At 57.8% G+C, this 277,116-nt stretch overlaps 6 protein-coding genes and 1 long non-coding RNA gene across 27 annotated transcripts; 3 read left to right on the forward strand and 4 right to left on the reverse strand.

Moving 5' to 3' along the window:
- Positions 1–8,591: 8,591 nt before the first annotated feature.
- SLC25A29 (solute carrier family 25 member 29) lies at positions 8,592–20,836 on the reverse strand. Of its 6 annotated transcripts, none has more exons than XM_051830856.3 (4): positions 20,751–20,836; positions 14,761–14,804; positions 10,246–10,329; positions 8,592–10,035 (listed from the first exon to the last, which is right to left on the reverse strand). In XM_051830856.3, exon 4 carries the CDS (start codon positions 9,997–9,999, stop codon positions 9,313–9,315), a length of 687 nt encoding a protein of 228 aa, XP_051686816.2. In that variant the 5' UTR covers positions 10,000–10,035; positions 10,246–10,329; positions 14,761–14,804; positions 20,751–20,836; the 3' UTR covers positions 8,592–9,312. The 6 variants fall into 6 exon arrangements, with proteins under 6 accessions (XP_051686816.2, XP_008249673.3, XP_089178938.1 ...); XM_008251451.4 differs by lacking the exon at positions 20,751–20,836 and adding an exon at positions 20,237–20,519; XM_089322812.1 differs by lacking the exons at positions 14,761–14,804; positions 20,751–20,836 and adding an exon at positions 11,718–11,854.
- Positions 20,837–23,121: 2,285 nt separating this feature from the next.
- Positions 23,122–38,947, forward strand: SLC25A47 (solute carrier family 25 member 47). 4 transcript variants are annotated; one of them, XM_008251452.5, is made up of 6 exons: positions 23,122–23,417; positions 35,024–35,067; positions 35,336–35,407; positions 36,544–36,653; positions 37,547–37,841; positions 38,073–38,947. In XM_008251452.5, the coding sequence occupies exons 1-6, from the start codon at positions 23,353–23,355 to the stop codon at positions 38,351–38,353; spliced, it is 867 nt and encodes a 288-aa protein (XP_008249674.4). In that variant the 5' UTR covers positions 23,122–23,352; the 3' UTR covers positions 38,354–38,947. The 4 variants fall into 4 exon arrangements, with proteins under 4 accessions (XP_008249674.4, XP_051686805.3, XP_051686806.3 ...); XM_051830845.3 differs by lacking the exon at positions 23,122–23,417 and adding an exon at positions 33,207–33,455; XM_051830846.3 differs by lacking the exon at positions 23,122–23,417 and adding an exon at positions 33,347–33,455 and having other exon boundaries at positions 36,544–36,726.
- A 2,834-nt stretch (positions 38,948–41,781) lies between these two features.
- On the reverse strand, positions 41,782–81,051 carry WARS1 (tryptophanyl-tRNA synthetase 1). 2 transcript variants are annotated; one of them, NM_001082288.1, is given in 13 exon segments: positions 41,787–42,823; positions 45,285–45,425; positions 49,026–49,199; positions 49,374–49,486; positions 51,006–51,106; positions 60,880–61,062; positions 62,136–62,168; positions 62,171–62,185; positions 62,187–62,255; positions 66,027–66,135; positions 67,562–67,775; positions 74,526–74,700; positions 80,190–80,260. In NM_001082288.1, coding segments are annotated over 12 exon segments (1,425 nt in total). In that variant the 5' UTR covers positions 74,637–74,700; positions 80,190–80,260; the 3' UTR covers positions 41,787–42,661.
- Positions 81,052–81,087: 36 nt separating this feature from the next.
- On the forward strand, positions 81,088–225,656 carry WDR25 (WD repeat domain 25). 7 transcript variants are annotated; one of them, XM_051830841.3, is made up of 7 exons: positions 81,088–81,227; positions 83,779–84,591; positions 165,310–165,457; positions 178,107–178,237; positions 220,202–220,372; positions 224,559–224,699; positions 225,268–225,656. In XM_051830841.3, the coding sequence occupies exons 2-7, from the start codon at positions 83,815–83,817 to the stop codon at positions 225,487–225,489; spliced, it is 1,590 nt and encodes a 529-aa protein (XP_051686801.3). In that variant the 5' UTR covers positions 81,088–81,227; positions 83,779–83,814; the 3' UTR covers positions 225,490–225,656. The 7 variants fall into 7 exon arrangements, with proteins under 7 accessions (XP_051686801.3, XP_051686804.3, XP_089178934.1 ...); XM_051830843.3 differs by having other exon boundaries at positions 81,101–81,236; XM_051830842.3 differs by having other exon boundaries at positions 81,215–82,127.
- LOC149120166 (uncharacterized) lies at positions 85,217–110,141 on the forward strand. Its single transcript, XR_016226913.1, has 2 exons — positions 85,217–85,414; positions 109,768–110,141. It is a non-coding gene; the product is annotated as an uncharacterized LOC149120166 (long non-coding RNA).
- Positions 225,657–230,912: 5,256 nt separating the features above from the next.
- BEGAIN (brain enriched guanylate kinase associated) lies at positions 230,913–264,674 on the reverse strand. 6 transcript variants are annotated; one of them, XM_051830836.3, is made up of 7 exons: positions 264,499–264,652; positions 250,872–250,900; positions 236,922–237,083; positions 236,328–236,394; positions 235,597–235,704; positions 233,872–233,955; positions 230,913–232,955 (listed from the first exon to the last, which is right to left on the reverse strand). In XM_051830836.3, exons 1-7 carry the CDS (start codon positions 264,538–264,540, stop codon positions 231,597–231,599), a joined length of 1,851 nt encoding a protein of 616 aa, XP_051686796.2. In that variant the 5' UTR covers positions 264,541–264,652; the 3' UTR covers positions 230,913–231,596. The 6 variants fall into 6 exon arrangements, with proteins under 6 accessions (XP_051686796.2, XP_051686799.2, XP_051686797.2 ...); XM_051830839.3 differs by lacking the exon at positions 264,499–264,652 and adding an exon at positions 252,237–252,546; XM_051830837.3 differs by lacking the exon at positions 264,499–264,652 and adding an exon at positions 251,807–252,132.
- LOC149120167 (uncharacterized) lies at positions 237,091–246,753 on the reverse strand. The gene is made up of 4 exons (XM_089322618.1): positions 246,702–246,753; positions 246,616–246,671; positions 246,262–246,585; positions 237,091–246,193 (listed from the first exon to the last, which is right to left on the reverse strand). Exons 1-4 carry the CDS (start codon positions 246,751–246,753, stop codon positions 245,888–245,890), a joined length of 738 nt encoding a protein of 245 aa, XP_089178744.1. The 3' UTR covers positions 237,091–245,887.
- Positions 264,675–277,116: the final 12,442 nt, after the last annotated feature.

Genomic DNA, 277,116 nt, shown 5'->3' on the forward strand with positions numbered 1-277,116 from the left:
GGACTCAGCAATAGTGCAGGAAACTGATGGATGAGCCACCATGTGAGGGGTAGAGGTAGTTCTCATTGGGTTGCACTCAAGCCCATTTTGCTTGTGGTTAGAACTCATAATTTTGCTAAAGATATAATTTACTAAAATTTGAAACGGTGTTCTAACAGTGAGTCCATTGTCTTGATGATTAATCTGATTTATAAGTACTACTGATAGACATATTTTCTTACATTGGAGCATAAATAAATGCATGTTTTTAGCATATGTAATATATAAAGACCCCAGAGTTTACACTTAAGATGTTGTTTTCTATTTTTAAAGTTATTATTTTCCCCCGTTTTGGTGGTGGGTTGGGGGAGGGAGCATAATATTTGTATAAAGAACTGTCACCCAAGTGACATTTATTTTCCCAGGTGACGAGTTTCACGCGGTGTTTGTGTGCTTTGCTAGATCCAAGGCCCGAGGATTTGAGGAAAATCAAGATGTTTTTCCTGTTTGGTTTTCATGTGCTAGTTCTTTAGTTACTTGCTTCGCTCTATTGAAGGCCGTTGAAGGGAGTAGTGTGCGCAGTGCCTGCCTGTGTCTGCGAGCAGAGCTGTAGGCCCCACCGCAGAAGCAGAGGTTTGCCGTGGTGGCGAGGGCTGGCGAGGGCTGGCGAGAGCCGGGCCCCGCCACCAGCATCGCCACCCTGCTGCTTAGCAAAGCCCGTCTCAGATGGGGCTCAAACTGGAGTTTCAGTCGAGGGTGCAGGAAGACCTGGCTTCCAAAGTAAGATTTTGAATGGGAAACCCGATAATTCCATCCCTGGCAGCTCCCCCGACAAAAACAGGCAGAGAGAATTGATCACTTCTGTGCCTCTGCCTCTGTGACCTAGACTTGGCATGGTTTAGGGGTCTGTGGTGTCGATCCTGAGTTCCCTAAGCTCTTAGGCCTTTTTTTTTCCCCTGACATCTGACCCCTAGGGTGCACGCCCAGCAGCAGGTCACAACTGTGGCAAGAGCTGAGGTTGCTGCAGGCCCCCGTGTGATGCCGCGGCCGTGCCGGGAGCCTTTTCCTGCCGGCCTGCCGAGGCCGCCTTCTTGCTGTCAGTGGATTGCTTTGGAGCCCAGCCTTCAGGGGCACCTGTCTGACTTTGTGGCTCTTCGTTCCAGCTGTCATTGGCGTCGCTGCGATTGCGCCTTCTCAGAGCCCGTTCCCCTCAAGCTCTTAACCCAGGGGATGGGAGAGGAAGTCCGAGCCCCGAGCTGTCCCTGGGTGAAGGTCGTGCAGGCCTCCGGGGCACCACGGGCTGCCGTGAGGTCTCGCCCTCCTTGCTGACCCTGACTTGTCTTGTTCCCACTCGGGTGGCATTCCAGTGTGCTGGTGGGGAGAGGGTCTTCGCTGTGGGGCTGTATGACCCTGGAGGGGAACGTTGAGATAGAACTTCGGCATCGGTTGGATCCGCAGGCAAATCAAAGCTACAGACTGGGTACAGGAAGGTGTGAGCTGGGCGCCCCGGGCCCCGTTGCCAGCCGGCATTCGGGGGCTGCAGCGGGTGGAGCAGGGACTTCCTGTTGATCTCCAGCAGAGTGCGTGAGATTGGTCAGTGGCTTCTCAGTGGACACCCGAGGCCGTGAGGAACAGCATGGGGTGGCGCGGCTGTGTGCTGTTGGCTGCTCCCCAGGGGTGCGTGCGTGGTCGCTGCCTGTGCTGTGGCAGGGAGAAGGGCTTCGGGCACCACGTGGCCTGAGCTTTCCCACAGCACCCATACCTGCTGAGGCTTCCCTCTGGTTGGCAGGGAGAATGTTCTTACTGGTCCTCGGTCACCTCACAGGCCCTGCCTCAAGGACTGCATTGCGTCTCATGTACATCTTTTTCTTAAAGTGTTCTTTGCCATTTCTGGAATTGTCCTTGGTTTTTTCCTTAGCTCATAGGTCATAGATGCAGAAATATTATAGTATTTAAGGCATCCGCATCAAGCATCAGATGGCTTTGCATCCAGAAACACATTGATTACTCAGTTTGAAGCACCAAGCATGTGTAACACGGCTCTATAAAATATAATAAACGCATAATGTGAAGCTTTGTCATGCCTTTGGCTCTCGTCTGTTCCCCCTCTAAGCCGCTGCTTTTGCCCAGTCCTGGCACACAGGAAACGTGGCGCTGCCGCCTGCCTGGGGTACCCGAGCTGTTCCCCTCACACACGATTCTGCACCCAGCAAGCATGCGTCTCCCGTAACCTCTCTACAGTCCCAAAGGCACAGCCACCTGCAGCCCCCTGTTCCTGACAGGGGTGGACTCCCGTAGGGTCCTGGGACTCCCGGAACTGCTTGGGACTTGACCAGCGACAGTGACTGGGGATCCCTTGTCCTTGGGGCCGGGGCCCTGCTGGCCGATGGCTGCAGCCAGATGTGCCTCCTGTGCCGTGCACATGGCGCCCCCTCCGAGAACTGCCGAGTGCGCTCTCCCCCAGGGTGGCAGCTGCAGTGAAGACAATCTGGGGACAGCTCTCCGTAGCCGCCCCGTGTCTGCCTCAAGTCCAGCAGTGCCCAGCCCCGTGGACGTGGCTTTCCATTCGCTCCTCCAGGCCACCTCTGAGGAACTGGGAGCATTGTTGCCATAGAGAGGGCGAGGGAACTGCCCGCGTCGGGAAGCTAATCCCAAACCCAGACCTGCTCAGCCTTCCCAGTCCCTGCTGGGTACCGCTTCCCTGCCCTCCCCCTTTAAATAAATGAATTTTATGGAGAAAGACCTTCCCCCGCTGGTTCCCGCCCCAAATGTCCACAACAGGCAAGCCTGGAATTCCAACAGCTGCTCACGCATGTGGGCGCAGCAGGAAGCTGGAACTCTGGCCTGGGGCGCCTCGGGCCTGGTTAGGGAGCAGTGCTGTTAGCCTCCTCTCCCCAAGCACGCGGGCCTAGAACTGCCGTCTCCCGGCCTTGGACGCTGCACGCAGGGCCCCCCACTGCCAGCCCCAGCAGCTTCCCGTGAGCCTTGCTGACGTCACCGCACTGTGATGGGTCTCAGTACCCCGTCCAAACCAGTGCTGCCCGGTTCCTACTGGGCAGCCTCCACCCACCTCTGAGCTCAGCCTCTGCGGAGTGACTGCCATGTGGGCCCGGCCCCCGGCCTGGATCCTGAGAGACCATGGTGGACTTCGGGGCTCCTGGCTTTGGGGGAGACTGCGTGTGTCTACAGAAACGAGTGCCGCCCACAGCACTGGCACCCCATATCCAAGTGCCAGCTGGAATCCCGGCTGCTCCCTTTCGGATCCGGCTCCCTGCTCCTGCATGTGGGGAAGCAGCAGGAGGTGGGCCTCTGCCACTCACGTGGGGGACGCGGGTGCAGCGGCTGCTTCTGCCTGGCGCAGCCCAGGCTGGTGTGGCCGTCTGGGGGGAACCGGTGGTGGACGACCTCCGTCTCGCTCTATGTAACTGTGTCTTTCAGAGTAAATAAGTCTGTCTGAACAATCAGGTCAGAGCAGGCTTGGGGCTCTGTGTGTGGGTGGTGGAGGGAGGGCTCCCCTCTCAGCACCTGCCACGTGCTAAGGCAGATTTCTGGCTGTCCCCAGAGCTGGCAGCCAGACCCCTTCCCAGCCCCCGGCCAGGCTGCCAGTCCTCTCGCCCCTCACTGCAGGCGCTGCTTCTGCCTCGCCCTGGCGAACCCCTTGCTGTCGCTATGTCCATGCCTCTGCCCGAGCCCTGCCCTCCCACCCCGGGGCCTCCTTGCAAGGCTGTTCTGGCTGGCAGGTGAGCAGTTACAGCTTTAATTCCTGCAGAGCCCAGCGGGACCCAGACCCGCAAAATGGGCTGAAAGCCTGGCGTGCGCCTCCACTGTCGGCCGCAGGAGGGCGCTGCACACCGCCGCACAGGCGGCTGGCCTGAGAGAGGAGCGCAAAGGGCAGGCACAGTGCGGAAACCGACGTGACAGCCCCAGGCACTGAGTGGACATGGAAGGCAGCCAGCTCGGAGAGGCCTGGGCACTGGGCCAGACGGGGGTAGGAGCCAGTGGATGTAGGCAAGTAGGGGGCCTGGCTCCCTTCCTGCAGGGTGCAGCCACCGCTCAGGGGGCCCACAGATGCGGGGGTTGGAGGTGGGGGACAGAGCAGGTGTGCAATTCCCGCAGGGAGAGGACACACTCAGGAGGGCCCTGGAGCTTGGCCTGCGGGAGAGCCTGGAGTCTTAGATGAAGTCAGACCCCAGTGCCGGGAGGAGTGTGGGGGAGAAGTGTGTCCAAGGGTGGCGGCCCTGGGTGGGAAGGGGAGCCTTGTGAGTGCCGTCCTGGGAGAGGGGCTGGGGGCTCCTACCACAGGGTCGGCGTGGGGTTTGGCCAGTCCTGACCCCACAGGCGCCTTCCCAGGGCCCTCCAGCCCCCTAGCCAACCCCGTCACCTCATCCAGAGGCTGCACACAGGCAACATGCTTGCCTCCCTGGCCCTCTGTACTGGCCTGGGGAAGCCCAGCTGGCCCTGCAGGAGTAGCCTCTGTCCCTGGTCATTCATTCATTCATTTGCTCAGCAACACCTTTCACCCCCCACACACACACACACATGGAGTTAGGTAGACAAGTGAGACCTGTGTGCTCACCTGTGTGCTCACCTGGCAACCTCAAGCCTGAACTTGGTCATTCCCCCAAACTCCAGAGCATCCTGACCACCCTCAAGGGTCAGCTGGCCAGCTCCGAGGGTGATCAGGGACTTTGTGCTGTATCACAGGGTCCCTGCGGGGGGGCCGGGCTTACAGGGCCTGGGGGAGGACGTGGGGAGGTCAGGCTGGACAAGGGACATCCAGGGCGTAGACTGCAGCCCCCGCCCCGGGAAGTAACTACGGGACCCTGTTTCGTGTTTGCTTCTTCCTAGACAGGTGAGGGTGGGTCATGAGGTCAGAGGTCAGGGAGCATGCAGCCTAGGTCCTGGCCCTGTCCCTGTCCCTGTCCCCAGGCCTCCCAAGGTCCCTCCTGTTGCCTGAACTCCCACCCCAGGGGTGTCTGTCACTTGCAGGCAGAGTGAATCTTGGGGTGCAGCCTGGGCTGATTCTGGCCCTGCGCAAACTCCAGCTACAAGGAGTAGGGGCAGAGTGAGGGCTGTCGGCTGGAGGGCCCTTGGCCACAGCCCCAGCATCAGTGCCTGCGTGGCCTTGGATGTGGTCGCCCGCCTTGAGTCTGCTGCAGGCTGGGAGTGCCAGTGCCGGAAGTGGCCACTGTGCACAGGCCTGAACTGGTGCCCTCACAGTCACAGAACCCGCCCAGTGCAGGTGGAGCCAGGGAGGCCCCAGGCCCGAGCGTGGACAAGAGCTACAGGTGGTTTTTCCACACGAAGTGACCCGCTCAAAGCCCAGGTGACAAGCACAGCACGCGGGGACTTGCTCCGCTCGTCCGTGCACCTGGAGCCCAGAGTGAGCAAAAGGGCGCTGGGGCTGCAGACACCTCCAGGAAAAAATAGCTCAGGTTTAGACACAGACGTCCTCCAACAGCTGGGGGCCGGCATGGAGCTGCTGCTCTGGTTGAACTCGCCCGCTGACCCCAGGCTCTGCACCTCCATACCACTGCAGAGGGCCCGGGCCCAGCCGCGTCGAGGAAGGGGCTGGCTCTGCAGTGTGCTTTTGAATCCCGCCTTGGCTGGCTGCCCCAGGGGCTCCCTCATGTGCCACTGACCCCTGCAGCGGCCCCCATTCATGGTCCAAGAGGACCCTCCCTGGCCTCTGCAGCCCACCTGCCTTCTAACTCCCCGGGGGGTGTTCAGGCCGTGAGTCAGGTCCCACCCATTGCTGCCCTCGCTGCTGGGGCCACACGGGACAGCAGCCAAGGAGCCGCGCTCTGCCATGAGGCCTGGCCAGCGGCCCCCAAGGCCACGGCGTCTTCCGCTGCTACTCCGGGCATCCTGTCCCCATTTCAGTGGGAAGAGAGCAGGGCCAGGGGATGGGCCACAGGTGCAAGTGTCCGTTCACAAAGCTTCCCCAAGCCCTAGCCTCGGACATCTGTGTTCATTTGACTGACCAGGTCTGGGATGCGCACTGGCTGCCTCTAGCTGCAAGGCAGTCTGGGAAGCCACTTTAATCGAGACACTGAATCCCAGAAAGTCGGGGCGGGCACTGTGGTGCAGTGGGTTAAGATGCTGCTTGCAACGCCAGCATCCCGTATGGGCGCTGGTTCGAGTCTCAGCTATTCCACTTCCAATCCAGTTTCCTGTTAACTTGCCCAGGGAAAGCAGTGGAAGATGGCCCAAGTGCTTCGGCCCCTGCCACCTACATGGAAAATGTGGAAGAAGCTTCTGGCTGCTGGCTTCGGCCTGGCGCAGCCCTGGTCATTTCGGCCATCTGGAGGTGAACCAGTGAATGGAAGATCTCTCCTCTCCTCTCTCCTCTCTCTCTCTCTCTCTCTCTCTCTCTCTCTCTCTGCCTCTCCCTCTCTTTCTGTAACTCTGCCTTTCAAATAAATAAATAAATATCAAATCAATTAAATAAAGGCAAGCAGGCAGGTGGGGGCCGGGTCATGGCTCGACAGGTTGATACCAGCATCCCGTGTCAGAGCGCCAGTTCCAGTCCCGGCTGCTTGACTCTGACCCAGCTCCTTGCTGTGTCCCCGGGAAGGCAGCAGAGGATGACCCAATGCACCAGGGAGACCTGGGTGGTGTTCTGGGCCCTGGCTTCAGCCTTGCCCAGACCTGGCTGTTGTGGCCATCTGGGGAATAAGCCCGCAGGTGGAAGATGTCTCTGCCTTTCAGAAATAGATGAATAAGGGAGGAGCATGGAGCCCTGGCACTCAGGAGCAGGCTGTGTAAAGACAGCAGCAGTGGGGTCGGCACTGTGGCCTAGCAGGTAAAGCTGCCACCTGGACACTCCTCCCACAAGGGCGCTGGCTCAAGTCCCCACTGCTGCACTTCCAATCCGGCTCCCTGTCTAAGGCCTGCTTGGCAGCACCAGGAGCTGGAACTTGGGCTGGGAAGGAGGCTGTCCTGCAAAGCTGGGTCTCTGGAGCCCTGGAGGCCACCACCGTCTCCAGGATCGCGTCAAGTGAGGGGAACCAGGAACAGCAGGCCGTCACCCAGGCCACACCTGGCGGCTGGGGGAAGGCTCACGGCACAGCCTGGGGCCTGTTTACCTCCGTGTTGTCCACTGCCTCTGTGTGTTTTACTCCTAATCCAGTAAGTTCAAATCTAAGAAGTGTGGACTAAATCTATCAAAACTGTCAGCGCCCCCACCTGTTCTCAGCGTTTAATGGTCAGCTCGCAGGGAGGGGTGGGGACTCTGTTCCCGACCTCTGTCATCTGGCTCCACCGTGGCCAGTTTCGAGGTGCCCACGTTGGGCCCCAGCTGGGCAGTGCTGAGCACCCCGCTGCTCTGTGACCTCACTCTGTGCTGGCTGTCCCGCCTGCTGTCCCGCCAGGTCACCTGGAGCAGCCCTAGCGGGAGCGAGGCTCCACACACATCTTTGCTCAAATCAAGTTCTGGGGTTACGTTGGGGCTTCACTGGAGAGACCAGGGTGACTGGTGATGGGGACGTTGAGGGCTCTGTGACAGCCACAGTCCCCCACCCCGGCACAGGGGAGCCCTGTGCTCCATGGTGGGTTTGTTGTCATTATTTTAATTGACAAGGAGAGGGAGAGAGAGAGGTCTTCCATCTGCTGGTTCACTGCCCCGCATGGCTGCAAGCCAGAAACCCGGAGCCAGGAACTCCATCTAGACCTCCCATGTGGGAGGCAGGCACCCAAACACGTGGGCCACCATCCACTGCCTTCCCAGGAATCGAACCAGCACTCGGATATGGGATACAGCGGCTTAACGCACGTGCCACAATGCTGGCCCCTCCAATTCTTGTTTATTTCAAGGACAAACACACAAAGATCTTCCATTTGCTGGTTCACTCCCTGGATACCTGAAATAGCCAGAGCTGGGCCAGGCCAAAGCCAGGACCTCCATGTGGGTGTCACCTGCTGCCTCCCAGGATACATATTGGCAAGAAGCTGGACTCAAGTGGGGCTTGGGATTCCAACCCAGGCACTCTGATACAGGATGCAGGGGTCCAGGCAGCACATTAACCCCTACACCAAACGCCAGCCTCCACCCTTCCTAGTTTCTTTCAGAGAAGTGAGAGAGGCTAGGGGGACCCCTGGGCCACCAGGCAGCCCCTTTCTCTCCCTCTGGAAACTGCAGACATGCTGGGCGGGGACAGGAATGGGCGCAGGGGAGGAGGAGCGAGGAGCCCTCCAGGAAGCACAGTGACTCCAGTCTCGATCCCTCCCTGCCCCTGCTGGTGGGTGGGAAGGACAGCCGCTCCAGGGCTGACTCCCGGAGACTGAACAGGCCTGGGGGTGGGGTGTGCCGCGGAACCCCCTTTGGCCTCCTCCAGATAGGCCTCACTGACCTACACAGGGCAGCAGTCATTCAGACTGCAGGAGGCGGCTTCCCAGCCCTGCAGGGTCCCCATCAGGATGGAGGCCTCTCAGGGGCACTGCTGGACACCTTGCTTCACACTCAGACCTCCATCAGCCCACCTGCAGGCGAGACAACCAAGGCACTGGATGTATCCAGAACCCAGCCCCAAGCCCGTGGGCCCAAGGGCTCACACGCCACTGCCTCCAGGGTGAGGAGCAAACCCTTTCTCCCATTGACAAGCCTCAGCCTCTTAAAAATCCAGGGTCCTTTATTTCTTCCAAGGTTCCTGTACGGTGGCCAGGCCAGAGCTGGGCACAGAGCTTATGGCACTCCCTGGCCTGGAGGGGTCCCAACCGGCCACACCTGTGCCCACCATCAGCCCCTCGCTGCCTGGGAGACACCATCTGCTGGCCACAGGAGGAACGGACCGTCGGCGTGTCTGGCCTTAGTTCCAGCCCACACCATTCCCTACTGGGCCCTCTGTGGACCTTGGGGAGCACTGGCTGGCTCCTGGGCCAGCGACCCAGACCCCAGCTGACTCATGTCCCCATTTCACAGAAAGGCAGTCTGAGGTCCAGAGGTGCAGGGGCTTGCCTGTGCCACAGCCGAACAACCTAGCAGTGACTTCCTGGTGAGGCCCAGGCCACGGGCAAGCCAGGGGCTGAGACACACAGGTAGAAGAGGCACACCAGGAGGCTCTCCAGGCTGCCCTCTGTCCCCAGCAGAGCCCAGAGGTGTCTGTGGGGCTGGGGAAGAGACGGGGAGTTCCGAATGCCCGGGAAGCCCGCAGCAGGACATCGCAGCTGGTGGAGCCAGCCTGCAGGCCGGTGCGCTTGGCTGGGTCTCCAGCGGACCTCTAGTACCAGTCCCAGGCCAGGGCACCGCACAGGCATATCCCTGACGTCGTGTCCATCCTAGCGACGTCCCCAGCACAGCCCAGCCCGGTGCGATGCGGACCGAGGCTGGGCGCTTCACAGGCTGGAGGGCTGGGCCAGTGCCGGCCCCGCGGGGGTGGCCTCGGGGCCGCGCGCATAGCTGAGCACCACGGTGACAGTGGCGAAGGTGGCGGCGTTGACGGGGAAGGCGCGCAGCAGCGTGGAGGCCAGGCCCCGCGTAAACACACGCCAGCCCTCGGCCTGGTAGCTCTGGCGCGCGCAGTCCAGCATGCCATGGTAGCGCGGGGCGCCCCGCACCCCATCGGCCTGCAGCCGCGACTTGACCACGTCCACGGGGTAGGTGGAGAGCCAGGACGCCATACCCGACACGCCGCCCGCCAGCAGCAGCTTGGGCACCAGCAGGGACTCGCCAGGCTCGCAGCCGAGCGCGCGCGTGAGGACGTCGTACGCGAGGAAGTAGACGCCGAAGCTGGGCGTCTCGCGCAGCAGCGTGGACGCCATGCCTCGGTTGACGCCGCGCAGGCCCTCACGCCGGTAGATCTGCGCCAAGCAGTCCAGGGAGCCCTTGTAGGTGCGGGCTGGGCCCGCGCCCTGCAGCTGCAGCCGCGTCTTGGCCAGCTCCATCGGGCAGCAGATGACGCACTGGATGGCGCCCGCCGCCGCGCCGGCCAGGAACTGGTTCAGCGGTGTGTCTTGGCCCAGCGCCCGCAGCGTGTTGCCCTGCACGCCGAACACAAGCGCGTTGATGAAGGTGAGCCCCATGAGGGGCGAGCCCAGGCCCTTGTACAGGCCCAGCACCTACGGGGCAGAGAGAGGGGCCATCAGCGCTGACCGGGTGGGGGTGGGGGGCGGGGGCAACCCCAATCCGCCCAGGGGCTCCCAAGAACCAAACCACAGGCCACCATGTGAGGCCCTGGCATTCCGGTCCCCAACCATCACCCCGACAGCTGCTTTCCCAGCTCTGTGGCCTGGGGTGGGGGTGGGGCACCTGACCGCCCAGCCACTCACGCTCTCCTGCTTGACGATGGTCTGGAAGCAGTGCAGGGTCCCGCGGTACCGGGGCTTCTCCGTGCTCTGCACCTGCAGCCGCACCTGCAAGGGTGGGGCCCAGTGAGAGGCGGGGGAGCCCAGAGCCAGAACACCCACTCCCCTGCCCTGGGGGAGGCCTGAGGCAGGCTGCATCAGGAAGGGAGCCTGCAGCTTCCTGTGGCTCTTGGAATTTCGGGGTGGGGCAGGGCCAGGAGTCCAGGCCTCTTCAGGGAGGGGTGCTTGTGGGCAAACAGCTGCAGGGACAACCAGCTGTAGACAGGGGTCCCCAAAATCTCAGGTGGTTGAGGCAAAGCCTCCCATTTCTACCTTCACTGCACACTGCACTCCAGGGACACAAACTACCTCCCAGAACCAACTGGCTGTGCAAGGGACACCTGTCATCCTGCCGAGTGGCCGGCGTCCCAAACCAGGGCTGGGGCCAGAGGGGGCTCCTGAGCTAACGTCCCATCACTGTCCACACCAGGTGCCAGGTGTCACAGGCCTCTAGCCTCGGCTCCATGGGACTCGCTGACTTCTGCCCAGTGGCCCCTTACAGGAGGAGGGGTAGTCCTAACTCTCCCACTCCTGGGGGCCCCCACGGCAGGTGCAGCTGCCCGGATCCTCAGGCACGTCAAGGCGCTGTCAACCAGGAGCTTATCTCTGCCCTTGGGACGCAGGGCAGGAGGGACAGGGCCTGAACTGGGAATCTGCCTCGCGGGGTTAAACTCGGTCAAGTCACACCCCCAGGAGCTGCCCTCCCACTATTACAGCCAGGGCCACGGAGTGTGGGCAGCACAGGCAGGGAGCGGGGGTCTCCGTATTCATCTCTTCCGGGCATCGGAATCACCCGCCCAGGTGGGTGCCATTCCAAGGAGGCTGGTGACATTCTGCAGGGTGGCCTCAGCTGCCCGGAGTCTCCATGGACACAAGTGGTCGTGCTGGCCAGGGAGCACCCTGACAGGGAACGGGGGCTTCTTCGGCCTGGGAGTGGGAGCCTCTGCCAAGTCCCTCCACCAGGACAGGTGGACCCTCTGCTGGAAAGTGCACTTACAAGAAAAAAAAAGGGGGGGGGGGCAGCGCTGTGGCGCAGCAGGTTAATGCCCTGGCCTGAAGCGCCGGCATCCCATATGGGCACCAGTTCTAGTCCTGGCTGCCCCTCTTCCGATCCAGCCCTCTGCGATGGCCTGGGAAAGCAATAGAGGATGGCCCAAGTCGTTGGGCCCCTGAAACCCACATGGGAGACCTGGAAGAAGCTCCTGGTTCCTGGCTTCGGATCAGCGCAGCTCCGGCCGTTGCGGCCATCTGGGGAGCAAACCATCAGATGGAAGACCTCTCTCTCTCTCTCTCTCTCTGCCTCGCCTCTCTCTCTGTATAACTCTTTCAAATAAATAAATAAATCTTTAAAAAAAAAAAAAAAAAAGACTCATTGGGAAAAAGCGCCATCTGCACACCGGGACCTCCACTCAGGGCACCGCGGCACCCGCTGCCCCGCCCCTGCCAGGACCCAGCAGGAGGGGGTGTTGAACATCTGACACCACGCGCTCTGGCTCAGGTGCCGTTTCTGTGACGTGAGGTCTCTCTCCCTCCCTTCAGCGTTCTGGGGGGGTCAGGTCCTCCCGCGGCCCCCGACCCTGGCGCCGAGAGGGCTGTGCTGGCAGAAGTAGGTGGGGCTTCCGCTGGCGCCCGGTGGCGTCCCTTGGGCTCTGCAGGTCAGGTCAACTCAGCCCCTCAGCCGGAGCGGCCAGAGGCCCATGCCCACTCTGTCCGCCCCTCAGGTCCGTGAGGGGCCCTCGCTGCCCAGCAGTCCATGTGTGACACGTGGCCGAGTGGCTCCAGTCCCACGCCGCCTGGATCTGAGGTTCTCAGTGTTCGGGGCGACAAGGTCTTCTCCAGGGACTCGTGCCGAGGCTGGGTCCACCCCAGCAAAACCGTCACTTGCACATGAGCCCAGGAGGCTTGGAGCCCCCACAGGGCGGGGGCCGGGGGGTGGGGCCGAGTTTCTCCAGCAGGACCTGTGGCTGCGGCAGGGCGGGGTCTGGGCGGGCAGGAGCCGAGGACGGAGGTTCACCTGGTCTGTACTTACTAGTGCTCTCCCGGCAGAGGCTTACGCTCATCTACAACAAAGTTACACTTTGGCTATGCATGGAGGCAGCCCCTAGCTCAGAAAGTAAAGGCGGTTAAAGCAGCACAAAATGGCAACATCACTTCCAGGCGCTGAGCCCCGCCGCCAGCCCCCTGCCGCCCTGTCCCCTCCCCTGCCCAGGGGCGGCGAAGCACAGATTACCACAGGCCCGGTGGAGCAAGACAGAGAGCTACCTTCAGCCAGAAACAGGGAAGGCAGCCGAGCCCAGGGACCGTGGTGGGGGGACCCAGACCGGGGATTCCTGCGTGCTCCACGGCCCAGAGGGACCAAGTGCAGATGTGAGAGCCATGGACGGCACTGTACACGGGTGTCCCTAACGTATTGCACAGGACAGCTCCAACTGTGTGAAGGGCGCAAGTGAGCAAGGCGACCCCCGGAGAGGGAAGCTGGGGCAGTGCGGGCTGGGAGTCAGGGAGCAGGGGCTGGGAGTCGGGGAGCGGGGGCTGGGAGTCGGGGAGCGGGGGCTGGGAGTCGGGGAGCGGGGGCTGTCTGGCAGTGGAATCCTGCACAGGGGTCGGAGGAGGGATGCACAAGCCACTGGCTTTGCAGACCAGTTTATGCACCTCGGTCACAAGGCCAAGATTTAAAAAACAAACAAAAACCCTGTACTACTTTTATTATAGAAAGCCAGCCCCCAGCTGTGCACAGACCTAAGGCCCACCCATTCTGAATGGTGGCATTCTGAACTTCCCATGCCTGGCACGCGCTGTGCGGGTGGGTGCAGGAGGCAGGGCACAAAGTGGGACGGCTGAGCTGTCTGGGGCGAGGAGATCGCTGCCTTTTCCACATTTCCCAGTTTCCTCTTCCCGGGAATGTTCGACCGTGACAACAGCCAGTGGCCAGCAGAACACCAGCGCTGCTGGGGACAGGCTCCTGCTGAAGCCCGTGGGGGGCACCGCACAGCAGGACGGGCCGCCCACATGCCATCCTGGTGGCCTTCCCAGAGGTGCCAGGGAGGTGGAGTTCGGGGGCTCGTACCCAGAGGGGTGGGAAGTGCACCTGGCTCATGGGCCTGACCAAGGGGCTTGCGAGCCCGCAGCAGGCTCGGACAGGCCCGGCCTCTGCCAAGCCCAGGTACCTGGCAGGACACAGCCTCAAGACAGAAGTGCAGTGTGGGTGGGCGCTGGCAGGCCATCGTGGGCAGCTTCACAGGGTGGCCTGGCCAGAGCCTCGCGCGTGGCAGGCCCACGTGGGGAACTCATCCCTGCTTCCCAAGAAAGCCTGTTCCCCACGGGGTGCTTCTCAGAGCTGGCATTTAGTCCAACACAGAACATGCTACAAACAAGTCACGAAAATGGAATTAACGGGGAGGCTTATTTTGGTGCAAAAAAAAATCTTTTGAAATCCAGGTACACACGGGCCTTCAAAAAGATCATGAATAATGTGTATTCTGAGAAAACTATGCATGGAATTCAATGTTTCTGCAACAAAATTAAACTGTCTTTTAATCCCATCTCTCACGAACTTTGTAAAGCACCTGGTACTGCTCAGCACAGCACAGCGCGGTGGGTGGGGGGGTGGGGGGGTCCCTGGGGATCTCACCCCACTCCAGCTTTGCAGAACACCTGGGCCCAGAGGTACAGTCACGGGCCAAGGTCAGGTGGCCAACCAGCTGGAGCAGGACCTGCTCAAGGCCCAGGCAGAATGTTTTAAGGTCAGAGCCAGAGCTTAAGGCCAGGCCTCATGCCTGCACTGCAGGAAAGCCCAGCCCGCGGTGAACGAGGCCAGCAAACACCTGGGTTCACTGAGAAACAGTGGGCAGGCAGGATGCCCAGCCCCAGAGGACGTGTCTCGCCTCCAGCTCCGCCCTCACCCCACGGGAAGGTGCCAAGCGCAGGGCCTGGCCGCCCGCCCGGCCGCTCGCAGGCAAAGCGGCAAGGAAAGCCCTGGCCGAGTGAGGAGCATAAGACCCAGCCAGGACCTGGGAAGCCGTGGCTGGAGGACAGCTTTCCTGCTTTCTGTCCTGCGGCGGCGGAGGGAGCGCAGGCCCACAGCACCGGCTGGAGCCAGGGCCGCCACCAGGTGCAGCGCGGCGCTCGTCACGGCTCTGGGACGTTCACGTCAGTGGCAAAGCCCGACACGCTTGTAGCTTTCCTCTCTCGACCGCTCTTTCAAGGAAGCGTTTGGGGCAGTTGTGGGGGAGAGTGCCCAAGAGTGCACGTGGCCATGAACCCAGTGCTGGGAGGGGGGAGGACAAAGGCTCAGGGCAGGTTCCGGCCCCCAAGCACCCTGGAGAGCCCCCCTTCCACCTTCCTTCAGAAACTGAGGACGCGGGAAAGGGGCCTGCGGCCGCCCCCACCCTGCAGGCTGTGCCCAGGTGGCAGAGGCTGAAGCAGGGAGCAGAGACTCACCTTGACCGTGTCAAACGGGTGTCCCACAAGCACGCCTGCCACACCTGCAGGAGGAAAGGGGCCCCCGTGAGCCGGAGGCCACGCAGCCACATGGCATCGGAGGCCACAGAGCCACGTGGCAGCGGAGGACACTGACCAGGCTGCCCTTGGGCCCTGGGCACACCCCATGCCCTCCTGCAGCCTTCACCTCCAGTAAGGTGTGGGGGTGGGGGGAGAGCGGGAGTCCCCAGGTCAAGCCGGCATCTGTCCAACTCAAAGCTGGGCCCCTCTGTCTCCGCTGCTGCTCAGAGACCCCGCCCCCTGGGGGCCTGCACACACCCCTTCTGCCACGTCCCCCTGCTCCACACACCTCCTGGCGTCGGCCTCGGGGTCAGACCCTGAGACTGGACCCTTCCCTCTGCCCCTCGTCACGCACCCCCGTCTCTGAACCTCACTCCCCTCCCTGCAAAGGTCTCCATCTGCTCTCTGCCCCTCTGTTGAAGTTCACTGTCAAGGCTGGTGGTATCTACGGGTAATTTAAACAGCTAACTTTTTTTTTTTTTTAAGATTTATTTGAAAGGCAGAGTTGCAGAGAGAGAGGTTTTCAATCTACTGGTTCACTCCCCAGATGGCTGCAACAGCCAAGCCGGAGCCAGGAGCCAGAAGTTTCATCCGGGTCTCCCGTGTGGGTGCAGGGGCCCAAACACTCGGGCCATCCTCCACTGCCTTCCCAGGCCATTGGCAGGGAGCCGGATAGGAAGTGGAGCAGCCGGGACCGGAACGGGCGCCCATACGGGATGCCGGCATCCCAGGCAGCAGCTTTCCCCGCTGCGCCACAGTGCCGATCCCTGACATTTCTAGAGTCCCCTGACCCCCGTGCCAGGAGAGGCCACCTTGCAGGTCCCTATCCAGCCCAGAAGGGGCAGCCAAGAAGGAGGGACTGTCACAGGGCGGGGGCCGGCCTGTCCATCAGGAGGGGAGGTTTTATTTTGCGCAGCTTTATAATTTCCTACACAAGACAGTTAACAGTACATACCGGGAGTGCAGTGGAGGATGGCCCAAGTGCTTGGGCCCTGCACCCCATGGGAGACCAGGAAAAGCACCTGGCTCCTGGCTCCTGCCATCGGATCAGCGCGGTGCGCCGGCTGCAGTGCGCAGGCCGCGGCGGCCATTGGAGGGTGAACCAACGGCAAAGGAAGACCTTTCTCTCTGTCTCTCTCTCTCTCACTGTCCACTCTGCCTTGCCTGTCAAAAAAAAAAAAAAAAGTACATACCTGCGGGGTACTGTTCTCAGTGTTGCACACACACTAAGTCTCCCACTTGTATATCTGTTGGGGGTCTACAAACCCATTTCACAGACGAGGGAAGCAAAGCAGAGAAGGCGTATGCTCACACGCGTGGCTGATGAGTGATGGCCTCAGAGTCCGCTCCCGCACCACTCAGCTGATACCCAAGGGTTGACGGTGGCTACTGCTAACTGCCTTCCCATAATGCTTTGCACCTTAAGACCTACTCTGAGAACCAGGCGTGAGGATGCTGGCTGAGGTGGCCCTTGTCCCACATCCGGGACATCTGCCCTGGCCCCTGACTGCAGCCTGCTGCTACTGCAGTTCCTGCCGCCCGCATGGGAGACCCGGGTGAGTTCCAGGCTCCTGGCTTCGTCCCCACCCAGCTTGGCACCGCAGGGATCCTGCTCTCTGTCGAATCATGAGTAAGTGGGCCACGGGGTTAAACCTGCGACACCAGCACTTAGAGCACTGACAAGGCCCGGCCGCTCTTCTTCCCGGCCAGTTCCCTGCTCATAAGCCAGGAAAAGCAGCAAAAATAAATTCTGAAGACACCGATTCTGACATTGACTTTGCCATTTGTCCTTTCTCTCTGGTCACAGGCGCGTGCTCCAGTTTTGTCCATCTCGTGCTTTGTTTGGAGACTGTCCTATTATGTTTTAGATGTTTCCTGAAAACAACCACAGCTGGCTTTTCTGCCCGGACTGAAGCAGTGTCAGATTTCACAGAAACAACCAAGATCTGACATGTAGCCACCCCACCCCTCAAGATTGATGACTTCATGTGACAGGCAGAGAGAGCGAGGCAGAGACAGGGCTCTTCCATCCATCCACAGCTTCACCCCTCAAACGGCTTCAACAGCCAGGTCTGGGCCAGGCTGAAGCCAGGTGCCAGGAACTCCACGTGGGTGGCAAGGACCCACTGCCGTCCTAGGCACATTAGCAGGGCGCTGGCTAGGAAGCAGTGCAGCCAGGTCTCCAATCGGCACTCCAGTACGGGATGCCAGTGTTGCCCACGGCAACTCGACCCAGGGCACCTCGATGCTGGCCTCCATTTCCCCATCCTATTTTTCCATTTTGGACAGGCAGAGTGGACAGTGAGAGAGAGACAGAGAGAAAGGTCTTCCTTTTCCTTTGGTTCACCCCCTAGTGGCCGCTGCAGCTGGCGTGCTGTGGCCGGTGCACTGTGCTGATCTGAAGCCAGGAGCCAGGTGCTTCTCCTGGTCTCCCATGGGGTGCAGGGCCCAAGCATGAGATCCATCCTCCACTGCACTCCCTGGCCACAGCAAAGAGCTGGACTGGAAGAGGAGTAACCGGGACAGAATCCGGCGCCCACCCCGACCGGGACTAGAACCTGGTATGCTGGAGCCGTAGGCAGAGGATTAGCCTATTAAGCCACGGCCCTATTTTTCCTTTTTAGAGAGCTCGTTTTCTCCCCTTTTCATTCCATATGAATGATTTACATCTCTCCTTTCCTTCCCAAATTTTAGCTCTTCCGGGCAAATTACTGTTTATCCCACCTGCTTTCCATTGGCAAGTTCAGCCGAGGGTCCTTGCTGTTGCTGACACGTCAATCCTTGTAACACCTGCCACTGACATTCACCCATGAACCCTCGGAGACCTGGAGGTCATGGCTTCCCCCTCTCCTCCCCTCTGGGGTCTCTAGGCTTTCTGGTGTCACTCAGAGGCCAGGCAGGAGGAAGCACCCTGGGACTACTCACCGCAGCCAGGCAGGAAGTGCAGGGGCTGGGAGCGGGATGGGAGGGGGCACCCCAGCAGCCCCTTCAGTCTGCAGAATCCCGCCCTCTGCGGCCAGGGAAGACGTCCCTGTCCCTTACTCATCCCGCTCATCGTCCCGCTTCCTCCCGTCTCTCTGGAGTGCCCAACAGTCACAGGTCGCTGAAATGACAGCCGTTGACCCGTCTTCCCCTGCCTGTCTTCCACCTGGGGTTTTGGCCGTCTGGGTTTCTTCCCGTTGAGATCACCATCGTCTTCGCAACTTGAAAACCTTAGTGGTAGCTTTGGGATCTGCAAGGAGGGAAGGCCTACACTTCCGGGAATGGAGAGGTCTACTTCCGGGGAAGAAAGTCCTTGTCAAGGTCCCTGCGGGTGCCTAAAGGTCAACCAATGAGGATCAGACCGCCTCAACCTTTAACCCCCACGCCCTGAATCTATAAAAGGAGCCCTCCCAACCTCTGACGCGCGACTTCCCTGGCCCCGGCTCTGTTGCTCTGTTGGGGCCGTGGAACCTCGCCCGGGAGCGGAACCCCAATAAAAGCCTGTGAATTAATTGATTCGTCTGCCTGGGAAGATTTGTTGCGCGCTGGACACCTTACACTTAGCTCTAGGACCTCTCTTCTCAGGCTACATCCGGATTCCTTGGGTCTTTAGTAACCGCCTGCCTTCTCCCCCCAGCTTGGCTTCCTGTGGGGTGCGTGGCCGTGCAGTGGGATTTAGTCCAAGACCCTCCACACCTCTGCGTCTTGTTTCCTCCTGGTCGCATCAGACCGGGAGCGGGTCCTCAGCGGACTTCCATTCTCATCCTCATCCACCTGAAAGTCGCAGCGGCTGGGACAGGACCTGGCCAGGATCCAGACGGTGGCCTGCGCACAGGCCAGGACGTCCTGGTGCGGACGGGGTGTCGCAGGTGGGTCCTGCATGAGCAAGGAGTCGGTGGACACCAGCACCTGGGGTCTCTGGGGGCTGATCCCCCTGCAAGCTCGGGCCTGGGCCCGCCTTGGCTGTGGTGAGCACGCAGCCGTGCGCAGGGCCGTGGGGACCTCCACCATGTGGGCTCCTTTCCTTTGGATCTAAGGGCCTGGAAGCAGGATCCACGGAGACACACGCTGCACGGCGTGGAAAACCCATGTCCAGTTTTTAAAGGAATCTTTCAATTGGAATCAATCTCAGTGCCCACCAATGGGTACATGGATGAAGGTGTTCATTATTCAGCCAAACAACAGAATTATATCCTACCATTTGCAGGAAAATGGCTAGAACTGGAGGACATTATGCTAAGTCAGATACCAAAAGTCAAGGGCCAGTGCTGTGGCCTAACGGGTAAAGCCATGGCCTGCAATGCCCACATCCCATATGAGCACCAGTTCAAATCCCGGCAGCTCTACTTCCAAGCCAGTTCTCTACTAATGGCCTGGGAAAAGCAGCGGAAGATGGCCCAAGTGCTTGGACACCTGCCACCCACGTGGGGGACCCGGATGAAGCTCCTGGCTTCCGCCTGGCCCAGCCCTGACCATGGCAGCCATATGGGGGGGTGAACCAGCAGATGGAAGATCTCTCTGTCTCTTCCTTCCTGGAACTCTGACTTTCAAATAGATAAATAAAACTTAAAAAAAAAAAAAAAGTTGCCCTGAACTCAGTGACCAGCAGTGGTGGGGAAGGGGTGGGGGGCGGGGACAGAGGGAGGCTGGATAAAGGGCACCTGCAGCACAGTGGGGGACCCCGGCCCACAAAAGCCTACCAGGGGGCAGGCAGGCTGCAGACATGCAGGAATGTAAGCACCCTGACTGCGGCTCACCCATCTGCACTACCCCAGCAGGAGGTACCGTCAGCACCGCCTAAGGGCCTCTTCGGCGTGCATCCCGTGCAGGAACGCCAGGAAGAGCCACGTGGGACTCCACAGACACACAGAAGCAAAAAGGAGAGTCCACCCGCCCCGGCAGCTGGGAAGGGGCCCCGCGGGCACTCCGCGCCCCGAGAGACTCCGGCCCAGCGAGAGGCTGCAGATTTTCAAACCCTGCCACCCGCAGGACACGCTTCAGGCCGCGGCGAGCCGCGCCCGGGGGCTGGGAACCCTGGAGAGCCAGACCCCCGCCACAGGAGTCGCCTGGGCCCCCGTCCCGAGTAGCTAAGCCGGGCTCCCAGCGAAAACCTGTCGGGCAGGCCAACCAAAGGCCGAGCCGGGGAGCGCCCGGCCTCACCCCGCCGCCCCCCAGACACCCCAGGGCCAAGGCGTGACTGGTGGGTAGCCGTGGCCCCAGCCCCGCCCAGACGGCTGCAGGCGAAGAGAAGGATGTGGAGGGGGGATCGAGGAGGGCTGCCCCTCCTGGCTCGGCCCGGCCACAGAGCCGGCCCCAGGGACTCTGGAGGCACCTGCCGCGCGCACAGAGCGCCTGGACCCCCGCCCCGACGTCGACCCGCAGACTGCGGACCCCGCCCGCGGGTGCGCGGCCCCCACCCCGGCCTTCTCCTTACCCCCGGCGCATCCAGCCAGGAAATCGAGCGCCATGGCCGGACCCCCGGCCCTCCTGCTCCTACAGCCCCTCGCCGTGCCGGTCGCCGTCGGGACCCCGGCCAGTCGTGTCGGGCGCGGCCTGGCCGCCGCCTCCCGGTGCGCAGGCACGGGCAAACGCGGCGCGGGGCGCGGCGGCGGGTGTGCGTACCGGGCCCGTGCGTACCCAGCCGGCTGGCTCTCCCCGCGCCCGCCGCCTGCGGCCCCACACCTCGGGCTGCGCGCCCGCCCTGGGCCCGGCCGGCCGGCTCCGGGTGCGCAGAGCGAAGCCAATGGGCGGGCGAGGCGCGGACAACGCCCCGGCCCTGCGCGCCGCCGCCGCGCCCTATTGGCTGCGCGCGCCCGGCGGGCGGGGATGTGGCGGCGGCCGCGGAGGCGCCGCAGACAAAGAGTGTGCTTGGTGCGCCCGCCCGCGCCGCCTGCGCGGCCAAGCCCGGGAGCCGGGACCCGAGTTCGGATCCCGACGGGGCCGCTGACCTTGGCGTTCTCAGCCACGGACGAGCGTCGCTGGAACCTTCTGGAGCCCGCAGGTCGGAGCAGCGCCGGCGAGGAAGCCCTCGGGCAGTGTTTGTGGTGCCTGGGCAGAAGCGCGGGGCCCTGCGGGCGCCCGGGCGATTACGGCGGCGCCCTGGGTGCAGAGGAAGGAATTCTATGTCGGCTGGAGCCCCGCGCCTTTCCGCGTGGAGCGAGTGGGGTTCCCGGGCGGAGCGGCCCAACGGCCACGAGCAGGGTGCGGGGCGGCCGGCGGGGGCGCAGTGAGCGGCGGCGCGGGAGCGTGGCGGGACCCGAGGCCGCGCGGCCTCCGCAGGCGACCCCGCGGGCCGTGGCGAGGGCGAGGCTGGGGCTTCAGCATTCCCAGGCGCGCGGGCGGGGCCGGGGCCGCCGCCCTCCCAGGGTGTTCGCCGAGCCCCTGCTTCTGAACGGGGGCGGGGTCGCTGCGGGGCAGGGAAGGCTGCGGAGCCTGGCCCCGGTGCTTGGACCTCTGCCCCAAGGTGGGAGACCCGGAGGGAGCTCCTGGCTCCGCTGGCCCAGCCCTGGCCATTGCAGCCATTTGGGGAGATGGAAGAGCTCCAGGTCTCCCCCACCATGCTCTGCCTTTCAAGTAAATCTTAAAGTTCTTGGAGAAATGCATATTATGGAAAATCTAGACTATTTTAAAAACTTTTTAAACCAAAATAAACTTACCTTTCATTGTACCGATTTCATTTCCACGAACTTTTTTTTGTTTTGTTTTAATTTATTTGAAAGTCAGAGTTACGCAGAGAGAGAGAGGTCTTCCACCCGCTGGTTCACTCCCCAGTTGGCCGAAACCGCCGGAGCTGCACTGATCTGAAGCCAGGAGCTTCTTCCGGGTCTCCCATGTGGGTGCAGAGGCCCAAGGACTTGGGCCATCTTCTGCTGCTTCCCCAGGCCATAGTAGAGAGCTGGATTGGAAGTGGAGCAGCCGGGACTCAAACCGGCATCTAGAAGGGATGCCGGCACTGCAGGCAGCAGCCACGCCACATCACCGGCCCCTCCGCGAGCTTCCTGAAGAACACCTCCCCTTACCGTAGGGGTGGCCCAGGTGTGTGTGGCTGTGTCTGGGTGAGGCCTGGTGACACAGAAGCCAGAGGACGCCCGCGCTGTCCTAGGTGTTTTCTGGAACTCGTGGGATCTAAGTAGCATGTTCGTTAAACAGACACCCAAACCCCAGGTCTGCTGACTCCGCTCCAGCGCTCATGAGGCTGGTGGGCCCCGAACTAGGGTCTGGAGGCCTGGGCCTCTACCCCAGCTGGATACCTCGGGCAGCAGGTGTGGGGAAGGGGGTGCGGGTGGGTGGGCCCCGGTGGGCCCCGGTCCACCAGTCCAGAGCCACAGTGGGCAGGAGTGGGCTGTGGGGACACTCGGATGAGGTGACCGAGCCCTCCTGGGGCCACCTGCGGCCGGAGACTGAGCTGCCTGCAGTTAATGTGATCCGCTCCCTGCAGCAGCTGTCCTGACCGGGGACCTGAGTAGGGCCTGGCACACAGTAGGCACCGCACACTCCGGCTTCAGAAAGCCCCCTGGCGGATGCCCTGGGAGCAGGGAGAACTTGGAGCTGGTGCGGGCTTGGGGGCAGCCAGCGCTCTGGCCGGGTTCTGTTAGGTTTGGAGATGGGGTCCCATGGGTGGGAACAGTGGAGGAGCAGGCCCTGGGCCCGGGAGCACCCACCCCAAGGGCAGGGCCCGCTGAAGGGGCTTGGGGGGCATCCAGGAAGGGGTGCGACGCTCAGCAAAGCCGCCTCTCCCCCACGGCCTCACTCGGGTGCACGGTGCTTGTTAGGAAAATGGCGCAGTCTTATCTATGGCGCGATCTGCACCCTGATTTACATCCTAGGCCCTAGCCCGGCCACCATTTCTGGCAGCCTGGTGACCACATGGCCCGACCGCTGTGGTCAAGCCCCACCCCATCCTAATGGGATTCGCTGCTCCTGCTTCCCCGCCCGCCCTCGGGCAGTTTTAAAAGGGCCTGTGCCTGACCACGGGGCTCTCTCGTCTCTCTCTCCTCTCCTCGCTCTCTTGCCCACTCCCTCTCTCTCTGCTCTCTGCTCCTCTTCTCTCTCTCTCACTCCCTCTCTCCTCTCTTTTCCCTCTTCGCCCCTCCCCTCCGGTCTGCTGGGTGTCCCCCAATAAGCCCTTTTCCTTACTCCGGTGCTTGGTGTGTTTTGTGACAGCTAACAGTGCTGGGGCGCAGACAGACAGGGGTCCCTGACCTCGTGGTGGCGGAGGGAAGGCCAGAAAGGAGGGAAGAGGGTGTGGCCAAGCAAACGAATCCCGGATGCCTCGTCCGGTGCCGCGTGCTTACGTCAGCGTTCAGAGCCTGTTGCTTTGTTTCATTTCCTGGAGATACAATGACAGCACAGAGTGTGCTTTTTCAAACCTCTGGTTCCTCGCAGTCCCTGACCCCCGTGCCAGGGGAGGCCGCCTTGCAGGCCCGAATCCAGCCCGGAGGGGGACAGCCAAGGGGGCGGGACTTCACGGGTCCGTCGGGAGGGGAGGTTTGATTTTGCACAGCTTTGTGATCTCCTACGCAAGACAGACTCGGTGCAGAGAAGCCAGCAATGCCAGCGGTCGGTCGGAAGGAGGAGGAAGTCGCCTCCGAGCTCGCCACCCTGCAGTGTGTGAGGTGAGCGGCGGGAGGCTGGGAGCCCCGGGCGGGCGCAGAACGGGGAGCTGCGCTGCGCTGGGAGGCTGAAGCGCCCGCTGGGGCAGGGGCAGGAGCGCAGGGCAGGGGCTGGGGCGAGCACCGCTGCAGCCCTGCGCTGGGAGCCACCCGAACAGGTTGCAAAGCTGGGGTGAGGCTGGCGCCGTCAGCGGGTCTCACTCAGGGTAGAACCCAAACTCAGAGCCACGGCTTCCGAGGCCCACAGTGGCCTGGCCACGGTCTCGCCTCTCTCACCTTCCAGCACTCCCATGCTCTGCACAGGGCCCCATGGCTCAGGGCCTTTGCGTGGGCTGCAGGTCCCTGCTCGGTGCTCAGCTCCTCAGAAGGGCTTGGCTGACCCTCTGCTGTGGTCTTAATGCCTGGGTGTCCCCCAAAGACCCCTGCGTCAAAACCCTGACCCCCCACAGTGGGTGATGGTGCTAAAAAGAGGGCCCGTGGGGGCTGGGTGGGTTTTGAAGACAGAGCCCATTTGTAAGAGATCTCAGCGCCTGCCCCAGGCCCGTGAACAGGAAGCGAGCTGTCTGTGGACACCAGCACCTTGAGCTTGGACTTTCCAGTGTCCAGGAAAAGAGGCAAAGACGCAGCGGGTGGTGGCAGGTTCCAGAAATGGCTGTTTCGTTTACCACCATTTCCTCAAATGCAGTTCTAGAATGAAAAACCTCAGAAACTGCCCACCCGTGTTGGGCTGCTGGCCTCGGAGGGGTGGAGCCAGGGTGATGTGGGGGGTGCGGCTGGGGCGGGGAGCTGCCCTGGGAAGTGGGCCTGGCCTGTGGTCAGCTCTGACTTGGAAGCAGGGTCACCAGTGCAGGCACAGGCGAGCAGGCAGCCCCAGGGCCCAAGCCCGTCCTGCGGTGCCGCCGTGGCCGCTGCTGGACCTCGGGCTGGAGTGGGTGCAGACTCCCTGGCTGCGTGTCCCCCGGAGCTTCCTGTGCCCCTCAAGTGGCGTCCGTGAGATGGGCTGGTGGGGGTGGGGGGCTGTCGGGGCCGGTCAGGCAGGGGAGGGCCCAAGTTGGAGCCAGCAGAAGCCTGGCCCTGGGCAAGGTGCCATGGCTGTGCAGGAAGTGCAAGAGTTAATTTAATCCACTGAAGTGCTGGGGAGTTCCTGAGGGTGTCTTCAGGGGTCCCAGATGGGGGCTTGGTGAGGAGGGCTGTGTGGAGGCCTGGTACTGGCTCCGCCCCATGCACCTTGTCTTGCCATCTGGGTCCCTAGTGGGAAGCTTGGATTGGGTTCCTGGCCCTTGCAGAAACCAGTGGCTGAGAGCTCACTCTGTCTCAAATAGAAAATCATTTAGTGGGGCGGGTGCCATGGCACAGTGGGTTAAGCCGCCGGCTGCAGTGCTGGCATCCCATACGGGTGCTGGTTCAAGTCCCGGCTGCTCTGCTCCCGATCCAGCTCCCTGATAGTGCACCCTGGGAAGCAGCAACCGATGACCCAAGGCCCCCCCTGCCACCATGTAAGAGACCCAGAACAAGCTCCTGGCTCCTGGCTTCGGATCGGCCCAGCCCTGGCCATTGTGGCCATTTGGGGAGTGAACCAACAGATGGAAGATCTCTCTCTCTCTCTCTCTGTCTCTCCTCTCTCTCTCTATAACTCTGATTTTCAAATAAATTTTTTTAAAAAATTAAAAAATCAAAAAGTAAATAGGAGTCATGTGCATTTATCTGCAGCCTCCGGCCCACTTGTGGGAGCAGCTGTGCCCCCAGCTGCCCCCCCCACCCGAGGCCCCCATGGCCACCCTTCTTTCCTCTTCCTGGAGTTTGGTCAGCCCAGCCTTGCCACCAGCTGTGTGGGCTCCAAAGCTCCCAGTTTCCCCTCGGGCCACCCACCTCTTGGTCCACCGTGGGCCCCTTTGCTCTGTGCCATTCAGAACCGGCTTGGCCTTTGAGGGGCCAAGAGGGTGGAGGGAAGCTCGGGCCAGATCACCAGGCAACTCAAGATGGGGACCGGTAAAAATAGACAGAGGGAAAGTGATTCTCGAGTAAAAATAGAGCTCGAGGGGCCTGCCCAGGGCTGCCCCAGAGCAGGAAGGCCACGGAGGTGCTCCCCTGCGAGGGTGGGGCCTCTGCTCAGGACGGCAGGGCAGTCGCTGGGTCCCCTGCGTCATTCCAGGGGGGCGCGCGGACGAGCAGGCTGTCCCAGGTCCACAGCTGGGTCCATGCAAACAGCCACCTGAGGGCAGTGTGCCCCCGCCTGGGCTGGGGCTGGAGTGCCGCTAAGCTGGGGACAGGCAGCAGAGGGAGGGCAGCTGGCCCGAGGACAGGGTTAGTGAGCCAGGAGGCAAGTCCAGGCGGGACTTGGCGGGGGCCGGATATGGTGCCGGGCGGGGCTGGGTTGGGCTGGGCTGGGAAGCCCCAGAGACGGTCAAAGGAGGTCCAATCCCAGAAGCCAGGAGCCCTGTGGGTGCTTGGCCCAGAGCCTCCTGTGGGTGGGAGGGGTCTTCTCTTCTCTGCCCCACCTGGGGCACCCCAAGGGCCGCATCCTGGGCCAGCCCCTCTTTTGCCTCCTGCCCACAGCTTTAGGCTCTGCCCCCCAGAGTCCCCACAGCAGGGCTGTCCTCAGCCTCCCGTGCCTGCCTCCCAGGCCTTTGTTTCCCAGGACCGGGTCTTGCTGGTGCCTTGTTGTCCAGTGTCCCCTGCACCCTGTCCAGCGTCCGCTGCACCCTGTCCAGCATCCCTGAGCGCGCTGTTGGTGCCAGGCCTGGCCAGCAGGGGGCCCCAGCGAGCCTGCCCTCAGCCTTGGCACCTGTGCCTTCCCTGCAGGTCCTCTTGCCTGGACTCTTGTCTCCCCAGCTCCCCCTGCCACCTGCCCTGGCTCAGGGGCCGCCCCGGCGCCATGCGTCCTGGGCTCCCAGGTGTCCCAAGCCCTCCTGCGGTTCTGACCGGCCTTCAGCCTCTCCCAGCCACCCCTCCCTGAAGCCTCTGCGTCAGCCCCAGGCCGAGCCGCACCTCGGGCTCACCACGGTTGTGTTTGTGCTCCTGGCTGCCCTCGAATTCTTCCATCTCCCCTGCACACACACACACGCACACGCACACACACACACACACCTCCCCTCTAGAGAGTTAGGTGGTGCGGAAGCTGGGGCCGGCGCACAGCAAGGCGTGGGGTCCTGAGCTCTGGGGGGAATCAGGCCATGTTATGAGGACACACACGGGGGATCCGGGGGGCAAGGAACTGAGGTGACCCAGCCCAGGCCTGACTGCGGCCTGGTGACGGCTCCTGAGTCAAAGCCCTCAGCACGTCTGTCCCGCAGACACCGTGAGATAACACGTTCCACCCACGCGGGGCAGGCGCTCGGGCTAATGGTTGAGCCGCTGCTCGGGGAACCTGCGCCCCCTATCAGAGAGGCAAGGATCGAGTTCTGTGTCCTCTTCCAATCCCAGCCCCCGCTGATGAGCCTGGAACAGCAGGTGACTGCCCGAGTGCTCGGGTCCTGGCCACCCGTGTGGGAGACCCAGATGAAGTTGGGGGCACCTGACCTTAGCATTGCCCAGCCTGGCTGTTGTGGGCATTTGGGGAGTGAACCAGCAGATGAAAGATCTCTCTCTCTCTCTCTCTCTCTCTCTCTCTCTCTCTGTCTTTCCCTCTCTCAGTATTACTCTATCTTGCAAATAAATAAATAAGACTTTAGAAAAAGTCGGGGGCCAACATTGCGGCATAGCGGGTAAAGCCTCTGCCTGCAGCATCAGCATCCCATGTGGGCACCGGCTTGAGTCCTGGCTGCTCCACTTCTGACCCAGCTCCCTGCTAATGTGCCTGGAAAGGCAGTGGAAGACGGCCCGAGCGCTTGAGCTCCTGGGTCCATGTGGCAGGCTCGAAAGAAGCTCTGGCTCCTGGCTTTCGCTTGGCGCAGCCCTGGATGTTGTGGCTATTTGGGGTGTGAACCAGCGGATGTCTGTGTCTCCTCCTCTCTCAGTAACTCTGCCTTTCAAATAAATAAAAAATACAACTCAAAAAAATTATTGTAGGCCCAGCATTGCAGTGCGGCAGGTTGAACAGCTGTACCCCCGTCAGAGCGCCAGTTTGGGTCCCGGCTGCTCCGCTTCCGATCCAGCTCCCTGCCCGGAGATCAAGCACTTGACCCCCTGCCACTGTTCCAGATGGAGCTCCGGCTTCAGCCTGACTTAGAGCTGCTATTGTGGGCATTTGGGGCGCGAGCCAGCAGATGGACGCTCTCTCTCCACCCCCCTCTCTGGGGCTCTTGCAAATAAGTGAATAAACCTCTTATATACTGGGGTGGGTATTTAAGGTGTGCATCATGGTGCTAAGGGCCCAGAGACAGGAACGAGAGCTCTGGGGTGAAGTGAGCACCCCCACCCTCCAACAGAGTCGCCCACTTTTTTGCTTGTGTGGCAAGACCAGCGAAAACCTCTGCTTCTAGCAGGAATCCCACGCAGGGCGATCCTGTTACCCAGGATCCAGGCTCTCCCATCCTGCGGACCTGCTGCCTGCTGGGTCTTTGAGCTGCTAAGTTCTGGAGAGATTTGCGTCATGGCAGCGGACAGCTAGTACACTCTCCAGCCGGCCGAGGGCTGCAGGCGGGTGACGGGTGCTGTGGGTTATCTCCGGACCCCAGTGCCTGGAGGAAGGAAGGAAGGAAGGAAGGAAGGAAGGAAGGAAGGAAGGAAGGAAGGAAGGAAGGACTGACAGACACCTGATCAGATAGGGGAGGGCCTGGGGTCTGGCTGGGGTCAGAGGTCACGCAGTGCAGCTGACCCAGGCCCAGGACAAGTGGCCCTCTTGGCCCTTGAAGCTGGCCGCCTCTGCACTTGAGGACAGAGCTGAGGGGCTGGAAATGTGCCCAGAAGGGGTTGGGTGCCTGGGAACCATGAAGAGACAAGGCCAGGGCCAGGCCGGCAGGGGCTGGCCCAGGTCCCCTGCTTCCTTCTGGCCTCTGATAACCACAGCAGCTGTCAGATGGGGAAACTGAGGCACAGGAGCCAAGTGAATGGCTGAGGCGTCCTGCGTGGCAGAGCGGGCCTCGGCTCTCAGGTGTGTGCGGAAGTCTCACCTGTGCATCCCCTCCGGGCCGCGGGGTCCTCGGGTACCACGGGTGGGGGCAGGAGGTTGGGGTCAACGCTGTGACAGCTCAGTGGGCAGGCAGCCACAGGACGCCTGCCCTGTGCTCATTCCCAGCGGGGAGGATACAGGGGTGCCTGGCAGGGGCAGGGGGCGGGGCTCGAGCTCTGAGCTGTGTCCTGGGGCCCAGGCCCCAACCCCCAAGGGAGTCAGAGGGAGGCCCGGGCAGTGTCAGCTGCAGAACCGGGGACATCATTCAAACCCAAGCAGAACGGGGCAGGAGCGAGCCTAGCACGGGGGGCTGGCTGTCCCCTTCCCCAGATGAAGACCTGAGGCCTGGGGAAGTCAGGGGGTGACTGGGAGAGAACTGGGGTTCCTGGCCGTGCCCATTCTCGCCCAGGAGCCCCACTGTCTGCAAATGCTGGGAACACCAGTGCCCGCCTGGGCCCCACGGCCAGGACCCAGGCTCTGGTCATTCCACCGCCCCTCTGCCCCTCCAGGTCCAGTCACTACAGGCAAAGCCCATTACAATAAGAACTGTACAGGAGGGGCCAGCACTGTGATTCAGAGGGTTAAAGCCCTGGTCTGGCTGGCGCCGCGGCTCACTAGGCTAATCCTCTACCTGCGGCGCCGGCACACCGGGTTCTAGTCCTGGTCCGGGCACCGGATTCTGTCCCGGTTGCCCCTCTTCCAGGCCAGCTCTCTGCTGTGGCCCCGGAGTGCAGTGGAGGATGGCCCAAGTGCTTGGGCCCTGCACCTGCATGGGAGACCAGGAGAAGCACCTGGCTCCTGCCTTCAGATCAACGTGATGTGCTGGCCGCAGCACGCCAGCCACGGCGGCCATTGGAGGGTGAGCCAATGGCAAGGGAAGACCTTTCTCTCTGTCTCTCTCTCTCACTGTCCACTCTGCCTGTCAAAAAAATAAAAAATAAGTAAAATAAAATAAAGCCCTGGCCTGCAGCGCCGGCATCCCACATGGGTGCCTGTTCTAGTCCTGACTGCTCCTCTTCCGATCCAGCTCTCTGCTATGGCCTGGGAAAGCAGTAGAAGATGGCCCAAGGCCTTGGGCCCCTGCACCCACATGGGAGGAGACCTGGAAGAAGCTCCTGGCTCCTGGCTTCTGATCGGCGCAGCTCCGGCCATTGCGGCCATCTGGGGAGTAGATGGAAGACCTCTCTGTCTCTATCTCTGTGCAACTCTGTCTTTCAAATAAATAAAACAAAATCTTTTGTTGTTGTTGTTTTTAGATTTATTTTATTTATTTGAAAGACAAAGGTACAGAAAGAGGTAGAGACAGAGGGAGCGATACAGACAGAGTGAGAGGTCTTCCACCCGCAGGTTCACTCCCTAGATGACCGCAACGGCTGGAGTTTCGCCGATCCGAAGCCAGGAGCCAGGGGCCAGGGGCCAGGAGCTTCTTCCAGGTCTCCCACGTGGGTGCAGGGGCCCAAGGCCTTGGGCCATCATCCACTGCTTTTCCAGGCCACAGCAGAGAGCTGGATCGGAAGAGGAGCAGTCAGGACTAGAACCGGTGCCCACGTGGGACGCTGGTGCTTCAGGCCAGGGCTTTAACCTGCTGCACCACAGCGCCGGTCCCAATAAAATAAAATCTTAAAAAGAAAATGGCGCAGGAGACATTTCCAGAAACGTGCCCCGAGGGAACACCGAGGCCCCGCCCTGCGATTCCTGCGGCACCTCCTGTAACCAGCCAGGTGTGCCGGCCGTGGGATTCAGCCCTGATGGCCACGTTTACAGGGTGCCCTCTGGGTGCGGCTCCAGAGCCCCTCAGCCACTGGCACTCTGGGTATTAGGCAGAGAATGTCCATTTTATAGATGAGGAGACCGAGGCCCCGGCCCCACAGCAGAGTAAGGGCTGGGTCCATGCTGCCTGGCTCTGAGCCGCTGGCCACTAGAGCCGGCTCTGTGGCAGCCCAGGGTGCTGTGGGCGGGCGCGAGAAGGCTGTGGGCCCCAGGCATCCAGGGGCAAGGCACCGAGACTCGCTGGTAGGGAAAGCAGGCCGGCGGCAAATGACCTTTTAAAGAGTGCATTGGCGCCAGCACTGTGGCACAGCGGGTTAAAGCACCGGCCTGCAGTGCCGACATCCCGGTTCGAGTCCCGGATGCTCCATTTCTGATCCAGCTCTCTGCTGTGACCTGGGAAAGCAGAAGGTGGCCCAAGTCCTTGGGCCCCTGCACCTGTGTGGGAGACCCAGAAGAAGCTCCTGGCTCCTGCTTCGGATCAGCTCAGCTCTGGCTGATGTGGCCATTTGGGGAGTGAACCAGCGGGTGGAAGATCTCTCTCTTTCTCTCTCTCTTTCTTTCTTTCTTTCTCTCTCTCTCTCTCTCTCTCTCTCTCTCTCTGGCTCTACCTCTCTTTGTAACTCTGTCTTTCAAATAAATTAAAATAAATCTTAGAAAAAATAAATAAAAAGTGCATTAGGCCCTTGGAGGGTCCCCTTGGTCTTTAGGGCCCAGCACCCTGTGGGAGCTGAGGGGTGTAACAGCCCGTCCTGGGCCCAGTCCTGCCCCTTCCAGGTGACGCTTTCTAGCCTCCGTCTCCCCTGTCTGTCCCCCGTCCACATGCCCATCCACCCCCTCGTCTCTCACTGACCTCTCACAGAGAGAGACAGGGAGAGACAGAGTGAGATTTTTCCATCTGCTGGTTCACTCCCCAGATGGCTGCAATGGCCAGGCCTGGGCCATGCCAGAGCCAGGAGCTTCATCCGGTCTCCCACGTGGGTGACAGGGACCCAAGCACTTGGGCCACCTTCTGCTGCTTCCCCAGGCCACAGCAGAGAGCTGGATCAGAAGTGGAGCAGTCGGGTCTCGAACCAGCGCCCATATGGGATGCCGGTGCCGTAGGCCGGCCTTGACCCGCTGTGACACAGCAAAGGCCCCGATCCATTTTCTCAGGCCCCGTGCTGGGTGTCGCGGGCGTGGCGACAAAACCACAGGGCCCTGCAGCTGAGGAGGAAGTGGTGAGAGCCGCACGGAGCAGCCTGAACAGCGACCAGCGTGCCGGCAGAGCGGGCGAAGCTGCCGCCTCCAGGCCAGCACCCCGTCGGACCAGCAGTTCCACGGCCTGAGTGTTTGGGTTCCTGCCACTCATGCGGGAGTCCCAGCTGGAGCTCCGGGCCCCTGGCTTCAGCCCGGCCCAGCGCTGGCTGCTGTGGCCATCTGCGGAGTGGGCCAGTGGATGGAAGACCTGTCTCTTTTCTCTCTCCCTTTCTTTCTCTGTCACTCTTTCCCTTTCGAAAAGGTAAATAAATATTGGGAAAAACAACAACAGTGCGAACAGCGAGGTGACCTTTTTTCTATTTGTGTCGTGGAAAGGGAGCAAAGTCTGGCCATGTTTGCTCAGGGGACAAAGGGCAGGGAAAGTTGGCTGCGGTGACCTTGTCCCGGATGTCACCTCCTCGGGCTGCTGCAGTGCCCCCGCCCTGCCTGGTTCTCTCATCGGCACTTGGGCCCTCCGATATCCTCTGTGTCTTATTGTTGGTCCATAGGTCTCGCCTGCCTCCCTCCCTCCCTCCCCTGGCGGGACCACTGTCTTTGGTGTGCACAGTGCGTCTCAGTGCCTGAAGCCCAGCGGCAGAGGCGGCAGCACCGAGGGCCGTCCAGGGCTGGTGACAGCCCGTGCCCTGCAGATGGATGGTGACAGATGGATGGGAGTGTGACTTGAAGGTGGCCGGCCACAGGGGATGGTGGCTCTCTCGACATAGGGGTCAGGGAGACAGGTGCCGGGGCCCGGTGGCACCTCCTGTGTTGGACACTGCGGGAAACGGTGCTAAACGGGGCCCCAGTGCTTTTAGGTGGGCAACGGCTCCACATTCCCACACTGTTCAAGGCACAGGCTTCTCAAAATAGCATCTGCGGGGCCGGTGCTGTGGCCTAGCGGGTGAAGCCGCCGCCTGTAGTCCCATGTGGGCACTGGTTCGAGTCCCAGCTGCTCCACTTGCTACCCCGCTCTCTGTTGTGGCCTGGGAAGGCAGTAGAAGATGCCCAAGTCCTGGGCCCGGAAGAAGCTCCTGGCTCCTGGCTTCAAATGGGCTCTGCCCTGGCCGCTGTGGCCACCTGGGGAGTGAACCAGCAGATGGAAGATCTCCCTGCCCCCACTTCTTTCTCTCTCTGCCTTTGCCTCTCTGGAGCACTGCCTTTCAAATCAATCAATCAATCAATCAATCAATACGTATCTGCGACCGACCCTGAGTCCCCGCTGCTCTCGCCAGCCCTGATTGGCCTCCATCCTTCCAGACCCAGTGCTTCTTTGAACGTGGCCCTTGCACCTGGCTGCCACGCCCACAGGCCACGTCCGGCAGGAGTGGGGGCACTGGGAGACAGGCCATGCCCGGCAGGAGTGGGGGCGCTGGGAGTCGGGGGCTGTGAGAGCCAATGCTGGGGTTGCATGCAGGCAGCATGGCTCCTCACCCGACACTGAGCTGCGTCTCTGTCCAGGCCGGGAGGGGCATCGGGATCCTCCCAGGAAGGGCTACTCCCTGCCCTCTGGCCCCTGCGTGGCAGCTGGCACGGCCCACACTGTGTTCGTCAGGGGTGCTGACCCCCAGGCAGCGCTTGGCCTGTTCAAGGCCAGTGCATCAGAGGACAGAAACACACGCGGACACGTGGCCTCCTGCCCCTGAGGCCCCGCCCGGGGGACCACGCACAGTCAGCAGCTGCCCCTCACCCTGTCCTCTGGGGGACTGTGCTGAGCTCCCTGGAGGCCCGCAGAGTGATGACCACCAAGACAGGGCTGCCAGCATCGGGGCTTCCCTGTGCAGCCGGCATCTGCGTTCCTGGGGCTGCGCGGCCAGCTGGACAGCAGCCATGTGTGCCAGGGGGCACTGGCTCCATGGTGGACATGGCCTCTCCCCAAACAGCTTCCCCGCGGGGGCCCGGCCGCCAGCTCCGTCAGTCCTGAACCAGCAGCCCTGGGGACATGGAGACAGAGCTGGGCGGAGCGGACAGCAGCACGGGGCCAGCAGGTGGAGAGGGTGATGGATGAGCCGGGGGCCCAGCTGGGGTGGGGGGGCGGGCTGGTGCTCGCAGGGACTCTCCTGCTGCCGCCGTGACCTTTCACACACTTCCGCTGTGTCGGGGGCGGGGGGGGGGCTGGGACTATGGATCTTCAGGGTGAGGGAGCCCAGCCACGTGCCACGTGGGTGTGGGCATCGACCGTGGCTTCCAGGAAGCCTTCGCCTGGGCCTGGGTTCCCGCGGCCTGGGCCCTGCCCCGCCGCACGGCTATTTAAGGACTGAGGGAGCGGGGGAGCTGGAGGCCACCTCGGCGGTGGCAGCGGATCCGAGCTCACGGCAGCCAGACACGAGGCCGCTCCTCACACTGTCCATGGATTTTGTTGCTGGGGCTTTTGGAGGTGACCGGCCGGGGCCGTGGGCCCGGGAGGGCAGGGGCAGGCCAGGCCGGGTGTCCCGCAGCAATCGGCAGCCAGGCCCCAGAAGGCCACGCAGGCTGGGAGGAGGAAGAGGTTCCTTGGAGCAGGGGCCACACGGGGGTGGGGGGTGGCCGCTCTGCTGGGGTGGCCCAGGAGTGGGGGCCGCCTGGAGGCAGGGGGTTGTCGCTGTTGAGTCCTTGGCGTGGGGAGGAGTGACTGAATCCTGGGAGGGCAGGCTGATCTCGCGGTGGGGGACAGCCAGGCCCTGAGGAGAGGGGACCCAGCGTGGGGAGGCTCGGCAGGCCCCAGAGGTGGCAGGATGAGGCCTGGGGCCTGCGGCAGGGACTCGGCTGGGCAGAGGCTGTGGGGGCCTGGCAGCCCGGGGCCCGCGTGCCTGCTGAGGCCACCCTCTGCTGGTTAAACTGTTTTCCCTCTGGGGAGGGGGCTCCTTGCGAAAGAGTGGCCCGAGAGATAAGCGCCACAGATCCTGCCGCCTCCCGGGTCTGGCCTGCTCTGTCACACAGCCGCGGGCAGCCCAGCCACCCTCTGGCAGCAGCGTGGGTGTGGGGAGGGAGGCAGCCCGAGCCCCAGGAAGAGGTCTGAGGCCGGCCTCTGCCCTGGACGCGAGCACTCACAGGGGACGCTCGGGGTGGGGGGGCTTCCTCCCCTGAGAGACCACACGGCCAGGAAGTGCACCTGGGCCCCGGGACACAGATCTGGGCCTGCCATCAAGGACAGCATGTGTGGGACAGCAGCAAGGCCACGTGACACGCGGGCGCGCCCAGAGCAGCCTCCAGGGCTTTGACGGTCAAGCAGGAGTCCGGGGAGACATAGGCCAGGGTGGACGAGGCCCAGTCCCAGGCTCAGGCTGTGCCTCCTGGCTCTCGGCCAGCGAGGGCCAGTCGGGAGCCTGAGGGCCGAGGCCGAGGGCAGGAGAGACGGCTGGGCAGGGGGCACCCGACACTCAGTTTCCCCTCTGCGGAGCAGGGCCCCTCTCGGGCCTGGCGAGCCCTGGTGCGGAAGGGGAGCTGGAGGCGGGAGGGGGGTTGCTGAGCGGGATCCCGTCAGGGTGCGCCCTCCCCCGCTCCTCCTTGCGTGAACCGCGCTCCAGCGGCTGGCCCAGCGGGCGCTCCTCACCGGGGGCCCCTCCTTTCCTTGCAGGCATCTGCGGAGTTGCTGTGGGCTACCCCCTGGACACGGTGAAGGTGAGGCAGCAGCCCGGTCCCGCCCCCACCCTGGCCCCTCTCCAGGCTTGCGCCACCGGTAGTGTGTCCTGTACCCCACTCCTGGCCAGAAGAACTTTCTAGAATATGAATCTGACGCAGCCTTCCCCATGGTCCTTGGGACCATGGCCGTCCCGAGTCCCCTCCCTGCCCTGCACACACGCCAGCTGGCGTGACTGCCCCGCCCCAGGCCTGCTGACCCAGCCCTGGGCCTGGAGCCACCCTTTTCTGAGGCCCACTTTGCCCTCAGGTCCTGATCCAGACCGAGTCCAAGCGCACGGGCATCTGGCACTGCATCCGGGACACGTATCGCCGGGAGTGGGTAGGTGTGGGGCCGAGGTGGACACGTGGGGCCCGGGGTCCAGGCCTGAGGCTCCCCCGCCAGCCAGGGCCACAGCTCTCTCACCTTCCCAATGGGAATAGCCGCACCCGTCTCTGGATCCTCTGGGAGCCTGGACGGGGTATCCGGCACACGCAGCGGGTGGTGGCAGGGGTGACGGGCTAGAGCCGCTTCCTTTGTATTTTTATTTTTTTTATATTTATTTATTTATTGGAGGTAAAATAGCAAGGTTTACTAGGGAAGGGACATCCGTAAGGACGGATAGGCACCTCTCCAGACAGAGCCTGAGAGACTGGGGGGTGGGGGTGGAGGAAGGAGTGAGGTTACATGGTTGAGTAGAGAGATTACACCTGACCAGGCCAGGCGGGCAGCTCAGCAGAGAGGCAGAGGGCTGAGCGCCATTTTTATTTTTTTTTTTTAAAAAAGGCTGAATTAGAGAGAGAGAGAGAGAGAAATCTTCCATTCACTGGATTACTCCCCAGATGGTCCCCCATGTGGGTGGCAGGGGCCCAAGCACTTGGGCCATCTCCGGCTGCCTTCCCAGGTGCATTAGCAGGGAGCTGGATTGCAAGTGGAGCAGCTGGGGCTCGAACCTGGGCCCATAAGGGATGCCGGCACCACAGGCAGGCAGCCGCGTAACCCGCTGCGCCATAACGCTGGCCCCGGCCCTGGCCCTGGGACTTTTGAAGGTCAGGGGCAGGCCACGTGGTGTTCTGTCCCCACTCGCGCAGGGCACTCCTTAAAGCTCTGCTCTGTGGAGTGGACAGGCGGCTTAGGGTCCAGCCTCCAGCCCAGTTCAGAGAGGGACTTGGTTCATTTCCCAAAGTGAACTTGGGGCTCGGAGCGGCAAGGGCTCAGGTCGGGGAACAAGAGCAACAGCAGGCCTCGCGGGTCCATGGTCATCACACCCCTGGCCCTGGACCCCTCCATCCCTCACCGCGACCCTGCAAGTTGAGTATTAGTGTCCCCCCCGGCCCCTGCCCTGCTTCAAGTGGTGCCCAGGCTGCCGGTGACTTGGGAAGACCTTGACCGCTGCAGTCCCTGGCCCCAGGGCGGGGTGGCTGGGGCAGCCACTCCTCCAGGCTGGCGCCAGGCCTAACACAGGCCCTGTCCACCAGGTGTGGGGCTTCTACCGGGGCCTCTCGCTGCCCGTGTGCACGGTGTCCCTGGTCTCATCCGTGTCTTTCGGCACCTACCGCCACTGCCTGGCCCACATCTGCAGGATCAGGTACGGTCGCGCTGACGCCAAGCCTGCCAAGGCCGACATCACGCTCTCGGGATGGGCCTCCGGCATTGTCCGTGTGAGTGGGGGCTGATACGGGGGCCTGGGAGAGCCTGAGGGGGGTCTGAGGGGGACTAAGGCTGGCAGAAGGCAGCATCGCCAGGAGCGGCCCCAGCTACCCCTCCTCTCGGTGCCTGGCGCACAAGGACTCAGCTGCCCCATCCAGCATCCCTGGGAGAGCCTGAGGGTCCCGGGGAGACAGGAGGTCAGCTGGAGGCCCAGGGAATCAGACTGGTGACCTCAGCTGGCCGGTGGGCTCTGTCTCCAGTGTGGGCACCACAATAACGGGACACAGTTGGCCACTGCCACGCACACACAGCATTGCTTTCTCCTCGGCTGTGCCTGGAGCACATGCCAGGCCCGGCCGACAGGTGCAGCCCAGGTGAGGCCCGGGAGAGCTCCCTTGGGAGAGGCCTCTGAGCAGAAGGTGCCGAGAGCGGCAGATGGCGTGAGGAAGCAGTGACGCGTGCCACCCATGCCAGCGGCACACAGCCTGGTGGCCCGGCCAGTGGGGGTCTAGACCTCCAGGCTGGGCTCATGGTCCTGACTCTCATTAGTTGAGTGGCCTTGGCCAAGGATGGAGTGAGGTCGTGGGCGTCCAACCCTGGCAGGGAGCCTGGCGTGGAACAGCCCCACCACGCGGCAGCTCCTAGCAGGCCTGGTGCCCCGTGCCGGGATAGACATGGCTGCTGTGGAGGGCGCCGACTTTGGCCTTGTGTGGGCAGAGCTGGCCTTGCACCCCATGCCGTCACAGCCCTTGGGCCAGCCCCCAGCCAGGGGCAGGGCCGTGCGGGCAGAGCTGCAGGCTCGGGCTTACCCCCACCTTCCGTCTGGCCCAGGTGTTCCTGACGTCGCCCACTGAGGTGGCCAAGGTCCGGCTGCAGACACAGACGACGCAGCGGCGGCCCTCAGCCTCCTGGCCCTCTGCTGCCCCTCCCGTGTGTCCAGGGCCTGGGCCCAAGTACCATGGCCCGCTGCACTGCCTGGCCACGGTGGCCCGTGAGGAGGGGCTGCGGGGCCTCTACAGGGGCAGCTCGGCCCTGCTCTTGCGGGACGGCCACTCCTTTGCCACCTACTTCCTCTCCTATGCCATTCTCTGTGAGCGGCTCAGCCCCGCAGGCCGGAGCCAGCCAGGTATGTGGGGGGTGAGGTCGGGCCGGGGGTGGGGTCAGTCCCGTGGGGAAGAGGGGGCGTAGGTGGAGCCACACACTCCTGGCCTGGGACTTGAACCCTGGTCCCCTAGGCGTCACGAGGAGTCAGGGTCACGGTGTGGCCCTGGACGGGTCTTCCTGAGCCCCAGTGTCCCCACTGGCAAAGTGAGGGCAGGCTGCAGGGTGACGGGGGCGCCCCTGGTCTCTTCCGCAGATGTCTTGGGTGTGCTGCTGGCCGGAGGCTGCGCGGGGGTCCTGGCCTGGGCTGTGGCCACCCCCATGGACGTGATCAAGTCGCGGCTGCAGGCGGATGGGCAGGGCCAGCGGCGCTACCGGGGCCTCCTGCACTGCGTGGTGACCAGTGTGCGTGAGGAGGGGCCGCGCGTCCTCTTCAAGGGGCTGGCGCTCAACTGTTGCCGCGCCTTCCCCGTCAACATGGTGGTGTTCGCCGCCTACGAGGCCGCGCTGAGCCTCGCCCGGGGCCTGTCCACATAGTGGGGCCTGGGGCCCAGCGGGCTGTGTAGTCAGAGGTGGCCAAGGGGACAGTGGTTGGGCTCAGGGCCCCCACACGGCCTCACCTAGGACACCTGGAGAGCCGCCTGGGGTCCACCTGTGCCATCCCAGGGTCGGCCTGAGGGTCCCATGAGCCAGGGAGCACGAGCTCCGATACGTGGAGTCATTTGTCCAACTGCTCTGCAGAGAACCCCTCTGCTCGACCAGCCGGCGGCATTCGGCACGGTCACTCGGTACTCACACCCCATCAAGCTCCCACTGTGTTCTGTGTGCTCCTCACGACTGTCCCCGTGGGGGCAGCTTGGCTGGTCTCCTGGCCACAGAGCAGGGCTGGGGAGCAGGGCGCCAGCGTGGTCGTGTGCCTGCACCAGACCAGCTTGTTCCTTGCCCCAGGCTGCTCCGGGGGCACGGCCGGGGCAGCTGTGCCCACCTGGGCTTGGGCTCTGGCAGGGGCCTGAGGCCACAGTCCTTGTGAGTTCTCGCCACGCACCCTCACTCTGCCTGTAGACGCTGTCCTGCCACACGCAGACCGGCAGGTCGGGGCTGATGTCAATAAAACATTGTGGTGGACGTTCAGGGGTGTTGCTTCTTGGTGGTGGTGGTGTTGGTCTCCTCCTGCCTCCAGCTCAGCCTGACCGCCACGGGGGCCGTGGGCCTGGCTCTGCCAGCTCCCTTCCTGCTGACAGCCCCCTGCAAACCCAGCGCAGCACTCGGGCTGCTGTGGCTGAGCTGCCCCTCCAGTGGGCACTGCAGGTGGGAGGGGCCAGGACCTCACACGGGTGGTCACTGCAGCCTGACGCCGGCGAGCGGACAGGTTCTCCCGCGAGGGAGAAGGGCTTGCCGAGGGCCACACAGCAGGGAGGGACAGGTGGGAGTCACCTGTGCTTCTGTGGCCAAAGCCCTCCCTCTCCCGGGTACCACGTGGCTCCCAGGACAGCCCGAACCCTCTGGCAAAGCTGGCCGACAGCCGCCTTGACCACATTTTCAGACACACTTCCTGGATCGTGTCTTCAGCCCGGACGCCCTAGTTTTCCTGGGATGGGGGCGCCCGCTGCCCCACTTCCAGCCTGGGTGCCCGCTCCTGTAGTGCCAGCCCCACGCCCAGTGTGTTCCTGCACACCTGACCTCATACCCTGCGCCTCTGCCAGGAATGCCCTCCTCTGCCCTGCCTCCTCCAGGAAGCTCTCCTTGCTGGACCACCAGAGCCTGGCTGGCCGCCTGGATGCTTACCCGACCCCCAGAGCTGCGAGCTGACTCCCCCCCTGGGCTGGCGCAAAGGAAGCGCTCAGGTGTGGACGTGCCAAGGCCGGCGGAGATTCCTGGAAGCTCCTCCCGCTGTGCGCCCGGGAGGCCGACGCCCTGGCCAGGTGCTGGGGAGGGGCCCCCGCGAGGGATGGCGTCGTTCCTCCTGCCCAGCCCCGCAGCCACTCACGGGGCAGGCGAGTTACTGGCACTCCGGCTCCAGTGGTCACGGCTCTGGCTCCTGCTCACTTCCGGCTCCAGCGGTCACGGAGCAGCGGGCCCAGGCTGGGCCCCACGGCTGTCCCTGGGGCAGCAGCTCACAGGAGGGCCCCTGCTCGCTTTACGGGTGGCCTACGGGTGGCAGCGGCCATGCCACTTTTTAAAAACAGGGAGTGAAGGATCTGGAAGAAAGGCTGGCCCGGAGGCACAACTGGGCATGCGCTGGCTCCTCCCACTAGGCGGGGCCACAGTGTTCAGGCCGCCCTTGAAATTTCAAATGGGAAGCAGGGCGCCAGCTCCCATAGCTGTGGGCTGATCACACGCGTGGGCTGCAGGCCAAGGCCGACCCCCGACTCGGTATGCAGAGCTGTCCTGGGCAGTGAGCGCCCCCGCTCCACCTCCACTGCTGTTAAGCACAGCTGGCCCTGCTGTCCCCAGGCCTAGGTTGTTTAGGGGGGCGCCAGCAGACTGCCCTCAGGCAGAACCCCCTGCGCTGCCCTCAGCCGCACGGCCACCCAGGGTGCTTCCCTGGGGAGTTCCAAGAAGTGACTGGGTAGGGTCAGCGCGTGCGTAGCAGGTAAAGCTGCCTGTAGCACCGACATCCCCTGTGGGCAGCGGTTCGTGTCCCCACTGCTCCACTTGCCGCGCCGGCTTTCCCACAGCCTGGGAGAGCAGCGGAGCACGGCCCATGTGGTCGGGCCCCTGCACCCACGTGGGAGACCCAGAGGAAGCTCCTGGCTTCTGGCTTCGGCCTGGCCCAGCTCTGGCTGTTGAGGCCACTTGTGCAGTGAACCAGCAGATGGAAGACCTCTCCCTGTACTCTTGCAGATAAATGAATCCTAAAAACAAGCAAGCAAACGAAACAACAGAACGGCCGGTTTGTACCAAGAAGTGGTGGTGGGTGTGGCACCCGCCCTGACAGCAGACCTAGGGCGCCACTCCCGGAGCCTGAGCAGGAGGCCTCTCCGTGCTTTCACCTGGGAGACGTCCCAAGAGGTGCCGTGTCCTAAGTGCCCCAAGTGCTGATGGGGGAAGGAGCCGTCTGTAGGTCCCCTGCGCCTTGGGTCTAGGCCCCACTCAGGTGCTGACGTGGCCACTCCGGCTGGGTGGACAGTGACAACAGCAGCTCTGCCATCCCGGGGATTTCACGGTGGCCCTCATCTCACCTGTGCACCTGCACCTGTGACGCAGGCACAGTGGAGTTCCCAGAAGTCACAGAAAGCTGCCCAGGGCCAGGTGGCTGGTGAACTTGGCCATTTGTGTGCGTGGATCAACTTGTGGACTCCAGGGCCACGTGGTGAACTTGGCCATCTGTGTGGGTGGGCTCCAGGCAGGGACGTGCCTGGGCCTGGGAGGAGGCTTAGCCCAGCAGAAAACGGAGGCCTGGGCAAGTTCATGCTGCACACAGGGACCTGTGTGGGGACTTGAACCCAGGCCTCCCTGGGATGGGATGTTTAGTTCTGCAGACACTGAGGGTCAGGACAGGCCCAGCTCCGTCACAAAGTTGTGGTGTGGACGGGAACAAGTCACCTCCTCAGAAGACCCAGTTCCCTAGCTGTGAAATGACGCTGGGCCCGTGGCGTGAGGCCAGGGCTCACTGCAGCCGGTCCCTGCTCCTGGCCATGTGTGGGTGGAGCCCAGCCTGTGCTCCCTGGCCCTGCACGGCACTCCTCCCGCCACGAGGCCGGCGTCTGCCTGTTTCTCACCGGGCCGCTGGAACCAGCACACGAGTGGTGAGAGCCTGCAGGAGGTGATGGCAAGGACAGGGAAGGGCAGGCTGACTTCACAGCGGAGCGACGCCCCAGGCGAGCCGCTGCCCAGACAGCCTGCAGCTTCTGCCACGCGACTTCCTGGTTTTTGTCCCCACCTGGCTCGGGACCATCTTCAGAGGGAAGCCACCGCTCCCGGCCTAGTCCTCTGGACAGCGCGCAGCCACACGGACAGACGGATGCAAGGGTGGGAGCAAAGTTTATTTATACCCAAGCGAGTGACAAGGGGCAGGGCGGACTCCAGCCAGAGCCTTTCCCTGAGATGTGGCTGCTGTTTTCCCATGACCACACACGGCACACGGAGAAACCGCAGAGGGTCCCCCAGGGCGGCGTCCACCGGCTTGGCCAGTGCACTGCTCTGTGTGCCCACTGCGGTCGGGTGACAGAGCAGAAGCCCCTGCAGAGGCAGCGCGGCCAGGCCACCGGACACCACCGGGATGGCTCGGTGGAGCCCACATTGGTAGTCGGGGAAGAGAACGGGGATACATGCATGGTCTGGGTTAGGAAGCGCAGTCCGCAAGTCTCACCCACAGGACCCAGCTCAGTGAGCCTGCCCACCTCTGCCCACAGCCCCGTGCAAACAGCTCGAAAGTGGTGCTGTGTCACTTCCACGTCGGGCAAAGCTTTGGGCCACTCACTGCTTCTTTCCTGGTGAGGGCTGGAGTGTACTAGGTGCCCATTAAACTGCCCAGGTCAGCCTGTCAAGCCTTAGGTTTCACAAGGCGACACTCTGGCTCCATGCGTCCACAGAGTGTAGATTTTAAGAGCAGATTCTAAGGGTACATTTGGAACCCTGGGCTGCTTTCCAGGGCAGCCCTCCGAGGCAGAGGCGCGGCACCCTGGCTGCTTTGTGGGTGAGACTCACAGCAGGCGTTGCTACGCGACCACGCCACCTTAGCCAGCACCCAATCACCCGCAGTGTTCTGGCCAAGACAGACGATGAAGAAACAGGGTCGGTACACACAGGGCTCACGACAGCAGGCCCAGCAGTACCGTGCGACAGAGCCCACGGGCTGCGGCGACCCCACTGGGCTGGGTTACGGGTAACTCCCACCCCGTGTTACTGATAGTGGAAGCACAGCTGCCGGGGCGTCATGAACTCCTTCACCATCTCGTCCGTGACCTCCTTGCGCCGGGCCTGGTGCTCGGCGACCAGCGGCTGCAGGACGTCTATCAGCTCCTTCTTCAGCTCGCCGGTGAGCATGGCGCCGCTGCTGTAATCCTGCCAAAGCCACCGACGGGTGAGCAGCTGCCCTGCGCTGAGCCGCCCCCCACCCCACCCCAGCACCGACCCCGGCTCCACCCACGCCACCCCCGGTGTGGCTGCTGAGACCGGTGCCTGAAATGGCAGTTTTCCTAGCATGACTGCTCCTCCTGGCCTTGCTGACTTGGACAAAACCTCCCAGCTTCTTCTAATTGTAAAGTAACAGATGCCCCTTAAACAAACTTAATATAGTACCCACGTCACAAAGTAGCAGCAAAGAAGGCAAACCCGTGCTGCACGGGCACGTGGTGTCCTTCTTCACGGTCAAGGCCCTGTGCCACTGAGACTCCTGAGACAGGTCATCCCCACAACCCACCCGGAAACCATTATTTCTGAGGTTTTATTTATCTGAAGGCAGAGTCACAGAGGCAGAGGGAGAGCTCTTCCATCCAATGGTTCACGTCATGTGGTCCCCTCATGACTGACAGGGCCCAAGCACTTGGGCCGTCCTCCGCTGCTTCCCAGGCGTATTAGCAGGGAGCTGGATCGGAAGTGGAGCAGCTGGGACTTGAACTGGTCCTATGGGATGCTGGCATTGCAGGCGGCAACTTAACCATGCTGTCCACAATGTTGGCCCTATAACAACTCTTACATAACGTTCCCTCTGTTGACAGATTCTGTTTTGGACTTTTTATTATTATTATTACCATTTTTTAAATCTTTGGAAATTCAGGTTTATCTCCTGGTAAAAGACTCTAGTAAGTGAAAAACCGAGACCGAGGTAATGAACTCCTTGGCTTTGTCCCCAGCACCAAGCTGCCTGCTTGGAGGCTGTGCAGAGAGCACTGCTCCCGCGGGTGCCGCACAGCGCTGGGCAGGCGCCCCTGCGAACAGTCAGCATCCAGCACAGGGGGACACTCTGGGTGCCGCACCCCATCCGGGAGCGCCTGGGTGAGTCCCAGGAGGCAGAGGTGATGGCTCGAGTACCTGGGTTCCCGCCACCCACGTGGGAGGCCCAGGCTGAGTTCCCGGCTCCCAGTCTCAGCCTTGCCCAGCCCCAGCTGTTGTGGACGTCTGGGGAATGAATCAGTAGGTAGAAGAGATCTCTTTCTCTCTGCCTTCAAATACAATGAAAATAAATAATTTAAAAATTTTATTTAAAAAACCCCAAGGATGGGGCCAGTGCTGTGGCGCATGGGTTAATCCTTTGCCTACAGTGCCAGCACATCCCATGTGGGTGTCAGTTCAAGTCCCGGCTGCTCCTCTTCAGATCCAGCTCTTGCTGTGGCATCAGAAAGCAGCAGAAGATGGCCCCCCAAGTGCGTGGGCCCCTGTCCTTGCGTGGGAGACCTGGAGGAAGCTCCTGGTTCCTGGCTTCAGAGTGGCTCAGCTCTAACCGTTGCAGCCATTTGGGAAGTGAACCAATGGATGGAGAGACTTTCTGTCTGTCTGTAACTCTGCTTTTCAAGTAAATAAATTTAAAAAAATAGACCACACATGCAAAAACCCCAAGGCTGGCTGGCACTGTGGTGTAGCAGGCGGAGCTGCTGCCTGTGATGCCGCCATCCCATATGGGCGCTGATTCGAGACCTGGCTGCTCCAGTTCTGGTCCGGCTCCCTTCTATTGTGCCTGGGAAGGCATCGGAGATCAACCCAAGTGCTTGGGCCCCTGCACCTAAGTGGGAGACCCAGAAGAAGCTCTGGCCTGGCCCAGGCCCGGTTGTGGAGGACATTTGGGGAGTAAACCAGCAGATAGAAGAGTTCTGTCTGTCTCTCCTTCCCTCTGTAACTCTTTCAAATAAATAAAAAATCAATCTTTAAAAAAGCAAAAACACGGCCGGCGCCGCGGCTCACTAGGCTAATCCTCCGCCTTGCGGCGCCGGCACACCGGGTTCTAGTCCCGGTCGGGGCACTGGATTCTGTCCCGGTTGCCCCTCTTCCAGGCCAGCTCTCTGCTGTGGCCAGGGAGTGCAGTGGAGGATGGCCCAAGTGCTTGGGCCCTGCACCCCATGGGAGACCAGGGTAAGTACCTGGCTCCTGCCATTGGATCAGCGCGGTGCGCCGCCCGCAGCAGCCATTAGAGGGTGAACCAATGTCAAAGGAAGACCTTTCTCTCTGTCTCTCTCTCTCACTGTCCACTCTGCCTGTCAAAAAAAAAAAAAAAAGGCAAACACACACACACACACACACACACCAGTGGTCCATGGCAACCCCAGGCCCCTGCTGACTCCAGATGGATTCGCTTTAATCTACAGATGAAACCTGAGGCACGGGTACCACGGAACAGCAACTTGAACTCTCTCTTCTGTGGCCTGTGTGTCCACACGGTACACACCCTGAGGGACTTGCTGAGATTGTAACTCACGTTAGCTGAGCGTCTGCCCTAAGGCCCAGGCGAGAGGCAGCCCCGGCCGCCCAGTGAGCCTGCGCTGGGCCGTGGGGAAGCGGGGGCAGCGACTGTGGGACACGGCCGCCTCACCTTTCTGATCTGCTCCAGCTTGTCGTCGTCCTCCAGGAAGAAGGTCAGGTACATGAAGGAGACGTCCACGTCACAGTTGCCCCCAAACTGCCGGTGCTCCTCGATGGTGTCTCTGCCCCCAGAAAACGCGTGCTTGTTGACCTGCACACAGAGAGGCCCGTCAGCGCTGCCCACCGTGGACCTGGAAACCGGCCAGGAGCACAATGGCGGAAGGGAAGCCAGCGACGGCTCTGAGTCCGTGCTGGAGGAAGGCCGAGGCTCACGGCAGCTGAAGGAACGGGTGACCCAGGAGACAGCTGGGAAAACCAGAGCACCAACCGGGCTGAAATGAGCGGAAATGTCCAGAACCGCAGACAAAGGACGTGCACAAGCCTGCCGTGGGCCGACACTGGGACATGGCCCGCCCTGTGACCGGTGGTGCTGGCTGCTGGGTGGCACAAAGCTGCACCCTCCCCCATGGCCCCTGTCTTCTCTGCCATGGATACAAGCACAAGAGGGCCCACAAAGAACAAACCCCACAAAAAGAGGAGAGACAAGAAAGGACCCGGGCAGGCCTCCGCCCAAACATCCGCAACGTTTCAGGAAGAAGAAAAACTAAGAAACCACCCAGGTGGGTTCTGGGGATCACTGAAGATAATTCTGGATTCCTGAGGCCCCAGAGGGAAGGAAAAGCCAAAGGACAACGGAACTCCGCAGCTCCTCCACTCACAGATGCTGTGCTGATCTGAACGGGGAGAGGACAGGCGGGGCCGCACAGTCCAAGGTGACACGGGCAGCAGTGTCCCTGGAGACTCCGGAGCACAGTGCTGCCTGGGCAGTCTGGGCAAAGGTCATCCTGGACAATGGAGCCACCCCCTTGCTGGGCGCTGCTGGGGAGGGCAGAGGTGCTGAGACGCTAGGGCAAGGCCCAGCAGCAGGGAGGCCAGTTGATGGGTGGGTCTGGGGGCTCCTAGAGACAAATGGCGAAACTTTTCTTTCCTTGAACATAAGTTATTAAAAATCTATGGGAGAGACCAAGTCAACAGAGGAAGGCAGAGCTGCTGCCCGGGATGCTCCTGGGGTCCACGTGTCCTGGGGCTGCTGCTGTGTGACCCATGGAGTCGCTGTCCTGTGGCAGTCACCCCTCCAGCCCCCACCATCAGCTCCTGGGCCAGGCCAGGCCTCACAGCAGAGAGAACAGGAGGCCTTATGCGCTGCACATGTACAATGTGCACTACCCCCGCCCCCAACACAGCGGCCTGCCCCGTCCACGGTGGGCACACGCGTATCGCCAACAACCCACCCGAGGGGAAGGAAGCGAGGCCTCCAGGTCCAGCACTTGCTCTGTGGCAGAGCCAGGATGGCTCCTCCTGGTTCCAGCAGAGCTAAGAAACCCTAAGCAGTTTGTGCTGGCCTGCAGCAGACCTGGCCGGCCCTCAGCAGTACTGTGAAGAGGCCCAGTCCATAGGCCCAACTTGCAGGAAACCAACAGGAAATGGGCTTGGAATACGTGGGAGCAGCTTGGGCCCAGTGAAGCAGGGAACGGGGCCAAGAAGGTGGCGTGCACTGGGGGCAGGGACTCGATTCACACTGCACCTCAGCAGTGGACGGCTGGCCCAGACTGGAGGAGCGCCCAGCCCCCTGGCCCTGGAGCCTGTGTCGGTGGCCAGGCCGACATCCAGGTTGTGGGTGCGTTTCTGGTAGAAGACGGGCTTCCACATCCACGAACGCTGCCGGCAGACCCTTCTGCCTGGTTCTGTGGGCCCCAGCAGGGCCCTGAGAGCGCAGGAGAGGCTGCACGCACGGCCCCGCTGTGCACCCTGAATCTGGCTCCCCCACCCGGCTGCACGCCACAGCTCACACAGCTTTCACACGTGCACTCGTGGAAGCTCCGCCTCGTCTCTGACGCCAGCCCGGCTGCTCCCACTTCACAAATGACGCCAGGACAGCCAGGGTCACTGTCCTGCCAGCAGCAGGGGGTGGCTGCCCTGTGGTATATGGAAACTGGCCTTCGTCCAGGATCTGGACACAGAGTTTCTGCGTCCCTCGTAACTTCCTAGTAAGGGGCATTTTTTGTTATAATATTTACTTCTGATGCAAACTTCCTAAAACCCTGGAAATTCCCGAGTGCAGGAGGGCCTGATTCTGCCCGGCTCCTACCTGAGCTCGTGCCAACGAGGTGACTCAGCGCAGGGCCCCTGGACACCTCAGCCTCATGTGGGCTGCTCACCAGAAAAACCAAGCGACGAGGGGCCGGGGCTGGCCGGGCCCTCCAGCGCCGTGTCCCCGCCTCCAGGAGCCTCAACTGAGAACTCTCGGAGGTGCGTGCTGAGGTGCTGTGGGGGTGGGGCTGTTCACCTGCATCCTTTGCCACAGCCTTCAGCAGAACCTGGCACACGCACTCCCCTGGGTCCCGAGAGCCGTTCTAACAACGCTAGCCAACGGCGTCAGCACTGAGCTGCATCGCAGCATGCCAGGTGGAGTCCACTGGAAAAATGCTGGGTGAGGGGCAGAGCCGGACTCTCCTGGGCGGAGGGCAGATGTCCAGGCTACCAGGGGCTGCTGACTCAAGGCCCAGGTTCTGTAAGACCTTAGGGAAGCTGCTGGACCTCTCCAGGCCTTGTCTACCTCAGCCTCCTGGGGTGCCTGTTACGATCCAACCAGATCGTCCAGGTGAGCCTGCGGCAGGGGCTGAGCTCAAACCACGGGTGCCGCTGGCAAGGAGGAGGCTGGGGCAGACGCCCTCTCCTCTCGAGTGCAGAGCTGAGCCCTGCAGGTGGGTTCAGAGCAAGGGCCTGGCCCGTGGCCTGCTCCACAGGCTGCTCATGACCCTGAGAGGCTCCGCTGACCCCTGTGGCCCCCGACCCCACACTCACTGCTCACCAAGCCCTCGGCATCTTTGCTGGGCTGTGAGCAAGTGAAAAACGCCAGAGCTGTAAACAGCTTTCAAAACAACTTCGCAGAAACACAACAGAACGGGCGACTGCTCTGCTCTGCTTCTGCTCTCTGTAGGAGTGCAGCGGAAGCGCCGGTCAGAATTGAAAGAAAGGAAAAAGCCCAATTCCACCGCCCCCATGCCACGGGGGAGCGCTGGCAGAGGTCCCTTCCTGGAGGACGGTTTTGGGATGAAGGGCTTCCCTGCTGTCAACCAGAACCTGCATGGGAGGCTTCCGACGGGCTACGAGGCCGGGCCAAGACCCAGCCCGCTGCTTTATGTGTCTCAAACGCAGTTCCCGTGACTCTGCTGCAATCTTTGGCTCACACACACACACTCTGAAGACACGCCAGCAGCCGTGTGCAACAGTGCGGGGTACACAGAGACCGGCGGGGTGGCACTAGGCAGCTCGGGGCCCTGAAAGGAAGACAGCACATGCGATTTCTCCGGTGACTTGACAGATACGCGCTGAGCACCTGGGTGTGGCTGGACAAGACTGTCCTGTGTCTCAGTGAGGGCTCCGAGGGAAAGCCAGCCCTAGTCCCCCCGAGTAATGGCTGCCCACAGCTGGGCTGTGTAACGGCGGCTTCTGGGGGTGGGACCTTGGTGCAGCCTAGCACCGGTGACAGAATGTCAAGGAGGCTCCGGAGCAGGGCCTGGAACAGCCGGTGCTCAGAATAGACGGACACTTTTTAGTGCTTAATGACATCCACGTTGATCATAATTCCAAATAAATTGCCATGACTTTGCTTCCAGAACAGTGTCTTGGTAAGAAAAGCAGAAAGTAACAGACCCTGCTGCTTGCCCCCTGCCCAGGCACTGCTCACCTTGGTCTTGATCTGCTTGGCCGTGTCGGTGAGGAAGATGGAGGAGTTGGGGTCACTGGCACTCATCTTGGTCTGGGCGCCCTGCAGAGCAGGGAAGAAGGTCGAGTGCAGCAGGGCCGGTTTAGGATAGCCGATCCTGGGCGCGACGTCCCTGGTCATCCTGAAGTAGGGGTCCTACGGGGACACGGGCCTGGTGAGAGCGGCTGCAACAGGGCAGCCTCTGAGTGATCCCCAGAGGCTCTGCACAGAGCAAGAAATGTGCCCCTCCCCCAGCCCTTCTGCACACCTCCCTCATGGGGGAAACAGAACAAGGACCTGGGCGTGCAAGCCCGAGCCCTGCCTCCTGACCTGGTCAATGGCACAGGGGATGAGGCACTGGATGTCTGCCTGGCCATGGAAGATCTGGGGGAAGGAGTTGCTGAAGGAAGGCGCGGCCTGGATGGCAGGAAAACTGATCTTCCCTGGAAGCAAACGGAACATTCTTACACAGGAGGCCACCTTTGGTCTGGTTAATTAATCCAATTAAAGGAAGGACCAAGAACAAAGATTTTCTCCCCATTGGACTGGCACTGTGGCGCAGTAGGTTAATCCTCCGCCTGCAGTGCTGGCATCCCATATGGGCGCCGGTTCTAGTCCTGGCCGCTCCTCTTCCAATCCGGCTCTCTGCTATGGCCTGGAGAAGCTGTAGAAGATGGCCCAAGTGCTTGGGACCCTGCACCCACATGGGAGGACCCAGAGAAAGCTCCTGGCTCCTGATCAGCCCAGCTCCGGCCACTGCAGCCAATTGGAGAGTGAACCAGCAGATGGAAGACTTCGCTCTTTCTCTCTCTGCATCTCTTCTCTCTGTGTAACTCTGACTTTCAAAGTAAATAAATAAATTTTTAAAAAATAAAAATGCAGGAGGCCACTGTTTTGAACTAAGCTCCTGTACTAGGCCCCAACAGAGAAGGGAGACAGACTTACAGGGCCTCAGAGTGAGCAGCAGGGCCAGTTGCCCTCCTGCAGCACCCCTAGAGTCCACCAAAGGCCTTCCCACACTGACTGGGCTCCTACTAGCAGGTGCAGGAACTCCAAAGCCTGCTTCCATTCTCCCTCTATCTTAAATCCCAGAATGGATGACTGGGAGCGGGGCAATCTTACACACTGACACAGTCACACGGCCCAGAAAAGTGCTGGATATACCACACTGGTTCTTGCAGAGAAAACCCACTCTGAGGATCTGACTTATTTTTAAAATTTATTTGATTTGAAAGGCAGAGAGAATGAGATCTTCTTTCCCTGGTTCACTCCTCAAATGGCCACAATGGCTGGGGTTGGACCCGGCTGAAGCTAGGAGCCCAGAGCTCCGTCACGGTCTCCCACGTGGGTGCAGGGGCCCAAGCATTTGGGTCATCTGCTGCTGCTTTCTCAGGCCATAAGCAGGGAGTTGGATCAGGAGTGGAGCAGCTGGGACTTGAACCAGTGCTCTGAGATGCTGGCATTGCAAACGGTGGCTTAACCCTCTGTGTGCAATTTAGATACTGCAATCGCCAAGATCTCAGAGCCAGCACAAGTCCTTGGGCAGAGGTTTTGAAGATGAAATATTGAAGAGGGGGAGGGAGGCAGAATGAGCATAGGTGAGCTTCCATCTTCTGGTTCACTCCCCAAAGAACGACAACAGCCTGTTGGGCCAGGCGGAAGCCAAGGACCTGATCCTCATCTAGGTCTCTCACAGGGGCAGCAGGGACACAGTACTTGAGCCATCACTGCACATTAGCAGAGAACTTGAGTCGGAATAGAAGCTGGGGACTCCAAACTAGTACTCTGATGAGATGCGAGGAATTCCAAGTGGTGTGTTAACCACTGTGCCAAACGCTCGATCCTGAAGACCTGAGCTTTTAGACTAGGCCCCAGTGCTGTCACCGGGACTCTCAGAAGCAGCTGTCGCCTCCTTTCTGGTGGAGACGGGGAGGGGACCCCAAGCAGCAGGGAGCACCTTACCGATGCAGTCACTGTCGGTGAAGCCGAAGATGCCTTTCACTTGGTTGAAGGTGACGTGCTTCTGAATCTTCACCACATTCTTGTAGAAGCCTGGGCTCATCCTGCAGACAGTCAGAACAAACCCTTAACTGGACGGCGGTCTCCACTGCAGGCAAGCAGCACCCCTGAACCCGGCTGTCAAGGAGACGTGGGGCAGGCCCGCTGCCAGGCCAGACACGGGAGCCCCAGAGCTGCAGAGATGCTCCTGTGAGCAGCCACCTGTGTAGGTGGGGCAGACACCCCGTTACCTGTGTAGGTGGGGCAGACACACCGTTACCTGCACAGATCCCAACAAAGGCAGAAGCCAGTGTGACCCCAGGTGGGAGACAGGGACACAGGCTAATAAGGCAGGGACACAGCCAGCTGCAGGTGCTCAGTGGCTATCTCAGAGCATTAAATTCTGCTGGGGTTGATGGTCCATGTGCTGGGAGTCCCAGTGAGCTTTCTCTAGATGGATGTGCTGGGGACACTGCTCCCTGTGGCCAGATGGAGTATGTGGTGGACACCTACGGCTCAGGCCGAGGGGAGCCTGTCTCAGTGTGGATGGGCTTCTCAGTGTGGGGTTACCCTTTCCCCTCCCCTGAGGAGCCGGGGCCACCCCCAGCCACAGGGTTGGTTCAGGCATCCCGGCTGCTGCCACACTGAAGATGAAGCCAACAGAGACGTGGCCTCTGCACCTTCTGACCGCTGCACCCAGGAGTTTGGCCTCCAGGCCCTGCCACGTCAGGCTCCGCAGGATGGAAAGCACCGTGGGCCCTGTGCTTGCTTCTGTGGGAGAAACTACGCCAGGGGCTGGGCTGCTCTGGTTGGAGTTACCAGAGGAGGTGACGAGGTCATGGGGCACAGCCTTCGTCAGCGGGAGGGGGCAGCTGGGCTCCCCTTTCTTCCCTTCACACGTGTCTGCCTGCCCTTCCAGCCTCCGGAACACAGAAGCAGACCTCTGTGCTTTATGAGCTACTCAGTCTGTGTCTTCTGTCAGCACAGCAGCAGGTGCACCAGGACACAGACACACACCAACGCTGGCCACCTCCCGGAGCAGCAGCGCAGCCTCCGTTTCACAGCTGAAGACAGAGGCACAGAGGTTCAAGGTCACAGTCACAGGCCCTGGACCCGGGCTCATTGGCCACGAGGTCTGTGCTTTTCTTACCACACCTTACAGCTTCTGAGCACACGGAGAACTGCTGACTGTCTCTGAGCAGGTGGGAGTGTGGTCGGGAGCACAGGCACACAGGCCTGGAGGGAAGACCACCACGGCGTGGGGTGAGCAGGAGCTTCCGCCGAGTGGCCAGTGAAGTTGCACGTCTTGTGGGTGGTACGTGGGCAGGAACACACTGGGGCATCCAGCCCCTGTCATTGTTCAGCACAATGAAAACTAGAGAGTGCAGCCACCCAGGGTCTCCCGGGGGTGGCAGCAGGTCTCAGTCTCAGCCGTGCACCCCGGGGAGGACAAGCAGTGGTCTGCCAGCAGGGCAGGTGGGCGCAGCAGGCTCCACACAGCCACGGGGGAAGCACCAGGGCAAATCAGCCTTCTACCTGGACCCCACCACAGTGGGGTCCCACGAGGAGGGGAGTCTACAGCACCCCCAGCTGTCAGGACTCCAGCTCTCAGGGCTGGGACTGCATTTCTGAGTCAGACCACTTCGTCTTCTTGGGAGACTGGTCCCTTTCTTGCTGTGAACTGCCCACACTGTGCAGACTGCAGGACGAGTGGAAACACTGTGCCACGGGCACGCGCGGCCCCCCACCCCGACGGACACCTGCCCTCTAGGCACAAAGGGACAGCCCTGCTGCCACTGCAGTCCCCACGTCAGTGCCCGCACAGTGTGGCTTCTCAGTGTTGACAAGGAACACACCTGACGGCTTCCCATCAACGATCAGGTCACTGCCGCCCAGGGGAGCACCTGCCTTTCACACTCAGGCTTCAAGGTGGAACAAGATTTTTGAGGGCGGCCGATGCCGCGGCTCACTTGGCTAATCCTCCGCCTGCGGCGCCAACACCCCGGGTTCTAGTCCTGGTTGGGGCGCCAGATTCTGTCCCAGTTGCTCCTCTTCCAGTCCAGCTCTCTGCTGTGGCCTGGGAAGGCAGTGGAGGATGGCCCAGGTCCTTGGGCCCTGCACCCGCATGGGGGACCAGGAGGAAGCACCTGGCTCCTGGCTTTGGATTGGTGCAGCACACCGGCCGTGGCGGCCATTTTGGGGGGTGAACCAACGGAAAAAGGAAGACCTTTCTCTCTGTCTCTCTCTCTCTCTCTCTCTCACTAATTCTGCCTGTCAAAAAAAGGATTTTTGAGGGCAACGTGGGTGGTATCCGGCATGGTGAAGCACTTCCCGCGGTCTCGGGACGCTGTACCGCGCAGGCACCACTGGCCTGACCGCTCTGCGTTCCACAGCCTCCTCCGGTCCTCCTCGCACCAATCACCTGGTCATCACTGCAGCCTCATCGCCACCGGCTCACAGCACGAGAAAACAGCCTCCACCCCTGGGGAGAGGTTGCTGGGACAACCGTTTTGTCCCTTGCTGTCTCCCCAGCCTCAGCTGGCACACAGCAGATGTTCAACAAGCATTCACAGACCAAAGCAGGTGAGCTGAGCAGGCAGAGAGAAGTCCCCTCACGGCCCAAGCCACGCAGTAGGTGGCAGGCAGGAAGTCCCCTCATGGCCCAAGCCATGCAGTAGGTGGCAGGCAGGAAGTCCCCTCACGGCCCAAGCCACGAAGTAGGTGGCAGGCAGGAAGTCCCCTCACGGCCCAAGCCACGCAGTAGGTGGCAGGCAGGACCTGAACCAGACAGGTGTTCCCAGCTTCTCGCTAGCACCAACCCCCCACTTCACAGGAAAGCACACACTCAGAGACGCCAGGGTCTGCCCAATGCAGGAAGACCCCATGGGGACAGGGTGGGGTCTGGAACACAAGTTTCCAGACTCCCAACTTGGTGTTTTTGCATCTTCCATGGTTCCTGGCTGGGAGGTCTCTGTGGGCCCATGTGCAGGGGTCGGGACCAGGCAGGGGAACCCATACTGACTCTCCCCCAGCAGAGGCCACCACTTCTCCCGAGGTGAACAGGGTGTAGGAAAGGTTTCTTCCATTTCTAGCTCCTAAAGAACAGGAAGGAGCTTTGTTAAGTCAAAGACAGAGTTTGAGCTACACTGAAGAAAGAAAAGCAAAATGTGCAAGTGCTTAGAACAAACGCGTCAACACAGTGAGAAGACTGCATACAGGGTTAACTGTGAAGGTCGCTCCTGACTGCGGGTCCACCCCTCTAAGAGATGCTACACACCCTTTTGGTTGGCCTACAGATTTCCTAGTTTTCATCCTTACTCTATGTTTGCAAAGGAACAGGAAGTTCTCATGAAGCCACGGTGGATTTTTTCCCCAGGTACCACTGAGATGCTGTGGGAACAGCCGCTACCCAGAGGGTGGGTCACTTGGTGGTCTTTCCATATGGACTGCTCCGAAGTTCACGCACCGCCCACTGAGTCACTGTCAGATTTACCAGGCCCCTGTTCCTGTTTTACACCAACCTTTAAATTCAGCAAGGCAGGGACTTGGCTTTGTTCCTGTAGTTTGCAGGGTCACAAGGAGGAACCCTGTGTTCCTCTACGAGGGAGCAGAGGGCCAGCCATCAGGAAGCCACAACGTACCAGACGGGGCAGAGGCGAGGCCCCGGGTGCTGCAGGCCCAGAGAGGGGCTGGGAGGACAGGGTGCTTGAAGTCTGAGGCAGCGTACGAATTAGCCCCGCCGGGGTGGTGCAGTCAGGGGAGGGGATGAGCAGTGCATGCGCTGAGGTAGGGCACAGGAAATGCAATTGTCCCTTCCAGTAGGGGGGGCACTGATGCTGCAAAGGGACCCAGGGCCAGGGCTTGTGTGCAGTGTGAGCAGTGAGAACCTCCATCACTCGATGAAGGAGAGCTGGGCAAAGCCCAGTGTGAGATGAGGATGTGATGGGTCGTGGTGGAGTGGCACAGAGGGTCAGCAGTTACTGCGCACGTGGCCAAAGAAGGGCAGCAGCACTCACGGCGTTCGGACCCAGGTCTAGGCGGCTGAGTCAGATCATTTTTAGGAATGAGGTGAGAGCAGGAAGCAGTGCTGTGGAAATCCTAGCAACAACATCTGTGTGCTCACCCCACCACACTTAGTGCACAAGACTTGCCAGGACATGTGGCCACTATCTGCGCCCATGGCAGAATCAGGAAATGATTAAACAGATAGAACCTTCTAGAGAGATGGTAAAGCAGGCCCCTTTAGTGTTCCATCATACTGACCTTGGTAACTCTAACACAGGAGTGCCCTGCGTTTAGAGCCCCACCCACAGTGAGATGGAGCCTCAACTTGCCCAGTTGGCTCTGCCTTATGGAGAGTATCTTGCTCTGTTTTTGTTTTTTTTGTTTTTGTTTTAAAGACTTATTTATTTATTTGAAAGTTAGAGTGGCACACAGAGAGAAGGCACAGAGAGAGAGGTCTTCCATCTGCTGGTTCACTCCCCAGTTGGTCCAATGGCTGGAGCTGTGCCGATCTGAAGCCAGGAGCCAGGAGCTTCTTGTGAGTCTCCCATGCGAGTGCAGGGGCCCAAAGACTTGGGCTGTCTTCTACTGTGTTCCCAAGCATTGATAGCAGAGAGCTGGATCAGAAGTGGAGCAGCTGGGTCTCGAACCGGCATCTATATGGGATGCCGGCACTGCAGGCGGCAGCTTAACTCACTATGCCACGGCACTGGACCCTGTTCTCAGTGTTTAAGAAGTAGTTGTTGGGCAGAGCACTGTGGCATATTAGGTTAAGCCTCCATTTATGGTGCCGGCATCCCCTGTGGGTGCCAGTTCAAGTCCTGGCTGCTCTACTTCTGATCCAGCTCCCTGCTAATGGCCTGGGAGAGCAGTGCAAGATGGCCCACGCTCCTTGCGCCTGGCTTCGGATTGGCTCAGCTCTGGCCGTTGTGGCCACCTGAGGAGTGAACCAGTGGAAGGAAGACCTCTCTCTCTGTAACTCTGTCTCTCAAATAAATAAATAAATATTTTAAAAAGATAGTTCATTGCCTGTGAAGATCTTAACAAAATAGTAGCAGTAGTTCCTGGGCCCAGCGCTGCGGCCAGCAGGTCAAGCCACGTCTGCCCTGCAGCATCCCAAATCTCAGGGCCAGCCTGAGTTCAGGATACGCCATCCTTCGCTCTTTTTCTTTCTTTCTCTCTTTCTTTTTTGGTGAAATTTATTTACTTGAAAGTCAGAGTTACATACAGAGAGAAAGATCTTCCATCCACTGGTTCATTCCCCAGATGGCTGCAATGGCCAGGCGGAAGCCAGGAATCAGGAGCTTCATCTGGGCCCCGCACCCGTGTGAGATGTGAGGGACCAGGATGAGGTTCCGGGCCCCCGCTGGCCTCTGCGTGGCTCAGCTCTGGCTACTGTGGTCATCTGGGGAATGAACAAACAGGTGGACGATCTCTCTCTGTCTCTCTCCCTCTGTGTCATAAATAAGTAAATAAACAAACCTTGAAAAAAAGAAGTGGTTGTTGAGCTAAATGCCAAAGTCTTATTTTTCTAGCACATTTCTTGACAACCGCTTGTGCGGAAGACCAAGACCTGAGAAATATTCAGCTACCACATGGCCAATCTAAAAACTAGCCTACGAGGGGGCTGTGTAAGCAGTGAGTCTGTGCTCTGTGTCAGAAGGCACACTGGACTGTGTAAGCAGTGAGTCTGTGCTCTGTGTCAGAAGGCACACTGGACTGTGTAAGCAGTGAGTCTGTGCTCTGTGTGTCAGAAGGCACACTGGGCTGTGTAAGCAGTGAGTCTGTGCTCTGCGTCAGAAGGCACACTGGACTGCGTAAGCAGTGAGTCTGTTCTCTGTGTCAGAAGGCACACTGGACTGCGTAAGCAGTGAGTCTGTTCTCTGTGTCAGAAGGCACACTGGACTGTGTAAGCAGTGAGTCTGTGCTCTGTGTGTCAGAAGGCACACTGGGCTGTGTAAGCAGTGAGTCTGTGCTCTGCGTCAGAAGGCACACTGGACTGTGTAAGCAGTGAGTCTGTGCTCTGTGTCAGAAGGCACACTGGGCTGTGTAAGCAGTGAGTCTGTGCTCTGTGTCAGAAGGCACACTGGGCTGTGTAAGCAGTGAGTCTGTGCTCTGTGTGTCAGAAGGCACACTGGGCTGTGTAAGCAGTGAGTCTGTGCTCTGCGTCAGAAGGCACACTGGACTGTGTAAGCAGTGAGTCTGTGCTCTGTGTCAGAAGGCACACTGGACTGTGTAAGCAGTGAGTCTGTTCTCTGTGCGTCAGAAGGCACACTGGACTGTGTAAGCAGTGAGTCTGTGCTCTGCGTCAGAAGGCACACTGGACTGTGTAAGCAGTGAGTCTGTGCTCTGCGTCAGAAGGCACACTGGACTGTGTAAGCAGTGAGTCTGTGCTCTGCGTCAGAAGGCACACTGGACTGTGTAAGCAGTGAGTCTGTTCTCTGTGTCAGAAGGCACACTGGACTGTGTAAGCAGTGAGTCTGTTCTCTGTGCGTCAGAAGGCACACTGGACTGTGTAAGCAGTGAGTCTGTGCTCTGTGCGTCAGAAGGCACACTGGACTGTGTAAGCAGTGAGTCTGTGCTCTGTGCGTCAGAAGGCACACTGGGCTGTGTAAGCAGTGAGTCTGTTCTCTGCGTCAGAAGGCACACTGGACTGTGTAAGCAGTGAGTCTGTTCTCTGTGTCAGAAGGCACACTGGACTGTGTAAGCAGTGAGTCTGTTCTCTGTGTCAGAAGGCACACTGGACTGTGTAAGCAGTGAGTCTGTTCTCTGTGCGTCAGGAGGCACACTGGACTGTGTAAGCAGTGAGTCTGTGCTCTGCGTCAGAAGGCACACTGGGCTGTGTAAGCAGTGAGTCTGTGCTCTGCGTCAGAAGGCACACTGGACTGTGTAAGCAGTGAGTCTGTTCTCTGCGTCAGAAGGCACACTGGACTGTGTAAGCAGTGAGTCTGTTCTCTGTGCGTCAGAAGGCACACTGGACTGTGTAAGCAGTGAGTCTGTTCTCTGTGTCAGAAGGCACACTGGACTGTGTAAGCAGTGAGTCTGTTCTCTGTGCGTCAGAAGGCACACTGGACTGTGTAAGCAGTGAGTCTGTTCTCTGTGTCAGAAGGCACACTGGACTGTGTAAGCAGTGAGTCTGTTCTCTGTGTCAGAAGGCACACTGGACTGTGTAAGCAGTGAGTCTGTTCTCTGTGTCAGAAGGCACACTGGACTGTGTAAGCAGTGAGTCTGTTCTCTGTGCGTCAGAAGGCACACTGGACTGTGTAAGCAGTGAGTCTGTGCTCTGCGTCAGAAGGCACACTGGACTGTGTAAGCAGTGAGTCTGTTCTCTGTGTCAGAAGGCACACTGGACTGTGTAAGCAGTGAGTCTGTTCTCTGCGTCAGAAGGCACACTGGACTGTGTAAGCAGTGAGTCTGTTCTCTGTGCGTCAGAAGGCACACTGGACTGTGTAAGCAGTGAGTCTGTGCTCTGCGTCAGAAGGCACACTGGACTGTGTAAGCAGTGAGTCTGTGCTCTGCGTCAGAAGGCACACTGGACTGTGTAAGCAGTGAGTCTGTTCTCTGTGTCAGAAGGCACACTGGACTGTGTAAGCAGTGAGTCTGTTCTCTGTGCGTCAGAAGGCACACTGGACTGTGTAAGCAGTGAGTCTGTGCTCTGTGCGTCAGAAGGCACACTGGACTGTGTAAGCAGTGAGTCTGTGCTCTGTGCGTCAGAAGGCACACTGGGCTGTGTAAGCAGTGAGTCTGTTCTCTGCGTCAGAAGGCACACTGGGCTGTGTAAGCAGTGAGTCTGTGCTCTGCGTCAGAAGGCACACTGGGCTGTGTAAGCAGTGAGTCTGTGCTCTGCGTCAGAAGGCACACTGGACTGTGTAAGCAGTGAGTCTGTTCTCTGCGTCAGAAGGCACACTGGACTGTGTAAGCAGTGAGTCTGTTCTCTGTGCGTCAGAAGGCACACTGGACTGTGTAAGCAGTGAGTCTGTTCTCTGTGTCAGAAGGCACACTGGACTGTGTAAGCAGTGAGTCTGTTCTCTGTGCTTCAGAAGGCACACTGGACTGTGTAAGCAGTGAGTCTGTTCTCTGTGTCAGAAGGCACACTGGACTGTGTAAGCAGTGAGTCTGTTCTCTGTGTCAGAAGGCACACTGGACTGTGTAAGCAGTGAGTCTGTTCTCTGTGTCAGAAGGCACACTGGACTGTGTAAGCAGTGAGTCTGTTCTCTGTGCGTCAGAAGGCACACTGGACTGTGTAAGCAGTGAGTCTGTGCTCTGCGTCAGAAGGCACACTGGACTGTGTAAGCAGTGAGTCTGTTCTCTGTGTCAGAAGGCACACTGGACTGTGTAAGCAGTGAGTCTGTTCTCTGCGTCAGAAGGCACACTGGACTGTGTAAGCAGTGAGTCTGTTCTCTGTGCGTCAGAAGGCACACTGGACTGTGTAAGCAGTGAGTCTGTTCTCTGTGTCAGAAGGCACACTGGACTGTGTAAGCAGTGAGTCTGTTCTCTGTGTCAGAAGGCACACTGGACTGTGTAAGCAGTGAGTCTGTGCTCTGTGTCAGAAGGCACACTGGACTGTGTAAGCAGTGAGTCTGTGCTCTGTGTCAGAAGGCACACTGGACTGTGTAAGCAGTGAGTCTGTTCTCTGCGTCAGAAGGCACACTGGACTGTGTAAGCAGTGAGTCTGTTCTCTGTGCGTCAGAAGGCACACTGGACTGTGTAAGCAGTGAGTCTGTTCTCTGCGTCAGAAGGCACACTGGACTGTGTAAGCAGTGAGTCTGTGCTCTGTGCGTCAGAAGGCACACTGGACTGTGTAAGCAGTGAGTCTGTTCTCTGTGTCAGAAGGCACACTGGACTGTGTAAGCAGTGAGTCTGTGCTCTGTGTCAGAAGGCACACTGGACTGTGTAAGCAGTGAGTCTGTGCTCTGCGTCAGAAGGCACACTGGACTGTGTAAGCAGTGAGTCTGTTCTCTGTGTCAGAAGGCACACTGGACTGTGTAAGCAGTGAGTCTGTTCTCTGTGTCAGAAGGCACACTGGACTGTGTAAGCAGTGAGTCTGTGCTCTGCGTCAGAAGGCACACTGGACTGTGTAAGCAGTGAGTCTGTGCTCTGCATCAGAAGGCACACTGGACTGTGTAAGCAGTGAGTCTGTTCTCTGTGCGTCAGAAGGCACACTGGACTGTGTAAGCAGTGAGTCTGTTCTCTGTGCGTCAGAAGGCACACTGGACTGTGTAAGCAGTGAGTCTGTTCTCTGTGTCAGAAGGCACACTGAGATGGAGAGATCAGGACTGTGCAGACTGCCCACCTCTGCAGAACAACCGTGACACAAAGCACTCCTCTGCCACAAGCTGAGGATGAAAATCCATCCACGAGGCCATCATGCCACGTCTGGGCACATTTGAGGAAATTAGAAGTTTATTTTGGTGCAAAAAATTGAAACCCATACACATGATGGGTCTTCAAAATGTTCATGGAAAATATATATTAGAAAAAAAACTACATATGGATTTAAAAATTTCTTGCACCAAAATGGCTTAATCTTTAATTTTGTTTTTCCATGAACTTTCTGAAGTACTCTTTCTTCAAATTTCTAAGAATCTAATTATGAAGACAATAGTTAACAACTTAAAGAGGCTGACATTACCCAATCTTGCTATGTGTGCATAGCTTTCCACTTTCAAAACACTAGCAAATAGAATAATAAACCAGATCATAACATTTAATAAGGAAGGAAAAACATTTACCAGGCCTTACAGCCATTTCAGATGCTTTCGAGTTTGGCTGTGGTCACGAAGGCTTCCCATCTGCATCTACTTATTAAAAAGGCAGCCAGGCCTTCTCTCCTTACCCCATGTAGTCAAGGTCAGAGAAGATGAACGTCTTGTTGACATCGAAGCCACAGGCGATGATGTCCTTGGCGTTCTCCAGGGTGTAGCCGTAGACCTGCTCCAGCGTGAGGTCCTTCCACAGGTACTTCTCGTCATCCGACATCTGCACCACCAGCGGCACGTCAAACACATCCTGCAGCCACCTGGAGGAACAGGGCAGGAGCCTGGCATCTGGCTCGTCCAGGCTGGAACGTCCTTGCCTCCAAAACCTGCCTGCTGACAAGGGCCCTACTAAGAGGTTCTGGGATAATTTTAGGAGGCAGTTTTTTTTTTTTTTTTGAATACTTATCTATTTATCTGAAAGGCAGAGTTACAGGGAGAGAGGACAGATACAGAAAATCCTCCATTGGCTGGTTCACTCCCCAAATAGCCATAATAGCCAGGGTTGGATCAGGCTGAAGCTAGGAGGCCGGATCTCCATCAGGGTCTCCCACGTGGGTGGCAGAGGTACAAATACTTGGGTGATTTTCCACTGCTTTCCCACACACATTAGCAGGGAGCTGGATCAGAAGTGGAGCAGCTGAGACCTAAAGTGGTGCTCATATGGGATGCTGGTGTCACAGGTGGCAGCTTAACCTGCTGTGCCACATGCTGGTCCCCAGGAGGTATTTTAAAAAGAGAGAGAATGTTCCATTTTCTGGTTCACTGCCCAAACACCCGACAGTCGAGTCTGGGCCAAGCTGAGGCCAGGAGCCAGGAATGCCACCCTGGTCTCCCACAGGGGACCCACTACCTGAGACATTTCCCGCTGCTTCCTAGGATGTGCGTTAGCAGGGAGCTGGCCTGGAAGCGAAGCTGGGACATGAGCCAGGCACTACACACTTGGGATGCAGGTATCTCAAGTGACCGCTAACCACTGGGCCACACGCCTGCCTCCGGAGGCAGGTATTATCGTTCTCAGCTTGCCAATGTGGAATCTGCAGAAATGTGGCTGGCCGCTGGCCGCACAGGCAGGAACAAGATGGGCTGTAGAGAGGTCTGGCTGGCTGCAGAGCCATGCTCTCCCCATCACCCCACGTTCCTCTGAATTGAGCCCAAGCAAAGTGAGTGCAAGTCACAAAGGGGCCAAGCCCAGCATAGCAAACGTGGAGCAGCACAGCAAACGTGGAGCAGCACAGCAAACGTGGAGCAGCACTGGCTGTCAGCTCTGAACAGGGTTTGCAAGTACATTCATTTCAACAAGAAGGTGAGCGAAGCCATACGGTGCAGTACTTACTTTGTGAAAATAAACGGGATGAGGTGACCTACATGCATTGCTTCAGAAGAGGGGCCCCTGCCCGTGTACAGGTAAAACGGCTTCTTGTTCTCGTAGGCATCAAGAACTTGGTTCATATCTCTGAAGGAAAAAGGAGAAAAGGAAACTGTGATTCTCTGCGAATAGTACCAAGGCACTAATGTTTATTTGGAAATGAAAAGTAAAGACAGAGACAAAACAGCAACGAAAACTAGTTTGTTGCTTTTTATCGTTAAGGTACAAAAGTGACAGGGTCTGCTGCTGCAATGGTTTCCCTGTGAGTTTTAAAAGGATAAGACATGCAGGTGGGGAAGAGTGTTTAAAAGGTGGATACGGCTGGGCAGCCAATGGCCTCTTTGGGAATGCTTCCAAACATCAGCACTGGTGCACTGTGAACACCACAAACTTCCCTGGGGACTGAGACCAACACCACACCTCCCTGTGTGGCATCACCCAGCATTTCCCAGACACATCAGCAGGGAGCCAGATTGGAAGGGGAGCAGCTGGCGCTGGAACCATCACCCATATGGGATGCTGGCGTTGCTGGGCATGGCTTTAGCCTGCTGTGCCACAGCACTGACTGCCCCTGGGACGCTTTTTAAGAAAACAAATTCTCTGGGCCAGCGTTGTGGCCTAGCAGGTTAAGCATAGGAACGTCACAGGGTTGCATGCAGGGAGGAGAATGTCCGCTGGGAACTCAGAGGGGAAGTCCCTCGCTGGAGACCTGACTTGGGCCCTCAGCCGGGACCAGGTGTCCTCGCTGTGTCATTCTGCAGTCCCCTCCTCCCCAGGACGTGAGAGCTCTCCCTGTTGGTTGTGTGGCAGCGACACCAGGCAGGGCTGTTTTCCAGTCATAGCTGCCTGGGCCTTCCTCCAGATTCCTTTTCACTGGTCTCAGGTGATGTGTGAGAATTTGTATTCTTTTTAAAAACATTAAAAAAAAATTATTTGGAAGGCAGAGTTACAGAAAGAGGAGGAGGATGAGGAGGGAGGGAGGGAGAGGGAGAGAGACAGAAAATCTTCCATCCACTGGTTCATTTCCCAAATGGCACAACGGCTGAGACTGGGCCAGGCCAAAGCTAGGCGACTGGGGCTTCTTCCAGGCTTCTCACGTGGGTGCAGGGGCCCAAACACTTGGGCCATCTTCCGCTGCTTTCCCAGGCTCATTAGCAGGGAGCTGGATCAGAAGCAGAGCAGCCAGGTCTCAAACTGGCACCATATGGGATCCCAGCTTTGTGGGTGGAGGCTTAACCTGCTATGCCACAACGCTGGCCCAGAGAATTTGTTTTCTTAAAAAGCGTCCCAGGGGCAGTCAGTGCTGTGGCACAGCAGGTTAAAGCCATGCCCAGCAACGCCAGCATCCCATATGGGCGATGGTTCCAGTGCCAGCTGCTCCCTGCTGATGTGTCTGGGAAAGCAGGCCGCTGGGGCCATGTGGGAGTGAACCAGCGGATGGAAGACCCCTCTCTCCCTCTGCCTTTCCTTCTCTCTCTGTGTAACTCTGACTTTCAAGTAAATAAATAAATCTTTAAAAAAAAAACCTGCTGAGACAATTGGATATCTCTATGGAAAAGAATAAAGTTGGAGCACTACTTCATCCATACACAGAAATAAACTCAAAAAAAGATCAGAGACTTAAGTGGAAGAGCTAATACCACAAAACTCTTAGAATAAAACATACGTGTAAATCATTATGACCTTGGATTAGGCAAAAGCTTCCGAAATATAATACTCAAAGCACAAGTAAACTGACATCATCAAAATAAAAAAATTCAAAGGACATTACCAATAAAGTAAAGACAGCCTATATAATAGGAGAAAATATTTGTAAGTTACATACTGATAAAAAGCTAGAATTAGCATCCAGAATGTACAGGGGATTACTGGAACTCAACAATAAGAAGACAAACAACCTATTAAAAAGTAGGCAAATAATCTGGACATTTCTCTTAAGAAGAAATAAAAATAGCCAATAGGCACATAAACAGATGATCATCACTGGTCATTAGGGAAATGGAAATCAAACAAGAAGGTACCACTATAAAACAATAACAGACACGAAATAACGAAGCTGGTGAATATGTGCAGAAGCCGGAACCCCGTACACTGATGGTGGAAGTGTAAAATGATGCAGCTGCCACGGAGAACGGTTGTTGGGTCCTCAAAAAGTTAAAGAGAATTATCACACGAGTTCTCAACTCCACTCGCAGGTACACCCCGAAGACTGATGCACTACATACATGCCCAGGGCAGCATTACTGAAACCCTTAGGCGAGACTATCCCAGATAAGCAACAAAGAAGAAATTCCATTCAATGGATTAGTATTTGGAAACGAAAAGGAAAGGAGCGCAGATGGGCTCCTACTCTTGAGGACTCGCGTGGGGGAGCGAAGGCAGCCCCTGCAAGCATTGTGGTTTCCACCTCAGCCCCAGTCAGGAGCTCCGCCAGGGAGCCAGCGTGGCACTGGGCACAAGGCTTCGTGTTAGGTGACTCTGCCCTTCAATGCGGTGACGTATTTAAGGTAGTCTCAGAACACTGGAAAGCAAAAGCAGCAACATGTCGTGTCTCCCACAACAGGCAAACCCGGGGACAGCACAGACGCGTGGTGGCTAGCGCTGAGGGGAACCACCACCACCACGGGCAGAGCTTGCTTTCTGGGGAGATGGAAATGTTCTAGAATTAGGTAGCTGCGGTGATCGCACAACTCTGTGAATAGACTAAAACACACTGAATTGTATACCTCAAAGAAAGGTGCATTTTATGATTTGTGAGTTAAATCTCCGTGAAGGAAAGAGCAGGCTGCGCGGGCCCGCAGGCCTCTGCAGGCAGGAACGAGCGCTGGGCAATCGGCCGAGCCCCACCTGAGGACGCTCTGCCGGAACCACGAGAGCAAACAGTACAACCCCACCTCAGACCATAAATTCCAGAAACATAGGCGTGAGAGGGGCTTGCCCAACCCAGGTAATCTGTGCAGCGGGAAAGGCAGAAACTCTCGGAGTCTGCCATCTGTTGAGGTTATTTGTGTGGAATTTATGGCCCGAGGTAGGGAGACTGTTCCATTTCACCCTCTGTTAGTTTCTCTTTCGAAATTATTTATAAGCAGACTGGTACAATAGGGGGAAGAGGAATAAAATTTCAGGAAGCCTCCTGTTTACTGCAGGGGAAATGTTGGACCTGGACATATTAATCCTTTTGTTTTCGTGACACTTAAAAATGTACAGCATGTGATTTGGCATGGATCTCACCGCCTATGAATCTGACCTCCACCCTGGGAGGTGGGCAGTTCACAAATGAGTAAACCAAAGGCCTGAGGGTGAAGGAACGGGCAGGACCCCACAGCGAGCCATCGACAGAGGTGGAGCCCGGGCTTTCCCAGAGCAGCAAGCACAGCTTCGGGGAGAGGCGGGGCTGGCGGGGCTGGCGGGGCTGGCGGGGCTGGCGGGGCTGGCGGGGCTGCGGGGGCTGCGGGGGCTGGAGGGGCTGCGGGGGCTGCGGGGGCTGGAGGGGCTGCGGGGGCGGCGGGGGCTGGAGGGGCTGGCGGGGGCTGGCGGGGCTGGCGGGGGCTGGCGGGGCTGGAGGGGCTGGAGGGGCTGGCGGGGCTGGAGGGGCTGGCGGGGCTGGAGGGGCTGGCGGGGGCTGGCGGGGGCTGGCGGGGCTGGCGGGGCTGGAGGGGCTGCGGGGGCTGGAGGGGCTGGAGGGGCTGCGGGGGCTGGAGGGGCTGCGGGGGCTGGCGGGGCTGCGGGGGCTGCGGGGGCTGGAGGGGCTGCGGGGGCTGCGGGGGCTGGAGGGGCTGGAGGGGCTGCGGGGGCTGCGGGGGCTGGAGGGGCTGCGGGGGCTGCGGGGGCTGCGGGGGCTGCGGCCAGGATGCCCACCTGTGTGAGAAGAAGATGCCCCTGCGCAGGAAGCGGTGCGGTCTCTGGCCGGTGGCTCTCTCGATCCGGTTCACCAGCTCCTTGTCGATTTTACTGCTTCCGAACTGAACTGGAAACAAAATTGGAACACACAAGAGATGACCTTCTCAGGGGCAGGGGATTCGGGGATCAGCTACTCATGAGAGTTAATGAACCGCACCTCCCCAGGCTGTGGCTGTCTGTCCTGGTCCTTCCTCCCAGCACTAAGAACACAGTGCAGTGAGCAGTTTTTGGCAACCACATCTTCACACATAGTTACCCGCTAGGGCCTAATTCCTATTCATTGACAACCATTATTTCTCTCACTTTATGGACAATCCACACATGAATCTCACTCAAAGACATTTCAGTTCTGGGACGGGTGCTGCGGAGCAGCGGGTCACACTGCCACTTGTGATGCCACCAGCACCTCTGCTGCTGTTTCTGATCCAGCTTCCTGCTGAGGCACCTGGGACGGCAGTGGAAGATGGCCCAAGTGCTGCTACCTACATGAGAGACCAGGCTGGAGTTGCTGGCTCTTGGTGTTGGACTGGCCCAGACCTGGCTGTTGCAGCTGTTTGAGGAGTGAGCCAGCAGAGGGAAGATGTGTCTCTCCCTTTCTTCCTGCCACCCTGCCTTTCAAATAAATAAATAAACCTAAAAATACTGAAAACCATTTGAAGTCTGTTTCTTCTTGAACATCATCAATGGTCTCAGCATGAGCAGCCTCAGCTGGAGGGCACTGGCTGCTCCTGACGAGGCCCCTGAGGAAGGCTTTGACGGGAGGACTGGCCACCTGTGAAAGGTCACTGTTATTCTTTTTAAAATATTTTTATTTATTTGAAAGGCAGAGTGATCTATCCATCTATCCATCCAGCTATCTATAGAGAGAGATCTTTTATCCCATTTACTCCTCAAAATGGCACCAATGGCTGGAATTGGGCCAGGCCAAAGTCACAAGCCAAGAACTCCATGTGGGTCCCCAACACAGGTGCAGGGGCCCAAATACTCGGGCCACCTTCTGCTTCTTTCCCAACTCATTAGCAGGGAGCCGGACTGGAAATGGAACAGCTGGGACTCAAAACTGGTGCTTCTACGGGATGCTGGTGTCACAGCCGGCGGCTTAACTTTCTGCACCGCAATGTCAGCCCCAGGCCACCCTTCTTTTTGCTCCACAATAAATATTACTGGAGGCGAAATTTAGGTAATCTAGGATGGATTTGTAACCATGAAATGTAAAAGAATCTAAGATCACAAAGATGCCCATTCAATAGATCTTTTCTAAGTTCTGATTGTTAACCTGACTACCATAGTCTATTATTTTGAAATAAGTTTTATATTATTACTTTATTGATGAATAGTTATTTGGTAATATAATATACAACCAAAAATTTTAGGATCCATTTTTTGTCTTCGCATTGAAGCGTCACTGGATTTATCATTAATTCAGAAATTAGAACATCAGTGGTCATTCCTAAAGGCCGAGGCCTTTCCTGGTACAGATAGCAGAGACGCACCGATGAGCTTGTCGTAGTCAATGCCTTTCGCACTGCTCGTCCGTACTGTCCACGGGTCCACAAAATCCTCTTTGTCATCTACGGCTTCTGGGTCACCGTGGCTGTCGGGGGTCGAGTTCCCTGGAGGGCAGTCAGCCTTGTAGTCCTCCCCCATGGCCTCCTTGTAGCTCGTTTTTAACGACAGCAACATCTTTACTGCAGAATCAATTTCCTCCTGCAGAAATAAAGGGAAGGCTAAAATCATTGACAGCTAGAATCTGTTGAATGTCCACCACGTGGTGGGCGCCATGCTATCACACGCACTGCCTCGCTCAGCCTCACACAAACCTACGAGGTCGGCCGCACTGCCGCCGTCTTTCTGCAGCTGAAGACTCCGAGGCGCCGAGAGGTAGAGGAGCTCGCTTTGGGTGCACGGCAAGTCATGGCTCAGGTGTGCTCTGTTTGTGTTTGTTATTCTAGTGCTGCGGATCACCGCAACAAACACATGGGCAACGGTGACATACGGCTCACAACACAGCAGACACTGCTCACAACACTGACGCCAGAGAACATGCGTGGAAGCTCCTGTGTTGAGTAGATGGAGTTTCACTGTGGCACGTGTTTATTTCACACAGGTTGGGATGAATATGTATGGAAACTTAACCAATGATGCCATCAAGGATAGCAACAGTAACTCAAACAGATATCATGAATAGCATGAAAACAGATAAAAGCAAGGGAAAAAAATAGGTTTTGAGGAGAGATTAACTGGGAAACAGTTTTGGAGTCTTATCAAGCTGTTTGATGTATTTACATATCTATTATTTCAAAATGAACATAAGAAAAACAAATGTAAAATGAGCCCTTGGGTACTTTGGAAGTCTATTAAAGACCTCTGGGGGGCCACCTGCAGTGCCGGCATCCCATATGGGCGCTGGTTTGAGTCCCAGCTGCTCCACTTCCTATCCAGCTCTCTGCTATGGCCTGGGAAAGCAGCAGAAGATGGCCCAAGTCCTTGGGCCTCAGCACCCACGTGGGAGACCTGAAGTAGTTCCTGGCTCCTATGGTCATCTGGGGAGTGAACCAGTGGATGGAATACCTCTCCTTCCTCTCTCTCTCTTTTAAATAAATAAAATAAATCTTAAAAAAATAAAGACCTCTGTCCTAGGAGCCTAAACTGGGCACCCCTGAAAGCCTGGTACTGAAAAGAACAGGCTTAATTAAAGCACTAGTCACGCTATGGCCTAAAGCTCTGCTCTGGTAATCGGCCTTGATAGACTGGATCACAGTCCAGTGGCTTGCCAAGGGGAATACAAGCGTTTCCGGCACCATGAACTGGGCTGCACCACCTCCATTCAGAGATGTTCCTTCAGGTACAGCCCCCAGGTCACACGGGGCTGTGACTCCAGGTGGTCTGTGCTTCAAACGATACAATTATCTGGAGTTCATCAGGAAAACAGATTGTGGAATCAATTAACCCCACAGATACGACCAACGTTAACAGATAAGGTGCTGGCCAGGTTAGATAAGCATGTGTCATTCACCTCACTTCTACAGTGCCTGGTGCTCGTGACAAGATAAAGCTTGGTCAGCAGCTCTGCTGAACCCCTGTTCCGGAGTGCACTGGGGTGAGTCTCCGTCCATCTCCAGCTGTGCTCCAGTTCTGCTGCACCCGAGTCTCCGTGAGAGTCACACAGTCAGTGCCCTGCTCAAGGACTCTGCAGTCTGCAGGGGGCTAACTCGACGAGCAGGCTCCACCTTGTCTCCTACTCTGCTCTCAGCCTAACATGGACCAGGGCACTGAAGCAGCACTTAGAAGCTGGGATTGTATGCTACCTGGGACAGAACTTTCCAGCGTGGCGGGAGTCAAGCTAATCCTGACGGGGCGTGAGGATGGCTCCCAGGTGCTGCCCTGCTGACAGTCACACAGGTGTGACCATTTTGTGGAAATTCAATGAGCTGTCTGCTTAGGACCACCCCTACTCTCTTACCAATGGTATAATCCAATCTAGAAAGTTCCCTTTAACTAAAGGAGAAGAGGCAGGCATCGTGCACACCAGGTCAAGCCACTGCTTGGGAAGCCTGGATCTGGAGTGCCTGGGTTTGCGTTCCACCCCGCCCTGAATCCAGCTTCCTACTGATGCATCTCTGGGAAGCACCTGATGATGGCTCAATTACTGGGGTTCCTGCCACCCTGGCAGGGGACCCGGGGGAGCTCCTGCTCCTGGCTGATGCAGGCATCTGGGGAGTGAACCAGTGATCGAAGGTCTCTTATCCCTGTCTCTCCCCCTCTCTTTCTGTTACTCTGCCTTTCAAACAAACAAATATTTTATTAAGAAAGTGGACTTTTAAAGCATCAAGTGCTCCTATTACAAACACTTTTCAGGGTCAGATAAAAATTTCCTTCTGAATTTTCATTATTTAACTCTAGTCTGAATGCATAGACCTCTGAACTCTCTTGTATGTTATAGTAATTGTAGTAGTCAAAGAATACACTTGGAAGTTATTTTAAATTGAATTACATATTGGTTATTGACTAAAATAATGAAATAAATGTAGTCAATAATAAATACTAAAACATTTTATTAAATGTTATTCAATGTTTTTAAGATTTTTATTTTATTTAGTTGAAAGAGTGAGAGAGAGGTAGAGACAGAGAGGTCTTCTATCCGCTGATCCACTCCCAAATGACTGCAGCTGCGCTGATCTGAAGCCAAGAGCCAGGAGCTTATCCAGATTCAGGGCTCCCATGTGGGTGTGGGGACTCAAGGACTTGGGCCACCTTCTACTTTTCCAGACACATTAGCATGGAACTAGATTGGAAGTGGAGCAGCTGGGACTGGAACTGGCACACATATGGGATGCTAGCGCTGCAGACCAGGGCTTTAATCCGCTGTGCCACAGTGCCAGCCCCAAATTTAATGTTATGTGGTCAAAAACACCACTGTCAACCTCCAAATGGGCTTACGGAGGGAACGGTCAACATTTGAGTCCTTTATTTTAGACTTCTGTTTCAAAATAATTTAGCCTAGTCCACTGGTGAGTAAACCTCATTGTGTAAAAGATAATCAATTTCTCTTTTTCCTCTTCTTCCCATTTTATTTGAAAAGCAGTGAGGGGGCAACAGGATTTTGGAAGCAGGAAGCTGATGGGTGGCTTGTGCATGAGCACATGAGAAAAAACAAATGCTTTGATGCGGTGGAGTCCGGGGCAGTGACTGCACGCACACTGCCAAGCCATCAGCCAACAGCGGCCGCGGTACTCACGGGAGTGAGGGCAAAGAAGTAGGAGCGCTGGCTGAAAGTCTCTCCAAGAAGCAGTTATTCAGACCACCTGTACCCTCCACTGGCCAAGGAAGGACCAGAGCAGACCTACGTAAGACTGGCACACAATGAACGCACGGCGGCCACGGTCAGTGAGGAGGACAGCCAGTGAGCTTGTGTTTCCACTTCCTGGTGTCACTGCTCAAGAACTGGTGGAACGTATGGGCTTGCTACAAGAGCACCACAGCGTGCCAGCTGCAGCGGCCACTGGAGGGTGAACCCACGTAAAGGAAGACCTTTCTCTCTCTCTCTGTCTACGCTGCCCGTCAAAAAAAAAAAAAAAAAAGAGCACCCTGGGCAAGCCCTGCACATGCTAAAGAAAGCCTAGTGCCAGCAAGGAAGGGGGCAGCCTGCTTACTCTGGATCAGATAGAACCTCCACCGTAACCTGTCCTCCCTCACGCACACAGCACCCAGCGGCGGCAATGCTCCTCACTTAAAACACTGGCAGACAGTGAGAAACACCGAGCACTGGTCACCTCGAGAGGAAAGGCAGTGAGAAAAGTGAGAAACACCAACCCGGAGGAGGCTGGGATTATGAAGTGGGAGAACACCCAGCGACCTCAGAGACAACAGGACTGTACTACAGCTCGTAGGAGCAGCATGCTGGAGACAGTCAGAGACCACAGGACTGTACTACACCTCGTAGGAGCAGCACACTGGAGACAGTCAGAGACAACAGGACTGTACTACTACTCGTAGGAGCAGCACGCTGGAGACAGCCAGAGACAACAGGACTGTACACCTCGTAGGGGCAGCACGCTGGAGACAGTCAAAGACAACAGGACTGTACTACTACTCGTAGGAGCAGCACGCTGGAGACAGTCAGAGACAACAGGACTGTACTACAGCTCGTAGGAGCAGCACGCTGGAGACAGTCAGAGACAACAGGACTGTACTACACCTCGTAGGGGCAGCACGCTGGAGACAGTCAAAGACAACAGGACTGTACTACTACTCGTAGGAGCAGTACGCTGGAGACAGTCAGAGACAACAGGACTGTACTGCAGCTCGTAGGAGCAACATGCTGGAGACAGTCAGAGACAACAGGACTGTACTACTACTCGTAGGAGCAGCACGCTAGAGACAGTCAGAGACAATAGGACTGTACACCTCGTAGGGGCAGCACGCTGGAGACAGCCAGAGACAATAGGACTGTACTACAGCTCGTAGGAGCAGCACGCTGGAGACAGCCAGAGACAATAGGACTGTACTACAGCTCGTAGGAGCAGCACGCTGGAGAAGTCAGAGACAATAGGACTGTACTACAGCTCGTAGGAGCAGCATGCTGGAGACAGTCAGAGACAATAGGACTGTACTACAGCTCGTAGGAGCAGCACGCTGGAGACAGTCAGAGACAACAGGACTGTACACCTCGTAGGAGCAGCATGCTAGAGACAGTCAGAGACAACAGGACTGTATTACACCTCGTAGGAGCAGCACTGCTGGAGACAGTCAGAGACCAAATGAGCTCTTGGAAGTTAAAAATGACAGAACACAAAACAAACAAACAGGACTAACAGTTGAGGACCTACCCTTGAAGAAGAATAAACAGAAAATGATATGGAAAATAAGTCAAATCACAGGAAGATCAGAGGAACAGTCTGAGAAATGTCTGTAAAGAGGGAGGAAACAGATCAAAGAAGCTACGTGACTTCTGAGAATTAAAGATCATGGATTTTCAGTGAGAGGACTACTGAGCCTCGATCCACAAGATGCCAGATGCTGGAACAGAGAAGATCCTGCCAATTTCCAGAGAAAAAACAACGGAATCATCCCTGACGCCTCCATGTCAACGCCAGCAGCCAGGAGGAGGTAGGGCAAGGGCTTCAGAACCCCACTCTAGAACTCCATATCCAGTTAGTCATCAAGTGTTAGGTAAGAGAAATATACTTTAAGATGGCTAAGATCTCAGAAAGATTTCTCATTAGCACTACTTTTCTCAGAAACCACTGGAAGACTTGTTCTGCCAAAACAAAGTAAACCAAGGAGGAATGACCCAGGACCAGGAAACAGGGAACCCACCAGAGAGAGGTGGACGGAGCCTGAGTGGACAGTGGAAGATTCTAATATGGGAGGCCAGCAGGCAGAGGGCCCCAGGAGAGGCCTACAACAAAGATGAACTTGACGGATAAGCTGATGTGAGCATGTTGGGAGGGGATTCGACCGACCAGAAGAGCGCTTAGATGCATGGGCAGTCATGCACCATCCAACGGCAGGATCCATTCTGAGCACTGTGTTGCTAGGCGCTTCTGCCATTGTCTGTGCTGACAAACCTAGATGCCGTGGGCTAACCAGCCGACATGGCTTCTTGATGCAACCAAGAGTCTCGGTTAACAGGAGACGGATGAGGCTGCTGCCAGGGCCACACAGCAGTTCTTTAGCCAACTTTTTATTATAGCCATAGATTTTTTTTATAGCCATAGAAAGTATGCTTGATAAACTAGTAACATGGTTATCTATTAAACACTTTTTATAACCCCAGAAAGTATGTTACAGTAAACCATTAACATGGCCACCTATCATCATTGTCAAGTAGACGTACCATATGTAATCAATCGTACGTTCCCTGGCAGTGCGATGGATGTGTTCACACTAGCTACACCGCAGACACGTATGCAACGCACTGTGCTGATTTAAGATGGCATCAATGTCACAGATGACAGGAATTTTCCAACTCCATCAGAATCTTACCCCACCACTGTCACATATGCAGTCCTCTGCTGACCAAAATGTCATTACATGATGCAACACTGTGGATCGTTAGCGCATTGAAAAGTCAAGCAAACAGACATTGAGACAAATATTAACTCTAGAGAAAACAAAAGCTGATCAGGAAAGAAAAGGACTCACACTACACTTGATGGTTCAGCTGTGTACACTGTTTATACAGTCATAATAGTGTCAACAGTTCACAGTGACCTGATTACTACTGCAGCATACTCTAGGAGACTGGAGGCACAGGGAAGGTGCAAGAAATCAGAAATTCTACAGTGAAAGCTCCAAACCCGAAAAACAAGAGGGGCATTCAGAAGGCTCATAGAAAAATGTGTATTATGAGAAAATTATGCATAATATAAATATTTTTGTACCAAAATAAAAATCTTTTAATTCAATTTTTCTGTGGACTTTTTGAAGTATCCTCGCATAATAAGAATAATATTTAGAGATATGGGGGTCACATATCCAGAGAATCAACCAGAGGAACCGATAGTGTGTGTGTGTTGGAGGGGAGGACACGGGCTGGGCTGCTGTGTTGCACCTGCCAGCGCTGCCTCTCTGGATCCGACCAGCCTTAGAGGGAAAATGTTTGGAAAACAAAAGAAAACCTCTGTGCTGCACTGTGCAGACGTTGTTTTCATTCATTATCCCCTAAACAGACTCTGGTAGTTATTTACTGTGCTGGCTACGGTTCGTAACACAGAGACAAGGCAAGGGCGAGGAGGATGGCTACACCATTCCACACAACACTTAACCACAGGAGGTTCTGGAAGCAGTCCTCCCAGGATACCAAGGGACAACTGTATGTCACACAGGCTTTGGCACCTGCTGGCATCACCACGTTGCTAAGGGAAAGCCTGCAGTCGAGGGAACGGCTACTTCTGGAGTAACACAGCACTGTGCACTGAGAGGCGTGTGTGGAGGCCCGGCAACGTGGCTCACCTTCGGGGCCTTTCTAGCTTTGAGGGACTTCACGAGCTCGCCCTGCGCCGCGATGCTGCTGAACAGCTCCTGTGGAGAGGCACACCGCTCGCCGTTGGTCACGTCCGCCATCTTCCAGCACTGACGCTCACAGCTGGCTAGGGAGGAGGAGGAGCTGTCCAGGGTCAAGGCAAGCCTGAGGGGGAAAGAGAGATTAACAAACCTTGCAGCTGTTTATTCCTTTCCTGTATCTATGCTCTCCTCTTTTAAAGATTTGCTTATTTACTTCAGAGTGAGAGAGAGAGGGGTCTTCCTCGGCTGGTTTCCTCCCCAAGTGGCCGGGCCAGGCGCCAGGAGCTTTACTTGGGTCTCCTCACGCGCAGCAGGGGCCCGAGCACTTGGGCCATCCCCCACTGCTTTTCCCAGGCCACTAGTGGGGAGGGGGATCGGAAGTGGGACAACTGGGACACAAGCCAGTTCTCATATGGGATGCTGGCGTTGTCTTTACCCACTATACCACAAAGCCAGCACCATATCTATTCTTCTAAAAAGGTAGTGATGTAGGTTATATAAAGGACATGGATAATATTTTTTAAAAAATATTTGTGCATTTATCTGAAAGTCAGAGTTACACAGAGAGAAGGAGAGGTGAGAGAGAGAGAGAGAGAGAGAGAAAGAGAGAAAGGTCTTCTATCCACTGGTTCACTTCCCCATTGGCTGCAACGGCCAGAGCTATGCCAATCTGAAGCCAGGAGCCAGGAGCTCTGGGTCTCCCATGCGGGTGCAGGGGCCCAAGTATGTGGGCCACCCTCCACCGCGTTCCCAGGCCACAGCAGAGAGCTGGATTGGAAGTGGAGCAGCCGGGACTAGAACCGGCGCCCACATGGGATGCCGGCACTGCAGGCGGCATCCTTACCCGCTATGCCACTGCACCGGCCCCAATATTAATAAAAACATAAGCAGAAATTTGGGACCACTAAAAAGAGGAAGAACAAATGCCAGTAAGGAGGTCTACAGGAATTGCTATGGTTTCTTGACTTGAGATCCGTGGAGGATCTCTGTTAGTTAAGAGCAAGTTTGTGTCCCTGTGCCACACTCAGTGCCCACAACACAGAAGGTACTTGTGTTTTCTCTGGGAATAAACACCAATAATTATTTAATAAACCCAGGTTCTTCATCTTTTTAAGTAAATAATTATTTTCATTTTTATTTGAAAGGGGGAGGAAGGGGGGCAGAGAGAGGAGAGAGAGAGAGAAGAGAGAAAGAGAAGAGGGGGAGAGAGAGGGAGCAAGGGAGGGAGGGAGGGAGGGAGGGAGAGAGGGAGAGAAAGAGGGAGAGAGAAACTTTCATCTGCTGGTTTACCTCCCAGATGCCTACAACAGCCAGGGCTGGGCCAGGCTGAAGGCAGAAGTCCAGAGGCCATCTGGGTCTCCCACAGAGGCAGCAGGGCCCAGGTGACTAGGCCATCATCCGCTGCCTCTCAGGGTGAGCATTAACAGGAATCTGGATTGCAGGCAGTGCAGCCAGGACTTGAACCAGGCACTCCAATATGGGATGCAGGCATCCCACGCAGGGACTTAAACATCTGCCTGTTTATTCTTTTTTTTTTTTTTTTTTTTAATTTGAAAGGCAGAGTGTGAGAGAGAGCAAGATCTTCCATCCAATGATTTACTCTCCAAATGCCCACAACAGCAGAGACGTGGCCAGGAGCCAGGAATTTCATCTGGGTTTCTGACCTGGGTGGCTTCCCGGGGACATCAGCAGGGAGCTGGATTGAAACTGCACCCTGGGCACTCTGATATGCAGTGTGGGCACCCCCAGCCACAATGCCCCACTCCCCCGTCTGTTCTTCAGCTATTAGACAGCCTTAGGGAAGAATGCCCAGGCTTTTAGGGCCTTAACCAATTGTCCCTGCTAAGCAAATGGCTTCCACTGCTGACCGCTGCCCTGTTCTGAGATCTGGGATGCAGCGCAGGGTCTTTCCTACGCTGGCTTCCAAATGAGGTGAGGACTATACACAGCCTGCCCATCCCACATGCTTCCTCATTAGTCATTATTCTTAGAAATTTCGAAAAAGGTGGGGCCCAGGACAAGTAGAGATAGGGCCACCATCAGTCGCTGTCACTTCCCCTTCCTGAGTGTATCTCTTCATCTCCACAGGGGCACCATTAGGCTCGCCTTCAGCTATCTCACAGGATGAGAGCATCCTACGCTTGTTTTTGTTTGCTAGAGCTGTAGCACCCACACCAGTGGTTGACATCGTGGCAGAAAAGGGCAATATGACGATGACCACAACGAGGCCAAGGCCAGGGCAGCCAGCCGTGAGCACTTCTGTGCCGCACGCTGTGGGCACCCAAGCGTGTCAGTTCCTCCAAGCCTTGCAGCAAACCTGTGAGAGATCTGCTATCTTCATTTCTTAGATGATGCACAACTTGCCCAAATACCAAGCAACAAAGCGGCACAGGCAGGCTTCAAATTCAAGTAGCTTGACCCAAGAGTCTACACTCTTAACCATTATCTTAATTACTTAACTATATGAACCAAACACACAAATGTGAGGTGCAATGTTTTTATTTATCTGTTTGTGAAATACATGTTTAAAAAGTGTAAATTTTTTATTTTTTTGAAAGGCAGAGTCAGACAGTGAGAGAGAGACAGAGAGTTACAGACAGTGAGAGAGAGAGAGAGAGAGAGAGAGAGAGAGAGAAAAGGTCTTCCTTCCATTGGTTCACTCCCCTAATGGCTGCCACGGACGGCGCTGCGCCGATCCGAAGCCAGGAGCCAGGTGCCTCCTCTCCGTCTCCCATGCGGGTGCAGGGACCCAAGCACTTGGGCCATCCTCCATTGCCCTCCCAGGCCACAGCAGAGAGCTGGACTGGAAGAGGAGCAACTGGGACTAGAACCTGGCGCCCCAACCGGGACTAGAACCGGGAGTGCTGGCACCGTAGGCGGAGGATTAGCCAAGTGAGTCATGGCGCTGGCCAAAAAAGTGTACATTTTAACAAACCAGTCTTTGTGTAATCACTGAAACCCTGAAAATGAAACCAGGGTAGGTCAGCGGCTGCAATGAGAATCCCCTGAATTCCCAGATAGGGCAACCTGTGAGATGAATGACCTAGGCAATAAAGCATCCATAAAAAAGGGAGAAAAGCGGAAGTAATCTTTGCCTAGTGCTGGAGAGAAGGACCCAGGCTCCCCCCACCAGCAACAAGCTAGCAAAGTAGTCATGCCCATTTCTCCTCAGGGAGTGGGGGGTGAGGTGTGTGTCTACCCAGAACAACTGACATCAGAGTAATGAAGATGACTGTGGGCCAGCGGTCACAGTGGGGTGCACTAACTCAGCCCTCAGGATCAGTGCTCTCGGAATTCCAGCCACGCCCTCACCAGGAAGCCCACACCCTCCCTGCTGGCACACTGCCCAGTGACCCCCCAGTGACCCCCTCAGCTCTTCCTCACAGCCTCGTCCCCCTGCCCCCTCCACCCTCTGTGGCCCGGGCGTTCCCCCCACAGCTCTGTGAGGCATGCACATTAGGCTGCTCCGGTCCCTCACAGCTTCTCCAGTGGACAGCGAGAGCCGCGTCTCCTCCTCACAGATTCTGGCCGGTTATCAACCAGCATTTACGGAGCGCGACTCTCAACTTTCCCCTCTCCGCCGCGACCTCTTGCGAAGCCTGCACAGGCGCTGGCTCAGGGGAAGGCCGGCTTCCCTATCTGGAAGTCTCTGCTGGACACGAGAGAAGCTGACCCGTCGGGGGCAGTGGGGAGAGCCGGGCACGCCTCCGGGTCTTCTCCAAGACTCACTCCCTAGACGGGATTCCTCCCCGTTGCTAACGTGTGCCCACCATCCCTGTCCCTCTTTCCGGAGTTCCCTTTGGTTCACCTTGTCCTTCCAAAAACGTGGTAACCCACACCACAGTGGTTCGGCAACAGGCAGTTAGGATCAAAGCCAAGTTTAGATCAAAGCCACCCTAGGACATTCCCAGGGCAAGTGCGGTAGAACGGCTGGGTGAACACAGGAAAGCCACCTTCTTGCTGCAATGCAGCCGACGGCTTCTTGAAAGGCCCGCAAGAGGAACTGGGCTGCACGTCGCAGGAAAACCCCACACAGGAACTAAACCAGAGGGCGGCAGGCGAAGTGTGCCGACCCACGATCATCGGGCACCCACTCATGCCCGAGACTCACTCACTCCCGCATGATGCAACGTCGGCAGGGAGCACTCCAGCAGCCGTCAGAGGCAGGCGGGCCAGACCCTCATCTCTCCCACTTCACGCGTTCGCCCATTCGCGCTGTCAGCTCTGAGAACAGCCTCCTTCCTCCCGCAAGCGGCCCCTCCTTCACTTCTTTGTAAACTCAGCTGAGCCTCAGAGGCTTTCAGTCTGGAGCCCTGAACCTCCACAGCAACAGCCACGTCCGCACACACACGGGGATGTGCGCAGACTTAGGGTCTCTGGGCCGCATTTCCTTTCCTAGGAGTTTGGCAGAAGTGTTGAGCACAGACTCCAAACAGAACCTTGAGTCTCTTAAGGGAAGTCCATTTTATCTAACAAATACAAATGTCTGAAACAAAGGTATGCAGTTTTAACCATGAAATAATCTGCTATCTTCTCTGAACAAAAGTATCTGGCGTATAAAAGGCAAAATGGCCTATTCCACAGATCGTGAGGGGAGAAAGCAACAGAGCTCCTCCACAGGGATTCCTGGGCGGGTGCCGGCTCCACTTCCAAGTCCCGCTCCGGGTAACGTGCACCCGGGGAAGCAGCAGTACCTGCCCACGTACTTGGGTCCACGCCACCCTGGTGGGAGACCCGGATCGGGTTCCAGGCTCTTGGCTTTGGCCTGGCCCAGCCTTGGCTGTTGGGGACATTTGGAAAGTGAACCGATGGAGAGAAATCTCTTTGTCTCTCTGCCTTTCAAATAAGGAATAACATTTCAAAACTGACTCCCGATTTCCTTTATTCAAGAACTCAAATCTTGTGTGTTAGGAGTTGCTAGGCTGTTGGGACATAGCTAACTTCGTACCTGGCAAACTGAGCCCAATTAAGAATGACCCTGAGGGTGTCCGGATGAGATTTCATGGTCTGAGATTCCGCCAGTTTGCCCAGGACACCCCAAGCTGATAAGAGCGCACACCATAAACTGCTGGCCCACACCTGCCGGGGGGCTTCTGCCTACTGCGGTGGATGGAGGTCTCTGTCCATCCACAAAAGCAGACAGGTGCTGCCCACTCTCCTGTGGGCGGAAATCCTTTTGAGAACCCCCCACCCTCCCCTGCCGGCTCTCCAGGGGGGGCTGCAACCTAACCTTCCCTGTAGGGTGCTGTCCTGTCTCCAATGGCCACCTCCTTTCCTTCTTACGACCCTAAAGATCCTAAACCTGTACCCAAAGCATCGCGGAGACAGGCCCAGGGGCCGCTGGTTCTGCGACTGGGGTGCGGGATTCTCTGCACCAAGGCGGGTAATTCTGCATCAGCCAGGAGGACCGCGTGGTCCAGGAAACTTTCCGGATGCCTGGAACAGCAGCAGGAGGTGGGACACATCCCGCACACCAGCGTGGCCCGAGCGAGGTCAGCAGAGAAGTAAAAGCACAAGACCCTAGTCCAACGAGACACACCCCCCAGCCCTAAACCGAGGTTTCTAGGCTTCGGTGAGAGGGCAGGTGCGCGGGGCAAAGGCGCCGGTACCTACCCGGGTCTGGCGGACGCGCCGAGGGGCCGCTGCAGAGCCGAGGACGCGCTGCCCGGCCCGCGGCGTCTTTAATACCCTCCCTCCTGCTTTCAGTTTCGTTGTGAGCAAAGACTCCCTTCTCCCCATTCACCCCACCCTGATCCAACCAGGGGTTTCTTAGAATTCACGCAGGTTCCCAGAAACTGCCCAGCCCAGAGGATGCGGCCGGGCGTCCAATCAGCGGCCGGCTGGCGGGCGGGGGCCGCGGCACCCTCAGCACGGCCGCGGCGAGCGGTCATTGCATCAGCCGCCCCGTCCTCCGCCTGACCTCCGCAGCCTCTTCCGACGGGGGTCGCGCCCGGGGCGGGGCGGGCTTCCTGGAAACGGCCCGCGGCCGTGCTCGGAGGCGGGGCGGCGCGGTGGGCACACCTCGGCTCGGGCGTCTTCCCCAGCCGGACTCTCGGGCGGGCCCCGTGACGCCCCCGCCTCCCCGGGACCCCTCCGGCGGCCTGGGCGGGCAGAGCTCTCACTACCGCTGAGGGCTCTGGGGGGCAGGCCCCGGGCCACAGCCCAGCCGGGCACACGGCAGGCACTGGAGAGAGGGCCTCTCCCCGCGGGACACGCGAAGCTCGGAGCGGGCCGGCCTCGGAACCAGGGGCTGAAGGGACCCGCCCAGCTTCGGCCCGCCACGGTGCCGGAACCCCGCTCCGCTCTGGCGCGCAGGCGGCCCCGGGAGGGCCAGGTCGCCGGGCACCGCCTCGGATGGCTCCTTCCGTCCCTCATCCCTGCACTTCGTCGCCTCAGCCTCCATCCCTTCGCTTACCCGACCCCGAAGGGCCCGTCAGCACAGCCGGCTCCGCCACGGGTTGTCTCCCGGGCGTCCGTGGAAACGCCGTCCGGCCGGAAAACTTCCGGCCCGGCTGCGCCCTCATTGGCTGTTCCCGCGGGGGGCCGGGTGGCGGCCGCCGCTGATTGGTTGGCGGCCCCGGCGCCGCGGCGGAACGCCGCTGGTAGGAGGAGTGCGAGCCGGCCGGGCTCCAGGAGGAGGGAGCTCTTCCGGTGCGTGTGGTGAGCGGCGGGCAGGGGCGGGCGGGTGCCGAGGGCCCGGAGCGCTCCCGCAGCGCTCGCCCCCCGCACGTCGGCGCGGGCATTTCGGGGCCGCTTGGCCTCCTTTCGTTTGCCGTTCCTTCCGAAGGCTCAGTGTTTTGGGGTCGTGCTTATGTCTTGTTTAGTGACAGCGCGGCCAACTCGTATTCACCCGTGAAAGCCCATCCCGTCTGTGGGCGCCGGGGCGGGATCCGAGCCCGGTGCCTCACCTCCGCCCATGCCAGGCCCGACGCGGTGCCGGACGCGGCCGAGGTGTCCAGGCAGTGTTTGCGGGTGGAGAACGTGCCCTCGTGGGGGCTCCACGCGCGCCCGCCTTCCGCACGTGTGGCGATGCCGGGGTCCTGAACGCAGATGGCACGCGCGACCAGCGCTGCCCTCGCGGGGCCGGCCCGCCTGGGTGTAGGGTGCAGCCCGCGCCTCCCGAAGTGAGGGGTGTTGCACTCACCGCGCCTCGCGGGCTCGCCGGCTTTCCCGCGTCACCTTCCCTGGCCCTGCCTCGACCTCCCTCCGTGAAGCCGCACTCGCGAGCCCACCCGCGTCCTTGGCTCCGGGCTGATTTTCTCCCTGGGGCTTCTCACCCGGCTCACGGCCTCTGTGGCATTTCCCTGGAGTCCGAGCCCCGCGCGGGCACAGGAGGACGGTGGTCCAGGGTGGCCCTGGCTCTTTGGCTCTCTGGGTGGTGGTCCCGGAGCCCTAGTGTGGGGCTTGGTGACTAGCTGAGGCCCCACGCCTGTCTCAGGACCCCTGCAGCCACTGTTGTCCGTGCTGCCCTGCCTGGCTCCCTGTCATGTCATATCACACTCTGATCTTTGGTCGCGGACCTCATCTTTAGTTCTGTCTGCTGGCTCGCCTGTGAGTGGGCTGCAGTGTTTTTAGGGTGGGCAGGGAGCCTTGCCAAGGGCTGGGTGCGGCATGCTGGTGGCAGGCCCAGGGAGGTCCCCTTGGACAGGGGCGGGGGTGGGTGGCGGCTGGGCACAGCAGTTGAGGCTGGCCCCAGGACCAGGCTGAGTATTTGCAGAGCGGAAATGCCCTGCGCGTTAGTTTGGAAGGAGTCGACCTCCCCAGTGCAGTTAGTTTGTAACAAGTAGGTCATATTGAGAGTTCCGCTTGTGATGGGCTGCGGCAGGGTCCTAACAAGTTTGCTTGAGACTGTAGCTGTGCCGGGATGTTGCTCACTTGCTGGGATGTGGCTGCAGCGCTGAATGTGGCTGCGCATGGCCGTGGAGCTCCATCGAGGGGAAAGACGTGGAAGGGTTGGGTGGTGGATCCCGGGACCGGGAAACCCACTCTTGGGACAGAGTGCTGATGGAGGCCGGAATTGCACAGATGGGACTAGAGCGACTTGTTTTGTTGTTGATGGCCTTTTTAATTTTCTCCTTTTTACATTACTTAAGAAGATTTATTTATTTATTTGAAAGGTAGAGTTACAAAGAGGCAGAAAGAAAGAGAAGTCTTCCATCCGTTGGTTCATTCCCCAGATGGCCACAATGGCCAGAGCTGGGCCTATCCGAAGCCAGGAGCTAGGAACTTCTGGGTCTCCCACGTGGGTGCAGGGGCCCAAGGACTTGGGCCATCTTCTGCTGCTTCCCCAGGCCACAGCAGAGAGCTGGATTGGAAGTGGAACAGCCGAGATACAAACCGGCACCCATATGGGTTGCCGGCACTGCAGGTGGCAGCTTTACCTGCTACGCTACAGCGCTGGCCCAGATGTATTTGTTTATTTGAGAGGCAGAGTTCCAGAGAGCGGGAGAGACAGGGAGGTCTTCCATCCACTGGTTCACTCCCCGAAATGGCCACAACAGTCAGGAGCCAGGAACTCCATCCTGGTTGTCCACGCGGGTGGCAGGGGTCCGAGCACTTGGGCCACCTGCTGCTTTCCCATGAAGGGAAGCAGCACAGCTGGGACTTGAGCGGCTGCGCTCTGCCAGGCGGGGCCATGGGGCACTGCAGGCTGCCGCGTGATCTGTACCGCAGCACCGGCCCTGCCCTTTTTTTTTTTTTTTTTAAGATTTATTTATTTATTTGAAAGGCAGAGTTACAGAGAAAGAAGGAGAGGCGGAGGGAGAGGGAGAGAGGTCTTCCATCTGCTGGTTCACTCTCCAATTGGCCGCAGTGGCCAGAGCTATGCTGATCAAAGCCCAGAGCCAGGAGCTTCTTCTGAGTCTCCCATGCGGGTGCAGGGGCCCAAGCACTTGGGCCATCTTCTACTGCTTTCCCAGGCCACAGCAGAGAGCTATGGAAGTGGAGCAGCCATATGGGATGCCGGCATTGCAGGCAGTGGCTTTACCGACTACGCCACAGCGCCGGCCCCCAAGTCTTCATTTTTAAATTGGCATATTTTAACTCATTATACCTGGTATATAGAAAAGCCCCCCCTTTTCGTTTTCAATGTGTTTACTCTTGGGCGGCTTTGTGATCTTGTATTTCTTGGGTGACATGTTCTTCAAACCACGTGAACATTCTCGCACAGACCTTTTCTGACTCTTGACTTTTTTGGCCTTAGGTAACTTGCCTTCTAAGGACGACAAGAAGCTCTTGGATGGCTTCGTTGGTGGCTTACGATGACTCGGACTCGGAGGCTGAGACGGAGGCTGCGGGAGGTGTCCGTGCTGCCGGCCACACGACAGGCGCTGCTGGCGTGGCTGGTGCTCCTGGGCAGGCTTTGGCAGGGAAGGAAGCACTGCCCAAAGAGCCTGCTTCTTGGGGGGGCTCCAGGGAACAGCGCCTCCCACTGGCTCAGCTTGGGGGAGGCCATCGGGGGTCTTGCCCCAGCCAGAGGCTACAGTGGCCCAGGAAGGAGCCGGAAGTCACCCTCCCTGCAAGCCACCCTTCTCGGTCTTCTCTGTGGACGAGCCACGCGCCGGCCAGCACCGTGCCCCTGGCAGCTGCCCGCCTGAAGCCAGTACAACTCTGCCGGGACACCCCAAGGTCGTCGTTCTGTGCTCAGCGTGAATCTGAAGTGACAGGCAAGACTGCCGGCTCTTCCCAGAGGAGAAGGGCTGAGGACAGTGTCGTCCCCTACACCCCAAAGAGGCTACGGCAGCCGCAGGCGGCGAGCACAGAAGCAGGCAAGGCTCAGGATGTGGCGCCACCGCGTCCCCCTGCAGGGTGTGCCCCGGCCCCTTGCTGTGTGGCCCCCCACGTGTCGGAGTTCATCCAGCCGTACTTGAACAGTCCGTACAGAGACACCCAGGTCCCCAGCAAAGTGCTCTTCCACCTCAGAGGCCACAGGGGCCCTGTCAACAGCATTCAGTGGTGTCCAGTTCTTTCCAAGAGCCACATGCTTCTCTCCACGTCCATGGATAAGACCTTCAAGGTAAGGCCTGACCGGGAACTTCCGGTTTCAGACGCTCTGAGCCATGAAGGCTGGAACGTGTCACTTGTCAGAAACAAAGTGAGGTCGGGGGTGGTTGCGGACTAAACCTTCCTGTTTGCACTTTTGCTGCCATCGGGGAGGGTATTCTGTGGTCAGCCTGGACTGTGGCTGTGTCCTGCCACCTCCCTTCCCTCTCTGCCTCGTCCAGTAAGCTAGGGTCCACCAGATGATGAGCTGGATTTTGTCGTCTGCTTGTGCCGTGTTTATTGAACCACTTCCCTGTCGTCAGACATTTGGGCAGTTTCCCCTTTCAGGCTGCCGCAAGTGAAGCCGCAGCGAACACGCCGCGTGCACTTCTCCACGAATCTGTCCCCGGACTTCCTCGGGTGACAGTCTCCTAGAAGCTGGGTTAGGACCGCGTGGTGAGTGGCGTACGTGTGGGAGCCCCGTCTCACCGCACTCACCCGTGCTGGGCGTGATCTTTTTGCTTTCCCTCAGTCTTTGGAAAGCGTGTTGTGGTTCCTCTGAGTACATTCCAGCACACACCAGTGAGGAATACTTGGCACTTGGCCTTCTGGTAGTCTGGCTTTGGGGAAAGAAAAACAAGTAGGAGAAACGCCCTACTGGATCCAACAGCAGCCAGGATTCGACATTTGTTTTCAGGAAGTGCAGTGCTACCCCGTGTCCCCGAGCTTTCTGACACAGAGACAAGGCAGGGGCCGGACGGCCAAACAGGAGCTGCAAAGACCGGCTGTGTGGGGTGTCTCCAGGTGACCTGCCCTTCCCCCGCTGAACCAACGCCTTCTGGGGGAAAGGCCTGCAGGTGGGAGTGCCTTGGCTTCCTACTCAGGCTGGCTGCGGCATGGCTGGTCAGCCCGCTAGGCTGTCCTCCGAGAGGGGCGCGGTGGTCTTGTGATCGTGTGGGGGAGGCTCCGGAAGCCCTCCCGGCACAGAGCCTGGTCCTGGGGGTGCTCCAGCCTAGCTGGCTTCGTCCCCTGCCTGCCTCAGAGTCGCTTTATTTGTAATGTTGAGCCTTCTCCTCCCTAGGAGGGTTTTCTTAAGAAGCTACAAGTGTAGCAGTATCAATCCACGAGCGTCATTTTTCAGTGGCCTGTGTCCCCTTGCGACAAGGCCGGTGGGGCCTCCGGCAGAGCGTGTCGTGTCTGTCTGCAGCCTGGATCCCCGCCAGTGTTCACTCAGGGCTGCGGTGCTTCTCCTGGGACATCTGGGGCTCTGAGGGCTGCGTGGGCACCTGGTGGCCCCTGTGTGGACCGGGACGCAGGCTGCCCAGTTCTCGTTCCTGGGCATGCACTCCACAGCGGCCGGGAGCGTGGGGACCCGTCTGGAGGCTGGGAACAGCCTGCTGTGCTCTGGGCAGGGTCCGGCTGGCCGCAGAGTCTGACTGGCAGCCGCACGTCCTCCCTGAGCTGCCTCCCAGGGCTGCCCCCTCCCGTGTTTCCGCTCTGGCCCCTCCCTCTGATAGGGTCCCTGCCCATTACTCTCCTGTCTTCCAGATTCCTGCTAGGCAGGCCCGATTCAGAAAGTCAGCTGTTCCGGAAAACCTCCCTGCTGGGGGTCCATGGAGCAGTGTTTATCGAGTCCTGGCTTTCTGCTGGCCCTGCACCAGGGCAGGAGGATGGACAGAGTCCTCCCCCTCAGGGAGCAGACGTGCTGACGGGGCGCTGGCGTGGTGTTCTTTCCTAGTGTGTGTGAGCCTTGGGAGCGGGGCCTGGGCTCCCTCCCTGTGCCTCCCTCCTCAGTGCACCCCATGGTGCAGAGATGGGCGGGACTCAGGCTGGCCTGGGCGTGGCGTCTGGCTCCTGCCCTAACAACTTTTTGACCTTAGGCAAGGCCCCTGGCATCTCCATAGATGTCCCCTGCACCCAGTCTAATCCCTGGCTCATGGCAGGAGTTTTGGAGGTACTCTTGTTACGGGGTGGGCCTCCTAAGGGTATGGCGGTCACCTCTCTAGGACTGTGGGGTGCAGGGGAGGGCAGTCTGACAGCACAGGCTGGAGGAGGAGGTGGGTTGCCACGGACGAGGGGTTTCCGCTCAGCACGCTGCCATGTGGAGCTACGAGGACGGCAGGTGTGACCGGATGCGTGCCCACCTGCCCGCCCACCTATGGGCTTTGTTCTCCTGACGGAGGGGCGGACCTGGAGCCCTGTGCCACTGGTCGCCTCCTGGCAGCACAGCGGAGTGTCCTCTGGTCTTACTAGCCGAATGGAGCAGTTTTGCTGGGAAATGTTGGCTCCTGAGCAGAAGCATCCCGGCGACGGTTTTCAAGCAGTGAGCCTCTGAGGGGAAGCATTGCTCCTGGGCCTTGCGGGCCCCGGAGAGCAGCCAGCCAGCTGGGACGCCTTGTGACCAGAAGAGGGCGCAGTCGGCCCAGGTTTGATGGCAGCAGAGGCAGCTCGGGCTGAGGGACCTTGGTGAGACCGGAGTCCAGGACTGTGTGGCTGTGCCAGCCAGGGTGCTGGGCATCGCTGCTGAGCCTGCCTGTGCCGGGGAGGAGGTGATGCTGGCTCGGGGCCGCCTGGCTGCCAGGCAGCTTCCAAGAACTGTACGGTCGCCCGCTCAGGATGCAGGCTTGGATTGCGCTGGAAGTGGCCCAGGGCAGAGCACACCGCCGTTGTGTGCTGGCTCAGGGCCCACCACGGCTGCTGGGGTCAGTGTTTCCTGACCTCGTTCTTACTGGGAAGCCTTAAATTTCGGGGCTTTTATCAGCCGTAGATGCAAACAGCAGCCAGGGCGCTGTCTGCTGTAAGATCTGTGACAGTTTCAGGGATAGAACAGTTTTGGGCAAGTTGACATTGAACGTTTTGGTGTGAGAATGTGTGGCAGGGGCAGGAGGAGCTGGGGTGGAAAATGTGAGTTCTGGAGGGGCCGGGGAGCTGGGAGGAAGTCCCAGCTGAGACCACAGAGGTGCGGAGCCCCAGGTTCTTGTGTGACCTGGCTGGGGTCTTTTCCTCCTCGTGTCAGATGGGTACTGGGGTAGATTGGGGGACCTCTTGAGCTTGGTGGGAAGTGCTGTGTGGGTGTAGGTTGTGGAGAAGGGACAGGGCCTCAGGCGCAGGTAGGAGTCCCACTTGCTGCAGCCCAGACCCTGTGGAGAGCAGACAGCAGGTGCGGCAGGGAATGGGCTAGAAGGGGGTGCGACAGGGCGCCCTGCTTCCCCGAGTGTGCCTTTCCTCTCGCCTTCTGGCTAAGGTGTGCAGAGTGCCCTCCGCCCGCACTGCCTCCGGAAGGAGGTGCGAGCTTGGGGGCTGGGGCCCAGCACGGCAGTGGAAAGCCTCGCTCTGCTGCCTGGGCAGGTACTTCGTTCTCTGAGCCTCGGTTTGTGTGCACAGTGGGGCTCAGCATAGCCTGCGGGGCCTTTGTGAGGCTTGCGCGGCTGGGATGTGAGCCCCTCCGTGCAGTGCCTGGCTCGCCGTTGGCACCGTGTCCGGTTCTGGCTCCCAGCAGCGTCTCCCTTGCTGTGAGCAGCGACGGAAACACACCTGCGTCACCTTGGGAGGTTCTAAGCTCCCTGAGCACAGAACTCAGGCCAGACCCGGTTTTGTGCTCTGCAGCATCCGGCATCAGTGTTGGATGTGCTAAGTGGTCAGTAAACATTTAAAGAAATTTTTTTTGGATTTTACTGCCAGTCTTTTGGGAAGGATTGTTTTTTGTATGTACAAACCCTGTTTGCCACTAGGGGGCACAGTAAGACAAGAGAAGCTGCTCTCAAGCTTCTAGAATGTGGACGAATCCTTGATTCAAGGTAACATTTATTCTTTTCTGATCGGGAGGAAAACAGCACAATCCATCTGATTAACCCAAAGAACGCAGAGTGCCCGCTCCTTCAGCTGTGAATTCATGCATTCCAAATGGGCACGGTCTAGTGGAAAGATACTCATTTTAATATGTTCCGAATGTTCTGTGAGCTGTAAAATAAGCTTATATTAGTTTTGAAAATTTACAGCTCGAGAAATTAAGTAAAATCAAACAGTGACTCACGATTCCGCCCTAGAGCTCCGTTTTCTTTGCTGCCAGCGCCGTGCCCCGGCCTGGGAGTGGGCGGCTTTCTGCTAGCTCTGGGCGGTGAGCCCAGCACGGACGCCCTCTCATGCACGCTTCTCACTTCCCCGTGAACTCGTTTGGCTTCACGTGTGTGAACACCACCCCCCGGAAAGGCAGAGTTCAGCCTGTGATGCCCTGCGGCCCGTGGTCGCCACACACCACCAGCCCCAGAGGGACTCCCGAAGCGACCCCGCCCCCACTCCCACCCCCGGCCCCTGGCACTCTGCCTGCTTCCAGGGAGCTGGGGGCCTCTCAGTAAAATGTAGCTCTTGTTTATTTGCTTAACAAAATAATTTACTCTAGGAATCTTTCAGTAACAGTCTTTCTTAAAATGCTTTTTCAAAATAAAAAGAGCATTTTCAGTTTTGATCGTTTGCGTGACAGATGCTTATTGTGAAACGTCCTGAAGTCACGAAGGAGAAGGAGAAGGAGAAGGCAGAGATCATGGCTAATCGGCAGCCCCCGGCAGCCCCCCGGGGGCACGAGGCCTTCCCGCCGGCACTGCCTCCTTTGTGTTTATGCCTTGAGCTTCCGCAGAGGCTGTGCGGTTTGCAGTGTTTGTTGTGAGCATTTTTCTATCTTGTTAAAAACTTTCCCCGAACATCTATTTATGATTGTCTCAAATTCAAGACTTCGCTTTGCTGTTTCCCGTGATTTTATTAAATACTCCGTACTGCAGAGAATACGGCTAAACGGGGATGTCTTTTTTGCTGTCCTAATGCAATGACATTAGGCTTCGGGTAGAGCCCTCGGGTGTGTCTGGTGGACCCCGAATGTGCCAGAGCTCCTGGCTGCTTGATGGCTCTGAGACGTTAGGCAGACCCCTGCTTCTCCTGTGCACCTACCTGTTCCTCATGGATTAGGGTTGTTGCCGTTGAGAGGAGCTGAGAAGATGCAGCCCAGTGCCAGACTCAAGGGAGGGGCCAAAGAAATGCACCTGTACCTGTACTGACTGGTTAAAAACTGCGTGTGGAAAAGACAAATCTCCCAGGATCCTCTGAGTTAAGAGAACTCTTGTTTGTGTGGATTTTTTTAATAGTCTATCACTATGCACACCTATTTTTAATTTTAAAGTTTTTGTTTTGAAAGACATACACAGAGGGAGAGATGGAGAAAGAGACAGAGATAGAGAAATAGACAGACAGACAGAGATCTTCCATCTACTGGATCACTCCCCAAATGCCCACAACAGCCATCATCGGCCAAGCTGAAGCCAGAGCCCAGAACTCCTTCTGGGTCTTCCACGTGGGAGGCAGGGATCCAAGTACAATGGGCCATCACCTGCTGCCTCCCAGGGCGTGTACAGACAGGAAGTGGGACTGGAAAGGGAGCGGGACTTGGGCGTGAGCTCTACAATATGGAATGCGGGCATCCTAGGCAGGGTCTTAGCCACTGCACCAACACCAGCCCCTATACACACACGTGACGTCTGCACTCCTGAGAGATAGCTGTGACGCTGTTGAAATTGCCTGTGCTGAGCCCTTTGTGCCCTCCCCGCACCGTACACCTGGACTGCACATTGATCGGGTTGAAAACATGACTCGGGAAAATGCAACACGCAGCCTTGGGCGTGAGCAGAGCGGTTTTGCCCTGAGCTTCGAGCAGTGCTGGGGGAAGCAGGTGATGGCCCGGGAGACCAGGGGAGGCAGTGTGGGGGGAGGGGCTGGGAGCTGTGCCGTGCCTGCCTCCCTCGTCTGGGCCCCCGGCCAGCTCTGTGGCCTCTGGGTGGGATACAGATGACGGAAAGGAGAGCTAATCCTTCCCCAGTGAGCACCTGCCGTACCTTGCATAGTTCCCAACCTCAGTCTCCTCTCAGCAGTCCTGAGGGTCCAGGGCTTGAGGGAAAAAACTAAAACCCGCTCTGCTCTCCTGCCTCTGAGAATAAAGGAGGGAAAAGCACAGCTGCTCCGCCCAAGGGTGCCCGAGCGCTGTCCCACCCCGCTCCGCCCAAGGGTGCCCGAGCGCTGTCCCACCCCGCTCCGCCCAAGGGTGCCCGAGCTCTGTCCCACCCTGCTCTGCTCAAGGGTGCCGGAACGCTGTCCCCACCCGCCCCGCTCCGCCCAAGGGTGCCCGAACTCTGTTCCACCCCCATGTGCCGCGGTTCTGTTAGCGGCATAAGGACGGGAGAGCGTGGTGGTGGTGGTTTGGTTTGCGTTTTCCTGTAGTATAGGATCCTGTTGATTTCTCCTTATTAGCATATCCGATTATATCAGTGCATCTTCGATGTGCTTTGTAGAAAGTGATGTATTTCACACTCAGACATGAGATTTATGGATCCAAGTGCCCGAGCGAGGGTTTGTTTTGGTTTTGAAGGAATTGTTCTTGACCGGACTGAGAAGCGATCGGGTGTGCGGAGTGCGGAGTCGGGAGCGTTATGCAGATGAGCGGCCGTTTATTCTGGGCACGCGGCAAATGCTTTGGAAGTGAGAGGCACAGCTGGGAAGGAGGTTCGGGCCGTGCGGTGGGCGTTTGGTATTTGGGGAGTGAGTGATTAACAGTGCATCGAGGGCAATTAGGTGAAGGCAGGAGAGAATGGGGGATGTGTGTGTGCGCACCGGCGTGTGCACAGATGGTCTGATTCCGCCTTGCTTTGACAGAGGCCCAGAGTGGGAAGGCACTTGCTCCTGGCACACAGCGAGGTGTTCAGGTGAGGGTTGGGAGTGAGGGGCCTGTGGGCTGCCCGGCCTCGGGGAGGGGCCGGCAGACCCCGAGCTGGAGCCTTCTCTTCAAGGAGAGGTAGAGGTTTTGACACTCCCTCCCTCATGTGAAAGCCGAGGTGTTTCGGAGGCCAACAAATGAGACGTTTCCCAGTTCCTCCCAGAAGAACCCAGGGTTGGGAGGGAGAGAGAAAAGGAGCGCGTGGCAGGACCCAGGCCGTGTTTGCTGCTCCTTAGAGACTTCACTCTGTGGGGCCTGGGACAGCCGGGAGCAGTGAGGGCAGGGCAGGGCTGCGTGCTCGCAGAGCTGCTGGGAGGAAGGCCGTGCCGTGGGGCGGTGCAGAGCCCGTCCTCATCTCCGGGCGCGCGCCTCATCCAATCTCATCCTGTGTCATTAGGGGAAGAATAGGGCAATTTGGAAAAATGCTTTTAATGTAATTGAAAAATGCAGATTGCAAAATTGGCACACTTAGGAGTTGAGCCAGTCTAGTACATTATTTCTTGCTGCTTTTAAAACTTGGACACAGAAGGCACCTGTGTAGCTTCCAGTGTCGGCTGTGTCCTTTCTCTTTTTTTAAAAAATGAGCTGTTATAGGTTTCTTTTGTTTTTGTCATAAAAGTAGTACAATTTTGGAAGAAATGCATAAAAGCTGTGAACATAGCGCAAGTGTCATGTCATGTCATATCATATCATATCAAGTGCTTGCTTCATCATACCACAGGGACTGGCATGATGTTGCAGCCGGTATCTGAAAATCGCGTTGTGGTCACTTCCCACTCAAGCCGCCTGCACGGCCTACAGTTTCCCCTTTATAAGTAAGTGGCTGCGTGGCATCTGCTGTCTCTAGTCAGGGGTTAGCTTGTCTGGTTCCCGGGGGACACGGCTCTGTGTCCCTCTACTGGTTGGGGACACAGCATGGAGGTGCCGCCACAGCTGTCTGTGACCGCGACCTGCAGCCTTTGCCTCTCTTTCTCTCCAGCAAACTTCCTGAGGCCCCCTTCCTGGGTGTGGCCGCTGTCCTCCACACAGTGCAGGGAGGGCCGAGGGCCCTAGAACCAGGCGGCCCGGAGACCTGCTCTGTGGGTCCTGCGCGGCGCAGGCCTGGGTTTGCCAGGGCAGGGCTGCGGGACCCCAGGCCACCCGTGACGCCCAGGCTGCTGCTGGCCAAGGCCTCTGACGGGTTCCCGATGTGTCGGCTGTTCTGGATGCCCCGGGCCCAGCTCATCTTTTCTCTCCCTTTTCCTCCTCGCTGCCTTTCTGTCTTGTTTTTCTGGGGAATTTCCTCCGCTTGTTCTTTTTCTGGATTTCACGTTTTGGCCGTCACATTCTTGACCTTATTGAAGTGCATCAGAGACGCAGGGATGCGCCCTCTTGGGTCACTGTTTATGTTCCAAGAGTTCTTTCCAATTTTTGGAGAACCCCCCCCCCCCTTGATATAACAGATTTTAAACATTATGTATTTACAGAGTCATTTTTTAGCTCTTTGAGTTCTTTCAAAGTTGTTTTCCTGTGTTTTCTGGAATATTTCGGTCTCCCAGCTCCTGTGGTCCTCTTAGTTTGGTGTTGATTCGTGAGTGAAATTTGCTGCTGACATTACATATAATTCAGATGCTCAGCTCTCAGAAGCTGACCGTGTGTGTGTGTGTGTGTGTGTGCTGCTTCTGCACAGTGAGCTTGCCTGAGGATTGGGGTGGCCAGCAGGTGCGCCGCAGGACCCCCAGATGCGCCAGAGTGTACTGGCGGTCAGCTTCTCAGAGTGCCCCTGCGGTGGGCTCCAGGCCTGCTGGGGAGGAGGCCTGGGGTCTCGGCGTGCTGCCTGCACACTGGGCCGCCTCCGTGCCGTCCCCCGGTGGTTTTTCTGCTCACGTCTCCCGGTGCACAGATCTGCGTCACTGTGTCCAGTGGCTGCACGGCGTCCCGCTTCGGGCACACACCGTCATTCATGGGGTAAACTGAGTCGTCTTGCCCTGCCCGGCCGCAGAAACACTACTTTTTTAAAAGCATCTGCTAATTTAATGGTATCTTGTTTGAGAACCAGATGAGTTCATGTAGGTGCAGCTCCCTCAGAACCGGGCCTGGCACCTCTGTATGCTACATAAGCGCCGGCCGTGGGGGTTCTTGTCCATTAATTAATCCCCTGCAGTGGGAGCAGCCTCTTATCCCGGCAATTTGCATACTAACAATATTGACCATCTTCCCGTGGCAGCCTGCCCCTCCCCGCGTGCGCTCTGACTTTGAGTGCTGGTGGCTCATTAGTATTCTCTTGGATCGGAGAAGCCCTCCCAGCTTTGCAGTCTGGTCCGGGCCGTGCCTGTGTAATTGTGCCGCGACTTCAGCGCGCGGCGTGCCCCCCACCCCCCCGACCCGGGGGCTGATAAATAGTCACCTATATTTGACCTTCTTCTGGCAGTGATTAGCTCGAGCCAGTTTCAATTCTCGTCAGTGGGGCCGAGGCGGCCGCGCTGCCGGGATGAATACGCGCGGGGCCAGGGATCGATCGGATCGGCGTATTAAGGAGCAGCGCCTGGTCCCGGCAGCCGGCGTCCCGACGCTCCCCCGCACTGACGCTCCCCCGCACTGACGCGGGCTGCTAATGACTGCAAACGACCTTCTTCCTGTCCAGCTCAGGCCGCGGGGCCGGGCGCGCCACGGCCTCGCAGACCTCTCCTGGGAAAGGACACGTTCGTGATCAAAAAAGAAACACGCGTACTAGGGAAAGCCCGCACAAGGTGCGAGGGGGAAGCGGCTGCTGCCCTCCGCCGTCCCCCACCCTGCAGCGACCGGACGTCTCTGTCCACCCAGGCCCGCAGCGACCGCGGACGTCGCTGTCTGTCCAGGCCCGCAGCGACCCCAACATCTCCATCCATCCTGTCCCGCAGCGACCCGACGTCTCGGTCCAGTCCCGCAGCCACCATGGATGTCTCCTTCCATCCAGTCCCGCAGCGACCCGACGTCTCGGTCCAGTCCCGCAGCCAGCCTGCAGGCCGCACATCCGGTTGTACCGCACCCCCCAGGCCTCGCAGCGGCGCTCTCAGTGCTGTAATTCACCGCAGTGGTTTTCCCGGGCGCTCTGCAAAGCCCTGGGGGGCTCGGAGACCCTTTCAGGGGGTCAAAACTGTTTTCATAAGAACACCTAGAAGTTATGTACTTTCCCACTCTCATCCCCTCTGAGTGTGCATGGAGGTTTCCAGAGGCGGCAGGACGTGCGCTGCTGCCATAGATCAGATGCGGCCGCAGCCCCGAGAACCCAGCTGCCTTGTGCTGAACCAGGCAGTAACCAGACCTGCAGAAGTGTGAGCGGTGCCTTCTCACTAATGTTTTTGGTCTTGGAAAATACAGGTTTTTTTTTTTTTTTTTTTTTTTTTTTTTTAAATAACTATGTCATTGACTTTCACATGTGATATTGTTACCCACACAGTTTGTACATATTTTAAAGTGTCCTCATGTTGTGCTAACCCTCGGTCCCTCTAACTCACATCAGGAGGACGCTAGGGGCCTCCCTCATTTTACACTTTAGGCAGCCTGAAGGGTCCCAAAAGGTTTGAGAGCCGCTGTTGTAGTCACGTTTGTAAGTCCATCTGGAGAGGATGAGATTAACATGGTGGGAAAAGCGGCCTCGTTGTCAGCTCCGGGCCAGGAGGTTCTGTCCCCGCTGTGGCCCTGCCCTCTGCCTGGCTGAGTGTCCAGACTGTGTGGCCAAGACCTGATCCTGGGGTTCCGGGCCTCCCTCGGTCCCCTGGTCCTGCCCTGGCCTTTGCCTCCGCCCTTCGTGCAGGTGCTCCGGGAGCGTTGCAGGATGAGGGGGAAGAACCTTTCGTTCCTGCATGCACCCAGCCCCCGCCCCCACCCGTCAGTTTCGCTGCTGGATGGGCAAGTGCGTTCGTTTCCTGGGGTGTGCGTGCCATCCGCAGCCTGCGTCTGCCACCACCCCGGCGTCTGTGGAGGACCGTCGGTTTGCGCTATCGAGTTGATTAGCTGTAATTTGCTTAGCTTCCCTTGGACACTTGGGTGGTTTCTGATTTTCGCTATTATAGAGGATGCTGAAGTGCTTATCTTCATGCGTGAAACGCTTTTCTGCTGGATTATTTCGTTCGGATTGATTCCCAGAAGTGGGACCGCGGGGTCAAAGGGTTGCACATTTTTGTGGGTCCAGATCCGTCTCCTGTCAGATTGCGGTCCAAAAGGATTATACCAATTTCCACTGCCACCACAAAGCCTGCGTAATAACCAACTATTTTGCTTAACTATCATGCCTAGAATTTTCCCTGGGAGCCCAAGGGGGCACAGGCCCTTCTCTAAGTGAGTGTGATTTATAATTATTCAGACTAACACCAAAATTGCTTTCAGAACATTTTTAACCTGCTGAGTTTAGAACTCTAATTCTTCTGCGTGCTAGCATTAGAAGTTTCACAAGTAGCAATTTCTGTCTCCCACTCCCAGGGTGTTTACACAGCCTGACAACTGTGGGGAATGGAGAGTTTTATAAACAGACGTGGGCTCTTTGTGAACTAGTTCAAGTGTTATTTTGAAAGGTACAGCAACACAGACAAAAACACAGCTTTACGGCCACCTCTGTTTGGAGAAGCTGTTTGTTTTCGCCCTGGCCTCTTTCATCATCTTTGACTTGTCTGAGATGCTGGAGCCTTGGAGTCCTGCCCTGGGGGCGTGGCACTGTCATCAGGTGCTTGGCAGGGCCACCTTGGGGAGAAAGAGCTGAGTGGCTTCCTGTTGGCGTGGAGGGCAGGAGCTGGGAAGGACGTGCTAGCACGCGGAACGGCCACCCTGGGGAGTGAAGACCCTCGCGGGTGCTGTTTAGTGCAGGCTGGAGCCCGTGTTGCTGGTGGGCTGGCGGCTGGCGGGCCGAGGAGTAAAGGCAAGCCTCAGGCTGGGGACTTGGGCAGCAGCCTCCAGGCGCCCTTGGCATGGCGTGTGCCAGCCGTCAGAGCCAGTACGGTAGCTGTGAGCTGCTCTGGAGAAAGCCCCGGCTCTCGCTTGAGCTGAGACAGCATCCTGCACACTGTACATATCCAAAAGAAAGTCAGGCGTGTCCCTTCCCCAATTTCCCTGAGCTTCGGCATTCTCATCTGTGAAATAATTACCTCTCAGGGCCGTGAGGATCAGACGAGGTTAGATGTGCGAAACCACTTTGTAAAGCGTAATGCTCTTACAAATGGAAGAATTATCAAGAACTCCAAGTCCGGCTTATTCTGTAATTGCCTCCTAAGCCGCATTCCTTAAGCGCATGAGGCTTGCGATGCAATTTGCCTCTAGTTGCCTTGATTCGTTGATCAAGTAATCTAGTGCGCGCCCAGTGACTGCAGCAGGCCCCTGCAGGGACTGGGCTCCTCTAGACGTGGCTTCCTATTTTCCAGCTCAGCGGTGTGACAGGCTAGTGGTGACTGAGGGGTGGACTTGGGGGCCTCCGGGAGCTCCATCAGCCAGGCTTCTGGAAATGCTGTGGTCTGTCTGCAGTGCCAGAGGGGCGCAGAGGGACTGCCCTCATGGCCACGCCTTCTTCACTGGGTCACTCATCCATCTGGTTCAGTTCTGCTCTTTTTGTGGCCTTGGGCTCAGAGGGGGGACCAGACCCACCATTGCTGGCCAGAAGGCCGATGGGGGCAGACATCAAAGCAGACTCAAGAGGCAGGGCCCTGGGGCCCCGGGGCCCAGTGGAGAGCCGGGTGGTCCTGCCGGGCTGCAGGCAGAGGACTGGAGACTCCTCGGGGAAGGGAGGTCGAGCCAGGTCTGGGAGACCAGGCGGATGAGCAGCGCTGTTCGGTGCTGCCCGCACGCTGTGGGGAGGGGCAGCAAGGGCTGGTCCATGCTGTGCTCGGGCTCGCGGCCGGCGCGAGGCTGGCTGCCATATCCTGTACTGGTGCTGGGCTCGGAACTGCCTCGTGACGGAGGGGCGCAGGCAGCCAGTGAGCTCACGAGTCCCACTTCAGGGTTCAGCCCCAGCTGTGCTTTCTGCATGACTCAGGGTCTCTGGGCCTCGTTTCCCCACCAGGAACACAGGGGTGCTGCAGCGTTCACCGCAGTCCCCTGGCAGTGGTCGAGGGAACCCACGGAGCAGCGTTAGGCGACTGCTGGGCTGCAGTGGGCACTCCGTGGTGTCAGCTGCCGGCGGCAGCGTCCTGTGCCCACTTCCCAGGTGAGAACGCTGGGGACCAGAGTGGGCGCTGGCGACACGTGGCTTCTAAGCAGAGAGCTGGTGTTTGTGTGCACCCCCTCCTGACTGCACATGCTCGAGTTACGGTGTTCACCGCCTGCCTCGGAGCACCAGAGGGAGGTCGTGTGACTCTGGCAAGGTCGTAACCTTTCTGAAGCTGAGGGGCTCACGTGTAAAGTGGGAGGAGCTACAATCCAAGATCCATGGTGGCAGGGAGTTTTTCCTCCTGTTGTAATCTCCAGTCTTGGAAGAGAGCCAGGCACATAGTAGGTGCTTGAAAGATGTGAATGAATGAACAACACCTCAGTCTAGCGTACTCTGGGCTTTCTTGAGTCTCAGGGGTATGCAGAGTCTGGGGGTGGGCCCAGCCATCTGCCCTGACCCTGTTCTTCCCCAGTCTCTGCAGGAAGCACTCCTGGAGGTGTGTGCGTGTGGGGGGTGGTGGTGGTTTGGTGTGGCCAGGCTTAGGAGAGGGCCTTGGAAACTGTGCCGGGAGTGAGATCAGAGCAGACTGTGCCGCTGCTGTTGAAGTGTTGGCGTTGATGCTCCCAGGTAATGGTCTTCAGCCGATGCTTGCAGCTTGTGCATTTATTTTTTATTTGTGAATCATAAATCCAGAAAGGATCTGAGGAAGTTCACAATAAAAGATGCGAACGCAGTAAAACTGTTAGAACAGACTGTTAAAGCCGCCCTGAAAGGAGAAGGAAGTGCATAAATCCAGTGCAGGGCACCCACTGGCACCCAGCTGGTGCCTTCCTCTTGCTGTGTGTGCCACAGCCCCAGGGCAGGAGGCAAAGGCAACATGTGTGGCCTTGCACAGCGACCTGGGCTGGCAGGGCAGAGTTCTTCTCCCTGGGCTAGGGCTGGGCGGCCCTGCGGTGAGGGATTTCTGTAGGAGTCAGCCCAAGGAGAGGACACGTGCTGGCCCCAGGTGGTGTGCCACAGGCTCCGGGCCCCGGGCCAGACTGCCTCGGCCACTCTTTGTGGCTCCCCGGTTTCTCTGCCGCCGAGTGGTGGTGACAGTACCTGGCTGGCTCAAGGCCCTGCGGGGGTACACGTGGTGTGTGCCAGGGACCTAGCCCTTGCCAAGTGCTTTTGTCCTTAAGCTGACCTGTGTGGGCAGCGCGTCTTAGTGTGAGCATCTCCCTGGGCCAACGGCTCAGATCCTCCCTTGACCCCCCAAGTCTTCAGGAGGTGTCTCCGGGGGAGGGGGTGCAGTGTGGGGCCTCCTCCTGTGTCCCTAGCTCTGTCTGCACTGACTTCACTGAGTGTGGCCTGTTCATTATTGCTTAAAAACACTTAAAGAGTTCTGAGCAGAGGGAACATACTTTTTAATTATTTCCCTGCTTGTCTGCAGCGATGCTGTTGTCAAGGAAACCAAAGCCTTTGAAAAGTGTCTCGGGCTCCGGCCGGCAGAGGATACTTGCACAGTGCTTGTGTTGTCTGTGGGATGGACTGTCGCTCTGTAACACAGTCTGCTTCCCTCGCTTCTCACAAATAGAAGAATCTTTTTGACCTTTTAACAGAAGATGGAAGGTTGTTGTTGGTGTTTTCTCTTTTAAAAGAATTGTCTGCATTCTTGACTCCTGGTTTTTCATTCATTTACTATCTGCTGTGAGACTCGGGTGCCAGCACGGGGGTGGGGCCAGAGATGAATGGGGTGTCGGAGCCTGCCTTGAGAGGAAGAGGGAATGGAGAGCCGGTCCTTATGGCGCAACCTGTGTCTGCTCTGGCGGGTGGGGGTGGGGGAAGCCCTGTGAGGCGTAAGGAATGGCTGGGGAAGGACGTGTTAGGGGGGCACACAGCAGCAAGGCCGTGGGTGAGGGCATTCAGGGCAGAAGGTCCGCACAGGGGGCCCTGACCAGGGAGTGAGGAACACACACCGACAGGCAGCTAGATGAGGCTGAGAGCTGGGGGCAGGGCTGGGGGCGTGCAGCCCATCTGTCGGACAGAGCCCTTGCTCGTGGAGCACGTGGGCACGGCACCCCTGCCACAGGAGCACAGCACCCCTGCGGCAGGAGCACAGCTTTCACGGTAGTGCGTTAGCCGGTGTCCTCGCGAAACTTTAGGTGAGGTCAGCCCCATCAGGGGCCTTGGTATTATGTAAAAAGATAAATCCATTTTTGAAAAGATAGAATCTTACTTTTTTATTTTTAAAAGATTTCTTAGTTAATTTGCAAAGCAGAGTGAGAGACAGATACACACAGAGTGACAGACAAATACAGATCTCCCTTTTGCTGGTTCACTCCCCAAATGGCAGTAACAGCCAGGTCTGGGCCAGGCCAGAGCCTGTCTCCCACATGGGTCATCTTCCACTGCCTTTCCAGGCACATCAGCCGGAAGCTGGATCAAAAGTGGAGGAGCCAGGACTTGAACCAGCACTCCGATACGGTGTGCCAGCCTTGCAAGCAGCAGTTTAACCACGACACTGGCCCCAGATCCTTACTCTCAAACAGCCCTTGTTATCTTTCTTGTAAAACTTTAGAAAACAATTTCGAGTTTATAGAAGAGCTGTAAAAATAGTGGAGAGAGTCCCTGTAGAGCCCCTTGTCTGGGCTCCCCGGCCCTGGGGTAGTCAGTACAGCTCTGTGACTTGTTTGTCCACCGATGGCCTCTGGGTGTTTCAGGAGCCACCCAGGATGGAGAGAGCTCTTTGAGACAGCTCACTGGGTTTGGGGACAGGGAGGAAGGGAGTGGACTGGAACTTGCCCCAGCCACTCGTCCTGCATGCCCTGTGCTGAACCCACTCCCACCCTGGCCCCTGGCTGAGCCCCTTGTCAAGGGACCAGTCTCAGGAGGCAGACCCATTTCCTTATCAAATCCTGAAGCAGACGAGCAGCGAGCAGCGGCTTACCCGCTAACGAGGCTTCACAGAGCTCCCTTAGAGTCAACAGTGCCTCGTCCTTAATGGGAGCTGTTTAGTGCTCACGGGTGTCTCCTCTCCTTCCTTTCCCGTCCCTTTTTCTTTCTGGGTTTGACCCAGCCAGCCTTTTTGGCTGATGTTGACACTGGCGAGTTTGGATTGGACTGCTCACCACGTTGCCGTTCTTACACAGCTTTCCTGTGGTTTATCGGGTAATTGAGTGTGTCTCGAGGCAGTAACAGAGTTGAAGTGTGTTGCATCTAATGAGTGCAGCTAGAACATTCTTTGCATACAGACAGATGCACATCTGGAGGTGATCTTCCTGACAGAAGCCCCTGCTCAGGACGTTCGCTCCCATACCTCCTCCCGTCTCCCCAGCCCCCAGCCCCTGCCCCCGCGGCTCCGTCTTTCTCCCGACTTCTGCCCGTCCTCCTCTGGCCCCCGCCTTCTTCTGTATCTGCTGCCCTTTTCTCCTTTGCTCTTCCTCCCTTCTGCCTCCCCTGGCCCCTTCCCCCCCACCCCGTCCCCCTCCCTCCTTGTTCAATTCCCTTCTTCCATTCCTCTCCCTGCAACAGGCCAGTGAAGCTGTTGCCACGGAAACAGAAGCCCAGCAGAAATTGCTCTGTGCGTTCTGGATGCTTCTAAGGATGATGACGCAGGCAGTGTTGACTTCCAGCATCAGCTAAGCCCTGGCCGTGGCCTCTGGAGCCTCTTCATTTTCCAAAGGCCAAACCGACGACCCAGCTCGGCACTCCACTCTGTTAGATGGTCATTTCTGGTTCGGAAACTTCACCGTTCGAGTAGTGCACTTCCTTGTTGCTCCAGAGTGCTGGTTACAACCTGCGTAGTGAGGAGGACTCACCCCAGATTTCGGGGTGGGGTGGAGGGGAGGTACTCAGTTGACTTCAGTGGTTCATCGGGGAGGGGTGTGCGCCTTAGTGAGTGAGTGAGTGCTTTTAATGGCTGCTGGCAGAAAGAGAAATACCAGTGTGGCTGGGTCTGCGGAAAGTCTTCAGACTCTTCATCTCATCCAACAGATGCGCAGTGAGGACTTGCCCATTCCAAGACTGGTGCTGTGGGGTCCCCAGAAGGCACAAAGCCCAGATACTTCTCTGGAGGAGGCTGAGAGGGGTGTGTGTGTGTGTGTGTGTGTGTGCACACACACACTTCACTGCAGTGACATGCCTGCGCAGGAACTGGACTCTGCAGCTGCCTCCCGGGCTGTTGGCTCCTGGTCCTCCGTGGGGCCAGGGTGCTACAGTGCTGGCAGCCTCCCTGTGCCCTGGGTTTGACTTGGGCCCAGCTGGTTGGCATGAGCCAGGGTCTGGAGTGTCGCCCTGTAGCCAGCACCAGCCTCGGACCAGCAGGGAGGGGTAGTTCATGGATTATATTTAGGTTTGTGCCTACTCCCAAAGGTAACTTTGTTTAATAAAACTCCTAAGCCTTTATAACCATACTTACAGGTATCCTGGCTCCAGGGTGTGAAAATAAGACTTAGAAAATTCAAACATTATTTGTGGAAATGCAAAAACATTTTCATTAACAGAGGGTGTGACCGAAGGTAGGAGGCACTCTCTGTGTGTGCCTGACTGGTCTTTCTGCACTTGGGTCTTTTTATTTTCATAATCACCGAGAGCTTATTTAAATACCGCCCTTTCAGCAGTGAATTTTCAAGGGGAGCAAGCTTTGGTGTGTGAATAACTTTGCAGCTACCCACAGCATTTCTCGCAGTTGCTGCGACTTAAGTTGATAATGGACCCCACACAGCAGTCGCTAATGGATGATAATCTGGGAGTGTTTTGTTATTGTTTTTATTTTAGAAGAAAGGTTTGAAATTAGCATAGTAAATCTCTGTGGGATCTTTGCAAATAAAAGAATATTCACGTTAAAAACAACTTTCAGGAAAGATGTATGGTAATGAATAAAACATCAGTGAGTGAAAATAAGCGTGTTTAATTATTCAAGTAGAAGTAGTAATTTAAACTAATTATTGCTTGCGGATTTCATAATTCAGTTTTTGTCTCGCAATAATATTTCCTCTGAGCCTCTGGGGCGCGTCTGCGGCTGTGCGCGCGTTCCGGGGCGGCCCAGCCTCCCCTTCCTCTGAGGCTGCAGCCTCCGCTCCACAGGCTGGCGCTCCGGGGCTGGGGCCCGCTTCTGCCGCCTCCTTGTGGCCTCCGTCCACCTGGCCTCCGTCCACATGATCGCGCCTTGCACCTGCTAATTACGCATTTCCTTTTTTATTTTCTGCTCTGGTTGATTCCGGTGGGCTCTCAGTGTCATGGGGGCTGGCCCCCTGGCCCCCTGCACTGTCTTAGCATCCCTAGCAGGGGTGACCCTGAGCAACCTGCCCACATCCCCATGAGGCGTCGCTGTCGCCCTTCAGGGCTGCTCCAAGTTGGATCAGCCCTGGGAGGCTTTCCTTCCCCTTCCTGGGCTTCTCCCACCTTCCTCCCCATGGCTTTGGGGTCCTCTCCTTGGAATTTGTTTACATTTTTCTTTTCTGGGGTTCTTTTTACTTTGCTTCTGATTCTAAAGGAGAACCGTGATTGTCGAGAGGAGTGGAAAAGTACCAGAGAACCTGGGAAGCATCAAGACGATTAGTCACCTGTTCCTCCCACCCCCGGGCCCCCCGCACGGTCATCTCCGTGCTGCTTGTTCTCATACTCGGCTTGTGGTTTCTCTCTGGAACTGTAAGGCTCGGGTGTCATTCTTAGCGTGGACTCCTGGGAGGGGTTCCGTCTCTCTCTCCCTGGTGCACCCTCCTGTGCTACGACTGGCATTAGGAGGTGCTGATGAGGGAGTAGTAAGTGCTAGAAAGTACTTTTGCTCAATCGTGCGAAGCTTTTAACACCCAGTTATTACTGCTCCTCCCATGAATGCCCATAATGGCACGGGAGGTTTCCCGAGCCTGTCTTTACTGCGCAAATGCTGCCTGGAACAGATCTTGACAATTCAGGTGAATTATTATTCTACCCTCAGAAGGAAAAGAGAAAGCTTTCTATTTGTGACTTCTTCTTCCCCAATGCCCTCTGTCAAAAGATAGTGACACCTGCTCCCCTGACGCGTGACAGCCGTTATCACCTCGCCGTTCCCTCTCGCGCCCAGAAGCCTTTCTGTCTGTCATGTCCCGTGTGTCACGTCCCGTGTGTCACGTCGGAAGGGCCACCTTCATCTAAGATGCTCTCTCCCTTTCCTTTGTTATTACTTTCTCCTAAAAAAAAAACCCAACCTCTGACCTGAAAGACATGATCTGGGCAGGGGAGGGACTCGTTTCCTTGCGAGGTTATTGCCACGGACAGAGATAGACAGGTGGGAGATGGGTGGGTGGACATATCAGCTGCTGGGGCCAGAGGTCCACGCGTGGTTCTGCCGTTGGCCAGCTGAGACTCTGGGCAAGTCAGGCGTCTCTGGTGTTGGCTTCCTCGTTTGGAGGTTTGACCGTGGTTTCTGAGGCCCTTCTAAACTTTGTCGTTTTGTGATCTCCAAACTAACTGTTGCCAAATGAGGTGGTGAGAGGCCCTCAGGCGTGCCAAGCTCTGCCCGCAGGGCTGGACACGAGCACTCGCCATTCTGAGCTGGCGTTCTTGCCATTCTTGCCGTGTGCCACCCCCCCCACCCCACCCCCCCGGCCCCGGGTCCCTGAGCAGACAGAGAGTAAGTTGCTGACACCTGTGGCCTCGGCAGCGCAGCACAGTGCACAGGCTAATGCTGCAGGCTGTGGGTGGAGAGAATTGTGAAGCCAGCTGCAGGTGCTTTTCCTGGTCTTGGGAGGCTAAGGGGGTTGGTGTCATCAGCACCCCCTCGGCAGCCAGGCCTCTCTGAAATGCCACTGGAACACCTGTTAAGTCACCTGCCCCAGCCCGTGCTCCCAGGGTTCACTGTTTATGCCTCGTGTCCCTTGTGGCTCTTCAACCATCGGGGTCAATGTTGGTGCTATGAAATATTTTTGTTTTATTTTAAACATTTATTTATTTATTATTTATTTATTTGAAAGGCAGAGAAAGAGAAACAAACAGATCTCTCAGCTGCTGGTTCTCCCTAAACACTGCCTGCAGCTGGGGCCAGACTGGGTGGAAGCCAGGAGGTGGGCATCAGTCCGGGTCTCCCAGTTAGGTGGCAGGGACCTACTTCCGCCTGCCGGGGTATGAATTAGGAAGCTAGAATTGGGAGTGGAGCTGGGACTCAAACTATGCGCTTTGATATGGGGTGTGCGTGTCTTAACCACTGTTCCAAAAGCTTGCCCCTGAATAATTTTTAAAAGATTTTATTTATTTATTTATTTGTTTATTTTACTTGAAAGGCAGAGTTGCAAGGTTGGGGGGCGGGGAGAGATCTTCCTTCTGCTGGTTTACTCTCCAAATGGCCACAAAGACCAAGGCTGGGTCAGGCTATAGCCAGGAGCCTGGAGCTTCTTCTGGGTCTTCCATGTAGGTGCAGGGGCCTAAGTACTCGGGTTATCTTTTGAATAATTTTTTCATCAAGATATTGTGTAAGTCTCTGTGCTTCGTTTTCCTGGATGATCTGACCAAGTTAAGCGCTGATTTTGTCTTTCTCTCTTACTAAAGTCACTCGTTTGTGACAGCCGTCCCCCACCAATGCCACACTGTGCCAGCACCTTTGGGGACGAGGGTCTGGCCCTCTCTGAGGAGCTTTGCTACACTTGTGGTCCCGTTTCCCTGCCTCAGGGCTTCCATGCCCTAATGTGCTCAACAAGCGGTTGTTGGGGTGAATTATAATTTGTGAATTATAATTTCTCCAATTTGATTGTAAGCCTCCTCAGGGGAAGAATCCTTTCTTCCTTATGTCTTTTCCGAGTTTATTTTTAAAAATAGAAAAACATGGATTTGGTAAAAAATTGAGACAAAAGTCGTACAAAGAGATATGGATCTCCCTCCCCTTCCCAGCTACCAGCGGCTCCTTCCCTGCTTCAGGAGGGGCAGCCCCAGCTCATCTGTGTATCCAGGCGCCACCCGGGCCCACCGCAGGAGCAGAGCCGGCCTGGGCTGCCTTTCCCGTCCCCTGGGATTGGAGGTACAAGCCTTTGGGGTTGTCGCATCTCTGGGACTCCTGGGAAGGAGCTGGGCAGCTGTGTGAGCCACGGCTCTTCCTGTTCCACGCCTGGGGACAGCTCTGCTTCTGCCCTGCTGGAGCCGGTGCAGTGGGGCTGGCGCCGCTCGACCTGCGTGCTGCTGTGCGGAGTCGGCGAGGTGGCAGCCCTGCGGGGTGCCCGGAGCTTGGCACGGGCACGCTTCCTTTCCTGTGCGCGCGATTGAAGGGGGACAGTGAATATGTTTCATTTTGAAAGGATGATGTGAGATCAATGTGGAGGTGTGGTCCCATTAATAGATTGCTGATCAGTTCAACTTTTTGGAGCCCCTCTGTGGCCCAGAGCGAAGTCCACTGCGATGAACAGGCCTGCTTGTCTAATCGCCGTGCACGTAAAGTGCTGGTCCTCGGGCTTCCATCGAGATGATTGCAGCGATCAATATTCCAGTTTGCTTGGCTGGCAGCTTCCAGGGAATAAGAATGGATGACGGACCCGGGAAGTACTGCCAAACAGAGCATTAAGTTAATTCCCATTTGCTGGTTTCTGGCTGCCTGATGAAGTGCCTGGGTAGAGTGAAGCCGGGTTGGTGCAGACTGTATTCTGAATGGTGTCTGGTATCACAGGAACCGGGTGGCTGGCTCCCCAAAACGCACTTTTGGTAGCCAGGAAAAATCCCGTCTGTTGAGACCCCGTCACGCTCCCAGCAGTGTCGGACATCATACCCATGTGATTGATCTTCCTGAGACCTCAGAGATGAGAAGGACGTGCCTGTCCCATGGACAGGACCCGGGGGGCTGACAGGGCCAGGGCAAGGTGCTAGGAGGTGGCAGAGCTGGGAGCATTTGCTTCCAAGGCCTTCGCTCTCCTTACTCCCAAAGGAGGAGGTCAGACGTCTAGAAGCTGGCTTCTCCTTGTTCCCAGCGGTGAGGGCCTGTCCACAGAAGTTCAGTTCACCCTTGAAATGTCATTTCCCACATTGTTTTCCCTTTGACCTTGATATGGGAGGCAGAGCACGTGCTGCAGTTACTGGCTGGGAGATGGGCTCCTACCTGTAGGGCCGGGCAGGGAGAGTCTAGGCTCCGTCTTTCCGGGGTAGGGGTCTGCAAGGCCCTCTGTCAAGTGCAATGACAGCCTTATCTCTGCAGTGCTTCCTCCCGTGAGTCAGATCCTATGGGTGGGAGAGGGGCTCACTGTGTGCGACTACTGTGTCCCACTGCGGTCATCTGTCACTGGCAGAGGCTGACCTGGCCCGGTTTCCCTAGGCCTAGATACTGATCCCAGAAGCCAAGTGTATCCCATCCCACGCCTGCATGCTGTCTGCCTCGCCTCTTCATGGGGGCACCCGCCCCCACCCCCACCCCTTGCAGTTGTGGCCTCTGCTCGCACCTTCCCCTGAGAGCATAGGCACGCCTCCCTTGTTCCACCCTCTGGACGTGGCACTGACGGGCGTGGGCCCTCGTCTAGGCTCACGGCTGAGTCCTCCGCTCGCCCTGCCCTCTCTCTCGGCAGACTCTGCCGTCTTCTTGCCGCCAGCCCCAGTGCTGCTTCCTGTGGAGGTGGCAGCCAGCAGCTGAACCGGGAGCTTACGTCTTGGGCAAAGCTGAAGAGAGCCCCTACCCCACTCCCCTTATAGGGGTCCTGATGGGGGCCGGGGCAGAGGGGGTGGGGAGGGAGACTGGGCTCTCTGGAGGTTCAGTACCTTCACCATCTTCTCGTCTTAAACTCCCCCACGTTTTTGTTTCCTTTTGGGAGGATGTGAGTGAGTTTGTCCTGGGAGCCCCCCGCGGTGGTGGTCCCTGGAAGGAGGTCTGCAGAGTCGAGCCACGGCCAGTGTGCTCTCAGTAGTCCAGGCCTGGGGGAACCTGAGCCTTGGGCACTTCTCGGTGAGGGGCTGATGTTAGTGCTTCAGCTCTGCCGGAGGCCGCCCTCTGCGGTTGGCCACGCAGGCTGCAGCGTCTCAGTGCTTCGGTGGGGCGCAGGGAGCGCAGAGCCCATTTCCGACAAGCCGTCCGCAGCAGCTCGGGAGGCTGGTGTGCTCGCTGAGCCAGCGCCCAGGGGCCTGCCTCCCTCCGGAGAAAGGTGGGCGCCAAGGTGTGGGAGAGGTTCGGCGGGGCAGGGGTGCTGGCACTCCCAAGGCTTCGGTGCATACCAGACATGTGGGGCCCAGATCCACTGCAGAGCATGGGGAAGGAAGGGCTGACATCCTCCTGACTCGGTCTCTCTGCCCCAGCTCCGAAACCTGCAGCACTCGGCTTCAGAGGCCGGTTACACTGCTGACTGCCAGTGGTGTGGGCGGGGCTGAGGAGCCCAAGGCAGGTGCTCCCTGTTTGTGGCACACTCAGGAGGGGTGTGAGGGACAACCCAGTGGTACAGAAGAGCAGTCAATCAGCTGCTGCTGAGCGAGCCCTTACTCTGTGCTGGGGTCTTTCCGTGGATAGCCCCCGTCTTCACAAGTCGTCGTCAGGCCCTTTGTCTTCCTTGTGCAGTTGAAGAAATTGACTTAAGCTGGTGCTGTCCGGGTTTGGTGTGAAGAGCCAGCGCTGGAGTGGGAAACGCACTGGTAGCAGCAGGATAGGTGGCGCCACGTCCTGCCTGGGGAGCTTGCCCAAGGTCGCTCTGCTACCAGGTGGCAGTCCAGGCCACCCTGCCTCATAGATTCCCCTCCCTGTGCATCTTACATCTGTCCCAGGACACCACCCCCAGGTTGTGTGTTGATGAAGGTCAGGGTCATTCCACACGTGCCTTACAGAGCAGGTGCTGTATGGACGATTGTCGTGGGTGAGTGTGTGAGTGACACAGCGTACACGATGGGGGTATGGAAAGGAGGGGTAGACCTAAGGGAAATGTGACTGAGACTCAGTGGTACCCCTGCAGCTGCCCCCTCCCTCCCTCATCGCCCCCCAGGCTAGCATCTGGGCAGAAGGCAGCTGAGTGGAGCAGAGGGGCAGGTGTGTGGGGTCCCTGTGTGCCTGCGCAGACGCTGGTGTGAGGAGTCCCAGGTGGGGCGGTGGTTGTGCTGCGGCGCGAGTTCAGCTCAGGAGACAAAGTTTCTGAAGTGCTTCCAGGGGAAGAAGATGGATGCCCGGGCTGAGCCTGTAGTTAGCATCTCAATGGTAACCAGAGAGATTAGGTAATGATATACACCCTGGGCGCAGACATTTAATTTGCATTGTGTCCTATATTCCTGAGAAGTTGCTTTCAGATTCTTATTGATGTGCTCACATTTTTGGGGGTAATTGTCCTCCTCTGACATTAATAACCCCCCTGTTTACTCTCAGCCTCACATAGCTCTCCAAGTCCAGGAGGCAGGGAGGGAAAGCTTCCAATTCAAAGCCCTATCCATCTTCCATACTCAGGTGTGAGGGGATTGGAAGGTCGGCCTGGCTGGGATAAGTGAGGCTGGCCTTCTGGGTGATGGTGTCAGGTTCTGACAGGGCTGGCAGTGGTGGGCAGGGGCATGGCCGGCTTTAGGCTCTTCCACTCCCTTCTGCGGGTTCTGGTGGGAGCTCCTGCACTCCCAGGGCAGCTGCTGCCAGGGCTGCGTACTACACACAGGTGAAGAAGGGCTTGGGACCACGTACACTTTGGGAGCACTGTGCATGGGACCACGTGCACTTTGGGAGCACCATGCGGGGGACCACGTGCACTTTGGGAGCACCGTGTGTGTTTGCTCTGCTGTCCCCCGAAGCGTAAGCTCAGTAACAGCAGGGACCACAGTTCCATTCTTCAGTGCCCAAAGAGGCACTGATGCCCATTTTGCCAGATTGAGCCTGGATGCTGGAGCAGGACGTGGCCAGTCCCTCTCCTGAGGGCTCGTGGTACTGAGTATGTGAGTCCAGATGGGAGGTCCTCAGCGCTGGTCCTTGCCAGGGCGGGTGAGGACACTTGAGGTTGTGGCCTGTGGGTGCCCAGAGAAGATCTAGCTTGGGAGACAGGTGACGGGGGCGGGAAGGTCCTTGAGCGGGCTTGGGGCTTTGTGAGAGGCGGGTGGATCTGGAGTTTGTTTTTGTGGGTTTGGGAGCCGTGGAGGGTGCGTGTGAAGCGGAGGGAGAGTCCAGTGGAAGCTCTGGGGGCGTCTGTGACGGTGGAGGCCTGGAGATAGGCAGGTAGGGCAGGGGTGGGTCTGCTGTGGCTTGAGCAGCTCTGTCACTACTCCCCTCCCAAGTCACAGAACTTCACATTTTGAGTCTAAATGTAATAAAAATGCAGCTTATTGGAAACCCACTTACTTGTCATACTTCACGCTGAATTCGTGCATTGTTCAGTTTTGTGTGGTGGGAGTTGGAGTGAAGAAATCTGAGATGTGGGAGGGCCCACTGGGGACTGGGGTGGATCTCCCCGCCCCCTGCTCAGTGCTGTCTCTTTTACCTCCAGGTCCCCCCACTCAAGACAAACTGGGTGGGGGGCGGTGACTGTTCGCGAGGCTGCACAGGTCTCTGACGCAGCTGAAGCCACGCGGTGTCTGGTGACTCATCAGGCCTTTGCCAAACACTTGTGATATTTTGCTCCTCGGAAGGGACGAGAGTGATTACCAGCGAGCGACAGAGATGACGCCAGGAGAGGACGCACGCCTTCCCCGCGTGTTCATCTGTGCCTCGGGCGTTTTGTTCTTTTTTAAAATCTATGTAAATTATTTTCTTTTTAATAATGTTTGTTTTCTTCTGGTTATTAAAGTAATGTATGCTCATCATGGAAATACATAAATGCATTAAATAGAGAATAAAATGCATGAATTGTTTTTCCATTAAGGTCGTATTAAGAATGTTTTGCTTATGCAAAGCAGAGCGGATTTGGAGCACTTAGGCTTATCAAATTTGAGGAGCCTGTCGAAGTGACCAAGGTTGGCGGTTTGCAACCCGTGCTTTGGGGTCTCAGGGGCTGCCTCCAGGGAGGTGGAGCTGGGGGCTTGACAACTGACACCCCCTACCCCCTTGCCCCTTATCCCTAAACAGCTCTGTAATGGGACTGGGCTTTCTCCCGTGGCTGCCTTTGAGTGGGTGACTCCAAGGCTAGTCGGGTTGGAAGTCCAGCGAGCCAGGCCCAGCCTCTCATTTTACAAGGGAGGCGTCCCAGGCCACTGAGGAGACGTGGCCCAGGGCTAGTCTCCACACTTTCTGACTCTGTCTTGCCTTGTAGAATATGAATCAGTTAGAAATATGCGCAGGTCACCTTGCGTGTCGCTGTCACAAGCTACGTCACCATGCAGAGACCCCAGGAAGCTGATTGAGGGTCTCCAAAGGTTTTGAGGGCAGGGGAGACTTTGGAGCAACTGGCACTTGAAAAGATGAAAAGTAAAAGCCCCATCATTGTTGTTAGGCACACGGAGGAGGAGAGATTGCGCTGGGTGATCCCTGGTTGTATGAATAATGAGAAGAAATTAAGTAAAGGCCGCACTGCCTGACACTGATGTATTAGAACACGGAGTAACTTTCTACAGGAAATTGGAACAGGGATCCCTTGAAATTGAATTTGAAGCTGTGAATAGCAAACCTACATTGGCCCTGTGTGTCCTAATGCAAGTTAAGTAAGCAGTTTCCTGGGTAAGAGTTAAGTACTGGAGGGAGACAGGTCAGTGTTGAGGCCACCACGGCACACGGTAATAACTGCTCTCCTGCGTGTTGTCTGGGAAGACGTAGAAGAGTGATTTGCTTCCCGCGGAGCTGCTCCAGAATGTGCATGCTTATTTTATTAGATTTCTGGCCAATACATTTGTTCCCTTTCATTGGTTTTGTTGATAATAATTACCCACCCCACTTCCATCTCTCCATGGATCCCTCTTGATTTTAATTGTTTGCCGTGGCTGCAGAAGCTTACTGTTTGAGAAAACAAGTGTTTTAGAAATAAGAACACGACAAGTGTTTTAGAAATAAGAACACGCTGGGCCAGAGCCCTTCAGAGTTTCCACATGGACACGGAGCCATTTTCCTCCCCTGAGATGAGGAGAGCAAGGCCCCTTCCCCGGGGAGTGGTCCCCATCCTCAGGCACTCCCAGGCAGCAACGGCAGGCACGGAGCACCAGCTGCCATGCTTGGTTCCTGACCCCCCGGCCCAGGTGGGCAGGGACGTGGGCAGGAGTGGCCACCACTCAGCGACGCCCTGCTGGGGTCAGGGGCTGGCAATACCCAGCTCAGGGTCTACCGTCTCACGTACTAAGGAGATTATAAATTGCCAAATGGTGTTTACTGGGGAAGAGAGGGGACGTGGCTGCGGGGTGGGGAGCAGCTGTGGGAACATCACATGCAGGCCAAGACGGCCTGGGGAGGCCCCAGGAGGAGTGCAGGAGCGGGGCACTTCCGGCGTGTGCGAGGGCTCGGAAGCTCTCATGCGGCAAGAGGTTGTCCTCAAATACCCCTCGCGATGGTCTCCCTGCACCCGCATGGGAGACCAGGAGGAAGCACCTGGCTCCTGGCTTCGGATCGGCACGGCACGCCGGCCACAGAACACCGGCCGTAGCAGCCATTTGGAGGGTGAACCAACGGAAGGAAGACCTTTCTCTCTGTCTCTCTCTCTCACTGTCTAACTCTGCCTGTCCAAAAAAAAAAAAATAATAAACATTATGTCCTGACATCGTTACCCTGCTGATCCCACTCAGACACTGGGAGCAGGTTAGACACTGCCACCCTCATTTCCTGTAACATGTTGACTTTCTGTTCTGTGTTTAAAAGATTATTTTTTAAAATTTATTTTTATTTCATGAGAGAGAGAGAGAGAGAGAGAGAGAGAGATCCTGTATCCAAATGCCCCTTAATAGATGGAACAGGAGCTGGGCCAAGGGCAGGAGCCTAGAACTCCTTCCATGTCTGACCCAAGTGCCTGAGCCATCACCTGCTGCCTCCTGTGGTCTCCGTCAGCAGGAAGCTGGACTTGGAAGTAGAGCTGAGGCTTGAACCAGGTGCTCCAATGCTGAGTGCAGGTATCCCAAGCCGTGTCCTAACTGCCGCACCAGGTACTCTCATACTGATTTTCACCTGCTCTGTTTGCCTGCCAATTACAGCAACCACCGAAAACTCAGCTCTGCAAAAACGGGGCAGCCCTGAAAGAAATGCAGAGCGATCGAGCTTGAATCTGATGTCCACACTGCAAGTCGCGGGCTGCTCTCTCCCTTCAAGAGGGAGACTGTCCCTTGGATCCCAGTACATTTGCCAGGGTGTCCGGGGTGCTTCGGGGCGTGGTGTGGGGACCACCGTGATAGCTCCTCTGTGTGGTTCTGTGAGGACGCAGGGGTGGTCCTTGGAGAGTGCTCAGGGAGTGCCGGTCGTGAGGGGCGCAGTGGGCACTGCTCATTCACCCTCAGGGCTTCTCTGCAGCTGGTCCAGGAGCAGGGCAGGGTTAGCAGTGAAGGTGCCTGGGGCGCGGCACACACATGGTTTTGTGAGGTGTTGTCGTATTTCCATGTCGTTACACGAGGTCATTTTAAATATGTGTGTGCATCTAAGTTAATAAATAGAACATAAATGCAGACAGCTGATGCTTTTTTCAACATCTCTGCATGTATTGAAGTGCGTGTCCGTAACTGTTTTGTTTTATTTTTAGTCTCATTGGACAAACCGGGGAGGTCTGGGTGGTTTGCCTTACATTTGCGATGTTAATCCAGGGGAGGGTGGTTGAGCTGGGGTGGATGTGAAAGGCGGGAACCAGATCACAAGAGGCCTTTGTAGGACACCATATAAGCCTTAGGATTTTATTCAAAATGAAATGAAAGGCTCTTGAAGGTTTTTAATTAGAAAAAAAAAAAAAGGAAGTCCACTTTATAGAGGTGTGATTTTATATCCAGTGAAATGTGCTCTTTCAGTGTGCTGTTGGTGAGCTCTGAAATCCACACACCTGCGCGTGTCTCCATCGCAGACCAATGCAGTGCCTGCCACCCCTCTTTCAGCCGGGCTCCTTGCCCCAGCCCCAGCCCCAGCCCCAGCCCCAGCCCCGGCCCCAGCCCCAGCCCCGGCCCCAGGCAACTGCACATCTGCTGTGTCCTTCCAGATTGGTTCCGTCTCTCCTGGAATCCCACTGAGTGGAGTCCTGCAGTGTGGAGTCCCGTGGGTCTGCATTCTTTCACTGAGCAAGGTGTTCGTAAGGTTCACCGCTGGTGATCAGCAGTTCATTCCTTCTTGCCAGGTGGCATGCCACTGTGCAGAAAGACCACCCTTTGCCCGTTCTTCTGTTGATGGCCATTGGGTTTGTTTCCATTGGAGGCTGTGTGTCTGTTTATGTGTACCTAGGCTTTCATTTCTCTTCAGTAAATAGCCAGGAGCGGGGACCAGCGTTGTGGCATAGTGCGTAAAGCTGCTGCCCGCACTGTCGGCATCCATATGGGTGCTGGTTGGTTCGTGTCCCGTCTCTCCATTTCTGATCCAGCTCCCTGCTAATGGCCTGGGAAGGGCAGTGGAAGATGGCCCAAGTGCTTGGGCCCCTGCTGTGGGAGATCTGGAGGAAACACCTGGCTCTTGGCTTTGACTTGCCCTGGCTGTTATGGCTATCTGGGGAGTGATCCAGCAGAGGGAAGATCTCTCTCTCTCTCCCTGTCTTTCTCTTTGTCTCTGTGACTCTAACCTTCAAATAAAAATAAATAAATAAATAGCTAGGCATGGAACTGGGGTTGTATGGTAGTTACATGTTCAGTTTTATAAGAACCACGTGTTTTTTTTAAATTTTTTTATTTTTTATTTTTTGACAGGCAGAGTTAGACAGTGAGAGAGAGACAAAGAGAAAGGCCTTCCTTTTGCCGTTGGTTCACCCTCCAATGGCCACCGTGGCCGGCACGCAGCAGCCAGCGCATCGCGCTGATCCGAAGCCAGGAGCCAGGTGCTTTTCCTGGTCTCCCATGGGGTGCAGGACCCAAGGACTTGGGCCATCCTCCACTGCCCTCCTGGGCCACAGCAGAGAGCTGGCCTGGAAGAGGGGCAACCGGGACAGAATCCGGTGCCCCGACCGGGACTAGAACCTGGTGTGCCAGCGCCCCAGGTGGAGGATTAGCCTAGTGAGCTGCGGCGCCGGCCTAAGAACCACGTGTTTTGAACAGGGTGTGACATCTGTTTCTTTACCTCTTCCAGAGGTCCCTTTTTTTCTGGGTGGGGGCTGGGATGGAGCATTCAGAGCCTGAGGGGGCATCAGCAGGTGTTAGGTCAGCAAGGCCAGTGGATGAGTGGGCAGAGGGCAGGGACTGGTTCTGAGGGCTGGAGACAGAGCGACCAAGGCATGGTGGTGATGGCCATGGACTGGATGGTGCTGGGAGTTAAAGATGAGTTCGGGGTTTTGGCCTAAGCTGCCAAGGATAAGATGCAGGAAGCATTGGCCTTTTTCTGAGGCTCACTTCTGTTCTGCCCTATAAAAGCTGCACATTAATATGAGTTTTATTTCTAAGTGAGAGATAGGGAGGAAACACTCAGCTGGGCAAGTCTGAGGGTGTGTGCTGGGCAGCTGGGGAGGCTGGCACTGGCACGCGCTCCTCCTGGGCAGCCTGCCTTTCAGCACAGTCTCCTGAGAAAAGGCGGAAACAACTAAGTTGCTCTGTTCTGTCTTTTCGGGGGTGTTTGTATAGCAAGGGCCTTGCAAAACGTACACAGTGTCTCTGTCTGGAGTGGATTTATTTACAATCCAGGGTAATAAAGACAGCATCTCCCTCTGGAGCAGAGGTTGGCAGGCTTAGTGGCAGGCCCTTATATCAGATCAAGGCTCCCAGGCCTGCATCCTCCGTAATGTAGCCCCCTGTGTGTACGGGTAACTCTTGGCCTTCACCGTGTTACCCTGTGGGAACCGGGCCTTGGAGGATGCTGCAGCCGTGGTGTTCTGGCCACTGTGATTGCTGTAACAGACTGTTCTTTGTCTCTGACCCAGGAGTCTTGTGTTTTCTGCCAATCTTACGACACCATGGCAGGCTAGCTGGTGGGCTTGCTAGCAGGGTGCTGTCTCATACCCTACATGGCGCCTGACAGTGTCTCTGTGCTACTCAGCACACGGCAGGGCCACCTCCTCCTCGCCCGCCTTGCTGCCCAGTGCTGGTGAGCTTCTGGTCGGTGACAGACCCAGGGTCGGGAGACAGAGTGGTGAGTAAGACAGATAACATTCCCGCCCTCCCGGAGCAGGCATGTGGTGTGTCACCTTGGCTGTCAGCCGCCCCAAGTTGCGAATTACCTGCTTGCTGAATCTCTCTTCACTATTCTCATTCCTCACTGCCGTTTGGTGCCTCCCTGGGTAGGAAATGCACTTTCACTCTGCCAGCGCAGAGTCAATACGAGTGAAGAGCCCACTGTGACTCCTGGTGGCCAGGCGATGCCCACCTGGTCACTGCTGCTGCCGTCCCTGTGGTTAGCCATTGCAGTGGCCAACTGTGGTTCCTAGGTGTCAGACAACGTATAGCACAGGAAGCGACCAAACCCTGGTCCCCCGCTTGTCGCACCCCGCCCTGCTCCCCCTGTGTGCCGCGAACTCTTTCCCAAACATGACACAGCCTTGCGTGTCTTTGCCCTCTCCTTCCTCTCACCCAGGAGAAGTGCTCTTTGTCCCCTAGGACTCAGCCCAAGGGTCTCCTTCTCCTGTAACATTCCTTGAGTTTGCCCTCTCCTTTCACCCCAGGCTGGCATACGTAACGGTGTTAGCTGTGTTCTCGCAGCACCGTGCACAGTCTGTGGCCCTGACAGCGTTCTGCGTTGGACTCGCTGGAAGGGGCTGCTAGATCACCCGTCCCCAGCGTGCTGCTTGCGGGTGAGTGTGGACCACTGTCCTCTAGCAGGCACTCGGGGCTCCCTTGGGAGATGCAGTACTCTGACAAGCATGAGCTGCTAGATGCAGCTGGAAGAGAAAATGTCTTGATACCCACCCCAGGGAGAGTCACCCTCACACACCTTGGTCTGGAGGGCCCAGGATTGTCTGGGGTGAGGTCTGGGCTGATGATTTAGAAATCACATCATTCCCCAACCAGTGACTTGACAGCATTGCTTAACCTTGGCGAAAAGAGTCCCTCCAGGGATAGTCCAGCTACCCTTGATGAGGGGCGAACCTTGGTGAGGGGCCCTCCCTTGGTTGGGGTCCAGCGCTGCCCTGCTAGTGTGTGCCATGGCCAACCTCCTCTGCTCACCTCCTCACCGTCTTTCAGCTGGATGAGTCTGCTGTGTCAGGCTGGTGCTGACGCCAGCTCAGGGAAGCGATAGCCACCCCAGAGGTGCGTGTGGCAGGGCCTTGCACCTGCCTCTGCTTTGCTCACTTCTCCGTCTCCCAGTTACCAGGAGAGAACCTCAGGCTTGCAGAGGTTGGGGAGGGCAGTGAGCTAGAGGTGGAGGTCGCTGTGGGCCAGCCTCTTCCCTACACCCCTGCAGCCCGCAGAGCCAGGCTCATTGTTCCAGCCACTCCTCGGCTGAGACTCCTAGGAGCTGTCTTCCCCTCTAGGGAGAAGGAGCTACATGGGCACTACCTCCTCCCACGGGTGGGGGCGCTAGAGACCGCACCTTCTCCTGCCTGTGTCTGCCAGGGAGCGCTGGAGAGGAAGCCGCCACAGACCTGTGCATGTCTCCTTACCTCGGTCCTGAGGAATTTGTCTTGGAGACAGGCACAGAGCCATCCGCTGCTGTCCACCTCTGTCAAGTACGGGCCTGTCTTGGTGACCTGTCCCCTGCCCTGGCTGGGTCTCTGAGGCTCCTGTGCGTGGACTAGGAGGCCATTCTTGATCTCCTGCTGTCGTCCTCACACTGCCTGTGGTTTTGCACATTACCTGCCCAGTGACACCCCAGTGCTGGCCTTTCAGACTTCTCTGTGACCCTGGACAGTGAGCTGAGCGGTGCACAGTGGCACAGTCTGCCAGCCGCAGCCACAGGCTAAAGGGCGGGGCCTGTGCTGAGGTGCACGCAGGGATAGCCCTGGTGCTCAGGTGCAGGCTGTCCGTGCTCCAGGAGAGACCGGGCTCTGAGCCCGTGGCGTCGGAACATTCTTGGGAATGCCATGGCCTCTCCTGTCTTCTCACCGAGGTCTTGGCCTTGAAATGCTGGCCTCAAGAAAGTTCTGCCTTCTCCACGGGAGCTTCTTTCTGTGGCTCCGCAGGACCCGTCTCCCTCCTGGCTGCCTCTTTCCTTCTGCTGCTGTCTGCGTGTGGTGTGGGAGCTTTCTCGGGGAGTCTTCAGATGAACAGTTTTGAGAATTGTTGAAAGCGCTGTTGGAAAACAGCAAAGGCTATTCCGTGGGAAGATGATGACCTTATCAAGTATAATTAGGCAATTCACAGAGATTTCCAATGGAGGCCAGCATCTTTGCTTGCTGAAATGGGGAAAGTTCTCTGGTAATGTCTTTGGAGATGTAATTGTCTTTAACACATTAGCAGTTTAATTTCTTCTAGAAGGCTTGGCAGCCTGGTGTTTCCATTTAGAAAGCCAAGGTGTAGTTTTACAGTCGTCCACATTAATAATTATAATTCTGAACAGGTCATTTCAGATGCTGACACCGAGCTGTTTTTACAGCTGGAGGAGGATCCTGGGGAGGAGGCGAGTCTCCCCCAGGTGGAAAGGAAGACGCTGAACAGCCGGCCCAGGGGCTGGCCTGCGGGCCCAGGACGCCGCTGTTCAGGAACTTCCCCTCTGTTGCCTTCACAGGAAGCAGGCACAGTTGACGTTAATGGGAATGCTCTTTTGTTTTTCATGTTGGCATTTTTTTTAATCTGCAGCAATGTAAAATCACTTGTATGTTTTTATGGGGTGCAACGTCCTCTTCCAACACACGTGTGCAGCCTGTCCCTGTGAATCAGACAGGCAGCGTTTCCATGATTGCAGCCTTCAAGCTCCTCACTGCCCCTCTCAGTGCTTCATGAAGTGTGCAGGACACGCCGGTGAACCCCAGGAAGTGTGCAGGACACGCCGGTGAACCCCAGGAAGTGTGCAGGACACGCCGGTGAACCCCAGGAAGTGTGCAGGACGCGCCTGTGGACCCCAGGAAGTGTGCAGGACGCGCCTGTGGACCCCAGGAAGTGTGCAGGACACGCCGGTGAACCCCAGGAAGTGTGCAGGACACGCCGGTGAACCCCAGGAAGTGTGCAGGACGCGCCTGTGGACCCCAGGAAGTGTGCAGGACACGCCGGTGAACCCCATGAAGTGTGCAGGACGCGCCTGTGGACCCCAGGAAGTGTGCAGGACGCGCCTGTGGACCCCAGGAAGTGTGCAGGACACGCCGGTGAACCCCAGGAAGTGTGCAGGACACGCCTGTGGACCCCAGGAAGTGTGCAGGACGTGCCTGTGGACCCCAGGAAGTGTGCAGGACACGCCTGTGGACCCCAGGAAGTGTGCAGGACACACCTGTGAACCCCAGGAAGTGTGTAGGACACACCGGTGAACCCCAGGAAGTGTGTAGGACACACCTGTGAACCTCAGGAAGTGTGCAGGACACGCCTGTGAACCTCAGGAAGTGTGCAGGACACGCCTGTGAACCCCAGGAAGTGTGCAGGACACGCCTGTGAACCCCAGGAAGTGTGTAGGACACGCCTGTGGACCCCATGAAGTGTGTAGGACACGCCTGTGAACCTCAGGAAGTGTGCAGGACACGCCTGTGGACCCCATGAAGTGTGTAGGACACGCCTGTGAACCCCAGGAAGTGTGCAGGACACGCCGGTGAACCCCATGAAGTGTGCAGGACACGCCTGTGGACCCCAGGAAGTGTGCAGGACACGCCGGTGAACCCCATGAAGTGTGCAGGACACGCCTGTGGACCCCAGGAAGTGTGCAGGACACGCCTGTGGACCCCAGGAAGTGTGCAGGACACGCCTGTGAACCCCAGGAAGTGTGCAGGACACGCCTGTGGACCCCAGGAAGTGTGCAGGACACGCCTGTGAACCCCAGGCGTCTGGCTTTACCGTGGAAGGCTGGAACTCACTGCTTCTGTGCTTGGTCCCTGTTCTTCAGCTCCCCGCTTGCCCCTTTCCCTGAGATGGTCTTTCCTGAAGAGTTCTGCGTACAAGGAGCCGGGCTCTGAAACTCCTCCTGCGTTCTTTGATCAGGCTGCCCCATTGCTCCCAGAATGCACCTGCGAGGGGCCGACCTGGGAGCCGGTCTCTGTCGATGGCTGCAGCGCCCTGAGGAGCAGCCTTCCACCCCAGGCGCTCTCAGGGTGTCTGGAGGTCCGGCAGCTGTTGTCTCTCAGGCAAGGAGGCCTCTGCCCCTCCCCGGCCCCACTCCCCATGTGTATCCCACCCTGGCCATCCTTCCTCCCCACCTCACTTCGCTGGCTTGGGCTTGCAGGTCCCCAGCAAGGGACTGCTGTTTTGTATTTTTTTAATTAATTTTTTTTTGACAGGCAGAGTGGACAGTGAGAGAGAGAGACAGAGAGAAAGGTCTTCCTTTTTGCCATTGGTTCACCCTCCAATGGCCGCCGCGGCCGGCACGCTGCGGCCAGCGTACCGCGCTGATCCGATGGCAGGAGCCAGGTACTTATCCTGGTTTCCCATGGGGTGCAGGGCCCAAGCACTTGGGCCATCCTCCACTGCACTCCCGGGCCACAGCAGAGAGCTGGCCTGGAAGAGGGGCAACTGGGACAGAATCTGGTGCCCCGACCAGGACTAGAACCCGGTGTGCCGGCGCCGCAAGGCGGAGGATTAGCCTAGTGAGCCACGGTGCCGGCCCTGTTTTGTATTTTACATTTCATTTGTCAACATGCGTTTTACAACTCTGTAGGGATTTTTCCTGCATCATTTTGGATCCTATTTTAGAGCTTCACACCTATCCCTGTTTTTGCAGCCTTCCAAAGAGTCCTCTTTGCCACGTGGCGGCAGCACCACTTACTGAATCGCATCCCTGTTGCCCAGTGTGGAGGCTTCTGCCCAGCAGCTTTTCCTCATTGCTGTTCTGGTCGGTGTGACCATCATCATCTTCACGCACAGACCACTCAGCTTCTGTGTGAGTTGTGTTCTTGGGCTCCATTCCTGGGGCTGACATCTCTAGCCAAGACTAAGAAGAGATTAAAAAAAAATTAATTATTTTTTATTTGTTTGAAAGAGAGAGGGAGAGACAGAAAGAGTGAGAGAGGGTGTGCCTACCTACTGGCTCACTCTCCAAATGCCAGCAGCAGCTGGGCCTGGACCAGGCCAAAGCCTGGAGCCAGGAACTCCATCTAGGTCTCCCACTGGGGTGGCCGGGATCCAAGTACTTGAGTACCTGCTGCCTCCCTGTTCCTTGAGACATTTCCTGCTGTCCACATTAGCCGGAAGCTGGAATCAGGAGCCAAACCTACATACTGAGCCCTGGCACTCCAAAGTGGGACACCATCCTAACCACTAGGCTTAACAGCCACTGACAAGAACAATTTTTGTTTTAATTACAATTTTCAGATAGTAGGGATATTTGGAAGTTGGCAAAAGATAGAAAAAGGGAAATAAAGGTGACCAGCTGTCCCATCCTGCAGCGTCCACCACTGTGTGAACGAGGGGTGCCCTGGGTTGGAAGTAACAGGAAACCCGACTCGGTTGTCTTCTACGGGCAGAGGCTCATTTGTCATTGAGAACAGGACATTTAAGTGAGAGGCCAGGGCTAGTTCCTGGGTGAAGCCGTGCCCTGAGAGACCCTGGGTGCTTACTCTTTCTGCCCCCCGACCTTGATGTCATCCTGTGCCCCCTGCCTCCTCCCCGCATCCCTGAAGCCTTCCGCACCTCGGTCTGGCTAAGTCTCATCATTTCTGCTGTTGGTCCCCAGACAGAGAGTGTCCCGCATTCGAGCGATTGTAATGAGACAGCTGCTTATATCCCTCATCTGCAGCTGCCTGTGTTTGTGACATCTCATTTGGCCAAAGCTGAAATTTGAACAGTGTCCAGATAGAGAAGAGGAGAGGAGGGCGCCTCAGGACTTGGAAGGAGCTCATCCTTCTTTTTAATGGGATTGTCTTTCATCCTTGTGTTTCAAGTCTGCAGAATCCCTTGGGTTAGAAAACATCCTTTGCTCTCTGCTTGGTTCCCGTGAACTGGAAGGAGACGGGAACAGAACCTTCCTGGGCTGGCTGGGCCTGCTGGCCCGTCCTGCAAAGGGAGGTTCATGGAGCGTCAGTGGTGTGCAGGGGGCTGGGGAGCCGCAGTCATGGCCTTCAGGGCACTCGTGGAAGGGGTGGGGACAGGCAGGAACTCCACAGCCCCATCACGCCCTCAGTGTGGTGCAAACCAGCCTGTGCTCGCGGTCGTGGACGTGAGTGATTTCTGCCCTCCGTCCTTAATGCTACAGAAAAGTGCAGATAATGAAATAAGCTCCGATAGGCCCACTGCCAGATTTTACAGTTCTTTACGTTTTGCCTTATTTATGGGGCCCTCTTTTTGTTGTGTGAGAAATAAAAGTCAGGCAGATACAGCTCCAGCCCCGCCTCCCTCCCCCCCAGCGGCAGCCGCCCTGCTCATGTTGGTGGGTAGGCTTTTCAACGTTTCCTACCTATGTTTATGCTGTATTTTAAATATTTATACACATGTCATCACACTCTATGTCCTCTTGCAAGTTTTGAAACATCCAATGTTGTGTGTTTTGCTACCAATGTATCCATCCGCCCATCCATTCATTTGATTCCTCATTTTTAATCGCCACGTAGCAGTCTACTATAAGAGTAAACTAGAATTTATTTGTTCACTCACCTGCTTCTGGAAGGTTCTGTTGGTTTTATTTACCATACCTTGCAAACTGTTGTAGTGAACACATATTCTGGTGATCTGTTGCTGTGTAACGAGCCACCGCCAACTTGGTGGCTTGGAACAGTGCTTGTTATGCTCATGAGTGTGCAGGTTGGGCTGGGCCCGGTGTAGGCAGCTTGCCTCTGCTGTACATGGTGTCATGGGGCGGGGGGGCTTGAAGGCTGCTCTGGGGGCACCTGCTGGCTTGCTTGCTCAGGCGTCTGCGGGGGATTCTGGCTGCCAGCTAGGGCCCTAGCCGTGCTTTCAGCCAGAGCTGCACGTGGCCTCCCTGTGCAGCCTGGGCCTCCGCACGTGGCCGCTAGGTTCTTGGGGTTTACTGTCCTGGGAGAAAGCGAGTGAGTGAGCGAGTGAGTCGGGCTGAAGCCATATTGTTTTATGACCTAGTCTCAGAAGTTAGGCAGTATCCTGTTGCTACATTCTCTTCTTTAGAAGGAAGTCACTGGGGCGAGCTCACATTCTGGACAAGGGAAATTAGTCTCCACCTTTATTTATTTATCTATTTATTTATTGACATTTATTTGAAAGTCGGAGACACAGAGGGAAGGAGAGGTAGAGACAGATGGACAGATGGATGGCGAGAGAACATCCACCTGCTGGCTCACTTCCCAAATGCCCGCAACAGCTGGGGCTGGAGCAGGCCAGGCCAGGCATCCGAGCTCAAGCTGGGTTTCCCACACGGGTGGAGTGACCCAAGGAGTTAGGCCACCACCTGCCGCCTCCCGGAATGTGTGCAGTAGCAGGAAACTGAAATTGAAGTGGAGCCAGGGCTCAAACCCAGGCACCCCAGTGTGGAATGTGGGCCTCCCAGTGGTGCCTTAACTGCTGGTCCCAACACCCTCTCCACCTCCACCTCTCATAGGATGAGTGTCAGAGTTAACAGACCTGTTTTAAAACCAGCTGACTCAGACATGCCTCCCTGGACAGCCCTGTTTCTGCGGCTCGGCCCCTTGCTGGGTTGGTGTGCCTTCCCTGGGACCCACTCTGAGCCGACTCCCACGTTTGTTCCTCTGAAGCCCACCACGGTGCTTGGAGTTCCCATTTGCTCACCCCCTCTCCTGCACTTGCTGTTAGAGATTTAGATTTCGCCCCTCTGGTGGGTGTAAAATCAGATCCTGTTGCTTTAATTGGCCTGCCCACTGGTGAGGCCAAGCCCCTTGCTGCCTCCTGGGGATCGTGTTGCTTTCCCATTCCCACCTGGTCGCCCTGAAGAAGACACAGACGTCAAAGTGCTATTTTTTGGCTTATGATGTCAATTTTTCAAGTGCAAAGTGATGGGCATCCCATGGAGTTTATTGCAAACTATTATGAAGACCTTGGCATTACTCTTGGTGTGACTCATTTGTGAAAAACATAGGATTTCAGTAACTGCAGGCTGAGTTTGTCATGTGATAAATTTTCATTTAATCTTTCACCTCTGTAATTTGCCCAGTTAAAAAATGCCCTGAAGCCTGCTTTGTGCACGTTTGGGAGCCCTGTTCTTGGCATGTGTTATCACAGTCACCATCTGTGACTGTCTATCGGGAGAAATGGTGTCTGTCTCTCTGCTCACTTAATGCTTGCCCGGCCCCTCCCACGGCCGTAGTCTCCTGTGCTGTGCTGTGTCTGCCCTGCGGGGGCCACCCAGGCTGAGCTCGTGGCCAGCAGGCCCTGGTTTGCATTCATCGGGGCCCATGGCCTGGGTTTGGGCTTCCTCCCTGGGCCACGCAGCACCCAGTTTCTCCGGCATACCGCATTTAAAGGACAGTGTGACACAGAGGGGAGTCCCCAACCTTCACAGCCTGGGACAAAGCCTGGTGCTGGGGAATGTCCAGGAAATTTGTGTTGGACCAAATCATTCAAGAAGCTCAGGTGTGACAGAAACCTGTCTGACCTGGCAGCTGCCTCAGAAACGATCTGGCAAGTAGCCGTGCCTGACCACGGGTTTTATGGTGGGTTTCTAAGGTTTCCTTCAAAAGTGAACTTGTGGCTACTTTTTATTTATTTTTTTTTTTTATTTTATTTATTTTTTTTTTTTATTATTTTTGACAGGCAGAGTGGACAGTGAGAGAGAGAGACAGAGAGAGAAAGGTCTTCCTTTGCCGTTGGTTCACCCTCCAATGGCCGCCGCTGCAGCCGGCGCACCGCGCTGATCCGATGGCAGGAGCCAGGATCCAGGTGCTTTTCCTGGTCTCCCATGGGGTGCAGGGCCCAAGCACCTGGGCCATCCTCCACTGCACTCCCTGGCCATAGCAGAGAGCTGGCCTGGAAGAGGGGCAACCGGGACAGAATCCGGCGCCCCAACCGGGACTAGAACCCGGTGTGCCGGCGCCGCAAGGTGGAGGATTAGCCTATTGAGCCACGGCGCCGGCGTGGCTACTTTTTATTGAGTCACGATCTTCGCTGCCTCCTTCCTGGGGGCTGCTCAGCTTATCCGAGCCGAGAACCAGAGCCTGTGCTGTGGAAATGAGACCTCATCCGTGACCGGGCTGGGCTCAGCCCTCTGCAGAGCTCGGAAAACAGCGTCTGCATCCAGACCGTGGGGCAGCTGTCTCCGTGGTGCCGGTGCAGCGTGTCCACACGGCACCCTTGCCCTGCTGCCCGGAGCTGGTGATGGGCACAGACCACTCCGGCGGCTGCAGGTGCAGGGCCTCAGGGCTTGTCCTAGGGAGGCCCCGTGACCTGTGCAGCCTCATGGAACAGGGTTACAGTTACAAGAGCAATATAAACAAGGAGTTGGTTGCCTGTTGTTTTAGGGATTGGAAGGCCTGGGGTCTGTTCGTTACTCATTTGTGGAAACAGCAGCTCAGCCTGGGGTGAGGCCTCCTGGGCTGGCGGGGTTGCCCAACTCCTCCAGGGAGCTGAGTTTCCTAGCACAGCCGAGGTGCCAGCACTTAGACTGGCAGGGGCAGGGTGTTAGCCTCTGTTTCTGTGACAGACTGTTCACAGCCTCACAGTTTGTAGCCTGTGTACACAAGCGCTAGTGCCTGTTACGCTAATTAAACCCCAGTTGCCAGGACACAGCCTGTGCTGCTGGGGACCTGCCCTCTGGCCCTAGGGCTTCCTTGCAAAGTGAGGAACAAAATGGCAAGAGGCTGGGGCCTCAGGGCAGGCCCTGTACCAGGTGTAGCCTGCGTGTGCTCAGCCAGGAGGCCCCAACTTCCTGTGGGGTCCTGAGGACCTGCTGGCCATTCAGCCATCCTGGTTCCGGAGCCCGGGTTCTGGGCCCAGTCCCGGCCGGGTGTCTTGGTTTCCATGAGGTGAGATGCAGGCATTGGAGTGATCCCGGGGCTCCTCGCAGCCCTGTTTGCTGTGACTACTTGGTGAGCACTTGCTGTGGACCAGACCCCTGGAGTCTTGCAGTGTAAGCGTTTGGTTGTGGCACTGATGGGACTGGGGCTCCCCAGGGTGCCACCCGTCCCGGCACACATGTGCCCCACCTGCCCTGCTCCACCAAGTGTGCGGCCCCGCTGCCTGCTTGGAAGCCCGGCCTGTCAGTCACAACAGCCGTGGCCTCCCCTGAAAAGCCCCTTAGTCTGTCTGCTTCTGTCTTCAGCCACGCCTCCCTGGTCCCTTCTTACGGGATGACTGTGCCACCCTTAGAAAAGTTCTTCCTCGTGTCCCTCTGTCCCCACAGGCAGCCAGAGTTTTCTAAAAACCTGAGCCTCGTGTGTGTCTCCTGGCCTTGCAGCTGTCGGCTGAGGGTCAGGTCCCCTTTCTTGGTGTGAGTCCCAGGTCCTTCATGGCTTCTCCAGCCACCTCCCTTAGAGTGCTGTCCTGCACTGTGACTGGGCGGGGCTGTCGCTACACTGACTCACTCCGGCGTGGCTGTGGGGTGATACACTTGTCTCGTCGTAGGTCACACAGCTCAGAATTAGGGAGACCAGGATTTGGACCCGCGTCCATTAGATTCCAAGCCTCCGTTCTTTGCACTGACTATTCAATATGCCTGCTGGGGAGGGACACCCAGGCTGAATCCCGGCTCCTGTGTTGCACAGGGCACGCATCTGGCAGCCTGGCTCTTGCACCTGAGACCCTCTAGGCAGCACTGCCGTAGGCCAGGGACGCCGGGCCCTGTGTGGGCTCGGGCTCAACAGTGCCCTGGTGCTGTGGGGACGCAGGCTTGGCGCGGCCATGGGTCCAGGACACCAGGCCCTGTGTGAATGCAGGTTCATGGTGCTGTAGGCTGGTGACTCTGGGCCCTGTGTGGATGCAGCCTTGGTGCTGTGTGGACAGACTCGGTACTGCCACCGGCCCTGTGTGGACGGCTCGTCAAGTTTTTGTTTTGAGGAAGTTCTTGAAAATGATAGGCTTTATTTCGAGGGTCTTCGTTAATCAAATAGAATTCCTTGGTGACATTTGTACACTGTTTAGCGAAGACCTGAAATGATTTCAGCTTCATTTCGGGCCCAGGTTGGGGCCAGAGAAATTGTCTGGGGGAAGCTGACCCTCATCCTGAGCCAGGGGCATTCACGTGGGGGCCTCTGAGCGCTACTTCCAGCCCAAACCATATTGCATAAGCGCACAGCGAGGCAGTGCTGGGCGGGCTGTCCTTGTGAATATGCCTTCCCCGCTCCACAGGGGGTCGTGTAAAAAATTAGTAGATGTGTCCTCGATTTCTCTATGAGCAAAGCTTGGAATTAATTTTTTCTGGCCCACTAACTCTTGTGGTTAAAAGTACAAATTAAGCTTTCCAGGAGAATCCATCACACAATTATTGAGAAGCCAATGTAGAGATGATAACGGGCTGTGTGTTGGGTTGTGCCCACAGGGTTATTGTTTTCAGCAATTAAACTTTTCTTACTTTTCTTTGTTTTTCTTCTTTCTTGCTCTGGGAAATCCACCTGAGAACGGGCTTCCCACTCGCCAGAGTTCCTGGCTCTTTCTCCCAAATGGAACGGCCCTTCCTGAGGACGGTGGGCATGTAGCTGGCAACGAGCTATACATCTGTGCTCCAGGTTCTCTGAAGAAGGCATGAGTCGTGGCCAGTGGCGCGGTGGCGCTGTATTTCAGGGGGCCACAGAGCTGTCAGAAGTCAATGAGGCCGGCGCCACGGCTCACTAGGCTAATCCTCCACCTTGCGGCGCCGGCACACCGGGTTCTAGTCCCGGTCGGGGCGCCGGATTCTGTCCTGGTTGCCCCTCTTCCAGGCCAGCTCTCTGCTGTGGCCCGGGAGTGCAGTGGAGGATGGCCCAGGTGCTTGGGCCCTGCACCTCATGGGAGACCAGGAGAAGCACCTGGCTCCTGGCTTTCCTGCCATCGGATCAGCGCGGTGCGCTGGCCGCAGCGCGCCAGCCGCGGCAGCCATTGGAGGGTGAACCAACGGCAAAGGAAGACCTTTCTCTCTGTCTCTCTCTCTCACTGTCCACTCTGCCTGTCAAAAAAAAAAAAAAAAAAAAAAAAAAAAAAAAAAAAAAAGAAGTCAGTGAAGTGCTCAGACGCCAGCTTGCCCCCAGCCAGCATCTGTCAGGTGCTCTCCGTGGACTTTGTGCAGGACTGGGAGGCCGAGGAGAGCTGAGCTCAACGCTTTTCACTCTGCAGCCTCCGTGAGCCGCACAGCCCCCGAGCAGGATCTGTGGGAGACTGGGCCCCGGTGCCACCTGTCCCATGCAAGAGGAGAAGCCCCCACCCCAGTCCTCATTTACTGAGAGCATGCTGAGTGCCTGGCACTGAGCCAGGTAGCAGAACACACAGAACTAAAGATGTGTCCTGGCAGGGGTGCTGCTGTGGCTTCCGCTGGTGCCCCTGCCGGGCCCTGGTCCCGTTATCTGCTGGGCGTCTCCCGTGGCAGCGACTGAAGTTCCAGGCAGGGCACTTCGGAGCTTCCCTCTTGGTCCCCAGAAGTGGGTCTTATGCCTCAGTGTGTCTTCCAAGGCTCCTGGAGCCTGTCCCTGCCATTCCCAGCCCTCTTTCCGCCCCTCTGTCCCTGCCTGAGCCAGGCCGTCACTGGGCCCTTCCCTTTCCTGGGCATTCCAGACTTTTGTCCCCAGCTTTGCCCGAGGGGCTCCTGCCTGCCCACATGTCTGTGCTGACAGTGTATCTCGGAAGCCCTGCTGGCTGTTTCCCCTGCCCTTCTCCTCCGTCACGGCACTCTCCATGAGACGGGCCTGCGTGCCTTGCTCCTGTGGTAACCCACAGCAGGTGGCACACAGCAGGCCCTTGCAAACGTTTGTGGAGAGACACCATGCCTGGAGGAGGCTGTGTCTCTGGGGACCAGCATCCCTTTGCTAAGCAGGTGGTGGCCTTGGTGGCTGGCAGCGTGTTGCAGGCGAGCACTGGAGGCGGTGCGTGCCTGAAGGATGTGTTGGGGTCCCAGCCATCATGCTCTCGGTTACACTGGTCCTGTCACTTGCTGTCCATCACCACTAAGGGAAAACAGCCCCCTTCAAGGTACAAGTTCAGAGCTGTCTGGGCTGCCTCTGCCTTGAGGGAAATGACTGACAGGAGGGCTGGGCTGGGCGAGACTGACCGTGAGGCTGGTGTTGATGGGCATCCCGCAGCTGCCCTCCCAGGGCGCAGGCAGGGACCTGAGGCCAGCAAGGAGGGGAGGGCGGGGCCTGGCCTCCTGACTCCCAGTCCAGTGCTTGGGCCACACCCCTGCTGTTGCTCAGGGAGAAGACGGGGTACAGTGCTGGGGTGGGTTTCTCTGCCCAGGACCACCAGCTGGCGCCTTGCAATGACTTTGCCACCCCCTGGCTCCTTGCCCTGTGTGTGTCCCTGACCAGTCTCCACAGCAGTGTCCCCTGCAGTGTCCACTGCTTTTCTGACACTGGGGGCTGCGTGCCACCCAGGGCATTCCTTGGGCTTTGCTGTCAGAGCCCACCACCTTCCCCTGGTGTGTCTCTCTCTGAGGGGCCCTACCCAGGGCTGCCCCGTGAGGAGCCACTTTTTAACATCGATGCCTCCCTGCAACAGTGCTGTGCCGTCGCGCTGAGAACTTTGCAGCTTAAGTAAGTTGCACACTCACACTTAAAATTGCCTGTGAAGTAATCTCGTCCTCGTGGCCCGTTTTCCTCCTCCCTTCTCACAAAGCAGCTTCTGGGGCTCCTCGTGCAGCCCCGGCGTCAGCGCCAGTGCCGCCCTGGGCTCTGACTCGCGGACGTGGTCTGCCTGAGCCGGCAGGGTGGCTCTGCTGTGTATCTGGGGGTTTCACCCAGCCTCACGGGCTCATTGGGAAAACTTTGGGTCCAGCAGATGGAAGATCTCTCTTTGTCTCTCTGGCTTTCAAATAAACAAAAATACATTTAAAAAATTTAAAAACCCTTACTTTTGAATAATTAGCTCCATGAAAGCAATGGGTCTGGCTATTTCATCTGTCACCAAGCATCAGGGTGGCGCAGATTAGCTGCTCCCGGGGGTACTGATTTAACCGGAGTGGGTAGTCCTGGTGATGTGCAGATGGCCTTAGGCACCGGCAGCCTCAGACTGTGTGCTGGGCAGCGCTGCGTCCCTGTTTGTGGATGAGGACTTGTGAGGGAGCCTGTGCTCTGATGGGCTCAAGGGAAAGGCCACGTGGGAGCCCAAGAGGCCCAGACTGGTAGGCCTGCACGGGCCAGGACTGTCTGGATGGCAGGAAGGGCCTGGGAAAAGGCCACTCCCCTCTTCGTGGGCCATTTCATCTACCAACTTTTAAAGAAAAAAATATTCTTTAATTAGAGAATGAGAGAGAGAGTTTCCATCTTCTGGTTCACACCCCAAATGCCAGGTTCACACCACAACATCCAGGCTGGGCCAGGCCAAGGCCGGGAGTCAGGAGTATGGGTCTTCCACGTGGGTGGCCGGGATCCAGCTGCTTGAGCCTTCGTCGGCTGCTTCCCAGAGCACACGCATCAGCAGGACACGGAGCTGGGACTGGATAATGGGATGCAGCACCCACCGCCCGTTGCATTCACTGACTCTTGAAGTGCAGAGGTGTCCCGGCCTCAGCTGGCAGGCAGACTGTGGGAAGGGCCTTGCCCTGCCCTCGCCTTGGTTTCCAAAGGGCCAGCGTTCAGTGGGTGCCTCCCAAGCGAGTCAGTGAGAGGATCCAGCAGCCTCGCTTACAGATGGAAATCAATGCCGTTTCTGCTCGGCTGGTTAGCCTGCCACTGTCTTTGGCCCCTGACATTCATTATTAGATACATTCTGATTTTATTAGTGTGGCTAATTAATGCATGACATTAAAATATTGACAGGAATTGATTTGGGTATCTGTATCCTTGGAGCTTGAGTTAATAAAATAACTTTTGATAAGACTAGTGGGTTTAGAACATTCAGACTTAATTATATTTTCTAACGGATTTTTCTAGAATCATATAACTGCCTGGCAAGGTACTTCAATTCCCTAGTTAACAGAAAGAAATTGGTTTTTCATTTAGTTTTGCTTAATACAAATGAAAAGTAATAGACATTTGATAAAAGCAGTTAAAGGGTTATTTATTAAAGTCTCCCTCTTTATATATTGGGAAAAAAAATCCATGCGCACAGAATTAATTTTGAGGATGTGAGGGGAATGGGCAGTTGGAGAGCAACTTGGCCCCGGGAAGTCGGTGGCTTTCTGTTTGTGACTTCCTTGGCAAGTCTCCCACAGACGCGTGCTTCCTCCCGGGAGCTGCCGCTGTGCCGTCCGCCCGCTCCTCACGCCGGCCTTGGCAAGTTGTGAGTTATGACAGCGGCTGATACGGCGGCGCGAGGAGGATCCAGGTGGTTCACTCTCGTGCCGCTTAGGTTAGGAAGTCTGCCAAAGCTAGCGATTTGAAAAGAAAGAGGAGCAGCACACAAGAAGGGAAGGGGAAGTCTCTTGCAGAAGCACTCGTTATCGGAGTGTGAGAAGCTGGTGGTTATTACCGCTCGTCAAGAGTCGGCGTCTCCCTGGCTGGTTCTAGAAGGCTTCCTGTCACAGTGCCTGACTCTTCCAAAAGCGCAACCTGCAGATGACTCGAGAGCATCCACCAGCCTGCAAAGCGCACTTTCTCTCCTTTTCTTCTCTTCTAGAAAATGCTGCCGTAATTCCCCACTTACAGAGAAATTGCAAGAATAATACAAAGAACTCCCAGACACCCTATACACAGATTATTCAAATGTTGACATCATTTTATCTGCTGTCTCTCCTCCTCTCTCTCTTTATATGTTTGCATTCACACACACACACAGACACACACAGACACAGACATATAAACATAGATTTTTTTCCTGAGCCACTTAAGAATGAAGCTGGTAGGCACTATATTCCTAAATACTTCAGCGTATATTTTCTTTCCTTTTTTTTTTTTAAGATTTATTTATTTACTTGAAAGTCAGAATTACACAGAGAAGGAGAGGCAGAGAGAGAGGTCTTCCATCTGCTGGTTCACTCCCCAATTGGCCGCAATGGCCGGAGCTGCGCTGATCCGAAGCCAGGAGCCAGGAGCTTCTTCCGGGTCTCCCACACGGGTACAGGGGCCCAAGGACTTGGGGCATCTTCTGCTGCTTTCCCAGGCCACAGCAGAGAGCTGGATAGGAAGCAGAGCACCCGGGACTCAAACCAGCGCCCATATGGGGATGCTGGCGCTTCAGGCCAGGGCGTTAACTCACTGCAGCATAGCTTTAGCCCCAGTGTGTGTTTTCTAAAACAAGAATTTCTCTTTCCTCACCACAGTGCAGTTATCAACATCAGGGAAGTAACTTTGACCTAAAAAATATATTTATTTTATTTGAAAGAGCTACAGAGAAGGAGGGAGAAAGAGAGAGAGAGAGAGAATGAATGAATGAATCTTTTTTATCTGCTGGTTCACTGCCCAGATGGCTGCAATGGTTCGAGCTGGGCCAGGCTGAAGTCAGGCGCCAGGAGCTTCTTCTGGGTCTCCCACGTGGGTGCAGGGACCCAAGCACTTGGACCGTCTTCCATGCTTTTCCCAGGCCATTAACAGGGAGCTGGATCAGGAAGTAGAAAAACTGGGACCTGAACTGGCACCTATATGGAATGCTGGCATTGCAGGCAGCAGCTTAACCTGCTACACCACACCTGGCCCCTCTGTGTACACCTTACTGAGATGTTTTACAGTGGTCCTGAGAGTGGCTGTGGTAGGAAAAGAGGATTCACCCGTTTAAAGGACACAGGCCACTTACTTAAGGGACCGTCCGTCAGCGTGAGTGTCTGGTGTTTCCTTGTACTTAGCTCCAGACTGTGGCCAGGGTCACAGGGCTGGTGTTGTGTGCTCTCAGTGCGTCCTACCAGGGCCACCTGCTGCATGGTAACTTTGAACACTGGACTAAGATGCCATCAGTCTGGTTACTGCAGTGACATTATCACTTAACCTTTTGTAGTGAGAAAGTGTCGTTTGGTGAGACACTTTGAGACTATGCAAAATCCTGTCATTCCTCAAGCCTTCGTCTGCTGGCTGGCTGGAGCATCCGTTGATGACTGTTGCCCAAATCACCCCTGTGATGATGGTTGTCAAATGGTGATTTCTAATTCTGTCACTTGTGAACTCTTAGTTTAATAATACATTATAATGCATTTTTATCATTTGACTAGTGGAAGTCCTTGGAGATGTTGCCATCGTTCTTTGAACATGAACTTATGTTTAGGTACAGCAAGGTGTCCAGGCTTACTGGTTCTTTACTGCACCAGCTCCTAGAATCAGTCACTTCCAAGGAGATCTGTCCTTTTCATGGAGAAAGGCATTTAGAAACCAAGATTTGGGTGTTGGGTGTGCCCATTGCGTTGGGTGTCATTACTTTTCAGCAGGCAGACTTGGGCCATAGCTGTCTTCTTAAACTGTCTGTCTGTCTGTCTCTCTGCACATGGATTCACGCTGATGTCTGTAGTTCCCATCCAGGGCTGCAGGTCTGCCTTCTCCATTTCCCTGTGTGTAACCCCCTTCTCCAACAGTGGAAAACCTGGCTTCCCATTTCCACAGTGTGTTGACACTTGCCCAGTCCTCAAATGTCAAAAAATTGTTTCAAAATTGCTAACTTCTGCAAAAGGAGACTTCTCTTAATTAGAATTCAGTGTTGGAGTTCTTTTTCGGTCTTAGCCTGAGGGTGCATAGTCCACATTTGACTTTCTCAGGTTGCTTTTCTTGTATCCCTCCCCCTTCAGTGCTATTATGTTATTCATTGAAATACAAATTGTTTCTCTGTTTCTATTTGAGGGTCCCCCCTCCTCCGGCACCCCTCCCTTTTACGTGCGTGATCCACTAACATTGCCAACGTCAAGTCTGTGCTGAGTTCCCTTCAGAGAGGTGACCCCTCCTGCTCCCGGCCCTCTCTTCACCCCCCACCCAGTTCTCACCCTCTCTGTAGGTCAGCTGTCTCAGTAGTCTTTGGCTTTTCCTTCTAGGTTTTTTGTTGTTGTTGTTGTTGTTTAAGTGGGTAGTTTTTAAATTTGCCTCCTTTCTTCATAAAAAGTCAACTCAACTCCCACACAACAGCATGTCCAGGAGCTGCCGCTATGGTGTAGTAGGTTAGGCCTCTGCCTGTAGCGCCAACATCCTATATGGGTACCAGTTCCTGTTCCAGCTGCTCCGATCCAGCTCTCTGCTAATGGCCTGGGGAGGCGGCAGAGGATGGCCCAAGCGCTCGGGCCCCTGCACCCATGTGGGAGACCGGAAAGAAGCTCCCGACTCCTGGCTTCGGATCAGCTGAGCTCCAGCCGTTGTGGCCATTTGGGGAGTGAACCAGCAGATTGAAGACCTCTCTACCCATCTCTCCCTCTCTGTCTATAACTGTCTTTCAAATAAATAAATATATCTTCTAAAAAAACCAAAACCAAGCAGCATGTCCAGTCAGGTGGCGTCAGCCCCCACCCGTCTCGCAGCTGCAGAGTGGCCAGGAGCTGGCCTTGCTGCTGGCTGTTGCTTAGGTGCGCACCTAGGCAGAGACCTTCCTGGCAGGGCCTCTTCCCCTGACCTCGGTGCTTGGAGGGGAACTGAGGCGCAGACCCCGGCTGCACCCTGGAGTTGGCTGTCAGGCTGGTGCTGCAGCTCAGACTCAGACTGTCGGGGCATCTGTCCCCCACTGCGGGGATCAGCACATGGCCCAGACGCCAAGGCTTGACTGCCCCGAGTGCCAGGTGGGAAGAGCCTGGGGCAGGATGGATAACCCTGGGGCCAGAAGGAGGTGGCCTCCTGCAAGCTGCTTGTCATATCATTAGGACACAGCAAATACGCAGCTTATGGGATTTATATTTTCTGTTTGGTATGAGAGTGTTTTATAACGGGTGTAGTGTATCAGTTGGATGGTATGTATGGACTTAAAGTTGTGTGCACAAAGCAAATATTTCAAAATTTAGTGTCCTGTCACCAAAAAAGTTTGAAGGCCACTAAAGGCTGAGCTGCCTTCCCAGCTGTCTTGGGCTGGAAAGAACCTGGCCTGGACTCCGGTCCACGGATGAGGGCGTGCGACCCCACCTGCCCCCGCCGCAGCATTAATTGGTTGGTCGATTGATTCATTCAGGCGTGGGTAGAGAGGTCAGTGCGGTGAACAGGAGGTCACTGCGTGGGCCTCAGGTAGCAGCTTCCAGTCCAGGCCTGGCTCCCCGCTAGAGGGCAGCTGGGCTCGTTAGGGAAGCATGGGCTGCTCTGGACATCTAGAATGGACAAGCAAATGACATGTGAGGTTGTGACGCTAGTTCCCAGGTCACTGAGTGACACCTGGGTGTGTGGTGCAGGCATGGGGGGTGGGGAGCATGGCTGCTGGCGGCGCTGTGGAGGAGCTGAGCCTTCGTCTCTCTGCCGTGTTCTTCAGAAAGGAGAGAGGAGCATCACCAGCCGCCAGTGCGGGCTCTTCCCACCCCCAGTGCACACGCAGGGACCACCGCGCTCGCCCCTCTGCTCACGCACTGCGTGCCCAGGCCTGGCCGAGAGCTTTCTGCTCTGTTTCCCCACCCCACACCCCTCCCATGTGACGTGGTCCCTGTGAGCGCTGTGAGGGTCCGGGTGGCGGGAACGCAGGCGTGGCTGCTCACTGTGGACTGCGTGCTTGTCTCTTGTACTTGAGAAGGGTTCTGTGTGCTTTACTGTTACTTTCTTGCTTTTTGGAACGTGTTTCCTGTGTTTTACAGCAGTCAAATAGTCTCACGTTGTGCGCACGTTTTTACTGGCGCTTTGAGGGCGTCTCGGTGGTGTCTCCGTGGATCTGCAGCCAGGTACTTTTGTCACTCTCACTGCCTTATGTGGTTTTACTGCATGGCAGTGTGGCTGTGCACTGGCCTGGGCGTCCCTCTAGGCCATCTGAACAGCCTCTGAGTCAGCTCTTGGGTGTCTCTTGGGGTGTGGAGGGCTGTGCGCTGGCCACAGGGCAGCCCGTGTGGCAGGGTTGCACTTCGCCATGTCACTGGGGCCTTCCTGGCGCTGTTAGCTCCCTAACAGTATCTGGATGGACGTCAGCCCTGCACACAGAGAGCCCCAGTCTCTTGCTTCAAGTCCCTCGAGCTGGGAGGCCTGTGCCCGCCCTGGAAGTGAACCCAGCTCCCACAGAGCCTCGGTTTGCCTGGCTGGCCCTGCTTTCCGCTGCCGTCTCCATGCCACACCGTATGCTGAGCCATCTGCTGCACCTTTTTGTTTTGGACGACGTGGCACAACAGTCAGAGTCTCGCCTGAGGGAGCGCGGAAGCTGTTGTAGCTGTGGGGCCCAGCCTCTGCCTTTGGTTCCTCTGGTGCCCGGCAGGGTGCTCAGCCCTTGCCGTTGAATGCGTGCTTGGTCGGCGTGGCCCAGGGCCAAAGATGACAAGAAAGGAGGAGGTGGCACTCAGGACAGGGACCTCTCAGAGCCTGGTCCTTCTGTCAGCCCTGGTACTCGAAGGGCCCCCAGCTGCACAGAGCCGGGCCTCTCCTGCCTTCTCCCTGAGAGACCCCTCCCTCCTCTGCCGCCCATGCCCAGCATCCAGCACTCCAGCTGCACCTGCTGAGGGGTGGGCCTCATTGTGGTTCTGGGTTTCAGTACCCAACACATGCTTGCTGCTGCTCCCACTGGGTTCACGCTGTGGCCTTGGCGCGTGCGGGCTGTGTGGCCTGGGCAGCGTGGATGTGGAACCTCTGTGTCCGTGCTGTGCGGAGGGGCAACGCCCCATGGCTTGCAGAGGGTGGTTGTGGGGATTTGGGGCCCCAGCCCTTGGGCCCTGCTGCTGTTCTTACTGTCACCAGTGCTGATCCCACTGCTACCACCGCTGTCATGCCCATGCCTGCGTGTTCACGCCCAGCCCCACATGCTGTGCCCTCGAGGAGAGGAGAGGAGAGAGGCCCCCTAAGTGCATGGCCCGCTGCTCCGAGTCCTGAGCCGGTGACTGAGGACCTGGGGTGGGGGCACCTCCAGCCCTCCTTGCTCTCTCCTGACACACCATTGTCTTCTCAAAAGAAAAAAAAATGGTTCAAGTCAGGGAAAGAAATCCCCAGGGCCCCGTTTCTAGTGATTGTCCCATTTCTAAACCCGAGTTAATAAGAATCAACAAAGTAGCAGGTAGATTTGCACAGGAGAGGAATATCATTCTGACGATTATGTAAATATTTATGTGTTCTGGCTTTCTCATTTTGTTACCAGTGTCTAATTTCCGCGTCTCATAATGACGTGCAATTTGGAGGAGCTTTGCAAAGACAGGCACAGCAGTGAAATAATTTGATTTGTTCCGTAAACTTGGTTTCAGTTATTCCTTTTCATCAGTAGTTTTTAGAACCTCTTCAAGTTCTTTGTGATTTGACAACAGCTTTCAGCCCAATGAAGATATGACTCTTAAACATTGCCAGGAATTCAGAAGAGGTTTATAATATTGTCGCTTAATAAGAAAATGCATTCATTGGCAGGATATAAAATTTATGGGCTTCAAATGGATTTCGGTTTGTAGTTTTAGCCCTCTGTGTTCCTGCCATTCTCTAGGCTATGAGTAAGGTTTTTTAATTAAGTCAAATTGAATTGAATGAGCTTTTATTGAACGCCCACTCTGTGCCAGACGCTGGTTCCTTAACCCTGTACTGCTCTGTCCTGTGGCTGTGGGGAGCTGAGCAGTGAGGGTGTGCCTCAGCTTGCGGTCAGCAGGCAAACCTGGCAGGTTCGATTCAGAGTTAAGTCCCAAGCTTCTGCCCTTGCAGCCAAAGCTGATTATAGGCACAGCTGATCAGGAAGCAGGGGTGGGTGGAGTGGCTTTGCATGTTACTTCATTTAATGTTGTTTAATCTTCTCTACCAGCTTGTGAAATTCATTATATGTGCCTATTTTACATCGGAGGAGAGCCAGGCTCAGAGAGCTGCAGCAGTGTGTTCAGGGTCACACATCTGCTGAGAGGTGGAGCTGGCTCCACAGTTGGTACTTCCTTCCAGAACCCTGCTATGGGTCTGCATGTCCTCCAGCACGTGGCTGCCCGGCCACCTACCTATGCAAATGGCCTGGCGCTGGTGGCTAGGGTGCCTTCCTGTCAGTGGAGCCGAGGGGAAGGGGGGATCCGTGTTGGGCAAGCGATGTCTCTCCCCGTGACCCTCACTTTACCCACCTGGCAAAGAGATGGCGTGATGCCGTTCTGGTTGCTTTTTGGATTACGAATAACACGTGGCTGCACATGCGGCACGCTCAGAAAACGAAGGGCCCTGCTCTTTGGAATCCTTTGATGGTCAGTGTGCGGACAGCTCCGAGCTCGGGGGTGGGGGGCAGCAGTAGCCTCAGCCCCCAGACCCTGTGTGTCGTGGAGCTGATTGCCAGTGGAGACGGGTGACTCATTTGATGGCATTTTGTGTGCATTTCGTGCAGTTCAGCCTGGCACAGCACAGCCCACCCACAGCAGGTATTCAGAGCCATCAGCGTTTATGAAGGTGATAAAATTGCCGAAATGGAGGGAAGCCATCAACATAAGCGCCTTTGCTTGTCTCGGGAAAGTTAACTTGCAAGCCTAATGACTGTTGGGCTGTCGAGAAAGTGTCATCCAGATTTCTCATCGGAGACAGAACTCCCTGGAAGGACAGTTGGGCAGGCCGTGATTGCCTTGTGGGGGTGGACGCTTTTTCTGTGACAGTGAGCTGGAGAAATTAACAGTGGTCTCCAAGGAGTTGTGCACAGCTTAACCCTTCAAATTGCCAAAGCTTCAAAACCAATCCTAGAAATAGCTGTATATTCTTCATACTCTTCTTTTTTCTGGGAATCAAAGCGATTTTGATATTTGAGGGTTTTGTAACAAAAATGCCTCCCATTTGTAAAGCATTTGCAGTGGATAGGAGCAGGCAGAGCAGAGCGTGGCCGCCAGGATCACAGGTGCTCTGAGACGCTCAGAATTAATTGGCCCAGGGCCTGCTTCCCCAGGGGCGCGCACAGTCCAGGTCCGGTCCGGTGTCAAAGAAGATTCACTGTCGGAAGCAAATCCGAGACACTGTCACTCCAGAGTCCCTGGAAGCAGCGTAGTTGTTCTCAAGTCGTTTTCCAGTCAAGCTCGGATGCTTAACGTAGGCAGATGCAGTGATTTCAGGGCATTCAGAGTAGTCCTGGGGTACACAGTGGAGTTTCCTCTTCAGTTGCTACCTCACGCCATCCCTCTGTGTCTGTGTTAAGTGTCAGCTGCAGCAGGGGAGTGTTTTCCTCCTGGATGCCTTTGCACCTGCAATTTGAAGGTGTAGGAATTCCTTGATTGCAAAATAGCTACTCTTGAAATGCAGACAGGCAGCCAGCGCAGGGAGCCCTTCAGCCCCCGGCAGGCAGCCGGGTGGCGCCAGACACCTGGCTTTGAGTTCCTCCTGGGGCATGCTGCTTCACTGCTCTGCTGTTTGCGAGGTGTCCCGTGGGACCCTCAGGAGGTTCCGGGGGCAAAACACAGGGCATCAGCTCTGTGGGCCACCTGAACAGTGAGATGAAAAGACACTGGGCTCCCCGTGGAAGGAGCCTGGGCCGCCCTTCCACGCAACCTCCCCTTCTGGTGGATTTAGAGCCCTGTTTGTTGTCGTTCCCTCTCCTTACTTAGGGAGAGTCAGAACAGCCATCCTCAGGTCGGAGTTATTTGGGAGACCCATATTACTTCTGATTATTTACGAAGGGCCAGGCCAGGGGGAGGCAACCAACTCGATTAATGCCTGGGTAAGGCAGCTGGAGGGATATGTGACAAGCAGACCAGGCTGCCATTTGGCCCGAGATTGTCTGCGCTGGAATTGTTCCCCCAGGATAGCCATGATGACGAATGTAATTGACATTTTTTATTAACCCTGAAATGATTAAAGATGCTGTTGCTGAATTTGTGTCAAAGTACCCGGTTCCTGGCACTGTGAGCGAGGCATTCTGTGTGGGGCCAATAAACAGTTTTGTGTTTACTTCCTGTTCATTGCTTTAATCAACCATGACACGCTGAGTTCTGCCTTATGCGGTCTTGAAACCAGGCCAGGGAGACAAGACTTGGCTTCCTGGCTTAGGCTTCTGGAACATTCCAGTACCGGCAACATGGTGGACACATTGGAGGTGCTCTGTTCATTTGCCCACTTTGTCATCAAGTGTTTGCTGAGCTCCTGCTGTGTGCCAGGTCTCTAGATGTGAGACTGGGGAGGCTTTCTCCAAGGGGGTGGTACCTACACACGGGGCATGGACAGATGTCTGCAGGAGGCATTGAGTGAAAGAAGCCCTTTGGGGCTGGGGCTGGGGCTGGGGCTGGGGTTGTCCTTGCTGCCAAGGGGGCCAAAGGCACTGCGATCTCACCTCTGGAGCTGCCGGTGGCAGTTAGAGCGGCATGTCCAGGGAGCGGGGGTCTGGAGTGCCAGGTGGGGAGGGTGGGAGGCACTCTGCAGGAGTGTGGCCTGGCCCTTGGGTCGGGGTCTTTTTGGAGAAGAATGTGGGTTTTGCTGCCTCCCAGCCTGCCACCTATGTCACTGAACCTCCCTGGGCTCAGTTTTCTCATCAGTGATGTGGGGACCGTCATAGTCTTCCCTGTCACTGGACAGATGACATGGCGAGGAAATGATAGGCGGAAGAACATTCCTGAATGGTGCTGGGTGTGCAGAGCCTTGGCAGGGAGTGACCAGAGGAGCAAGAGGGTCAAGGAGGAGGAGGGATGCAGTCAGGGGAGCAGCGACCACGTGTGGAGCACTTACTGCTGGCCGTGTGCTGGCTTGAAGTCCTCGCACCGACCTCTTGTTAGCTGTCTCCATTCCTGCTTTTCAGCTGAGAAGCCGAGGGCCCCACACAGCTCAGGAGAGGCTGAGCAGGGGTCTCATTGCCGAGCTGCTTCTGTGCTCCAGGCAAGGGCTGCAGGGGCTTGAGGGAGCTGGGGGTGAGGAGCTCTGTGCCTGGGGTGAGCTTGAACTGCCGAGAGAATTATTGCCACCTGCCACTGCTGGAGGCTGACCACGCTGCCCCCTGCATGGACACATGAACCGACACACAGTGAGGACCCATTTTGTGACCAGCCCTCCTCTGGGGTACATGACATTGACTTGGTCACCACGCCAGTGTTTGGTAAGCACCTACTGCTTGCCAGGCAGTCTACCAGGCCCTGGGTGGATAGTGTGACCTAGAGCTCACAGCGACAGCAGGAAGAACATTACGGCACACTTGCAGCTTGATGTCACTGTGGCCCTTAAAGCTGTGTGTGCCAGGCCCTCGCTCACCCTCCAGAAAAAGCCCCAAATGCACTAAGACCGCCTCTACTGCTCTCAAACAGCAGAGGTTTGAAAGATTTACCACTTGTGTCTTAGACCTGTTGCTTCGGAGCCTCTCCCTTCAGTTTAATTTCTTTCCCTTTTAGTCCTGTGGCCGGCAGGATGTTGCAGGGCAGTAATTAAATAAAAGTCTGCAGTTTGTGAAGCAGCTGCTATTCTGTGCACGAAGCACATTGCCAGCCTTTTCAGGGAAACCTCCAAGCTGTTCTTGGAACTCAGCGGCATTGCAGGGGGAAAAAGTTATATTTAATAACATTTCATCCTTTGCCTTCTGCGGCTGATCGAAGCACAAATGGAGGCCATGTCTGAGAGCCATTTCTTTATGTGATTCAGAGAATTAGGACACAGCAATTACACGGTTTATGGGATTTATGAAAACGTTAATGCCTCACAAGAAGAAAACATCTCAATAAGTTATTTAATTTGACGTTGCAGGCCTGGTTGCTGGTTCCTAATTCAGTGTTCTGGCTCTGCTGGCTGGTGCCCAGGCTCTCATGCCCTGGGTACTCACTGTCCCCTCCCTGCCTCCTGAGCCTCGGCAGAGCTGGGGCGCCCGTCTGCTCGCAGGAGCTGGGTGTGGATGCGCCCGTCCCACTCCCAGTCTGTCTCCCTCCACCACTGCACTTAACAGCCTCGTTAGGCCTGTAACACGTGGCCGCTGCGTGATCTGCTAGATCTACGGGGCACACATTTAGAAAAATGTACGTGCCTCATGCTTTTCCTTTCTTTATTTTTCTTTCCCTGAACTGACATAAAAAGGAGAAGTCACACACCAGCAGATGTCAAAATTACTGTTGCGCTTTGCCTCGTCAGCTGCAAGAGCCACCGGCTGAATTGCTCCCAGCTCTGCTTCTGTTTATGGCAGGTGCAGCGCGGAGGGGGCGGGGCCGTATATTCTCTTGCCTTCCCTGATAGCTGAAGCCTTAATTCAAAAACAAATTGAGTCCTTCAGCTGTCACTGGATTGTTCCCGCAGATCTTTGGGGATAAATATCATTGCTTCTGCCTCGTATCTCTTCTCTTTCCTTTTTCCCCAAAGCTTTTCCCCCCTTTATTTATTTATTTATTTATTTTTTCTCTTTGCCCAGAACTCAACATTTCTCTGACAAAAGCATGCATTATTTACAGCCTGTCGCCTCTTGAAGTTCTTTAATTACAGAATTAAACCAAAGTAATGACAGTTTAATTTGTTCTTTCATTAATTGGGAGCGCTCCGGGCTGCTGTGAAATGAGCGCATTTGGAAGGCATGAGGAATATTTGTTGGGTGGTTGGAGCCTGAGTAATAATAATGGCTGTCGTGTGGTGCCGGGCACTGGGCTAGGTGCCCTGTATGCAGAGTCAGTTGATCCTCCCAGCAACCTTCTCCTGCTCACCGATCATCAGCGTCTCGAGACTCAGACGCAGGTGAACTGGCCGCACCAAGGCCTCCCTTCAGACAGAGGGGGAGCCTGGCTGGCGCCCCGTGTCCAGCCCCAGAGCCCCTTGTCCTGTCCACAGCCCCACTCCATCATCAGGCCACCAGCTGTTGGAATTTGCCAGAGGCTGCCCGCAGGAAGGCAGATGCCCCTCGCCAGGGTGTGGCCAAGTTAAGGAAAGCAGGGGTGGGGGGCGCTCTACTTCGCTGATGCTGATGGCAGTTTTGCTACTTTGAAGGCAACAGTTTTGCCTTTCCTTAGAGGCCTGGAGACACCCAGAGGCTTGCCTGTGGGCATGTTCCATCCCCCTTAGCTGCTCCAGGGGACAGCAGGGTGTTCCTAGTGGCGAAGGGGCCGAGTCCAGACATCTGAGTCCTTGTTGGGCCTGTCGCCCTCCCCCAGCTAAGGCCAATGCCAGGGCAGCTGCCCTTCCTGGGCACAGCTGTGCCCAAGTGCTGTCCTTGCACTGGCCTCACGGCCTGCCGTACCTGACAGATAAGGAGCCTCGGATGTCCCTGTCAAGGTCTGCATTGGCTGCGGTGGCCCCAGGCTGGGTGAACAGTTGGCACATTGCTGTGTGCCGGTGACCCTCTGGAGGGCCCTGTCTAAGAGGAGGCATCGGGACAGCCTGTGTCCATCCTCATTGTGCTTTTGGGGTCTGGAGCCCCATGGATACCGACACCGTGGGGTTGTATCTGGCAGAAACTGAAGTGAGGGAAAGAGTGGTGCCTTGTCCTTTGAATCTTGCTCCGCTGTAGTTTCCCTGCATCCCTGGGAAGTGGTCGTGTCAGCCCAGTACTCAGAGATGTGCTCGTTCAGGGGTGCGGGGACTTGGGCCTTGCTGTCCTGCTGTGGTCACCCTGTGTGTCCCAGGCCTCCTGTGTGCACGCTTTGCCCACCCCTCAGCAGTCTCAGGTCCTACTTAGCAAGTAAGCAGGTGAAACTCAGAGTTGATTATGAGTGCCTTTCTCTGCAGCAGAGTCTGGGTGAATTTACAATTAGAGGATTGGGTTACACATTATTATTGTTTGTCATTAGAATTCATGCAAATAAGCCACAGCATAGAGTGACTTGTATTGTTTTGGACACCAGATTTGCATGTTTACTGGGAGAATGATCCTGAACTCTTCCGAGGTGGTAGTGCAGTTCTGCCCCAAGCCTGGCTTTGTCGGTCTCTGCCCATAATTTATGCCATGAAGGCTGCCAGCAGAGATTTGAAGCCAGTTTATCATAGAAACTCATATACAACAGGAGAGTGTTAAAGCTTATTTTTACAAATATGACAAGGAACTGAGAAGCCGTGTGGCACAAGCCGTGCAGTGCCCTCTGACCCCAGATCTGAGTCCTGGAGCTGAGAGGAGGACCTGGCAGTTTCAAGGGTTCTCGCATGGCAGTGACAGGAAGCTCCCTGGCCACTTTGGTCTGAGCCCTCTGATTGCCCCCCTCTGGGAGGAGGCAGGCACAGAACTGGGAGTAGCTGAGAGTGGGGACCGGGACAGGAAAAGCTCTAGTTTCATCCAAATCCGAGTCTGTTCTCACCGTGGCTGATGGGAGCGGCTGGGATTCCGAGCTCCTCAGTTTTGGCTCAGCACTGCCCTTGCAGGATGACGCGGGCCGGGCCCAGGGAATGGGTTTTAGACCTGCCGTCCTGGTGCACGAAAGAAAGTTCAAAGCACAGTGATTCAAGCCTGCAGGTAATGGGAAGTTTGGTGTTTGTCCCAGGTGTTGTGACAGCCCCGTTCCCAGCTCCCTTCTGTTGAGGTCTGGGGGAGAAAGTGCCAGGCCGTTGGGAGCACCTACCTGCTCCTGGGGTCCTGTAGCTGTAGTCATCTGACACAGGGGCACAACAAGGACACTGTTCATATTAGTGATTGGAGTAAGTAAAAAATTTGTAAACTATAATACCTCATAAGAAATGCAATGCTGGTAATAATTCATTTCAGAAACAGCAGCTTAAAAATTCATCATGGGGGGAGGAGGAGTTGGGGGTGGGCTGGCATTGTGGTGCAGCTGGTAAAGCCACCACCTGTGATGTTGGCATCCCATGTGGATGCTGGTTCAAGTCCTGGCTGCTCCACTTCCACTCCAGCTCCCTGCTAATGTGCCTGGGAAAGCAGCGGAGAATGGCCCAAGTGCTTGGGCCCCTGCACCCATGTTGGAGACCTGCAAGAAGTTCCTGGCTCCCGGCTTTGGCCTGACCCAGCCCTGGCTGTTGTGACCGTTTGGGGAGTGAAACAATGGTTGGAGGATGTATCTCTCTCCTCCCCCACCAACTCTGCCTTTCAAATAAATAAATCTTAAAAAAAAAATTCATCACTGCTTATGCCGTTTTCTCTTTTGAAGACATTAGAAGCCATGAACCACGAAAAAGAGCTTGTGAGCGAGGGTGTGTGATGCCAGCTGGTAGGGCAGGTGCCCCTGGGCACAGCTGGCCGCCGGGGAATGTCGGCGGGCTTGCTGCTGGGCTTGGTGCTGCCAGCACGGGTCCAGGTGAGGGAGTCCTTGCCTTCACACTCACAGCCGAGCGGCTTCTCTGAATTACAGGCTGTGTGACCACAAAATCATTGACTTAAGTCCTAGAGACTTCCCGTTATTATTCTATTACATAATTCCTCTTAATCCCTGAGAATCACTTGTTAGACTTCTGTAGGTATAATAATTCTGTGCTCATGGAAGGAATGTAATTTCGCAGGCTACTTTGACACTATGAAGAGTTATTCAGGCTCTGTTTAGAATACCAGCTATTGTGATGACCGAAGCAGTTTGTTAGGGAGCAGTACAGGTCCAGCCCCAAGGAGCCACAGGCCTGGGTGTGAGCTCGGTGCTGCGGGTGCGAATGGCTCAGAAACTACGGGAAGCTGTTCAGCTGGGCCTCAGCTGGCCCTTTTAGAAGTGATCAATCTGGCTTAGGGAGTGGGTCTCAGAAACAGGGCAGAGGTCTCTAAATCTCTCCCTGTTTTGTTTTTGGACACCAGCCTGCAGCCTGCGGGGATAACTTTGGGGGAGTTGACGGCGGCACCGGGTAGCAGGGGAGCAGCCTTTGCTGCGGTGTGCAGCGGGGAGAGGGTCTGTGGCTCCTTTACTGCTCCTGAGCTGAACAGATCCGGAGGGGGGGTGGGCAGAAAGGACCGTCTGCTCATCTTTTAGCGGGTGCTTGGGGTAATTGGCCCCCGGGGTTCAGCCCGTGCCAACCCAGACTTGAATGCTCTGGGACTGGTGGCACCTGGGTACAGTGACAGGGGATGGTGGTGAGCAGGGCGAGGGAGGCAGTGGAGGCCGGGCCTGCAGAATGACACTGGGCGGCCTCGTGATTTTAAAACCATTTGTGAGATGGAGGTAATGTGTTTTCCACACTCACGCAGTTTACTCCTCCTACCGTGCTGAGTCAGGCTGTTAAGTGCCCGTGCTGTGTGCATAAAGCTATTGGCACCGGGGAAAATGGTCAAGTTCATCGAGTTCAGGCCCCCGCCACGTCTGTGCTCTTTTCTTCTTGGAATTGATGAGTCATGGCACCTTTTAAAAAGCGACGTTTTTAAGAGCATTGGCAAATGTTAAGTGAAGAAAGCAGGATGCCAAATTGTGTATGCAGTAGGAGCTCAGGAAAACCACAGACGCACAGGGCAATGCGGTGTGGAAGCGGCCAGCAGGCTGTGTGGCGGACCCGCGCCGGAGTGCAGGATTCCACCTGGTGTCCCCTCGTGTTCCTTTCAGTACCCCACCTGTTGCCCAGGGTTCTGACACCTGATCCTGGGTGAGCAGCACCCAGAGGAAGGAGCGCACACAGACTGGCTGGGAGCCCTGGCCCTGCTTCCTGCTGGTTGTGTAATCTCGGGCAGCTTCCTTCATCATTGGAGCCTCAGTCTCTGCGTGTAAAATGATGCAGCTCCAGCCATCTCAGGGGGTGGGTACTGCAAGGATTCCAGGACCTGTGGCGAACACCTGGCCGTGTGGGGCATGTGGGAGTCTAAATAAACCATTGCTCTTTGGTGGTGCCAGGGGTTGTTACAAAAATCAGAAAACGTGACCTGTGAAAAAATGGGGAAGAAGAGAAATGACTGAAAATGAAGAAACGACACGGGCCATCCAGCTGCAGGGTCCCACTAACCACCAGTGCTGAGAGCACTCGCCATTCTTGACTCCTCCCAGGGAAGGAGACAACTGGACCGTGCCAGGAGTGCATTGGCCCTCCAGAGGGGACGTTGTGGGAACACCCACTGAACCTTAACCTGGCTGAGGGGAGTCAGGAGGGCTTCCTGGAGGAAAGACCATCTCATCAGAGACTGGAGGGAAGAGTCGGGGCCAGTCAGCTGGAGAGGGACGAATGCACTTCAGGAAGAGAGAGGGGCGTATGTGAGGCTGGAGCTCGTGGAGAATGGGGTGGACTTAGGAAGCACAGCTAGTGAGTAGCGTGCAAGGTGGGGAGGAGAGAGGAGGTTCAGCCATGGCTTTGCACTCGCTGGTTCTGTTTCCCACCGCCGCTGAGCCCCACGAGCCCACCACTGGAGGCCTTATGATCGGAGGCTCAAACAGCACCTCCTTACTGGGCTCTGGATGGACTTTTTTTTTTTTTTTTTTGACAGAGTGGATAGAGAGAGAGACAGAGAAAGGTCTTCCTTTTTGCTGTTGGTTCACCCTCCAATGGCTGCTGCAGCCGGCGCGCTGTGGCCGGTGCACTGCGGCCGGCGCATTGCGCTGATCCAAAGCCAGAAGCCAGGTGCTTCCCCTGGTCTCCCATGCGGGTGCAGGGCCCAAGCACTTGGGCCATCCTCCACTGCACTCCCGGGCCATAGCAGAGAGCTGGCCTGGAAGAGGGGCAACCGGGACAGAATTTGGTGCCCCGACTGGGACGAACCCGGTGTGCTGGCACCGCAGGTGGAGGATTAGCCTATTGAACCATGGCGCTGTCCTTTGGATGGACTTTTTAGGGGTGAGGGGCTGGCGTTCATTTTTACGCACATTGAGATATCTTGATCAAAACAGCTACCCCCATCCCGACCCCATCAGGGAGGGCCAATGTGAAACCGTGGCTTAGGCCAGCGTTGTAGGCCTGTGGGAGCAGCCCGTGGCTGCCCTTGAAGGCCCGTTTCGGGGCACAGAGACAGCCTGGCGCTGGCCTGTGGCGGTTGCCATGGCAGCAGGACCTGCGCGACCTCACTTTCCGAGGTTGGTCATCTCTGCTGTGGGGTTCTGCCCTGGCTGGCCATTGTGAGGGGGTGGGAGAGACTGTCTCCCCATGGAAAAGCGGAGTCAGGAGGCCCATCCTCTGGGACATGCCTGTGTGGGCCTCACCCAGACTGGCCTTCAGCAGGAATTAAGTTGGAAGCCGTTAGAACTAAACCAAGGAGCTGCCTGGTGCAGCTGCTGGTCCCTGCATGTGGGCGATGCAGACATGACTTCGAGGCAGCTCCTTCGTGGCCTGGTTGGACAGCTGCCATCGCCTGAGGAGGTGGCTCCAGGACGTGGTTGTGGGAATGAGAAGCCGCAAACTCCAGTTCTCCCTCTGCTACTGTGGGATCGGAAACCTGTGCCCCGCCCCCTGCCATGCTGAGGCTCCACCGCCTTGGGTGGGCTCCCCCACCCCTCTCCCACTCCCGTCCACCCTGAGTCCCAGTGGTTCTTCTCCCAAGCGGATGCCCAAGTGCCCACTGTTGTCCACTTGCCCAGCTGCTGTACTGGCCCAGCCTGCCCCTCTGCTGCACACCTGCTTTGCTGGCCTCTCGCACAGAGGCCACAGTGCCCCCTACAAGTGGAAATGCGGTTGTTGCTTTGCTCTGCTGCTTAAAAACCCTTCACAGCCTCTCGCTGTGCACGGACGGAAACTTTTCCGGACGGCGCGTGTGAACTGCTTTGCCCACGGCCATTGCTGTGTGTGGTGCTCAGTCTCCTTCTCTTCCCCAAACTCGTGAGCCATTGTGCCCTGCGGCGATCCTGACAGCGAGCAACGTTCTTGGCCCCTTGCAGGTTTCCATTGCACACGTGCAGCAGGTGAGTGAGAGTCACCCAGTCTTCCTAAGTCTGTTTCACATCTCTAAAATGGAACCTCTCGAGTCCATGAGGACCTCATGATCCCTGCAGTTTGGAAAAGTGCCACGGAATGTGGCACACGAAAGAAAAGGCACAATGGTTCACCGCTCCTGCTAGCCCAGCCAGGCCCCTCCCTTCCCTCCCTGTCCAGGGAGGGAGGCCCGTGGCTCCGGGCTGAGTGTGACCTTCACCCCGGAAAGGGCCGCGGAAGTGCTTCACAGTCCCCAGTAGGGGAGGCCGGTGGGAGGGGGCAGGCAGCAGGGTCAGGGGAGCTCCAGCACCTGCATTCGCACTGTGCTGCTGATGTGAGCACTTAGAAGTGGTGGAGAATCGGAGGGAGTTGGGAAGACTGGAGATGAGCAGAGCGGAAACCCGTTCTCCGTGTACCTGGTGACCCAAGGCAGGACAGGCACACGGGCACCAGGCAGGCAGGAGAGGTGCGGTGTGGCAGGGTTTGAAGTCGGATAGGCACTTCCTAGTCAGCATCCATTCGCCAAAGCTGTTCATTCTCATGAGTTATTAACTTGCAGGATCTGTGGACTGTGTGTGGAGGCCAGAGGCCAAGTGCGTCTTGATTCGGAGCCTCTGGCTGTTAGACCTTGGTGAGTCCATCACACCCTTCATTGTGCGGAAGGGCAGGAACCAGCCCAAGGGCCTTGTGGTGCCAGAGACCCTCAGACTATTTTTGTTCATGTAAGAGAGGTAGAAGAGTATCTATGGGGTGGTACAGTCCAACCGGATGACTTAATGGCTTGTTGAGAAAATGCAGGGGTACTTCAAAAAGTTCATGGAAGATGGAATTGAAAGGTAAGTTTAATTTGGTGCAAATGTGTTTGGAAATCCATGCATACTATTTTGATAATAGATCTTTTTTCCATGAACTTCTCGAAGACCCCAATATGTGTGGTTTTCGAAAACTTTTTGCACCGAAGTAAACTTTTAATTACATTTTCCATGAACTTTTGAAGTCCTCACAAAGCACTCAACTCTTTAGTATTTTTGATTTACTCCCAGAGCAAGGAGGGCTGTTCTGACCAAAGAGCAGTCTGCTACTCCACACTGAGCTATAAATAAATTGGGTAATGCCACAGATGGGGCTTCTGCATGTCCCACTTGCAGATGACCCAAGGCTGGATAAACAGCTTTTTGTCCACTCCTCTGCCCATACGTCCCTCTACATATCCATTTGTCCATCCCTCCAGATGTCTGTATCATTCATTCATCTATTATCTGTCCATCCATTAAACCCATTTTGTCCATCCAACTCATCCATCCATCCATTCATTGTCATCCATCCACCCATCCATCCACTCAACCACCCGCCCACCGAGCCAGCCATTTCTTCCATCTATGCCTTCATTCATCCAGCAGACATTTACTGTGCTGCTTGCGTGTGCCAAACTCTGTTCAAGACGTGGGGAATATGGAAGTGAACAAAACAGGCAGTAGCTAGGTGATGTCCTTACTCTCATGGAGCTCATATTTTAGTGGGAGAAACAAGACAATAAACAAACAAGTAAATAAGTAAAATAAATGTATTAGGATGTAAGAAAAGCTTTGAAGAAAGGTAGAGCTGGCCAAGATGCAGGAGCAGAGTCCAGGAGTGTGATTTCAGGCACAGCTCATGGGGTGGAGACTTGAGCAAGCCCGGTGGCTCCCTGGAGGAGAGCGCTGTTGGCAGGGGAACAGCCGGGGCCCGGGCTCTGGGCTGGAAGATTCGTCATGTGTGTGAGGCCTGTGCAGCCGAGCGGAGTCGGGGCTGATGACCCAGGACTTGCTGAGGCTGTGATAGGAAGCTCTGGGGGGTTTTGACAAGGGAGGGGTGATCTGCCTTCTGCCTCCCAGGACCGGGCGGGTTGCTCTGGCAGGTGGTCTGGAGCCAGAGCAGAAGCCGAGACCCCTGAGATTTAGGGGGCAAGTGTCCAGGCTCTGGAGCCAGGCTCCCCGGGAGTGGTGTCCTGCTCCCCTCTCTAGCGTGACCTGGGAGGGATAAGCTCTCCGTACTTCAGCCTCCCCATCTGTAATGTGGGGCCGATCACGTCCACTGTGTAGGGCTCCGGAAAGGATGGAGTTAACTCTTGTAAAGTGCTCAGAGCCTCACAGGGCTGGTGTTAACAGCGGAATATGTGATTATGGTTGCCTGGAGGTGGGAGGCAAGGTGGCTGACTGTGCCTCAGAACGATGTCCTGGGGTGTGATGCTTTCAAATGGAGACGTGGCCCCTCCTTGGGCAGCTGCCTTTCCTCCCACTGGGCAGGCTCCAGCCCCTGCCAAGGGAGTGCCTGTGACCCCCGGAGCCCGCCTCCAGCCCAGGGCCACTCTTGCACTCCCTCTGTGCTCTCTCTTGCTCTTAATCCCTTTTACTCTAAGAAAACCCTCCTCTGCCCTTTTCTATCTTCTGTTGACATTTAAAACTCCCTCCCTTTGTTCTGACCTTATTGAGCAGAGAGAATAATTTCTTGGAATTTTCTGTGTAGCGAATGCTCATGTACTTACAGATTCTGATCGAGTCTCTTTTCAACCTTTGCTTTGAGAGACCTTGCGTCATTTGGTATGGAGAAGGTTTCAGGGAGCACTCGAGAGAGTGGTGTGAAAGAAAACGCTGCTTTTGCTCTTGGTGTCTGCAAATGCGGGCCCCTTGTAACTCAGATGTGAGCTGGGGTGCCGCCAGCATGTGTGTTGGGGACCCTGCAGGCCCAGGCTCCCCACATGTCTCCGTGAAGCTGGCAGGGGAGGGCAGTGGTGTGGCGGGGTCAGCCTCTCGGATCATCCCTCGCTTCAAGTCTGTGCCTGTAGTGAGGATCGGTTTGTAGACCACTGCTAAGCTCCTGTTGTATCTGGCACTGCAGCTCACCCACAGAACAGATGACTCTCAGCTCTCAGCCTCCTCAGTATTCCTGCCGGAGGGATGGGCGCAGAGAGGATCCTTGCCGAGGTAGTGAGGTTACCAGTAGGTATACAGCAGGTGTGAGAGCGGCAGTGAGGGGTGGGCAAGGCAGGTGCCTACAGCTGGAAGTTAGGTGTGGCCTCCGCAGGGAAGCCGTGGTTCTGTTAGAGTAGCCCTCCCATGGCCAAGAGCTGTCCCACAGAGATGGGCAGAAGTCTGCCCTCAGAAGGAAGTGCCCTGGGGAATCCTGCTTCTGTCTGGGCTGCCCTGCGAGAGGCGAGGTCCCAGAGCACGCTGAGCAGGCTGGCGGGAAGTTGGCTTGAAGAACCGGGTGACAGGCCGGCGCTGCGGCTCACTAGGCTAGTCCTCCGCCTGCGGCACCCCGGATTCTATCCCGGTCGGGGCGCCGGATTCTGTCCTGGTTGCCCCTCTTCCAGGCCAGCTCTCTGCTGTGGCCCGGGAGTGCAGTGGAGGATGGCCCAAGTGCTTGGGCCCTGTACCCCATGGGAGACCAGGAGAAGCACCTGGCTCCTGCCATCGGATCAGCGCGGTGCGCTGGCCACAGCGGCCATTGGAGGGTGAACCAACGGCAAAGGAAGACCTTTCTTTCTCTCTCTCTCTCTCACTGTCCACTCTGCCTTCAAAAAAAAAAAAAAAAAAAAAAAAGAACCGGGTGACAGAGTTTGGGGCAAGCACATCAGCCGGGGAGGGAGATGCCAGCAAGGGGAGCAGACAGGAAGAGCCTCACAGTCTGTGGGAGCTCGCTGGGTCTCAGCACTGGAGGTGACGCCGGAGCCCAGGCTGGGGCAGGCTCTAAGCAGCTCAGCCAGGAGAGGCAAGGAGTGCCGAGCGCAGGTCGCTGCTGCTGCACCCCACGGGGGAGCCAGCGTTCGAGACGTGGTTAGAGCCGGGTCAGCTGCCTGCTTGTTTTGAGAAGTCAGTGTTCTTCAGAGGGACGTAGCAGAGCTAACGCAGCATACATCTTGTAAGACTTGGTATTTCACCCCAATTACGACATAAAGCGACACACAGGAAAAAGGGACCCATATTCTAGAGAAAAAGTCAGTGGAGCTTGTTCCAGAGCAGTCCAGATGTTGAAATTAATGGACAGATATTTATTTCTTAAAAATTTTCAAATTAATTATTTGAAAGGCAAAGAGAGAGATCTGTCCTGTGGTTTACTCCCCTAAAGCCCACGACAACTAAGGAAGGCCAAGTGGAAGCCAGGAGCCTGGAACTCACTCTGGGTGGCAGGAACTCAAGTGCTCGGGCCCTCACCTGCTGCCTCCCAGGGATGCACTGCAGCAGGAGTGAGATCGGAAGCCAGGTCAGGATGTGAACCAGGCACTCTGCTGTGTGACGAGAGCCTCTCAGGCAGCAGGTTTTTTAAAAGATGTATTTATGTATTTGAAAGGCAGAATTACAGAAAGAGAGGAAGAGATAATGAGAGAGAGAGAGAATCTTCCATCTGCTGGTTCATTCCCCAAATGGTGGCAACTGCCAGGACTGAGCCAGACCACAGCCAGGAGCCAGGAGCTTCATCCAGGTCTCCCATGTGGATACAGGGGCCCAAGCACCTGGCTCATCCTCTACTAATTTCCCAGGTGCAGTAGCAGGGAGCTAAATTGGAATTGGAGCAACTGGGACTTGAATCAACACCATATGGGATGCTGAGGTCGCAGGCAGTGGTTTAACCTGCTACATCATGCTGGCCCCATTTCCAAGCAGCATCTTAACCTCTGCATCAAAAGCCTGCCCTTAGCGACAATTATTTTAAAACAGTCATTATAGAAATGCTCAAGGATACAACGGGAAATATTTTCACAATGAACAAAGAGATAGGACATCTTGGTAGAGAAATAGGAACTGTAAGAAGAGCAAACGGAAATTCTGTAACTGAAAGATAAGGTGTCGGAGATGGAGATTTTACCTCCAGGACTTTATGGTGGGATGGAGAGTACAGAAGAAAGAGCCAGTGAACTTGGGGATGGAGCAACGGAAATTATTCCCCCTGAAAACAGAAGAGAACCGTGGGGAACAGAGCAGGCACCAGAGACCTGGTGACGGGATCAGATCCATTACACAAGCAGCTGAGTTCCAGAAGGAGAAGACGGAGAGGGTGGGGAAGAAAAGATATTTTGAATAAATAACAGGAGAACCCCCCCCCCATATGGTGAAATCTGTACATTTACCAATTTAAATGAAAAATAAAAGCTGCGAACTTCAAATAGGACAGATATAAAGAAGACATGTGAATGTCTTCATACTGGTCCTGCTTGTACACATGCATGTGCTAGAGGGGCTTAAGGAGAGACTACTGAAAGCAGAGAAAGGCGAGGATCCCGTGGAGACGCAGGAGTCCAGAGCCGGACGGAGCGGCGTCTTAGTGGTGCTGACAGAAGATGACAAACAGGCCAGCCCGTGATTCTGCCTCCTTCACGAATGAAGGTGGGGTGAAGGTGCTTCCCGAGAATGGAAACCGAGTCAGAATTCATTGCCAGCAGACGTGCACTACAGAAGTATTCCCGGGAGTTCTTCAGGATGGAAGAAAGTGGTATCAGAGAGGAACTCAGATTTCCGCAGTGAGTGGAGATCACAGGAAACAGTAAATATGTGGGAAAATACAAAAGACTTTTACTTCCTCTTGAAGTAAAAAAAAAAAATCTGTATCTGACTAAAGCAAAAAATACAATACTGCATGTAGGGTTTGTGATATGTAAATGTAACATCTAGCACCACCGAAGAACGGGGTGGCGGTTGCCTGTGAGCTTTTTCATGTGAGCCTGTGTCATGTTACCTGTAAGAACACCGTAAGACATTCAGGACACACTCGGTCTCCATCCCTCGAGCAGCCGCTGGAAAGATCATGCGAAGAGGCATAGCTAAAAAGCCAAAGAGTAAATGAAGATGGAGTTATAAAAATAGTCAGACCAAAAGAGGGCAGTACAGGATGTCGAGGAGAGAGGTGCGCGCAGAAAGGAAGCCGCGCAGTGAGAGCTGGAGACGGGCTGGCAGCACGCGTCGGTAGCCACGTTCACGCCAGGGGACAGAGCACCACAGCTGGAGGGTTGACAGGGGGTGCGTTTTAGATAAAAAACCAAGTAAGCCGAAAGTAAGTAAATTGATAGAATAAGGAGATGGCGCCAAATAATAAGGATAAGACAGGGCAGATTGTAATAAAACAATAAAATACAATTCAAGGGACAGGGTGTTACCAAAGAGAAGAGGGACATTTTAGAATGACAAAGGATCAGTTAGTTCACTGGGAAGAATAACATGGTAACCACAGAGCTTCAGAAACACGTGACTTTTAAAAACAGAATTAAAGGGAGATTTAACAAATCCACAGTAATAGCTGATTACTCTTTTTAAGAAAACTTTATTTGAAAGTCAGTGTTACGGCCGGCGCCGCGGCTCACTAGGCTAATCCTCCGCCTAGCGGCGCCGGCACACCGGGTTCTAGTCCCGGTCGGGGCGCCGGATTCTGTCCCGGTTGCCCCTCTTCCAGGCCAGCCCTCTGCTGTGGCCAGGGAGTGCAGTGGAGGATGGCCCAGGTGCTTGGGCCCTGCACCCCATGGGAGACCAGGAAAAGCACCTGGCTCCTGGCTCCTGCCATCGGATCAGCGCGGTGCGCCGGCCGCAGCGCGCCGGCCGCGGTGGCCATTGGAGGGTGAACCAACGGCAAAAGGAAGACCTTTCTCTCTGTCTCTCTCTCTCACTGTCCACTCTGCCTGTCAAAAAAAAAAAAAAAAAAAAAAAAAAAAAAAAAGATGAAAGTCAGTGTTACATGGAGGGAGAAACCAAGAGAGAGGAGAGATTGGAGCGAGAGAGAAATAGAGAGATCTTTCTCCATCTGCTTGTTTACTCCCCAGAGGACTGCAATGGCTGGTGCTGGGCCAGGCTGAAGCCAGGAGCTTCTTCCGGGACTCCCGCGTGTGTGGCAGGGGCCCAAGCCCTTGGGCCATCTTCCACTACTTTCTCAAGCATTTAGTAAGGAGCTGGATTGGAAGTAGAGCAGCCAGGACTTGAACTGGTGCCAGACGGATGCCAGTGTCAGAGGCAGTGGCTTTACCTGCTGGGCCACAATGCCAGTTTCCCTGGAGATTCTTTTCTGAAGTGTATTTGTTTTTATTTATTTGAAAGGCAGAGTGACTGAGAGGCAATGAGAGTGAGCTACCTTTCACCTGCTAATCACCCCCTAAGTGCCTGCAACAGTGAGGACTGGGCCAGCTTAAGCCTTGAGTCAGGAACCCTATCTGCGTCTCCCTCTTGGCTGGCAGGGACCCCACTCCTGGAGCCTTTACCTGCTGCCTGTCAGGGTGCGTGTTAGCAGAAGTGCACTTTGAAGGGGAGGTGGGATTTGATCCCAGGGGCTCTGATATGGATGCAGGCGTCCCAGGTGGTTTCCCGACCTGCTGCATCACAGTGCCCTCCCATAGCTGAAGATTTCATACCCTTCTCTGTGCAGCTAGAACAGAGGAATCAACACAGACGGACGTTCTGAATGACCCATCAGCTGTTCTGACCTAGAACACTGTGTAACAAGTGCAGGTTACATAGGCTTTTGAACTTCAAACGTATATATTTAAAATAATTTAAACAGTACATAGCCTGATTTGATTATAATGTCAAATTTGTAATAAATAATAACAATACTGAACAATAAGAAAACCTCTAAATATTTGGCAGTTAACCCACACAAACTTGCAGGAACTTGTGCCTTTGGTTAAGAGGAGTGATAAGGACTGGATTTGTCCTCCAATCTTTTTTATTTTTTTAAGATTTATTTATTTGAAAGAGATACAGAGAGGCAGAGAGAGAGAGAGAGAGAGAGAGAGAGAGAGAGAGAGATCTTCCATCCACTGGTTCACAACCCAGATGGCCGCAATGGCCTGAGCTGGGTCAATCCAAAGCCAGGAGCCAGGAGCTTCTTCCAGGTCTCCCACTCGGGTGCAGGGGCCCAAGTACTTGGGCCATCTTCCACTGCTTTCCCAGGCCATAGCAGAGAGCTGGATCAGAAGAGGAGCAGCCGGAACATGAACTGGTGCCCACAGGGGATGCTGGCGCTGCAGGCAGAGGCTTAGTGCACTATGATACAGCGTCTACAGTGCACCATGCCACAGCGTCTACAAACCTTTCTCTCTATCTCTCCCTCTCTCTGTAATTATACCTCTTAAATAAATAAATACGTAAATATTTAAAATAAAAAAAAAGATGACAAGGCATGTAAAGACTCGGAAGTGGCCCAGACATTGCAGTTAGTTACAAGAATGCTGGACTGACTACGGCAGGTCTCCTTCACCTGTGCAGAGAGTTAGGGGAAGCCATGGGTGTCAGTAAAATGGCACGGTCTTACCTGTGGGGCAGTTTAAGCCCTGGACACCCTCTTAGGCTGTAGCCCCCACCGCCATGGCTAGAAGCCAGATGACCAGATGGCCCAACCACAGGTGTCAACTCCACCCCCACCCTAATGGGATTCGCTGCTCCTACTTCCCTGCCCCCCCCCAACAAGAGTACAACAGGACCTGCTTCCTGCACGCGGGCTCACTCTCCTGATCTCTCTTGACCCCCCCCCCCCCTTCTTTGCCCTCTCCTGCCTGTTGGATTTCCCCATCAATGAACCCTTTCCCTTAACTCTGGTGTTTGGTGCTTTGCGGTGGCCTTGCAGTGGGCATGCTAAGGAGAGACCTGGGAGAGATATAGAGTCCCAAGTTGAACTTGTAGAAATGCAAATCGTCCTCAAAGAAACATGCATTGCACTGGGTATCAGAAACTGTAAAGACAAGGCTAGCAAACTGGAAACCATAGCCACAGAAGCTATCCACAATGAAACAGAGACAGGATGGGGAAAAACTAAAGAGAGTGCCAGTGACTGTGGACAGGTAGGGGTGCCCCCGAAATGCACGCAGCTGGAGTCCTCACAGAAGCGGCAAGCGGAAAAATGTGTAAGGAAATGGCTGCTTTTTTTCTCAATTTGTTGAAAATCATAAAGCCACAGATTCAAGAACCTGATAAAAGAAACAGGAAGAAGACAGTTCACGGAAGTCTGTTACAGCAAAGTTTCTTCTAGCCTGTAATACAGCGAGACATCTTAAACGTAGCCAGAGGAGGACGAGAGACATCCCAGGGAACAGAGATGAGAGGGACACGAGCTCCCCGCTGAGACCAGCGCCAGGATGCAGCAGCAAACAGCGGGGAAGTCCAGAGAGGAAACACCAGGGGCGAAGCCACTGTCCACAGGAAGCTCAAGGCCCAGTGAGACAGCTGTCAGGAAAGAAAGGCAGAGTACTTTTCCAGGCTTGAAGAAGCTGAAGTGATTCATCACCAGCAAACTTGCGCCACAAGAAGTGTTAATAAAAGGAGCGCTCACAAAGGTGGAAGGAAATGACGCTGATAGAAGTCTGCTCCCGCACAGGGACGGCGTGCCCCAGAGCTGGGAGAGCCGTGGCCAGCGTAAACGCCCCGTGTGCTCATTCTAAAATCACTTTCAACAGTGATGGACTGTTTAGAGCAAAAATAATAATGCCTTGTGCCATTTGTAGTGTGTGTGGATATAAAATGTATGATAATAGCAGAACAAAGGCTAGGACGGGGAAATGGGGTGTATTGTTTTATGGTTTTCATCTTACAAGGGCCGGGGTAATGTTACTTGAAAGTTGACTGTGGTAAGTTAAAGATGTGTCATGCAAACCTTAAAGCAAACTGGAAATAAAGCAAAACAAAGACTTGTGGTTATAAGTCTAACAATGGGAGATAAAAATGGAATAACAAAGAGTCTCAGCCCAAAAGAAGGCTGTGTGTGTGTGTGTGTGAGAGAGAGAGAGACAGAGAAAGAACAAAGTACAGATGGAATGAATATAAAATCATGGCAAGATGTAGGCCCAATGATATCAATAACAGATGAAATGATCTGAACACCCCACTTAAAAAACAAAGATTGTAGCGTTGGATAAAAAGGCAGGACACAATTATACAAGAAACTCACTTTATATAAAGACACAAAAAGATTAAACGTAAAAGGACGTAAAAAGATACCCATTCTTGTAGTAATAAAAGATAGAGTGGCCATATTAATATCAAGCAAAGCAGATTTCAGCAAAGGCTGTTACAGAGGATGAACAGAGTCGTCTTAGAGCAGCAAAGCGGTTGGTCCATCAAAGGACATACAGTAGGTGCGTATGTTAGGTACGTAAACATTAGGCGCATGCATATTTATGCACATACATAGTAAGAGAGCTTTAAAGTACATGGGGCACAATCGACAGAACTGATGGAGAAATAGTAAAATCCACAAGTACAGCTGGAGTCTTCAACACCCTTCTCTCAGTAATCGATAGATCAAGGAGACAGAAAATCAGTTAAGATATAGAAACTTGAACAGTACTGTCACCCAGCTTGGCCTAACTGCATGAGTGGACCATTCCACATAATGACGACAGAGGGAGTGTTCTTTTCAAGTGCACGTGGACTGTCTGTCAAGATGGGCCATATTCCAGGCCACACAGCGTGTCTCAGGACGTGCGGGAGGGCTGGAGGAATTCCAAGTCTGTTCTCTGTCATGGGAGTGAATTAAAAATCGATAGTGAAGGCGTCTGACAGGACCGTGGAGACGCTGCCCGGGATGTCTGTGCACTGCGCCAGAGTGTCTGAGTCTCAGTCCAGACTCCTCTGCCACTCCCAGCTTCCTGCTAAAGCACACCACGGGCGCCGCAGGGGACGGCCCACGACACCCACGCAGGAGACGGATTTCTGCCACGCATCTGGGGAGTGAACCAGCAGATGGAAACTCTCTCCTGTCTGTCTCCCTCTCTCTGCTTTTCAAATAAAAATGTAAAAGTAATATTACATTTAATATTAAAAAATTTAAAAGTTATAAATTTTAAAAATCAATGATGCAGATAACTGGAAAACTAAACACACTTCTTTAAAAATTATTTATTTATTTATTTGAGAGGTAGAATTACAGACAGTAAAAGGGAGAGACAGAGAGAAAGGTCTTCCATCCATTGGTTCACTTCCCAAATGGCTGCAACAGCCGGGGCTGTGCCAATCAGAACCCAGGAGCCAGGAGCTTCTTCCCAGTCTCCCATATGGGTGCAGGGGCCCAAGCACTTGGGCCATCTTCTACTGCTTTCCCAGGCCACAGCAGAGAGCTGGGTCGGAAGTGGAGCAGCTGGGTCTCAAACCAGCACCCATATGGGATGGTGGCACTTCAGGCCAGGGCGTTAACCTGCTGTGCCACAGCACCAGCCAACAGCACACTTCTAAGTAGCCTATGTTTCAGAGAAGTAACTGGTACTAGAAAGTAACATTAAAAAATATTTTGAACCAACTGCAAATTAAATATAATAAATAAAAAGTTGTAGGATGTAGCTAGAATGGTTGTCAAATACTAATTTATAGCACCAAATGCTTATATCAGGAAAGAAATGTCAGGTCAGTGATCTCAGCTTCAACCTGGGACACTAGAAAATTGGCAAATTCAATTCATAAATAAGCAGAAACAATTGAAATAGAAAAATATCAGAGAAAAATTAATGAAACCAAAAACTTTTTTTTTTAATTTGATAGGCAGAGTTAGTGAGAGAGAGAGACAGAGAGAAAGGTCTTCCTTCCGTTGGTTCACCCCCCAAATGCCCGCTAAGGCCTGTGCGCTGTGCCGATCTGAAGCCAGGAGCCAGGTGCTTCCTCCTGGTCTCCCATACGGGTGCAGGGCCCAAGCACTTGGGCCATCCTCCACTGCCCTCCTGGGCCACAGCAGAGAGCTGGCCTGGAAGAGGAGCAACCGGGACTAGAACCCGGTGCCATGTGGGATGCTGGTGCCACAGGCGGAGGATTAACCCAGTGAGCCACGGTGCCAGCCCCCAAAAACTTGTTTTTTGAGATCAATGAGTTGGAAACTTTTAACCAGACTCATGGGGAATCAAAGAAAAAACATACTAATTACCAGTATTACACCAAGAACAGCAAGTTAGAAGAGAAGGAAGCAGCTGACCACCATCTCTCATGATCACAGATGCAAAATTTTCAAATAAAATCCTAGCAAATCAGGGCCAGCACTGTGGCGCAGTGGGTTAAAGCCCCAACCTGCAGTGCCAGCATCCCATGTGGGTGCTGGTTTGAGTCCTGGCCACTCCTCTTCTGATCCAGCTCTCTGCTATGGCCTGGGAAAATGGTGGAAGATGGCCCAAGTCTTTGGGCCCCTGCACCCAAGTGGGAGACCGGGAAGAAGCTCCTAGCTCCTGACTTCAGATCAGCTCAGCTCTGATCAATGCGGTCACCTGGGGAGCGAACCAGCGGATGGAAGACCTCTCTCTCTCTCTCTCTCTCGCTCTCTCTCTCTCTCTCTGGCTCTACCTTTGTTTGTAGCCCTTTCAAATAAATAAAATAAATCTTTTTAAAAAAATTCTAGCAATCAGTCCAATGATATGTATTTATAGTGTCAAGACCAAGTAGGCTTTATGTCAGGAATTCTAGCTTGCTTAGCATTTGCAAGTCAATATAATTCACTCAATGCTTATCTGTAAAAGAAAAACCATATGACTCTCTCAGTGGATGATTTAGTAGTAGTCAACATTCATTCCTGAATTAAAAAAAAAAGACTTCCTGCAAAATGCAAGAGGTCCTCATTAAGGCCAGGTGTCCGCACTGCCCACCTGTACCGCTGTGGACTGGAGACTGTGGCCCGTGCAATGAAGCAGGAACGTAAAAGGCATCCCTCTTGGAAAGGAAGACGTGAGGTGTCTTTATCTGCCAATGACTGCTCATCTGTCAAGGCAGTTCCCCGAGCAGGTGGAACAGTCTGCAACGTGCAAGAGTTGATTGTATTCTACACGTTAGAGACAAACAGTCTGAACTCAAAACTTAAAGTTCCACTTAGAATATCCTCAAAACATGAAGGTCAATATACAAAAATTAATTGTATTTCTGTAAGAAACAAATAATCTGAAATTAAAATTTTAAATTCCATTTACAGTGTATTCCGAATCGGGAGTAGCTGGAATAGATTTTACAAAAGATGTGCAGGATCTTTTCATGTGAAAATCACAGGGTGAGCGTTTGGTATAGTGGTTGTCAGTGCCCGGGTTCGAGTCCTGGCTCTGCCCCTGATTCCAGCTTCCTGGTGCTGCGGATGTACCCTGAGAGGCAGCAGGCAGTGACTCAATGCTTGCGTCCCTGCCACGCGTGCGGGAGACTTCAGTGGAGCTGGCTCCAGCCTGGCCTGGTCCTTGCTGTTGCAGGCCTCTGGGAAGTACACCAGCAGAAGGGAGATCTGTTTTTGTCTCTGCCTTTCAAGTAAAGAAATAAAAATTAAAAGCTGCAAACTGTTGCTTAGAGTAACTAAAGATAACCTAAACAAGCACAGAGATAGTTCCTGTTCACGAACGGGCACTCAGTACTGCGATGGCGTCTCCTGCATTGGTCCAAGGTTCCATCCCGGCCCCTGACCACCCACCCCTGAGGGGTTCCCAAAGCGCTGGCGGGCGACTGACTGGAGGGCTGGGCACGAGCTGCCCAGCTTGTGTTGGCTTTGTGCGCGTGGTCTCTGGAAAACAGATGGCCAGGAGGCTGGTCTGAGCGAGGAGGACTGTGAGGTGAGACCACAGGGGAGCGGAGGTCGGCCCAGAGTCTGATACCCGTAATCTCCCGGTGGTAGAGTTACGGATGGGCCGCATTTTCTCCTTTGTGGTTTCTTGTTTTTGACAAATGTCGTTTGCAGAGCACACTTATTTCCAGCGTAATCGGGGGAACAACATCCCCGTGGTTGATTCCTGTGGGATTTTCTTTTTGCACTGCTGTGTAGTTTGAATATTTCCCAGGGAGATTGTATTTCTCTTACAATAAAAACCAAAAAGGCAGCAGGCTGGCAGGCGGGAAGAACATTACCTGTGGCTAAAGCAATAGATCCTCTTCCCAGTCTTGGGAGAGCACAGGAACCCCCGAGGGGGCCACATCTCAGAAACCAGCACGTGGGATCCCAGGCACGGGGCCGGGCGGCTGACTGCACCACGCTGTGCCTGTCATGTTCTTTTCAAGTCTGTTCCTTTGGTTGGACACATGGAATGTCTTTAGCAAATCTATCGGGTCATCTTGGAACATTTGACAGAAGACTTAACTCCTGAATTCTGTGAAGGCAGTTTGAGATTTCTAATTACTTAATTGAAAAAAGACAGACACTTCAGGCTGCCTCAATGTTTGGGAATTAATCTTTAAAGCCTGACAGTGAACATTAAATTCAATTAGGGAGAGCGACTGGCAAAGATTCTTCTGGCTTTGAGAGATGGCTGGCTGTGCCATGCTGAATCTGAGGCTGTCCCAGTCTGGGCTTCAGTCAGGAGAGCCAGCGTGGCTGCAGTGTCCCGGGTCTCCCGCACGGGTGCAGGGCCCAAGCACTCGGACCATGCTCTGCTGCTTCCCCAGGCCATAGCAGAGAGCTGGATCAGAAGCAAGCCGGCTGGGACTTGAACCAGCGCCCATATGCGATGGCAGCACCGCAGGTGGCGGCTTAACCTGCTGCACCACATCGCTGGCACTGTGTATGTTTTTTAAAAATTTTAGTGAGGCTGGCGCCGCAGCTCACTAGGCTAATCCTCCACCTGCGGCGCCAGCACCCCGGGTTCTAGTCCCAGTCGGGGCGCTGGATTCTGTCCTGGTTGCCCCTCTTCCAGTCCAGCTCTCTGCTGTGGCTCAGGAAGGCAGTGGAGGATGGCCCAAGTGCTTGGGCCCTGCACCCCATGGGAGACCAGGTTAAGCACCTGGCTCCTGGCTTTGGATCAGCACAGTGCGCCGGCTGCAGCGGCCATTGGGGGGTGAACCAACGGAAGGAAGACCTTTCTCTCTCTCTCTCTCTCTCACTGTCCACTCTGCCTGTCAAAAAAAAAAAAAATTTAGTGAAATCTGTATCACAGCAGGTTTACCATCCTGGCCACTGTAAGTGTGCAGGTCAGTGGCCATGTGTGTTCACCGTGCTGCGCAACCACCCCCGTCAGCTGCCTCCATGACTTGTCATTTCACAAAGTGGAAACCGCATCCCAGTTAAACACCAGCTCTTCGCCCCACTCCGTCCTCCCAGCCCCTGGCAGCCACCATTCTCCTTTCTGTCCCTGAAGTTCACTGTACCGGGGACGTGGTATCAGTGCGTCACACTGGGTTTGTCCGTTTGTGTCTGGCTTACTGCATCAGCAGCGTGTCCCCAGGGTTCATCTGTGTGGTAGCCTGGGTTGGGATTGTGTTCCTTTCCAGGCTGACTGCATTTCTGCTGTGTGGCTAGACTGCTCTGTTCATCCGCTCATCTGTTAGCAGATACTGGGGTGGCTTCCTCCTCTTGAGCATTGTGAATGATGCTGCTATAAACCTGGCTTCAAATTCTGGGGCTTATATCCCGGAGTGGAATTGCTAGATCACGTTGTGATTTCTGTGTTTAACTTTTCAGGAAGTATCTTGCTATTTTCCATAGTGGCTGTACTATTGCACTGTCCCACCAGCAGTTAGAAGGGTTCCGATTTCTCCGTATCCTTGCCAACACTTGTTGTTTTCTGTCTTTTTGGTAGTGGCCATCCTAACAGGTGTGCGGTGGTGTTTTATGGTGGGGTGAGCATTGTGGCACCGTGGATTAAGCCTCCATTTGTAACACCCACATAGCCTGTCAGAGCGCCAGTTGGAGTGGTGGCTACTCCGTGTTTCTGATCCAGCTTCCTGCTAGTGCACTTGGGAGGCAGCAGGCGATGCTCAAGTGCCTGGGACCCTGCCGTCTCACGTGGCAGACCTGAGAGGGGTGGCTCACTCCTGGCTGTGGCCTGGCCTAGCCTGGCTGTTGCAGCCATTCGGAGAGAAAAGCAGTGGATGGACGATCCCTCCCCTTCTGCCTTTCAGATAAAAGAAATCGTTAAAAAAAAAAAAGTGAATGGCATCGAGCTTTGTGTACGCAGCGTGTCTTAGGTCCTCGATGTCTTTTACCATCTTGCATGTTCACTGTTGATCTAGTTCTGTCATTGCACCTCGTTTTTTTCTATTGCAGTCATACCAGCACATAGTTTTGAAAATCCTTGTACATGGTTTGGATTCTGGCTGCTCTCCACAGATTCTTACTCCAGCGCAGACTCCTCAGGCTGTTTCCTCTGTACTCGTGTGTGCATCTCTGAATGTTAATGCCACGGTCTCTTGACTTTCCAGCTTGAGACCCTGTGACCCCTGTTGAGGAAGAAAGGAGCTGTGCTGTCTGAACACTCGTTGGAGGCTTCTCTTGGTCTGTTGTTTTCTTGAGCTCAGGTTTTGCAGACTCCCAGGAGCTGTGCTCTCAGAACTCCAATCCTTTGCGTGCTGAGCGCTTCCAGGACTTGACAGGTTGGGTTTTCTCACCTTTAATGGGAAGGCTGCCCTTGGATCAGGTTTGTGGACGTGCGCGCTGTGCTCCGGGTTTTTCTCTGATTAAAGAAAAGGACGCCTGTTCTTCCTGATGTTGTTGACAGGAGGTCATGGGATCTGCTGTTCAGAGCTGCGTCCGCCGCGAGCCCCCGCCGTGTGTCCTGCAGCAGCAGGGCTGCGGCCGTGCACTGTTCACACGTTACCGCCTCAGCCCTCCTTTCTGCCCTGGAGCCATGCCCTTCTCACCTCCACTCCACGTGACTGGCTCCTACCGCCACGTGCTGGTAGGGACAGCACCCTCTCCACCCTGTCAGGACCTTGAGTATGGGGACCAACACTGCAGGGCACTTGCAGGTGCCGGTCCTGGCCTGCTGTGGGCTCAGAGCTCTCCAGCCTCTTCCTCTGGCTGCGTGGAGCTTGGAGCTGCTGGGCTTGCTGTTGAGATGCTAGGCCTCGCCTCTAGCACCTGGGGCCCTGGCTCTTGGGGTGTGCCGCTCTGCGTTTGGGGTTGTCAGCCATTTTCCAGAGGTCATGCAGGGTGCGTTCTCCCATGAGCCTCATTTTACTGTGGGTAACTGGGGTAGGAATGAGGTACCTTCTTTCCCCAGAAGGACGGCACCTACATGGCTGATTGTAAATACAGGTGTGGTTGGTACCTTTCTGCAGCTCAGTCTCAGAGCAGAACCCAGGAGTGTGGGCTGGCCCTGTGCAGCGCCCCCTGTAGGACAGGTGAGCCAGGGACAGGATTCTCAGGTGGCCAGCAGTCTGAAGCAGTCTTGAAGGACTGGGTGGGTGGGTGAGTGTCAGACACTGGACATGCCATTATCTTAACCTTGGAAAAAACTGCGGCAAAAGATCCCCTTGGCTCCTAGCCCTGAGCCTTCACAGTTCTGCAAGGGGAGGTTTAACATCTGCGCAGCGTTTTGATGGTAAAATAAAGGAAACCTGGTTCCACCGTGAGACTTTTCTCCCTTGCAGAGTGGCCGAGCCAAGCCCTGCAGGTGAGGCCCTGCTGCCATGTCGGGTGCTGTCTGTGTTCTCCCTGCAGGTGTGGAACGCCGTGGACTCGGGGCGCTGCTTGCAGACCTACTCCCTGCACAGTGAGGCGGTGCGGGCCGCCCGGTGGTCTCCCTGTGGCCGGCGCATCCTCAGTGGTGGCTTTGACTTTGCCCTGCACCTAACAGACCTCGAAACAGGTGTGTTTTTCTGTCATTGCTCTTTGTGGCAACTCTCTGGGAAAGGCTGTTGGTGGGTCTGTGGCCATAAGCCATGGGAGGATTCAGAGCAGAGTGTGAGGGGCCCCAAGACAGCTCATGCTTTCCAAGCTGTGTCTCCAGACCATCTGCCGGTTGGAAGCAGGGCTCCCCACGGAGGGTTTGAGGCAGGCCTGTGCCAGCCAGCCCGTAGGACAGAGCCCCAAGGTTGTCTCAGCTCCAAGCTGGAGGGCTGGATGAAGAGGTAGCTTTTTTTTTTTTTTTTTTTTTTGACAGGCAGAGTTAGACAGTGAGAGAGAGAGACAGAGAGAAAGGTCTTCCTTCCGTTGGTTCACCCCCAAAATGCCCGCTACGGGTGGTGTGCTGCACCAATCTGAAGCCAGGAGCCGGGTGCTTCCTCCTGGTCTCCCATGCAGGTGCAGGGCCCAAGCACTTGGGCCATCCTCCACTGCCCTCCTGGGCCACAGCAGAGAGCTGGACTGGAAGAGGAGCAACCGGGACAGAATCCGGAGCCCCGACCAGGACTAGAACCCGGTGTGCCGGCACCACAGGCGGAGGATTAGCCTAGTGAGCCGCGGCGCCAGCCAAGAGGTGGCTTTTTAATCAACTTCTGACGTGCAATTTGTACTGAAATAGATTTAACTTTATCACAGTGTCCTTTGGTTGGAATCAGTTTAGGATTCCTGTCAACTCATTATGGCTGCAAGGCGGTGAGGAGTGATCGCAGCCCTCAAGGAAGGTCTTCGGATGAGTCCTGTTTCAGAGCCTGCACTGAAAATGCGCTTGGGCGAGGTGCACTCACGCTGCATGTGAGGGGTTCTTGACAGGCAGGGTGAGATGGAGGGAGAGGTCAGCGGGAGCAGTTTTCCCTCCCTGGAGCCCCTGTGCAACAGGCGCTGCCGGTACCCGCTCTCACTGCTGCCCCCGGTCTGTGTTGTCCAGGTTACAGGAGAGGACAGGCCAGCGAGTGGTGGAGCTGGGATTCAGCCTCCGCCTCCTGGTCCCAGTCCACATGGCCTGCCCCTCTCAGGGCAGCTCCTTGGCCACCATTCCGCTGGGCATTCTCCAAGGGCTTCCCTCAAGACGCCGGGCCCATCTCTTGTCACCTGGGCCAGCAGTGGTGGTGGTGAGAACAAGATGGTCATTCTGGGGCCCTCCCCCTGCAGCTCATCCCCAGCAGCCGCAGGGGTGCAGAGTGGAAGCACAGGGGAGTGTTTTGGGGTAACTGGGGCTTTGTTTCCACCACCAGGGCCCTCCTGGCTTCTGGGCCAGGAGGGCAGCCTCATGCGCCTTCAGAAGAGACGGGATAAGTTTGGTGGTCCCAGGCCCTCCCCGCCAGGTCTGGGGAGCCTGCACTCAGCCTGTCTCATCTCCACTGTAGCTGCTGGCAGCGATTCTGCCCACCTCCTGGGTGAGGAGCCCGAGGCTCAGTGCTGATGTCACCTGTGCGAGGCCTCCCAGGGTGCAGCCCATGGGGACCAGGAGCTGTCTGTGCCACTGCAGACCCTGGGCTCTGTCCGCAGTGCTGAGTGGCAGCGACATCGTCTCATGAAGTGCCTCCCCCGCCTCCGAGAGGCTGCCAGGACCCAGAGAGTTTGGTGCCGTTGATGATGGGATGTTTGGGCTGATGATGGCGGCAGCAGCACTGACCACCAGGTGCTCGCTGTGTGGAGGACCTCCCTCTGCCTCCTTCCTTCAGGCCCGCCCAGCCTCCCAGGTTCGCGCGCTCACTCACCAGTGCCGTGGACCCGACTGGCAGGGCCAGGTCTGCCCAGCGGCCAAGCTTGCCGCCTCGTGTGGCTCAGAAGCCACGCTCAGTTCAGGAGACACCGAGTGGAGCCAGACCAGTGCCCGCCCTGGAGTGCCCATGTCCAAGACAATGAGCAAGACCCAGGAGCTGCACGAACATGGGGCCTGGAAAATCCAGAAAGCCTTCCATCCTGAAGGAAGCGAGGAGGACGAGTCAGGGCGGGAGGGTGCTCAGCTGATGGGACAGCAAAGGCAGAGTCGTCAGAGGAACGGGATGCCGTGTGGTAGGTGCCACGAGGGTGTGGGAAGTGGGGCAGGTGGGCTCCCCCACCCGTGGGCCCCCAGAGTGACAGGTGATGCCGTCAGGGGACTCACATCGAGTTCTCTGGGTAACAGTGATGCCTTCCCAGTGAGCTTTTGTCATGTTCTGCTTTCTCAGTCATCATATTATACACGCCTGTGCCTCTGTGTGTGTTTGCCTGTGTGTGCGCGTGTGTGTGTGTGTGTGTGTGTGTTGGGAGGGGGCTTCTGCCGTTTTTATACTTTCAAAGAGATTCCTCCTGCCTGCTGGGTGAGGGACTGGCACGACCCACGGCAGGCAGAGTTCTGGAGCAGGAGAGGCTCGTGGGTCTCTGGGCCAGTCCTCTGGGAGCTGTGGCTGGGGACATGAGAGTGGAGGAAACTGGCAAGTGCTGTTCTGAAACTGTGGCTGGAGGACCACGTGTCGGGCTCTGGGCCCAGCGCTCCCGGTGTGTGTGTTGGGGGGTACAGAGAGCAAGGCACGTCTCTGTGCTCTGCGCTGGGGAGGCCTCCACTGCGCTGCTCTGCCGGGAGCGGCACCCCACTGGCTCGGCTGTGGAGAGCCCATTTCGTTCGCTCTGCAGTTGCTTCCCCTCCCGTATGCAGGGCCTAGCGCTGGGGCTGCAGTGGAGAGTGTGTTGGGACGTGCTGTGTCCCCAAAGAGGGCATGGTTGAGGGGTTTGGACCCCAGCCTTGGGGGAGCCCCAGATGGCCTCTCCTGCCGCGGGCGGTTGTTGGTTGCTGCGTCTGTGTCCTTAGCTGGTGTGGCTATTCCTAGAGGACAAGGCCTGCTGGTCTCCATGCCGCCCGTGAACTGGCCACAATCTGGCTTGGGTGTGTACGGACGAGACAGCTGAGGCTGGCCCTTGCTGGGTCCTCTCACCCCAACAGGGGCTCCTGGGGTGAGGAGGGCTCCCCTGTGTCCCACCACCAATCCCCCCCATCTCTGCATGCCCCACTGCCGGGCGCTCCCTTTAGGGCTTGGGTGGGCCTTGCAGCCCTGTGGTCTGCACCCTGCTCTGACGTGTCTCGTCCCTTCTCTTCCCCGAGTCTCATCTCCATTTTCACTTGATCTGCCTTTTTCCGCCCTTGGTGATTTGGCTTTTTCATTTCAATCTAATTAGAACTCCCTGCCAGGGGAAGGCCACGCGGGGCATTCTCACCGCAGCGCACTGGGAATTAGTCACTCGGTGCCCATTGTCGTTAATGGGGATTTGGCGCCAAGGCCATTTATCCTGGTGTCCTCAATCAATACAGTTAAAAATCTGTGGATTCTGAAATGTCAATACCCAGCCTGAAATACGGAGGGCCAGCAGCATTTCGTCTCGTTAATTTATAGTTCTGACAGGCTGTTGGCTTATAGAACAACCATGAATCAACACTTAAATAAAATCTGCTCACAGATTAATTATTCTGGTGCTCCTGTTTCAGTCTGTAATCTTCCTAACAAAACGTCTCTGGTGCGTGAGGCTGAGCCGGCCTCGGGAGTGCGGGCTGACGCCACCAGGGCCCCAAGTGTCGTCTGCTTTGTGAGTCACCTGCTCTGCACACCACATCAGCCAGTCTCCTCAAAATCCCCCATAGAGCGTGTTCGTGTTTCTTGCCCACCTCTGCCCCCCGCGGCCCCCAGCAGCCTCCAGCCTCACTGGTCAGGCTGCCTGCTGCAAGGGGTGCAGGGCCCCCATGCTGAGCACTTGCTGAGGGCCCAGGGGACCCCCCTTTCTGGAGAGCACACCCCGGCTGAGCAGCTGCCTGGGTCAGCTCTCCCAAGGTGCACCCAGCCCAGCCGGGCCATCTCTGCAGTGCCCCGGCCCCAGCTCCCGTGTGCTGGAAGCCGCAGGAGCATGGGCGGGTGCTGTGTGGGCTCTCCCACCTCCTGTAGCTGGGCAGACAGGGGCTTTCCCCTCACTGCCACCTCCGTGTCTGTGCCAGGCCGGAAGAGCTGTGACAAAAAAGGCAGAGGTACCTGCAGGTCCTCAGGCAAGCGCACGCCTTCTCTGCTCAGCCTCCACCTGTGTGGCCCGTGCTCCTGCTGAGTTGTCCAGAGAGTTCTGCAAACAGCCGTGGTCCCCTGGGTGCCTTCCCAGTGTGGCTCTTGGTCCCACCAGTGGGTCTCTGGGACAGACTCTGAGGAGGCCTTGAGCCTTAGCGCTCCTCCCAGCCTCGCTCAGGCTGGGGGACAGCTTCCCTCTGGTAAGGGTGCTCCTGTGTTTGGAACCTGGGTTGGGCACAGAGACCCCCACAGCCCACCCTCCAGCCTTTCCCTCACTCAGATGGTCCCTGCTGCTCCGGGTGTGCCCTCGTCTTTGGATGGGGTCATGATGTGTGGACATGAGTGGCCAGCGGCCCATAAATGACCATTCATTCCCCTTGTTTTCTGAGAAGTGTTCTCCTGTACCTCTGGGGTTTTCACAGCACGACGAGGTCCCCCATTGCAGAATCGCCACCAGGAGAAAGAATGACAGATGGTCTGCACCTCGCTGTGAGTCAGGCCCAGCTCTCCAGCACCTGCCAAGTGGGAATGGATGAGTGGGTGTCAGACCCTGCGTCCGTGTGGCTCACTCAGCCTCCCCACTGTTTTTATCCCCACTTCCCTGATGCAGACACTGAGGCTTAGAATGTTTGAGGCTACCCAGCCGACGGGGACAAAGCTGGGCCCAGCTCAGGCCTGCGGCCTGCCTGTCTCATGTCCATTTTCTCGCCGTGGGCAGTTCTGCTTGGCCCTACCCGCTGGAGTCTGCTTGGCTCTGGGCAGGCAGCAGCTCACCACCTGCAGAGGCTAACGAGGGGCCTCTGGGGAGAAGGCATGCCCCAGACCCTTCTGACTGAGCCTCTGATTAAGTGACCGGCTGAAGGGTGCTTCTCCCGCCATCGACAGCCGCGCTGCAGCGGGAGCAGTGCTGGCCCTGATGACTTCAGACCACTTGGCGTGGGAATGGTGAGCAGCATCCAAATGAAAACCATGGCGCTGCGCCCAGGAGCTCGTGAGGCCCTGGAGAAGGGGCTGCCCGAGGAGGCTGTTATGGGGCTAAGCCTTTAAGGGGGAGCACTGCGGAGGGGCCAGCCCGCTGCCTGCAGGCTTTCGAGCCCTGAGTCTCCCCAGCACATCTCAGGAGGACTCGGCTGGGGCCCTGCCTGTGCCCCGGGGATCGCACAGGAAGCATGCGGCCTCCAGGGAGCAGACCTGGGGACAGCGCGTCTGACACTTTTTCTGTGTTTGCTCCTTTAGCCCCAGGGCCTGCTGCTACCAGATCCAGAAGCGAAGGCTCAAGGGGGCTTCTGTAGCCCAGAGAGGGGGTGGCTGGCGATGGTTCTCACGAGCAGCCCTTCGAGGGCCTCCTTGCCCACCCATTTCCTCCCACCCGTGCGGAGGGACCCGCAGCGTCTCCTCCTCTTCTGGTGTCTTTCCCTTGTCATCTGCAACCCCACTGTCCCCAGAACTCTGTGGATGCCCCCCGCCAGCCCCCCTCTCTGGGCCTTTCATGAGCAGGCCTGTTTCAAAGGCTGCAAGGCCAGTTTCCACTCCCACGTATGTCCTGTCTCCTCCCTCTGAAAGTCCTGTCTCAGCCTCATCTCCTCTCACTCCATCCAACTCGAGGGAAACATTGACCCCAGTTCTGGTTGTGAAACCAGATGCTGCCAAGCTTTGTCAAAATGCCGCGCCAGCCCCTTACCTAAGCTCTGGAAAAGGAGCAGGTCGTGTTTACCCCTCGTGTGGCCTTCATGCACACGTTGCGCAGCAGTGCGGTGATGTCAGAGTTTGGCTGCCTTCTTAGGCGAGGCTGCTTTGGTCGACTGAGCCTGGATCCTACAGCCCGTCCTGCATGTCTCCTGCAGAATGGTGGGTTCTGGTCTGACACCTCACAGGAAAACCAGGGGACACACCTTGTTTGCGAGTTGAGAACAGCTTTTTAATTTCATTTTTTCTTCCCACTCTTTACTTGTGGAGAATTGAGTCTTGTCCAGGTAATTAAAAGCAGTGGCTGGGCCGGCGCCGCAGCTCACTAGGCTAATCCTCCGCCTAGCGGCGCCGGCACACCGGGTTCTAGTCCCGGTCGGGGCGCTGGATTCTGTCCCGGTTGCCCCTCTTCCAGGCCAGCTCTCTGCTGTGGCCCGGGAGTGCAGTGGAGGATGGCCCAAGTGCTTGGGCCCTGCACCCCATGGGAGACCAGGAGAAGCACCTGGCTCCTGCCTTCGGATCAGCATGGCGTGCCGGCCGTGGCGGCCATTGGAGGGTGAACCAACAGCAAAGGAAGACCTTTCTCTCTGTCTCTCTCTCTCTCTCTCTCACTATCCATCAGCCTGTAAAAAAAATAAATAAATAAAATAAAATAAAAGCAGTGGCTGAAGTTGTGGTAAAGGAATTTGCTATGATTGCTGACTCTTTGCTGCTGCCACTGCCGTGCACCGGGGCCCTGTCACTCGTGTGGGCTTATGTTGCTTCTTATTCTCACAGTTACCTCTGAAGGCAGGCTTTACGCTCCTGATGTTACAGCTGCGGCCCCAGGGTGCTGGGAGGGTCGCTGACCGGTGTGCAGGCCCGCCTGGCTCTCAGCCCAGACCCTGCCCGGGTCTCTGCCTGGCTTGCCAAGATGGCCCCTGTTTCTGATACCGAGTTTTGATTTGAAAGTTAGTGAGCTCCTTTCCTCGTTAACTTGGAGTCAGGATGGTTAAATTTACAGCTGGCTGCACCCTTCCCGGAGCATGAGTGTAACGGTATTGATTTGAGCTGAATGAGTCATGCGCCTCCTGCCTGGGAACAGGCGCGCCATCACCAGGAGCCGGCGGCATAAGCGCCCCTCGTCAACACTTCCCTACGCCTTCCTCAGCCCGTGGCTGTGAAGGGCAGGCGAGGGAAAGGGAAAGGTCAGGAACAGCTGGCGGCTCTGCTGCCCGGGGCGCAGAGAGGTGGGCTGCGGGTTAGACAGCTCCAGACCCGGTCCTCCCAGCCTGGCTGGCTTTCTTGGCCCTGGACGAGTCTCTCACCTCAGCGAGCTTCCATCTCCCCTGCTGTGAGGAGGGGTTAATGACACGCAGCACCTGGGGGCCAGGGTGGCACATGCCAGCTCCAGGAAGACCCGGAGGGCACAGGACCAGGAGTTGCTTGGTCAAGGCAGCCTCTGGGCTCCCTGGAGAGGCGTTGTGAATGCCCCTTCTCCTTCCCGGGGACTCATTCCTTGGGTTTCATTTGGTCAGGACCAAACACCTGTTGTATTCCAGGAGCGAGACTTGCTGAATGGAGAAGGAGGGTCCTCGGGACCTGGAGGGAGCCCTGCATGATGGCAGGGTCCCCAAGGTGGCCATCAGTGGACCGTCTGCGTTGGTCCAGTGTGGCAGGCTGGACAGTGCTGCCTTGCAGTGCTGGTGGGGAGGGGAGCACTGGCCCTGAGGATGGCACCCGGGGGGCAAGGGGAGTTTCTGCCTTGTGTCTTAAACATGTCTTCCCTTGAATGACACTTTTATTTGTATCATGAATGATTCAAGGAGAAAAAGAGATGATTTCTCTCTCTCTCTCTCTTTTTTTTTTTTTTAAACAGGCAGAGTGGACAGTGAGAGAGAGAGACAGAGAGAAAGGTCTTCCTTTGCCGTTGGTTTACCCTCCAATGGCTGCCGCGGCCTGCGCGCTGCGGCCAGCGCACCACGCTGATCCGAAGCCAGGAACCAGGTGCTTCTCCTGGTCTCCCATGCGGGTGCAGGGCCCAAGCACTTGGGCCATCCTCCACTGCCCTCCCGGGCCACAGCAGAGAGCTGGCCTGGAAGAGGGGCAACCGGGACAGAATCCGGCGCCCCAACCGGGACTAGAACCCGGTGTGCCGGCGCTGCAAGGTGGAGGATTAGCCTAGTGAGCCGCGGCGCCGGCCGAGATGATTTCTCTTAACTCTGAGAAGATCCAAACGGTTTGTGTACATTATAACCAGATCAATAAATCCAGTGTCAATGGATTAAGTTCCCTAAAACTGCACTTCCTATCCTAAGAATGCACTGAATGAACAGAATTTGGTGTAACGAGCGGGCGAGATGGTCTGAAAGCTGAAGGTTCCCTGATGAGCACCGTGCTCACAGCAGCGCAGGGAGGGGTGTGAGAAACTCACCTCTCCCGCTCGGCTCTCGGAGAGGCCTGGAGGAGCACGAGCCCATCGGGCGGCTCATGTTCACGGTCACTTTACCCAGCCTTTATCCCGTCCCCTCAGCAAATGCAGAGGCCAGCCCAGCGCCTGTGTTCTCAGTGCCTCACGACAAAAGCTCAAAAATCATTAATCTCTCAAGGTTCCTGCTCTTAGAAACCTGCACCCTGGTTTTCGCTTCTCATCTACCGAGGGTGAAGTCAACAGTTCGAGGTTTCGTGTTTTCCAGCTGTCTCAGCTCCTCATTGTTTGCTGCTGGCCCTGCTCTGTACAGCACTTCACCCCTCGGGAGCTCTGTGGGGGCCCAAGGTCCCCCTGCTGGAAGTGACAGTGCCGGGCCTGGGCGGCCCTTCCCAAGGTCCCCTGCTGGAAGTGACAGTGCCGGGCCTGGGCGGCCCTTTCCAAGGTCCCCTGCTGGAAGTGACAGTGCCGGGCCTGGGCGGCCCTTTCCAAGGTCCCCCTGCTGGAAGTGACAGTGCCGGGCCTGGGCGGCCCTTTATGCCCTGGCCTCACCTCCGCACCGCGCCCGGAGGTGACGGTCCTTGTGTCTGCAGCCAAGTCCTGCTCCAGGCCTCCGCACTGATAACCTTATCTGCACTAGGTGTTTGGAAACTTACTAGACAGTTTGAAGGGCCGGCGTTGTGGCTCGTGGGTTAAGCCGCAGCCTGTGACGCTGGCGTCCCTCAATGGAGCTCCAGTGCCTGTCCCTGGTGCTCTGCTTCTGCTCCTGCTAAGGCTACTGCGAAGGCAGTGGAAGTGCCGTGGGCCCTGCACCCATGTGGGAGACACAGTTCCTAGCTCTTGGCTTCAGCCCTGCCCAGTCCCAGCCATTTGGATGGAAGATATTCTCTCTCTCTGTCTCTGTCTCTGTCTCTGTCTCTCTCCTTCCCTCCATGTCACTCTGCCTTTTAAATAAATAAGTAAATATTTTTAAAAAAATTCAGTGGTCTTTCAGTTTTGGCCCCTTTTCACAAAGGAAAATAGTGAGAGCCTGGTTATTTTCAAGTAAATGCAAGAAAAAAAATATCTACTACAGCTCATCTTCTAAATGGAGAATGTGGGTATTTCGAAGACCGGTTCTCAGGAACATTCAGAAACACAGCACTCAGAAGTGCTTCTTTCCGGCGGGAAGATGTCAGTCATCATCTTTCAGCAACTCAGCATTTCCTTACATCTGCCTTACCTGTTGTTGACAGGATTCTGTCACTGCACTTTCTGGGACAAAGAGAGAGAGAGAGAATTCACTGTTGTTTCTGAACCAGCATATGGTTATGGCCGTGTCTGAGACAGGGGCCCGCCTCTCTCCGGGCAGGTGCAGTCCTTTCCGAGCTCAGGATCAGCAGCGAATTCCAATGAGCTTGAACCCAGGACTCTGAGTGGTCGGCATGGTTGCCTCTGTGGGAGAAGAGACCCGTGGCTGGCCTGGGCCTTGTTGGTGGTGCTGGGGGCCGCAGTGGCCTCCGCCCCCTCCTCCTCCCCGAGGGCCATCCCCCAGCACCTGGCTGAGGTGAGCATCCCGAGGCCTTGCTGCTGCCACAGTGCTGGCCCTGTCTCCGGCACGGGCACAGAGGCTGGGGGGCCGCCCCCGGCTGTCCTGTCCACCTGCAGGACTTGCTAACCACGCACAGCATGGGTGGTGTCTGATCCCGAGTGCTAATGCGAGGGGCAAGAAAGGATGTGGGCTCCAGGTGAGTTTCAGAAAAGGAAGATGAAGAGTGAATTCGGCAAATAACAGATTTCCAGTTACATTAACTCACTGGGAAGTGATTCTTCATTTATAAAAAGTATTTCCAGAATTTTCTTTCTTTTTTCTTATTTTTTGAGAAGCAGAGTTATAGACAGTGAGAGGGAGAGACAGAGGGAAAGTTCTCCCATCTGCTGGTCCACTCTCTAAATAGCCGCAACAGCCGGAGCTGAGCCGATCTGAAGCCAGGATCCAGGAGCTTCCTCCAAGTCTCCCACGTGGGTGCAGGAGCCCAAGGACTTGGGCCATCCTCTACTGCTTTCCCAGGCCATAGCAGAGAGCTGGATTGGAAGAGGAGCAGCCGGGACTGGAACTGGCACCCATATGGGATGCTGGCGCCACAGGCGGAGGATTAACCTACTGCGCCACAGTGCCAGCACCCCAGAATTTTCTGTGATGACAAGTGACTGGCAGTGGTAGGCTGCTAGAAAACAATAGAGAAAAACAAAACCAAACATAGCTAACTGTCCATCAAGGTAAAAGTGACACTTTAACAAAGAGTAAGAGAGTAATGCTTTTCAAAAAATTCACACTCCGAAGAGTACATTTTGAAAACAGATGTTTAAATTTATTTCCATCATTATGTGATTTTTGTAGCCAAAAGTGAAGCAAGTGTGTCACCTATCGAGACTCCTGCACCGTCAGCCTGGGAACACTCTTTTCTAATCTGCTCCAGAATTCCTTAAAAGAAGACTTGAGCTGGATTATTACAAATCTGAGAATGCAGCGATACCTTGCGGTTGGTTGAAGGAACCTTTATTTGACATTAGGGGTGGAGCTTTACTGGCCAAATGTTCACAGACCCCTCTGCACCACTAACAGACGGAAGGGACGGTGTCTGCTGTGTGGCCAGCGGGTCCAGTGTTCAGTGGATGAGCCCAGCCCACACCCAGACGACTCTCTGGTCACCAAAGTTCCCTGTATTACCAGAAGAGGCAGCACGCCCGGTGCTGCTGCTCACTAAAGCTGTTGTAAGTTTTGATGATTTCAGAGAGCTTCTGTGATGTCCTAGTCAGTGGCGTATTACAGTGTATTTCAAAGTGTTGGCGGTTTTATGCCGTCTCATCCTCCGCAGTGTTCTGTCTCTGCTGCTTTAGATGTTGGTAGTGCATCAGTAGTTCTAGCACATCGTGTGACTCGTCAGCAGACACTCAGGAGTCGCTGATGCATGCGGTCACACCGCTTTGGAGACTGGCTGTGGGCAAGCTGGACTTAGAGTCTCCCGCTGTACCTCTGTGAGCAGTGATGGATGACTTTCCTCCCCCTACCTGTCCACTGAGTGGGGGCCACAGCACGTGTGACAGGGCTGCCTTCAGGGAGCGCTCCTTGGGTGGAGCGAGCAGATGCTGCTTCCTGGGCTTCTGCGAGCACAGGGGATGCTTGAGGCCTTGGCGTCTCCTACTTGGCCAGCACTTCCTCTGTCTTCAAGCTGCCGACGCCCTCAGTGCCGTGGAAGCCTTCCCGTGGGTGCAGGACAGCTAAGGTTTTCCCTGCTGGGCTGGGGAACCCTTGCTGGTCACTCAGGTGCCACACATGCTGTGTGAGCCCTGCCCCTGGGGACATGTGCAGCATGGCTCTCAGACTGCCTGGCGAGGGCGCCTCCTGAGGCCAGGCCAGTTTCTCCATGCAGTTTCAGGAGGATTAAGTGAACAGGTGAGAATAGCAGCCGGCCTTTCAGACAGGAGCCCACCGTGGTAGCAGGCACGGAGCCCACCATGGTAGCGGACATGAGCCCACCGTGGTAGCGGGCACGGAGCCCACCGTGGTAGCGGACACGGAGCCCACCGTGGTAGCGGACATGAGCCTACCGTGGTAGCGGGCACGGAGCCCACCGTGGTAGTGGACATGGAGCCCACCGTTGTAGCGGGCACAGAGTCCACCGTGGTAGCGGACATGGAGCCCACCGTGGTAGCGGACATGAGCCCACCGTGGTAGCGGACATGAGCCCACCGTGGTAGCGGACACGGAGCCCACCGTGGTAGTGGACATGAGCCCACCATGGTAGTGGACATGAGCCCACCATGGTAGCGGACATGAGCCCACCGTGGTAGCAGACGTGAGCCCACCGTGGTAGTGGACATGAGCCCACCGTGGTAGCAGAAGGAGCACCAGCTTTTGTCTGCCCTGAGTGCTTGGTGTTCTGAAGCCTCCATAGCTGACCTTGGGAAGGCCACTGTGGTGGGAAGGCCTCTCACACCGTGTTTGCACAGCGTGATAGAGCTTGACAGCCACGTGATGCCTGATGGGGCAGGGTGAGCGCTGCCCTGTCCCCTGTGCGGTTTGGGCCACTGTCATCACCCCGAGTGCCACGCTCCACCGCGGCTCCTCAGGGACGTGCCTGCCTGCCGAAGGCTGATCCTGAATGGACCTCGTGGGGCAGTCCTCCTCAGGATAAGCAGACAGCTGTAGGGACTGCACAGCCTTGGAAGTGCCGCCCTTGCCGGGCCTTGCTGCTGCCACCTGTAAAATGGGCCTGGGCTGCCGATGAGTTATCCTTGTGCTGCCTGTGGTCATGGACCCACCTTTCAGCCTAGCCTGGGGCAGGGGCTGGCCACGGAGTGCAGGCAAATGCTGCCACCATTGCTGCTGGGTTTCCAGAAACTTGGACCTCGGTGTCCTGTTTGCCCATGGACTTAGATAGTATTTTGGTTGTCAGAAACTTGTTTTGTGATCTAGGTGTCTCCTAACACTGTCCCCTCTTTCTGTGTTGCAGGAACCCAGCTGTTCAGTGGGCGAAGTGACTTTAGAGTCACTACCTTGAAATTTCACCCGAAGGACCCCAGCGTTTTTTTATGTGGAGGCTTCAGCTCCGAAATCAAAGCCTGGGATGTGAGGACTGGCAAGGTAACGCCCTCCGTCCCCAGGCTGCCCGTCCCGGGGCGCTCGCCTGGACAGCAGGAGGCACGGGGCGGGGTGGCGCCTACGTGTGGGGCCTTGGTGACGCAGTGACCACACGCAGCGTTTCATCAGTGCTAAGCCTCGTTCCTAGACGGCTGGAAAGAACATTAGTGAGTTCTGTGCAACTGTAGGTAGCGTGTTAGTAAAAACACTTGTTGGGCACCTACTGTGTGCACAGTGTCTCCCAGGTGACAAAACATGTCTCACCCTTGGGCTCCTGGAGGGCGTAGGTCACTGGTGTGGACAGGCGCCGTGTGTGTGTGTGTGTGTGTGTATCTCTGTTTGCCTCTCTTCACTCTACAGCGAGCTATTTTAGGGCAGGGATTTTGTCTGTTCGTTGCTGACGCTCTGGCTTCTGGACTGTGCTTAGTAGATCACGGCTGACGGAGTGATGGGTGGAAGAGGAAGGCGGTGTGCAGAGTTTTGGACGCAGGAGGTGGGATCCACTTGTGTGTGGGGCCCAGTAACCAGTGGTGCTGGGCTGGCCTTTGGGCTCCCCGAGGGGCTTTCAATGCTGAGTGCCTTGGTTGGCAGTGGGGAGCCCCAGGAGGTGTGTGAGCAGCAGTCGGGAGCAGGGCCGAGGGAGGCTCTGGGAGATTCGGAGGGTCCTGACCTTGGTGAAGCAGTGGCCCTGGCGGAGGTAGAGGGGTGGAGAGGCTGTGAGCTTTGCCAGAGGAAGAGCCCCGGTGCAGAGTGTCGGAGTGTCTTCCCTGATGTGGGGCTCTGTGGCCCACCCCGAGGGGCTGGAGTCTATCTGCTGGAGCCCGAGTGTGGAAGAAGACGGTGCAGAGTGTCGGAGTGTCTTCCCCGACGTGGGGCTCCGTGGCCCACCCCGAAGGGCTGGAGTCTATCTGCTGGAGCCCGAGTGTGGAAGAAGACGGTGCAGAGTGTCAGAGTGTCTTCCCCGATGTGGGGCTCTGTGGCCCACCCCGAAGGGCTGGAGTCTATCTGCTGGAGCCCGCGTGTGGAAGAAGACGGTGCAGTGTCAGAGTGTCTTCCCCGACGTGGGGCTCCGTGGCCCACCCCGAGGGGCTGGAGTCTGTATCTGCAGCACTCAAAGACTGCATCACGGCTCTGGGGGTGCCTCCTGTCCCCCCCCCCCCCCGACAGGTGCAGCCTCCAAGCAGCAGGTCTGTCCCAAGCAGAGGTCCTTGCATGTGGCCTGGGTGGGAGAAGTGAGTTGGGGCCTCCGGGGCCTCGATGCCAGGCTTCCCTTCATGTTTCAGAGCGGCCTCTGCAGGGAGGCCCTGCCCAATAGGCTTTTTGATTTATTTTGAAAAGAGCCTCAAAACAGAGACCCTTTCCTTTAAAGTGAGCACACAGATAAATCTAGCTTGAAGCACGTCACAGAGGGAGGCAAAGATAGAAGCACGCTTCCGAAAAGCAGGGGGGAGGTGTCACGCCTCTTTCTTTTACTAAGAAACTTTTTACCAAAATATCTGGAAAAGAAAGGAAAACCACCCTCAAAGAAGTGGACACAGTGGAGTTTTCAAAAAAGCACTAGCGCTCTCTGCACTGGGATATGAATACGCGGTAAATGAAAGAAAACGTTCGACTGCGGCGTGCGCTCCGGAATCGCTGAGCTGTGCTGCTAGGAGTGGGACCTCTGGTTACCCAGCCCCTCCGACAGCCTCCCCGAAAGGTGCGCCCACTGTGTTTAGACTCGAAGACCAAACTCGTAAGACATTGTGCAGCTAGGATGCCATCTAAGAGTTGGTTAAAAATATCGGATTTTCTCCCAGGGCAGACACCAGCTGACGGGCTCTGACAATGCCGGGGGAGCAATTAGAGGCAGATGTTGCTGTGACTGGTATTGGCATGTGTGTGAGTGGCTCCCGGCCCACAGTGTGGTAGAGGAATCTGTACGCGTTTGTTTTTACTTCCTGTTCAACAACAGTCCTCCCCCACTGGGTCATGGACTCAGGGACGCGTGCTGCCTGGTGTCAGATGGCTCAGCAAGGGCGGGGGCCACAGGCTGCTGTCCTGCGGGAGCTCCCACAGTGGGCCCACTCCCTGCTGAGCCCCTGGTGTGTGGCTCTGTCCCAGGTGCTGAACCCCCATGCCAGGGTGAGCAGCATGATTCTACCTGCCTCAAGGACAGCAGTGGGGACCACAGGTGGAAGCAGGGGGGACACAGGTCTCAGCTTAAAATCAAGACAAGCTTCCCCTTCTGTAGGTCCTGGGGAGGGAGCGCTTTGTTGTCAGAGTGACACGTGGACATGTGCCAACACTGGGAGTTTAGGGAGAAAGGGAGGAGGAGGAGGCCTGCTGCAGCTGGCCAAAGGTAAACATTAGTAACATTTTTTTTTTTTTTTTGACAGGCAGAGTGGACAGTGAGAGAGAGAGACAGAGAGAAAGGTCTTCCTTTGCCGTTGGTTCACCCTCCAATGGCCGCCGCGGCCAGCGCGCTGTGGCTGGCGCACCGTGCTGATCCGATGGCAGGAGCCAGGAGCCAGGTGCTTTCCCTGGTCTCCCATGGGGTGCAGGGCCCAAGCACCTGGGCCATCCTCCACTGCACTCCCTGGCCACAGCAGAGAGCTGGCCTGGAAGAGGGGCAACCGGGACAGAATCCGGCGCCCCAACCGGGACTAGAACCCGGTGTGCCGGCGCCGCTAGGCGGAGGATTAGCCTAGTGAGCCGCGGCGCCGGCCAACATTAGTAACATTTTGAGTCTTTCGTTTTTCTTTTCCTCTGAGGTTTTCTCTTTGTTCTTTTATTTTTTAATAAATACATCTTTTTCTTTTTTTAAAAAAAGATTTACTTATTTATTTGAAAGAGTTACACAGAGAGAGGAGAGGCAGAGAGAGAGGTCTTCCATCTGCTGGTTCACTCCCCAATTGGCCACAACAGCTAGAGCTGTGCCGATCTGAAGCCAGGAGCCAGGAGCTTCTTCTGGGTCTCCCACACGGATGCAGGGGCCCAAGGACTTGGGCCATCTTCTACTGCTTTCCCAGGCCATAGCAGAGAGCTGGATAGGAAGTGGAGCAGCCAGGACTTGAACCGGCACCCATATGGGATGGTGGCGCTTCAGGCCAGGGTGTTAACCCACTGCACCACAGTGCCAGCCCCATTTATTTTTAAAGAATATTTATCTTTATCTTGAAAGGCAGAGTGCTGGTGGGGCGGGGCTTGGAAAGTGGGAGAGAGAGAGAGAGAGAGAGAGTTATCTATGGTTCACTCCCCAAATGGCTGCAACAGACAGGACTGGGCTAGTCTGAAGACAGGAGCCAGGACCTCCGTCGAGGTCTCCCACATGGGTGGCAGGGACCCAAGTACTTGAGCCGTGGTCTGCTGCCTTCCCAAGCACATTCGCAGGAAGCTGGATTAGAAGCAGGACAGCTGGGCTTGTGCTGATGCTATGACAGAGATTGCCAGTCTCACAAGCGGCAGCTTTGCCTGCCCTTACCGGCACCTCTTTTTCACTTTTTACAAAAAACAAAAAACAAAAACGGGGCTGGCACTGTGGCACAATAGGTTAATCCTCTGCCTGCAGTGCCAGCATCCCATATGGGCACTGGTTCTATTCCTGGCTGCTCCTTTTCTGATCTAGCTCTCTGCTATTGGCTGGAAAAGCAGAAGATGGCCCAAGTTTTTGGGCCCCTGCACCTGCACGGGAGACCTAGAAGAAGGTCCTGGCTCCTGGTTTCAGATCAGCCCAGCTCCTGCCGTTGTGGCCATTTGCAGAATGATCCAGTGGACAGAAGACCTTTCTCTCTGTCTCTCCCTCTCTCTGCTATAACTCTACCTCTCAAATAAATAAAATCTAAAAAAACAGAAAAATTTGGTTTTATTTTTGAAGACAGATTTTGTAGTTTGCTTTTCACAAGGTGCTGTAAAGGTTTTCATTGCCACTGCCGGTTGTAGGGTTTTGAGTAATATTCCTTTGACTTGGTCTACCTTCCTGACTTGCTTCCTGCCCATTCCTGGTACTCAGAACAGAACCTGACTTAAGCAGGAGCTGGGAAATGTGTGCAGACTGAATGAGTGAGATGAATGATGGCTTCAACTTCTTGAACCAGTTCCCTCTATTGGAAGTGCGGGCTGGAGACCAGGCTCAGCAAACTCCTACCTGAGGCTAAATCCAGCTCGACACTTGTTTTTGTAAATGAAGGTTTATTGGAACCCAGTCACACTCATTCATCCATGTGTTGTCTTTGACTGCTCTCACATGACAGCGGGACCACGTGGCCTGCAAAGCTAGCAGTACTTACAGTTCTAGCTGACTCTGGCTTTTGAGGGGTCTGCTTCTGACCTCTGCCACCCTCCTGGTCATATGGCCTCCTCCTGGTCTGGCTGACTCGGTCCCTCGGGGCTGACAGGGTCCCTCAGGGCTGACACGGTGCCTCGGGGCTGACACGGTCCTGTGTGTCTTTGCAGAAACCGTGTGCTCAGGGGATGATGTTTAGTCAGAGTGGAAGTCATTTCTCTGTTGCTGCAGTCTCCCAGTAAGCGTCAAGGGTTGCTTTGTTACACGTTCCACTGTAAGAAAATCTTTGTGCCTCTGGCATTTTTTGTATTTGGGACTTATTTCCTTCAGCTTGAGTCCCAGGACTCACGTTGCCAGGTCAAAGCGAGTGGACGTTTTGCACGTAAGGAGTAGGTTTCTGCAGATAGATCTGAGGCAGTGAGTCCACCCCCGGATGACGGCGGAGGCCGGTAGCCTCTCCCCGAGCTCTCAGGGCACGAGGCCTGATGAGGAAATGGGACCGAGAACTTTGAAGCTATTCTCCAGTCATGAGAGCTTTTGATTTATTAAACCTGGTCAAGTAGTAAGTGCTGGGATTCTGGACTCCTCCAGCGCAACCCAATTCATTGCAGCAAATGGGCCATTTGGCTCCCCTCTCCTGCAGTCTTGGCTGATCTGTCCTCTCTGCCGTGGGCTTGATGACTGGCGCCCAGCGCTCTGCTGCAAAGTGCCTGAGTTCATTTTCCGCAGGTCAGCAGGGTGCGCTTGGCGTGAGCCAGCCAAGCTTCCCTGGTCGGAGCGTTTTCTGATTCTCTTCCCCCAGCAGTCCAGCTGGCCCTGGCTGCGGTCTGGAACCCAGTGTTTTCAGTCTTTCCTTCATGCTACCGTGGGCGACCCTCTCTCCAGAAGCCGCTCTGGGCCTCCTGTGCCCCAGCCTGAGCTGCAGGAGAGCTGGGCTCACGTCCACCCTTGCCCACTTGCTCAGCCAGGCGACCTGAGGCGAATCTCTTCACCAGCAGAGGCTCTCTGGCCCGCATGGCTGCCCCGCTGGCAGGACGAGGCCGTCTCCGAGAAGGGTCTGTCGATGAACCTGTGGTGCAGGAGAGCAGCTGGGCTCTCAGGGGCACACACCCCTTCAGCAGGTCTCCGTGGGAGGAGAGCCTGCATTTCCGACAAGCACTGGAGATGCGGGTGGAGGTGGGGCACGGACCACACCCTGAGAAGCCAGGGCCCACAGGGCGTGAACTTGGAAGTCCCTTGCTTCTCTCTCGTGAACTCCATTGGCCTTCATCCTTGATGGGCTACGTGCTTTGTGACCTATTAAGTGACAGTGAGCCCCTTCACCTGGAAGTTTTTATTCATGGTAGCCTTGCGCAGGGGCCTGAGTCCTGGCATCTCTGTGCCTTGGCGTCTCCCACAGGGTAACCAGAAGAGAACTGACAGGGTCAGCCGCCCCTGCTGTCACGAAAGAGCCCTGCGGAAGCACCCGCCTGCCCCGGCTTCAGGGCCATGGCCATCCTGAGGTGTACGCAAAGGCTGTGGCCGCCCCTCCAGCAAATGGGACATGAGGGTCAGCTGCGATCAGCTGCGGCTGGTGGTGCTAGAAGTGTGGACAGAGGAGGAGGACTGGGGAGACCCTGCATCGCACGGAGCACAGTGTGGCGATCCAGCACCGCAGGTCTTGGTCAGCGCTGACTCTGGTGCTCCCCAGTGTTGGGCAGATGACAGAGCCACAGCCTCACTGAGCCCAGCCTGGTGCAGGAGGTGCCAGGTAGGCAGAGGGGTCTGAGACGTGGACCCAGCTCTCCGGAGCCCAGTGCTGTGGGCCATTTGCAAGGAAGTCAGCTTCAATTTAACTTTAAGATGTCTCTGTAGCTTGAGCCAAAAGCTAGGATCTGTGATAAAAGGCATTTTCCCGCTTGTATCATGAGTCAAATTTGTTGAGAAAGCTCACACTGAGGCTGAAAATCTTATCGTATATTCAGCGCATCTCCCTCTTCTGCAGGACTAAATTATGGAACCCCAACCTCAGCAAATTACCTCCCGGTTAAGGCAAGATTAAACACTGGGAATTGGAGCAGCTCTGGCAAATCTAGGACACATGGCCCCCAGAGCAGGAAGCTTGGACTGTGCCCAGTTCCTCCCTTTCTGTGTGTGGGGCTGAGGTTGGACAGGCCAGCTGAGCAAGCCCTCTGATGTCTGCTCCTGTTCTGCCCCCTAGACGTGCCACATTGGCTCCTCCAGGCCACCTGCTGCTCCTCTGAACCCCTGACTGCTCACCTGCTCTGAGATTCTCCTGTTAAAATCGCCTTGAAAGGCACGCTCACTTTTGCTCCCACACACTCTGGTGTTGCTTTGGCACAAAGCATCAATATTTCATGCTTGTTCTGCGTCTGTTTTTCTTCCTTCTTTCTCTCTCAAACATTTTAAAAATTTATTTGAGAGGCAGAGAGACAGAGAGAGCGCCCATCTATTGGTTCACTTCCTAAATCCTTGCAATGGCCAGGGCTGGGTGGGGCTGAAACTGGGAGCAAGGAATGCAATTCAGATCCCCCGTGTGGGTAGCAGATCCCCGTGTGGGTAGCAGATCCCCCGTGTGGGAGCCCAAGTGCTTGAGTCATTTCACTGCTTCCCATGGTCTGCTTTAGCAGGAGGCTGGAGTCTGGAGCCCTGGGTGTGGAACCCAGGAACTCTGTTGCAGGATGCAAGTGTCTCTCTCTCTCTCTTTTGATTTATTTATTTATCTGAAAGAGTTACACAGAGAGAGAAGGAGAGGCAGAGAGAGAGAGAGAGAGAGAGAGAGAGGTCTTCAATCTGCTGGTTCACTCCCCAATTGGCTGCAACGGCCAGAGCTGGGCAGATCCAAAGCCAAGAGCCAGGAGCTTCTTCTGGGTCTCACACACGGGTGCAGGGGCCCAAGACTTGGGCCATTTTTCAGGGCCATTGCGCTCGTATGGGGGCCGCCCACCATGCCACAGAGCCAGCCCCAAGCCCTCGCTCTCCAGCCCTTGCTCCAGGTCCCCAACCCATTACGCACCCAGCCCCTGGCGATCACTGATGTACTTTTTGTCTCTATCGATTTATTATGGACATTTTCTATAAACAGAGTTGCATAACGTGTGATCTTTTGTAACTGGTTTCTTTTGTTTCACATACTGTTTTCAAGGTCCTTCCGTGTTGCAGCCTGTATCAGCACTTCATTCCTGTTCTGTGTTTTGTCATTGTTGTTAGATTTTATTCTCCGGAGGAATTTTTGGCTCACAGAAGGTTCAGGTGAAGCTAGAGATTCCCCGTGTACGTGCACAGCCTCCCAGTGTCAACAGCCCACAGCAGTGTGGTGCGATTGTTAGACACACGACCCCAGCTCGACACGTCGTCTTACCCAAAGTCCGTAGTTGGCATTAGGATCCCCTTTTGTGTGTCGGGGTTTGGGTGTACAGTGACCAGCCATGGACGCAGTGTTTGTGTCCCTCACCAGATTTCTCTGTTGAGGCCCTAATGCCCACGTGGTGATTTTAGGAAGTGGGCGTTTGAGTGGTAATAAAGTCTTGAGGACTGACACCCTCAGGAATGGCCAGTGGCCTCCCTTAAGCAGTGTCGAGAGAGAGGTGATCTGTATCTCCACCGCATGGGGACTGGGGCAGGACACTGGGGCGGGAGACTAGGGCAGGAGACTAGGGCGGGAGACTGGGGCAGGCTGCTTGCAAACCTGGCTCTCAGGTGCCACGGTCTCAGACTTGTCTTTCAAGGACTTTGTACGTTTTGTCTAGATTATCAAACCTATGAACACAGAGCCGGTCATAATACTCCTTTATTGTTCTTTCAATGTCCCTGGTGTCTGTAATGGCGTCCCCTCGGTCCCCTCTCTGATTTCTGAGAACTCAGTATTTGTATCCTCTCCTTTTTATAGGATTTTTTTTTTTTTTTTTGGACAGGCAGAGTGGACAGTGAGAGAGAGAGAGACAGAGAGAAAGGTCTTCCTTTTGCCGTTGGTTCACCCTCCAATGGCCGCCGCGGCCGGCGCGCTGCGACCGGCGCACCGCGCTGATCCGATGGCAGGAGCCAGGAGCCAGGTGCTTTTCCGGTCTCCCATGGGGTGCAGGGCCCAAGCACCTGGGCCATCCTCCACTGCACTCCCTGGCCACAGCAGAGAGCTGGCCTGGAAGAGGGGCAACCGGGACAGAATCCGGCGCCCCGACCGGGACTAGAACCCGGTGTGCCGGCGCCGCTAGGCGGAGGATTAGCCTAGTGAGCCGCGGCGCCGGCAGGATTGTTGTTTTTATTTATCAAAGAATGAACTTTGATTTTTATTGGTTTTTCTCTATTGTTTTCCTATTTTGAGTTTCATTGATTTCTGCTCTAATTTTTATCATTTATCTATCATTTCTTACTTTAGATTTAATTTGTTCTTCTTTTTCAAGTTTCCTAAAGTGGGTGTTTAGAATATTTATCTTAGATTTCTTTTTTTCTTAAAATTTATTTATTTGAAAAATAGAGTTGGGGGGAGGCGCACACGTGCGCCAGAGAGAGAGAGAGAGAGAGAGAGAGAGCGAGCTTCTATCCATTGGTTCACTCCCCCGATGAGCACAATGGCCACAATGGCCAATCCTGGGCCAAGTGGGAGCAGAAGCCAGGAGCTTCTTCCAGGTCTCCCATTTCTGATGAGCACCTGGGCCATCTTCTGATGCTTTCCCAGGCACGTTAGCAAGGAGCTGGATCAGAAGCGGAGCAGCCGAGACTCCAGCCGTCAGCTCACATGGAATGTCGGCTCCCATGATGGGGTGCTGGCGCCACAAGTAGTGGCTTTACCCACTACACCACATTTATTTTCTTTAAAAGACTTATTTATTTGAAAGGCAGAGTGACAGAGAGAGGGAAAGCTTCCATCTACTGGTTCACTCCCCAGATGGCCACAATGGCTGGAGCTGGGCTGGTCAGTAGCCAGGAGCCAAGAGCTACTTCCCAGTCTTCCATTTGGGTGATGGGCCCAAGTATTTGGGCCATCTTCTGCTGCTTTCCCAGGCACATTAGCAGGGAGCTGGATTGGAAGTGGAGCAGCCAGGACTTAAATTGGTGCCCGTGTGGGATGCCGGGGCTTTACCTGCTGTGCCACAGAGATGGCCCTGATTTCTTTTCTAATATAAGCATCCAGTGGTAGAAATTTCCTTATTTTTTTTAAAGATTTATTTTATTTATTTGAAAGACAGAGTTACAGAGAGAGGTAGAGACAGAGAGAGAGGTTTTCTGTCCGCTGGTTCACTCCCGAGATGGCCACAGAGGCTGGATTTACGCCAATCTGAGGCCGGGAGCTTCCTCCGGGTCTCCCACGTGGGTGCAGGGGCCCAAGTCCTTGGGCCATCCTCCACTGCTATCCCAGGCCACAGCAGAGAGCTGGATCAGAAGAGGAGCAGCCAGGACTTGAACCGGTGCCCATATGGGATGCTGATGCTTTAGGCCTGGGCTTTAACCCACTGCGCCACAGCGCCGGCCCCTAAATTTCCTTCTATTTTTATTTTTTCACAGGCAGAGTGGACAGTGAGAGAGAGAGAGAGACAGAGAGAAAGGTCTTCCTTTACCGTTGGTTCACCCTCCAATGGCCGCTGGGGCTGGCACACTGTGGCTGGTGCACCGTGCTGATCCGAAGCCAGGAGCCAGGTCTCCTCCACTGTACTCCCTGGCCACAGCAGAGAGCTGGACTGGAAGAGGGGCAACCGGTACAGAATCCGGCGCCCTGACCGGGACTAGAACCCAGTGTGCCGGTGCTGCAGGCGGAGGATTAGCCTATTGAGCTGCAGCACCAGCCCTAAATTTCCTTCTGATCACTGCTTCACTGCATTCCCCAGATTTTGATAATTGCATTTCTTTTACTTCAAAATATTAAATTTTTTTTGTTGGTTTATTTATTTGAGAGGCAGAGAGATAGAAAGACAAAGACAAATAGACAAAAAGGAGCGTGGATCCACTGGTGCAGCCAAGGCTGTGGGCCAGGCCGAAGACGGGGGCAAGCAACTCAATCCAGGTGTCCCACATGGGTGACTAGGACCCCGCTACTCGAGCCATCCCACTGTGCTTCAGTAGGAAGCCGGAACTGAGAGCGGAGTCTGATTTGGGAGCCCTGAGCACCGTGGTAAATGCCTACCCCAGCTCCATGTAAATTGCATTTAAGTTTCTGTTGAGATTTCTTGTTTGACCCAGGTGTTATTTAGGACCATGTTGCTTAATCTGCATGTGTTTGGAGACTTTTTCCATGTGTCTTTTTGTTGCTGATTTCTAGTTTCATTCTTTCATGTGCTGAGAGCAGATGTGTGATTCTGTTGTTTGGTGGCCCAGGATGTGGTCTGTCCTGAGTGTGCCATGTGAACTCGAGAAGGACGTGTGTTGTGTTGTTGGGTGAGTTCGTTTTCCATGCTACTTGTATCCTGTTGATGAACGGTGTGATTGAGTTCAACTGTGTCCTTACTGACTTTCGGACTTCTGAACCTGAGAGTGGCACTAAGCTTCCACCTACAGCTGCTCCTAGACTGTAGGATGGGGTTGCATCCCGATAAACCTGTTGTAAGTCAAAAATACTGTAAGTTGAAAACGCATCAGATACACCGACCCACCAAACACCATAGCTGAGTAACACAGTACATATTCCCTGGTCAGTTGCTACCCTTGAGATGGTATGGCCGACTGGGAGCTGTCCAGCATCACCGGAGGACACCTGACCACCTATTGCTAGTCTGGGAAAAGGTCAAAAATCAAAATGAGTTTTCACTGAATACATTTTGCTTTTGCACCTTTGTTAAGTCGGAAACTCCTGGTGACCCTCCCAGGTTGGGGACTGTGCAGTGTGGGCTCTTCCGTTCCTCCTTGCAGAGCTGTTGGTTGTTGCCTTACACATGTATGTTGATGCCTTGTGAGGTGCACGTAGTAAGGGTTGTTACATTTTCTGGGAGAATTGACCGCTTATTCATGACGCCCTTCTCCACCCCTGATGACTTTCTCCGCCTGTAGTCTTTGTCTGCTGAACGTATTGTAACTGCTCCTGCTTTCTTTCGATTAGTGTTATGTTACTTCTTTCTCCATCCATTTACTTTTTGACTGTATGTATCTCTATATTTAAATGGCTTTCTTGTAGACAATATGTAGTTTTTTGATCCACTCTGACAACCTCTTTTTAAACAAGTTGTTTTTTTTTTTAAGAGGCAGAGAGAAAGAGAGTGAGAGTGAGTGAACCAGTGAGAAAAGGAGAGACATAACTATCTTCCGTCTGCTGGTTCATTCCCAAGATGGCCGCAATAGACAGAGCTGATCCTGGTGGAAGCCAGGGACTTGGAGCTCCATCCACGTCTCTCACGTGGATGTCAAGGGCCCAGTCATTGGGCCGTCTCCTGCTGCTTTCCTAGGTTCATTAGCGGGGAGTTGGATTGAAAGTGGAGCAGCTGGGACTCGAATCCATGCCGATTTGGGATGCTGGCGTCACAGGTGACAGCCTGACCTCACTGTGCCACAATGTCAACTCCCATTTTTCTTCTTTTTAAAGAACTTATTTTAACATTTGTTGCAAGGCAGGTCTAGTGGAAACAAATTTCCTTAGTTTTTGTTTGAAAACGTTATTTTCTTGGGGCCAGCATGTGGCACAGCAGGTTAAAGCCCTGGCCTGAAGTGCCGGCATCTCATATAGGTGCCAATTTGAGTCCCGGTTGCTCCTCTTCCTATCCAGCTCTCTGCTGTGGCCTGAGAGAGCAGTAGAAGATGGCCCAAGTCCTTGGGTCCCTGCGCCCACATGGGAGACCTGGAGGAAGCTCCTGGCTCCCGGCTTCAGATCGGCGTAGCTCCAGCCTTTGTGGCCATCTGGGGAGTGAACCAGTGGATGGAAGACCTCTCTCTCTGTCTCTACCTCTCTCTGTAACTCTATCTTTCAAATAAATAAAATAAATCTTAAAAAGAAAAAGTGCTTTTCTCCCCTTTCTTGGAACTGCAGTTTCACAGAATACGGAACTTTAGTTTGGTGGTGTTCTCTCCCAGCACTTCAACTATCCTGCCGCAGGTGCTTCCTTCCCGCAGGGCCTCTGAGGGGAAGCTGGTGCAGCCCTCATCTCCGCTGCTCTGCAGAGAGGCCATTTGCCCCGCGGGCTGCTCTCAGGGGTTTCTTTGTGTCTTTGGTCGTCTGTGGTTTGGGAATGATATGCCTTGCTGTGGCTGTTTGGCATTTGTCCTGCTTGGTGTTCTCGGAGTTTCCTGGATGTGTCATTGGTGTTTGGTATTAATCTGGGTAATTTCTCAGGCATTGCTGTTTTACAAACTCTCTCTCTCTCTCTCTTTCTGGTATTCCCATTACATTTCTGTTTCATCTTTTGTAGTTGTCCTACAGTTCTTGAATATTCTGTCCAGTCTTTTTTTTTTTTTTTTTTCGGTCCTTTCTTCCCTTGGTGATTTTCAAAGTTTTGCAGGTGGGACAGGTGCTGTGGTATAGCGAGTAGGGCCGCCTCCTGCAGTGCCGGCATCCCAAATGGGCGCTGGTTCAAGTCCCAGCTACTCCACTTCCTATCCAGCTCTCTGCTGTGGCCTGGGAAAGCAGCAGAAGATGGCCCAAGTCCTTGGGCCCCTGCACCCACGTGGGAGACCCGGAAGACGCTCCTGGCTTTAGATCAGCCCAGCTCTGGCCATTGTGGCCATTTGAGGAGTGAACCAGCGGATGGAAGACCTTTCTCTTTCTGTCTCTGCCTCTCTGTAACTCTGCCTTTCAAATAAATAAATAAATATTTTTTAAAAAAAGTTTTGGGTGTTGCTTTCCTTTCCCTTTCTTTTCTCCCTTCTTTCCTTGGTTCCGCTCCAGTGAGCCTGGGCGCTGGGCTGTGCCCTTCCCAGGTGCCTCTCAGTGCCCCGCTCTCGTGGAAGCAGCAGGGGGGCTGGACTGGCCTGGGCTGGGGGTTTCCCTCCCCACCCGCAGTGGCTGAAAGGCCCGCAGTTGGGAATTCCCCTTTGCCCACATGGGAGTCTAGAGCTGAGGTTGGATACCCCCCCCTCCGCCGCCCGCCCCCTTGATTCGGCTGTGATGAACCCAGCAGGTTAGACACTGGATGAATGGTACCTCCTAAGGGCAGGCTCATTAAGAACACAGGTGCTGGTGTTTTCTTCTCCTGCAGGAAACGTGAGGGGTTTTTCTCCAGGCTTCACTCTGAGAACCTGGTGCAGCTGCTGCAGGCCGGGCTCACAAAGTTGGGGGAGGAGGGAGGCAGTGACTGGGTCTCCCAGACTTCTTGTCTCTCAGATTTGCCTACAGTTTGTCAGTTAAAATTCACTTTCCTGGGGCTGGCACTGTGGCGCAGAAGGTTAATCCTCTGCCTGCAGCACTGGCATCCCATATGGGCGCCAGTTCTAGTCCCCGTTGCCCCTCTTCCAGTCCAGCTCTCTACTGTGGCCCGGGAAAGCAGTGGAGGATGGCCCAAGTCCTTGGGCCCCTGCACCCACATGGGAGACTGGGAAGAAGCACCTGGCTCCTGGCTTTGGATCGGCGCAGTTCCAGCCATTGTGGCCATTTGGGGAGTGAACCAATGGAAGGAAGACCTTTCTCTGTCTCTCCCTCTCACTGTCTGTAATTCTACCTCTCAAATAAAATAAATTAAAAAAAAATTCACTTTCCCATCAATGGTTCCTGTGGAGGTTTCTGCTCTTAAAGATTGCAATTCCCTGTCTTTTTGCGTCTCCATTTTGGGGGTAGTGGTTTACTTTGTGACCCCACTCCCGTTATGGATCTAAGCAGAGTTATCGAGGGGTGGGCACTGGGTGCAGTGGCTAAGATACAACTTGGGACATCTGCTTTCCGTATCAGAATGGTTCAAGTCCTGGCTCCTCTGCTTCTGATCCAGCTCCTAGGAGGCACCCGGTGGTGGCTCAAGTGCTTGGGCCCATTCCAGGTCCACTTGGCTTGAATTCTTTGCTTCTGGCTTCAGCTTGGCCCAACGCTGTTGTAGGCATTTGAGGAGTGAACTAATAGATGGAAGATCTCTCTGTGTCTCTGTCTTTGCCTTTCAAGTAAAAATGAAAATGCATTTAAAAAAAAAAGATATTCAGTTTGGTTTTTTCCTTGTTGTTAGGATAGAATATTGGCTTAAAAGCCCCTTACATAGTGAACCATTAACCAAAAATCCCTCGTTCCTTTTTGGTATGGCTTAATGATATCCCACTGTATGTATATGTACCACATTTGCTTTTATGCTGTGGCCAGTATGAATTATGCTCTGTGAATGCTTGCTAATATGTTCTCCCATAGACACATGTTCTGCGGAGAAGTGAAACTGCGGAGTCACAAGGCAGTGTAACTAACGCCCAGACCCTGTCCCTGGTGCTGAAACGTTGAGACAAGGTTTGAGCGTAACAGAGAGAGAAAGTGAACCTGCCGACAGATGAGGAGGCAGCAGATCAGCATCTCAATGACTGCCATCCTGCTTAGTGAGGGTGTGGTCCAGGTTTGTTTTTTAAAAATATTTATTTTGTTTATTTGAAAGGCAGAGTGAGAGAGAGAGAGAGAGCAAGCAAGAAAGAGATCTTCCATCCACTGTTTCACTCCCCAAGTGACTACAACAGCCAGGGCTGAGCCAGGTCGAAGCCGGATGCCAGGATCTGGGTCTCCCACATGTATGGCAGTTGTGCCATCTTCCGCTGCCTTCCCAGATGCGTTAGCAGGGAGCTGGACTGAGAGCAGGCCCGCTGGACCATGAACTGGCATTTGACTTTGGGACGCTGTTGTTGCTTAACCCGCTGTGCCACAGCACCAGCCCCCAGCCTGGGGTTTCTAAGGCGGCTGCAAAGGAGGTTGGGCGGCTGAGCCTGGAGCTGAAGCCGCAGGGCTGGTAACAGGGTGTCTCAGATGTCGGCGAGTTTCCTGGGAGACTTGCTTCATGGCTCGACTTTATCGCTAGGAGGATATTTCAGGATACCTGAGTAGCCACAATACATTCTTTGGCCAAGGTATGAAAGAGAATGTATTGTAATGAGAGGTTCCAATGTTCCATTAATTGGGACGAAGCCCACTCAGCCTGTGGTGCCTGCTCCCTTTGCCCTTGGGCCTTTGGACTCCTTTGCCTCTTGTTACAGCACATTCAGACCTCCACCCATGCTGAATGGAGAGGGCCAGACTACTGTGCAGCTGCAGTTGGCTTTCTCAAGGCCAGTTTCTGGAATTCACAAGCAGGCATTGTTTATCGATGTGACCAGACACTTCAGTCGGTCAGTGGTCTGCTTTTGTTCATCAGAACGTAAAAAAGGGAAGATACATTCGGTCTGGCTGCAGTAGCTGCACATGCAACCTTTTAAGAAATGGCCAGACCTCTTTCTAAAGTGGCTGCCCCCTTTCACGTTCCCACCAGAAGTGTATGAGGGTTCTAGTTTTCCCACACCCTTGTCGCCACACTTATTACTTGTCTTTCTGATACACCCTCTCTAGTGGGTACAAAGTGGTAAGTCATTTGGTGTCTTTTAGATTTGGTATAGAACTATTTAGATTTTTTCATTCTTCATGAGTGAACTTTTAAAATTTTTATTTAAAAAAAAAATTGACTTGAAAAGTAGAGCAGTAGAGATCCTGTGTTCACTGGCTCACTCCCCAAATGCCCACCACAGCCAGGTCTGGGCCAGAGCAGAGCCAGGAGCCTGGAATTCAACCTGAACATCTCAGGTAGGGGGCAGGGACCCAAGTACGCGGGCCAGCAGTTGCTGCTTTCCGTGGTGTACATTGAAGGTAGCTGGAATGGGAAGCAGGCCTGGGCCTTGAACCCAGGAACTCTGACGTGGGATGCAGGCGTACCAGGTGGCATCCGGAGTGCTGTGCCAAGTGCGCACTCTCGTGACTGGGCTGTGGAAGTTTGTGGACCTCAGAGAATGGGCTCATTTAGGCTAAGTTGTGAAATTCATGTACAAAAACTTTTTCATAACATTCCTTTACTGTCCTTGTGGTATCTGGAGTCTGTAGTGATGTCTTCTCTTTCATTCCTAATATTGGTAAGTGGGCTTTTTCTTTTCTTTTTTTTTTTTAAGATTGATTTATGTATTTGAAAGGCAGAGTTAGAGAGAGGCTGAGGGAGAGAGAGAGAGATCTTCTATCCACTGGTTCATTCCTCAGGTGGCTGCAGTGGCCAGGGCTGGGCCAGGCCAAAGCCAGGAGCCAGGAGCTTCTTCCAGGTCTCCATGAAGGAAGAAGGGGCCCAGGCACTTGGGCCATCTTCTGCTGCTTTTCCAGGTCATTAGCAGAGAGCTGGGTTGGAGCAGCCAGGACTTGAACCAGTGCCCATGTGGGCTGAACCTGCTGTGTCACGATGCTGGCCTTGGTCCTTCTTTCTTAATCACCATTTTTGAGATTTGGCAACCTTACTGCTCGTGTTAGTGTAATATTGACTCTCTCCATTACTTTTCTGTTTTTCAGTTTCAGTGATTTCTGCTGTAATTTTACTGTCCTTCCTTCTGCTTGCTTTGCCTTTTCTAATTTCTTAGGGAGGAAGTCTGCTCATTGGCTCCAGAGCTTTCTTTTTAATAATCACTGCGATGCTGCGCATTTCCCTCTAAGCACTGCTTTTTCTGCTTCCCACAAATTGTGATAGACTGTATTATAATTTTAATTCAATTGGAAATATTTCCTAATTTTATTTGGACTTTTTTTTTGATGTATGAGTTGTTTAGAAGTGTATTGTTTAATTTCCAAATATGGGAGATTTTCCAGATATCTTTCTGTTGTTAATCTCTAGCTTAATTCTGTTATAGCCAAAGAACCTACTTTGTATAATTTTAATTATTTTCAGTTTTTTAAGGTTGTTTTATGGCCCAGAACGTGGCCTGTGCTATTGGGGAACATGTGCATTTTGCTGTTGTTGGGCAGAGTGTCCTATAAAACACGGTGTGGTCAGGTTGGCTCCTAGGGTTCAGTTGCTGCATGTGCTTGCTGGCTTTGTTTGTTTTGTTTACTTGTTTCCCATCGTTGAGAGAGCAGGGTTGATGTCTCTAACTCTTGTGGCTCTGTGGATCAGGTTTTGCTTTGTGTGCTTTGAAATCTCCGCCACAGCCCCTCTGGGGTCCTACTCTCAGGCCAGAGTTAGAGAAAATAAGAAGGAGGGAGAGAGGAAGGCAAGTGGACCTCACCTCTGTAGCGGTCGCTTCTCCGGGTGTCCACCTCTGTCCTGAGCCGCCTGCTCGTAGTGCTTGGAGATCCTCGGAGAGTCCTGTGCCGGGGTTTGAACCGCAATCAGAAGACAGGTGCTGTCGTGGGCTGCTCCACCCCGGCCCCGCTGCCGGCTCACGTTCTCGGCCTTAACTTTCCCTGTCCTCTTGGCGGGTGCCACCTTCTCAGGGGTCTTCCTGATGTTTCTTCTCCAGGAGCTTCGCCCAAGCGCGCCCGGATTGGGTGCCCCCAGGCCCACCTCCCAGTCAAGCTCCCTGCACAGCCTGACTCAGCCCAGTGGCTTGTCCTCACGCTGGGATGAGAGCCCCATGAGAGCTCTCACGGGGACACGAGGAACTGTGCCAATCCGGCGTCCCCAGACCGTGTATAGGAGGCACGTGGTCCATGGCGCGCTCAGTTTCCGCAGTAGGTGGTGATGGCACCAACCTCCACGGATCTGCAGTGTAGCGCTGTGAAGACTTCATAACTTCAGGGAGTCTGTGCCCCAGCAGGGTGCCCAGTTACAGGATGGTGCTGGTGGCCAAGTGGTTTTGAGCCCGTGGCTAGACCGTGACCCCATTGTGGGTGGCCTCTCCTGTGGACTCAATGCCCTCAGCAGGCCCGGCATGAAGGCTCAGGGTGGTGATGGAGGTGTGTGAGGAATCAGGCAGCGTGTCCTGGGATTGGACGTGCTGGGTGCTCCACCCCTGCTGCCTCGGGGGAAATGTGGGCTGGGCGTCTCCCACCCTCTGGCGCCCTCACGTCAAGCACAGTTCTCGGGTTTAACGGTGGCTCTGACTTACATCTTTCCTTTCTAAGGCTGGTCATCTGGCTTTGCGGAGCGCCTGCCTGTGAAGGGCGTCCCCTAGTTTACGGCACTCAGAGAAGCTACAGGAGCTGCCTCTCGCCCGACTGTCTGTCGGCTCTGCCTACTCTCCCCCCCCCGAGCCAGAGACCTGCAGCAGTGCTGGGGCTCCCCCCTGCACCGTCCCAGCGCCCTGTGCTCCCCTCTCCGGGGCCAGCGGGCGAGGTTGCACTGGTCGCACTGTTTATCTGCTGCACACGGGCACCCGGCTGAGAGTACGTGGGACTGGGATCCACTCCATGCTCCGTGGTGTCTTCTCTAGCGTGGCCCTGGTGCCACCCTCCTGTCCACTACTTGGCCTGAATGGGCCCTCAGGGACTTGGGGTGCAGTGTACAGGGGTGAGACTTGGAGACCCACATGCTGTCGCAGCTTCAGAAGGCGGGTTGTTTCGAAGACACTCAGTCCAGTGCGAAAGGAATGTGCGCTCCCTCAGCTGCTCGGAGATTGGACAGTGGAGGGAGGAGGGGACCCACTGGATTTCCACCCCACCACAGCTGCCACTGACAGCGGGCACCCTTCATCCCTGCTTATTAATGTGTATATATTTACATTTTTATGTAATTTCCCCAAGCTTAATATTAGCATCTCCCATATTGTTACAAAAGTTTTTAGATGCTGTAATTTTTCACAATTATCCAATATGCCATAACTAGTCTTTTATTGTTGAGTATTTATAATATTTCCAGTGTTTTCTTCATTACAGCAGTAAAGGGAACATCTTGTATATAAATTCCTAGATGTGGAATTGATTAAAGTGCAAAGGTTTAGTTTCTGGATTCCCCCTGCCCCTCCTTCTAGAGGATTACCAGTTTAGCCTGAAGAATGGGGTTCACTTTTTTTTTTTAGATTGATTTATTTATTGAAAGGCAGAGTTACAGAGAGGCAGAGACAGAGAGAGAGAGGGCTTCCATCTGCTGGTTCACTCCCCAGGTGGCCGCAACAGCCAGAGCTGCGCCGATCTGAAGCCAGGAGCCAGGAGCCTCTTCCAGGTCTCCCACGTGGGTGCAGGGGCCCAGGGACTTGAGCCATCTTCTGCTGCTTTCCCAGCTGCATTAGCAGGGAGCTGGATCAGAAGTGGAGCAGCCGGGACTTGAACTGGCGCCCATATGGGATGCCAGCACTGCAGGCAGTGGCTTTACCCACTACACCACAGCACCAGTGCCATCGGTTGCTTTTTAAAAAAAAATAATTTGAGAGGCAGAGAGAAAGAGAGCTCCCCAATGTCGGCCACTGCCCAGGCTGGGCCAGGGAAGCCGGGGAAGCCAGGAGTGGGAACCAAGCCAGGCCTCCCCCGTGGGTGGCAGGTACCCAGGTACTTGGTCTGTTGCCTCCTTGATCTGTCCTCCCAGGGTGTGCACTCGTAGGAGCCGGGATCAGGAACAGAGCCGACTCAAACCCGAGCCCTGGTGTGGGACCAGGGCGCCCCACGTGGTGGCTTGGCCGCTGCGCTGAAGTCCCTGTCCCAGCTGCTTGCTTCGAGCCTGGGTGAGGCTGTGTGCTCACCTCCACCCTGAGCTGGTGCACAGATGGGTGCGCAGTGGCTGGGGGGCAGAGGGTAGTCAGAGACCACAGGGAGCAGGGAAGCCCTCCTCCTGCCCCAGCTCCTGTCCTGGGCCGGGGAACAGGCCATTGCGTTTGCTCTCCTCTCAGTCCTCGCTTGCCAGCCCAGCCAAGGACCTCCGTGTTCAAACAGCAGCCGGCACTGATGGCGTGCCTGATACGTGTAGAACTCAGGATTTTGGAGCCAGGTGGGATATAAAGATTGGAAGTTGGCAGCTTGGGAGACGGAGGTGTGGGGGGAGGCTAAGCTTGCAGAAAGCACCAGCACTGGGAAGCAGGTCCTGTGGCCTGCCTGCAGGCCCCCACCCCGGGGGCCCCTGAGATGTGATCGCTGGTGGGTGCCGTGCAGGTGCCTGGCGGCTCTGCTCCCATGTGTGGACACAGCAGCGGCCTGTGGGGGTGGAGGCTGCTCACTGTCTCCCTGTGGGCCCAGGAGGTGGCCGTGCCTCTAATCCAGTGGCCTGGGACACAGGTGAGCCCATCTCTTCTCCTTCCTCAAGGGCCCCAAGGCGGATGAACCTGGCCCAGCGTTGGGGGTTGGGAAAGCAGGGACTGGGTGATGGTCAGATGGAGGCGAGCTGGACATGGGTGTCCCCTTGGCCCAGCATAGGGCCACTGCCATCAAGGGTTCTTTTTGTGTCTCTGAGAACCTGTGTCTTGTCAGAGAGACCCCACCCCTCAGGGCCTGGCTAGAGAGTTGAGGGGGCTGGGAGGGTGTGGTATTTGGGGGCCTCTGCAGCTCTGGCACAGGCTCCGTCAGGTGAACCTTGCACCCTCCACCCTCTTGCCCAGAGTGGGGCCGCACCTCTGTGCGTTACCCCACGTTGCTTCTCTTTAGGGTGTGGTGCTGGGGGCGGGGCCTGCATGCTGGGCCCTGCTGCTGTTGGCGCTGGCTGCGTTGCTAGAACAGAGTTTTAATTTGGGGCTCCATTATCAAGTGAGGAAAACCAGTTTTTCACTTGAGAGGATCTGCGACACGGGTACATATGTAATTGCCGATTTCCGCTTTTCTTCCTTTCCCTCGCGTTCTTTATCCGTAATTTAAAATTTCACAGTCCCCAACGTGACCGTTTCTCCAGGACGTGTTCGATCCAGCAGGCGCTAGTTGAACAGCTGCTCTGTGTTTCACACGGGGCAGCCCGGGGCAGCGGGCCAGGGGGAGCAGCAGCAGAAGGCCCAAGCCCCTGGCCCTGCACCCGCGTGGTGCGACAGTGGCTCTGCCTCTGCCAGGCTGTGTGATCGCGGGCTGGGCCTCGCTGTCCTCACCGTGACTTCCCAGAGTGCCTCGCAGCCTTGCAGGCATTCAGCACGTGCCGCTCGCCCTCCTGACTCTGTTCGTGGTTGCGGCAGGGGCGGGTCCTCCATGAGCGGCTGCTGATCGGCCAGCGTTCGCCGGCTCCAGTTCTGCTTCGGGCTGGCCGGAGAGCCCCCCCCAGCTGGGCAGCATGGCTCACCAGCACGCCATGCCCGTGCTTCCAGCTGGCGGCTCTCCAGCCCGGCGCATCTACGGTCCTCGCGGCTGGTCACGAGCGCAGGTGGCTATCGCCTGTGTCTTTAATTTTTAAAAGGGAGAAATGAATTGATTACTGGAGGGTGAGTGTCGGATGCTCAGAATGTGAGGGAAAAACCCCAAGGGGAACTTCAGAGGCGTCTCAGTAGGAGCGCAGCCCACATGGAAAGCTGGCCAGTGTCCTCGGGCAGATGGGGGCACCTGGAGGAGCAGGTGATGTCAGCTGTCCCTCCTGGGGCCCCTCCCGTGTCCAGGGCCCATGACTGCCGCACAGACAGCCCCGGGAGCTGCAGCGCAGGCCCGCGTGGGGCAGGCAGTCCCTCGGCACGTGTCTGCCGCTGCTTGCATCCAGGGGCCCTTGACCTGCCCACAGCTGCCCTCCTCGCTGAGCTGTCTGAGGGACGCCTCAGAACCTTCCCCGCTGGGGAGACTGTCCTAGTGGCCCAAGAGAGCCCTACGCACTTGCTGCCCCCACCCTCTGGTCCTCGGTTTCCCCTTCTGAGCAAGGGGCTGATCTCTGTGACATACACGCGCACAGGAGAGCCCCGGTCTTCAGTGGGGAAGGGCTCGGCCGTGGCCTTTGGTGGGCGTGGCCAGGCAGCCCCTCTCCCAGAGCAAGGGCAGGGGGAGGCTCCGAGACCTCACAGCCTGCCCCCAGATGCCAGCTCCACTCCATCCAGCGTCCTGGAGCAGCTCCGTTTGGAGTCATTCAAACACTGAATGGCTGCTGGGGGCCCAGGTGGCCCAGGGTGGGGGGTCACCCTGCCCCAAGCTCATGGTTGCAGGAGGCAGCTCAGTTACAGAGGACTGATGGGAGAAGGAGCTGGTCATTCTGCTTGACACTGCTGGGAGTCTTGGCTGACAGAGGGTTTTGAAGGATGCGTAGGAGTTTTCCAGACAGCAGGTCAAGGTAGGGCATACAAGGTGTGAGGAACACACAGGGCACAGAGGTGTGGAAAGGTATGATGTGTGTGAGGGAGTCAGCAGGTTTCTCTGGGTGAGGAACGTGTGGGAGCCTGGGTGAGTGCACACACACGTACTCTTGCGCTGAAGAGGATTGGAAACAAGGTCAGCCTGGCGGTTGGCACTGGTCAGTGCAGGACCTTTCCCCTGGCCAATTTTAGGTGTAGCCCCAGTGGAGGCTTTCGAGAGGAGGGAGACCTCCCCGGCATGCCAGCCTGCTTCCGGTGTTGCCTGTAGACTGGTCCCCAGAGGGCTGGGCCGCTCATCACTTGCGTGGACTGTAAAGGGGACGGCGTTCTCCCCAGCATATGGCTATTAAAGCGCGCCATCTTTCAGCCTCATTAAGGAATGTGAAATGCTAATGAATTTAGAGAGGGGAGTCTCGGGGCCTCTGTTTCCTTGGAAACATTTGCGAGCAGGTGCTTTATAATGAGCTGTACCTATTTTAAAAGTGAGCCAGGAGGGCTGCTTTGATAGGCCGGCTCACACGCTGATGGGCACGTGCGAACAGAGCCGGTGGAGGGCAGTGGAGACGCTTTGTGCGCTCCAGTGGTTTCTATAGAAACTGGGCAGGAGAGTTGTTGAGCGCAGGGTTTCCCTTAGGGCCGGGGCCACCTCGGCCCTGCCCCTGAAGACCACCGGCGTCCTGTCGGCCGGCGGGGTGGGCTTCTGCGTGTTGCTGTCATTCTGCCCTCCACGCGTCGCGGCCGCACCTGCTGCTTGGTTTCAGCTGGGCCCCAGTCTGCTTGTTATTTCAGGCCTGGCTGATAAGAATTAACATTTGTGGAGCTAATTCCTCCCCACAGAGTACTTTAAAGTAACTTTTTATTATTGAGAAATTTAAATACATGCGAAGTAGAGACTATTTAATCACCCGGCGGCCAGCGTCAGCAGTTGCAAACTTAGGGCCAACCTCCTTTCATCCATAATCTCACTCGTTTTCCCATCAGGCTCCGCCTCTGCACCTCAACCATAGGATTATTTTGGAGTCAATCCCAGGCATCCATCATCTCATTTGTATATACTTATGTTTCTTTACAAGATAAGAACTTAAACATTATTATACCATGACCCTCCAGCAGGTTGGCAGTAATTGCTTAATACCACTAACTGTCCAATTCTGGTTCACATTTCCCTGGTTGCCTCCTAATTTGCTTTGTACAGTTACCTTGTTCAAATCAGGATCCAAGCGTGGTTGATAAGTCTCTTCAGTCACTTTTAATCTGTCGGTTTCTCTCCTACTTGTGTTCCTTGCAGCTTACTTATTGGGGAATAAATCAGCTGCCTGTCCTTGATTTTTCCGATCACACCCCTGTGGTGTCGTTGGACACCTGCCTCTGTCCCCTGTACTTAGGACTGCAGTGTACACAGGGTCCCCTGCCCCCCAGCCTGTCGTTCCGAGGCTCATCCGTGTTGTTTATGTGCAGGAGCTCCCCGTCCCTGGTTTTGGTCACCTGTGGTCAACGGCCACCAACCGCAGTCTGAAAATATCAAGTGGGTAATTCCAGAAAGACAGAATGTGTGCGTTTCACATCGCATGCTATTCTGAGTAGCCATGAAGTCTCGCTCCATCCTGCCCTGCGTCTACCGTGTCCTTGCTGTGTGAGCTACCCACCCATCATCCCTTAGTAGCCGTGTCGGCCAGCAAACTGACTGGCATGGAGTCACGATGCTTGTGTCCAGGCGACCCTGATTCTTTAAAATGGCCCGAAAGCGTGCGAGTCATGATGCTGGCAATTCAGAGACGCCAAGGGGAAGCCGCTTCCATTTTTAAAAAGTTACCAAACCATTTCCAAAGTGGCGTGCACTGCCCATCCTGTTCCCAGTGTAGGAGAATTTCTGCCTCCCGTCTTCATGTGACGTTGTCCATCTTTGTCACTTTAGATCTGTCTGCTGGGTGTGGCATCTGGTGGTGGCTTTCGTTTCTTTTCCCTGGTCACTAATGATGGCGCCATCTTTTAGTGGGCTAATCGGCCGTGTGGGGACATCTTGTTTGGCGAAAGGTTTGTTGAACATCTATCTGTTCAGATTGTTACTGTTAGTAGTGAGCTCCAACGGCCTCTTCACATTCTGGAATGCTTTCCTCCCATTCTGCAGCTTTTTGTGTCTCAGTAAGACGTCTTGCTGAGGTCACAGAGACTTTGCTCCTAGAAGTTCCGTGGCTTTCACCTGTGCATTGGGCATGTGGTCCGCTTCCCAGCAGTTTCGGCGTGTGCTGAAGGCAGGTGCTGAGTTCTGCTCGCTGGGGTGCCCCGTTTATGTTTTTGTTTTTTGGCGCCGAGTGCTGAGAAGACATCCCTGGCCCCCTTAGAGTGTCTTTGAAGCTTTTGTGGAAAGTCACCTTGCCAGGGAAGCGTATGACAGGTCCTGGAGCCCTCGTGGATGTGGAAGTCCACGAATGCCCACGTCCCTGCGTGGAAGGCACGGTGTTCGCACAGACTGCACACCTCTTCCCACTCGGCGCTAGATGACCTGTGACCCCGTGCCAGTGAACGCCGTGGGAGCAGGTGTCGTGGAGGAGTCAGTGTGTTCAGTACAGATGCAGCCGCCCTGGGCCGCGGCCCCGCCACGCCGTCTGCGACTGAGTCACAATCCAGAGGTGGCTGGAGAGAGGTCTGGGGCCTGGGAACTGGAGACGCTACAGCAGCCGTGTCCCCCCTCACTCGGGTGCGCTCTGCACAGTGCTCACAATGTCTGAAGTTGTGCAGCTCTCTGGGATTTTCTTTGAGAAACCGTCTTCAGTTGGTAGTTGACTGAATGCGCAGACGGCTGACTGTACCCAGCACCCTCAGAAGGTTTTGTGCTCCTTGGTTTACTTTGAGAAGTTGTGGAGCTCTGGGCTTTGTGTTAAAGGCTGTAGTCGGGCCAGCACTGTGGTGTAGCAGGTAAAGTCACCACCTGCAGTGCTGGCTTACCGTATGGGTGCCAGTTTGAGACCCGGCTGCTCCACTTCCGATCCAGCTCCCTGCTATGGCCTGGGAAAGCAGTAGAGGATGGCCCAAGTGCTTGGGCCCCTGCACCCGCGTGGGAGACCCAGAAGAAGCTCCTGGCTCCTGGCTTCAGAATTGCAGATTGGTGCAGCTCTGGCCATTGCAGCCAATTGGGGAGTGAACCAGCAGATGGAAGACCCCACTCTCTGTGTAACTCTGATTTTCAAATAAACAAATAAATAAATTTTTTTTACAAAAGAAATTATTTTTTAAAAGGACTGTGGTCCATTTGGTATTAATTTTGTGTTTGATATAAGGAATGGAAGGAGTTGAATGATCTTCCTGCAAATATTCAACATTCCTGCAACATTTGTCAGAAACATTCTGCTTTTTTATATCTCATGTGGCTAAATATCTGTTTATCTATTTTTTTAATATTTATTTATTTGTTTGAAAGGCAGAATTACAGAGAGGCAGAGAGAGAGAGGTCTTCCACCTGCTGATTCACTCCCCATATGGCTGCTCCGGCCAGAGCTGGGCTGATCTGAAGCCAGGAGCCGGGAGCTTCTTTCAGGTCTCCCAAGTGGGTACAGGGGCCCAAGGACTTGGGCCATCTTCTACTGCTTTTCCAGGCCATAGCAGAGAGCTGGTTCGGAAGTGGAGCTGCCAGGACTGGAACTGGCACCCATATGGGATGCCGGCACTGCAGGTGGCAGCTTTACCCATCACACTTCAGCACCGGCCCCTGTTTATCTATTTTTGTACTCTCTCTTCTGTTCCATTGATTTCTTTGTCTGTCTATGCACCATTGTTTTCATTATTGTGATTTTAAAATTAGTCTTGTAAACCTTCCAATTTTGTTCTTTTTCAATGTGTTTTGACTACTCTAAATTCTTTGTAATTGCATTTCAATTTTATAATCACTCTGCCAATTTTATAAAACAAAACCAGCTTGAAATTTGAATGATATTGCATCTAATCTGTGGAACAATTTGAGAGAGAATTGAACTCTTAATAATTTTGAATGTTCCAATCCATGAGCATCGTATACTTCTTTATTTAATTAAATCTTTACTTTCACTGTGATGTTTTATAGTGTTTATAGTACAGGTCTCTTACATCTTTTGGTCACATTTGTCCCTCAGTATATATATATATATTAAAAATATTTATTTATTTGAAAGGCAGAGAGAGAGAGAGGTCTTCCATCCACTGGTTCACTCCCCAGATGGTTGCAACACCCAGGACTGGGCCAAGCAAAGCCAGGAGCCTAGAGCTCCATCCTGGTCTCCCACGTGGGTGCAGTTGCCCAAGCCCTTGGCCATCATCTGGTGCTTTCCCTGCTCATTAGCAGGAAAGCTGATCAGAAGTGGAGCAGCCAGGACCTGAACTGTCGCTCCAGTACGGGGTCCCGGAGTCACAGCTGCAGCTTAACTCACTCCACCACGGTACTGGCCAGGATTCGTATTTTTGATTCTCTTGTAAATAGTATTTTAAAATTTCAAATTCTAATGGGCCATTGTTAGGATGTAGAAAAACAATGGCTATTTGAATCTTCACCTTGAATTCTGCAGCTGTGAGAAACTTAGTTGCTAATTCTTTTTCCCGATTTGTAAATTCGAATGTTGGACTTCTACATAGATGGTTGTACCATCTGTGAATAAAGGTGGTTCCAGTTCTTCTTTTCCAGTCTGATTGCCATCTGTCTGCTGTCCATCCTCACTTCCTCCCCTGCCTCCCTCCCTCGTCTCACTGGCTGTCCCCTGTGGGAGAGTGGAGGGAGGAACTTGCCCGCCTCGGTCTGGTCTCAGATTGCTCATCCTCCCTCACGGTTGGGTTCGAGAGCTCCCGTCGCTATGACGACACTCCCTGTTCTCCACGTTTGCTGAGAGTTCTGGTCTCGAGTGAATACTGAATTTTGTGATAATTTTTCAACATGTGTTGAAGTGACGTGTAGTTTTTCTTTCATATTGTGTTAATGCAGTGGTGAGTTTTATCAGTTGATTTTCAAATATTAGAGCAACCTTGCATTCCTGAAGTGAATGCTACTCTATCATGACGCATTCTCTGCCCCTTTAGATAAGTTGGGGTTCTTTCGGCTAAATTATGTTAGGAATTTTTACATATAAGAGTATGTTCATAAGGGTTGTTGATCTGAAATTTCTGTTGTAGTGTCTCTGGATTTAGCATCGGGGTAATTCTGGCCCCATCAACTGAGCTGGGGAATGTTCCTTTCTCATCAAATTTCTGGAAGTTTGTGTGAAGTTGGAATTATTGCTTCCTAAGTGTTTGCTAGAATTGATTAGTACAGTCATGCTGGCTTCGAGATTTGCTTTGTGGAAATGTTTGAAACTTTAACATTTACCGAGGCCAGCGCTGTGGGTAGAGCCTCCACCTGCCATGTCGGCACCCCATATGGGCACTGGTTCGTGTCCTGGCTGCTCCACTTCTGATCCAGCTCCCTGTTAATGGCCTGGCAGAAGCAGCAGAGGATAGCCCAAGTACCTGGGCCCCTGCCACCCATATGGGAGCCCGGATAAAGCTCCTGGCTCCTGACTCTGGCCTGGTCATTGTGGCCACCTAGAGAATGAACCAGCAGATGGAAGATTTCTCTGTCTCTCCCTCTCTCTGTAACTTTGACTTTAAATAAATAAATAAATCCTAAAAACAAAAGGTGACAGCACATCGAAAAATTATTTATTATTTATATAGCTATTTCTCTTTTCTATGAGTGGTCTTTCATATTTATATCTTTTAAGGAGTTTATCCATTTCATCAAAGTTATTTAATTTTTTACCATGAGAGTTTTCATGATATTATTTTTATCTATACTCTATGGGGATAACACCTTATTCCTCATTCCTGACATTGGTGATTTAAGTCTTTTCTCATTTCTTCCTTCATCAGTCTAACCAGATATTTGTAAATCTTACTGATCTTTTCAAAGTACTCGATATCCATTTCATTGGTTTTTCTCTTTTCTTTTTTTTTTTTTAAAGTTATTGTATTTCTCAGTTTTCCATTGTTGTCACAAAGGACCGGAGGCTGGGAGCCCTATAAAGGAGACAGACTGGGGCTGGCACTGCGGTGCGGTGGCTAACGCCTCTGCTTATGACCCCAACACCCCACAGGGCGCCGGTTTGTGTCCAAGCTGCTCCATTTCTGATTCAGTTCCCAGCTAGTGGCCTGGGAAAGCAGTGGAAGAAGGCCCAAGTGCTTGGGCCCCTGCACCCACGTGGGAGACCTGGAAGAAGCTCCCAGCTCCTGGCTTTGGCTTGGTCCAGTCCCAGCTATTGCAGCCATCTGGGGAGTGAACCAACACCTGGAAGCACTCGCTCGCGCTCTCTCTCTCTCTCTCTGTGTGTGTGTGTGTGTGTCTTCCTCTCTCTGTAACTCCAACTTTCAAATAAATAAGTAAATCTTAAAAAAATAAAAAGTGACAACCACAACAAAAACCACCTGAATTACTGAGCCCATGGCTTTCGAGGCCGGGAGTCTGGGTCCTGGGAACCCCACTGATTCTGCCCAGGGGAGGGGTGTCGCAGAGGACAGCGGCAGGGCAGGAGCACACGTGTGCGTGTGTGCGTGAGACGGGAGAGGGCAGGCAGGGCCGACTTCCTCTTGAACGGCAGCTCTCTCCGGGGCCCCAGGAGCACCACCCTAGTTTCCACTGAGAGCAGGACCCAGTGGAGCCCCAGCTCCTAAGGTCCCGCCACCTTCTGGCATCACCAGCACGAGAACCCTGGCCCCCACGGCCGGCTCTGGCTTCCTTTCCCGTCTTCCGCTTAAACCTTGGGTTTAGTTTTATCTTCCTTTTCTAAGAAAGCTTCTTAAAGTGGAAGCTGAGGTCGCTGTTTTGACACTTCTGTTGTCTAATACAGATATCCAGAGCTATTCATTTCCCTCCAGGTATCTCAGCCACATCATGCACCTCTTGCTATACTGTGTTTTCGTTTTCATTCAATGCAAAGTGTTTTCTAATTTCCTTTTTCATTTCTTTTGGATCATGGATTGTTTAGAAGTGTGCACTTGGGAATCTTCCAGATATCTGTTTGTTATTTATTTCTAATTTAATTCCGTGGTGGTCTCGGAACATACCTTGTGTACCCGAATCCTTTGAGAGCTGGTGAGACTTGTGTGGTGTGCTGGAACTAGGCCTTGGTGAGTGGAGGGAGACAGCCGCTGTTGCTGGGTGCGTCGAGCTGGCCGTAGCCTTCTTTGCCCCTGCACCTGTGTTCTCTGCTCCCTAGGAGCAGCTGAGCTATGGTTTGAATGCATGTGTCCCCCCAGAATTCCCGTATTGGAACTTAAACCCCAGGGTGATGGTGTTGGGAGGTGGGGGTCTTTGCGGGGTGAGTGTCACGAGGGCTCCGCCTTTGTAAGTGGGGTGCATGTTCTTGGGAAGGGGCTGAGGGAAGCGAGCTGGGTTCCCTCTGCCTTCCCTTCTCTGCCGTGAGGACACAGTGTGTGTCCCTTCTGCTGAAGCTGCAGGGGCCTTGACCCTGGCCGTCCCAGCCAGCGAGCTGTGAGGAGTGGTGTGCGCTGTTTATGAATCGCCCGTCTAGGGTATTTGGCAGCGCAGCAGTAATGACTTAGCACAAGCAGGTTTGTGATGATGAAGAGAGGATTGGTCTACTTCCTTTTTTTTTTTTTTTTTTTTTTTTTTTTTTTTTTTTTTTTTTTAGTTCTTGCATTCCCTGCATTTATTTGGAAGCTGTGTTAAGAGAACAAACATTCGGTATTGTTATCTCCTGAGGAATTTGAATCGGCTTTTTGGCTACTGTGAAAGTCTTCTTTATCCCTTGTGATATTGTTTACTCTGAGCTTTGGTTTTAACCTATGCAGTCCTGCTTTATTTTGATGATTATTAGCATGGTATATCTTTTTATATTTTTAACATATTTGTGTCTTTATTTTTAGATTTGTTGATTTATTTGAAAGGGAGGTTACAGAGGGGGAGAGGCAGAAGCAGAGAGAAAGGTCTTCCATCTGCTGGTTCACTCCCCAAATGGTCACAACAGCCAGGGCTGGGCCAGGCCAAAGCCAGGAGCCGGGAGCTTCTTCCGGGTCTCCCACACGGGTGCAGGGGTCCAAGCACTTGGGCCATCTTCCCAGGCACATTAGCAGGGAGCTGGATCAGAAGTAGAGCAGCTGGGACTTGAACCCGTGCCCATATGGGAGGCCAGTGCTGCAGCCACTTAACCACAGCCTCTACGCCACAACACCGGCCCCATGTCTTTATATTTAAAGTGGGTTTCTTTTAGATTGTATGTAACCGGGTCTTGCTTTTTAATGTTTGTCCCTATGTAACAATCTCTTCTTTTGAACTAGTGTATTTATCCTGTCTTGATTTAATTTGACTATAACTACGACTGGGTTTAAATCTGCCATCTTGTTGTTGTTTTTATGTGTTCTATCTATTCCCTGCCTCCCTTCTTATCCATGTTTCTGTTGGATTAATGTAGCTTGTTACGATTTCCTCTGATTGTCTCTGTTGCTTGATTCTCTGTGGCTTTGTGTTTTCAGGTTTTTCTAAAAGATAGGTTTGTCTGCCTTCGGCTTATAGCAGTGCACAGATTCTTGGTTTCTCCTCCCGGGGCCTTGTGCTGTTGTGGCATACAGTCCCCGTAATATATTGTTACTGCTTGTGCTGGGAGCAGCCAGTAACTTTAAAATATCTTAATACTAAAAAAGTGTTGTTTGTTTCCCTACCCGTTTACCATTTCCATTGTTTTTCATGTGTTTTTCTCTATACCTCAAAAACTTCCTTTAGCATTTCATGTATTTTGGTTCTGTTGGTGATAAATTATTTCTGCTTTTGTGTGTCTGAAAAAATATTTGCCTTGTCTTTTGTTTAAGAGATTTACACTGGGGAACAGTTGCAGGTTAGTCATCTCTCCTTGCTCTCGGCACTTTGAACGCGCTGTTCTACGTTCTCCAGCCGCCTGGTTTCCAGCGCCCTCCGTTCCCCCGGGTGTACCGTTCTTCCCCTGTATCCCTGGTTCAGGAAGTTTCCTGGGTGTGCCCTGGTGTGCTTTCTCTGTTGCTTAAGCTCTGTTGAACTTCTGTTAACTCTGGGTTTATAGCTTTAATCAAATCTGGAAGGTTGGTCACTGTTTGATTTCTGCTTGACTCCACCCCCAAGCACATTCATAGTAGGCGGATTTGGGGATTTGTGTTACAGTTCACCTATGTCTGGATTTCCTGGCCATCTCCTGTGTAATTTCTACTCTGCTGTTAGTAGCAGACGCGTTTGCTTCGGGGTCTTTGTGAGTGTGGTCCTCCACGCGCTGGAGCCGCTTGGACCGTGTGTGCCTGCTTCCTCCGTCTCTCTCAGCCGTGGACTGTGCCGCCTTCATCTCGGGAGGCATTTCCGTGCTGCTTTCAGGCCTGGTAACTTTGGTTGATGCCAGACACCGTGAATGTTCCCTGCGCATGCTCAGTGTCCACTTGTTCCTCTGCATATTCTTTCTTTCTTTTTTCTTTTTTTTTTTTTTTTTTTTTACAGGCAGAGTTAGAGAAAGAGAGAGAAAGGTCTTCTTTCTGTTGGTTCACCCCCCAAATGGCCACTGTGGCCGGCGTGCTGCACCAATCTGAAGCCAGGAGCCAGGTGCTTCCTTGTGGTCTCCCATGCGGGTGCAGGGCCCAAGCATTTGGGCCATTCTCCACTGCATTCCCGGGCCACAGCAGAGAGCTGGACTGGAAGAGGAGTAAGCAGGACTAGAACTGGCACCCTAACCAGGACTAGAACCCGGGGTGCCAGCGCTGCAGGTGGAGGATTAGCCTAGTGAGCCGCGGCGCCGGCCCCTCTGCATATTCTTAAGAATTTTTTTGGCTGCAATTGTACTGCTTGGGAATTTTTTGATCTTTTTTTTTTTTTTAAGATTTATTTATTTATTTGAAAGAGTTACACAGAGAGAGAGGAGATCAGAAAGAGAAAGAGAGAGAGAGAGAGGTCTTCCATTCGATGGTTCACTTCCCGGTCTACTACTCCCAGGCCATAGCAGAGCTGGATTGGAAGTGGAGCAGTCAGGTCTCGAACCAGCGCCCATAAGGGATGCTATGCTGGTGCTTCAGGCCAGGACGTTAACCCACTGTGCCACAGCGCCGGCCCCAATTTTTTTATTTTCTTGAAGCTTGATTTTAGGCTTTGCTGGGCAGAAACAAAACAGCCCTTTTCCTTGAGTGCTGTAGGCGGGGCGGTGCCCCGTGGTGCCCTGTGTATTCTTGTTGGGTGCAGGAATGGTTCTTCACACCTGATCTTGGCCCAGAGGCCGGAAAGCAAAGGTTCTTAGTCCTGCACGAAACCTTTGAATTGCGTGCTTATTGCTGTCTGCAGGTTCTTTCCTTGGCCGTGTGTAACATCTGCATTTCGATACACTGGTCAATGTTTGGGTCCTATGCCTCAGGCAGAGGAGTGCCAGTATCCTCGGGTAGAATTGTAACTGTTGTGTTTCTCCTCTCAGTTTTTTTTTTTTTTTTTAAGATTTATTTATTTATGTGAAAGAGTTACACAGAGAGAGAGGAAAGGCAGAGAGAGAGAGAGAAAGAGAGAGAGAGAGATCTTCTATCCTCTGATTTACTCCCCAGTTGGCCACTACAGCCGGAGCTGAGCCGATCCGAAGCAGGAGCCAGGAGCTTCTTCCAGGTCTCCCATGTGGGTGCAGGGGCCCAAGCACTTGGGCCATCTTCTACTGCTTTCCCAGCCATAGCAGAGAGTTGGATTGGAAGTGGAGCAGCCGGGACTGGAACCAGTGCCCATATGAGGTACCCGCTATGCCACAGCACCATCCCCAGCTTTTTTTTTTTTTTTTAAGATTTATTTATTTATTTGAAAGGTAGAGTTAGACAAAGAGAGAGTCAGACAGGGACAAATCTTCCATCAGCTGGTTCACTCCCCAAATGGCTGCAATGGCCAGAGCTGGGTTCATCTGAAGCCAGGAGCCAGCAGCTCCTGTGGGTGCAGGGGCTCAGGTACTTGGGCCGTCCTCCACTGCTTCCCAGGCAGAGTGGTAGGGAGCTGAATTGGAAGTGGAGCAGCCGGGGCTGGAACTGGCACACATGGCATGCCAGCACTGCAGGCAACAGCTTTACCTGCTAAGCCACAGTGCCAGCCCCCTCACCTCTCAGCTTTCTTAGTCTTTGAAAGTATTTTGTTACATATGTACATATGTGGGATTGCTACTTCTTTCTGGTGAGTTGACACTTCTGTCTTTTCATTCTATGCCTCTTATCCCTGCAGTTTTTCTACTTTGCCTGATGTTAAATATACACACACATATTAATATATAAATATATACATGCTCTAGGTTTCCTTTATTTATAGTATTTTATATTTTTCAGTTTTATAGAAACAGTCTACTTGTTATATTTAAATTGTCTTTTTAAAAATTTTTTTATTTATTTGACAGAGTTAGACAGTGAGAGAGAGACAGACAGACAGAAAGGTCTTTCTTCTGTTGGTTCACCCCCCCAAATGGCCACTGTGGCCGGCATGCTGTGCCGATCCGAAGCCAGGAGCCAGGTGCTTCCTCGTGGTCTCCCATGCGGGTGCAGGGCCCAAGCACTTGAGCCATCCTCCACTGCTTTCCCAGGCCACAGCAGAGAGCTGGACTGGAAGAGGAACAACTGGGACTAGAACCCAGTGCCATATGGGATGCTGGTGCCGCAGGCGGAGGATTAACCAAGTGAGCCACGGCACCGGCCCCAAATTGTCTGTCTTATAAACCAGATAGTCTTGGGTCTTTTAAGAAGTTTTAAAATCCAATCTCACATCTCTTTCGGTTGTTGACTTTAGATGATTTACATTTACTGTAGTTGTTGGTATTGTTGAATTAGGGCCTGCTGTTGTGTGATTCTGTCTTTATCTCCTCTGTGTTTATTCCTCTGCTCCTTCTTTCCTGCCTTCTTTGGGTTATTTCAGTTTTTTTTGTTATATTAATTTATCCATTAACTTCTTTTTTGCGATCTCTCTTTGTATTATACTTTTATGTTTGCTCTAAGGATTTTAATATGTAAACTTAAGTTGTCACAATTATACCTATTGTTAATATTTTGCCACTTTAAATAAAAATAGAGTTCCTAGGGCTGGTGCTGTGACATAGCGGGCAAAGCTGCCACCTCAACACTGGCAGCCCATACGGGCACAGGTTCAAGTCCCAGCTGCTCTACTTCTGATACAGCTCCATGCTAATGTGCCTGGGAAAGCATCAGAGGACGGCCCACGTGCTTGGGCCCCTGCACCCATGTGGGAGACCTGGAGGAAGCTCCTGGCTCCTGGCTTCAGCCTGGCCCAGCCCTGACTGCTGCAGCCATCTGGGGAGTGAACCAGCGGATGGAAGATTCTCTCTCGCGGGCTCTCTCTCTCTCTCTCTCTCTCCCTCTCCCTCTCCCTAACTCTACCTTTCAAATAAATAAACAAATTTTTTTAAAAAATTCCTCTGACCAGAGGATCTTTCTGCCCCTCCCATGCACCATGTTACGGCTGTGGCACACGCGCTGATGCCTCCCGCACGCACAATGGAACATCTTCTGTTTTCAGTAATCATACATGTCTCAAGTAATGTAACTGGGAGAACTGTGTGCTTCTAGTATTTATGCCACCTGCTGTCGTTTTGGTTTGAAGGCTTCAAGGTGTTGCCTCTTGAGTTTTCCCCACAGGTTTTGGTCATAGTTTGTCACAGAGACACAGAGGCCATGGTGATTGTTCTCCATTTCAGACTGAATTTTGTGCATTTTAAAATTGAAGGTATTGGGGCCGGCGCTGTGGCATAGTAGGCTAAGCCTCCGTCTGTGGAGCCTGCCTCCCATAAGGGTGCCGGTTTGAGTTCCAGCTGCTCTACTTCTGACCCAGCTCCCTGCTCATGACCCAGGAAAGCAATGGAAGTGGCCCAAGTGCTGGGGCCCCTGCACCCACATGGGAGATCCGGAAGAAGCTCCTGGCTCCTGGCTTTGGATTGGCTGTGCCCTGGCCATTGCAGTCATTTGGGGAGTGAACCAGAAGACGGAAGGCATTTCTCTCTGTCTCTCCCTCTCTCTGTAACTCTGCCTCTCAAATAAATAAATAAATAAATAAAATCTTTAAAAAGAATTGAGGATGTTAATATTACTCTCTTTAGCGCCTGTTGAATAATTTTAATTCCTGTGCCTCTGGTTCACCAATGTTCTCTTGTGCAGCCTCATGGGCTATTGATTCCATATAATGTGGTTTTTTAACCTCGAGCATTGTACATTCCAACTCTAAAAGTTTGGTCTTTTACTGTATCCTCTCTGTCTCTGCTTACCGTGCTCAGTCTCCCCTCTGCCTTCTTAAACAAGTACTATGATCTATATTAATTTTATTTTATTTATTTGAGAGAGAGGAAAGGAAGGAGAGAGAGGGAGGGAGGGGGAAGTCACCCGTCCACTAGGTCACTTCCCAAATATCTGCAGTCGCCGGGGCTGGGCCAGCCAGAGCCGTGTGCCGGGAGTTAGATCGGGATCGCCCACGTGGGTGGCAGAGACTACTGGAGCCGTCATCGAAGGGAGCTGGAGTCGGGAGCAGAGCGGGAGCTCCAGCCTGCACTCCGATAAAGTGATGTGGGCATCCTGGGAGAGTCCTCCCTGCCAAACACCCGCTCCTCCCACAGCTGCCAGAGGCCTGGCCTGTTACCGCTGTCTCTCCCGCTGACCTCAGCTGGGTTCCTGCTGAGTTTGCTCGTTGTTTCTCGGTGCCCCTTCTGTGGAAGTGTTCGTGTTAGGATAGAACTACATTGTTGTCTTCACTAAGTTTTACACTGAGTTTACACTGAGTTTACACTGAGTTTACGGAATTTTTCTTTTTCTGATTTGTCTTTTTTTTTTTTTTTAATCGTTTTTACACTGGGAAACTTTATTTCCATTTGCCTTGATACAATTTTAAAAAATTTATATTGACATTAACAATGAAAAGACTGAAAACAGCTTAAAATTTCCTGGAACTGGAGCAAGCGTGTGGCACAGCGGTTGAACCGCCGGTTGGGACACCCACACTTGCTGCAGGGGCCCGAGTGTGAGTCTGGGCTCCGCTCCGGGTTCCGGCTTCCTGCTGACACACAGCTGGGAGCAGCCCTGCCATGCGTGAGGGAGAGACAGCTCCTGGCTCCTGCTTCAGCCTCCCAGCCTTGCCCTGCTGGTGAGGCATCTGGGGAATGGACCAGCAGGCGGGAGTTTTCTGTCTCTCTGCCTTCCAAATACAGTTAATTTTAAAAAGGGGAATTCTTTAAAAACTTTTTTCTTGCATTTTTTTGTTCACGAAGTATATTCAATTTTGTTCTGTCATCAAATTACTGGTTCCCTATTAATAAAGCATATCCAGCCAAAGATCCAGCATTAAATTGCTGTGCTTCAAAATCTTAACAGGATTGTATTTGTGTGGTTAAACTACCAGATCAATACAAGGCTAATTTCATTTAATTTTGCTTTCACATTCTAGAGATTGCTTTTTAAGTTAATTTCTTTGTATAATTTAATAAAATATGTACAAAGGTCTAGAGAAAAGGTTGGCAAAGTACTGTCCATAGGCCCAGTCTAGTCTTTGCCCTGTTTTTTTAGGACCCATGAGCTAAGAATGGTATTTACCACTTTAACTAGTTCTCAGACACACACACACACACACACACACACGCACGCGCTGAATATGCGACAGTTACATTAGTGTCTGGTAAAGCTAACATAGTTACTGTCTGGCTCCTCACAGAAGACAAGCGTGACCCTCGTTCTAGAGTGGCACCTGCCAAGCGGGCGCATTCAGGTGAGGGGCGCACCTCTGCCCGGGACCCTGTCCCCACCGTCCCCGCCCGGTCCGGTCCTGCTCTGACTCCGCAGTGGTCCCCAGCACTTCTGCTCACGTCACCGGTCGTCTCCTTGTCTTCCACACGCTTTTCCTGTCCCCCGCTTTGTTTTCTCTTGAACAGTTTCCCCCGAGGACCCCTCTCCCCCAAGCAGGGAGAAGTGCCTCCCCTCTGCTACAGCTGTGTACTGCTGTGGAGTGGGGCCGTTCGGTCAGTGCTGTCTTGATGAACATTGTGCTGCTTCCAGTTTTCTGTCTTTAAAAGTAGTGTTGCTTGTGGCTGGCGTCGTGGTGTAGTGGTTAAGCTGCCACCTGCGATGGCAGAGGCCCATTCCGGTGCTGGTTCCTGTCCCGGCTTCTGATCCAGCTCCCTGCTAATGAGCCTGGGAAAGCTGTGGAGAATGACCTAAGAACTTGGGCCCCTGCCACCCATGTGGGAGACCCAGATGGAGTTCCTGGCTCCTGGCTTTGGCCTGGTCCAGCTCTAGCCATTGCAGCCATTTGGAGAATGAACCAGCAGATGGAAGATCTCTCTATCTCTCCCTCTCTGCCTTTCAAATAAATAAAGTCTTTAAAAAATGATCAAAAAATAAAAGTAGCGCTGCTTTCGGGAACATTGTGTGCTTGTCTTGGGATTGATCCTCAGAGCCGTGTGTGTGTGTGGCCGTGCAGCGATGTGTGTGCGTTTGCTCCGAGGTGCCCAGATCCACCCCCCGGGGTTGTTCCACTGGGCGTTTCTGACAGCGACGCGAAGACACCTGATGCTCACACAGCTGCCTCAGAGTGTGTTGTCAAGCTGTTGATAGCCTAACTAGACGGCTAAGGAATGGGGTCTGCACAGTTTAATCTGTGCGGGACCACCTGCTCTTCCATGAGCTCTGAGCTGCCCGTTGCCCGTGGAGCTGCCCTTTGGCACCCGGTTGCAGGCATGAATCGCGAATGTTTCTCCCAGGTTTGCGTTACTCCACGTGTTGACTTGTTTTCTGACGGGTACAACTGTGGCGGAACGTGCGCGTCTTTCTTCACAGCTTCTGGCTTTGGAGTCACAGCCAGGAGAGCTGTTTAGGCCCCCTTTGGTTGTGTCTGCAGGGCCAGCCCCAGGGCCGCTGTCCTGCGTGGCCAGCTCCTTCGACTTGTGTGATTTAAGTTGCAGAAAGTGGCCCTGCGCCCAGGGAGAAGGGACCTGCCCGAGAGCTCACCGCTCACACCCATGCCCGGCCACAGCACCCGTGTTCCTCCTGAGCTGTAGGTCCTCGACATGCGTGGAAACTGCAGAGAGGCGGTGAGCCTGGTCACGTGGCCCGCACAGGCCCTCAAGCCTGGATCCCCGGGTGTGTGGCCCGGCCTTCCCGCCTGACACCTGACCCTTGCACGTCCCGGGCCAGGAGTGGCTCCTGCCAGCCTCTGGACGTCTCAGGGTGATGCGGTGTTGAGCACAGTCCGTCTCTCTCCCCCCAGGCCCACCATGGTCCCCAGCAGCCCCTCTTTGGAGAGACCAGTGAAGGCCGTATCTCCCAGTGGCCCCGGGCCCAAGTGGCAGCATCTCATCGTGAGGTGCCTTGGCCTCAGGGGTCAGGAGAGAGGCCCTGCAGTCACTGTTCTTTTGTTCCTTTGTCCGTTTGTTCACCTGTCCAGCCTGACCACGTGACTGAAGCATCCACACCCATGGAACCTCAGCAAACAAGCCCAGTCTCTTCACCCTCAAATCACCCAGCTCTGTAGTGTCTTTTTTTTTTTTTAATATTTATTTATTTTATTTAAAAACCAGAGTTACACAGAGAGAGGAGAGGCAGAGAGAGAGAGAGAGGTCTTCCATCTGCTGGTTCACTCCCCAGATGGCCACAGTGGCTGGAGCTGCACCAATCCGTAGCCAGGAGCTTCTTCTGGGTCCCCCACATGGGTGCAGGGGCCCAAGGACTTGGACCATCTTCCACTGCTTTCCCGGGCCATAGCAGAGAGCTGGATCGGAAGTAGAGCAGCCTGGATTTGAACCAGCGCCCATATAGGGTGCTGGCACTGCAGACGGAGGCTTTACCCGCTACGCCACGGCACCGGCCCCTGTAGAGTCTTAAAATCAGTGATGATAATAATTTCTAGTCCATCCTACCCTGTTACGCCTCTACCCTTGGACAGCTCTGTCCATAAACGCACCAGCAAAGCCCACCAGATAGTGGTTCTAGAGCCTCAAGTCTCAGGGTGTGCTTCTGTAGCTACTGCCCAGGCGTAGCTCGACACCGTTGCTGCTGCCCACAGCGCGCAGACCCCGCCGCACACAGTAGGGGGCAGGAGAGCGGGCACTGGAGGGCCTGGGAGGGCCAGCCGAGCCTTTGACTGACAGCAGCTGCAGCCCACAGCTCCCAGGGCTGCCTGCATGCAGTGAGCGGTGGGCAGACTTTAGGGACGGCAGGTGGTTCTCAAACCCCTGGAAGTGTCAGTCTTTCTGCTGTCCCGGGGCTAGGAGCCCCCTCCCCTGCAGGTCTGCCTTGGCCAGCCCGTCAGGGAGCTGCTAGGGAGTCAGGACCCAGCTAGGGAGGCCCAGCCGCCCGCTCCCACGCCCCTGGGATGGATGTGCCAGCTGTTGCGTAATTAAGGTTGCCATAAAACCCAGCAGCTCGACGCACACATGGCTCCCCTGCTCTTTCCCGGGTCACGAGCAGTTGTGGCAGTGAGTAAATCATGTTCGCAGCCATCACTCCAAAGGCCAGCCTCCCACCGACAGCCCCGTTACCGGCAGCCGTCGCCCATTGCACGGCTTGTTTCCCAGCCATTCACTTTTATGACGCCCTAATGAACTGGGCCATTTCCGTCCAATCTCAGAAAATGTTGCAGACGACGGTCTGCACCCTCCTTGGGAAGGTTGTCTTGGGGGACAGGTGGTGTGCTGATGGGCACCCCAGTCGTTCTGCCATGGGCATGGCACATCTCTCTGGGAGAGGCTGCCTCTGGGGCTGTGGTCGTGAGGTCACTTCTGTGAGCCCCCAGCCAGTGGCTGGTACGTGATGGTGCGAGGGCCCCAGCCTTCCTCTATCCTGGGTCATGCCCTGCCGACACCAAGGTGCCCAGGCGGCGGGGGCTCATGATCCCCTCAGGGAGCTGGGATCTCCAGGCACACCTGGAGCCCACCCACAGCTTCTCCATGGACTGCTGGGACCCCTGTGCAGGGGCCGCCTCCAGCGTCGTGTGTTGGGCCAGGTCTTCTGCTCTCTTGGCGTTTGGTGCCCCAGATCTCTGCACTCCCCGCCCCCTGTGATGACGGAGAGAAGCGCCCAGTTCTGACTTGACAGAGGGCAGTGGGCATCCTGGGGGTCCCCGGGGAAGGGGGGCTTAAGTGAGGTGAGACCGGACCCATGCTGGGGCTGGGGGAGCAGGCAGATCTGGGGAGGTGGAGATGGCTCTGGAGTACCCCTCCCCCGAGACGGTGGGGCCTCTGCCCCCCACCTCCCTTTCCACCAGAGTAGATTCCAGACCCTGCCTCTGCGGGGCTGCTTTTTTGTTGTGTCTTGTTTGTAAGTTTTATTTATTTATTTGAAAGGCAGAGCAGAGAGAGAGAGAGAGAGAGAGAGGGATGGAGGGAGGGAGGGAGAGAGGGAGGGAGAGAGAGATCCTCCATCAACTGGTTCACCTTCCACATGCCCACAACAGCCAGAGCTTGTCCGGGCCAAAGCTGGGAACCCAGAATTCCATTTGGGTCTCCCACGTGGGTGGCCAGGACCCAAGGACTTGGGCCATCATCTCGTGCAGAAGCTGAAGTTGGGGCTGTTGCCAGGGCTCAACCTAGACATTCTGATATGGGATCCAGACGTGGGTTCACCTCGTGCCACACCTGCCCCTGTTCTTGGAAGCTGGGTGTTATGCCAGCTCAGGGCAAGCGCTGGGATGGAGATGATGTGTCCCCTCCCAGGCCCTGGTCTGCTGCTGTAGCCTCGGCCCCAGGAGGCTGGACCATCACAGCAGAGCACAGCCCCTCTGCTTCTGGCCACCCATGCCTTGTGAGGCTTGGAACTGAACCTGGCCAGGGCTGCCCTAGAGGGCAAAAGAGGCTCATGGAATCCTGAGGCCTGGGGGCAGGTAGGTGGCGCAGGAGCTGCCAAGGGTGGCCACAGAGGGGCAGCTTGCTCCTGTCCTGCGGGGCAGCCTCTGTGCCTGGACCTTCCCCAGGCCTCAGCACCCCACCTGAAGTCAGCCCCGCCACGGGCAGTCCTGGAAAGGCTGAGCAAGGATGAGTCACGTGTTCCCGGCCCTCTGCCAAGGATTCAGAGGCAGGACGTGGGCAGCTGGGGCTGGGAGAGGCTGCCGCAGGCCCTGGCTCTGCAGCCCCTCAGTGTACCTCGTCTGCACAATGGGCCTCAGCCCCGTGCCCTGCTCCAAGCTGCACTTGTGGGCTGATGCATTTCATGTGTGTTTGACCCCAACGCTTGGAAGAAGAGGTAGAAAATACCAGCCACAAAATTTGAAACAGGTGAATGCCGATTTTTATTGTTAAAATTTGTCATGACGGCTCATAGCCAGCAGAGCCAAGGCGCGGGCCCAAGACTGTCCGTGCTGTCGCCAGGTGGTGGCGCCCCAGCAGCGGGCAGGCGGGTGGCCGGCAGGAAGCCTGCCCGTTGCTTCGGTGTTGCAATTTAGCATCATGCGGACTCTGCGTTTGTTAGGTGGGAGGACTCGGTGGTCCTGGTGCCGGGACCTGCCTTTGACCGGGGGTCTTCGCTGGGGAAAGCATGACACCCCTCGGACCCTGTGCCGCTGGAGCAGGGGGCTTGGTGTGGGGCCGAGAGGCGGGCCTGAGACCGCCAAATCTCAGGGCAGCTCCGGGAGGGACGGACAGCAGCCTGGTGGAGGGTGGGGGTGGGGGTGGCTCGGGGCTGCTCAGCCGGAGGACATGGCCAGCACAGCCTTTCCCAGCAGGCACTGGGCGGCCCTTGGCGGTGACTGGTCTCCGCTCTTGCAGGTGGTGCGAGGCTACAAGGCGACCGTCCAGCAGACCCTGGACATCCTCTTCCTGCAGGAGGGCTCCGAGTTCCTGAGCAGCACAGACGCGTCGACCCGGGACTCCGCCGACCGCACCATCATCGCCTGGGACTTCCGCAGCTCGGCCAAAATCTCCAACCAGATTTTCCATGTGAGAACCCCCGGCACCTGTCTCAGCTTCCGCTGCAGGGTGCTGAAGTGCCAGTTAGTCCGTGGGAAGGGGGTTCAGCTGCCCGCAGTGTCCGTGATGGGGAGGTGAAGGTCGGCCTGCCGCAGGCTGTGGCTGCCGCTCTGTCCCAACACAGTCACCCTGCAGGGTGGGGCGGGGCACAGCCAGGTGCAGGTCGGGGAGGAAGGAGGCCGAGCAACCTGAGAGGCCCTGGCTCCCACCAGCCCGGCAGAGGGTTTCTGACCCTCCCTGCTCAGTGACGGGCAGGAGTTCAGATCCCTGTGTCACAGTCCTGGATTCACCACTTCCAAGGTGAGGTGCCCTGGGCCCAATATTTAGCCTCTGAGCATCATTTCCCTCTTAAGACTATCAAAGAAATATCATTTGCCTCATAGGGTAGTTTTGAAAATTAGCAGAGGGAGGGGCTGGCGCTGTGGCTCAGTGGGTTAACACCCTGGCCTGAAACGCCAGCATCCCATGTGGACTCCAGTTCGAGACCCGGCTGCTCCTCTTCCGATACAGCTCTCTGCTGTGGCCTGGGAAAGCAGTAGAAGGTGACCCAAGTCCTCAGGCCCCTGCACCCGTGTGGGGGACCTGGAGGAAGCTCCTGGCTTCAGATTGACGCAGCACTGACTATTACGGCCAATTGGGGAGTGAACCAGCAGATGGAAGACCTCTCTCTCTCTCTCTCTACCTCTCTACCTCTCTACTTCTCTACCTCTACCTCTTCTCTCTCTGTGTAACTCTGACTTTCAAATAAATAAATAAATCTTAAAAAAAAAAAAAAGAAAATTAACAGAGGGAGAGAGAGAGTCTTAAGGGTGCAGCACAGCGCCAGGCACAGGGAGAGCTCGCTACGCTCTGAATATCACCACCCACTCCACATCCATCACTGCCATCCCCACCACCCCCACCCCCACCACTACCACCATCATCACCACCACCACCACCACCACCCCCACCACCACTACCACCATCATTACCACCACCCCACCCCACCACTACACCATCATTACTACCACCACCACCCCCACCACTACCACCACCACCACCACCACCACTACCACCATCATTACCACCACCATCATCACCACCACCACCCCCACCACTACCATCATTGCCACCACCACCACCACCACTACCACCATCATTGCCACCACCCCACCCCCACCACTACCACCATCATCGCCACCACCACCACCCCCACCACTACCACCATCATCGCCACCACCCCCACCCCCACCCCCACCACTACCACCATCATTGCCACCACCCCCACCCCCACCACCACCACCACCATCATCACCACCATCATTGCCACCACCCCCACCACCACCATCATTACCACCACCATCATCACCACCACCACCACCACCATTACCACCCCCACCACCACCACCATCATTGCCACCACCACCACTACCACCATCATTACCACCATCATTACCACCACCACCACCCCCACCACTACCACCATCATCACCACCACCACCCCCCCACTACCACCATCATTGCCACCACCCCCACCCCCACCACTACCACCATCATTGCCACCACCCCCACTACCACCATCATTACCACCATTACCACCACCACCACCACCACCACCACCACCATCATCACCACCACCACCACCACTACCACCATCATTACCACCATCATTACCACCACCACCCCCACCACCACCACCATCATTACCACCACCCCCGCCACTACCACCATCATTACCACCACTGTCAACATCCCATCACCACCACCACCACCATCATTGTCATCACCGTCACTGTCAGCGCCACCACCACCACCATCTCCTTTTGAGATTTCAAGTTAATCTCTGGTTCCATCATCCTACATTTAAAAATATATGCCATGTTGGGGGCCTGTGCTGTGGTGCAGTAGGTTAATCCTCCACCTGTGGCGCCAGCTTCCCATATGGGTGCCAGTTCTATTTTTTTTTTTATTTATTTTTTGACAGGCAGAGTGGACAGTGAGAGAGAGAGACAGAGAGAAAGGTCTTCCTTTGCCGTTGGTTCACCCTCCAATGGCCGCCGCGGCCGGCGCGCTGCGGCCGGCGCACCGCGCTGATCCGATGGCAGGAGCCAGGAGCCAGGTGCTTTTCCTGGTCTCCCATGGGGTGCAGGGCCCAAGCACCTGGGCCATCCTCCACTGCACTCCCTGGCCACAGCAGAGGGCTGGCCTGGAAGAGGGGCAACCGGGACAGAATCCGGTGCCCCGACCGGGACTAGAACCCGGTGTGCCGGCGCCGCTAGGCGGAGGATTAGCCTAGTGAGCCGCGGCGCCGGCCTTGGGTGCCAGTTCTAGTCCCAGCTGCTCCTCTTCTGATCCAGCTCTCTGCTATGGCCTGGGAAGGCAGTAGAAGATGGCCCAAGTCCTTGGGCCCCTGCACCTGCATGGGAGACTGGGAAGAAGCTCCTGGCTTCAGATTGGTGCAGCTCCAGCCGTTGCAGCCATTTGGGGAGTGAACCAATGGAAGGAAGACCTTTCACTCTGTCTCTCCCTCTGTCCGTAGCTCTACCTCTCAAATGAATAAAATAAATCTCTAATATATATATATATATATGCCATGTGGACACACCCCCCTCCTCCTCCCTGCCTTCTCTGAGCAACCTGCCTCGAGACCTCACCTCCACTTTCTTCTCTTTGGAGGAACAGGTCCGGGAGGGGCTGGAGGGGCCTGTCTGGCACTGAGGGCATCCTGCCCCCAAACGTCAGCAGAGACCAGGGCCGTGAGGCAGACGGAAGTGCCCAGTGCCTGAGCTGGTGGCCCCCCACGTCCCCCTCCCTGCTTCCCTGTGGGGTGTGCAGGTGCTCTGCTGGGGACCACACCCGGGAGCGACCTCTGCACCTGGTGGGACCTGTTCCCACCACTCCCACGTTGCTCTCCAGCTGGGCTCATTTCAAGAGTGTGGCTTAAGGACGCTGCTTAGTACAGCGGTGGGCCAGGTGCAGCCGGGAGGGGATGTGTGGAGGGCGCCACGTGAGTCCCACCCTCTTGTTCCGCCTCCACCGTCGTTTGCCTTTGGCTTCCCGCGGGTGGGGGTTGGAGGTGGGGAGATGGTGCTCTTCCCAGGGCCGTAGCACCTTGCTATCAACTGGGTGGCTTCTTCAACCCCCAGTTCAGGCTCCCGGGTTCCTAATAAATACAAAGCATTATGGGGCTGAAACCAAGGTGCCGGCAGGGCGTGTGCCTGTGGTGTGAGGTCGGGCAGGGATGGGCGGCCCCTCCCTTGCCTTGTCTAGCTCTGGGGACGTCGCCATGCCTCGGCTCGTGGCCGTGCCACGCTGACCTGCCAGGGCGCCGTCTGCAGCTCCCTTCGTGCTCCGGCCTCGCGTCACCTGCTGCTGTGCGTTGCACCGCCCTCGGTGTCCCTCTCACAGCGTCCCTGTGATGCCTCAGGGTCGTAGCAGGGGGCGGTCTCCTCAGTTCTCCCTGCAGCCCCTCCCTTCCTCCCTTTAAAAAAAAAGATTTATTTATTTATCTGAAAGTCAGAGTTACACAGAAAAGGAGAGGCAGAGAGACAGAGACAGAGACAGAGAGAGAGGTCTTCCACCTGCTGTTTCACACCCCAGTTGGTTGCCAACAGCCAGACCTGCGCTGATCCGAAGCCAGGAGCCAGGAGCTTCTTCCGGGTCTCCCAGGCAGGTGCAGGGGCCCAAACCCTTGGGCCGTCCTCCACTGCTTTCCCAGGCCACAGCAGAGAGCTGGATCGGAAGAGAAGCAGGTGGGACTCGAACCGGCGCCCCTGTGGGATGCCGGCACTGCAGGCGGTGGCTCCACCCGTTTCGCCAGTGCTGGCCCCAGCCCCTCCCTTTGACCCCACAGCACTCGGGTCCTGGAAGTGAGACGTGAATGGCCATGGGGGTGCATTTTCCAGCCTGGCACTGAAGACACAGGGGTCCCAGAAGCTGAAAGGGACAGGGTCGGGATCCCCCCTCGGCCTCCAGGAAGGAGCGCAGCCCAGCGGGACCCACGTAGATTGCTCCCCTGCGGAGCGGCGAGATTAGCCATCTGTGCTCGCTTCAGCCGCTGGGGTGTGGTCGCGCACAACCCAAAGCCAAGGCTGCGGGAACGGGGCTAGGAGGGGTCTGCGGAGGCAGGAGGCCGCCCGGGCCTGCTCTGACTCTCTGTGGTCCTGTCCTGTCTTAGGAGAGATATACCTGCCCCAGCCTGGCTTTGCACCCCAGGGAGCCTGTGTTCCTGGCACAGACCAATGGCAACTATCTGGCCCTCTTCTCCGCCGTGTGGCCGTACCGGATGAGCAGGAGGCGGCGCTATGAAGGACACAAGGTGCCTGCTCCCTGCCCCGCCCCTCCCGGCTCAAATGCTGGGCACTGGTCCCAGAGCCTCCCGCCGGACAGCACTGGGAAAGCACATGGGACCCCAGGGTGCAGGACCCGCTGGGTGGACTCTGCTCTGTCTCCTGGGTGGCCGTGCGCCCTGTGGCCTGGTGCGAGCCTGGGTCCATCCCCTGGACATGCAGGCACGCACTGGCTAGCTGGCACAGGCCCAGGGCTGGGGTGGGAGCGGGACGGACGGGCGTGGGGCGTTTCCACATCTGCTCTTTCCCGGGCTGAGGCCTGCTTGGCTGGGACGGGGGGGCCAGGACCCGGTGACCATGGGAGGCCAGATGCCATCAGCCAGGCTGACCGAGGGGTCCCAGCTGGACGGCCCTGAACTAGCCTCGTGAAGCAGGGCCCATGCAGGAAAGGAGCCGGGCTTTGGTCTCCGGGATGCTGGGGTGAAGGCCACGCTGGGCCTCAGGCTGCCCCTCTATAGAGCGGGCACAACCTCTGCCTCACAGGTAGCCACAAGGGAAGCTGCAGCCCACTCAGCCCCTCCGTGTCGCTCTCCGCAGGTGGAAGGCTACGCTGTGGGCTGCGAGTGCTCCCCGTGCGGAGACCTGCTGGTGACGGGCAGCGCCGACGGCCGGATCCTCATGTTCAGCTTCCGCACGGCCAGCCGGGCATGCACGCTGCAGGGCCACACGCAGGCCTGCGTCGGCACCACCTACCACCCGGTGCTGCCCTCCGTCCTCGCCACGTGCTCCTGGGGCGGCGACATCAAGATCTGGCACTGATGCGGCCGGGCCGCGGCGGCGGGGTGGGAGTGAGCGCGGAGCTGACTTCAGGCCGGTGCCGGGGGAGGCTGACCGGCCCGGTCTCTGCAGAGGCACCGTGGGACCACGTCAGCCACAGCGCTGGCAGGGGCTGGCGCGGCCCAATAAAGGCGAGCGTTTGCCGTGTCTCAGGTCGTTTCAGCAGCGAGTGCCAGCAGTGCCTCTCCGCCCGGCTTCCAGGCCCCCGTTGGTGAGGCTCTGGGGACAAAGCTGGAGGGGGCTGGCCCCGCCCACCCTGCTGCCTGGGGCGGGGGGGGGGGGCAGAGAGGCTGTGGTCTTGGGGCTGCCAGCCCCGCCCTTCCTCCCACACGGCGTGACCGGCTGTCAGGCGGGTGCGGGAAGGGACCGTGTGGAACAAGGGCCCCGAGGAGTCTGGGGGAGATCTCGCACCCAATAAACCCTACCAGACAGCCCTGAGGAGCCACGCCAGGAGCCCAAGGACCCGCTGGCAGTTTCGGGGTGGGGAGCACAGGTACCCGGGAAGGCTTCTTGGAGGAGGCAGGCCTCCGACCTGTCAGGAAGGGGTATAGCTGGTGAGAAGCAGGCTGGCTGAGGAGGAGGCCCAGGGGCCTTTGTGGGGGGCAGGGGAGGGTGGGCACAGAGTTAAGTCTCCCAGCCCCAGCCCCAGCTCCCTGGGCAGGCGTCCCCCCACCAGCCGCTGTGTCCTCATCTGCAGCTCGCTGGGAGGGCAGGTCGGGTGCTGGGCACAGTGGGCCCTGCCTGGAAGGCGCTGGCTGCGGGGTGAGGGTGCTCCCCTCAGGGCATCCAGGGCGTCCCTGGGCCGAGGGATGTCGAGCCGTCCCAGGCAGGGGACAGCGAGGAGAGGCTGAGACAGATCTGTCCAGAGGGCTCAGTCCGTCCACCCCCTGCCCCCACCCGTGCGGTGCCCCACACAGTGGCTGTCAAGCAGGTGCAGCACCGACTGTGTCCCTGGCCTGGGCTGGGGGAGCTGGAGCGAGCACGTGGTGGGCTGCATGGCCCCAGGGCTCCCCCATGCCTCCTGGGACAGGTGCGTGGGGTCCCAGGGCCCATGCAGGGCACCGGCTCCCAGTGACCCCCTATGCCACTGGGCTGGGCGTGGTGGGAGCTCAGACTGGGAGCACTTTCTGGTCCTGTCTTTAGCCTGGAGAATGACCGGCTTGGTGAAAATACCACACTTGTGCCCAGCGCGCACGGCCCTGGTGGGGGCGGGGTGGAGGGCTGCCACCAGCCCAAGAGGGTGACTGGGGCAGCTGTGGCGGAGCCTGCCCAGTCAGGGCCTGGCACGGGGCAGGCATTCCTTCCCCCACCTCTCTGCCGGCCTTGGCCTCTTCCCCTGCCTCTGTGACCCGTGCAGACTGTCCGGTGTCCTCCCCGCCCCCGCCTAGCAGTCCCATGGCTGCCGCCACTGTGATCCCATTGCTGCTCAGCGCCAGGTGCCTCAGTTTCCCCTTCCGTGAAATGGGAACTAATACCTGCCTTGTGGGCACCGACGTGATTGAGCCTGCGGAGCTGTCTGGCCTGGATGTGCGCAGTGGTGCTCAGGGGTAGCAGCTGGGAGTCTTAGCTCAGGATCCCTCTGGCAACGGAGCTGAGCCAGGTTAGCCAGGGTGAGGTCTCAGACGCTGCTATGGCAGGCCAGGGGCTGTGGGCGCTCTCCTGCGCTCTGGGCATTGGCCTTGTCCAGCGTCAGTGTCATGGCAGAAGCCGCCGACGGGCAGCTGCCCACTCCTTTGCTCCCATGCGATGTGTCTCAGGGAAGGACCCAGACCACGTCTGCCTGGCCAGGCAGGGTGGGAAGTACGATTGTGCAGAGCTGGAGGGAGAGTGCTGTGTGCCCCCAAAACCCAGGACCCCAGGCACGTATTCTCACAGAGGTGTGTGTCCCACATCCAGTCCGTGTTTGTCGAGTGCATGCGTGGTGTGTGGGTGAGCCCAGGCACAGCGGGGGAGGGGCCCCTGAGCAGGGCTCCTCTGCCTGCCTTGCCGCCAGCCCGGCCCCTGGAGTCCACGAGCCACCGCTGAGTTGGGTGGTTTTCTGCTTTTCCAGTGCGGACCGTCCGAGCCAGCTCTCCACGGCATACCTCGCTGACGGCTGCCTCCGCTGTTAGACTCAGCACAGAGGCGGTCAGTGCCAGGCCCTCACGTGGCGAGTTGGGCCACCAACTTGGATGGCCGCCCTGTGCCCTGGGCTGCCTGGCTGGCCCTTGCCGTGCACACACTCCGGCACCTGGAGCCAGGAGAGCCCCGCGGGCCCCAGGCCCACCCCTGCAAGCGGGGGGCCTTTGCCTCTGCTGGGACGCACAGGGGAGATGCAGGCTGTTACCCTGCCAACCTGTCTGCCCGAGCCTACTGCTCTTCCAAGCTGGGGCCCCTTTCTGGGACGAGGGGCCCCCCACCCCGAGGCTGCTCTCGGCACCGCCTCTGGCTTTCACGCCTCTCCCCGGCCCTGCCCCACGGAGGGGATTTTGTTCGAGGGTGTGCTTTCGTCGTCTTTCTTCCGAAGAGCAGTCGCAGAGAGCGACTTTGATCCTGGCAAGGTGGCAGGAGTTCACCATTTGCAATTTTAAAATAAGAAAGCTATATTTAGAGAATGTGGGGCAGGAGTGAACAGGAGTGTGGGCTCTCCCTCCACCTACCCTCCCGGGGCTTCAGGCTCACCTGCGTCCTCGCCTCTGAAATCTGCAAGGCCCTGCGTGACGCCGTCCTGGGAGAAAAGCGGCTCCACGTGGAGACGCCGGCACAGGCCGTGTGTGCCGGCCATGGTCCCTGCTGGCCAGTGCAGAAGGCCGCTGCGCCCAGGGCCCTGGGACCCAGAAGCCTGTGTTCTTCTGGCACCTGGCCCCGTCCTCACTGCCTTCCCAGCTCTCCATGTAGGGGGCCCCTACTCTCGGGGGGATCCTTGGAAATTGCTTCAATCAATGTCTTCAGGCTCCAGACGAGGAAAGCGGCTCTTAGGGGACCTGGAACGCGCCCAGGGTGACACCATCTGCTGATGGCAGAGCCCAGCCCTGCACTGACCACGTGGACGGGTTAGCGTGGCGTGGCAGCACAGGGGGCCTCACTGAAGGCCAAGTGGGGTCCTTGGTGTAGCAGGGACCATGGGGCCACGGCACCGTGGCTCGCCTGGGTGGCTGGGACAAGTCCAAATGTGGAGCACCCCAGGACATACCCAGAGGGAAACGAGGCACCCGGGAGCCCTGAGCAGCTTCCACACTTGTCTCACATCTGTGCCTCTCCGCTGAAATCCCCGGCGGACAACTGTTCCTCGCCTACGGAGCCGATCGCGGTCTCCTTCCGACCCTTTCGTTCTCCCCCCAGTGCAGTGAGGCTCCTCCCGACCTGGATGTCCACAGGCCCCGTGTTCTGAGAGCCCTGAGCCTAGTGGACAGAGCCAGGCACAGGGCTGGACAGCTGGCACACCACACGAGGGGGGGAAGCACCAGGCCCCAGCCCAGGGGATTCTGGGAGAGAAAAGTCGCCCACCGGAGCACTTGCAGGTCCGGGGTCCCACTGAGCCAGTGTTGAGCCCGGGTGATTTGGGGGCAAAGTGAGATTCCCCAGGAGGAGGCCGGGCCTGGCTGCCCCGCACGGCGCCCCAGGTTGGCCCCACCCACAGGCCGGCAGCCTGACCCTCTGCTGAAGCCCCGGTGTTAGCCGTCACAAAACACACCGAGCGCCGGAGTAAGGGAAAGAGTTTATTGGGGAAAACTCAGTAGACCAGAGGGAAAGGGCGAAGAGGGAAAAAGAGAGGAGACTGTGAGAGAGAGAGAGAGGAGAGAGAGAGAGAGGAGGAGAGGAGCTGAGAGAGCCGAGAGCAGAACCAAGAGCCCTGTGGTCAGGCACAGGCCCTTTTAAAACTTTGCCCGAGGGCGGGCAGGGAGGCAGGAGCAGCGAATCCCACTAGGACGGGGTGGAGCTTGACCACAGCGGTTGGGCCATGTGGCCACCTGGCTGAAACTGCGCCAGTTTCCTAACACCCCGGGTACAGCGCCAGCCCCTTGCCCTTTACTGCACGGCCAGGTCGGCCTGTCCTGTGGACCGCCAGGCTGCCACAAAGAAGCCACTGTCCACCCAGCCCTGAGTTGTGGCTCTGGCCAGGGCCAGACGGCACTGTGAGGACTGGAGGCCATCTTGGGGGATCAGCACCCCAAATCTGAGAGGCACTGCTGGGCTAAAGCTGCAAAGCTGTGGGCGTCCCCAGGCCTGCTGCCCAGGATCACAGGTGTCTGACCCGCAGGGATCCCCAGTAGCCGGAGCTGGGCAGGGGGGAAGGCAAAGGCCAGAGACAGCCCTGTCGCTGTGTGGGCAGGCTGACGAGTTGGGTTCCACCTGTCCTGCTGCCCGAGAGAGACCTCCAAGTCCCTCCACGCCCTCTCCAGCTCAGGGGGCTGCTTCCTGGGCCAGCTTGAAGGTGCCGCCGGCTGGGCTCTCGGCTGTTCTGCAGAGGCAGGTGAAGGCAGCAGAGCTGGGAGGTGCTGCCTGCTCCCCTGACAAGCAGCAGAGCCCACCTGGAGCTACACAGAGCTGGGTGGGCCGGGGAACTTCCCTGGGTGAGCCTGGGTAGAGGTGGTCCCCAAGGTGTCAGAGGAAGCAGACATAAAGCCCCCTGGGCAAGGGGCGTGAAGGAGCATTTGTCAAAGAGCCAGGCACACAAAGAAACCTGGCGACATGGGCAGGAACATGGTGCCGCTCGTGGAATGGCTGTCCTCAGGGGACAGGACGCCTTGAAAGTAGCACAGTGGGTCTGTAACACAACCAAGCGACTCAGAAATGCAAAACTTGTAACCGAGACCAGAAACTCAGTGGCGGTGTTTGTCAGCTGAATGGACGCAGAAGACGTGTGTGAACTGCAAGACACATTATGTGGATTGCAGCCAGGTGAGCCAGAATTGGGAGACAGAGAAGTGGGCGGCAGACACAGCAGCCTGCGGGCAGCCCCGAGGACAGGAGAGGGATGGGAAATGCTTAGAAAAGTGAGCATTTTCCAGGCATTAAATACAGCGCCTGACGGACGCGAGACTCTGGTGAGTGTGCAGCAGGCGGTCCACCCACACCAACACCCACCATGGGGAACCAGCAGCAAACCAGAGACAAAGCGGCTGCTTAACAGCTGGGGACACAAGACGTCCTCAGGGAGCCAGGGACGGGGCAGCCATACCCGCCGGGAGCTGTGAGAAGCGCGCACCGCGTTCCCTCCAGGATGGGGCGCGAGGCAGGGGGCTTCCTTTTTCAGGAAATTCTAAGGCATCCACTCCAGGAGGAAGCAGAGGGAGGGAGGCAGGGGCGGACCGGCAGCCAGTAGAGTGGCACCTGCCCGAGCGCTGGGGCAGGGCCCGCCATGACCGCAGGGAGGGAGCCCAGGCCAGGGGCAGCAGGGCCAAGAACGAGCCGAGGGCTTTCCACTGATGTCTTTATTGATGAGTGCAAAACACAGGACGCATGCACCACGGACGGGACGCAAGCTTGGGACAGGGGCTGGAGTGCCTCATACGTCTGAGGTAGAGTACCACGGTGGCGGGGGCGGCTGGCGGGGGAGGAGGGAGCACCGGCCGTTCTGGGACTCACCCCGGCCCCTCTCGGGGCTCCGGGCCACCGAGAGCTCAGGGGTGGGGTGCTGGCCACGCGGTGGGAGTTTAAGAGCAGTCATCTCCTCGGTGGCTTCGGTTCCCTTCCTGCGGACAGAACTCGGGGTCCCCAGTCTCTGGCTCGCTGTGGGGAGGAGTCCTCCCCACGTATGGTCACCGTCCCCCGCCCGGGGCAGGCCCCTGTGCAGCCTCACCCAAAAAACAAAGGAGCTTTGTGTTGGAAACGCCACGGCTGCCGTCAGGGAGCTGGCGGCGAGGTGCGTTAAGAAAGACCCTTTTTCTCTATAAAAATAGTTTCGCTTATAAAAGGGGGCGGCGGCAAGGGACGCTCTCGGTGGAAGTTCCACGGCGGGGGTGGGGCCTCCGCTCAGCCTCTGCGGGGTTGGGCGTGGGGGGAAGAGGGGTTGCCGGGGAGGAAGGGGCCCTGGTCCTTGCAGGGCCTGGGGAGCGCCAAGGCGCAGCCCCCACAGCCACGGCCATGGCCACGGCCACGGCGGGTGGTCAGTTGAGCAGGGTGCCGTACAGCTGGGCCTTGGTGAGGCTGTCTTTGCGACTCAGCCCCGAGCCGCCAGTCCGCGGAAATGCCTGCTGGGGGCTGAGGCGCGCGGCCGGGTGCAGCTCTGGGGAGGCCTCCATGGAGCTGGGCTCCACGGAGTCCCTGGAGCCGGGCTCGGGCTCGGGGCTGCTGCCGGCCCCGCACAACTGCACCCCGAGCCTGTCGCCATCCCCCTCGCTGGGCGCGTAGCCGGGGAGGGGGTCGGCAGCGCGGCCGGGGCTGAGGCTCAGGTCGCCGGCCGGCCGCAGGAAGCAGGGCTCGGCCAGGTGGCCCTGGGAGAGGTCGTCACCCTCGGAGAAGCTGTCGGCCTTGTAGCTGGCGTAGAGGGGGCTGGCGCGGCCCTCGGCCTTCTTGCCCGGGCTGCCCCCGCCGCCCCCACTGTAGTAGCGTTCGGAGAAGCTGCAGGGCGAGGCGCGGCCCGCGGTGCCGGCCGGGTAGGAGTAGGCGCCGATGTCCTCCACGCTCAGGGGCCGCCACTGGCCCTGGACGTCCTCCCCGGAGAGCCGCGCGGCCCCTGGCTTGGCCCGCAGGCTCCACAGGTTTGGGGGCATCAGGGCCTGCTGGGGACCAGGGGAGGCCGGGAAGCGGAAGGGCTCGGCCGGGTACGGGGACACGGTCCGCCCAAAGCCCGGGGCCACCTCGGCCTCCAGTGGGGCCACCACGGCGGCCGTGGCCTTGGCAAAGCGAGGGCTGCCCTCGTAGGCAGCGGCGGCCGCGGCGGCGGGCGGCTTGCGGTCGAACAGCTCGTCGCGGCTGTTCAGGTAGATGGCCTGCTGCGAGGCGGTCAGCGTGCTGGCCTGCGCGTGCTCCTTCTCCTCCGACGTGGCACTGAAACTCGAGTAGGAGCTGGACGTGGGCAGCGAGCCCGCGTAGCCCGCGAAGGCCTCGCGCCGGAAGCCCGGGGGGAAGGCGGCCGCCTCGGCCTCCTCCTCCTCCTCGGCCGCGCTGTCGGTGGAGTTCTGGGCGCGCAGGAAGCCCACGTCGGTCACGGGCGCGTCCACGCTGGGCCGCCGGTCCCGCCGCCGCTCCTCGGGGCAGTAGAGGGCCGTGTCGCTGCAGTAGATGTCGCCCTTGTAGGGGGGCCGCGCGCCCGGCTTCTCGGCCCCGTCGCGGAAGGCCAGGTCGCGCGCCGAGGCGTCAGACAGGCGGGAGGAGAGGGCGGCGGGGTCGGGCTTCTCCAGCACCTTGGCGATGACGCAGGTGGGGACGCTGTCGGCGTAGGCCGGGTGGCAGAGCGGGGCGGGCAGGCTGCAGCCGTGTTTCTCCAGGTGCAGGCTCACGCGCTCCTGGAAGTCCGAGGGCAGCTGGAACGGGCGCGAGCAGGAGTCGCAGTCAGCGCGCGGCCGAGGACCACGGTGACGGACGTGACCCACACGACAGACGGACAGACGGACAGACGGACGGACGGGACCCGCCCGGGCTTCTCACTTCACACAGTGGCAGCCCTTGCGGGGGCCCGCCGGACACTTCCACCCACCCCGCCCCACGCCAGCGGGGCCCAGCAGAGCCCAGAGGCTGCCACGGGCCAGACGAGCCGGAAGCCTGCCCGCCGGCCCGCCCCACGGGCGCTCGGCTCCTCCCCCAGGCCTGTGGGCTCTGCTGGCGCCCCGGCCCCAGGCACACTGCCCGGGTGCCCGGAACGAGACAGACTCAGAAACACATGCAACAAAGATCGACGGGCCAGGGCCAGGCGCCCCACGGCCTCCGCACCAGGGCCTGGCCACGGTGCGGGGAGGGGGGCCGTCCCACTACTGTTTGATCTATTTTGTGCATGTCTTAGGTGTGGCCGAGGCCCAGGGCGGGGGATGCAGACGAGGCCCAGGAGGGAGCCTGCCTGTAGGGGTGGGCGTCTAGGGCCTGTGTAGGCTGCCACACGCGGGCGGGGGGCTCTGCCTGGTCGGAGCCCTGCCTCTGCTGCCTGTTCACCCCACGGCCGTGGCCAAAGCCCCCTTGCTGAAGGCAGCTTTCCTGTCTCTGAGTCGGACACTGCCGATCGTGGGCCGCCGCGAAGTGCACCCTGGAGGACGGGGGGCGGAGCCTGGGCTCAGCCCCCGGAAAAGGGGGGCACCGGGCAGCCCGGCAGGCCCAGAGGCCGTGCGGCAGGCGGGTCCAGGAGGGGCCGAGGGGCCCAGGCTCACCCAGCAGCTTCCTCCTCAAGGGCAGGGACGGCCGCGGGTGGGGCGGGGGCGGGGCCTGGCTGCGGGGCGGGGCCCACGTTACCTCGGACACCTTATGGACCCCGCCGTAGGTCTGGCTGCACTGCAGCAGCTGGGCCGCTAGATTGCAGTCCTTCCTATAGAGCTCCTAAAAGACAAGAGACGGCGTTGGGCGCGGCCCGCCCGCACCGAGGGGCCCTCCGGCGGGGCCGCGGGCTGGCGGGGGCTCCGTCCACCCCGGCTGCTTCACGCTCTCGCCTGCAGAACGGGCCTTACCCTGACCTGGAGCTGCTGGGGGTAGGCAGGGCTGCAGCCGCCCCACGCGGGGGCCCGTGGGCCCTGCAGAGGTGGGAACCCGTTACGGGGGGACAGGGCACGGTGGTGGAACGGGGGCCTGGTCTCCCTGGCCCCAGCCTGCCAGAGCCCTCCAGTGCCGGGCGTATCTCGGGCCCGCCACGCGTGCCCCTTTCTCAGCGTGTCCTGGCCACGGAGCTGGCTGTGTGGCTGGGCAGGGGCTGGGGCAGGTGAGTGACCCCCAGGTCCTGGCGGGGACTGGCTCAGCCTCCTGAGCGGAAAACAGATGCAAACAGTAGGAATGCAAGGGTTTACGTTGGTCTCTGGAAATCTCTGTTGCATGTGCCTGTGGCTGGATCTTCCCTTCCCACCCGCCCAGGAGCCCCCAGGCCTGGGGTCCTGCCCGCAGACCCCATGAGCCACCAGGCCACCAGCATTCGTGGTGACGTGGCCACGCTCCGCCCACGGCCAGCTGGCCAGGGACCCACGCTCCCCTTCCTCTGCCCCCTTGGCACCAACCTCCAGGACCCCAGACCCCAAGACCCCCGTGGGCTGAGCCACACCACCCTGCGCCCCCGTGGGCTGAGCCACACCACCCTGCCCCCCCGTGAGCTTAGCCACACCACCCTGCCCCCCCGCGGGCTGAGCCCACCACCCTGCCCCCCCGTGGGCTGAGCCACACCACCCTGCGCCCCCGTGGGCTGAGCCACACCACCCTGCGCCCCCGTGAGCTTAGCCACACCACCCTGCGCCCCCGCGGGCTGAGCCCACCACCCTGCGCCCCCGCGAGCTGAGCGACACCACCCTGCGCCCCCGCGGGCTGAGCCCACCACCCTGCCCCCCCGTGAGCTTAGCCACACCACCCTGCCCCCCGCGGGCTGAGCCCCCACCCTGCCCGCCTGTCCTCACAGCAGCCTGCCCGCCTGTCCTCACAGCAGCCTGCCCGCCTGTCCTCACACAGCCTGCGCCCGCGGGCTGACCCCCACCCTGCCCCCCGCGGGCCCATGCTCACTGGCTGCTCAGCTCACACACCTGCAGTGGCGCCCAGCTCTCAGGCTGCAGCCCAGCCCCAGGGGCGCCCACCCACCGTCTCGGCAGCCCAGCGCCTCCCTCCCTCACCGCCTTCAGACCTGGTGCAAGCAGCCCCCTGGGGAACGGTGCCGGCCCAGGTGCCCACCCGCTGCACCGCCTGGGGGTCCGCCATGCGACCGTGTTCCCCACCTCACCTGCCAGGGTGGCTCGCACGCAGGGAGCAGGCGCTACTGACGGAGCGCGTGGCCAGCCGTCAGGAGTGGGGGGGGCTGGGCCCATCTCACAGGGCCACGCAGCTCTGACGCGACACAGGAGCTGGCCAACAGCGGGCGTCCTGACCCCGCGTGGGGTAACAAGGCCTCGTGTTCCCCAACACGGGTCCTGCCCCAGGGAGGCCCTGCCCTGTGCCCCACCCGTCCCCCAAGGCCTCAGAGCCCCGAGAGGCAGAGCCGCCCTGACTCACGTTGTCCTCCGACAGCTTGTCGATGGTGACCTTGGCCTCCAGCAGGTGGCTGTTGAGGGCCACGATCTCGTGGCTCAGGGCCCGCTTCTCTTCCTCATAGTGCTGGCCCTGGGGGCGGGGGCGGGGGAGGAGGTGGTCGGCCAGGGTCCCAGGGGGCCAAGGTGCCGCCCGAGCCTCGGCTTCTCCGCGGCTGGGGGATGGCACCTGCTCAGGCGCTCCACGCACCTGCGCCCGCCCCGCCTCCCCCGGCGCAGGGAACCGACGCCCACTTCTGAGTTTCAGAAACAAAACAAGCCTGCGACCAAACCAGGCAGTCAGAGGCTTCCTTATCCTGACGCCAGGGCGGCGCCACAGACCTGCACCTCCTCTGACGTCAGCAGCAGCCAGGATGCCCCAGCCACCAGCCCTGGCCTCCAGGCTGGGGTCCCTCAGCCCCATCAGCTGGGGCCTCTGCAGGTGACATGACGGGCGCCGCCACACCCACGCGGGCAGGAGACCCGGGGTCGGGCTCACCCAGGGCGCCGGTCCCCCCCCGCCCCACAGCCCCAGCCTGGGGTGCTTGCGCCTGCTGCTAGTGCCCCGCCAGCAGCCCTGGGCCCACTGCACCCTCAGCCTGCTCAGCCCTGGAGGTGTCAGGAGACAGGGTCCTGAGAGCCGGCCCCAGAACCGGCCAGGGCTGGGCAGCGAGGCTGCCTCCTCCCCAGGCCCCCAGAGCCGCGGCCGGCCCTCACCATGCGGTACAGCTTGTCTTCCAGCTCCTGGTTGATCCGCTGCAGCGCCATGTAGTTGCTCTGGATCCTGGGGCGGGAGGCAGCGCGGTCAGGGCTGCGCCGGGCCCCGCCCCCCACCAGCCCCGCCCCCACCAGCCCCGCCCCGCCGCAGGTGCGCTCAGCCTCCCAGCTCCCCCGGGGTCTTTTCCCGGACCCCACTGCAGGCCCCGGTGGAGACGGGAAGGGAAGGCCAGGGGTTTCCACTTGCAAGTTCGCAGGGGCAGCTGCAAACCGACTGCGGGCTGGGCCGCGGCCTGAGGGCCTGGGGCACCGCGGGCCGGCCGGGGCGGGGGGCGGGGGGCGAGCTTGGCCGGGCGGGGACGGTGTGACCGCCCCACCCGCCGGAGCGGAAGCTCAGCTGGGGGTGCCTCAGGCAGCCAGCGGCAGCGCCGGGGCCGAGCTGGTGTCCACGGGGTCGCTGCCCCCGCGGGCGCCGGCCCCCGGGCAGCGCGCACATCAGCCTCCGCAGGAGGAGCTGGGAGCCTCGGCTGCCCCGGGCGTCTGGGGCGGTGGGCGGGCGGGGTGGGGGGCGGCGCGGCGCGGCGCGGCGCGCACCTGCGCAGCTTCTCCGTGACTTTCTCCAGCTCCTCCTGCGCGCGGCGCAGCTCGATCTCCAGGTAGTGGCGGGTGGAGTCGAACTCGGTCTCCAGCCTCTCCAGCTTGTGCGTGGTGTAGGACAGCCGCTTGCGCAGCTCGCCCCTCTGCTCCTGCAGCGCGCTGCAACGACAGGCGGGGGCGGCCGCGGCGCTCAGCCGCCCAGAACCCGGCCGGCCCGCGGGGGCGCCCCACAGCGGCAGGGGGGACGCGGGGGCCCAGAGCGGCCAGTCTCTCCCCGCTGCGGGCTGTGGCCCAGCACACGGGTCACCTCTCTGCGCCCAGGGCAGAGCCGGTGCCAGGCCATGCCCAAGTGGCTTCTGCACGGTGCGTGGAGACTGCAAAGCCCCGGCCCATTCAAGTCCTCCTCCTCCAGGAAGCCCTCAGGGGCTGAGACGGGCATCTTCAGACTCCACTTTGCCCACAGACTGGGGCTCCCTGGGATGCAGCACACCCCCTCTGGGCCGGCCGACGCGGGGGGACTGAAGCCGGGCAGGGGCCGGGCCGGGCAGGAGCTGTGGGCGCCACGATGGTGGAGACGCAGGGCCCAGGAGCCCAGCGTGCTGGGGGAGCTCGGTCAGGACCCCCGGGCCTGAGCCCCAGCGAGGGGACGAGGCGGGCGGGGTCCTCCCCAGCCCCTGGCCCTGTGAGCAGCCCACACCGCATGGGCAGCCCAGCAGCTGCCCCTGAGCACTCCTGGACCCCGCCCCCGGCTCCGCGCTACCAATAACTACAAATAGAGGGGCTTCCCCGGGCAGGGGCGGCGGCTCCCCCAGAGGCCCCACACAGGATGTGGCACAGCCAGCGAGTCGGGGCACGGAGGCCGGGTGCCACACGTGACTGCCCACACAGGTCCGCCGGCTGCCCGCATGGCGCAGTCTGTGCTGCTCCAGCCAGACTCAGGTGTTGCTTCCTCCAGGCAGCCCTCCGTGGTTGTCCCACTGCCCCCGGCTGCTTCCTGGTGGGTGCCCTGTGACTCCCCAACAGGCAGAGCCGGGGCTGCCCCAGAGGTCGGCTGTTCCCTGTGGAGCTCTTGGTCACAGGCCACAGGCAGCTCTGTGTCCAAGGACAGAGTGAGGGCGTGGCCTGCCCGTCTGCCCACCCTCATGGCCACCTCAGTCCTGAGTCCTCGTCCCTCACCCCAGCCACCCACACTCCCTCCCTGGGACCTGTCGCCCAGCCCGAACACCCAACCACACACCCGTCCGTCAGACCCCCGCCTCCCTGGCCAGCCCTGGGCCTGGGCCCTCACAGCCGGGACAAAGACTAATGGGGCCCCCTGTGCCGGGGAGCCGCAGTGACGGGGTGGCGGGCTGGCTGCAGGGGACCCTCCACCCCCCAGAGGGGCAGCAGCTCCCCATGGCCTCAGGTCACCCACGGCAGACTGTGCAACTCCCACGCGCCCAGCCCTCATGCCCAGCTCCCACACGACCGGTCCCTGCGCTGGCCACGCCCCCGGCCCTGAACCTGCACCTGCCCACCGGCCGGGGGCGGCGCCTGCACACGCCTCTGCGGCCCCCCAGTCCCATCCCCTCCCCGTGTCCCCACCACAGCCGTCACATCACAGCCCCCTCCTCAGCACCCAGGCCCTCCCCGTGTGTCCCGCACCTGTCTCCCCATCCTGGACACGCGCTGACCCTCTGCCGGGCCACCGTCTGCAGCGGGGGCCTCCTGGGCACCACACCCGCACGTCCAGCCGCTGGCCCCTGGCTTCGCACACTCAGCAGAGACCACAGGCCACGCCCACCTCCACTGCCCTCCACGCCCGAGGGCCTGGGCTGGGCACTGGGTCTGTGTCACGTGGGCGGTGCCACCGTGCCAGGGTAGCAAGCCAAGCCCTGCCTGCTGCAGCCTCAGTTTCCATGTCTGTAAAATGGGATGGCGCACCCTTCCCTGGCCCCCACCCGGGGAGCAGGGCTGTCCCTGGCTGGTGGTCGGGGGGACACAGGATGGGAGTGGGGCTGCCAGGGCCTGGGAGCAGCCAGAGCCAGGCGCTGCGTGCTGGGGGCCCCTCCTGGGTCCGGGGGCCCAGGGAGCCCTGCTGTGTGACTGCCGGGTGAAGACACCTCACCCTGGCCCTAACCTCAGTGTGGCGCATGCGTGTGTATCGGATACACATGCACATGTGTTACATGCGTGTTTATGTTGTCTGTGCATTTGTAGGTGTGTCTATCGTGTGCATATGTATGGGTGTGCGCATGTGCATTGTGTATATCATATGTGTGCTGTACATGTGTGCGTGTATGCATCATGCAGTGTGTATGTGTTATGTGTGTGATGTGTATGTATAGGCACGTGTGCTGTATTGTGTTCATGCACGTGCCTGTATGTACACGTGTGTGTGTAGTGTCTGTGATGTGTGTGTACTGTGTAGGTTTGGGCATGCATGTACATACACACGTGTGTATGTGTTCATGTGCATGTGTGTATGTGTGCAGCTTTGTATGTGTGTGCATGTGCAGTGTCTATGATGCATATATTATGCATGTATGTGTGTGTGGTTTGTGTGCATGTGTGCAGCTCTGTGTGTGGTGTCTGTGATGTGTATATCATACATGTGTGTACTGTGTAGGTGTGGGCATGCATGTATGTGTGTATATGTGTTTGTGTGCATGTGTGCAGTTCTATGTGTGTGCATGTGTAGTGTCTGTGATGTGTGCATCATGTATGTGTGTATTATTTATGTGCTCGTGTGCATCTCTGTGTATATGCGTGTGTGGTGTCTGTGATGTGTATATCATGCATGTGTGTATTGTGTAGGTGTGGGCATGCATGCGTGTGTACATGTGTTGTTTGTGTGCACGTGTGCAGCTCTGTGTGTATGCATGTGTGGTGTCTGTGACGTGTGAACCATGCATGTGTGTACTGTGTAGGTGTGGGCATGCATACATGTGTTGTGTGTGTGCAATTCTGTGTGTATGTGTGTGGTGTCTGACGTGTGAACCATGCATGTGTGTACTGTGTAGGTGTGGGCATGTGTACATGTGTTGTTTGTGTGCACGTGTGCAGCTCTGTGTGTATGCATGTGTGGTGTCTGTGATGTGTGAACCATGCATGTGTGTACTGTGTAGGTGTGGGCATGCATGCATGTGTTGTGTGTGTGCAATTCTGTGTGTATGTGTGTGGTGTCTGACGTGTGAACCATGCATGTGTGTACTGTGTAGGTGTGGGCATGTGTACATGTGTTGTTTGTGTGCACGTGTGCAACTCTGTGTGTGTATGTGTGGTGTTTGTGATGTGTGCATCATGCCTGTATTGTTTCTGTGCATGTGTGCAGCTCTGTGTGTGTGTGGTGTCTGATGTGTGAACTATGTGTGTGTGTACTGTGTAGGTGTGGGCATGTGTGCATGTGTGTACATGTGTTGTCTGTGTGCACATGTGCAGCTCTGTGTGTGCATGTATGTGTGGTGTCTGTGATGTGTGCATCATGCATGTGTGTACTGTGTAGGTGTGGGCATGCATGCATGTGTACCTGTGTTGTGTGTGTGCAGCTCTGTGCGTGTGCGTGTGCGGTCTGTGTCTGTGTGTGCTTCTCGGTTCCCTCCTTGCCCCTGGGAAGCCCCTGAAGAGCGGCAGGTGCTGGGCCTGCCAGGGCCCAGAGAGACCCAGGACCCTCCTCCCCTTCCAGCAGGGCCCAAGTGAGGAGGGGGCTCAGCGAGGCTGTGACGCTGGCCGGAGGCCCTCCCCTCTGGGCAGCCCATTCCCGGGGAGCTGGACTCAGACACAGGCGGGGCGGGGAGACACCAGGCAGGTTCCCTGTCCCAGAGCGCAGGCGAGGACCCGGGCGGCCCGAGCACGAGGGCACCCAGGGAGCGCAGCACTGGCGGGGGGGGGGGGTGGGAAGGCCCCCTGCTGGGACCCAGCGGGCTCCTGCCGCCTGCCAGGCGGTGGGGTGGGCGAGGGTACAGGGCCTAGGGGCAGGGTCTGGCCGTGCACTCTAAGGGCTCAGGCTCGTCTGTGGCAGCGCGTCCCCCATGGCGGGCTTTTCTGGGTGCCCTGTGCCCACCTGCAGGCCTGCTCGGCCTGGGTCGGGGTCCACACGGCCAGCTGGGTTGGGGGTCCTCACGGGTGCAGCTCCAGCATGTGTTCCCCAGGCGGGGGGAGGGGGCAGGTGACACCCTCCCCATGGCCGGCTGACGCGTGCGCAGGCTCGCTCAGGGCTGCCCACTTCATCCTCCCCTCCCCACGGCCACCCTGGACCAGACAGCAGGTGGGTGTGAGCAGGGACAAGGCCCAGCCTGGCCCTGCAGAAGGACGCCTTGTCCTGGAGAGGCAGTGGGGGCCCAGAGAAGTTAAGCCAGTGCCCCCAAACACAGAGCAAGTCTCAAGGGAGGACAGGCCGAGAGCCCGGTGGGCGTGGTGCTGACGGCAGATGAGCCCAGCGCGCGGCAGCCAGGGGACTCCCGCGTGGCCGCTGGGCTAAGCGACTGCTCCAGCGGGTGGGGCCGTGGCCTGGGGCAGGCCGGCCTGATGTCACCCCCAGCTGGTGTCCCCGGTGGGGAGCCGGCTCCTGGGGAGCCCCTGAGGACTGCAAGCTGCCTTCCCCCGACGTAGCTGGCACAGTGTGGGAGGGGTGGAGCGGGGGGAGCCCAGGGTGCTCCGGCACCTGCTGGTGCACCTGCTGCCTCACCCAGCCCGGGGAGGGGCGCCACGTCACCCCCTCATAGACGGGAGGAGGAGGAGGGAGGGCTCCAGGCAGGCCAGGCCGCACCCCGTGTCCAGGGCGCTGCCTCCTGACCTCCTTCCTGGTGTGTGGCCACCCCCACCCCCACGCGCCAGGCCTGGGCCCACGCTGCCCCTCCCCTAGGAATGCCATCGGCCCCTTTGCATTCCCAGATTCTCCCCTTTCCTACAAGGCTCTGCTCAAAAGCCACCTCCTCCAGGCAACCCGCCCTGGTTTCCCCTCGCTGAGGGCTGCCTCCTCTCCCTCCATCATCTCGGCCTGCGCCATCCCAGGGTCCTGCTGGGAATCCTACGGGTCTCTGCTCGGCCGCTGCCCTCCCTCCAGGCTGTGCTTCCTGCTGGTCCTCCCGGTGAGGGGCAGGGCTGTGTCCTCCGCGTCCCAGGTGAGCCAAGGGCCCGAGCCGCTGTGCCCGCGTCCCCGAGCGACTATGCCGCTCCCAGCCTGCCCGGTGGTCACACTTCACCCTGCCACCCTGCCTGTCACACACACACACACACACACACACACACCCTGCAGGCACCTCTCATCTGGGCGGCTCTGTCCCCATGTCCCCTGTGCCACCACCTCACCGGCTCCCTTGGGCTCAGGTTAACCCCTCCCCACCCAGCAGCCAGACTCCCGGACTGAGCCCCAGGCTCCTGCCCCCCACCCCGGCACCCGGCCTGAGCCCCACACGCTTGCTGGCCTCGGGCTGGCCACAGGTGCTCCTGCCCTGTCTTCTCAGGCCTGGGACGGGCCCCCTGGCCTGCTCCAAGCCAGCCCCATCCCAGGGGCCCCCTGGAAAGCCCTGCTTCAGCCGCCGCCCCGCGTGGCCCTGAGCGGGGGCCGCCTCCCGGCCGCAAGGTCTGACACACCGGCCTGTCTCTGGTCTCCTTTGGGGCCGGCTAAAGAGGGAGCTGGCACGAGTCCCACACCACACAGGTCAGGACACGCAGGACACTCCACACCTGCCGGGGGCCTGCACGTCCCTCCCCGCCCACCCCCTCCGCGGGCCACTCTGGGGGCACGTGTGTTCCACCCCCCACTTTCCGGATGAGGCAGGTGAGGAACGCAGGGTCCCTTCCCGCACGCCGAGACTCGGCTGTGAACGCACACTCCGAGCGTCACCCTTTTCCCGACGCGGCCCCCGCGCCTCTGCCCAGCGCCGAGGAGGAGACGGAGGCCCGGGGGATGCCCCCTTCGGGGGTGGGAGGAGGGCACGCCCTGGGACCTGGGTGGGCCCCGGGGCAACCGGCCAGCCCCTCATTCTACCGGGGCTCAGCCCCTCCTGCCCTGCCGTGAGACCCCTGGCTGCAGTGCAGCGGCTCCTGGGGCAGGATGCGTGTGTGCGTGCAGGTGGGCACACCCGTGCGTGCGTGTCCGTGCGTGTCAGTGCATGCACACGTCAAGTGTGTCCTGGAGCCCCGGCCAGGAGGGGTGGCCGGAGGAGGACAGAGCTGCGACTCAAGCCAGGCCACCTGCCAGGGCGCAGGGACTCCTGGGACACGCCTGGACTCCCTCCCCCGGCCACGCCGCTGCCCCTCCCCCTCGCCAGGCCAGGACGCCGCAGGATGCGCTCATCTCGCCTCATCTTATCAGGCGGCCGCAGCCCTGCCCCGCTGCCCTCTGGGCCACGGCACAGCCACGTGCCTCTGTGTCCTGGGGAGCCCTCCGTGGGCAGGCACACCCGCAGAGCCCGGGCCGAGGCAAAGCAGACCAACGGGGCAGGAGGATGCAGCAGCTGCAGAGCCGCACGGGGCCCTGAACTGCGCTGCGGCTCCTGCTGGGAGCACCCCCTTCCCTTGACTCTACCCACCTCCTCCAGGAAGGGCTCCCTGACTGCCCCTCCAGCCCTCTAGTGCAGGGGCAGCACCGGGAAGCAGGCAGGGCGCAGGAGAACACAGTCGGCCCCAGCGCCCGGCAGAGCGGCCCAGGAAAGACCCGGAAGGGGAAGCCAGGGACTCGGTGCCAGAAGACAGACATGGCTGAGGGTCTACAGGTGGCTGGGAGCAGGGCTGCCTAGGACAGTGGGGCCTCCCCTCATCCCTCCCCCCCGCAAGCCATGACCTTCAGTGTCCCCATCATTGGGCCTGGGTCCCGAGCAAGGATCCGTGCAGTCACATGACAACTCCACGTGTGAGTCAGGGGAGACCCCACGCAGGCCTTCTGACCCCTGCTTCCAGCCGTGGGACCCACAGGGGACATAGGTGACACCTGGGCCCCCAGCACAGGGCCTGGCACACGGAAAGAGCAACCAACACGTGCTGAACGGAGCTGAGCGGGGGCACCACCACGGACGCCCCAGCGGTACACCCCGGAGGGAGAGAGCTGACCCGCGGCCCCACAGTGCCCCCTGCGGTGCCTTTACCAATGCGGGAACCCCGCTTCCAACACCTGCACCCACACTTCCTGGAGGGACCACCTGACACTCCTCCCTGCAGCCACGCCCATCCCAGGCCCTCGATGCCCCGCCCACTGAGACAGCGCAACCAACTGCACACTGCGCCCCGCCCCGCCCGCCGCCGCCAGTGTCCACCTGCCTGGCACTACACACAGCTCACTGGGCGCGGCTCCAGCCTCCCCTTGCCTGAGCCCTCAGCGTCCCCTGCCTTCCAGATGGTTCTGTCTGGCATGCAAACCTGGGCCACGCTCCCACCTGGCGAACCTCTCTCGCCCCCCACGCGCTGCCAGTTTCCTGCCCTGGGGTGGTGCGTGTCCTGGCAGTCTCGGCTTCCTCGCTCCCATCCCACCGAGCTTTGTCCCCTGCGTGCCACCGAGCCGGCTCTGCCCGGTGGATCACCCCTCTACACAGAGCGGGGACACCTGGAGGTGCCTGGGGAGGCCACAGGGGGGCCACAGCCAGCAACAAGTTCCCCGTGGGGCCCTGATTAACCTCCCAGCCCTGCACCCCCCCCAGCGCCCAGGTAGAAGGGGCGGCCTGCCACACTCGGATCACCAGGGTCATTACCAAGGAGCCTACACTGGCTTTGCTGATCTGACCTCCCGCCAGCCTGCTCACCGCTGCTGACAGACGTGGGCACACTTATTAATGGGCCCGCGCTGGGCGGGGGGCTGTCCCCTCCAGCGTGGGGGATCTCAGTGCAAATCCTGGCCTGGGGTGCACAGCAAGGACCTCGTGCTGCCGGCCAGTGCCCCAGCCCCCTCGTGCAGATCTGCAGGCCTCTAGGGGATGCCCTGGGCCCCCCGCCGGCCCCGCTCCACCCTCAACCCCAGCCACTGCACATCTCTGCATGTCACACACACACACACGCATGCACACACACACACACCCGACAGCCTCCAGGGTGAAGCCCGGTCTGGAGGGAGAACCGTCGCTGGCCAGTTCAGCCTGGCCGCAGGGGGCTGCAGGCAGAGGAGGCAGCTGCCTTGCTGGGCTCGGGTTCCCCACCTGTAGTGAAAGCCCAAAGGGGCGTCTGTGACCACTGCGACCTCCCCTGGCCTGTGTGTCTCCCCTCCGTGCCTGCGTCAGCTCCACGAGGGGTCACAGGGGTCACCTGTGGGCAGGCAGTTTTCCTGATGGGGTGAGGTGGGCCCGGGTAGCCGGCCCGGGAGCAGGTGCACGTCGGGACCCACTGCCCTGCCACCGTCCCCGGCTCGCCGCCTTAGCCTCCCGGCCTCCATCTCCCCATGCCGGGGTAGGGGCAGAAGCCAGCTCAGCTTCCCGCAGCCCCAGACACCTCCAGGTTGTCCTGGGGGCCCCGCCCCACGTTGACAGCTGCGGGTCAGGCACCCTCAGCTGCCAGTGTCTCAGGTCCTCGCCTCCCAGCAGCACCCTGCCTGCCTCCCACTGGTAAAGGCCCCCACCTGGTGAGGCCCAGCCACGCTGCCTGCTGTGGTCCTGCTGGGTGTCCAGTTTCAGCAGCACAGCCCCGCCCAGCTGGGGGCCTCTGCTGTTGGGGAGATGAAGGGAGGGAGGGAGGGGACGGTGGGCGTGGCAGCCGGCAGCCCAAGCAGGCCTGAGCCAGGAGGCTGAGAGGCACCCATGAGGCACGGCCTCCTGGGAGCCAGGGGTGTGCACGGCCAGGGAAAGCAGTCAGCCATGGGGGGCGGCAGAGCCGGCCCCTGGCCCCAGCCCAGAAATCCTCTTCTGCTCCCTATTCGGGCCCAGCCTGCCACGTCCTCCTTCACCTACGCGACGGGCAGGGACACAGGGCTCCGCCAGGGCGGTCAGCAGACCCTGCCCTGATGCCCGCCCGCCTCCAGACACCTGCACACCTGCTCGGGTCCTTCCCTGGGCACCTTCTCAAGAGCTTTCCAGGCCTTGAGGAGCCGAATCACAGCCGACACACCCAGCTACACACACACACACAGAGGCACACACGCACACACAGAGGCACACACGCACACACACAGAGCTACATGCACACACACAGAGGCACACACACACAGAGGTACACATGCACACACACAGAGGCACACACACACAGAGGTACACATGCACACACACAGAGGCACACACACACAGAGGTACACATGCACACACAGAGGTACACACACACACAGAGGCATACACGCACACACACAGAGGCACACATGCACACACACAGAGCTACACGCACACACAGCTACACGCACACACACAGAGGTACACACACACACAGAGGTACACATGCACACACACAGAGGCATACACGCACACACACAGAGGCACACATGCACACACAGAGGTACACACACACACAGAGGCACACATGCACACACAGAGGTACACGCACACACAGAGGCACACACACAGACACAGAGGCACACACGCACACACACAGAGGCACACATGCACACACAGAGGTACACACACACACAGAGGCACACATGCACACACAGAGGTACACATGCACACACAGAGGTACACACACACACAGAGGTACACACACACACAGAGGCACACATGCACACACAGACACAGAGGCACACACGCACACACACAGCTACACGCACACACAGCTACACGCACACACACAGAGGTACACACACACAGAGGCACACACAGAGGCACACACGCACGCACATGCACACATACACACACAGAGCTACATGTATACACGCAGAGGCACACACGCACACACACAGAGGTACACACGCACACACACAGAGGCACACACGCACACACATGCATGCATACACACACAGAGCTACACGCATACACACAGAGGCACACACGCACACACACAGAGGCACACAAGCGCACACACGCACACACACAGAGGCACACAAGCACACACATGCATGCATACACACACAGGTACACGCACACACACATACACAATACACACACAGAATTCACGCACACACAGGCACACACACATACATATACACATGCACACACACAGGTACAGGCACACATATGTACAAGTGCACACACAGGCGTGTGCATACAAATATACATGTACACGCAATGCTGGTACATACATGCACATGTACGTGTGGGTAGGTGCACACAAGCACACATGTACACACCTATATGTGCACGCATACATGTACACGCAAACACATGTGCACACACATACATGCACAAGCACACACATGTACATGCACACACATGCACACAGGCACGCACACTTGCCCTCCTGTCTTGTGCTTGTGGCCATTACTTATTTAGAAACGAGTCCTGTCTCTCCCACCCAGGGGATTTCTGCCTGTGTTGGTCACTGCCATCTCCCCAGCGCCTACCATGGCCTCTGGTACACAGTGGTGCTTAACAGACAGCAATGAAAGCAGGAGCGACGAGCTAAAGGCCAGGGCTGGGAGACTCCCGGGGAGAGCAGGGTCCCCCCAGGGAGGGGGGCAGGGCAGGTGCAGGGTGGGGGTGGGGCTGGGCGCTGCACTGGGGTTGGGGGAGCAGGTCTTGCAGGTGCATCTCAGCGCCAGGCTTCAGGCCGCACATTGACACGGCTCTGAGGATGGGGACCCTGGGACAACCGTAAGAGCCGTCTGTCGCTGTCTCCAGGACACGGGCCTGGCGTGTCTCCTTAGCGTCTCCAGCTGGGCCGCAGCAGCTGGCACAGGCCGGGCAACAGGAGTGAATCCCAGAGGGTGGGCTCCAGCAGTCCCGTATGCACACAGGAGAACACAGAAACCACGCCCAAGGCCGTGTCTCGCACCGAGACCACCTGCAGGGGCACCAAAGGCCCCCGCGCCATGGAAGATTCTGGACACAAGGCACACAAAGCTCTCAGCGAAAAGCAAAGCCCAGACACTCCACAAAAGTCAAACCAAGAACTCCCGTTCCCCCAAAGAGCCCTTCAGCAGCCACAAGTCAGCAACCACCAGGCAAAACAGACAAGCAGTGCCCAGGAGCTCCGCCAGCCAGGTGGGGGACACCCGGACAGGTGGGAACCGGGGCCAGCGCGGCGGGGGACAGCGACAAGAGAAGCACCCGGAGCCTTGGGCCTTAGCTCCACGCTGAGCACAGGCCGCCCTGCGGGCCAGCAGTCCCAGAGCTGTGCTGGGGGCCCGGCACACTTGTTCTGTGCCCCCGGGGTCCAGGCTGGCACCTGCCCAGCCCTAGCAACGAACGCCCAGTGTAGCCGAGATGCCTGGGAGCGCCCTGTACCCACGAGTCGCCAAGGGCGCCCCCATAACCGGACCGTTGTTGGGGGGGAAAAGCCCACCTCCCAAAGCATGGGCTGGGAGACTCTGCTGGCGAGAGGTCTCAGGCCAGCCAAGACAGTGCAGAGCCCAGATGACAACAGCAAACACGCAGAAGCAGGTGCGAACCGCTAACCACGAAGTCGGGGTCCTAGGGACCCCTGGGCGGGGAGGGTGGGGTGGGGTTGGGAAGGGTCTGGAGGGACCTCTGGGGGCTTCGTGTCCAGGGCTGCTGGTCCTCCTAATGTGACCGTCACTCAGCTGTGGAGACACTCTCGGCTTTCTGGGCACCCAGCAGCAGTTCAGAGCCGGGGAGTCTGGGACGGCGCTGGGCGTCCCGGCACCCCCAGCCCTGCCTCCCTGGGTGAGCAGCAGGTATCCCGGCTCCACAGAGGCAGGGGCCTGGGGGCGGAGAGGACCCACTGGGGGATATGACTGAGGGATGAGGGATGCAGTGCTCCGAGCACACAGGCCGCAGAGCCGGCCAACCTGCAAACACAGGAGGGTTCCGGGACAGCAGAGGCAGGGAAGGTACGAGGCAGGGGCAGAGGTTAGGCCATCAACCACCCCGGGTATGGCTGCATACCTACTATGTGCCAGCTGGACCTGGGGAGCCCTACCGTGCGTGGGGCCAGTCTCAGCCTCTGCGCACAGGGGTGCCCACTTGGAACACTGGGAAGGACCAGGGCCACGCATGGAAGGCATCCATCTACCCCTGGAGACTCCCACTCACCCCCAGGCCTCAGCCTGTCCTCACTTCCGGGCAGCCCCCCAGCCCGGGACCCCAGAGCAACGCAGGAAGACCCCCACTGCACCCACTCCACCAGCCTGCGGCTTGCTGGCAGTCACGGTGTGGGGGTGGCACCCAGGAGCCAGCGCCAGCCCCAGGGGTCACAGTGGCCAGGCCAAGGGCCTACTAGGCTCAGCCTGAGACGTGCCAACCCCACACTCTTGGGGCCAGGCGGTGGGCCCCTGACTGGGACCACGAATGCCTTTTCCCTTGGCTGAGTCCAGTGGCCCTAGCCCAGGCAGGCGGGACCAGGTCCCAGGTGAGGTGTCTCGTGTCGGCTTCCACGTGTCCCTGTGGCCTGGGGCCAGTTAGAAACCCACTCGGGTCAGGGCCTTGCCCGAGACTGGCTCTGTGGGACCCCCAGCCCGGTAACCCTCCCCGGGGGGAGGCCCTGGGACCTCTGACCCCTGGTCAGGACAGAAACCCACTGGGGCAGCCCCTAGGGGCCAGGAGGGAATGGTGTGGACAGGGATACCCCCCCAGCAGCTCTGCATGAGCCGGAGACCAGGGCAGGCCCCCTCCCCATTTCCAGGGGGCTCTGCTGAGCCAGGGCCCCACAAGACCCCTGCCGGCTGCAAAACAGCCACAGGACCCAGTGCAGCCCAGGAGCCGGGGACCTGGCCCTGCCACCACCACCCACCTCCAGAATCAGCCCACCCGGGGGGCAGGGGCTCACCTGCCCACCATGTCCCAGCCAGGTGGGGCCAGGTCTCTGTGCCCAGTGGCCGGCACACAGTGGCAAATGCTCAAGAGCTTGGCAGGGCGGGGGGGGGGGGAGAAACCAGAGCAGAGCCCGTCCCCTGCCACCTTTCCCTCAAGTCTCTGCCCCTGCCCCTGCCCCCTCCCAGGCCCACCCAGGTGAGGGTGCGGGTGAAATGACTGCCGGTGACGGGTGACAGTGAGTGCCCTAGCGGGGGGGTCAGAGCCGGGCTTTGTGGGTCACCATCAGGTGGGCGTGGGGCTGTCGGGCCTCAGGTTTGGGGTCTGGGGTTCTCAGCGAGCAGGACACCCTGGCCCCAGCTCCTCAGGCAGCACCACAGTCCCAACCAGAGGCCAGGGTGGATGGGCTGACCCTGCTTCTGAATGTCCAGCTGGGGGGTTCTGGGAGACAATGTGCACCCCCCCCCCGCGCGCACATGTCCTCTGAGCCTGGGTCTGTGTCCCTTGGAGGAACACATGCACCTGCCTCCCCGAGACCCTGGGAGGGCGATGGGCAGGGAGATCCTCCCGGCCAGGGGCCAGGGAAGGAGGTTCAGATGCCCAGCAGCCACAGCCGGGCCTGCCGCCCACACAGGCCGCCTCAGCTCGGCCCGGAAGGACACCACGGGAGAGGTGTTCCCGAAGCAGGGGTCAGCGTGGCCGCGGACGCGAGGAGAAAGGGAGGATGGCGTGAGCACCCCAGTGGGCCGGCGCCAGGCCTGCCGCGACGGCGCCCAGTGGAGTCCACCCGGGCTCAAAGTTTAGCACCGGAGCGAGGCCGCGGGGGACACTCCCCAGACGCTGTCGCGGGATTCCCCCAAAATGGCTCCAAGACGCGCCTGCCTCGGCCAGTCGCTAGGACTCCATCCCCCACCCCGCCCCCACGAGGCGGAAACTTAACCGCTCGGGACCACGCAGCTGTCCGCGGGGGTGGGTGCGGGCCGGCCAGCGCCCGGGAGCCGGTGCGTAACGGCGGGGACTGAGCCCCCCACCCTGGGCCGCGGCGAGGAGCTCCCGCGCGGGGCGCCCCATTGTCTGTCGGCGCGCACACCCGGGCCACGGGCCCTAAAGACGCCCGGGGAGCCCCTCCCCCACCCCGGCCCCGCGCCCCCCGCCCGGCCCGGCGCCGCGGCGCGGAAGTCGCCCCACTCACCTGAGTTTCTCCATGTCTGCGGCAGAGGCCTGCGAGAAAGCAAAGGAGCCGGTCAGCGGGCAGGAGGCGTGCGCCCGGCGGCCGCGCCGGGCGGAGCCGGGCACCGCGGGGCACCCCGTGCGCCTCCGTCCGTGGGAATTCCGGCCCCGCGCGCCCCCCGCTCCCGCGCCCCGGCCACGGGCCCCGTGACTCGGGGGGCGCTCCGGGCCGCGGCCGAGTAACAGGTGAGCCCGCCCGGGCCGCCGCGCGCCCCGGCTCCGAGTTACGCCCCCCGGGGCGAGGAGGGGGCCGGCCCGGGGATGCGGGACGCCCCGGCCTCGCCCACAGGAGGGGGCCCGGCCCGACCGCGTGAACTCTCGGGCGTTCGCGGCCCCCGCCGCTCCCCGCCCCACCCGTTAACCCTTCCCGCCCCGCGCTCCCTCCGGGAGGAAGCCGAGACCCGGAATCGCAGAATCCGCGAGTCGGAGAGTGTTTGGGGTCGCACGGGACCGCGGGAGCGGACACTCACACGACCCGAGTGCGAGGGCGTTCAGAACCCCGGGCTTCTCAGGCGGGGACCCCGCTGCCCTCGGATTCGGGGGTTCCGGGCCTGCGGGGTTAACCCCTGCGCGCCCGGCTTTGCCGGCGGGGCTCCCTGCCGGGCTTGCGCAGAGCCGCCCGCGCGCGGCTGGGAGACCCTCCCCGCCCAGCCCCGCGCCGCCCCGCAGCCCCTCCGCGCGCCGGGCGGGGGGAGGGAACCCACCCGCCGCTGTTAACCCTGTGGGCGCCGGAGCGCGGCGGGCACCGCGGGCGGCCCTGGCGGGATCGCACTTCCTGCGTGCAGCGGGGGGCGCGGGGCAGGCTCCCCGCCGCCCGCGAGAGGCCGCTCCCGGGGGCTGGGCCCCGTCTTTCCGCGCGGGGGGCGGGGGTCCGAGCCCGGGGGCCGCGCGACAGACCTGGGAAGACTGGTGACTGCCCATCCCGGCCCCTCGCGCCGGGCGCCGCCGCCGCGTCCGCCGGGAGCGCGCTCCGCTCGGTCCGGGCCCCACGCCGCCTCCCCCACCGCCCCGCCGGGCGAGGGCGCAGCCCGGCCCCGGGGCCTCGGACCGGCTCGGCCTCCAACTTCCTGAGCGCTCGGAGAGGCCTCCCCCGGCCTCAGTTTCCTCGCCCGGAAGCTGGGTGGAGGGGAGAGGGGCGGAGGGCGGACGAGGCGCGGGCTGCGGCGGGGCAGGGGTCCGCAGGAATTCCCAGGGAACGGCTCCCGGCGGCTCCCCTCCCTGGCGCCCTAAAAGTTGTCGGGATCCCCCAACCCCCAAGGCAAAGGCGCGCCGGGAAGTTTTCCGCCGGCCCTCACGACCCCCGCGCGCGCGAGCCCCCCCGGCCCACCTTTTCCGGTCCCCATCACGGCGCGCATCACCCCAGATCCCCGCATACAGCAGGCGCTCAATAAGCGCAGGCAGTGCCTGCCAGGCTCCGACCGCGCCAGAGCGGTGTGCTCTCCGGCCTTGTGGGCTCCCGGACAGAAACCCCGTGCTCTCAGCAGGACACCCCCGGCACCCCGCAGGCTTGGCCTTAGCTGAGCCCGCGCAGGGTGGGCGGAGCCGGCCACTCCGGAGGGTCAGACCTGCCCCAGGGTGAATCCAACCCCAAGTCCGAGTGCTCAGGTCTTCCTCCGGGGAGGAGCCCTCTCTACGGGGCGATGGTGGAGAAGCCCCCTGCCCCAGCCCTGGGAACCCCTCCTGCTCGCTCTTCCCATCGCCCGGGGGCAGCTCTGCGGGTGACGTCGGGCTGCCAAGCCTGGCTCCCCCAGCTCAGCTGGAGCAGGTGGGGGAGGGGCAAAGCCCACTCCTGACGGCCATTTCCCACCCAGGGTTTGGGGACCCCCCAGGAGGCCTCTGGGTGCCTCAGTCACTCCCAGCGAATGTCCTGCCAGGGAGTTTGTCTAAAATTAATCAGAATGGATTAAAATTTAATTTTAAAAATCTAGCATTAATTATTTACGTTGAGCATTTCGGCCCTTTTAGAGGCTCATCTGGGAATCCCCCACCCCCATCTGCACACCCAGGGCTCTGGGGGAGGTAGAGGAGCTGCCTCCGGCTGCAGGGGTGGGGGCTGGACCTGGCGGGAGACAGGCAGGGTGGCAGCCCTGCCACTCCATATCCTGAAACCCGAATCCCCTCCTGTTAGGGCCCCAGGTTCTCCTGGAACCCAGAGCCTGCCCAGTGGCCATCACCCTGGTTCCTAAAGGCCGCCTCCCTCCTTCCCCCACAGCTCCCCGTGGAGACCTGGCAGTCACTGGGTCAATCCCCTCCCCCCCCCCCCCACACACAGGGGCTGTATCTGTCCCAGGTCTGTGTCCTGGAACCAGCCCAACACGTGGGTCACGGGTGCGTGGCCTGGCGCTGCCAGGAGGGGCTGCGCCCTTGGCCCTCCATCGTCTGCCCTGACGCTGCCCTCGCCTGGCACTCGGCCTGCCTGGGGTCCCCCAGGTTTGGCCAGGCCAAGGTCTCCAGCCAGGGGCGGAGAGAGGAGCTGTTGGGAGCGTGAGCATGAGGGGTCTGTGGGCACCCAGCTGTTCCCACGGCTAAGGGGGTCTGGGAGCTCCCCAGGGCAGTGGGACCCTAAGTGCCCCTGTGACCCCGGGGGAAGCCGAGTGGGGCTGTGTCTCAGATACCGGGACATCCCAGGCCACACTCGCGGCCCACCTGCCCCGCAGCTCAGCTGTGATCTGCCCACTGCCCTCCCCTCCCGGCCCCCCCACCCCAGCCCCAGCCCCGGCTCCAGCACCGCGGCCACCTCTTCCCAGCAGCTGCACGCAGCCCTGCCTGTGGGCCGACCCGACTGCACCAGGCCTCGGAGCCCCCGCCTTGCTGAGGGCCCGGCCCCCCCACCTTCCTCCTGCCCCCTACTTCCTTCCGTATTCACTGAGATTCAGAGCCCGGGGCCACCTGGGGCTGAGGCACCTACCCAGTAGCCCACTCTGCCTCTGGTGCAGCTAAGGAAATCCACTCACTCAGTCCTCACAGCTCCGTTCTGCAGACGCAAGGCAGAGGCCCCAGGAGGCCAACCCACAGGTGACCACGCAGCGCGGGACTTGGGGTCGGGCTCTTGCCAGCTGCCCACGGCTGCCATCCTTCCTGCAGCCCCTGGGCACGGCGACTGGCCCGTGGGTGCTCCCCGGAGGGGACTCTGTGCCTCCACTCAGTCTTCCATGAAGGACCTGGCCCTCCACGGCCCAGCCACACAGCCCACACTGACCACTACAGCCGCCCCCCGCCCCGCCTTCCGGTTAAGGCTTTGCCCCAGATCTTGGCCTGGCTCCCATCAGGGATAAGCCACCCTCCGTGGGCAGGGCCTCACGCCAGTCACCATCGCCAGGTGCCCAGGGTCTGGAGCGAGGCTGTCTGAGGACCTGCTCCTGCGCCCCAGCTGGGAGTCTGTCCTGCTCTCCCAGCCCTGAGCACCCGCACACCAGCCTGGTCCCTGCCTCACCCAGCATCCCCTGGGCACCCGGCTCTGCACCTCGAGCTCTGCCCAGGGAAGGTTGGGCCTGCCTGGCCGTCTGGGCCTCTGAGGCAGCTGTGTGGCCTCAGGCAAGGCTCTCGACCTCTCTGAGGACCTCCTGGAAGGGTAGGGACAACCTCACAAGCTGTGAGTGGCGGCTGCGGTGCACAGGGGACGGTCACGGGGCAGGTTCCAGAGAACCAGCCTTTCCGTCCGGGCAGACTCTCTTTATATCAAGTTGACATCGCTCCGTCTTGCATTCGCTCAACAAACATTTAGTGCATGGGGAGCCTTGTAGTAAGCAGACCAGATGTGAGTGGGGGCTGCCACTCCAACCCAGGGAACGGATCCGAGACACAGCTGGGTAACCCACCTCCTCCCACCCCTGTGTCCCCAGGCTAGGTCAGGTGGGGCTAACCCTGCAGTTGTCACCAGTGGGTCAATGTGAACCATGCCTGGGGCCAGGGGAGTGGGGGGAGTGGAGGGACAGACCTGGGGGCTGGGGCCTGGGGGGGGTGTCTGTCCTGCTTCCACCCTGACAAGGATGGGTCCCAGAGGGCTGCCTGGAGGAGGGGCCCCGGGTCAAGTGCAGGGTGAGGGAGACCCATGGGGACCAGGTGGAGGTGGCAGAGGGGCTCGGGGGCTCGGGGTGTGAAGGGCACAGGATCATCGCAGATGGCGCCGAGGGTTTAGGCTGGGGTGGGGGTAAAAGCAGCCGAGCGCAGGTCCTGAGGGGTAGCGGATCTGGGAGTAGTCAGATCAGAGATCACCCCGGGCGCCACGGCCAAGGGAGTGACTGTGGGATGGAGCCGAGGGCTCTGCCAAGGTCAGGGTGGAGGGAGAGGCGTGGGGCCGGCCATGGGGACCGAGACAAGGAGCAAGAGGGTGGTGGGCAGGGAGCTGGCATGGTGCAGGTGCCCTGGGGGTTTGCAGGACAGTGAAGTCACCGGGGCCACTGCCAGTGGCGCAGGGCACGTACCACGGCTCCCACCAGGACCTTGGCTGGAATCCCAGCGCCACCCAGGCCCTGGCTTGGGGCTGTCTCCAGATGGGGTCGAGCAGCCCCACCCTGGGATCCCGAGGCCCTGGCACCCCGCTGCAGGCGGCCGGGTCCGCGTCCCGCGCGGCGCTGTGCCCGGGCTGCGGCTGAGAACTGGCCCCCCGAGCTATATCTGGCCGCCCGCCTGTCGGGTTTGGCCTGCGCAAGGTTTTCTTTCTTTTTTTTTTTTTTAAACATTTGAACCAACATTCAAAAGCTGGGAGAGTTTACATGTTAAAATCCGTATTTTTGGCTCCCACTGAGAATTTTGGAAGCTCTGGCAACTCGAGCCCACATCCCACGTGGCAACCGTCGGGAAGATGGGAAGCAGTTGCCCCTCCAGAGGGGCCTCGGGCCGTCCACTCGGGGAGGCCCCGCCCACACCTGCCCGGCCCTGCTGACAGAGGGGGAGGAGATCCCACTGCAGCCCGGGACGCTGTCACAGCCCCGCGCGGGCCACAACCTGGCCCTGTGCCTACAGTCATTCACACCGTAGTAAGAGTGAGCTTCAGCCCCAAGTCTGTGACAGCTGCAGCTTCCAGAGACCGGCCACAGGGGGCTTGCTCGCTGGACACTGAGAGGAGCAAGGGCGGCTCCCCCGGGGCCACTCGGCCAGATGGGACAGTGCCGGTGCTGACCCCAGGGGCTCCCCCGGGAGGGGGCCATGGTGACGGCGGGACTCACACCAAGGCTACCAGGAGCCAGGGGGCCACCCCGCTTCCCCCCGAGGACCCTCACCCACCCGGGGGGAGCCTTCTGGGGACACAGACTTGTCCAGGCCAGGAGGCAGGGGGCACACAGCAGGTGCCCACATCAAGGTGGTCCCCTTTGTCACCTCCGTCATCCCATGCACACTGCAGTTGTGGCTGATGCTCCCCCTGCCGTGGAGACACGGGGGGTGTGACCCGCCCAGGGCCCCGAGCCAGCCACGGCCCAGCCAGGACCCTGCTAGCCTCAGTTCCCGGTCTGACGGAACATCCATCCTCACTGTCCTAGGCTGGCTCCAGCCCGGGGCCTGTGCACCCTGGAGGCGGGGCGGGCCGGGGAGGGGCACCAGGCAGTCACTCCCGGAGCCTCAGGGGGCCCAGCTCCCTGGGAGGGACGCCTGTGGCAGGTCGCAGGGTGCAGTCCCACCCCTCGACAGCGTGGCCGGGCACCAGCAGGCCCCGTGCTGCCTGGCTGCGCAAGCAGCCTTGCAGAGACCCCCCCCCCCAGGGGGGCCTGGGCGTCACTGGGACTCCCCGGGGCCTCGTGGTCCCCAGAGAAGGGCTTCGCGGTGTGCAGGTGGGCTCACATACTGGCAGCCCCTGTGCAGGGCTGGGGGCGTGGCTCACTGGGTAACGGCACAGTAACGGCGGCTCGCCCCTGCCTTCTCACCACTGCGGGAACTGAAGTCCGTGCAGAGCCACATAGCAGCCACCGCCCCCCAGAGAGAGACAACGCGCCCGGACCCCCAGCCCAGCTGGCCACGCAGCGGGGAGTGGCCAGACCCCCTCCAGTAAGACCCCTCCCCGGACAGAGCAGTCATGGGGGCGGCGGACGCTGAGGGGGTGGCTTAAGACTGGCTGTGCCCGGTCCTGGTTCCTCGACTCAATCCGCTCCCCTGTGCCCTGGGGACAGCGTGTGCCTCGGGGCTGCGGCAAGGCTGGGGGCAGGAGCTTAGAGCAGCTCCCGGAGCGCCCAGCGAGCCTCAGCCCCCCGCCAGGACTGGCTGGCAGAGCAGACCCTGCACAAGGGAGCCGCGCTGGGAGGCGCTGGGCGGACCCCTGCCTCCACCCTGCGGCCTCCATCCGGGCCCTGGCCACAAGCGGGGGGCAGGAGGGTAGGGGCGCCGTCCTCGGCAGCCTGGGAGGACCCTCCCTGGCCCCAGGGGTCACAGAGGGTCAGCACTGAAGGGGTCCGAGGGTATCCTGGGCAGGTTCCTGGGCCCTGGGCACAGCTGCGCCCATGCATCCCTGCTCTCCAGACCCCACGCCAGCCGCACCCCCATCAGCCCGAGCACTGTGTGCGCGTGTGCACGCCCAGCAGGCTTAAGCTCCAGCCCTGACCCGAGACTCAGCTTCCCCTACGTAAAGTGGAGACAGCCGGGAAGGACCCTAGTGCGCCACCCGCCTCCTGTGCCGCTGCCTGGGGCGCCAGTGCTTCCAGGCTCATCACGCGCAAGCGGGGTGGGGGGGGGGCTCTGCCAGTGGGCGGGGCTGAGAGGAGCCTTAGCGTTCACCCAGGTGCACTCCGCCCAGCCCAGAGCCAGCACAGATGCCATGGCGGGGTGTGAACGTGCGGGGCGAGGAGGGCGCCCAGCCGGCCGAGACTCACCTGGCCCAGCTGCCTCCAGGGGCAGGTAGCGTGGCCTCCGCGCTTCCCCTCGGCGGCGCAGGGCCCCCTGGTCTCCAGGGCCCCGCCCGGCTCCCCTCCCCTCGCAGCCTCAGCAGCCGCCTCCGAGCTGAGCCGGGCGCTCAGGGCTGGGTGCGTCTCCTCTGGAGTGGCAGCCCCCACCGGGGGCTCCTGCGCCAGGCCAGAGCCCTGGTCCGCTGGGGAGGGCTCTTGGCTGCGGCCTCTTGGCCCCCTAAAGGCCTCCAGGGTCCCGGGGTCCAGCACCCGCACCGTGACCTCATCCAGGAACCTGGAGAAGGGCAACCTGGCCTCCCGCCGGCGGCCCAGGCGTGCCAAGGGGCCCGCGGCAGCCCTGCCGCCTGCACAGGGGGGCTCGGAGGCGGGGGGCAGGCCGGGTGACCCCCGGGGCCCCTCCCGGCCAGGCCGTGCCGCCCAGCGAGGGTGAGCCGCCTTGTCCTCCGGGTTCCGGCCGGGGCTGGGGCTCGGCTTGCGGCTTTGAAGGTCCCCGCGGGCTGCCTTGAGGGGGGCTTCCGTCCTGGGCTTCACGGGGGAGCCGAGGCCGTCCCGTCTGGCGCCAGCGGCGGGGTCAGGGCCCCGGGCCTGGGAGCTGGCCCCTGAGGGCATCCTCCTTGGTCAGGCCAAGGTCACGGGTGTCCAAGAGCCCCTCGCTGAGCCCCACTCCTCTTCCTCCCTCCGTGGTGCTGGGATCTGAGCGTCCTCTGGGAGTGGGGCCACCTGTCCCTCACTGGCTGGGACGGTCACATCGATCCCGGGGGCACGTGGGAGGGCCTGGCAGCCGCCCACCCCGGCATCGATCCCGCCGCAACGGGAGCTCAGCTTCGGGGCTTGCGCAGCCTTGGAGCCGAGAAGGTCGCGCCCGGCTCGGCCCCGGGGAGGCAGCAGCCTCGCTGGGCTCTGCCGTGGGCCTCACCTGCTCGCTGCCGTGCTGGGCACAGAGAGGCAGCTGTCAATCAGCAGGATGGGAGCAGGCAGCTGAGACGCTGGCGGCCTACTGCGCTCCCATCTGATCCAAACCTCCTCGTTTTCCTCGGGGGTGCCCAAGACTGCAATTCCCAGGTTCCTTTGCAGCAAGGGGGTGGCCAATGAGATGTAAACAGTGGTTGGATGTGACTGCTAAGGCATCAGGCAGCTTGCCCAGTGCCCTTTTGACTCCCATCCCCCATCTTTCTGCTTCTTCTTGGGCGCATGGAGGTGACTTTGGAGCTGTGGCAGCCATGCTGCTCCATGAGGCAAACTTGTGACAGAAGCCATAGAAGAGCATAAAGGACAGAAGAGCAGAAAGACACAAGGAATCCAGATCCCTCACGACCGCTGAGTCATCGCAGCAGCGCGAACCACCTGCCCTAGGACGTCTTTACCTCCATCCTGCCCTGATTAAGCCAAGGTTATTTCTGGCCCTTGTGGCTAGCAGTCATATGCCAGGCCCTGGGAGGAGCAGGCGACACTGGGACAGAGCTCGGGGTGTGGTTAGCCAGGGGTGGGTTGGGACATTAGCCCAGGGAAGGGCCAGCAAGGCCCGCCCACGAGGGGTCCGCTGAGCGTGGCTGTGCACCTGCGCCTGCCAGGACACCGCCCACGAGTGTCTGAGAGCCCTGCTTCTCTGGGCTCGGCTGGACCCCTCGCTGGGTCCCCTGGACACCCCAGACTGCAGGTATGCAGAAGTCCAGGAGCGGGAGCCGTGGAGACCCCGGCCCCACCCGACCACCAGGCCGCCCTCAGACCTGACCGCCTCCCTCCCTCCCTTCCAGCACCTTGCTGGCCCCGGGGTCCCCCCGTGTCTCACCTGGACGCCTGCGTTCACCCTGGTACCCCGGATGCCATCCCACAGGCACGGCCAGCACCATCTTGGGGAGTCCCGGCCCGGGGCAGGCTCCGTGATCCCCGCCCCCAGGGGGCTCCCAGCAACACTCCCGAGGGTGCTGAGCCCCGCCTGCGCTCGCGGCCCTTGCTCTGCACCCGAGGGCCCGTGCCGGATCAGCCCAGGGGCCCCCGCCGCAGCCCTGGCATGCCACCGTGTCTACAGTCCCTGCTTGCTCCCTGCAGGGGCCCGGAGCGCCTCAGGGCTCAGGACGCAGCCCCGGACGAATGAATGAATGGGGTGAACCGCATGACAGTTTCAGGCCGTGGGCCCCAGGCACCCCGCCCCCCACTCCAGCCCCGGAGGCAAGGGCACAGGGGAAGATGTAGGCTCTGGGAAGGCCACAGCACCCGCCCCCTCGGCACCTGGACACGCCCTCCTCCGCAGCTGCCCTCAGCCCCTCCCCCATCACTGGGGGGGAGAGGCTGGCGGGCCCCAGTTGGACTGCCCTCGGCACCTGGACACGCCCTCCTCCGCAGCTGCCCTCAGCCCCTCCCCCATCACTGGGGGGAGAGGCTTGGAGGCTGGTGGGCCCCAGTTGGACTGCCCTCGCAGACACCCCGCTAGGCCCTTCGTCCCCCAGCTAGCGGAGCCACGGCAGTGCCCAGCCTGGGGCCTGGAGGGGTGCTGTGAGATCCATCTGCTTCACCCCAACACGCACTCACAAGGCGGCTCGCCCTTGGCCACGGCAGCCGTGGTCACAGGAGCCGGGGGCCTGGCCAGCCGGTCCTCCGAGCCTCTCCCTGACTTTCCGCGGCTGCAGACAAGTTTCCGTTGTCATAACAACCGCTGGCTCGCTGCTGCTGCTGCTGCTGCCGCCGCCACCATGCAGGGCCAGGGCCCGGAGCAGGCTGCTGGCGGCCACTCCAGGAGCGGGGCTCCCCTGCTCAGGCACCGCAGCCTCCTCCTGGTTGTGAGCTTCACCCCTTCCTGAGCCCCGCCCAGTGCCAAGCTCCGAGCCACAACGGCACCCGGGTCATCACCCCACGTCCTCGTCTCGCCCCAGGAGGGGCCGCCCGTGGCCCTGCCACCACCACCAGGCCCACCCTGTTCACACGGGCGGGAAGTGGACAGAGAAGGCACAGGCACTGTCCACTGCCTATGAGAACCCCAGGGCCAGGGCACTGCCGGGACCACACAGGGCGGGCAGGGCACTGGGCACCTACTGTGTCCCAGGGGACTTCGGGACCCCTCCCCCTTTGCCAGGGACCGCCGTCAGCACCCGCAGGGGCCACCAACTCCCGTCACCCTCCCCTCATCCCAGCACTGCTCTCTCCATTACGATGTCCCCACGAGAGACGAGGGCACCGGGGGCCTGGGGAGTCCCACCCTGCGCCCTAACCTCCCGGCACGCGGCCTCTGGGCACTTCTGGGCTGGGTCTTGGCGCTCAGTCCCAGCGGCCCTGCCCATGCTTGTGGCATTGCTGCCTGCACCCCGAATCTGCCCCGGCTCTCCTCTTCTAGGGAGTATTCCCCGTTGGCCAATCGGCTTTGGAAGAGGCCCCTGCTGCTTCCCCGGCCCCCAGGGAACCTTCCCCAGGTACACCTGAATGAGGGGTTCCGTCTCCACACCCAGCAGCAAGGCTGTCCCCTCCCCTCCCCATATGCTACCGCTGACCCAGAGAGACTCTGAGTGTGTGTGTGCGAGCGCACGCGTGCGTGTCTGTAGTGGGGGAGGGATGAGCAAGACACTAGCATATGGCAAGGGATGGCACAGCCTGAAGCTCCGCCCACTCAGCCAGCCCTCACTCACACGTCACTGCATGCTGTGCCCTGTGTCTGTCCGTCCGTGGACATGGGCCCGTCCACTCCTTCATCCTCTCATTCCTGGACCCATTCCCCCCGGCCTCCGGCCCTGTGTCGCTCGTCCCCGGCATCCATCCACTGAGACGTGTCATCTGTGCCCGGGTCGGTCCGTCCACGCTTGTATCCACGCATTCCTCAACAGACACTCGGCCACTTAGCCATCCACTCGCCCCCGCCCCCCGCCTAATTCAAGAGAAAGAGCAAGAGAGACAGAGAGAGACGATCTCGCAGCTGCTTGCTGGTTCACGCCCCAGATGCCTGCAGTCACCAGGACTAGGCCAGGCCAAAGCAGTGGGCCGGGAACCCACCCTAGGTGTCCAGCCCTTGAACCACTCCTTCCCAGCATCCACACTGGAGGCTGGAGTCAGGAGCCAGAGCTAGCAAAGCAGCCCAGGCACTCGGCTACGGGGTGCAGACATCTTAAGCACGAGGTCCAAGCCCTGCCCCCTCCACGCCTCCTGTCCCCCCATCCCACGTCCCTCGGATTGAGCACCCGCCCTCTCCCTAGCATCCACGCACCGACTGTACCCATGTGTGCGCCCATGCGTCTCCCTGGCAGATCAGATCCCCTTCCACCCTCGCATACACACCCAAAACCATCTGACCGCTACCCATCCACTCGCCGACACTGCCCCATCTGCCCGTAGGTTCTCCCGCCCAGTCATCTGTCCATCTTGCCGTCTGGGTCAGAAAGCGCGCTCCCACCCCCACCCCCGGGCATCGCTGGCCTGTCCTGAGCACGCAGCTCCTGCAGCCACCCCGGGCCACCTGGCCACTCTCCTCCCGCCCCTCCAGCCCGCAGCACCCTATCCTGGGCATCATGCATCCACTCGGCACCCCTCCGTCCCGCCACGCTCGCCTCTGAATCCCGCCGTGGCAGGGTCCCACCGTGGCAGGACTGTGACTGCAGCTCCCTGGCTGACCCACTGCTGACGGACCCGGCGAGGGCATCTCTTGTGCTCGCCCCGAGCTGGGCACTGGCGGATCCCCGGCCAGGAAGCCACAGTCCTGTTCCTTGGGGACAGGACTCCTTCCTGGCTGGGAGGGGCTCCCAACACCTGGCACCCTGTCCAGGGCCCACCTGCCATCACACGGTGGGAGGGTGATGCATCAGAGTCACCAAAGTAACCCAACGAGAGGGGCGGATGGGCGGGCGGGATCCCCTCTCACTCACTCGCTCGCTCACCCCTGCACGCCGGGACCAACCGAAGCTCCGCTCAGCCTCTGCCACCAGCTGGGGCCTGCTCGGGGCCAAGGACCAACGAAAGGTTTTACCCAAGGTCACGCAGTGAATCAGGGGGTGCCCGAGCCCAGCACAGAGCACCTTGGGGTCAGTTCCCAGGGGTCAGCACCTGCTCTGCGTGGAGGAACCTCCGCTCCCTGGCACTCAGGCAGGATTGAGTCTTTCCTGACCTGGGACCCTAACGCTTGCGCCTCCGCTCCAGGCCTCTACCCCTTCACCTGCTCGACCCCCACCCAGCCCTGGGGCCTCACGACCTGAGACCTGGGAAACGACTGGACTGCCTCCGTCAAGCCATGGACCCGGGGACGGCTGGCGCTCCCTCCTTCGTTCACTCTTCAACATCTCTCAGCGCCTGCAGGAGCAGGGCGCCATGGCCAAGAGTTGCCATGGAGATGAGGCATGAAGCTGCCCACAGGAGGCCTGCACACAGTAGGCACGCGGGGAGGGCAGCTTCTGCCCGCAGACCCGGTGCCTGGTCTTTGAGGTGGGGGGATAGGCTGGCGTGCAGCCCTGGGCACCGCCCCATCGCCCATGGCAGCCTGGGAGTGCCCTCCCAAGACAGGCTCCCGGCCGCCCAGGACCTCCCGCCCTGGCGGCACAGGTGCGCACAGCTCCAGGTTGTGACAAGCTGAAGGCAGAGCGCAGGAATCTATAAATACGAGACAATAGCTTGGGAGGGTCCTCCTGGCGCGTGCCAGCTGAGCAGCCGGGAAGGAGCCGCATCTGCCACGGTGCCCGCTTCTCCCTGCCGCCCTGATTATAGTGAGAGTCAGGAAAATTAAGGGTTTGCGGGACGCTGCCAGGGCCCTCGCTGCCACCTCCCCGCCCTGAGCCGCACAGATGCCAGCCTGAGCCACCTCCCGCGCCGGCAGGCCCGCGGCGGCCCCGCAGCACACCCCGGCTTATAGGGGACCTTCTCCTGGTCCTTGTTGAAGCCTGGCCCTGGTGCACCTGCCGTGTGCAGGAACGGGGCCCAGGGAAGGGAACAGCGCTACCCATCACCCTAGGGGATCCAGGGGCCCTGGGCCTCGGAAGGAGCTGGGCCCACACCGGCCTTGCCCCTCTGGGCCCCTGCCTCGGACATTCAGTCATGCCCTAGGTGCCAGCTCCGCTCGCATCCTGCGCCCCCCTCACTGGGGGCGGGGTGGGACGCAGCCGAGGAAGGAAACACCTCCAAACCAGGCAGGAAACGGAAGCGCTGGGGCGCAGATTCCCGCACGGCGCTGGTGCTCCCGGAGCGGGGAGGGCGCCCGCGGGGCCCTGGGCCTCAGTTTCCTCGCCGGGAAATGGGGAGAATGATGGCGCCTGCCAGGCAGGCAGCGAAGGGGACGGCGTCCGAAGCCTGCGCGCGCCCACGCACCGCACACGCTCAGCCAGCGACCCCGGCCCAGCCCCCTCCTCTCGGCTCCCAGCCCTTCTGGGCTCGGCCTTGGCCCAGCACAGGGCCAGGGGAGGCTGCCCGCACCCGCGCGCCCCGCCCGGCACCCCAGGCCGCGCCCCGCCCTTCCTCCCGCTGCGGGAACGCGCGCGGTGGGGGGCGCGAACCCCGCTCGCGGGACCCAGGCGCTCCCGGCCGGCCCGCGGGGCCCAGGGCAGCGCGCAGAGGCCCAGAGCCCTCGCCCCCCACACACCCGGGAGCGCCCGGTTCTCCGGGGAGCCAGGCGTTTGGGCTGGGCCGGGCGCCCCGGCACCGGCACCGAGGGGGCGCCGCGGGCCGGGGAGTCGCCCCTCACGGTGGGGGGTAGGGGCGTAGGCCGCCTCCGGCACCGCCGGGGACCGCCCCAGGCGTGGGTGGCGCCCGCCCCGCCTCCGCGCCGTGCCCTCCGCGCTCGCAGGTACTCACCGCCCGGCGGAGCCGGCCCGGCCGGCGGCCGCCGGTCCACATGGCTTCGGGGCGGCCGCGCCGCTGGCCGCCACCTCCGCCGCCGCCGCCGCCGCCGCGCTCCGGTCCCGCCGCCGCCCCCTCCCCTCCGAGGCCGAGCGCGCGGGGAGCCGGCGCGGCCGGGGCTCCCCCACCCCGCCTGGCTTCCCGCAGGCAGCGCCCGCCCCCCGCCCCCGGCCCGGCTCCCCGCCAGCCCCGGCCCCGCGCAGCCGCGGCTGATTCAGCGGTTCCCGTGCTAGCACCCAGCCGGGGCGCACGTGGCGGGCGCGGGGCCGGGGGCGCGGGGGAGCCGCGTGCGCTGAGGCCTCCGAAGGAATGGCGGCGGGGCCGGGAATGAATGAGCCCGCATGTGCATGAATGGCTGAGCGCATGAATGAATGAGTGCAACGCGTGCGTGCGAGGGGAAGGAATGAATGAGGGAATAAATGCTCGGGGCGGACGTTGAGCCAAGAGTGAATGGGCCGTCGGGAGCCACCTGTCCAGCCCACTTGGCCGTCCGCGTTGGTTGGACGCTTACTGAAGGAACTCGTCCATCACCATTTATTAGACACTTACTGGATACCAGCCAGCCCTGCCCCCTCCCGCCCCCACTGGAAACTACCTCCCAAGGGCATAAGCTAGGAGCAGCCCCAGTGGGGGCTCACCTGCCCGACCCCGCCCACCTGGCCAGGGTAGCCAGGTGATGGGGGAGGGGCTCCCCTCTTCCCAGGCGACCTCAGGAGGGTCAGTGTTGGTGTGGGGATGGGGAAGCAGCTGGGGCGCCCCCCCCCCACACACACACACGTACACACACTCCCACCCTAGCAGAGCCCAAGGCTGGCCCAGTCCTGGCTCTGGATGTGGGTGCACTTGGGAGCCAGGCTCTTTGCTCCCTGGGACACCTGTGCAGGGCGACTCTGATTGCCAGCAGCCGCCGGTGCCTGCTTGGGGGCCAGCATCGGTCCTGCGGGCGAGGCCATCAGAGCCCGGTGCACCAGCTGGACGGCCTGGGAGCTCAGGAGAGGTCACTCACACGAGTGTCTGTTGCATCCCAGCACGCGGGAGAAGGCTGCCGGTGCATCTCTGTGTCTTTTCACTTGGTTATTGTGGGAAAAAGTGGTTACGTAACGTTGGCCGTTTTAGCCGCTTTACAGTGTGCGAGGCGGCGGGGTGCGTGCCCACACCGTGGCCTGCTGCCGCCTCCCGCCCGCCTTTCTCTTGCAATGTTCCTGGCAATTCCTGCTCCTTTGTGTGACTGGGGAGTGGGTTGGTACACTGAGGCGCGTGGCGGTGCTGAGGAGAGGCCTTGGCAGCAAGGGGCTAGCAGAGAACAATGCAAAGGCCGTTCCAGGAAGCAGCCCTTTGGCGAAACCCAGAGTCCCCTTGCTCCTCCCGCTGAGGCCCCAGCTTCACCCCGGGGGGACACACGGAGAGGGGGGTGGCCAGGACAGGGCGGGCAGAGGACGGACGTCTCCCGGACCACACAGGAGGCGGCTACTGGGGGGCAGCTCTGCCAGGCCTTGGTGCCTGTCTCAGGTGGGAGGGGCTCCTGCTGGGAGGGGGGGGAGCGGTCCTGGTTCCCAGGGCAGAGCAGCTCCCGGCCTCTCGTATGCGGGCGCGGCTCAGACCACGGCCAGAGGCGAGGTGAGGTGGGTGCCGTGGCTGCGCGTGGGGGCTCTGCCCACACACACTTCCTCCTCCTGAGCTGCGTGCGGTCCCTTCCCACACTGGCCACGCTCAGATGGAGCCTGAATGTTCGCCACCGCCCTGGCTCCGCTGCTGCCGGAGCTGCAGATGGCTGGGGAGGTGGGGGGGGGGCTGCCCGGGGCTCCCAGAAGACCCTTTGCCAGCACTGCGCCCCTTCCGGTCCCCAGCCTCCAAGCCCTTTCTTCTCCCTTCCCCTTAGCCCGCCCAGGGTGGGAAGGCGGGGACTCCGAGCGCACTGGCTGGGGTCGCGGCCGTTCCCTGCAGCGGGCGCCTCGCACAGGTTGTGAAACTGCGGCTCAGAGAAGTGAAGTCTTGAAGAAGGCCACTTCGCAGGGATCTGCGCACCTGCTCCACCTGGTCAGGTGGCCTCCCCCATTGAAACCTGGCTGCGTGCAGGACCCGGCTCCAGGCGTCTCTGAGAGGGGCCTTGCAGAATAGGCCAGTCCAGAAGGGCCTCTGTAGCCAGTGCAGTGGGGTCTGAGCCCCAGTGGCATCCAGGCAGGCTTCCTGGCGGAGGGGGGTTTCAGGTGGGGACCCAGAAGGGGTGAACGTGAACACCCCGCCCTGGTGCCCTGCAGGCCCCGCCCCGCTGGACCCTGCTGGCCAGTCTGGCTGCTGTCTCAGGCTCCCTCCCTGTTCCTTTCTGTGTGCTCTTACTGCTGTGTGTGTGTGTATGGCGAAACCCATCCAGGGACAGGGGGCAGGAGGCAGCCCCGTGTGGCGAGAGTGGTCTGCAGAGCTCATGGGAGAGTGGACGGGGAGGGGGCGCTGTGAGGCCCGGCTTCCAGCCAGGGCAACTGCAAGGACTGGCAGTTCAGTGGCCGGGGAGTCACCTCCCGGTGTAGGTGTGCAGCAGCTCAGCCGGCGACAGCCACCCCGGCCCCATCCTGCCGCCCGAGCCCGATTGTCGTCTCAACTAAGACGAAAAAGGTGGAAAGGGTCCCCATCTCACAGGTGGGGAAACAGGGGTCATTGCTGTGTGGTAAAGCCTCCAACAGAGCCCCCAACCCTGCCTCTCGGGGGCTCCGCCCCAGCCGTTCCCGGCCAGGCCCAGGCTTCTAGCCCGATGCTCCCATGGGATCTGTTCCCCGGCCTCTGACCCCGCTTTAGCCCAGCCCTGCCCGCCCCCGGGGGAGCAGGCTCCCTGGGGCTCTGCCCTGTGCCAGGCCTTCCCACCAGGCTGGAGCTGGGCCGGCGCTCTGGTGGGGGCCTAGAGTCTGCGAGCAGGAGAACCATTCTCGGCAAATGGGTATCAAAGCTGACCTTGGCCCTCAAGCTGCTTCCCGGGCAGGGGCGGCCAGGTCAGGGGGCCCTGCCACGAGAGCCACGCGCCTGGCCAAGGGAGCCGTGGTGTCTTCATCTCCTCTCCCCACCCTGGGACATCTTGGTGAAGACCCTGGCTCTCCTTCCTCAGGGCCGCGGGTAGCCCCAGGTGCGGGGGCACGGTGCAGGTTCCTGCCCAGTGGGAGCACCACCCGTGGCCCTCCTCCACGGGCCTGGGTGTGCTGGCCATGGGGAGCCTGGGGCAGGGAATGGCCTCACTGTGCGCACGGTCGCCTGCTGACACCAGCAGGTGTCAAACGAAGACCCTCGGCCCAGGCTTCTGAGAAGCCCCTGCCTTGGCCTTGGCCTTGGCCTTGGCCGGGCTGGGCTGGGCCTTGGCTGCCAGGGCGGTTGGGTTCCTGGGTTCCTCCCAGGCAGAGCCCTTCCCCAGCCACGCGTGGCTCCGGTCACGTCACCCTGTCCACGCCCTCTGGAATCTGGGTCTCTATATGGCTTCTCCTCATCCTGAGAGGTCCTTCTGGGGTGTGTCCATCTTTATTTTGTTTTAGATTTATTTAATTATATATTTGAAGGGCGGAGTGACACAGAGAGCGGGAGACACTGAGACACACACACACACTCACACACAGAGATTTCCCATCCACTGGCTCACTCCCCAAATGTCTACAACATCCAGGGCTGGAGCCTGGAACTCCGTCCGCATATTGCACTTGAGTGACAGGGATCCAAGCACTTGGGCCGTTGTCCACTGCCTTCCAGTGCATCAGCAGGGAGCTGGATCCGAGTGGAGCAGCCGGCACTCACAGGTACTCCACTACGGAGGGCAGTATCGCAAGTGGTGGCTGAACCTGCCACACCACACGCTGGCCCCGGTCAGTCTCTCTGACTTTAGCCTTTCCAGTGGTGTGTGGTAATGTTGCATCACGATTTTAATTCTTTTTACTGATGATGTTAACAATCCACCTCACTGAAGTATCTGTTCAAATATTTTCCAGTTTCTTTTTTTTAAAGATTTATTTTTTATGTAGTTGAGAGAGAGAGAGAGAGAGAGCGCATTTCCATCCACTGGTTCACTCCCCAAATGGCCACAGCGGCCAGAGCTGGGCTGATCCAAAGCCAGGAGCCAGGAGCTTCTTCCAGGTCTCCCACGTGGTGCAGGGGCCCAAGCACTTGGCCATCTTCCACTGCTTTCCCAGGCCACAGCAGGGAGCTGGATCGGAAGTGGAGCAGCAGGATTCGAACCGACACTCATATGGGACGCCAGCGCAGCAGACAGCAGCTTAACTTGGCACGCCACCGCGCCGACCCCTGTTTTCCAGTTCCTTAGGGTGACAACAGAGGTTATTGACTTGAGCCCTTTCTTCTTTAAAAGATACAACACACTTCAAAACCTTCACGGGAGGCAGAGCAGACTTGAAAGATCAGTTGCTTTTGGTGCAGGATGTTTTTGGAATCCCCGCACGCGAGGTCTTCGGCAAGTTCCTGAACACGTGTGGGCAGCGGAGCGTGGAGCGCCGTCACTTCATCCCATAAGCTGCGTGCGTGCGTCTCGCTGCGTTTTCCGCTTCCACTGTGGCTTCTCTGACCCGTGGGTGACCCAGGAGCACTGCTGTGGATCCAGATGTCCCACAGTCTTCTGGCTGAACTGCTTTGTGATCAGATAATGTGCTATGCGGGATTTCGGTGCTTTGACATTTAATGAGACTCGTTGATGAGCCGCGTATCTCTCATCTCGCTTAATGCTTCCTGCTCATTTGAGGCGCGTGTGTATCCCACGGTCGGGCGGCGGGTTCTGTAAATGCCAAGTTCACTGACAGTGCTGTTTGGATCTTCGACGTCCTGACTGATTTTCTGTCTGCTTCCGTCAGCTGCGGAGAGAGAGCAGCGTCGCGCTCTGCAGCCATCATTTGGATTTGTTTATCTCCCTGTGCAGTGCTGGCAGCGTGGCCTCGTGTGTGTTGAAGCCCTGTTATTGGGTGCATAAATATTTAAGGTTGCTATGAACTCCCAAGGATTGAGCTCTTCATCATCGCGCGCTGCCCTCCTTCTCCCTGGCCGTGGTCCGTCCTCTCAGTCTACTCCGTGTGCTGTGAGCGCCGCCTCTAACTGGCTTCTGATGCATGCGACACAGCGTGTCCCTGCGGAGTTTGCTATTTGTCTTCCCGTGCCGTCACACGCGGAGTGGAGCTCATGAATAGATAGTGCACTTCTCGTCCACGCTGCAGCTCCGTCTTGATTTCCTCATCCGTCCTCAGGATCTCTGCTTGCTAACGGGTGAGTGCGGGCAATCTGTATTCGTATGGTCATTCACGCGATTGAGTTTAAATCGATTATCGTAATGCTTGTTTTCTGTTTGGCCCATCTGTCCCTAATTCCTTTCTGCGTCTCTCTTCTTTAACCGCGTGATACCTACAACTCCATTTCTGCCTTGTGTCAGCTGAGCAGTGCGCTTCCCCGAGTGCGTGTGCAGTCAGGCCTGCTTGGTGGGTGTTGGCTGTGCGGCTGGCGCACACGTCTTCCCGAGCCACCTTCTCCTGCACGTCGGCTTGTGTCTTCGCAAACTCACCGCGCCAGCTTCCATCCCCTGCCCTGGCCGCTGGGCTCCTTTGCTGCACGTTTACTGCTACGTACGTGCGGACGGGGTCGCTCCTTTCCCGTGACGAGGGAGCGCCTGGAACAGCCTCTTACATTCGCCCGTGTGCAGGTGAACGGAGCCCTTCTCCCCTCCTCCCCGAGCCTGGGTTCTCACTCCTGGGATCGTTTTCCAGTTGATCTGCTGGTGATGAATTCTTCCTTTGTAAAAATCATTTATTTATTCGACATACATTGTCTCTTTTTTTTCTAGGAACCTTGGAAAAAAATCGCATCTTGCTGGGGCTGGCACTGTGGCACACTAGGCTAACGTCCGCCTGTGGTGCCGGCATCCCATAGGGGCACCGGTTCAAGTCCCGACTTACTCCTCTTCCAGTCCAGCTCCCTGCTGATGGCCTGGGCAAGCAGTAGAAGATGGCCCAAGTTCCTGGAACCCTGCACCCGTGTGGGAGACCTGGAAGAAGCTCTTGGTCCTGGCTTTGGATCGGCCCAGCTCCGGCCGCTGCAGCCATTTGGGGAGTGAACCAGCGGATGGAAGATCCTTCTCTCTGTCTCTCCCTCTCTTTGTCTGTAACTCTACCTCTCAAATAAGTGAATAAAGCATTACTTTAAAAATCACATCTCTCTGGTTTAAAGGGTATAAAATGCCCTTATTTCACCACCGTGTTTGTAAGATGTTTTCCTCTGGGCGGTAGATTTTAGGTTGTGTTCGAGCCTGGGGCTCGTGTGAAGAGAAGAGGCGTGTTCAGCTCACGGTGTGAGGGGCTCAAAGCACAGCCCTGGGTCTGGAGAGGGACCCCCCCCCCCCCGCCCTTGGGGTGTGGCCTCACGGTGGGGTGCCCTGAGGTTGCCAGGGCCTTGAAAGCTCTCTCTGAGGACACGCCCCTCCCCGACCCATCCCCTCACCGGCTCCACCTCTTAAAGGGCCCCCCCCCACCATGACCAGCGCGGGAACCGTTATGGAGGCACGTGCAAGGCGGCCGAGCCACGGCGTGATGAGCATATTTCTTTCAATGGAGCTCCTGCTCGGTTTTCTTTTGGCTTGGAGTGTTTCCAGGACTACGTCGCTGTCACTCTCGTCTTGGTTTCTCCGGACACCGCGATCGCTTCACCCTGGCCGGGTTGACTTTCAGCAGTTTCATTATAATGTGGCTCGACGTCCTTTTTTCTAGGATTTTTTTTCCCTTACTTAAAAAAATTTATTTGAAACACAGCATTTATAGAGAGAGAAGATGAGAGAGAGAGACAGAGAGAGAGAGAGAGAGAGAGAGAGAGAGAGAGAGAGATCCTCCATCCGCTGGTTCACTCCCCAGATGCTGCAACAGCCAGAGCTGTGCTGATCCGGAAAATCCAGGAGCCAGGAGCTTCTCCAGGTCTCCCACGTGGGTGCAGGGGCCCAAGGACTCGGGCCATCTTCTGCTGCTTTCCCAGGCCACAGCAGAGAGCTGGATCGGAAGAGGAGCATCCGGGACTCGAACATCGCAGGCGGCGGCTTTACCCACTACACCACAGCGCGGGCCCCTTTCTTCTTCCTACTGCTCGTATTTCCTCCCTTCCCGGCTGCCTGCGGAGTTTAGCCGCATGCACTGTGATTCCCCCATGCCGGGTGGCTGGAGTTTTTCCTGGCTTTGTTCTGAGACGCTGTAAGGTGCCTCGGCGGCTGTCTGGTTCCTTCAAGGTTTGGTCTGTGCTTTGTGGGCAGGTCTGGGTCGGCCTCTCGCCCAGGGCGAATCCGAGCCCTCCCGAGGACGCCAGCCTGTCACTGCCAGGTCTCCCGCTCTGCTGCTGCGCGAGGGGCCTTGTCCGTGTCTGTGGGCTCAGGGGACCGCTGTGCCTCTCCCCTGACGATGGCTCTTCGCTCAGCCAGCTGGTTCTCGACACATGGCCCAGACCGGCACTTCCCCGAAGCCGGCAGGAGGACCCTCTGCAGACCCCGGCCGCTCTCCCTGGGGTGCTCTCTCCTCTGGTGTCCCACGCCGTGCCTTACAGGAGTCCCGAGACCTCTGTTCCGGCTCAGGGCCACTGCCGTGTTCTGTGTGGGTCTCCCTTCTCCGGGACGTGGCCTGGGCACCCTCCAGGGCAACCACAGCTTGTCACTTTCTCTTGGGGCTCACTCCCCTGGGCTGCCTTCGACGCAATGTCTGAGAACCACTGTTTCACGCATGTGCACATGCGTGTACATGTGTGTGCATGCATGTGCGTGTGTGTGTGCGTGCGTGAGTGCAAAGCTTAATGTTGGGGGTGAGTCTGGTCCCTGTTACTGCTTTTGCTGGAAGTGGAGTCCTTGTCTTGATTTTTCAGGATAGCCGGGCAAGGCCTCCGCTTGCATTCCTCCTTTGTGCCTCGTGGAGTGGACATGTGATGCTACGTGGGGTGGACATGTGATGCCACATGGAGTGGACAGGAAGTTCCCTAGGCCACGAGGTGACTTGAAGGCTAAAACTCCCTGCAGAGATGTAGGAAGACAGGCGGAGGGAAGGCGCCCAGGGCCATGAGGAGGGGGCAGGGTAGCAACGGGGCGTATGCTCCCAATGTCTGTTATGGAACCCTGAGCACGGTGTGGGGGTCCCGAGAGAAAGGTCGCCTCCCCTGTCAGAGACCCACAGGAGAGACGGAGCCCCTCCCCCTTCAGGGCCGCGTCTCGAACCGAGGGCCGCCCTGGCACACGCAGGAGCTGCCTGGGCCACCAAGGCTGGGGAAGCCCTTGGTGAACCCCTGCACCCCTTCCCCAGATGGCGACTCCTCCACGCGGGGGAGGACTCACCAGCTGCCCGCGTCGGCCACAGGAGCGGAAGGTCCTGGAGGTGGGGGCAGGAAACGCGTGGGTCCTGGAGTGCCCCCACCCTGCCCCAGGGTGCGCGGGGCCTTCAGTGTTATTTGTGGTGTTTCTGTTTCTCACTGAAAACGGAAAGAGGTGAAGCCAGGGGGACAGAGCCCGGGCGGGCGCACAGCTGCGAACTCTTTGTTCTGCGCGTTCCCAAAATGAAACAAAACTGGACGCGAGTCGCCCGCCTGCCTCCCCGACTCCTCCTCCACGTGCCCGGCCCGAGGCCGGCGGTGGCCCAGCGTCCCCTGCTCTGGCTTCCAGGATGCGCCAGCCCAGCCGCCCACGCCCCCGCCCTCCTCATCCCGGCCTGGCCGCCGGCTCCCAGCAGAGGGGCAGATGGCAGCTCTGTGGGTGCCTAGACGCCCCCCGACACGTCCGTCCCGGCTCTAGGCCCCTGCCGGCCTGCCCTGGAGAACCATCCCCTGGCTGACAGCAGGCTGGAGGGTGGGTCCTGGGGCCACTGGGGTGCAGCTCTGCAGGCCACGCCCTGTGAGGGCAGCTGGGCTCCGCCCTCCCAGGGAGTGGCCTCGGGCCTGACGCACACATGGTAGGTGGACACTGTGTCTCTCCTCTGTCCCGAGGACCCACTGGCTCCGGTTCCTGTCCTGGGCCCCCCGGGGCCTTGCTGCCCACCTGTCATTGCTGGGTCCCAGGGTCCGCATCCCTCGGGGTGGGGGACCCAGGAGGGAACTCACTGAGTGGAGTCAGAGCAGAGGGTCCCACGTAATGGAGGTGGGGGCTGGGGCTGGGCGGGGAGGGCGGGGGTGTGAGCGGAGCCATCTATAGAGCTGGCATGTCCAGCTCTGGACCCAGAGAGCGTGAGTGACCACGCAGGCCACCCCTCAGCCCAGGTCAGCCTCGGGCTACACCCGACCGTAAAATGGGTCTGACCTTGACACTGTGGGGTTGCTAAGGGAATGAAAAGCAGACCCCGGCGGGCATATGGGGCTCTGCACCGGCCTTGCCTCTGGTCCCTGGGCTTGGGTGGGGCCTCCTGGCCACTCGGCCACCCACAGGCTGACGCCAGGCACCTCGAGGGCTGGCCTGTGCTGGTGCATCCTGAAGCCAGCCTGTGCGATGGCCACACACTGAACACGTGGCAGCTGCTTCCCGTTCTCGCTCAGGACGGAGAATGCCCCGGCTCTCACAGCTGTGCTCTGCGCCAGCTCCCGGGGAGGAAGCACAGCGCCCGGCGTGTCTGTGGCGGGCAGCCCTTGCTCGTGGCACTCACCGTCCACGTTGCCCCCATGCTGCCCCTGGACGTGCAGCGTGCAGGCATGGCCTGACCGACTGTGCACAGCATGGCTCTCTCTGTGCCATGCTCGGGGGTTCCCACCAGGCTGAGCCCCCAGTAGCTGCAGGGGTCACCAGCTCCTGAGCCCCTTGGCCTCGCCCCCAACCTGGCCCACTGCCTCACGGGCTTCCCCGGAACCCCTCCCCCCAGCAAACCTCCTGCACCCCAACCCTTGCCGCAGAGTCAGCTTCCGGCACCCAAAGGAGGTTAGCAGGGATTGGGACCGAGATCTGCCTGAGTCCAGGTTCCACGTGCTGTGGGCACACTGGGCGCCAGGACACGTGTCCTCTGCGCTGGCTGAGAGAGGCGGAAGACAGGGCCAGCGCCCCGGGGCCTAGTGGAGGCTGTAGCCAGTGCTCAGCCAGAATTTGTGCTCTGCCCACAGTCTCTTACCCCACCCCCACGCCCCGGCCATCCCACTGTGCCTGTACCCCCGAGGGATGAGGGGCTCCCGCCATCCCAGCAGGCAGCTCCACCTGAGCGCGCCCGCCCGCGAGGAATCCATCAGCTACTTAGCAAACGGTGCACTTTGCGGAACCGACTAGACAAAGCCATTTTTTTGTTTTGTTTTGTTTTGTTTTTTTGACAGGCAGAGTGGACAGTGAGAGAGAGACAGGGAGAAAGGTCTTCCTTTTGCCGTTGGTTCACCCTCCAATGGCTACCGCGGCTGGCGCACCGCGCTGATCCAATGGCAGGAGCCAGGTACTTATCCTGGTCTTCCATGTGGGTGCAGGGCCCAAGCACGTGGGCCATCCTCCACTGCCCTCCCGGGCCACAGCAGAGAACTGGCCTGGAAGAGGAGCAACCGGGACAGAATCCGGCGCCCCGACCGGGACTAGAACCTGGTGTGCCGGCACCACAAGGTGGAGGATTAGCCTAGTGAGCTGCAGTACCGGCCCAAAGCCATTGTTTTGACTTCAAGTCTCCAAGTGCCTCCTTTTCAAAACAAGCGGCCTGAAGCACGCGGTGACTCTGAGAACAAAGGCCCCCTGCATCCTGGGGGTCTCCCGTAGCCCACGGGGAGCAGACCGTGGCCGGGGCCAGGCCCAGGCACCGCGCACTGTGCCCCGCCTGCAGACTTAGAAGGCCTGTACCCCTGAGTGGTGGGAGCCAGCTTTTTTGCTAGTGGGCTGACCGGCGGCACAGGGTCGCACCTGCTCCCTGCTGCCCCACGCCACGTTGCGGCCCGACAGGCCCCAGTGTCCGCGCTCTCACCCTCTACAGCACTGGGTGCTGACCCCCCCTGCCTAGTTGGCCCTCCCAAGCCAGTGACCCCACTGTACAGCCAAGGAAACAGGCTGGACGGGGCCAGATGGGTGGAGCTTGGTGCTGGGGATGGGCAGACTGACCCCAGAGCAGGGGGACCACCCCCAGCCTGATGCTGCGACCCCTGAGCCCGGGTCCAGGGGGCTCCAGTGCTGCCTGAAGCGGCCCTGATAAGAGGCTCAACGAGGCCCCAGTGGGGTGGCAGAATCCGCGCTGCTTCCCGGAGCAGCTGGTGAGGCTGGAAAGTGGGTCAGGCCCCGGGAGGGGCAGTCCGCTTTTAGCTTTTCATTAGGGCCTCATTCATTAATTCCTTCGCTTAATATTTACTGAGCAATTACTCAGAGCCAGGCGCTGCAGGGGACTGAGAGCGCAGAGCCCTGTGGAAGGGGCTGGGGGGCCGGGCCCTGCAGGTGCCCACGAGCTGGGGGCGTGGGGAGCAGTAGAAATCAGGTGCGATATGGGGTTGGGGGGAGCCAGGGGCAGAAGCCGTGTGCCAGCGTGGTGTTGGAGCTGTGGGGACGGAGGTGGGCACACAGCTGGTGGGCTTGGCCAGCAGGTGCAAGTGCAGAGTGGTGAGGCTGCGGGGTGGCAGGTGTGGGGATGGCGGGCTTGCCCTATGTGCTGTGGGGCGAGGGCCCTGGTGACAGGCTCAGGATGGGGTCAGGAGGCTCGGGCAGGCCTGTGACTTAGGTCACTCGGGGAAAGGATACTGGAGCTGAGGGCGACCTGACAGGCAGCAGGGATGGCAGGGGACGAGGGCGGGGGCATCCCCCCCACCAGAATGTGGGGCCCGGGAGGCCAGCTGCCGGCAGGAGGGTGGGGGCTGGCAGAGAAGTGTTGCCAGTGCTGGGAGGCCTCCTGGTGTTGGGGGAGGAAGAGACTGGGACCCACTGACAGCCATCTGTCCTCTACCCCACGCCACCCCATGGGCTGCCCAAGACACTGGTACCTCAGCCCTGATGGCCTGGTGACCCCCCCCATATCCACACCTTCCGAGACCCCAAATGGGCACCCCACCCCTGATTCCAGATGAGGCCAATGTGCACCCCATCAGGGGCCAGCCCTCACCCCTGCACCTGCTGAGCAAGGAACCCGGGCCCAGGCCTGGCAGGGGGAGGGATGCCCGGGGTCCCTGGTCTCACGGTGGGAAGCCGCTCTCGCTGGCCCACTTGGGAGGACACGCGGCATCTCCACCACCCTCCTGAGGTCCCCCCGCCCGGTCCGGGTCCTGCCCACAGTGCAGTGCAGCTGCTGTTGTCCCTCTCTGGGCCCCTGTGCCGTCGCCCACTGACCTCGTGTTCCGCCAGGAGGCTGAGCTTCCCAGCTCCAGCCACCACCCACCCCTCATGGGTGCCCAGAAGCCAGGGACGGCATCTGCCCCGTTGGCCTCTGGGCTCAGGAGCCCAGCCTGCGGCAGAGGTGGGGGGCAGGGTGCAGGATACAGCAGCGGGGAGGGCAATGCCGGGCTCAGCCGCAAGCTGAGGAGGGGTGACAGAGGTGGGGCCAGCACTGGTGAGCTGCGGTCACTCTCTCGGGAGACAGCAGGTGTCCTCCTGGTCACCACAGTGGCGGTCAGTGCACCGGCTTTGGGCCTGAGGCAGGGGCAGAGGGCTCAGCCCTCTGGGGCACA

This window comes from Oryctolagus cuniculus, chromosome 20 (genome assembly GCF_051225735.1).
Source record: "Oryctolagus cuniculus isolate XC-2025 breed Fujian yellow rabbit chromosome 20, ASM5122573v1, whole genome shotgun sequence".
NCBI lineage: Eukaryota > Metazoa > Chordata > Mammalia > Lagomorpha > Leporidae > Oryctolagus > Oryctolagus cuniculus.

Coding starts and splice junctions, on each gene's coding strand:
- SLC25A47 (XM_051830845.3), top strand. CDS start 33,298: ATGTGTGCCAGGGGGCACTGGCTCCATGGTGGACATGGCCTCTCCCCA. Junction 35,408..36,543: donor ACACGTATCGCCGGGAGTGG/GTAGGTGTGGGG, acceptor CCTGTCCACCAG/GTGTGGGGCTTCTACCGGGG. Junction 37,842..38,072: donor CGCAGGCCGGAGCCAGCCAG/GTATGTGGGGGG, acceptor TCTCTTCCGCAG/ATGTCTTGGGTGTGCTGCTG.
- SLC25A29 (XM_089322810.1), bottom strand. CDS start 10,419: ATGCAGCCTGCCTCAGGCCTCCCCCAGGGCAGGGGAGTGGGTGTTCTG. Junction 10,036..10,245: donor CCATCGTCAAGCAGGAGAGC/GTGAGTGGCTGG, acceptor TCTGCCCCGTAG/GTGCTGGGCCTGTACAAGGG.
- LOC149120167 (XM_089322618.1), bottom strand. CDS start 246,753: ATGTGTGTGCGTGTGTGCCTCTGTGTGTGTGCGTGTGTACCTCTGTGT. Junction 246,672..246,701: donor GTGTGTACCTCTGTGTGTGT/GCGTGTGTGCCT, acceptor GTATACATGTAG/CTCTGTGTGTGTATGTGTGC. Junction 246,586..246,615: donor GCCTCTGTGTGTGCCTCTGT/GTGTGTGTACCT, acceptor GTGTGCGTGTAG/CTGTGTGTGCGTGTAGCTGT.
- BEGAIN (XM_051830836.3), bottom strand. CDS start 264,540: ATGTGGACCGGCGGCCGCCGGCCGGGCCGGCTCCGCCGGGCG. Junction 250,901..264,498: donor CGGGCCGGCTCCGCCGGGCG/GTGAGTACCTGC, acceptor GCTTTCTCGCAG/GCCTCTGCCGCAGACATGGA. Junction 233,956..235,596: donor ACAAGCTGTCGGAGGACAAC/GTGAGTCAGGGC, acceptor CTTGTCTTTTAG/GAGCTCTATAGGAAGGACTG.
- WARS1 (XM_008251449.5), bottom strand. CDS start 74,636: ATGGCGGACGTGACCAACGGCGAGCGGTGTGCCTCTCCACAGGAGCTG. Junction 61,063..62,135: donor ATCCCGTTTATTTTCACAAA/GTAAGTACTGCA, acceptor CTGTTCCTCCAG/GTGGCTGCAGGATGTGTTTG. Junction 45,426..49,025: donor CCAAGCAGATCAAGACCAAG/GTGAGCAGTGCC, acceptor CTCTGTGTGCAG/GTCAACAAGCACGCGTTTTC.
- WDR25 (XM_051830841.3), top strand. CDS start 83,815: ATGGCTTCGTTGGTGGCTTACGATGACTCGGACTCGGAGGCTGAGACG. Junction 84,592..165,309: donor CCATGGATAAGACCTTCAAG/GTAAGGCCTGAC, acceptor TTCTCCCTGCAG/GTGTGGAACGCCGTGGACTC. Junction 165,458..178,106: donor CCTAACAGACCTCGAAACAG/GTGTGTTTTTCT, acceptor TCTGTGTTGCAG/GAACCCAGCTGTTCAGTGGG.